Raw genomic sequence first — 288,358 nt, 5'->3', positions numbered from 1 at the left:
CAACAGAACAGGACGAAAATACTAGAGACGCCTAACCAGTAACCGAATCCCAGTAATGCACACTATACGTGTGTCTTAAATGAAGTTTACCCACATTTCTAGAGCAGCCTCAGAGCAAAATAATACACCTTGGTATATTCTGCATTTATATAACAATTCCAGCGAAAGACATAAAGAAAATGTATTATTTTATATGATTTAAATCACTACTATAGTAGTGGAGGTATGGCCAATAAGTTATACCACAGTATAATATACACACACACACTAGATCTGCACTCATTGTCCATTTTATTAGCTCCACTTACCATATAGCTGCACTTTGTAGTTTTACAGACTGTAGTCCATCTGTTTCTCTGTATAGTTTGTTAGTCCCCTTTTACCCTGTTCTTTAATGGCCAGGACCCCCACAAAGCAGGTATTGTTTGGGTGGATCATTCTCAGCACTGCAGTGACACTGACACGGTGGTCATACGTTAGTGTGTGTTGCGCTGGAACAAGTGGATCAACATCAGATATATATCCTTGCTGTTAGAAAAAAAAACTCTTATCTCCTTTTTTTGTTCTTTTTCACTTTTTCATTTTTTGACACATATACATATATATATATATATATATATATATATATATATATATATATATATATATCGCACCTTGTGAACCTATTTTTGATTTTTGTGCAGTAGGTTTTATCAGTCCAGCAGGAAGCATGTTTGCAGGCAATTACCCACTTGGTGCTGCAAAAAAGTTATTCAGCTTATATTTTATTTGTTTTTTTTTTGAAGCATTTAGAGGCTTTTAAGTGAGATGTCTGTCCTCACATGTTTTGGTTGCAGTCACGGTTTGAAAAATTCCTGTCCCTACAGATCATATGAAACAGTGACCTTTGGTTGGTTATTCTGTGTGACAGTCAAACAGCCCCTTCCTGTCAGAGTAGATTCACCAGTCTCTCTGATAATATACAGAATCTGGCTTCTTGTAACTATCATAAAGTCCTGTGTATAGGTGTAAGGGACATGTTAACTTATAAATTGTAACTGGGCATGTCAATTTATAGCTAACTTTAGTTTGTTAACATTAGCTAACTGCTAACCAAGGTGTAACTGTCATGGAGTACCATGCATAGGCAACTCTACACAACAAATAATGGGGTGGTTAGAGTTTATATAACTGTATTAATGAAAAACAGGTGTGGATGATAATGAGCAGGGCAGCACAGATCATTAGTAGGGCAGGAAAGCTGAGTGCTGACTGCTGCTTCTTAGAGATATGGAAACCTAGTGATTACCACCTCTGTGCTGAAAATGGTTCATCAGCCAAATAATATCCCACCAGTGGTGGTCCCTTTGCAACAGTTAATGGTTGATAATTGTAAACCTACAAAGTGCACCTACATGGCAGATGTTTCTGATAAATGAGTGTAGCCACGAAGTAAGAGTTTTTATGCTGTTTGATGAGTGCATGTCATAACTTTGACAGTGATATATTGATAATGTTTCTGTATGTAAACCAAGGCAACTGACCTTTTCCTGCAAATCCTGAGCATTGATTGGTTCTTTTTGCGCTGATATCTCAGCCCAATCAGTTTTCACTCAACTTTCCACTTGAATTTCCTCTAATAAACCCTGAGTGGAATCAGAATGAGCCATCAGATTTGTTCAAAACATTCAGGGATGCCAATCAAACTGTGACTTTTCTCAGATTATTAAAGGGAAGATGAGTTTGAGCTATTTATTTGTCCAATATAATTAACATCAAGGGCTTTATGAGGACGTGGATTGAATGATTGCACAGAAACTTTCAATTCAATACTGAGAAAACAGTGTAAGCATGGGAAAAAAGCTAAACACAAACCAACATTTGGCCTCCCTGCAGAGTTTAGATTGTATTAATACAAATCAGAAGAAAAGAAGGAATGAAAATATCATCAAATGAACTGTTTTGCATTTGCTTAATTACTTTATCATAAATTTGTATTAGAAATGCACAATATATTGTTTGTTAATTGTTATTGTGACATTGGTCTTTGCAATGCTGATATTGCAGAAGGCTGGAATATGCAAATGAGTCCACTAACTAATCGCAGTGTTCTTTATTGTGTGCTGTGAGCATCCTGACCAATCAAAGTCATGTATTTTACTCTGTACTAATAAGTCACAGTAGTTTTTGGTGAATTTCTGTGGCTGTTTAGATTAATTTATATTTAAAATTATGACCGCAAATTCTGTGGGATACATTAGTGTCCACATTGTTTCCCTGATTCAAGAAAAGGTTCAGCGAACTTCAGTTTTCCTTTCATTTCATCTGTCAGAGAAATGATCACTTCTTTATTCAGTCATTCAAAGTGCTCCATTATAAGAATGGGCTTTTTTTCCTTTTTTGTGTTGCTCTCTATCTCTCTCTCTCTCTCTTTCTCTCTCTTTCTATCTCTCTTTCTGTGTGCTGAAGACTGGCATTAAGGATAAGTGTGCAACAGCTTTCAAACCTCCGTCATCACGCTAATCGGCACTCAGGAGAAATGACAGGGGGGAGTGTGATTCGGACCTAATCTCAGAGCTAGCTGCTGAAGCTAACAGTAGAATTATTTTGCCCTGGGGGCAGATTTGGCCTGCGGTCTTTTCCCCTCCTCACTTTTGATTGTATTCTTTGGGGACCTGTAGACGCATTGCTTCTTCTCTTTTACGGCCAGTGGCTACCTTTAAAGCATGTTTCTTCTTAATGGCCGTGCAGAGGAATGAACATGAGGTCAGTGGTTCAAACCTGCCAGCGAAAACAAACAAAGGGACAGAAATGCAACGTAGGCTCTGATAGGGTTGTTAAAAGCTCATTTTGTTGATTAAATTATTATTATTATTATCATTTTTATTATTAGTAGTAGTAGTAGTGGTAGTAGCAGTAGCAGTAGTAGTAGTAGTCTTATCACCAGAGGATCACAATGTAAATGTTAATATATAATTGTGTATCTCTTTTTATACTTTGTACATCTGAACCTGATAGTGGTCAGTAAATAATGTGTAAACAAAGTATTCAATGTATATGAAATTTCACTGAATGTATTCAGCAATTAACACATTTTAACAGCATCACAAAAGTACTGTAGTTGATAAACTAGGTAGGCTAATGTGCTAACACCCCAAGTCACTCTAGTGTACCAGATTAACACCTGAAGGTAAAAGTAATTAAAAGTAAAGTAGACACTGACAGTAGTCTGACAAAACTCTGTCTGACCTCAATAAAATTCTGACCATGACAAATGTTTATCCAACTCAAACAAAATTATGTTCAACCCCAACCATACCCAGATAAAATTCTGTCCAACTCCAAAAAACTCTATCCACCTCCAGCCATAGTCAGACAAAATTCTATCTGACCTCAGCAAAATTCTGGCTGACCCCACAAAACTGTCCAAGCCAGACAAAATTTTGTCTGACTGCGAAAAAACTCTGTCCAACTCTGGCCATAGTCAGACAAAATTCCAACCTCAACAAAATTCTCTCTAACCCTGACAAAATTCTGTCTGACCCCATAACCCCAACCATAGCCAGACAAAATTCTATCCAACCCTGACAAATCTCTGTCCAAACCCAAAATTCTGTCTGACCTTGACAAAATTCAGTGCAACCTCAACCAATCCTTGTTCAACATTGACAAAATTCTAACCTCAATCATAGCCTCAAAATAGTTTGTCCAGCCTCTGCTGTAACCTGACAAAATTCTGTCGAACCTCAACAAAACCCTGTCCAACCTCGACAAAATTTGCCAACTCCAACAAACTTCTGTCCAACCTCAACCATAGCCTGACAGATTTCTGTCTGAACTCAATAAAATTTTGTGTGGCTTATTGGAGCCTGACAAAATTTCTGTCAGAACTTTCTTTAACACAACAAAAGTCTGTACAACCTCAACCACAGCCTGACAGCAGTTCAACTCACAAAAAACACCACAGTAGGTGAAGAGAAGCTCTCATATGAGTGTAAGGTTAAGCACAGACTATACCTCTAAATGCACCTGAATTTAACATAATGCTGTCTGACTCCAACTGCAGTCCAACACAATTCTGTCTGATTTTAGAATGAACTTTAAATTCCACTTTAATTAGTGTATTCAGCAATCAAAACGTTCAAACTAAGGTTTTATGGTGTGAATAAGCTTTATGAAGGCTTAGGTGTTCACTGTTAAACAAATTGTTGTTTTCACCTAATAAAGTTAGGCTTTCTTAAAATTTTAAGTTAATTGATTTTTTTTTAATTTTGAACAGTAATTAAACAGAACAAGAATCTCAAGAATTTGTGTTTTATACTCAATCAACTGATTATATGCAGTTCAAATAATTCAAAATTTTAACTTAGCCCACACACTCACTTTTTAAGCTAAGATTTTTTATAACATTGTTCTCATTCTGGCCTTGTGAGGTTCAGTGCAAACAACTCAAGTAACTCTAAAGTGCCATGTAGTCCAACAAAATTCCATCCCAAACTGACAGGAGCCTGACAAAATTCTGTCCAACCCCAACTGTAGTCTGTAGTACAGATCTGAGGCAGAAGTTGCTCAACAGATAACGTGCTGACATTGTTGCATTCATCTGTTTTTGAGGTCTTGTTGGTTTTACAGTAAAAGCGTTTTGGGAAAGGAGACAATGATTGTTGAGTGGCATCAGAGGCACATCAATGAACTTTGAAGTGCCGGCCTGGCCCAAATGACTAAGACTGAATAAAATAATCTAGCTAAGTAACTATACCCTTAGAAAACAGTCCATCTGCAACACTGCTATTCATACCTTCCCTATACCTTTCCTTCCCCCAAGCCTGATAACCTTGTTTTTCCTCCCAGAAGTTGGTAAACATCACCTTGTCTAGCTTTTGCCAATTCAACTTCAATCTGTGAAATAGTAGTTTCAAAATGTCTGTTATCAGTCCACTACAGAAAGACCACAGCAAAAATCAGCTCCAGTATAACAATACTGACACACTGACAACATTCATGGCCATTCGTGAAGATACTTTAGTGAGAAGCAAGTTAAACCACCAGTGAAAAGACCACTGAACATGTGTTGTATTTATAGAACAGCTTCTTTTAAATTGATTCTCACAAAAATACCTTTCTGAAACACTGTTTGCGTTTGCTTGAAATATTCTGTATGCTTTGCTGCATAATTTCTATGTAATTACTTAGTTATATAATGATTTGCATTTATATTTGCACTGCTCTTCTGACTCTGATATCATTTTCTACTTACAACCACAAATATGATATGGATTGAAAGTTTTGAATCTGTACTTTGCACACAATTTCTCCACTTGTTTTCAATGAGCTATGAGTCAGAAATAATTCATACAAAATTACACTACGCTTTTGTTTGAATGCGATAGCTGAGACTTCTAAAGGTTATCAACTTTGAATTGACGTCCACTATAAATATGCAAATGCAAATACTGACATTTACTTTTTGCAGGAATTTATTGCATTAAGTGTTTTGTAAAATGACACCATTTGGTTGCAAACAGCCTGATCCCAAATGAGTTAGTATGTAATTAGTGTGTAATTTGCAACAGCCTGTTTGTTCAGTCAATAAGTGTAATCTGATTACGTATGGATCAGCACCTTCAAATCGGAGATCATTCTGAGTTCATAATTTAACAGTACTGACTCTATACACTGTGAAAAAGGAAAGATATGAAGGCTGTTTTAAAGTGTTGCTGTTTTTCATCTGAACTGTTTTTTCACTTTGCTTTATTGGGATTACAGAATGTATTTGACTTGATAAAATTGGATAAATTGTTACGCTATGAAGATTTGTATGTTGCTGTGTAGTAAGCATATGTTAAGCATAATTATGTTATGATAAGGCATTTTAATGGGTTTGACATGGAAATATGACTTAGTTTGAACTCAATGTAACTGGTTTTAGTAAGTCCTGATGTTAGTTGTAACCTGCTTATGTAATCCAGTATGTTCATCTCAGGACCTGAGGTGTGCAGAGTGCTAAACCCAAACTCCAGTAAAAGTACTGTTAATTTGGTAAAATAATGCCTGCAAAGCAACATAGAAAGGGAGAGGTCTTGAGTGAACGTAAGTTGGCTTGAGAAAGCCAGCTAATAAAATATTAGTAATAATAATAACGTTTAAAAATAACGTTTTAATAATGTTAAAACATTAAAGTTAGCTAGGCTGTTGCTATGGTATCTCTGGTGGTTGCTAAGGTGTTGCTATGCAGTTACTAAGGTGTTGCTACCTCCTTGCTATAGAATCTTGGGTAGTTTCTAATGTGTTGATAGGCAGTTGCTATTTTGCCCAAGGTGGTTGCTAAGGTGTTGCTAGGTGGTTGCTATGGTATACTAGGTGATGACTAAGGTGTTGCTAGGTGCTTGCTATGGTATCTTGGGTGGTTTCTAACATGTTGGTAGGCACATGGTTGGTAAGGTGTTGCTAGGTGGTTGGTAATGCGTTGCTAAGTGGTTGCTGTAGTATCTCAGGTGTTCGCTAAGTTCTTGCTAGCTGGTTGTTATGCCATCTAAAGTGATTGCTAAGGTGTTTCTAGGCGGTTGCTAAGGTATCTCAGGTGGTTGCCAAGATATCCCAGGTGGTTGCTAAGGTGTTGCTAGGTGTTTGCTATGATGCCCCAGGTGTGTGTGTGTGTTTGTTTGTGTGGTGTGTAGAGTGTGTGGTGTGTGTCTATTGTGTGTAGAGTGTGTGGTGTGTGTATCTATTGTGTGTAGAGTGTGTGTCTATTGTGTGTAGAGTGTGTGGTGTGTGTATCTATTGTGTGTAGAGTGTGTGTCTATTGTGTGTAGAGTGTGTGTTGTGTGTATCTATTGTGTGTAGAGTGTGTGTGGTACATGATAAAGTGTAATAACAGTGTTCATAAACTTTTGGCTCCAAAGTGTATACTGACTGTGGTGGAATAAAGCTAGAGGTATTAGGATCATTCAGAGCATATACAGTGTGAAAAGTTTTAGTCCCCTGAGCTCTTGTCTATGGAAGAACGATGATGTTGGAGTATTGTATGAAAAGCCTAAGATGGATTGATTCTAAAAGGACAAGCACACTATTTGGGTATAACTTCTATGTTGGTTGGTAATTTTTTAGCATAGAATAACAACAATAAGAAGAAACAGAACAGTAGATTGGCTTTTTCAAGCCAACTTAATCGAGGTACCTTTCCAAAATGAGAAATGCTGAAATTCCAAAGTGAGAAACTCCAAACTTGAGTACTCAGTTAACCATTTGGCGTGCCAGTATTCAAATCCTGAAATCAGTATTCATTATGTTTAATCGAAGGAAGACAGAAAAAAACATACAGACCAACATTTCAGTCAAACGTGACGGTTTGGTCGTATTTGTGAGTATGTTCTATCATACTTTGCCATTTCCAAACATGAGTGCCTGATCATGCACACATTGCCAAGGACGCATTGTTGAGGACGTGACTGCACGGCTTTATTGCTAACTAGGATAACTACTCTAACTAATGTAAACTAGGTCCAGAAACAGTGAAAAGATATTTCTCTGAAAATAACTTTAACACATTGTCCACTGAGGAGAAAAATACCTCATGTGGAAGACAACAAATGTCCTTTATCACTAATTAGTTCTGTCAACCCATTAGCTTATCTGAAGAGGCAGCCTCTGTAACTCATCCCTCAGCTTTTTATGACTAATAAAACATGTTCTTTGGCATGCTTCTAGATTTTTGTGCAACACCCTTGCTGTCTCCTGAAAAGGTAAGCCAACAGTCTTAGTTTACTTTTGTCCAAAGTTCCAAAAAATTTTTTTGTGTTTTTTGTTGTCATTTTTATTTACTTGTGGTCAATTTCATATCAGTTTTACATATTTTTTAATAGTGTAACCACAACAAAATTGAATGTCTTTGTTTCTTATGTAACCTTCAAGTAGCAGCAACAATAAATGTATCTTTTTTTAAGCACTGCATCTGAACGGTGTACACACTATGAAGGAACATTCTACAAAAAACGGGCATGAACAGACTAAAAAACAACTATAAACACTCACTGTGTTGTACTAAAGTACCATAATTCACAGCCTTTCCTACATATATTTTCTGTAACCTCTGCATTTTTGTAGTCAGCTTGTTGCTTACTGTTTACGTTTTGTGTTTCTACCTTTAGCAAGATGAGCTGTTCTGCTACCATTTGTTTGGACTGCAACCATGACAACAGAGATCTGACTGGTCAGCCTGATTTTTAATGCATCAGTACAATGCAGAAAATCAAACTCACTTTCATGACATTGTTCCGCAGCATTCCATTCTGTCAGTTTTGGACAAAAGACGTTAATATGTATGTGTTCATTTTTAGAACTTCATGTGCTTTTTTGTCCATAAAAATCAGACTGTGTGTGAATATTCCTTTACAAATACTCGAATGTCAGAATTAGTCAGAATGCACATCCGTGGTCAGTAGCAGTGAAGCGGAACAGGAGCTAAACCAACACAGCAGAATGAAACTGAAACACCTGAAACACCTCATTAACTCCCCACTACTGCTCTGAAACTTAACTTTATTCAGTAAGTGTGGTCACTCACTGGTGTAAATAAACTGACCTGTACTGCTGAATTTGCAGGGATGCAAAATGGATTACAGCTTAAATCTAGCCTTTTTGCATCCAGACCCAATCCAAGCAAAACATCATCCTGCCTGACCCTGACCCGACCCACAAGTTTTGAGTCCAAAACTGACTCAAGCCCAACAAAATCACATTTGACCCTGATCCAAACTACATTAAGTTTTGAGTCCAGAACTGACCCAAGCCCAACAGAGTTCTGTCCAACCCCACCTGATTCACATCAAAGTTTGAGTCCAAAACTGACCAGAAATTCTGTCCAAACCCGACCTAACCCCAAACCACTTCAGGATATAAGTCAGAAACTGACCCAAGCACAACAAAATTCTCTCTAAACCTGACCCAAACCACATCATCGAGTTTTGAGTCCAAAGCTGACCTGAGCCGAGCAAAATCCTGTCAGAAACGACCTGAACCACACCATCTATTTTTGAGTCTGAAGCTGACCTGAGCCGAGCAAAGATCTGCCCAAACCTGACCTGAACCACATCACTAAGTTTTGAGTCTGAAACTGACCTGAGCCCAACAAAGATCTGCCCGAACCTGACCCGAACCACATCATCAAGTTTTGAGTCTGAAACTGACCCGAGCCCAACAATGATTTGCTTGAAACTGACCTGAACCACATCATCAACTTTTGAGTCCAAAACTGACCTGAGCCCAACAAAGATCTGCATAAGCCTGACCTAAACCACATCATCAAATTTTGAGTCTGAAACTGACCCAAGCTTAACAAAGATCTGCCCAAACCTGACCCGAACCACGTCATCAGGTTTTGAGTCTGAAACTGACCAGAGTTCCAATAAATTCCCAAACCACATCATGTTTTAGTTCTGACAAAAGTACAGCAGCATTCTCCTCCAACCTGATTCAAACCACCTCATCAAGCTGAGCCAAGTCCTTTCTGCTTAATGGGTAGTTTCTCTAGAAAGTAAACAAATGAAGGATGGTCTCTGATTTTGCACAGCACTGTATTAACATTCACATCTGTAATTAAAATTGATGAAAGACTGATGAAAATCTAATGTAATGGCATGTACACACAGCCAGTGATTGGGTCTGTGATTGGAAGGAAAGGATGACAGGTTTCTTTTCTAGCTGGTTAGTGTCTTTAAGATAATTTAACTTAGCTGTTTCCCCTTAGGTGTTTGATAATGCGGTATATGCTTTTCTTACTTAGAATTTAGATTATGAACAAGATTATGAAATTATGCTATTTTGTGTTACTGCCCTAAATCCAATTCTAACTGAAGTCGTGGTGACTAAACAGTTCAGAGTTCATAGTCAGAGAGTTTCAACTCTTTTTCCCTGAAATATATGATGTTTATTTTTAGTACATGTTCTCTTCTTTTTTAAGGAAACTTTTCAGTCGTGCCAACTTATGTTACATCCATGTGCTAATGATAGGCTTATTGTCTGTCAGACAGTGTTGACAAGTGCACCAGTGCCCCCTACTTTGAACACCACCAACTGGCGTTGAATTGGTTTAGAAATTTCACACTCTTTTTGTTCCCACCTTAATAAGTCTATCTACCCACATTGCAAATAAAATTTCTCACTGTTACACCAATATCTGGCCCCCAAGACTGGCATATCACTTGGATTACTTTTTTTGCTTTGTTATATTCATAATGTTTTCACTCTGGTCACTTCACAACTGACAAATCTTGTTGTTTTGTCTCTGTAAATGTATGCTGACTACATGATTGAGACATTTGAAGAGTTATATTGGCAGCAGACAATTGTGGTACCTTTGAAACAGTAAGTGGCCTTCAGCATTCTGCTGATTACTGAAGTATAGCAAATCCACAAGAAAGTCGTGTTACTGATATAGCAGAATCTTGTCAAGTGCAACAAAGTGCAGGTACGGATAATCAGCTGTCTGATCTGATTTGTCTTTTTTAGGGGTGAATTGGTTTGTTTATTTTCTCTGGATAAAAAGAAAAAGTTTGAAGGTGTCCTGTTTTTAGTGTTGAATGACTTTGAAGCTGTAGAACAACAGAGGGCAAGAAAATAAACATAAAAAAAAATCAAAATGCCTTATATGTGGTAGTTGAGGTAGAAGATACACACACATTCCTCCAGCTATAAGCCTTTGGTTGTTAGGACACTCATTTATGAGTGTTAATGTAATCATTTTAAATTGGCTAATAGTCCTGAATCAAATGTGAAATATTAATAATGGTGAACCGTGACTATTAGAGCAAGACCTTCACTTCAGGCCATAAATGTCAAATCTTGGGAAAAAACACCTCCATTACCATAATGCTAACTTCTGCAGGTGCCCCTAAGGGATTCTAGTATTATGTTAGTGCTACAGTAATGGTGATACAGCACATCTGAAGCTTGTGAAAGACATAGCATATGTTTTGTTTGTAGCTTGTAACAGACATTAACATATATTTGAGCTTGTATGTGTCACTTTCACAGTGACTTTTTCAGAAAGAATCCTGTCATAGAGCTGCCGCCGCTGTTTTCCATTCCTAACAACTGATTGAAATCTACTTAGAGTATGGCTCATATTCACAGTCAGTGACATATATAGAACTTCCAGAAGGACTGATTTTTTTTGTCTCTACCTATTGTCAAACATAACTGGTTCCTCTGTTTCTTCGTAATTCTGTTGGTTGTTCATCTAACATGTAAGGCTTTCAGTCCAGCTCCTGAAGTCCTACTTCTGTTGCTTATCAAAGGCTAATCACACAAGAAATTAGAGATGTTCTTAATGACACAATCTGCATGCAGTTAGCTTATCCAGGCGCTGCCTACAAATACATTCTTTTGGCTTTTGGATGGAAAAAATCCTATTCAACTTAATGAGAAACTGAATCAATCTTTGTTTAGAGTTATCATATGACATAGAGTCTCCAGTTTAAAATGCTACACTACCGAGCTAGACTGTTTTGATATAGCCAATTGAAATGGGCAGGTTAGAAACACTATGCCACCATGCTAACTACCACTTAGCTTCATTACATACTCACAAAAACTAGACCCAAACTATGCTCACAGTGCATACTTTCACACACATACAAAATAAGTATGAATAAATAACGTGCTTTGAATACAGGTATTGTGTATACAGGTAGTATGCACTGTGAGCATAGTTTGTAAACATAAATATTGTAGTATAATGTAAGTCATGTTCTACAGTTTCTCATTAGGTTGAATGAATAACTCACTCTAAATATAGGTATTGTGTTATAAACTGAGTCGTGTTCTACAGTTTCTCATTAGGTTGAATGAATGACTCACTCTAAATGTAGGTATTGTGATATAAACTGAGTCATGTTCTACAGTTTCTCATTAGGTTGAATGAATGACTCACTCTAAATGAGCGCGTTTACATGCACTCGATAATCTGATCATAATTGGATTCCTGCAGTTATCTGATTATTCAAATGGTCATGTAAACAGCATATTCTGATTTCGTAGATCGGAGTAAGGTCTAGAAATCCAATTGAGAAATCTGATAAAGAGAGTTGGATTTTAGCTCAGAAATCAGATTTTTCAGAGCATCTCTCTTGTTCGGATTTCTTTCAGATTTCTCAGTCTGCACATGTGCAAAAACAGGCAACGCTACTGTAGATAAGCAAGCAGGGTTGCCACGAGATGACAGCAAAACACTTTTGGATTGATGCTGAAACCAACTATATGCTTAACCAAATGAAGAATTTAAATATTCTTCATCTTCTAGAGGATGTATGTTCATATTTTCAGGTAAAGTGGCACAATGTTGAATGAATAACTCAATCTAAATATAGGTATTGTGATATAAACTGAGTCGTGTTCTACAGTTTCTCATTAGGTTGAATGAATAACTCACTCTAAATGTAGGTATTGTGATATAAACTGAGTCGTGTTCTACAGTTTCTCATTAGGTTGAATGAATAACTCACTCTAAATGTAGGTATTGTGATATAAACTGAGTCGTGTTCTACAGTTTCTCATTAGGTTGAATGAATAACTCACTCTAAATGTAGGTATTGTGATATAAACTGAGTTGTGTTCTGCAGTTTCTCATTAGATTAAATGGGATCTTTTCCAGCGTTCTGTAAAGCTTATCCAACACTAACACTAGCTACAAAAGAACGTGTGGATCCTAGATAAGTCCATAGATAGATGGGTATTACATTTTTTAACTATAGAGTATGAATTTTGCACTGAAATATTTTGTCATCAGGTATTTAGAAATATTATTGTCAGAATCACACTGTGATATGCATAAGCTCTGAAACTAAAAGAGAGTCCCCCTGCAGCAATAGAGGCAGAAATGGACCCCTCATGGACAGAGAAGATTATACTTCCTGCACTCTTCAAGAACCATCCTATGAATTTTCTCAACCAAGTGGATAGATTCTCACTCCCCTCCTTGGCCATCATGAATAGATTTTGAATAAGCAATAATAACAGTAAAAAAGGCAAGAGCTCTCAAAATGCTGTGCAAAGAATTGATAAGGGGGGGAAGTTTGAGAAAAGCGAGCGAGGGAAGAGAGAGGCTTTGTGGCGAGCAGTCGGCGGTGCACAGAGGACATTATAGTGAAGGCCCAGTTTTCACAGATAATGGTCCAGCGAAAGCGCTCTGTCTCTGAGGAAGGCGGACTGTGGAATTAGGGGCTGAAAGGTATTTCAGAGGTGAATGCTGCCCGTTTTTGCTTTTCAAGCCGAGAGCACTGCCATTAAAGAAGTCAAACTGAAGCGGTAGGAAATAATCCCATCTGCCTCGTCATACCGCCCAACTGCAAAATATAATAACAGCATATTAGGCTTAAAACCTTGCAAAGCAACAGTTTGCTATTTTAGGACGTTTATGTGTCTATTAGACAAATAGAGGTACATTCAAACCCAAATTCAAATTCCTTTGCAACGAAATTCATACAAAAACATACCAAAAAGTTTTAGGTATTCACCAGGAAAGTGCGTGGAACATATTCCAAAGTTCTAGGTAATTAGATTGGGTTACATGATGGTAGGTTCCAAGACAGTTGAACTAAATTACACTGAAATGTATAGAACTTCCTTATCGCTACTTAGAGGTGTTTCTGATTTATTTTCCTGCCTAAACACATGACATTACACTGACATTTAGTGTATGTTTGTTCATACTACATTGTTACTTTGAGCACATTATATGGCCAAAAGTATGTGGACACTGATTGTTACACCTATAATGAGCTTGTTGGACAGCCCGTTCTAAAGTCATGGGCAATAATATGAAGTTGCCTCCACCTTTGCAGCTATTACAGCCTCCACTCTTCTGGGAAGGCTTTCCACAAGAGATTGGAGTGTGTCCGTGCCCATTCAGTCAAAACAGCAGTTCAGTGGGGTTGAGGTCAAGGCTTTCTGCAGCTTCCTGGAGTTCTTCCACGCCAAGGTCGTCAAATCATGTGCACAAAAATGTGTTGATGGATTATTCTACTGATTTAGTTCAAACTCTGGTCCCACTGTAAAAAAAAAATAATAATAATAATGACATATTCTGACCTTAGATATTTACAAGGATTATTTTATGATCTCTATGAACCCAAGGCATTAATTGAGGAAGTAATAAGCTATATATATATAAAATCATCATTTATAGGGCAATTTCTGTGGGTGATACTCTTGTTGTTAAACTTATGTTTACGTTGTTTGTCCAGATCATATCAGAGTCAGTGCTGACTTAAATATTTATGAAATAGTATTAAATCTTTCCGTTTCAAAATATCTTTATTTGGTGCATTTGAAATATTTATAATGATTTTCAAATAATTACTGACTAATTGTAATAATTACATTAATAAACTACTATTTTTTGTTGTTGACTTAAACCCTGTTAAGGAAAAGTTTATTATTTAAAAAAATGCATTTATTATACAAATAGAGTAACATTCAAACCAGTAAATGTTAACAATAGATGGATCAGTATGTCTTAGCATGGTCTAAATTTGATTTCACGTCTGACAGACAACAGTAAGCAATCCAGCTGAATGGAATTATTAATGAAAGCACATCAATAAATAATAAATATCCTCTATGATATGTTGCCTGACCCAAGGCAGACTTCTTCAGTTTATCCATTCGCCATAATCATTAATGATGACTGTGCTGTTGTGTTTTACAAAAAGCATTCATATGTCATGTGTAATTAATGGGTTTTAATAAAGAAATGCATCTCTTTTTTTTGAGAAGGCATGCATGCATAGCAGGAAAGCGTGCAGTGAATGGAGTGAATATGCAATGTATTAAAACATATTGCAATGCTGAGCCAGTCGAAACCCACCATACATCATATTGCTGAAGCCGCCACACTTTTCCACCCACCACAAATCACTGATTTACACTCAGTCTGGTGCAGAAAGCGTTGGGGGGGTGGGGGACTTGTATGCATCAGAAACAGGTTTGAGGAATGAAAACAAAAAATGAAACACAATATGTGGCTAGTCGTGAAAAAATAATCATCCAGAAAAGTTCATTTGAAATTTCAGTTATTAGTTGAATGTGCAATTTGTAAGGCTTTAGTTTTGGTCAAAGCTGTCTCTGTATCATGTTGCAGAGATGTCTACCGAAGTTAGCATGCTAACCAGCTAGCTCCGACCTGTCCTGTCTTGTGATACCAAATATTGAACTTGGAGACGTGATAGGAAGTCACCGTGAGTCACCACGTTCGGCAGCAAAGACAAGAAGTGACATACATAGAAACAAAACCAGTATTTGGTATCACAAGACAGGACAGGTCGGAGCTAGCTGGTTAGCATGCTAACTTCAGTAGACATCTCTGCAACATGATGCCAAGACAGCTGTGACCAAAACCGCTGGAGACAACTCTCGGTGAGTAAAGGGATGAAATTTGATGCTGAACTCACAACGTTTTTTCTAGACTGGTAAGGGGGGGGGTTGAAAAGGTAGGAGGAGGGACTGTGCATTTCCTTGATTCTTATGATAAGAGTGGACCGCATAACTTGCTAGCGATGTGTTGCCCCCTATTTGTTTGGAGTGTGGAGTATGATTTCGACAGGTTGGGCAATCTTACATATTGCACCTTTACTAATGATATTTTTTCATTCCATGTAGCGCACAACGTTATAAAAGTCTGAGCTGGCTTGTTATCGATGTTGTCCATGGAATAACAAAAAGTCTTTTGTCCAAACATTACCTGTGTTAACCTAATGTTACCTTAATTCGATTAATATTACCTGTGTTAAAGTAACATTACCAGAACTAATGTTACCTGTGTTAAAGTAATGTTGCTCAGACTAATGTTAACTGTGTTATTATTACTCAGACCTGTTTTAAAGTTACTTAGACTAATGTTGCCTGCATTAATGTAATGTTACTCAAACTAATGTTACCTGTGTTAACATTAGTTTGACCTGTGACATTACTTGAACTAACATTACCTGTGTTAATGTTACTCAGACTAATGTCAACTGTGTTAAAGTAACATTACCAGAACTAATGTTACCTGTGTTAAAGTAATGTTACTCAGACTAACATTAACTGTGTTATTATTACTCAGACTAACGTTGCCTATATTAAAGTAATGTTACTCAAATTAATGTTACCTATGTTAAAGTGACATTACTGGAACTAACGTTACCTGTGTTAAAGTAGTGTCATTGCATTTACCACATGTTACCTGCATTACACAAATGTTTCTGCATTAAAGTAACATTGTGAACAATAAATAGTTAACATTAAAATAACGTTACATGAAATTAACAGTACCTGTGTCAAAGAAATGTTACCTGTGTTAAACAGTGTTACCTGTGTTAAAGTAACATTACCAACATTGAACAGTTACCTGCACTAAAGTAATGTTACCTGTGTTAAAATAACATTACCTGCATCAAACTAAGATAACCTGCATTAAGTAATGTTACCTGTGTTTAACAGTTTCCATTTAACATTTGTTAACATTACCAACATTAAACAGTTACCTACATCAAAGTAAACTGCATTATCTGCATTAAACTAACATTACCTGTGTTAAGTAATCTTACCAGTGTTAAACATTGTTACCTTTAACATTTTGTACCGACATCAAACATATATCAAAGTAATGCTACCTGTGTCAAAATAGTGTTACCTGCATTAAACTAACATTACCTACATTAAGCATGTTACCTGTGTTTAACATTGCCTTTAACATTTGTTAACACTTTTATCACTAATAAACATCTACCTAAATCAAAGTAGCATCCCCTGTGTTAAAATAGCATTACCTGTGTTTTGAAAAACATTATTGACAATTACCTGAGTTAATGTTGCCTTCATTAAACTGATGTTACCCGTGTTACATGCTGTTGAGCTAGCACACACAGAGACATATCAGAGGTGTTATGAGTGAGTTACTTTGAAAAGATTGTTTTAATATTTGGTATGACGTATTCTGGCTGTTTTTTTCTATTCGGGTATCTGATATTGACAGGGCAGCCAACCAGAGCAGAGATCATTTACATATATTAAAGACACAGTAACAAAAGCAGCCTGTTTAATTTTAAAATGAGCATGAAAAATGAATGACTGTTTTTAATGTTTGTGTTATTAAACCACACAAATATTATTTATGGACCTCAGGTGGAAAAAATGCAATACAGGAGAAATGTAGCATATGAGCCCTTTTTCTGCTTCTGTTTTTTTTTTTTCTGTTCCTGAGCCCTGATGTGAGCCGCTCGTGAGGTTATTTGTTATGGAGGTAGTCATTATCTGATAATTGCCCCGTGATAAAATGATCATCGGGAGACTAAGTCACTGGGCCTGGCAGTGTGATGTAACACTATTAGCGAAGCAGACCTAGCGTGACACCGTCAGAGAGACGGACAGGTGTAATCAGCCACCTACGTTAGGACATTAAACCCCCAGTTCCAAACATATCCGCACACATACCAACCCGTCTGCAGCCCTACATCTGTTTCTGAGTGCGCTCTAATTAAGGCCATATCGGGGCAATGTAAAAGCCTGCACTGCTCCCCCTCATCAGCTTGTACTACATGCAGCTGAGGAGAGTGCAGTGATTAAACTCGCACTGGGTGTACAGGTGAATCAGGAAAGGGTACGCAATCTAAATGAGACTTCAGTCATGTTCCTATTAGGCTAATAATCAATTCCCTCACTCTTTCTTTTTCCTATTACATTGATAATCATTTCAGGACAGGGTCAGGTTCAGAAGCACAGCAATGACTGCAGAAATGTATAACACTCACATTAGGAGTGATAACTACTTCCTAATTATCTGTGTTGTTATTTTAAAGATTATTGTTATTTTACTTATTAAAAGTGATCTTGGGTCTGAGAAAAGTGCTACCTGCATGAAAATTCATATTATGTATATGCAAACCATTCAATTTGGAATCAGATGTCATATTAATAATTGCTGTTAGTTTATTTAATGATAACTTATACAGTGTGGATTGAAATACTATAGGCTGAACACCAGAAGGTATTTGATGATGTGATACTCAGTAACTACTAAAGATTACTCAGTAAATACTTTAAATTGCTCAGTAACAGCTAAAACATTCAGTAACTAAACAGAAAATAAACAATTTATTAGCTTATTTATATAATAAAATGTCATGAGAAATGTGGATTATATTATATTATTTATTCACTTTGTTTGGAATGGAGGGCCTCCAAAGGTGCCCAGGGGCCCTTTGAGACCAAGATCCACTCCTGGGTCTTATGCTGAATGTATATAAACAGCAGGATCTTTGAAACATCTTCAGTGTTTCACTCTGACCTCCACCACTCTGACCTCTCCTCCAGCAGGTGCCTTCTTAATGACGCTTTGACGCCATATGTCAAATTTCACCTCTTGCTGAGTAGAGTGAGAGGCATTTGTCCTTAGTGACCACATTACAAATGGACTGCACTCACTCCTTCACCCCTTAAACCCTGAACACTGAAAAAGAGCTGCACTGAATGTACATGATTCCAAATATGCACTATTAAATATTACACAGTTTTGTCATTTAGTTTTGGCAACAGGTGTGTTGGTGTTATATGTTTTATTCATGTGGAAACAATGCGCACATTTGAATCAGGTAAGTTCAGTGCATACTTATTCAATAACGATAAAAATTATGCAGTAATTACAAAAAAATATTCAGACCTAATACTAAAATTATTTAGTAACTACTATAAATTATTCTGTTTCTACTAAAATGTATTATGTAGTTATTAAAATAATTCAGTAAATACTATGAATTATTCAGTAACTATTAGAATTATTCAGTAAATATTATGAATCATTTAATAACTACTAAAATGATTCAGTATCAACTAAACATTTTTCAAGAACTACTAAAATACAATAACCATGAAAAATTATTCCTTAACTGCTAATAATGATTCAGTATCTAACTTCTATAAATTATTAGACATCCACTAAAATTAATTAGTAAATGCTAAAATGATTTAGTAACTACTAAGAATGATTCAATAACTACACAAAAATTATTCGATAACTACTAAAAATTATTCCATAACTACTATGAATAATCTACTGAATTTATTATTTAGTACTATAAATTAGTCCTTCGTGATGTTTGTGTCATAATTCATTATTATCCTTTTCTAACTTCTCTTATCCATTAGAATTTAAGACTTTAAAACACATACATGCAAATAAGCTCTGTTCTGATTGGCTGTCCTGTGTTGTGTCTTATTCTAAAAGCAGTCCAGACTGAAACACTCCTTATAACTTCAGTATTAATGGGCGGAGCTAAAGTGACTAAGGCTTAAATAGGCAGATATTTGTAAATGCATAAGTTTTTGTGACAACACAAGAAAACCGTGTTTTCTTGTTTTTGTTGTAGCTTAGCTTCCACATTTGGTACATTTTGAAACTTTCAGCATTTACACATGACATCAAACTCTTATTTAAATAAAAAAAAAGTGAATACAATTTGATTTTCCATGATTCGTGACCTTTAAGGCCCAAAAATTACCACAATAGCATGTAGGTGCCATTTATCCACTAGAGGTCTTTAGCTGGCTGTTTCCATAAGGCAAACATCAGTTATTAAGAAAGTTGTTTATGATGACTAAAGGGACACAAAGTCCTTCAGAAGCAGATGGTCTGCAATTTATTCTTATCAGACAGTGCGTGTGCGCGAGTGTTTGTCGTGTGGTGACATTGATGCCTCTGTATTGCTCCATTGGCAGTTCTATTATTAACCCCACACCAGATTGCTTTTACCAATTGTAGTTACCCAGAGTGCACTTACCAGACTTGACCAGCAATCAAAGCGGTGTTCTCTGTCGTGACACGCACCGGTTCTGTCGGTTCATCAGTCTGAAGTATTGAAATGATTGCCAATGTTCTGTCAAAGCTGAGATTGGAGTCTCTCGAAGGAAAATAGAGATGAACTGGGCTCCGTAAGTGAGTCCCCGTTGCCCTCTATGGATGATTTAGCAACAGCTAGCAATTCCTCTGCCTGAGGCGCGCTCGAGGAAAACACGCCATTCTGAGGCCTTAACCTATTTACTGCACCTTTTATCACCTGACTGCCATCTGGACACGTTCTAGGAAACACTTCAGCAATATAATCGTACCGGACGCTAAACCGTGTCTTGTTGAAGCAAGAAAAATATTTGTAATAATACATTTCAGCACATAAAATGGACAAGTACATAAATACATACAGACCTTTAGAGTTTAACCCTTTTACAGTAGTGTAAAATGCAGTTACTCCCTGTTGTGGAGGTTCTGCAGCTGAGTGATGCTTTTTTTTCTTCAGAAATATTAACGGAATACATTTCAATGGTTTTTGTATGTACAATTTCCAAAAAATGGATTTGTGTCTTTGTAGGTGAGCAAGCAAGTCAACATTTGATTCTGTTTACATGCTATTTTTATTATGCTTATTGTATTGATTTCCGTGATTTCCTCTTACAATGTTTGTTGCAATTAATTTTTACATGACCATTTTCTACCTTCTCTTGATCCCTTAGAATTAATCTTTTATGAGTGATATATGGAAATCAGCTTTATTCTGATTGGCTGTGCATTTTCAAAAAGCAGTCAAATTTGATGGGCGAGCGAGTTCGTGGACCCCAGAGGGTTGAGCCAAAAAGTTGGCTTAGTTGTCAATAGTTGGTTGTTTTAGATAAATTAATTTGGTTTATTGGTAATTCCAGGTGGTTGCTAGGGTCTTACTACGCATTTGCTGTTATCCCAGGTGGTTGCTATTGTCTTTGGATGTCTGATGTACAAACACTCGATGTCCGATCAGTCCTCAAAGCACAACCACAACCATATAGGTTCTAAAATTCTGCCAAGCTTGGTGGTTCTAGCTCAGCAGCTGCAGGCCAGGAATATTTTATATGTTGAGCATAGAATAATAATAAGAAGATTGTAAAGCACAGTAAGTTATTTTTGCAAGCCAACTTAACTGCATCAATGTGTACTGTGTGAAACAAGCGAGACAGTAGGCAATTAAAAAGGTTTAACAGTATTGTGCAAAAGTCCTAGACAAGAAAATAGTTTAAAACTACTTATCTGCACAGTAAGTGTGATTTTTCCAGTAAAAACACTGTAAAACTTTAAATATACACATATAAAAATGACCATAAATGCAGTAAACATTAGAAGAATGCATTGTTTTCAGTAAAGTTATGAATATGTAGATTAGACGGACACAAATTTGGTTCCTGACTTCTCACTGAGCTCCAATTATTGCATGGATTTGTTCAATTTCATGAGCAGCACCTGATGAAGGACTGATTAGATAAATAGGTGTTGGATGATAACTAGAAATACTGGACTTTATCAAGGAAAGATTTGGAAAACACTCACACAGAACAATCACAATGGATTATTTATTTATTTGTGTTTATTCTAAAGTTAATTTCCTCAGAAAGACTAAGATTTGCACAGTACTGTACTGTAACATCAGTTTTAAAACACTGCATCTTTCATTTGATTAGATGATCAAAGCCAATCAGGTGGACCTGATCTCCGAATCCTCCAGTTTAAGCTGTGAGTTTTGTGTTATTATTGTCAGTACTGTCAGTGGAATGGAACATTAAACTCTTATTGAATAAAACAAGAATATTTAGTTTTCTATGATCATACACCTTTAAATCTTATCTTGCTAATGAGTGGTTTCAGACCCTGGCTGTTTGTGAGATGTACTGACGAGTAAACATTTTCCTAATTAAGGCTCGGCTGCCCTCGCTGAAACAAACTTGACACTGTAAAGTGAGCAGGGCAGCGTGTGGGTCTAAAGTGCGAGTAAACGTGCCATCTTCCTCCCATGAGGCCGTGCAGAAGGTGAATGTAAGCAGATTTAGAAAGCACTCACACTGCAGGAATAGACAAACAGAACCAAAGCTTAACCCTATCAAACCTAATGTCTCGTCGGTGATCTGTTTATCGTGTTTGTCTCTTTTAACTGATTGAAATCTGCCCCCCGAGTAGTTGGTGATCAAGCAGGTCTATGTTGGTCAGTAACTGTGAACTTACATAGTGGACGTAAATTATAAGGTAGGTGTTTTTAATAAAGTGGCCTGCAAGTAGGTGAACAAAGTATGTGTTTCTAATGTACTTTCCTGTGAGTGGATGCACAAGGTAGGGGTTTCTTATAAAGTGGCCAGTGAGTGGAAGGACAAAGTAGGTGTTTCTAATAAAGTGGCTGGTGATTTTAAGCACAAAGTAGGTGTTTCTAATAAAGTGGCCAGTGAGTGTAAGCACAATGTTGGTGTTTCTAATAAAGTGGCCAGTGAGTGGAAATACAAAGTAGGTGTTTCTAATAAAGTGGCCAGTCAAGTCAAGTCAAGTCAAAGTTTATTTATATGGCGCTTTTTACAACAGGTGTTGTCACGAAGCAGCTTTATAGAAAAATCCGGGTCCAAGCCTCCATGAGCAAGCCAGTGGCGACAGTGGCAAGGAAAAAATCCCTATGAGCAAGAGAAAAAAAACCTTGACCAAGACTAAAAAGGGGAACCCATCCTCCTCTGGTCAACACCAGATAGCAAACAGCATTAGTATAAAATATTATAATACAAAAACGGGGAAAAACAGGCGGAGCAACGGTTAGTTAGATAGCTTAAGTTTATGCAGCAGCAGCAGCATCAGGAGGGTCAGTTCATGCAGGTGAGGTTTGCACAGGTTTGTACAGCATGAAACTCCATGGTGGTCAAAATGGTGCAGATCAGCCAACAGAGATGGAGCTCTGGTGACTCTAGCAGCTGGCTCCCATGTGGCAACTCAGGCAGACGTTGCTCAGGGGCTCAAATAAAGGGTCAGAGAGCGAGAGAGCAGGAGAGCGAGACAGAGCGAGAGAGAGAGAAAGAGGTCCGTTTATGGAGAGATATTACTGCAGTGAGTAATAGTGCAACAACTGATATAAGCAAAAGTTTTGAGTTTAGTTTTAAATGTAGAGAGAGTCCTGAACAGAGGTCGGGAGAAGATTCCACAATTTTAGGGCTACGTAGGAAAATGCTTGACCACCTGCTGTGGTTTTTCTAATTCTAGGAACTGTCAGCAAGCCGTTATTTTATGAGTGGAGCGTACGTGTGGGTTCATATGACTGAATTAATTCACTAAGATACTGTGGGGCCAGGCCATTTAACGATTTATACATTAAGAGAAGGATCTTATACTCTACACGATATTTAACAGGCAGCCAGTGTAATGATGACAGGATTGGGGATATATGGTCAAATTTTTTGGTCCTTGTAAGGACTCTAGCAGCTGCATTCTGGACCAGTTGGACTAGTTTAGCAATGTTACACAAGTGAAAGGATGCGGTTCTAACGATGTTGCAAACATGCATATCAAAAGAGAGACTGGAATCGAAGATGATGCATAGATTTTTTACAGTGGTGCATGGAATGACCACATGGCCATCCAAATTTAGTTAAAATTTGAAGAGTTGAGATCTCTCTGCTTTGGGTCCAAGTAGTATTAGTAGGATTAAAAAAATGTTGGTCACATCCAGCTTTTTTTTGAACACATGCTTCAAGTTTATTTTGATTCAGAGCCTCATTTGGTTTAGCAGATATGTAGACCTGCATGTCATCTGCATAGCAGTGAAAACTAACACTGAACCTGCAAATTATGTTACCGAGAGGTTGCATGTACAGAGAGAAAAGCAGCTGCCCAAGCACTGAGCCTTGGGGGACACCAAATTGTACTAGCGTACGATCAGAGTGTTTATTGTTAACACTGGCAAATTGATAATGGTCTGTCAGATAGGAACCACAACAAAGCCTGTCCTTTGATACCAACCGGATTTTCCAGCCTATCAAGGAGGATCTTGTGGTCGATAGTATCAAATGATCAAAGAGATCTAGAAGGACTAGTATGCACTATTGAGAGACACAAGGAGATCATTTACTACTCCACTTAATGCTGTTTCAGTACTGTGAAAGGGTCTAAAGCCAGACTGAAACATCTCATGGAGAGAGTTTTCTTGTAGATAGGAGCACAGGTGATGTGAGATCACTTTTTCTAAGATCTTAGCAATGAAGGGGAGATTGGAAATAGGTATATAGTTGGCGAGTTCATTGGGATCAAGATCTTGCTTTGTAAGTAGGGGTTTTGTAGGTACTGGGTCAAGAATGCATGTTGATGATTTGGATGAGCTAATCAGTGTGACTAATTCATTTGGTTGGATAGGACGAAAAGATAGCAACTGGACTTTTGGGCGGGCAGGGCACTCATCATGTTGTGATATTAGACCTATAGGCAAATTTTGGATTTGTAGTCTAATATTTTCTACTTTATCATTGAAGAATCTGCTAAAATCATTGCTGCTGTATGTTGTTTAAATATCATCTTCAAACTGTTTAATGTTACCAGTTAGTTTGGATATAGTCGTGAGCAGGATCTTAGGGTTATTTTTCTTATTCTCAATTAGTGATGAGAAATAGGATGCTTTGGCTGCGTTTATGGTACGCTTGTATTCTATGATGCTGTTTTTCCAATAAATTCGGAAACAATCTAGTTTTGATATACACCATTTACGTTCCAGACTATGAGGTTTTTGTTTTAGTATAAGTCTACTTACATGGCCTTTACTTTGTAGTCAATGGATGGCCCTCTCAATGTTCCATGAGAAGACAACTGATCCAAGACGACTAGGGTGAAGCCCATCCCTCTGGCTGCTCCCAAAACGAAGACCAGTTGTCCACATAGCCCAGGCCGTTAACGGTGCACCAGCCGCATAGCCAGGACTGCAGCGTGAAGAGCCTGCTGAAACGCTCGGATCTCCTCCTGTAAGTGGGAAGGTGTCCAGAGATGACCGATTCAGTGAGTGTAAGCACAAAATAGGGGTTTCTAATAAGGTGGCCAGTGAGTGGAAGTACAAAGTAGGTGTTTCTTATAAAGTGGCCAGTGAGTGAAAGCAAAAAGTAGATGTTTCTAATAAAGTGGCCAGTGAGTGTAAGCACAAAATAGGGGTTTCTAATAAAGTGGCCAGTGGGTGGAAGGACAAAGTAGGTGTTTCTTATAAAGTGGCCAGTGAGTGTAAGCACAAAATAGGGGTTTCTAATAAAGTGGCCAGTGAGTGTAAGCACAAAATAGGTGTTTCTTATAAAGTAGCCAGTGGGTGGAAGGACAAAGTAGGTGTTTCTAATAAAATGGCCAGTGAGTGGACATACAAGGTAGGGTTTTCCAATAAAGTGATCTGCGAATAGACATAAAAGGTAAATGTTTCTAATAAACTGGCCTGTGAGTGGATGCACAAGGTAGGTGTTTCTAATAAAGTGGCCAGTGAGTGGAAGCACATGGTAGGTGTTTCTTATAATGTAGCCAGACATTCATTTTGAAGGTGGCCCTCCAAATAAAGAAGTTCTTAAAAGATGTTTTTCTTACATGTGCAGTCCTCCAGCTCAGATGAAAATGCTGATAGAGATTGGCATCCTGCCAGCATTTACAAATCCCAGTAAATTTTTCCAGATTACTGGTCATATACATTTAAAATGATTCTGAGTATGTGAACCTTGTTTAAATTTTTCAAAGCTGTGCAGGAATAGAGGAATATTATAGATGAGCTGTAGTTCATCTGTTTCTTCTGCTTTTTTTCTGGCAAGCTATGAATTCCTAATTAATTATCCTATTTATGGTAAACACGGCGAAGAAGTGATCAACACTGCCACTGCGATGGGAACATCAAGGACTTGAGAGAAAAAAACTGAATGACCTTGACATTTTACTGTAGTTACATGCCAGTTGACTGTAAAGGGGGATGCAGGCTGTTCTGAATACACGATTCTGAATGAGCCTCTCATGTTAAACTCAAATAAACACTGGGATTAAATCATAATATCTGTAAGGGTTGTATCTCAGCTATAATTTGATTCAATAGGGGAAGATATACAGTACTTTTTAGGTCATTTAGAGAGAAAAAGTAAAAGAGCAGAAGCAAGAAAATATTTTGTATTATTGTCCCAAAATTTTGAAAACCAAAGGTTATAATTTTAATAGTTAATTCCAAACATTGACATAGCACGTAGGCATAACCCATATCAGATGATCAAAGTGAAATATTTTGAGATTTATTGTTTTTTTTCAGAATCAAATGAGAAATATGTAGAGAGTGATGCCAGAAAATGTTCAGAAAAACAAACTTTTATTAATTTCATAATTCATTTCATAAGCAATTCATTTTCATTACTTATGTGAAAATATGCAACATTATCCGCAGCACATTCATTTCTTTTCCATAGTGGCCCTAAACTACAACCATACATACATGCATATTAGATCTGTACTAATGAATGAGGACTATATCTATGTACACATGTATGAAATGTATGTAATATGTAGTATTAAAGTGGTTTGTGGAAGTCGAGCAGGTCAGTTGTGTTTGAGAGGCTGAAACTGGATTATATAAGTGTGTGTGTGTGTGTGTGTGTGTGTGTGTGTGTATATAAACAGGTGCTTTGGGCAGATTGACCCATCCCTCACCAAGTGTGTTTTCCTCTAGCCCCTACCCACCCTCCGCCCTACTCCCACAACAACCTGCTGGCCTGGCCTTGAACACACATGCACTTGTATTTATACAATGTCAGAATATGTGGTCATATACATGTCCCATTGTGATTGCCTACTAAGATTTCATATATATATATATATATATATATATATATATATATATATATATATATATCCTTTCAATAACACTTAATTGTTTGGGGACTGAAGATGAAGCCATTCTTTAGTTACACAGTTGCAGTGTTCCGCTGATCAACCATAAGAGGCCTTTATTGTCATATGCTGCACTTAATGATGCTCCATAAATCTTCGGTAGGAGACAGGCCGGCCAGATTTTATAGCAAGTGCAGAATGTTTCTTGTCATTGTCATGGTGAAATAAGCATAGACATCCCTGAAAAAGACGATGTCTAAAAGGCAGCATATGTTGCTTCAAAATGTGCATATACAACGGTTTGTCAAAGCTTTCCAGAGCTCATATAGTGATATCCATCACAGAAGCAGGATATTTTTTCTGAAAAATATCATGATTTTGTGTGTACAACTGTTCAAAGCTTTGTTAGTCATGTACTGGCTAGCATTTTTATATCATGCTTAAAATGAGCAAAATTGTCATTACCAAAACAGTTGGTTCCAGTTTGAGATTGTTTTGGTAGTGACAAAATGGATGTGCCAAAGAGGTACTACACATATTTCAAGTTTTATACTTTTTTCAATACGTTAAACTCAGCAAATAAACTGAAATTATGCTCTATAATTTGCACAAAAATGCCATATTTAAGTGTGTTCTCTGTTCAAGGATGTGTTAACTAACTTATTTTTATTTAGAAAATCAAATAAACATGTAATTTGACCATGGGCACCCAATGTCTGTTTCTAAGGATAAGGATCTAAGGCTAAGGATTTTCAGATGCCGATTCTAATCTTAACAAAAGAAACAAAAAAAGAAAAAAATTAAACATGGGCGTTTTTATTAAAAGCACTTTACACAGTCATTGTGTTGATCCTGTAAGTTAGAACTGTTCTAATCTGGATTTTGTCCTGAAAATTTATAAAAACAAACCTACTTACACACACCCATACATACCCCACATCCTGCCACCCACACATACACAACACTGCTCCACCCAACACACACACGCCACAGTGCTCAGTGCCACATCAGTTCTTTTTATGAAGGCTTTAGTGGGAAATGTCAGAATTATGACCTCACACACTCTCGTCCTGGATAAAATAAGAAAGACACTGAATGACCAGTCCAGTGGCTAAAAGTGTCTCAAACAACACAGACTCTGTCAGAGACATGACCCACATGGCTTACACACTCACATAACCTTTACTGACAGCATAAAACAGAGCTCAAAAATTAACATTAACATACTGTATAAATACTGCACATGTATTAACATTAGTGTACAAATGCTGCACATATATTTACCTTACTGTATAAATACTGCACATATATTAACATTACTGTATAAATATAGCACATATATTTTACCTTAAAGTACAAAAAATGCACATATATTAACATTATTGCACAAATACTGCAAATATATTTACATTACTGTACAAAATGCTGAACATACATTTACATAACTGTACAAATAATGCACATATATTTACATTACTGTATAAATACTGCATATGTATTAACATTAATGTACATGTTTACATTACTGCATAGGTACTGTAAAAATATTGACATTACTATATAAATCCTGCATACAGATTCACATTACTGTGTGAATATTAACATTACTGTACAAACATTGTACTAATATTAACATTATTGTATAAACTCTGTAGAAATATCAGTATAACTTTTTAAAAAAAACTAATACAAATATTAATGTTACTATACAAAAAAACTAGATATTTTGCAAATACTAACATTACTGTAAAAACTGTACACGTTTACAAATATCACACAAATATTAACATTACTACACAAATACTGCACAAATTATAATGTTACTGTACAAAGTAACATTTTAGAAATGATAAACTGATGATTACACACCTCCAAAGTTCAGCCTTAGAAGTTGGTTTTGCATTGTCTGCTTCTCACAATCATCAAGAACACCCAATCACATTCAGTGATGTTGATGTTTGGACTCTGGGGTTGGTCAGTCCATTGTCCTGTATAAATACATTCTGTATAAATATGAACAATACTGTTCAGCCTATAGTGCTGTAGATTCTGTCACTGATCTCCAGACACTGAAACAGAAACGCTCAGTAATGACAGGTGTTGGCCTTTCATGTGCATCAGCTTAAGCACTGTGAACATCCCGCCGAGAGTTATAAAACTGCTCAAGTGATTATGTGGCAGAACTGAATAGATGAATGTGAATAAAAGAATGTAATTGAAAGTGGAACACAATAATAAATATATATTAAACACACCGCCATGCTGTGCACAGGGTGACACAAATTTACTGTGATAAAAGTCAGAACATTAAAACTACCATGAAGCCAGACAGTAAATAAGCCAAGTTCAAAAAGTGTGGATTAAAGTGTCCTTCTGGTGAGCTGCTTTTATGAATCATTCACTGTTGCCGGCTGAATATTTAGACGAAGTGCATTTTAAACACTGGCATCATGAAAGTGGTTTAATTACTTTCTTACATTTGGGTTTTAGGTATGTTGAGCAAAACAACACTGAACACAGTTTGATGGGGTTGCATAGGAATTGGCCTTACAATAGCATATTATTATATATTCATGAGGCCACTTTATCAGAAACCCCTCCCTTGTTAGAGACTGTAGCCAGAGACGTTATAAAGGAGGAGACAGTCGCTGGTTGAAAAATGAATGGGGAAGCTCATAATGCTCAACATGGCGTGTGTGTACGGACAAAGTCCCACCCTTCACTAAAAAGGGCCAATTGGCTTGCTGAATACACTGTTAGCAGAGAATGGTCAACAATTTGAACATCTGTAGAAAATCTATAGGGGACTATAGTGGACTATCCAAATAAAGTGAGACTGACCATTTTAAGGGTTCCACAGGCCATGAACACAAAATTAGAAAATTATATTGAATGATCAGAAAATAACCCACAGTTAAAAAGCTTTGTAGATAACGTTACATTTTGAAGTTAACTTAGCTAATAGACTATTCAGATTATATGGGGATTTGGAAGTTCTAATATCGAGGGACAGTTTCTGATTGAAAGATGAAAATTTATGGATTTTATGTAATTTATTAAACACTGATAGCTGCTAGTTAGCTCTGACCTCATTAACATTATCAGCTCATGCACGGTTGTTAGGAGTCCCATTTTCTCTGTAATTTTTAATCATTTTTTAAACTCCAGTTTATCAGCTCCTGTTTTTTTTCATTTGACTTTTTCCTTCCTTATGCAAATAGTTTATCTTATCTAATCTCCTCAGAAATGCTTGTGTAAAATGCACACTTTGTTCAGTTGCATAGTATTACTGGTTTCCTGTTGGGATTTGACCCAGTAAAAGTAAGGCGGCTAGCCCTGTTCTCACTGGAGAGCCATCCTTATTTGAACAGATTACTGTAACCTAACTCAGATCACACACTCTTTCTCAGTGGTGCAGAGTAAATCTCTCTCAGTGCTTCAGCAACTACCTGCATCATTTATACTGCCAAAGATGGACTGGATGGAAATGTTTAGAGAAATAAGCCTGTTTTTTGGTTTTATTGGATGATTCCTCTACTTCTATCTTTCCTCACGTTAAATGGAAATGTACAGTCAGTACTGTTGAATTAGTGGCAGGAATCACACGATTCAGGGTGTCAGGATGTGATTATAAAATGTGTGATTTTTTTGGTTGTTAAAATTGAAAGAAGTATCACTGCCGAGTCACGAGAATAAACACAGATTAAAACATGGCGTGCATGTGCTGCTGCTAGTAAAGACTGAATTTAAAAGTCAGGGGCGCTGGATCTTTTCAGGCCACATCATACAATATTCAGATCCAAGATGGCAGCATGTTTAGGACGCGATGACCACTTCACGTCTCAAAAATATTGTGCTTTTTTTCTTGTAGTGAGCTCTCCAAAACTGTTTTGCCCAAGGTGTGCATCTAAAACACTGGTGAACATGTCTATCATCGCCAGACCCTGTTTGACACTGGACAACAGAGTTCAGTTGCAGTAAATGGACTTAGCGCTGCATAACCTCAGGCTACTTTGTGAAGCAGGCCTTGGGACCTCAAGACCTCGGGATTTCATGATGCTCCTGGCTGGGACAGGACACGTTGAAAGCAGGTTGCCACAAAGCAGAATCAGGGTAAACACTCAGGCATCTGCGCTAGGCTAAAAGCTAACCCTAGCCGCCCCACCATCTCTTCTCCTCTCTAACGTCCACTCTCTCAACAATAACTTGGAGCACTTCAGACTTCAGCTAACTTCCCAGTGTGAATTTCGGGACTGTTGCCTTTTGGTTTTTAAACAGAAACGTGGCTCAGTGACAGCATTCCAGATGCAGCCATCCAGCTGTTCTATGGGGCTACCAGTAATCTACACACTGTGCACCTTGATGCATTTTTTATCGTCACTGAGAACAAGTCATGCAAATCATAAGTCAGTGCTGCCTAAATTCTACCAGCACATTAATTTTGTGACATGTGTAGTAAAAAAATCGGACCTTTTTTTACACTAATATCCACGGCACTTACATGGCCCCACCTCAAACCTTGGCTCAAGCGTGTCAACCTGGTTCTGAAACAGGTGAGAACGTGGTCTGAGGGGGGCGTCTCGGCACTTCAGGACTGTTTTGAACATGTTCAGGGAGGCTGCTACATATAATACTTCAACTGATTTAGAGGAATATACAGCATCTGTGACTGGCTTCATTAGCAAGCGCATAGATGATGTGACTTCCTTCAACACCATCACCATACATGCAAACCAGAAGCTGTGGATGACTGCAGAGGTGTATGCGATGCCGAAAACCCGGAATGCTGCTTTCAGGTCAGATGACAAGGCAGCTCTCAGCAAGGCAAGAGCCAACCTGTCCAGAGCAATCAGAGAGGCAAAGCACAACAGCGCACAGAGAATCCACAGACACTTTCAGGACACCAGAAACACACAGAGTATGTGTCAAGGCATTCAGGGCATCACTGACTATATCGTGACATCACATGCCTGTGATGCTGATGCCTCACTTCCAGACTCACTGAATGATTTCAGCACCATGGGAACTGCCCCATCTCAGATCACACACCCCTACAACAAATTGTAAGGATAGCTGAGAAGATCATCAGGGTGTCTTTACCCGCCATCGACACCTCCTACCACAAGCACGACCCCTCCCACCCTTCTCATGGACTCTTCGCCGTTCTGCCATCTGGCAGAAGATACCAGAGTATCCACTCCACCACCTCTAGACTCCACAACTGCTTATTCCCAGAGGCAGTCAGACTACTGAAGCACACTGATGTATTCACATCACACTCCTTAACCATCACTGCACACCTGCATTTTAAATTCTTTTAATGTTAATGCTTTGAATTCTTTGAATCTTTGAATGCTGCTAAGGGTCTCCAATTCATGTATATTGTTTTGCTGTCCTGTCTGTATTTTTTGTTCTGTCTAGTGTATTTATTGTTTATTCTGCACTCCTTTCACATTGTTGTGTATCTGCACTTAATGTAGTCCTGTGTAATGTGCTGCAGTTGTGTGTTGCAGTTATACTTTTCCACCAGAGAGGTATCCAAATCCCAAAAACAGACATAGTGAAGCTTTAAATAATATAACACTGGCTAACTCTGCCCAGTAACCGCTGGGACCGCTAGGAACACTGGGTAACATTTTATAAAAATTATTTCACCTTTTGTTTTTAACGTTGTAACTGCAAACACATACATTCATGGCTGACGTGTGCTAATAGCACCCCCTGCTTGAGAAACCTCAAACTGCTACACATGCTCTGAATAAGTGTGTTTCAAAGTCATGTTCACATGTTTTACATCTAATAAAACCTTTCTGTCGTTATAGCAGGGTGCTCTGGAATTTAGCTATCGATTCCCGTGGGAAACCATGAAGTGATATATTTTCAGAATTTACAAATCAACTGAACCACTGGAACACAAACTATACAGAAAATGCATAGAATCTTCCTCAGACTCTGAAAAAATCCCCAGAATATATATATTCTTATTATTATTTTTATCTTTGTATGCTACCAGGTAATCCTTCAACAGATATATAAGTTTTTTATGCTTTTTTCCAAGCAGCCCACTTATTTTCCACTCTCAGTCCAATTATCTTATTTTTTTCTTCTTTTGTTATCCTTTGTAAATTAGATTAGTCAATTATTTTAATAGCAATATCAAAAATAAAGCTGGTTATACAGCTGTAACCAATCTAGCACAGTGGCAGAAACATGTTCAAAAATCATTTTATATTAGGCCTAATTGTTAATTTTTCTTGCAGTTGTTTCTAATACATGTCTTAGTTTATTTTCCAAAATAAAAGGCTTTGTGCCTTCAACATCACTTAAAAAAATGGTTAGATCTTGTATGCAGGATAATAATCTGGGTGGTTTGAGGGTGGACCGGCAGTGGCATACAGTCAACAAGGTGTCATCCTTATTAAGCCAGCATGACCAATGTAAGCTTGTTATCTGGGAAGGCAAATGCAAAGCCTATATAAACATTCGAGTGTGACATTTTGTGAATCGATTCAGGAAAGAATCTTGATGTATCTAAGAATCAATTATTTTTTCCATCTTAGAATAAGACAATACACAAAGTATTTTTGGATCATTAGAGCCTGGGGTTAATAAAACTGAAAATGGTATCACTTGTATCTTTCTGAACGTATTCTTTTCATAATCAGTACAAACTTTATGAGATTCCAAAGTATCTAGACTTACTGGAAAGTGCAAAATAAATGTAGGCACAGAACACTCAGTGCACAAGCTTGAAGAATTTACAATGCCCCTTTTTCTGCTCTCTTTTTCGTGCTGCACTTAGTTCCCCGACTCTCCGAATGTGGGTGTTTGTTGAAAACAGCCTTCAAACGGACTTATTTTGCCAGATATAAAAATGTGCACAGCTAAAAAGGTGATATCTGTTGAAAGTGTTTCTTTGACAGTTGCGGCGCACAGAGACCCCACATGAGAAATTTGAAGGAGTTCGAAACTTGACAGTTTTGTCACAGTCTCCATGGCAACCGTGCAAGGGCCTCATTATACGCTTGTGTTTTTGCATGTAAACCCCTTTTTCTGGGAAACCAAAAAAAAGGAAAAATACTATGAAACAGCTGAGTGCTGAGAAATTTTATGAACTCAAGTTGATACTACAAATAAAGTTTAAATGAAGTCAAACTGGCAAAACAGAAGCACTGCAATGAAAATAAGAGGAACTTTGAATTGGAGATATTGTCTCAGTATTTGCACTGTTTAATGTTTATTCACTCACCGAAAACACCTACATTGCATTTTTACTCACTGACCACTTCATTAGAAACACCTACCTTGTTCGTTCACTCACTGGCCACTTTATTAGAAACAACCCTTATAGCTCCACTGTGTAGGTTTACATTACAGACTGCAGTCCATCTATTGCTGTACAGTTTATCAGCTGATAATGAGACTAAACTAATATTCTCAACTAAAGACTTGAGACACAACTCACAATCAGATGCCAAAGACTCAAGACTTGAACTCGCAACTCAGAGACTCAAGACTTGACTCAGGCTCACAGCTCAGGGACTCAAGACCTGAATCAGACACACATTCCAGAGACTTAACACTCAATTCGGACTTGCACCTCAGGGACTTAATTGTTGACTCAGACTCGCACCTCAGAGACTCAAGACCCGAATCAAATGCACATTCCAGAGACTTGACACTCTCATACCTCAGGGACTCAATTGTTGACTCTGACTTACACCCCAGAAACTCAAAACTTAACTCACATGCACCCCCCAGGGACTTGAGACTTAACTCCACCTCAGGGACTCAATTGTCTACTCGGAGTTGCATCCCAGACACTCAAGACTCAACTTGGACTTGCAGCTCAAAGACTTAAGACTTGACTCAGACTTCCACCACAGAGGCTCAAGTCTCAACTCTGATGCACATTCCGGAGACTCGACACTCGACTGGAGTTTCAGACTCACACCTCAGGGACTCAATCATCAACTCGCACTAACACTTAAACACCAAAGACTCCAGACTCGACTCAGATTTGCAACTCAAAGACTCGAGTCTTGAATTGAACTTGCAACTCAGAAACTCAACTTGGACTCACAAATCAGAGGCTTGACTTGCACTCACAACTCAGAGACTCGAGACTCCACCCAAGCCTCAACTCAGACTCGAACATTCCAGAGACTCGACACTTGACTCGGACTCACACCCCAGATACGCAACTAATAGCAACAGTTGCTTTGAAACATGGCATTTTTAGGTAAAGCATGGATATGAAAATTACTCATAACACACTATGCAAATTATACAACTATTTCATTCTCTTCATCCAACTGTAGAAGAATATTATAAGGCTAAGATCCACCCTGTATGCAAGAAAACGTGATCATTATTTTCCAATTTGAGCTTTTCCATTTTAACTTGCAACTTCAAACTGCAACTTGCAACTTAGGTTTTCTCTTTATTTTCATGTAATAGAGGTTTTTAAGCATATCTGTACCTCAACAATTCAGAATGTTTCCAAATCGTTGCAATTATCTTCAAAATGATCCCAAATCTTGCTAATCTCTAATTAGCTCTAAAGCAGGAGTCAACATTGCTAAATTATGAAGCATTCTAAAGCTTAAAGCGCATCATGGGATCAATTTCTTTTATCTGAATGAGAGCCCTCCAGGACCTTCCATTATGTTAAATAATTAAAGAATACAGCCTGGAAGAACATTAAAGTTAGTATTTCAGCTGTGGGAATAAGTGATGATTACTGCAAATTCGTTTAGAAATTAGAGGAACTTTTTTTCCTATTTATGACTTCTTATAGTTTGGAACAGATGGCAGTATTATATCCTAATGAAAAAGAGAAAAAAAAAGACTAATAATAAAAGGGAAGCAGTTGTTTATCCGTTGACACTTCTCAATAGGTGGCTTTCAATATGAGAACAGAGCAAAGCTGAATTGTCTACCATTTTAGAACCAAAAAGAGTGAAGATTTAGATCAAGTGAAGGTTTATATATTATGATTGTACAGTACAGGAGTAGAGAGGGCAGAACTATGCAAATTCAGTCTCGCTGCCAACAGTCTCACTTTGTCACCATTGCACACCGCCCACTACACTAACAATGCCCACATTCATTACCATTCATTTTCTCATTCTCAACCCTAATCGTTATTATTTTTAATATTCAGCACAGACACTGGTTACGCAACTGTCTCTCACCATCAGGATCTCAAATATGGACTGACTTTGCTGTGCAATAGTTCACAGTCCTGTTAGATGAGTTAGATCATCATGAAATAAGTCATCAAGGCAAAAACACTGTACATACAGTGTTATAAGGCATATTAAAGGGCCCATAGCTTATATTTTAGATTGTATGTTATTTTCCCTTGTGGTTCACTTATAATATGTGTATGATTATGTGCCCAAAAGAGTCCTAATTCATGTTTTACATGACCTCTCTTTATCCCTTAGAATTCAGTAGGCTGCGCTTTTAAGCCACTATATGGACAAAAGTATTGGGACACCTACACCTACAGAAGCTTTTTATGACATTCCATTCTAAATCCATTGGCATTAATATGCAACTGTAACAGCTTCCACTCTTCTGGGAAGCTTTGTCCAAGATTTTGGAGTGTCAAATGGGGAAATCTTTGACCATTCACTCAGAAGAGCATTTGTGAGGTCAGACCCTGATGTTGGATGAAAGGGCCTGGCTCACAATTTCCACTCTAGTTCATCCTGAAGGTGTTCAGTGGGGTTGAGGTCAGGGCTCTGTGTGGGCCAGTCAAGTTGTTCCACACTAAGCGCACCCAGCCATGCTTTTATGGATCTTGCTTTGTGCACCGAGGCTCAGTCATGCTGGAACAGAAAAGGACCTTCCCCAAACTGTTCCCACAAAGTTGGAAGCAATTGTCCAAAATGTCTTGGTATGCTAAAGCATGATTTCCCTTCACTGGAACTAAGGAGCCTAGGCCAACCCCTGAAAAACAACAGTGGCAGATCTAGCATGGCAGAAGTTTCACAAACTGACTTGTGGCAGAGGTGGCATACTATGACAGTGCTAGTCACTGAGCTTATCAGTACAACCCATTCTACTGCCAGTGTTTGTCTGTTGAGACTGCAAGGCTATGTGCTTCATTTTATCCACCTGTTAGCAATGGGTGACTCAAACACCTGAACTTAATAATTAGGAGGGATGTCCCAATACTTTTATCCATATAGTGTAAGTAATTGAGCTCTGTTCTGCTGAACAGGCAAACGTACATAAATATGTTGGTTTTTGTGACATCACAAAAACAATGAAATCAAGAGGCTGTTTATGGACTGTCTGGACTGGGGAGTAAATGCTGTGTTTTGAAACTTTAATAATGTTTATGAACAACATCAAAATCTTATACAAAAAGAGGAAAATCTGTTTTTCCATGATGTGGGCCCTTTAATAAAGTGATTTCTCAGTACTGCTGTTTCATTTTGCTATGTTAAACAGGCTGTTTTTGTTACTGTGCCTGTAAGACTGCCATGTAAATGAGCTCTGCTCTGATTGGCTGCCTCATTCAAGAAGCAGTCCAGGTTGAAACACTCTTTATAACTTCAGTGTAAATGGGTGGGGCTAAACTGCTGTAGGCTGAAGGTGTGTACACGTAAACGTGTTGGTTTTTGTGACATCAAAACACTAATTAAGTCAAAATGGGCTATTAACGGACAGTGAGTAAACTGTACATTTTTTAAAACTTTAATAATGTTTACATACTACATCAAAGTCTTCTTAAAAAAAAGTGTGAAAAATGTTTTCTCATTATGTGGACTCTTTACATTTCAGTGTTTCTGAGATGCTATGTCACTTTTTCGCATTTGTTATGGAAGCCAAGGTTTGGGCTGAATTGCAACACTAATGGTAAGTCACAACTTCAATTTTTATTTAGGCTTGGACTTAATCTATGTCTAGGAACTAGACCTAATGCATTATTTAAAACTGGAGATCCTTTCACTCTTTATTCCCCTGAAGGTCTATATGTTGAAAAGTCTGTATGGATATCATATCTACTCTAAGAGAACTACTTTTTTACAATAATCATCAAAAATAGATTCACTAACAGTGTTCTTTTGGGGTATGAAGGCTTTTCAGAAGTGAACTGGCGCTGTCCCGCACCTTTTTTAAAAGCTGATTTTTTCCAAAGAAAGGTGATATTTAATGCATGATTCATCTTATCAGTTCATTTGCAGGTTTAGTTGGTATGTTTAAGCAAGAAAACAATTAAAATGTGCTGATCTGTGGCTCTAGGGCCAAATAAATTGAGCTTACAGACCCTTTCAATCCTTAACATGATAGTTTACTTCATTTTTTCCCCTTACTCCAAATGTATTCAGTCAGCCAAGACACATTTGGTATCTGACGTTTGCTTCTTTAATTTTACACTGGAGCAAATAGGCTAATGTAGCTAACAAGTAATGTAAGCTTATGCTAACTGCATGGCTAAATCACAACATCATCATTGCACATTTGCCTCACACCGTGTGTAGTTGCTAAGTAATCTGTAATAGACATGTTTTTGGTTTCTAATACTGTCTGACTTACTGTAACCTATAAACATGGACTAAAATACAAACAAAAGAAGCTGCAAGATGGCTGCGACTGTTTTGGAATCAAGCCCAAAGGACTCCAGACTTGACTTGGACTAAGGTTTGGCCTAAATTACAACATCAATTTTGACTCAGACTCGCACCCTAGAGTCTCGAGACTCAACTCGCAGTCTAACCTCAGAGACTCCACACTCGACTCGGATCCCAGAGACTCGAAACTTGACTTGGACTCAAACGTCAGAGACGAGATGTGACTTGGATTCAAACCTGAACCCTAGAGACTCAGAGACCCAGACACAAACCCACGAAACTCGAGACTCGACCTGGACTCGAGCCTCAGAGACTTGAGAATCAATCTTGGATTCAAGCCTGAACCTTAGAGCCGAAACGAAACCGAGACTTGACTCGGACTTGAACCTCAGAGACTTGAGACTCACCTCAGATTCAAGCTCCAGTGCTTCGAGACTCAACTCAAACTCAAACCTCAGAGACTTGAGACTGGACTTGGATTTGAATCCGAACCACAGAGACTTGAGAATCAACTCTGACTTGTATGAACTGACTTATGAACATCTCTGCTGAACAAACACCTTTGTGGTAAGTGGGGTAAATTAATTTTTTTTTAGAACAAGCCCATTATCAAAGTGTTAAATGTGCTTATGAAGAAATCTTCAGCTGAAGTGGGGCAGACTGTTTGGATAACGATTCGCTTTCTGCCTTGCAGAAAGGTGGGAATATGCAGGAAGTGCACTGGGAGAATGCTGAAGAGGAGGGGGAAGAGCCGGAAAAACCTTCAGCGGAAATTCAGAAGGCATTCCGAAGGATGGTGGGGCGGGGGGGTAGAATTCTCCCCAGCAGACACCAAAACGGACAGATAATCAGAATGATGGCTCAGTCGGATTCCACCTGGGGGATGCCTGCACTTATAAAAAGCAAACACACAGACGCCGGAGTCAATATTTACACGCTAATGTGCTGTACCTGTGCTCCAGCTCTTCAGGGCAGCATTAGCACGTCCTGTGGAACTGCTAACCCCTGCTATGATGCTAATTAAAGCCCTGCACAAACGAGTTTAATATGCACAAGGTGTCCAGGCTCATTAAACACAAGGCTGTGCGTGTGAAGAGCAAGACGCAAAGACACTCAGAGAGCAGAAAAAACATCTGCAGCCGAAAATACGGAGTACGTGATAGAGAGAGAGACACAGAGAGAGAGAGAGAGAGAGAGAGAGAGAGAGAGAGAGAGAGAGAGAAAGGAAGAGAAAAGTGTAACACCTCAAATTAATAAACTTTGAAGCAACATTTAAACACCTGAAATACAATGGAAATCACACTGTAAGAAGCTTAATGCATTATTATTATTATTGTTGTTGTTATTATTATTATTATTATTATTATTATTAATCAACTTTCCTGTACTTTGCCAAGTGTCCTCCATATAATAACACCAACAATGCTCTCCTCAATTGAATTGAATTTAATAGTGAGAGAGAGAGAGAGAGAGAGAGAGAGAGAGAGAGAGTGAGAGAGATGAAAGTAAAGACAAGATGAGGTGACAGAAACAGAGAGGCAAAAGTGAGAGAAGAGAGCAAGATAGGGAAAGAGGAGAGAGAATGAAAAAGGAGAAAGAAAAAAGGAAGAAAGAAAGAAAGAAGGGTGGAAGAGATATAGAAAGGAGGAGAGTAAAGAGAAAGAGAGAAAGAGGAGAGAAAGAGATGGAGGAGAGAGAAGAGATGGAGGGGGAGAAAGAGAGGAAGGAGGGGGTAAAGCTGCTGCTCTTGGTGCTGCTGGCAGTAAATTATAACTCTGTCCTATCTTATAAGAGAGCAATGCAAGACTATTTTCTCCTTTCCTCCTCTTCCTCCTCTCCTCCTCTCCCTCCTCTTCCTCCTCTTCCCTTTATTACGGCGATGGCTGAATTATTCAGCAGACCCATTAGCGTTAGCGTTAGCATTAGGGCAGGAGCAGACTGGCGTATTTTTAGTGTTGTGCTTGTGTGGCTCATTTCTACAGACACTCTGTTAACATTTCTGACAACAGAACAGAGCACAGACCCTCGACTACTGACTGCAATTAGTGACCACAACAGTCTCTCTCCCTCCCTCTCTCTCTGCCTCTCTCTCTCTCTCTCTCTCTCTCTCTCTGCCTCTCTCTCTCTCTCTGTCTGTCTCTTTGTCTCTCTCTCTCTTCTCTCTCTCTGCCTCTCTCTTTCTCTGTCTCTTCTTTCTTTCTACTTGCTATGTCCTTAATGGCTTTACTCTCTACTTTCACTCCCTCCCTTCATCTCTCTCTTTTTTCGTCTTTCTTCTTTCTCTATCTCTCTCTCCCTCTGTTTTTGCTGAAATCTTAACGTTCTTTTTCCTTACTGCCTGTAATAGCTTCACTGTTCATAGTCTCTTTGCCTTTGTGCTCTCTCTCTCTCTCTTTCTCTCTTTCTGACTCCCCTTTTCTCATTAATATCTTTCCTAATAGCTTAAAGAAAAAACTCCTCCTTGATTCTGATTATCTGGCCTGACCAATCACTCATAGCGTCACCAGTGAGAAAATTAATACCATATACAGCACTAGTGAAAATCTGAACATTCTTTTGCTGCATCTGTTGTAAACATGCTTACTATCCTCGATAGACCACCGGGAGCATGGTTGGGCACCCCTAGCTGTTCATCATTGGTTAGAATAGGTAGATTGACCATAAGACTAGGATGGCAAATGGGGAAAAAGGTGAGCAGTATAGCAAATAAGGATGGTTAAGGTGGTCAGTAAAGAAATTTACTATGCATATGCTGGATTCATTAATGTCATCTTTGTGAGTTCAAACCATGCCTTCAAAACATGGTGGTGGTAGTATGAGGGAAGACTGATTTAGAGAGGGGGGGGGAATTCTGAGAACTTGGGCTGGAGTTCTGGGCAGCTTCAGCCTGTAGCTAGAACCATCCAGATCTCCCTCATAGCTGTAGTAGGACTGATGCAGGACCAGGGAACAGGGAGGAAATGGGGTCCGGTGGGGAAGGCGAACACTTTGTCACGGGAACGGAAGGTGGGGATGTGAATTTGTAGGGCGTTAGATTAGAAGAAGGAGGGGTTTCAGGCATGTTCCTCCCCCCAAATTTCAGTTATAACATAATTACATTTTGCACTTAAGTTGGTTTAATATGTTTTATTTTATTTATTTTATTTTTCTAAAAAAATTTTTTTTGGGAGTTTCATCCACTTTTTAAACCTGATTTAATAAAAATAAATTACATTAATTCCTTATCATTTTTGGTTTTGCTAGATTGGTCTTGGAAAAATTGACTGGTTTTACTGTGTTTAAACTGTATTTACTTGGACCAACTTAATTTAAATATGTTGAACCTGTTGACATTTGAATGAATTAAAATAAAACTATAAATAAAATATAAAAAGCATCTATTGTTTAAAAATGACACATTTTGATTTAGCTTAAAGAATTAGTGTTATGTGGTAATAATCTAAAAATGTATTACATTAACATGAGCGAATCATGTTGGGATTAAAGAGAATAAATCACAATGTATTACTTGTAAGTAGAAAACATTATAATTATGTAATTATGTTGAAACTGTTGAACTGATAAAATTAAGGAAGTTCACATCTTCATTTTTTGAGTGTACAGTAGTGCAGTGGTAGTCCCTACAGTGAGAGTTTCTAGTTTAAGGACTATGAAAACCCCCTTCTGATGATGTAGCTTGAAGGTGGGAGGCTTCTGGGTGGAGTTTAGGGGTCTGTACAACTGCAGTAACTAGAAACTAGTAACTGAAAAAATTGGATTACTCAAACAACAGAAAAGACTTTGATAAGGGGGGCAACATGCTTAAAGCTAAGGGTAGCAAGATAGCTACATGCTATCTAAATATCTTAACACAGTTTGTCTTCCTTTCCCCACCTGAAAGGATCTCTGCCACCCATTTTGTGCTGAATACTGATGTTATATGTGTTACTGTTGATGCTGATGCATTAACGCTAGCTTGGTTGTATTTATTAGTCTACCGCTCAGTGGCTAGGCTAGCAGACATGACTGGCTGACACCAAATGAAAACCTGACAACAGGTGTCGCTGTGATAAACTCATCCTATTCATGCATTATTTTGATCAGTTTGGGAAATAAGCGTGGATTTCTGTTTTGGAGTGACATGCATACACACACACACACAAACACACGCACACACACACACAAACACACACACACACACAGCAGGCGTTTGAGTGACACCCTGCTCCATTTGCAAGGTTGTTTCTGCTCTCCGTGCCCCCACCAGCTGCGGCCTCTGCTTTGATGCGCCATCATTCGCTCAAGCTGCATTCACTCATTTATTTCAGCAAGCTCGTCACCTCTGAGTCTGAAAAAAATGAGCAGTCTTTGAAGGAAAGCCAAACCTTTCTGTAACAGGAGGAGGAGGATGGAGACAATTTGCTTCTGAAAAACGTTTAAAGGGCCCATATCCTATATTTGCCCTGTACTTTGTTTCTTCCCTGAGGTCAGCTTAAGACACATGACCATTTTCCAACCTCTCTTTATCCCTTACAATTAAACATGCTGGTTTTGTTACTGTGTCTTTAGACAGATGTATGTAAAAGAGCTCCTTTCTGATTGGCTGACCCCCTATTTGCATCTCAGGAAGTAATATAACTCCTTATAACTCCTTATAACTTCAGTGTGAATGGGCTGCATATGCACGTGTTTGTTTTGTGACATCACAAAAGCATTGAACTCAAAATGAGCTGTTTTACTGTTTTCCCATATATGGACTGTAAGAGTGTTTATGTGTTACATAGTGCAGATTCTAAACTTTCAATCCAAACAAGGTTTGCTTTTGTAAGCAGAAGAGGAGATATTGAATTAAGATATGAATTTGATGAAGTTACTGTTGTGTATGCAGTCTTGTTTAGTAAATCAAAAGCACTAAATTCACAATTAAGGCTCAAGTTAGGCCCAGACTGACTCATAGATTACAGCACATTATTTAAACTACTGCAAACAAACCATCAGAATGGCACTGTAATGGATGAGGATGATAAGAAATATAAATGTTTATTTTTACTATGCATGCAGTTCCTCATCAATTTTATCTAAACCAACATAGTTTAATCAGATCGTTACTGTTTCATTTTCATCCTCACATGGGGCGCCAACCTGGGGTTAAGCTGGGACAGAACGAACACAATGCATGCACAAAAAAATAAGTTTCCTTTCACTTTGCTAGTGAGTTGAAATCTCTGTCTAACCAAACTTCTAATGATATATGCATTGTCCTACAGTGTCCAAATTTGTTTATGAGATTGCATGTAAACAGCGTTAGCTAGCTAGACAGCATTGTATTGGGAGGGAAAGTGCAGACGTGTCGTCTACTGGTTGCTTTCAAAACATTTCGAATTATATCTGTTGGAACATTGACATGATATTAAATATAACTGAATATGGGGGTGACATTACTTATTGTGCTTAATGTGTAGTATTTTACAACCTGTAATCTTTATCATCTCCAAGTCATTGTTAAGCTATGTTGTGAACAGGCAGTGATCTTTCCTTGCATATGTCAGCACTGTTCCAACTCCAGATTGTCCGGTCTGATTGTGTGATTCGGGCTTGTATACAGCTTTTCGATTGGATGCATGGTTTTTGTACAATCTGAAATTTTCTGAAATTCTGAAATTTTTTCCCATAGGAATGAATTACACGACCATCTACTGTACTTCTGCTTGACCAAAAGTTCCCGTTTTGCGTGTAGTATCTCAGGGCAGGCCCCCGAGAGCGAATTCAATGTTGTTCTGACTCGCACTCATCTGTTTTTCTTTTTTTCATCCCTCGTTTCTCCCATTCATTTTCGCCACCACAAAAACTCTATTACTTTGTTGCCTGACAGCCACCAAACTACATGTACTCACCAAGGGTAGGACCTCAAACTCTACTGCCATACTCACCTGCACTCCTCTATGTGTCATTTTTTCATCCCTCGATCCCATAGAGTCCCATTCTTTTTTTGCCCAAACCCCAGCCCTGTTTTTTTTCCTTTGACTGACAGCCACCAAAATGCATGAACTCAGTCAGGGCAGGTCTGCAAGCTCTAATCTACAGCCGTACTGACTCCTCTATGTGTCGTTTTCTTATCTCTTGTTCTTCACATAGACTCCCATTCATTTTCAACAATATATAGCTAACACGTGGTAACTCCCTATGAACAACTAAATAAACACCCCATACAGCATGGCAACTGCATAGCAGCAATTTAGCAACCTCATGGGATACCATAGCAGCTGCCTAGCAACACCTTAGCAACCACCTGGGATACCATAGTGACTGCCTAGCAACAAGATAGCAGGAAGTGGGAACCATTTAGGTTCTGCAACCTTTCTGCATTTCCCTCAGAAAATGCATGTTTCTAGTTGTTTTTGCTGTCTATTAACACAGTTAATAATAAGCATTTTTCCAACATTAATCACAAATCACAACCATCCACTGTAAAGAGATTCACCACCACCACCCAAATTCATGTTTAACCCTTGTCACCAATTATTAAATTGTAATTTAATTATAAATTTTTTAGTTTAATTATTTTTTAATTAAAAATAATTAAATCTGCAGACAGTCGATTTAATGTGCCACTTTAGAGTCTAGTCAAATATAAAAGTAATAAGTAAATAAACAATAACACAAAATTATCAAATGCTGTACAAAACAAGTTACAGAAACTACACACATGGCTCAGAATCACAGGACAAAAAAAACACCAGACTTTGCAACCACAAACACAAATTACAACCCATTTATATCAAACAAGAACCAAGTGATCAGCATGAGTGGGAGGAGCCACACATTTCCACAATAAAACCCCATCAGAGCAATTTTGTGACACATGTGCACTTGTTCATTACTGAATGAACTCTTAGACCCAGTTACTAAGACCTAGATTAAGTCTATGCCTTAACTACGATAGGTCCAACTGGGCATAAGAGAGGAAGAACCACTGAGAGGAACCAAGGCTCCAAAAAGCGTAAGGAAGAACCACTCAAAGGAACGAAGTCTCAAAAGAGTATGAGGAAAAAACGCTCTGAGGAACTGAGACTCAAAAGGATAAACTCCCAAAGAACATGAGACAGAACCACTGAGAAGAACCCAGACTTAATTGGAAAAACTCTATAACAGCACGAGGATGAACCACGGTTGGGAACCAACACTCAAAAGGATAAACTCCCAAAGGGCATGAGGAATAATCACTGATAAGAATAAAGACTCAAAAGAAGAAACTCTCAACGATCATGAGTAAGAATCACTGAGAGGAACCAAGACTAAAGAGCATGAGGAAGAACCACAGAGAGGAAGAACCCCTGAGAGGAACCGAAACCCTGCCCTGGTGATTTTAACAGTGAATATCTCTCTATTTTCCTTCTCCTATCATTGTTAACTAACAGTTGTTGAAGTCGCCCTGACAGATGAACCGTCCCATTGTTTTCTGCCTCTGCGATTCTTCAGACTTGATTGACGTTGCCTGAGGATCGTCGCCCAAAACTTTCTCTCAGGAGCACAAACCGCGTACACGTGAGAAGGCAGGCAGGTCCCGCAGTCGCTTTGTGGATTTTTACATATTTTCCAGGGAGACTCGAAAAAGCTTGCACCATCTCACATCCACCCACATCCAGACTACTTTTATCATAAATAATCTGCTGGATCTGAATATCATGTGACAGTGTGGGAAGAGGCACCAGTGTTTCACAGCTTTATAAATTATAAATGGTATGTTATTATCACGAATAAATTGTGCACTCTTCTTTTTTCTTTTTTCTCTGCTAGGTTTCAGTGCGATTTATGGAGAAAACAAGACATGCAGTTATTGTTGTAGTCCCTCCCTGTCATTTGGCTTCATTGCAGAAGCCATGCGGTGCCTTCCAAGAAGGCGATGTCATAACCATAACCCATAATAAGCTTTCTACTGAGCCTGACAATGTGTTAAATGATTAAATGAGTAAAGTTAATGAATAAAGAGAGTTAAAGCTGGTGAAGTCAGTAAATCTCCACAAATTGCACATTCACAATCAGAATCTGTTTGGTTTTTTCCATTTTTTACAATTTTAATACAAATGTCGAGGAAAGCTTTCAAGGAACTCTTTCAAAAACAGTTATAATGACGGCTAATCTTCTACAATATTGCTATAACAATTCATTTTCACCACTAAGTGCTTCATATGGTGTGTAAAATCTACATCCCCTCTGCAGTTTTTACCCTTAAATACTTAGTTTTATGCAAAAGTTTGAACACTCCTTGTTAAATTACATGTTCTGCACATTTTCTAAGTAAAAATAAGGGAACACATCCTCTACAGAGAACACATTTGGTATTGATAGGCCATATGGTGTCCCAGGTGGTTGCTAAGGTGTTGACAGGCTGTTCCTGTGATTCCCAGGTGGTTGGCTGACTGTGGTGTAATAAGATGTAGAGGTATAAGGAATATATATTATATATTATTATTATATATTATATAGTGCAGTGACTCAGGTTCAGGATGTTGAGCATTGCCTCTTTCATTCCTATGGAACAAAAATCTATTCTAGTATCAGTTTCATGATCCTTCGTGTCATGGTTGTAGCTCAAAAGCTGTAGCAGGAGTAGCTTTGCAAATTTTTGACTGTAGAATAATCATATGAAGAACACGCAGAACAGTAAGTTGGCTTTTTCAAGCCAACTTAAAGACAAGTAATGAAACCAGTGCCCTTCAAGCGGTGGCATAAACACCTGCATACAAATGTATTACATCCACACAATTACGAAAACAGCAGAAAACAGCATTGATGTAATAAGTTTCATTCATATGCAAACAATTTATACATTTGAATCACTGCACTTTTGCGGGGCCCCTAATATATTTTCTGGACTCCTTACAAAGCTATTTACACAATTTCAAACTTAGGGCTCATAGGTCTCAGGACTCATGGAAAATCAGATTTTAAAACAAAATTTTGAAATAGTATATATATATATATATATATATAGTTTTTTTTTTACACTGGACCCATAAGACTCTAGTTATGCCACTGTCTTCGAGGTTTGGTATTCAAAACTCGGGGGGACGGTGCCGTCAGCCCAGCCTAAACTATACTATACAGATGTGAAAGATCAGCCACGATCTTATGAAAGGCCAGACATTTTAGAGTATTACCCTAGACAGACATCGACACCATTGATCTCCCTGAGGTCTTTAAGCCTGGAATATTTTAGCACTTCTGTAGCACTGTGGATAAATTTTCCTCCCTCTCGCTCTTTGAAATTCAGCTTGGGCAAGGTCAAATATTTAAGGAAGTGTCACCTGTGTGCTGCTGCATGTCACAGTGATGCAGCAGAAGAATGACACAGGCCTGTTTCTTACCCTGGATGAAGAATCTTTCATACTTCCTGTTTCATTTTTAAAACCTGTGAGTTACTCTTACAGTGGAAGCATGAAGGACAGTCTGTGGTCAGGAAAAAAACTGTTTCTTAACAGGAATTCCACCAAGTTTTTAAAATTTTTATATAATTCAGCGGCGGAGATGTAAGAAAAGTCATTCAGAGTGGTCTGGTATGAAATGGTTTATTGTAGAGACTCAGATTTCTTTACAGTGATGGTGATAGGAAGCAGGGATTGTGATGTCTACAACACAAATATAACCATTTTATTTACTATCCAAAACCACCGGTGAACATGCATTAAAAAAAATTCAAATTAAAAAAATTACATTTTAGACATCAGGCAGTATATTCATAATCATTTTTGTGTAATAATGCAATTTTAATGAGGGAGCATTTAGTGGAGGATGTCTGGTTCCTATCACAACCACTTTGAACAATTTGATCAAATCACTCTGAATGTCGCTGTTTACATCTTAACCATTTAATTGTGCAGAAATTTTGAAAAATTTGTGGATTTTTTGTTTAATCCAGTGTTAGCAAATACTTTAAGTTAGAATTGACCCCTCTATGCACTGCCCACAAATGTGTCCTTTAATAGCTACTGTTGTGAGGTTGGACCTGGGATAAAAATCCCATTCTGGCTAACAAGAAACTGAAGAACACGACTCAGTTTCTATGACAATACCTACATTTAGAGTGAGTTATTCATCCAACCTAATGAGAAACTGTAGAACACGACTCAGTTTATATCACAGTACCTACATTTAGAGTGAGTTATTCATTCAACCTAATGAGAAACTGTAGAACACGACTCAGTTTATATCACAATACCTACATTTAGAGTGAGTTATTCATTCAACCTAATGAGAAACTGTAGAACACGACTCAGTTTATATCACAATAATGCTACCAAATTAAGTATTTTTTTTAGGTTGAACTGGCAAAACGTGTGTGTGCACAGCAGTGGCCAATCATTCCACCCGTTATGATGAAATATCTAAAAAACTTAACGGTAGTACATCTCATAGGGGGTTTACCAGTGATTACAATGTTCTACCATAAGGGTAAATGCATGGAAAAACAAAATCTCATTCTATGTGTAAAAATGTTTATGTGTGAGGTTTACACATAGTTGATAAATGAGACCCCAGGTTTTGGATAATGAGCAATTTGCCTACATGTGTTTTTATCATTGTTTTTAGTGATGCCTAGTGTTGGATTGCCCCGAATTAAGCTACTTCACTTCAGTGTTGACAGAAAATTTATTTCTAAATCTTGCCGTGGCACCTGAAAGCACTAGTTCACAGTAGTGAATGTGTTACCAGTATGATGTGCAACATGACATGGTGGAATGACATGCAATAAACTGATAAGTAAATGCAAATAATTATTATCAATAATTTTAGATAGCTAATGAAATGGAAGAAATATATTTTAATGGTAAAAATTGTGATTTTTTTTTACTTATTGCGCAGCTCTAATAGAACAGCATAATGATGTTAGTGTCTGTAGAGAATTCACTTCCAAATATTTCTGTGGCATCTGACAGCAGAAGTAAAGACATATCTGAAGGTGTGAGGAGTATGACATAGAGTAACATGGTGGTGCAGTATAACATGGAATGATATAGAGACACTACAACATGGAATAACATTGTGACACTATAAAACAAAATAACACAGTGACAGTATGACATTGAATATATGGAGATACAGTATGACATGGAACAACATGGTGACACAGTATGACATGGAATACCATGGTGACACAGTATTATGTGGAATAATATGGCCACACAGCATGACATGGAATAATATGGCCACACAGCATGACATGGAATAATATGGCCACACAGCATAACAAGGAACATGGTGACAGTATGACATGGACTAACATGGTGACACAGTATGACAAAGAATATTATGGTGACACAGTATGACATAGAATAATTTGGTGACACAGTGTTACATGGAATAATATAGCGACACTGTATGACATGGAACAACATGGTGACACTGTACTACATAGAATAATATGTTAAAACAGTACGATAGAATAATATGATGTCACAGTATGACATGGAATACCATGGTGATAGTATAACATGGAACAATATGGTGACACAGCATGACATGGCATAAAGTAGTGACACCATATGACAAGGAATAATATGGTGACATAGTATGACAAGAAATGACATGGTATAATATGGCAACTTAGTATAACATGGAATAATGTGGTGATGCAGCATGACATGGCATAAGGTCTGTATATAAACTGCATGATGTGGAATAACATTGTGATATGTTATCACAGCACGATAACATGGTATCACAGTACGACATAGAATAATATGGTGAAACAGTATGACAGAATAATATGGTGTCACAGTACGACATGGAATACCATGGTGATAGTATGACATGGAACATATGACACCATATGACATGGGATAATATGGTGACACAGTATGACATGGAATGACATGGTATAATATGGCAATGCAGTATGACATGGAATAACAATGATACATCATGACTTGGCATAAGAGACAGTACAACATGGAACAACATAATGACACAATTTGACATGGCATAAAGTGGTTACACTGTATGACATGGAATAACGTGGTGATACAGCATGATGACACAATAAAACAAGGAATAACATAATGTCACATGGCAAAACAAAAACAGTTTAACATGGGAGAACATGACAGCACAATATGACATGGTATAAAGTGGAGAGAGAGTGACATAGTGACATGGCAAAACAGATTCAGTATGACATGGAACAACATGGTGATACAGTATGACATGGAATAACATACAGACACAATATGACGGCTTAAATTGGTGTTTGAAGTGGAATAACATGGTAACTTATTATGAGAGTAGAAAACAGAATAACATGGTGACACTGTATGACATGAAATGACATTGACACTAGTTAATGGAGTTAAATTGAGCATTATGAATTCATGCATAAAGTTAATGATAATCATAGATATTGAATGATACAGGAAAATATATTGCAAAATTTTGTATTTCCCAGCCCTACTTCAACAGCATAACATCATCAATGTTTGTGGACATTTCACAGCTAAATCTTCCTACATCTTCCATCTGACAGCAGTGATTCAGAGTAGCTGAAGGTGTTAGGAGTGAAACACCTCCACTTTTTCCTCTCTCCAGAGTGAAAACGGGGGGAATTCTTGTCGAGTTTGAGGTGCCGTCTCAGTCTGGGGTTTGGGTGAGTGACAAACACTGCTTAACATGGTGACATGTGTCTGATAGCTACAGCCACATCTCTCCTATGACATGTTTCTCTGTGCTTGAAAGCTCCTAGCACTCCTGTAGAGTTCACCTGTAGAATACCAATGCTGTGGATAAGGGGCTCCGCTGCAGAGAAACGGCCACTCAGGTATGACCGAGTGTCAGGAATCAGTCTCATGAGCTGCAATTACACCATTTTCTCCCACTATTGGCAGCTCCTCACTGGCACTGGACTGCTATTCTAATTTACATGGCCTTTTCCATGGTTGACCACAGGCTGCGTGCCAGAACAACAGAAATATGCCAACGTTGACCACTATTATAACATCTTTCCCACATTTTTTATATAAACTTTCAGCCAATACAACATTTTTGCTTAGAAGTAAGAATGGAAGTTGAGGAAATGACATGTACACATAGTCCTGTGCCTGCTTTTTCAATAAGAAAAAAACATATCAAAACTCATTGATGATAACACACTAATGGACAAAGGTGGCAGAAGTACATAAGTCCCTTACTTAAGTAAAAGCACTAGTAATCTAGTAAAAAAAAAACTCAAGTAAAAATTTAAGTATGACCGATTTTTACACAGGTAGAAGTGTAAAAGTACATGCTCATAAATGTAATGTAAAAAAGTAAAAGTATTTCTTTTAAAATCATTTCTAATTCAATTTTATAAACAGAATATGTTTTTATTGAGGGTCCATCAAACTAAGCATACATACTAGAACTGCAGGCATCATCCACAAAAATGCACTCGTCTAGAGCACCCAAACATGTTTACATGTTTGATTTCCTTTACAAGAATTCGAGATGGACATTGACGGAATCTCTAAGAAAAAAAATGTCAATTTTTATTTATTTTTTTTTTTCTGCAGTCAATACTGAACACCAGATCAAATAATTTAAGTATAGCCAGGGCTGGAGTGGGTTTTCAGACCGGGAGTTACATGATGCAAACCAGCCCACACTCCACACACACACACACACACACACACACACACACACACACACACAATGTGCTAATGTTCTGCAATGTCATTACATCAGGCTATAGGCTATTCCTAACATCAGTGTAGTCATCACCCTACATATACCAACACTTCTGTCCTGACACAAAACAGTAGCAACCAATCAGAAAGCTGGATTCACACAAACAATCAACACTGCAGCACCTTCCGCTCATAACAAACACAACTTCTACACCGGAAAGCATAAGTTGAAATCAGACAGCTCGGATGTATGATGTTAAACCTCTAAAGTGGAAGATGTACAAACTTAAATCCTGATAATTACTGAAGCAAAAAACACAAGTTACTGCCACAGTAGGCACACCCAAATAAAGATGACAAAGTTAAATCAAACAGCTGATGTGCAAAGACGAGGAAGAACAACACCGCAATTTTACACACCTAAACCTAATCATTGTAGGCAAAGCGTATTGCCACAGCAGACATGAAACATGTTTATGGTCTATTCATGTCTTACCTGTATTGACTCGATGCACTGAAGTAATATACAGGCGTCTGAATGTGACCACTACATCATTTAAAGTGTAACGAGAAATGAAGCTAACTTCAGCTTCATCTAGTCTCTATCAACTGTATGTAAGTCTCAATTACAGTCAGTATACCGGGGCTGCATCACTTGAGACGTGAGCCACTGGTTTAACCCCTAAATTACTACAGATATACACTTGGATGTAACATTTACAGTTTGAGCATTCTTGTGCTGTGAGTTTATTCATTAGCTCACAGTAATTGGCCCAAAACACTACCTGCCCGGAGGGAATTCTCCCGATTTCCCACTCCGGCACTCAGTAAGGCCATGGATGCAGGTTTTTTCAGCATCGTTCACATACACTGTCACTGTCACTTATTTTTCTAACTTCTTCATGCTCACTGCTGAGGCCTGTAAGCCATAAAAGTAGCCAATCACTGGTTCACTCTGCCTCCCCCTCCTCCGCTTCACATTCAGTAGGGAGCCGATTTGCGCTTTATTAGGTGCCTGAATACAATTGCCTGATTAAAAATATGTAAATAAGTAAATAGAGAGATAAAACAGATAAATAGATAAATCATAGTGAGTAAAAGTAAGAAGTATTAAATGACAGAAATATTCAAGTAAAGTACAGATAACTAAAATAATCACTTAAGTACAGTCATGAAGTACTTGTATTTTGTTACTTACCACCTCTGCTAATGGTGTCATTTTATATGGATTATTTCTTACTTCTTTCTCTTTTTGTACTTATTTCATAGCTCATAAGTGAAAAGTGCAGGTTCTAAACTTTCAAAACACCTTCGTGTTTAAGCACAATGGAATATATTTTAATACCATTTGAATTTGATTAAAAGTTATTTTGGTGTGTTTTGTGGAAAGACAAAAATCCTTTACATGTTTTTTTTTCCGAATGCAGACTCGAACCTGGTACAGAAGAGGAATTGGATATAAAATTCATGACATAACAAGCTGCATAATAAGTTATTTAGTTATATATGAATCATTAAATCATTAAAATTGTACAGCAAAACGACAGTAATAAATACACCCAGTCAAATGATGTTTTGTTGCTTTTTGAAGGGAAAATAAGTTAATAACACATTCTCTAGACAGAACACACTTAAATATGGCATTTTTCTGCCAATTTTAGTGCCATAACTTTTGCACAGGCCACATTTTATGCTTTATTTTTTCCCATTATGTTGATTTCAGGCAAGAAACAGTAATTGTGCATTAAAATGTGCAGAGGTGTGTTCTCTGTAGAGAATAAGTTAACTTATTTTAACACTATATGGAATTTGACCAGAGGCACCATAATTTTAGCGAATGATTACATTATACGCATGTGCCGTTATGTGTCATTGTGAATGTTTTGCACAAAACAAAGTACTAAAACAGATAAACAGGCATGAATTGCTATAGTGTCATCTTTTCTGATCATAACAATGCAAAAGAAAACAACTCAGACCAGATCAATAAAATCTATGTGAGCCTATCTGATACACAGGCATGCCAAACAAAACAACTGTTGTTCGATCTACTCGTGTCCAGCCCACCCGTCAGTGTGTTTATTGTAAAGCGATAGAGGCTAACTGATCCACGTTTAGAGCAATACCTCACTAATTTGCAGAAAACTCAGCTCAGCTCGACGAGGAATCATTCTGTGACCCCGTTTACGCTGCATGTGCCACAGCCCCCCTGGGAGAAGCCTGTGGGTTTCCTGTAGCTCTGACATGCAGCAGCACAAAGAAAAAAAACACACACTCACACTCACACACAACTCAGGAGGAATCCTGACACACACACAGAATAAACAAATCTTCACTTTTTACAGCTCAACACTGAGCACTAGACCTCACATTAAACAAACATAACAAGAAGAACATAACTATGATCAGAAATAGACTCTTTAAGAAAGTCTATTCATCTAATTTCTAATTTCTTGTTTGTATTTTATTTTGTGTGTGTGTGTGTTTGTCCAGGATGGTATCTATGGCCAGCCATAAATCACGACTCATGTTGGAAACCTCAGCGTACTTGTTGTCTATCTATGTTGAAGAAAACTTTAAATGCACATTGTTGGAATGGGTGTTTATGGCTGATCTTGAAATTTCTATTGGTTTCCATGGTTACAACACTCCCATTCCATGGTTACATTACACCAATTTCCATGATAACATTACACCCATTTCCATGGTTACATTATTTGCATTACACTAATTTACATGGTTGCACTGCACCCATTTCCATGGTTATGCTACACACAGTTCCATGGTTACCCTACATCCATTTCTATGGTTGCCCTACATCCATTTCTATGGTGGCCCTACATCCATTTCTATGGTTGAACTACAGCCATTTCCATTGTTGCACTATACTCAGTTCTACGGTTATGCTACACTATTTTTTTTCCACACCTATTTCCCTGTTAACATCATTCCAAGATTCATGGTCATGCCACACCTATTTCCACAGTTACATTAAATCCAGTTCCATGATTGCGCTATAATCATTTCCATGGTTGCGCTACACTCATTTCCATTGTTATGCTACAATGATTTCCATGGTAACATCACACCCAGTTTCATGTTTATGCAATACCCATTTCCATGGTTACGTTACTTATATTACATCCAGTTTTATGGTTATGCTACACCCATTTCCTTGGTTGCACTACATTCATTTCCATGGTTACACTGCTTGCATTACATTCAGTTCCGTAGTTGTGCTACACTCATTTCCATGGTTACACTACACTTAGTTCTATGGCAATGTTACACCCTCTTACATGGCTGCAGTAGATACATGTCCATGGTTACGCTACGCTTAGTTTCATGGTTGCAATAAACTAATCTCTATGGTTGCGCTGCATGGTCATGCTGCACACAGATCCATGGTTGCTCTACAATAATTTCCGTGACTGCATTATACCCATTTCCATGGTTGAACTGTACCCAATTTTATTGGGACACTACATCCATTTCCCTGGTAACATCACATCCATTTCCATGGTTGCGCTACACCCATTTCCATGGTTATGCAACTCTGTTTGCATTGTCACACTACTCCAACTCCAGTAGTGTTCCACCACTTCTGAACACAAAACCTCACCCTTGGGTAAAGTTTAACTACAGCGGCATTAACTACAGTTGTACTGAAAGACATGGAAACACCCCACAAACATGTCAATACACACTACACTACGGGTTAATAAGGCTAAAATAGTTACTCATGCTTTAATAAACAACCAAAATAAACATAATTACATTTGTTACTACAGGAGAATATGGAGCAGATTTGAGCAGGTTCAGTTTTAAAAGACAAAATTCCTTCAGAAAGCTTAAGGCCCACTGGGTTAGTTTTCAGGCTCATGTTCAAATTCAAGAAAAACCCCACCACACACACACACACACACACACACACACACACTTGCTCTGTGGGATTTCTAGATGGAGGGAGGGAGCCGAAATGTCAAAAGGAAAGAGAGAGAGAGAGAGAGAGAGAGAGAGAGTGAGAGAGAGAGCAAAGAAAGAAAGGTGTTGGAGTGGAGGAGGAGCAAGTGAATGGACTCCAGGGGCAGGAAGAGCTACAGCAACAAAGTAGAGAGAGAGAGAGAGAGAGAGAGAGAGAGGAGAGAGAAAGAGAGAGGAGATGGAGCGAGACGGGGAGAGAGGGGAGATAGAAAAAGAAAGAGAGGAAAGAGGGAGGAGAAAAAGAGTAAAAAGACAAACGGAAAGAGAGAAAGATGCAGAGAGCTCGAGAGGGATGGAAAAAGAGAGCGAGAATGAGAGAGGAGAGAGAAAGGGGGAGAAGGAGAGAAAGACAAAATAGGGGAAGAGAGTAGAGAGACAGAAAAGAGTGAGAAAGGAGAGAAAAGAGAAAGAAATAAAGAGACAAGGAGAGAGAGAGAGAGAGAGAGAGAGAGAGAGAGAGAGGGACCGAGAGTAAGCAAGTAAGTGTGTGGGAGAGAGTTGGTTTAATCTAAGCTCCTCCTGGCCCTCTAACACTGGAGGGCTGTGAGGACTCTCAGAGCTCATTGTGAATCGCTGTGCCAATAAAGCCGAAAAACTACAGCGAACAGAATCCAGATCAGCTCAGATCAGCTTTCACAATATTATTATTAAACATGACCACCAGCTTTTTCAGACAGCACTGCTCAAAAACCTGGAATCACCTGATTGAATGTAGACTCACCAGCTGCCTTATTAGGTCCACCTACCTTATATCTACACTTATTATTCATTCTATCAGCTCCACTTACCATATAGGTGCACTTTGTCATTCTACAATTACAACCTGTAGCCCATGTGTTTCTTTTTTAGCATCGTTCAGAGTGGTTTGGTGTGAAATGGTTCATTACAGAGACTCAGATTTCCTCACAGTAGTGGTGATAGGAACCAGGGGTCGTGATGTCTACAACAGAAATATAACTATTTTATTTACTATTGAAAACCACCAGTGAACCTATACGTGTCTTCTGTGTCCTTTTAGATGAAACAAACATTCAACAAATTCTCAGTAACATGTCAAAAACATGAAGGTTAGGGTTAGGTTTTTGGTTGAGGTTAAGGTTAGGGTTAGGATTAGGTTTTGGGTAAGGTTAGGTTTTGCATAATGGAAGTAACATATTAACAATACATCTACTTAATGTAACTAATGTATTAACAGAACATCTTCAAGATATTTACTTCAATGTATTCAGATGCTGCACTAATGACACATCACTGATATGTTGTTGATGTTTTACTGATGATCTGTTAAGAGTTTATTAATCATCTACAAACGACCACCCCAAATAAAGCGTTACCCTAAATGTAATGTCACACATTTAAACTCTTTTGGTAGAGTGCAGCGGGTAACACCTCTGCTTTTTATGCTGTAGAGTGGGGTTCAATTACCCGCGCAGGCGAGCACCCCACACTATAACAATAAGAGTCCTTGTGCAAGACTTCTAACACTACCTTCGCCTACCTGTGTAAAATGATTACAGTTGTAAGTCGCTCTGGGTAAGAGTGTCTGCCAAATGCCGTAAATGTAAATGTAAAATGTTTTCACAGGAGCCATAATATGCAGATTCCTCTTGTTTTGGAGCTCCCTCAGTTAAAAACTATGTATTGTTTTTCTTCAGGTACGTCAATGGAATATACTTTAATGGAAATCCGCACTGTAAAAAAATGTTTTAACTTCTAAAAGTTAAAGTTAGTGTTTGGGCTGCCTTGAAATTTTTAGTGAATTTAATTTTGAATAGTAAGTTAACGGAACAAGAATTTAAGGCAGCCCAGACACTTTTTAATTTAACCCTAAGAGTGTTTGATTTACAAAACTGGAAGTGAACTGTGTTTCATCTTCGTAGATGAAAACCGTGTCCACATTTATAAAAGTGCTATTGTGTTTAAATGCTATGTTTTATTGTGCCAGTTGTACAGGATTGTTTGATATGAAGAAATCTGCAGTTGTCTGTTTTATCTTTGCATGGCTGTCTTTGTGGAGAGGTGTGAGTAGTTTTTACAGCAGGGGGTGCTCAGTTCCCCTTTCACCCCTCATTGCTCACTAGCAGCTCAACACAGTCATCACATTTCACCCAGAGAGCCAATAGTGTCTGAATTAATCTGATAACAGAGTTACAAGGAACGAATAAGTTATTTAATTATATTAATTACATGTATTCAAGTCAATTTCCACTGGCCACTAGGGGGCCTGCAGAAAGAAGTTTAAGCAGGAAAGTAAATCTATGACATATTCACAAGCACTGGGTAAGTTATATCGAGAAAAAACAGTAAAATCACAGGAAGAATCACTGTTTTCGTTTACAGCCCAAAATCGGCTTGGTTTATAGCTAATAAACCAGTAGTTCATCATATAACTACCCACCACTTTTTACCCAAAATAATTACACAGTACTGTGGAGTTTGTACCTCATACTTACCCAATTAATATCTAGAACCTGTTGGGTATTTCAGTGTAATATATTCAATCCCTTAAATAGTCAGGGTCCAGCAGCAGGACTAAAGTTTTATTACACACCTCTACAACCTAAGAATAACTCAACCAGGGACTCAACAGTCCCTGTAGTTACCGAATAATAAGGTTTAGTATGTAATAACACTGGGATATTCAGGTGTTAAATTGCTTTGTAACTTATTATTACCCAAAATAATTATCTAGTACTTTGGAGTTTGTACCTCACACTTCCCTGATAAATATCTAGAAGTTAAGGGGCTGTAAAAGAAAGCGCTGTCTTTTCTTCTTCTCCAAACACCTGGGGTCAGCGCTCAGGCCTCGCTTTCTCTGTTTCTGCCCGGCTGATTCAGTGTCTGTAATTAAAGCGGCGGGTGGCCAAGCCGACACTGCCTCCTCTCAGCGTGGAGGGGAAGCCATCTGCTTCAAAGGAAGGTTATTGTATTCAAACACAACAAGGGGTTAAAACATCAAAAGGAGAAAAAAAAAACTTTTGATCTGACCGAAAGGTTCAGGTCCGGAGCGGAAAAGGGCCGCTGTCGTCGAATCTTTTCTGCAACACAAAGCGTGAAATCTGAGATGATGTTAAGTTCAGAAGTGAAATGAAATCTGCTGGACTTCTCCACTTCTAACCTCAGAACCCACTGCTGATTCCCAACAGAACTCTGAACTGACCTCTAGGCCAGTCTACATGATGTTATAAGTCGGATTTGTCCTCGTCTGGCAGTAATTAATCAGTCATCTTTAACCTTTAGAAGTCAGTTAGCACTGGTGATCACAACAGCATACTGTAGTTTTATGCAAACTATTTCTGACTCATAGCTCATTGAAATAAGTGAAGAAATTGTGAGGACAGTGCGGATACTAAACTGTCTATCCAGACCACATTCGTGTTTGTAAGCAGAAGAGGAGATATTTTGTCGTCATCTGTATTTGACGAGAAAGTGCTGTGTGTACAGCCTTGTTTTAGGGAAATAAAACCATCTTTTACATTTTTACCATTTTACATTTTTACCATTTTACATTTTTACATTTTACATTTTTTACATTTTGCATTTTTTACATGTAAGTTTTTGTAATAAATTTTGTAATTATGGCAATGTGCAACTATATTGTTATCTGATTTATATTATTCTTCTTCTCTTTTATTCTTATTTTTCTGCCGGATTTTGCTGCGTAACTCTTCCCGCAGTTTTCAAGATATCAACAACTCCAGATTGTCCAGTCTGATTGTGTGATTTGGGCTTGTTTACAGCTTTAAGTGAATGCACAGGTTCCGTACAATCTTCATTAAATTCTGATTTTTTTCCCATAGGAACAATGGTCGTTCCTCTCTTAGACTCCCATTAATTTTCACCCACAAACAAGACATATACTTTCCTTTGACTGACAGCCACCAAAATGCATGCATTCACTCAGGGCATGTCCCCAAGCTCTAATCCACAGCCATACTGATCCACATTCTATGTGTTGTTTTTTCATCCTCACATAGACTCCCATTTCTTTTTCAACAACAGGTAGCTAGCACTTGACTCCATATGAACAACTAAATAAACAACACCATGGCAACTGCCTAGGAGCAATTTAGCAACCACCTGGGATACCTTAGTAACCGCTTAGCAAAAACCTAGCAGGAAGTGGGAAACTTTTAAGCTGTGCAACCATTCTGCGTTTCAGGAAGTGCAGGTTTCTAGTTTAATAACATAATTCCATAATAACATTATCAAATAAAAGAAAGTAAAGGCCATTACACACTTAATGGAACACGAATAAACAACATGAACATGTGAAACATTCAGATGCTTTTTTTTGGATCAAACCAATATACACTGGGCGCAACACCTTTTTTTGGAATTTTGCCATGTTATTTGTGCCGTGACAAATGGGCAAATGATGACACTGGCTGGGCTATTTTCCATGTTGGAAAAGTGACAGGAGCACATAGATTTTCAGTCCGTCATTCAGCAGCTGCAACATTATAAGAGCTTTCACATACAGCTTGGACGTCTGTAACTCAGCTTGAGCTGCTTTTGGAGATGCAAACAGCATGAGTGAGGAAGCAGAAGGCAAACGGATCCTTCTGACATTGTGAAATAGTTCTAGTTGCTGGGACACAGTCAGCTTGGTTGTCGTCATGGCAACAGCGGACACGACTGTGACTGGGCAATGAGTTTATGTCACCGATGAAAGTTCACAAAAATCAAATAAAGTCAAAATTTGCGCTGTTTGAAAAACCGTGTTTGGTCAGTTATACATTTGCTCAAATTAATTAACTGTCTTCTGAATAAATCATGTTCTGTGTGTAAAGGCCTTAATAGCTAATCCTCAAAAATGTTTCTAGTTTTTCTACTAGTCTAATTTATTCATTAATATTCTACCAACTAGTGCAGCAGTTCCCAAAATGTTTATAATCCCGCTCCCCTCCACTCATTAAACCTCCTGCTGCGTACCCCCACTGACACTTTATACATACACTCTTAAAAAGATGCTACTTTAGTAAAGACAGTGGTTCTATATAGACCCATGAACACTCAAAGAACCATTTGCATGCTTAAATGTTTCTTTGCATGGTGAAATAGTTTTTCGGATTGATGAAGAATGTGTTATAAATGGTTCTATGTAGACCCTTGTCTACATAGAAATGGTTCGGTATAGCACCAAAAAGGGTTCTTCTACTGTTACAAGCTTGACATCGTACCCACATGTCAAATATGACCATTTTCAAAAACATATTCAACACATTTGCCATCAGTCTGAAGAACCATTACACCATGCAAAGAACCATGAAAATGGTTCTTTGAGTGTTCATGGTTCTATATAGAACTGTTATCTTCACTAAAGAACCTTTGAAGAACCATATATATTGCCATATTGCCATGTACACTCTGCCACAAGAGTGAGACATTCAGCCTTGTTAAATCAGCCCCCCTTTAAAATATCAAACATGTTTATGATGTGATGACAGTTCACACCAGATATTCTGAGTAATACTGAATAAACAATGTTATTTACAAGTGGAAAGTAAAATGAACAGCGAGTGAGACATGTTCACTATGTACCACAGATCTCATTCAGCACAGCAACATCACCGGTTTAGTTTTGAAAGCCCTACAGCTCAAACAAGCTCTAGAAACACACAACCAAAATGCAAACAGCTAAGCGCTAATCACAACGGCTACAAGCTAATAACTTATTACAAGTGCAAGCTAAACCAGGTCCGTGAGGGTGAAACTAACTCAAGTGCACAACTAACTAGGAGTATTCATGGCTTAGCAACAACAGCACACAATAAACTAATGAACAAATTGTAAGTACTGGAGGGAAAGGCCTTCTTCTCTAGTACAGGCTTTTATTTAAATAAGAACACGGGTTTGTCATGTGCTGGATGTTATAAATATCTCACTCACTCATTATGTCAGAGTGCAACGCTATTCAGGAATCTGCCATTGGCTTTGAATTGAACTCAGAGATTCTCTGAGATCCAGTGAGTCCAGAGCTGTTTGTGTTGTCTGTATCAAGGAAGCACCTATGCAACTGTGTAGCCAGCAAATGGAATAAAATTAATCTCCAGAGTTCTCTGTTATCAGTATTTACCAGGCTTTTTTCAGACAAAATTTTAGCATTTCGATTAGCCTACTTTGCTAACATTTATATACCTATATCATTAACATTGTCTACACTGTTAGAAATAAAGGTTCTGTGTAGGGACATTTTTCATTCATCATAGTACAAACAACGTACATGTGCCCTCAAAGGTACAACAGTGGGTTTAAGGTCCAATTGTGAACCTTAAATAAGTTTTTCCCAGTGGAAAAGTACATATTTGTACCTTTCCATAACCCAATGTTTTAAAACAGAACAATAAAATAAAAAGCCTGGAGACGAGACGGGGTGTGGGGAGTCAATACAACTTAGAAAATATGATTTGATTGGATTATGGTACAATTATGTTCCCTGACTAAAGGTACTAAGATGTACCCTTGAGGGGTACTGCCCCAGTGACAGGTTTGTACCTTGTTTTCTGAGAGTGTAATGCTGTGAAAAAAGTCACAGTGCAAAATAAAACTCCTCCATTGTGGCTTATAATGGCTTTTATTTAGCACTGTAAACAAAGGCTAAGGCTACTAGCTAACTAGGCTAACTTTTTTCTACTGAACATTCAAAAACAAGAACTGACCCAAACAAAAACTTGTTATTCTAGTTCTAATTTATTTTGCACCTGTTGGGTGAAATCTAAAACTGTCATAATAACTGTGATTAATGATTTGATTGTGTTTTTGGTCATTTTATGCCACTCTAAATTGTCTAATTTGGCTAATCAGCTACCTTGCTTGCTAGTTAGCTTAACATACTGGCTGATATGAAGTGATATGCTGCACTGTTCTGCTCTCAAAACTCACAAAAAGTCTACAATTACCAAAAAAAGTGTCAAATCAGTTGAAATTTATACTTTTCTCCGTGGAGTGTGAAAATATTAGCATAATCATATAAGCTAAGTATGTGTAGGCTACACTGCAAGAAAGTATATCTTGACAAGTGAAATTAGCTCAATAGGCAAAATAGAATGCAAATTTCACCACATAAAACTGCTTAAAATTAATAAACATTTTTAAAAATAGGTTAGATATGACAGATATTACGTGTACTTTTTACATTTAAGATGATTTGCCACAATGTAATTACACATCCACATGCTAAATTTGCCTGGTAGCATCACAGATTACTTAAAAATTGCATTGTGATTGCAATATTAAAGCCTTATTCTGTGAGATTTGAATCAGAGCTCTCAGTTTGCTCCTCAGCACTGATGGCAAAAAATGGAGATTTGTACCATGTACCATTCACACTACTCCATCAGCCAAAAAGCTAATTCCAGTCTGCAATACAAGGCAAATAGACCCTTTGGGCTGGTTGGTTGATTGGTTCTTCAAGCGAATGACTGTACATAAATATTTTATGGAAACTAACAGCTAAAATTGGGAAATATTTCTCTGAAATGTAGTGAGTGCACAGTTGGTGTTCATGTTGGCATTTCCGTCTGGCATGTTTGAACTGGTCAGAGTAAGATATGAATTTTTGAATGGACTTTATACAAAGGAAACCTTGCCTGTCAAAAGTTTGAGGACATCTTGCTTTTTAAATTGGTTTTTAAACATAAGTGAGTATGTTTTTTGCCAGATTGCAATAATTTACCATATTGCATAGAAAGTTGTTTAGATCTTACATTTTTCACAAAAAACTGAAGGAACACCTGAGAAATCTGCCAGGTGTTTGGTCCACTTTTGGGCCAAAAGACTTTTACTACTTAATTAAAAAGTATTACCAAAAATGAGACATTATTTAGTGAGGTAAGGTGTCCCCAAGCTTTTGATTTGCAGTGCACATATGACTTTGCTCCAAATTAAGCTTGACAGTTTCTAAATGTAGATGCTATTAAAAATAAAGGGTCCAAATGTTTCTTGGCTTTGTTTAAAGACTAAACTGGTATATCTCATTTACATAACTGAAAAACTAATACAACCTCATTTCCAAAAAAGTTGGGACGCTGTGCAAAATGTAAGTAAAAACAAAATGCAATGATGTGCAAATCATTTAAACCCTATATTTCATTGAAAATAGTACAAATACAACAAATCAAATGTTGAAACTGAGAAATTTTATTGTTTTTTGAAAAATACATGCCCATTTTGAATTTGATGCCATCAACACGTTCCAAAAAAGTTGGGATGGGGGCAACAAAAGGCTGGTAAAGTTGTGTAATGCTAAAAAAAACACCTGGTGGTTAACTGGCAACAAGTCAGTGACATAATTGGGTAGAAAAAGATCATCTCAGAGAGGTGGAGTCTTTCAGAAGTAAAGATGAGAAGATCACCACTCTGTGAAAAACTATGTGGGCAAATATTGCAACAATTCAACGTTTCTTAATGTAGAATAGCAAAGAACTTTTGTTTTTCATCATCTATGATACATAATATCATTCAAAGATTCAGAGAATCTGGAGAAATCTCTGTATGAAAGGGACAAGGTCAAAAAACAGTATTTGCTGGCCATGATCTTTGGGCCCTCAGGCTGAACTGCATTAAAAACAGACATGATTCCATAGAGGACATCACTACAGGGGCTCAGAAAAACCTCTAAAACACTGTCTATGAAAACAATTCATCATTGCATCCACAAATGCAAGTTAAAACTCTAAAATGCAAAGAAGTTTAAAATGGACTGACAGGAAGTGGAAAAGTGTCCTGTTTGAAATTCTTTTTGGAAATCATGGACACTGTGTCCTCCAGGCTAAAGACCACTTAGCTTGTTATCAGTGTACAGTTCAAAAGCCAGTATTCATGATGGTATTGGGGTGCATTAGTGCACATGGTATGGGTGACATGCACGTCTGTGAAGGCACCATTAAAGCTGAACAATACATATGTGTTTTGGTAACATATACTGTGTTGATATTTCAAAGATTTGATGTAGCATGTAAACATGGTTAACGTTTCAAAAAGCCCATACAGTCCGTATAAGGAAACTAAGCTGCAGAAATAGTTAATTCATTATTTTTTATGATGTCACAAAAAATGGGATTTTACAAATATCCATTCATTCAGCCTACAGCAGTTTAGCTCCACCCACTCACACTGCAGTTATAAGAAATGTTTCAGCCCAGACTGCTTTTTGAAGGAGGTACAATACAGGGCAGCCAATCAGAACAGACCTCATGTACATATATTAAAGGCACTGGAGCACAAAATCTTAACAATAAAGAGAAGTTTGAAAATATTAATCAAAAATTATAAAAAAAAAAATTGAAATGTTCTTTAGACAACTCAAAGTTGTTCTTCTATAGCATCGCTTCATAAAACCCCCCTCGGCAGTTGCATCATGTGCTACAATCCACTGTAATAATGTTATTATATGCATAAGCAAAGTGAATCATTGCATGTTCACCTCTACCAGCATACATCATTTTAATGATGGCTGAATTTAGTGGATGATCTCCATTTTGCAGGTTTTTTCTCCCCTCTGGATCATCCTTCCCAGTGAAGACGTCATTTAAAGTTTGGTCTCGATGGAGGCGATAAGGAGCCGTGCAGTGTGCTTAAATCTAAGCTTCCATGAAATCCCATTGTTCTTGGACCAGCGGCGGTAATCCCTGCTGTAAAAGTGGGATGCATTCGCCCTGATGAGATTACGCTTGTGTTTGTTTGATTTCTTGTCTTTCTTTTTTTTCTCTTTTTTAAGCACAGTAGCAGAGGCAGTTTCAGAGGGACTGCAGTGCTCATGAAGCAGGAACAGAAGCAGCGCATGCCTCAGCTGCCCGATTTATTCAACGTGTCTGCAGCATCTGTTCACATCAGCATCTAATGAAGGTTTCAGAGCAGTTGAGAAAAAAATGCTCAGTTTTTATTCAGCATAAATCAGCAAATGTAAATATGCCATAATTACAAATTTAAGTCTGCTGACAGTTCATGACATTCTTGTCCAACACAAATGACCCATAAAGTCATATACAGGCCAGATCATAGCGGTCTGAACAATAGAATGAGTGGAGCACTTTTATTCCAGTAGTCTCCTTTTGCTCCCCCACTTTTTTAATTTTATTATTGACTTTCAGAGTAAATAAAGATGTGATTATAATAGTTTTGCGATGAATTTCAGTATCTATGGTAGCAGTCAACAGTAAAGAGAAGAGAGCTATCATCTTATCATCTTGCTAAGATTGATCAAGTTAGCTATGTAGATACACTAAGAAGTGTAGTTAGCTAAAAATGCTAGGCATTCGCATGCTATGACCATTTGCCATTTTATTACCATATTGCCATTTTCTCGCAGTTGGCAGCAAATTGAAGATAGCTTGTTATCATCCTGCTAATATTAATCTAACGAGTTAGCTATCGACATGCTAAAAAGCATAATTTGTGATCAAAATATGACACTGCATTGCTGCCTAGAACAATATTAAATATTACAATTTTACAGTATCTCACAGTTTAGTGAAGATAGCTTAAGATAGCTTGCTGTCAGCAAATGTAAAGGTTACAGGTATGACTGTGTGTGTACGTGTGTGTGTGTGTATGAGTAAGTAATGGTAGGAATGCATGTTTTATTTTATTTTATTTATTTAGTTTATTTTGTTATTTTATTTAACTTTATTTTATTTTTTTCATTTTACTTTGTTTTATTTTATTTTATTTTATTTTATTTTATGCACTACATGTAGATATGTTTGTCAGATACTGTGAACTGTGAGCTCCTGTAACCAAAACCAAATTCCTTGTATGTGTAAGCATACCTGGCCAATAAAGCTGGATTCTGATTCTGATGTTGCGAAGTTAGCTAGCTATGCTAAAACATGAAGTAGACATACACTATCAGCTAGCTATCTAGCATTTCCCGAAACTAATGCAGTGTAGTTTTCCACTAATGTTTGTTGGCTAGCTAGCGTTAACTTACTAGGATTTTTTAGGATTTTTTAGGTCTAAGTCATCAAAAATCTGGTACTAGCGTATTAAAATAAGTAGTTATAAAGGAAGTATGTGTTGTGGCTTGGGTGTAAGGTTCTAGGGTGAAAAAAACTGGTATAGAATATTTACTTTAGGTTCCTTAAACTCAGGGATGGGGGAGTAGCAAAGTAGCATGCTACGTTTTGTAGTTAGCTACAAATTTTTGTAGCTAATAGCTGTAGCCGCTACAGTTTTATGAAATGTAGCTAATAGCTGTAGCGCCTACAAATTTTTGTGTAGCTATAGTGATCATTTTTGCTACAATTTCGCTACAGGCTTCAGGCAATCCCTGCAAAATGTGAACCACAGAATGCAGTTGTTAACCTGGCTGGTGGCGACTGTGCAATACTGACTAAGCCATGAACAGTTTGAGCAAACAGGCACGCATTGATCACCCCTTACTAGTAGGCTTAGCTCAGGGGTCGGCAACCGAAATGTCAAGAGGAGCCATTTTGTCCTTTCAACAAAAATCAAACCACCTTAGGAGCCACAACAGTTTATGTCCATTTTACCATCTTGGCTGTAAGTATGTCTCAGTATGTGCTGATGTCCTAGTACAGGCTAAAAATTAAATAAATGAAAACACAGACTTACTTTGCTCTGCTTTAACCTTTAGGTCGGCTGTAGCTGCTTTTCTTGCACCTCGGTCAGGAAACTTCTCCATGAGTTTCTTGTAAAATGTCTCTCAATGTTTGACTTTTTACGAGGCTGAAGTCGCTTCTCATTCTCCTGCTTCTCGTTCGAATTGTCCCGTTCCACCTTAAATGGTGCCTGAGGCGCCAGATTGTACTGCCACGCCATTTAAGATGGACTGGGAAAATTTAAACAAGAAGCAGGAGAATGAGAAGCAACTTCAGCTTCACGAGTTGTTACAGATTAAGCGTTTTAGGAAACCAGCTGAGTCATTATAAATGTAAATAAGTCTGTTCATCTCCAACTTATTAATGTTCGTCTCAAATCGTTCTCGTTGCCTTTTTGTTATCTGCATTGCCGTGTGACCAGCAGTCTGCGCGTCAGTCTTCAGCATTAAAGGGTGAATTAGCAGTTCTACATTAACTCCAACTGAAAACTATGTTAGAACTGTGAACAATTCTACAGCAAAGGAGGATTATGTTATGTTATGTTATTTTAGCTAAAAATCTAGTTCTAATGTGGTGCCAGAACAGCTCTGCAGCAGTGGAGAGATTATTCAGACCTGATTCTCACCCTCAAACAGAGCCAGGGTCACTGATGAGATTTTTGAGGCTAAAGTGTTGCTGAAGTTTAATAAAGACTCTGAATGTCATGTCTGTATCTTTCTTGCTGTAATGTTTAAAGTGGAGTTGTTTTATTTTAACAGTTGACAGTGCTTTGCACAAAATTGTTGGGTTAGTATTCAGTTATTTTTGTTGATTTTTGTAAGGAAAAACCTGGAATGATTGACTTTAGTCTAAATTTTTGTCGAATATCACGCCTTTGGTTGTGTAAGTTTCATTGTTGGTTACACTTAAACTTACTTTTTGGTGATCTTTTTGTATATTTGCAGCTTTTCAATTGTATGTTTCTTTCTGTCACATGACTAAATGCAGTGTCTTGTTCACACTGTCAGTTGGGCTTGTTTGGTGTGTCAAACATTCTGACAGTCGCCTTTGAAAGTAGCTAAAAAGTAGCCACCACTCTTTCTGGAAAAGTAGCTAAATTGTAGCTGGCTACAACTTTTGGAAAAGTAGCTAACTAGTCAGTAGCTATCCCAACCCTGCTTAAACTAGGCTCTTCTCACTTATGTGTTTTTTAAAGAACCATCCACTGAAAGGTTCTTTATGGAACGAAAGTTTTTCTTGAATTGTATCACCCAAAGAACCCTTTTTGGTTTTAAGAGTTTCAGTTTAACTGAGATAACTGCATTCTTATATCACAAAAAATACATTGTCACTGTCATTACAAAACCTTAGATCTCAAAAAAGGGTAACTTTCAAGGAGAGAGAAAAACATTATTAACGTGGACTGGAAGTCAGTGGAACAAGGTTGTTTTCTGAGCAATTTTGGATCATTTCTATTGGTCCATTCATCGTGAAATTTTAACACTGTAAAAGTCAGCTGACGTTTTCAGAGTCTGTGTACACATTAAAAAACACAACAAAAATGGAGATGCAAGGTTTTGTACGATATGCACCTGCCAGTCAAGCTCCATCAACCTCATAAAACACTACACTACACATTTAATCAGAAAACAACTTTATTTTTGACAGGCTTTCTGTCTGCAGCTTTTTTTTTTTAGCTGCCACCTGCAGCTCTTCCACAAGATCTTTCAGGTTTAATTCCTCAGAGCAGCACTCAGGCTGTGGCTGCGGAATCCTGATCAGCCTGTTAGCACTGTGACCTGAAGCAGCACTCCGCTTAATCAATATCTCCATTTGCTCATGTTAACACCCCTCACCCCGAGGCCATGCCACTGGAAATGTTTCTCTGAAGCTTCTGACAGCCTCTGGACTCGCAGCACTTCCAATACAAACACAAACACTGATCTGGACCAACACTCATTTTATTAGCAGGGAGTAAATAACAAGGAACTCTGTAATTTGATGTGATCAAAGCTGAAGGTGGGATGGATATAATAACTCTGATGTAGAGCTGAGCGATATGATAATACGTTACTTTTATTGTGGCAAATTACACCACGATTCACTTTTCTGAGTAGGAGATGGGGTCAGTAGTCCTAGAACAATGAATGACTGAATGGATCATAAATCTCATAATGAGATTTAAACCAATACAGACAGCCTGCAAACAATAACACCATAACCAGTCTATAGTAACTGCAACTAATCTTGCAGGGCTAGACGTGATCTCATATTGAGAATGTTTGGGTACAGTCATGAGAAAATATGTGTTAAATGTGGGTCGGAACGTATAAATTCAATGACTCGTGAAGGTGTTTTCTTCAAGCCTGTCGTTAGCACATGTATGTACCATAAGTTAGCATAGCTAAAAGAAGTTCCTCAACAACTCCAATTAAGCATGTAGCTGTTACATTAAATGCAATAAAAATAAACACCACCTCTTACAAGGGAAGCTAAGGGTAGTGTTCTGCTAGCTAGCTTGTTTACTTATATTAATGATTGTCCTCTGAATGTTAAAAGAGCACAGGCTAGAGGAGTCTGGGGGTGGGGTTTAGAGGGGGCATTCCCTGGCTAGCATCGAAGTTTGCTACAATCCAAAAGTTTAACAAGTTATTCCCAGATGTATACTCTCATTATGAGATCACATCTGGCCCAGCAAAAGTATTGAATGGCAGCTTGTTGTGGTTTTCTCTTATTTTATCCTTTTTTTTAACTGGTTGATGCATACATACATATGATATGTGTATCATGAAAATGCCTTCAAATTTCAAATTGTAATATTTTATATTTTGTTGGTTATGTTAGACAGAAACAACAGCACCTGGCTGTATTCTGTTTATGACCGCAAATCCTCCACAGGTTATGCAGATGTACATTCTTTTCTACATAGTACCAAAACAGTTCCATAACAGTAGCGGAACCCTTTTTGGTGCTACATAGAAAATCAAAAGGTTCTTGAAAAAAGCATGTACAACAGATTCTCAATAATAATAATAATCAGAATAATAATAATAATAACCTTGTGGAGGCAACTGTAACAATTACAATGCACTGAACTGTAAAGAACCTCTTAAGCATCTTAATTGGCAGCATACACAGCACAAAAGCAAGCGCTTGGTGGTTAGCCACAGAACTGGAGAAGCTAGGGGAGCAAAGCTAGGGGTGAACTAAACCTGTCCCGCTGATGGTAGACATCAAACAAACACCAGCGATGTTCCAGTATAACTTATACTGGCACAGACAAGCAGAAAATGAGGGCATAAATTTGTGGAATAACAGACAGATGTAAGGACTCATGGGTATGCAAATTAGCAGCTCGCAAACACACAAGCTCAGCAACACCACATCATATATCCCTTAACCTTTTCAAAAATTTAAAGATCACAGTCTGAATTTATTTCATCTTCTACATTCAAATTAGTAGCTGGTATATATGGCACATGTTCAGAAAAATCTGAATTGGAATCGCGAATGCATTAGATGATCATAACATGCACAATTGCAATTTTTCTTGATGTAGGCACGTAGAATGAATGATACTAAAATAAAATGTAAATATTGTTAAACTTACCGTTCACTCCAGAATCTACGCAGTCCATATATGAAAACTAAGCTGAAAAAACACACATTTTCATTCAAACTGAAGGTATAAGAAGTGTTTCAGATTGAACTGATTTTGGAATGAGGCTCAACTCATTGAGGGGTAATTGGCCAAACTATCTCTTTAATGGACATATTATGATAAGAATTTACACGTAGATTCTAGCATGAGGTGCTGAATATTGAAAGAAATGCAGCAAGAAGTGGTGAGGTCTTCAAGTTAAGAGTGAGGGCTGAAAATGGAATGTGATGGATGGATGGATGGATGGATGGATGGATGGATGGATGGATGGATGGATGGATGGATGGATGGATGAGCGGAGGGCTCGGGGGGTCTGAGCCGTGGTGGGGGGACACGGGTTCAGAGCCGGTGAGAGTGGGTTTAATCTGATGGGAGTTCATCCAGGCAGCAGAGGCATGCAGAGATTCTGAGAGATAGCTGCAAACCATGAGGGACTTCAGAGAGAGAGAGTGCGAGCAAGAGAGATAGAAAAAGACTCTGACATGAGAAGAGGGACCATACTGAGTGGACAGGGGTCAGCAACAAACTGCAACAAACAGAAACAAACAGCAACAAACTCCTAAGCCTATCACATATCACACCAGGCTGTAGAGCTAGCAGTGATGCTTTTATTTTCCAGCAAATACCGCATGGCAGCAGACCTCTGAGGACGTGTCGTCATCTTGTAGTTTGCTGTCAGCATCCGAATGAGTCCCGGGTCTAAGCCATTTTTCTCTATGGGAAAAATGAACATTGTTTTTGGAAATTGGCCCTGTTACGCACTCACCAAATAGCCCACCCCAACCAGACAGCTTTTTTAAGTGTGGTAGTGGCTTTACAGAGATCTGCTACCCAACCAGAACGGTGAATGATAAATCATGTGCAACACTGAGTTGAATTTGGGTTTTAATGGCTGATGTTTTAAGGAGTACATCTGATTTTATTTGATATATTATTTCTTTGTGAGTTCCACCAAACCAAACTTGTCAAACCATGTCTTTATGGACTTTATGGGCTTTGTGCATAGGGGCACAGTCATGTTGGAGCAGGAAAGGGCCTCCCCCAAACTGCTGCCACAAGTTGGAAGCATATAATTGTGTAAAATGTCTTTGTTTGCTGTAACATTAACATTACCCTTCATAGGAACAGCCCAAACCCTGAAAAACAGCCCCAGACTATTATCCCTCCTCCAGCAAACTTTACTGTTGGCACTAAGCATTCTAGTAGGTAGCGTTCTCCTGGCATACGCCAAACTCAGATTCATCCATCAGGCTCACATATAGTGAAGCATGATTCGTCACTCTTGAGAAAATATTTTCACTGCTCCAGAGTCCAGTAGCAGCATGCTTTACACCACTACAGAAGACATTTGGCATTGCACATAGTAATCCTTGGCTTTTGTGCAGCTGCTCGTCATGGAAACCCATTTCATGAAGCTCCTGATGCACAGTTCTTGTGCTGATGTTGCTTCCAGAGGCAGTTTGGAACACAGTAGTAAATAATACAACAGAAGATAAGCAATTTTAAACACTGCAGCACTTGACAGCCCTGCTCTGTGAGTTTGTGTGGTCTACCGCTTTGTGGTTGAGCTCTTGTCATGCTTCCATTTCACAATAATAACACTTACCGTTGTCTAGGGTAAATCTAGCAGTGGCAAAGATGGCAAAGATGGCATCTTATGATAGTGTCATATTTAATGTCACTGACCACATTTAATGTCACCACTCTTTGTCTATGGAGACTGCCTGGCTATGTGCTTGATTTTATACACCTGTCAGCAATGGGTATGGCTTAAACACATAAACGTATTAATTAGAAGAGGTATCCACATACTTTTGGCCATATAGTGTATCAAACACTGTGAGTGAAGCTTTCTTGTAACATGTATGTAGCAATATTTGTGTTTTAAATGCTTATTAACCTTGTACTTTAGAAAACGTGGTGATATTCAGAAAAATCGATGTGGAAAAAAGTTTGTTTTGGAATATTTTTGTTTGGGGGCAATCTTGAAAATGCAGGTTATGTTTCCCATTTTTAAATGCAATTGCTTTAAACTGAGGCCAATGTGAATGTCAAGGTAACCAGAAAGGAACTAATAAGCATCAAATGCATGAAATCCCATGTGGTTGTAATTCAACACAGCAAAACTTAACAAGCATTAACAAGTACATGCACTTAAGATTTCTGTGTGTTTGTGGAATGAATGTATTCATGAAGTTGCAAATATAATTAGTATAATGTATAATACATGTACAGCGTCAACAAGCACTTACCAAATATCTCTTTTTTTGTATACTGGTAACATAAAGATAACATAATAACATCCAGCAGAGCATCTAATCAGCTAATTTTAAAATAATGACCTACTTTCTGATGTTTATTCAAGCTTACCAGGTACATTAGTAATAAAGAGACATTAGAAATGGGCCTCTTAGGGGGACTGAAGGCACAAACTGAGCCCGTTTTGAAAGCAGCTCTTTCGCCATTCTTCTGCTGGGAGACAGTTCTGCACTGCAGGTAGGCCAGTCTAGCACCTGCACTGCCTGATTATTCTGCCATGCTGTTATAACACACTAATACCCCTTCATACCATTTCCAAAAATAATCTGAAAGGTTAACTCGCCAGACCACAGTACAAATTTCTACCAAGCATCAGTCCATTTCAGATGAGCTTAAGCCCAAAGAAGTCGGCAGTGTTTCTGCACACTGTTGACATATGGCTTCCACTCTGTATAGTACGGTCTACATTTGTTTGTGGAGGCAGCGACGGACAGTGTTTATTGACAGCGGTTTGTCAATAAAGCCCATGTGGTGATATTCACCATAGAAACACACAAGTTTTTAATGCAGTGTCGCCTGTGGGGTTGTCGTTTTTGGCCAGATTGGTTTTACACACAGATTCACTGGATTCCCTGAATATTTTGATGATATAATGCTCTATATAACACATTCACACCTCAGAGGCTCAGATTGGACTTGGAGTCACACCTCAGAGTCTCGACTCAGACTTGCAACTCAGAGACTCACCTCAGATTCAGCTTGGACTCTTGGACTTGAGACTTGATTCAAACCTGCGCTTTAGAGACTCAAGACTTTGACTTACACCCCAGACACTCAAGACTCGACTCAGACTCTCACCATAAAGCCTCGAGTCACAACTCGGACTTGCACTCACACCTCAGAGACTCGAGACTCTGACTCAATCTCCAGAGACTCAAGTCATGACTCAGGCTTGTACCTCAGAGACTTGAGATTGACTTGATCCCCAGAGCCTCGATACTCGACTCAAACCCGCACCTCATAGACTCAAGACTTGACTTATATTATGAACATCTCTAGTAATAATAATCAGATAAATAAACTTTCTGAAACCTTTTTTGTTTGTTTTTTGATATTATTTAATACAGTTTTTACACTATTTGTTACAAAAGCACATATAAACAGTTGTATTTATTACAATATTAGTGCGCTTTTTGGAGCAAATAAATTAATAATAACCAAATAAGTCGTTTTTAAATTTTTTCTCAGGTGCCTAAAACCTTTGCGCAGTGCTGTATTACTGAACAAACTCTGCATTGACAATTTATGATAGCATATGACATCTGCCATGACATGTTTATGGTATGGTTATGTCAATCTTATGTATTAGAGTTCAAGTAAAGTATTATGAAAGTGTTTCCTATCAGACAGAGTCTGCTACGTATACTGCATGAAATGAAAATGTATACAGGATGCAGGAAAAGAATGCAGAGTATTATTTAAGCATATTCGCCGGTGTGCACATGCCCTGAGCTCTGAACCACTCATTTTTTAAGTCAATGAGTCGTACAGGCTGTAATAGTGCAATATCCCAGTGATGTTGCATTCAGCAAATCAATCTGAGGAAGGAGATGGAAAAGAGAGAAAGGTAAGATATTCTGACAGTCAGACAGGTAGAATAAAACTGGCGTGTCCTTGATATCAGACAGAATGCATCAAGATAAAAGTCATCTCCAACTTTGAGACATAAAGCAAAAAAAATAAATAAAACAGCTGTTTACGTTTCCAGTCTCAACAAAGCGAAAGCGCTGACATTTGTGAGGCTGAAGTACGTAAGATCCAGACTTCAGATTAAAAGGTGAATCTTGGTCATTAATAACGCAGTTTAGATAGTTAGCGTGCTGCCAAAGCCATGGTTATTAATTGGAAATATCTCCTTTATGCTGCGAGTCTGAATCCTTTGGTTTACGTTTCTGTTTCATTGGTTCCGTCTTTAGTCAAACCTTGAGAATTCATTAAGAGTCTCCTGAACTTACAACTATCGATTTTCTCGCTCTGTGTGTTCATAAAACATTCACAAGGCCAACGTTATTTAAGCCTCAATAGACTATGATCACAATACATTTTTCAGGTTAAATGTATAAAATGCAGCACTTGTGTGAAGATGATTGACATAATCAGGCTGAAGTCAGTAAAGGAACCAAACTTGGTGTTCTCTGATTGAAAATTCATTTAACCTAGTAGAAGTCCCATTTATTAGAAATGATAACATGTCATGCTGTAATTTATATGAATTATTTACTCGTAGAACAAGCAGAGAAATTGAGAGGAAAGATTCTAAATTTTCAGTTTATACCACATTTGTATTTATAAGAGGAAGAAGAGATGGTGACGATTATGATTTGAGTTTAAAGTTATTGTTTTTGCAGAAAGAAATTACATTTTCACTCTTTTGGTTATTTATTCACATCAAAACAGAAAATACTCTCAAAAAAAGCGTTCTATATGTTACCAAAACAAAGGTTCTAGGACTTGTGGAACCATTTTGGTGCCGTACAGAGCCATTTGTTAAAAGGTTCTTTGAAGAACCATATACTACAGGTTCTCCATCATACAGAAGAACCTTTTAACCATGCAGAGAACCATCTATGCATTCAAATGGAGTGTTTGAGTATTTGTGGTTCTATATACGTTCTTAGAAATTAAAGTGCCAGAAAAGGTTCTTTGCATGGGATTTTAATAGAAGAACATTTTCTGGTTCCCTAAAGAACCTTTCAGAGAATTTTTTAAACAAGATGTGTGTTTGTGTAGAAACTTTTTGAAGTCCATGTAATGTAAAGGTTCAAGGAAGAACCCCTAAATTGGTAAAGACCTTTAAATTATGCGAAGGTTCTTCACACTCACACATCTCATTGACAGACATGGTTCTTTAAGGAACTAAAATGGTTCTTCAATGGCATTGCTCAAAGAACCCTTTAGGAGTGTAGGACCATTGCTTTTACTTTTAATTGCTTGAGGAACCATTTAAATAATAATAATAATAATAATAATAATAATAATAATGTATTCATATGTTGTATTTATTTAAGGTTGCTTTATGATGGCTTAGCAAAAAGCAATAATAATATGGGACAAAATAATGTCATGAAATAATATTACATTTTAATAAGTGTATAACTATACAATTACATGGTTATAAAAATGTAATTAGCTATTTGATTATGTAGTTCTTTATTCCAAATAAACATATAATGTATAACAAATGAATAGCAAAATGCTAACACTCTTCTTAGACTTCTAAGGATTTAAAAAGCATTTCACTCACTGTGCCCTAACACTTGTTTGTAAAATCATTTTGGAAATTTTGTGATCTGGATTCCGTCTCATACATATTAACCTTAAAATCACGCCTCATATTCCTTTAGTCTCTGAGGAATTGTCATCAAACTGTCATCAGCGGCACTGAACCTTGAACTAGTCTCAAGATGAAGGATTTCATTCGGCTGCATAAGTGCGCCGCACCTTCAGACTGCCAATGAGGGCTGATGAAAAGCGTCGACTTCTGCGTCAAATATTTATTAGGAAACACACGGCACAACCGGCTGCCGAGCGTTTTCCCTTTGAGCCCCGCGTCCTCGCTGCTTCACATACAGCTTCAGTGAAACGCTCAAAACAACGGCCCCTTTAGTGCCATTCACCGCAGCCAGCTCGGTTTCAGCCGCAGCAAATTTAAGGGAAAGAAGGTGAAATTCAATTTCACAAGCACAAACATTCATAGCTGAATAGACAACCTAATTAAAATTGAATAAAAATCCCTCTGGTGGCAATTTGTATTTGCATCATTTTTTTGTCTCTTTGTTCCTCGTCTCCTCTCTCCGCCTTTCACACAAAACAAGTGCTGAAGGACAGATTTCTCCAAATGTATGATTTTTTACATTTTAATTTACGCTCCTGTGATTGAATTTGAAGCCTCTAAACTCTCAGAACTACAGAACTCTCAGAACTACAGAACTAACAGATCACTTTCAGAGTAGATACTGAATAATTCATAGTAGTTAGTGAATAATTCATAGTATATACTGAATAACCCAAAGTAGATACTAAATCATTCATAGTAGACTCTGAATAATTCAAAGTATATACTGAATAATTTATAGTAGTTACTGAATAATTCAGTGCAGATACTGAATAATTTATAGTAGATACTAAATAATTTATAGTACTGAATAACTCATGGTAGATACTGAATCATTTATAGTAGATATTAAATAATTCATAGTAAATATTGAATAATTCATAGGGGATTCTAAATAATACATAGTAGACACTGAATTCAGAGGATACACTGAATAATTAACAGTAGATACTGAGTAATTCATATTAGTTACTGAATATTTAATAGTACATACCAAATAATTTACAGTAGATACTAAATAATTCATGCTAGATAGTGAATAATTCATAGAGGGTTCTAAATAATTCATAGTAAACACTAAATACTTCTGAGTACATACTGAATCATACAGAGTAGATAGTAATTAATGCGTAGTAGATATTAAGTCATTCATAGTGGATACTGAATAATTTGTAGTAGTTACTGAATAATTAATAATACATACTAAATAATGTATATTAGATTTCAAAAAAATCAGAGTAGATACTAAATAATCCATAGTATATATTCAAATCTAGAGTACATTCTGAATAATTAATAGTACATACTAAATAATTCATAGTAGATACAGAATAATTAATAGGTACATAATAAATAATTGACAGTAGATGCTAAATAATTAATAGCAGATACTGAATAGTTTATAGAAGTTACTGAATAATTCATAGTAGATACTGAATCACTTACAGTAGATATGAAATAATTCATGGTAGATATTTAATAATTCAGAAGAGATACTGAACAATTAACAATAGATACTGAATTCTTCACAGTAGATATTGAAATATTCAATAATTTTAGTACTAAATAATCCAGAGCAGAGAGTAATTTGTAGTAGTTACTGAATTATTACTAATACATACTAAATAATTGACAGTAGATACTGAATAATGAATAGGTACATACTAAATAATTGATAGTAGATGCTAAGTAATTGATAGCAGATACTGAATAGTTTATAGAACTTACTGAATAATTCATAGTAGATAGTAAATAATTGATAGTAGAAACTAAATATTTTATATGAATTACTAAATGATTCATTGTAGATGCTGAAAAGTTTATAGAAGTTACTGAATAATTTTAGTAGATCATGAATAGTTTTTAAAAGTTACTGAATAATTCAATAGCACAATTATTCCAGTGGCAGACACGCTGTACCCTGATTGGTGTTCTTGCTTCACGCTTCTTTCGTTTTGATGTTATGTTTTTATACACACATAAGGCAAAGAGAATGACAGATTTTACATAAAGTAGTGGAGTAAAAAGTGAGATATTAGACCCTGAAATGTAGTGGAGTGAAAGTAAAAAGTTGCCTAAAATGGAAATACTTCAGTAAAGTACAGAAACACAAAAAACTACTTAAGTACAGTAGTGAATTACATTTACTTCATTACTGTCCACCACTGAATTATTCTAGAAATTAATACTAGAAGTAGTATTCTACAGATGAATATTTAAGATTAGTAACTGAATTATAAGGCTGTAGTTTTAGGAGTTAACTTTTTTTTTTTTCAAAAAGTTGTTATGTTTGTTTTGTTATACTGCTTATATATATATATATATATTATATATATATATATATATATATATAGTGGTGTGAATTGCAAGTTTAGCATCTGCACTTTCCATATAATTTTTTCCTCTTGTTTCAATGAGATACAAGTCAGAAATAATTCATATAAAAATACAGCATGCTTCTGCGCCATAGCTAACTGTGAATACTAATGGGTAGCATAGAGTCCAATAATAGCTTCAAGAACTTGCAAAAAGTTTCTTTTTTCTCTATTATGATAAACACGTCCTCTGCACAGGCCAGTTTAAGTCAAACACCGCTCTCTGACCTCTTCAATAAGCATGAGGCCGACTGGGTGTCCTGCTCTGTTGGGCTAAATGAATATTGTTATTGAGGGCAGTTGCCATAGTGACCCTTTCTTTTCTTCGTTTTCGTAACTGTCCTTTGGTTAACACCGAAAACCTCGAGCGATGGGGAATTTAGCTTTGTTCCAGAGAACCAAGCATGAGGTGGTGGACGTTTATTTAATCATGCTAGCACTTTGACTCTGCTAGCATGATGCACTCAGCCCACGGTCATGTGACTTTCGACATACTCATCAGGGCCTTTAGCATTAGCCCCTAGCACACACTTCCTTTCCACATTTTTCTGTATTGGGGTGTGTAAAGTCTACAGTAAGTGTCCTTCTGTGCCTTCAAGACAGAGCCACATATTAGTAATGTGTTCCTGGGTACCCTTACCACTGGCATCAATAAAGCAGAGTACAGCGGCGCCCCCCGCGGGCACGGAGACACTCTGAGCTGTCATAAGCTGCAACGCTCGCAGCACTTCAAGTGTCAAAGTTCTCCAAGCAGCACACACACACCTCACTTAGCTTCGTCAGCCACGCAGAACACACACGAACACACACCTCAGAGACGGGCCCAGAAAACAGCAGCCCAAAAAACAAGGAGTGAAAATATCACTGGATTGTACAGCTGTTCTTCTGTATCATATAACTGTACATGCTAACATCTTTCTAATGTTAATCATTATTCTATTTTATTTAATATTCATTGAATATACAGATATATGAGTATAGGGAATGATGAACTGTCTGATGACATTCAAAACATTATTAATCATAATTACATATGTAAATTTGCAATGTTTTTAATCTTAAAATATTATAATGAAGAATAAACATGAATAAAAAGGGAACAATAAAGACTTATTATTCACAAATTTCTGTCTTTATAAATTAATATAGTCTGTGTAGGTCATAAACAGGTTTCTACATATATATATATATATATATATATATATATATATATATATATATATATATATATATGTGTGTGTGTGTGTTCTATGGCATTTAGCAGATACACTTATCTAGAGCAGCTTACAATTTGATCATATAGAATGTAGTGTAGTATGTAGTGTATGAATGTAGTATTAAGAGTCTTGCCCAAGGACTCTTAACGGTATAGTGTAGGATACTTGCCCGAGTGGGGAATCAAACCTCAGTCTGCAACATGGTGTTATTGCTTCCAGTCCTAATTAGGTTAATGTCATGTTATGTCATATTATGTTATATTATGTGTTTATTTATTATTTATTTGTTTGTTTAAACCTAATTTGGCCCTATTTATCATTATAACTGCCAATTATAAGTGTTATTTTTATATTTATTAATTAATTTACAATATACAAATATTTTACAAATATTAATTTGTTTGTTTGTTTGTTTTATCTGTGCATTTGTTTTTGTACCTTACTTTGGCCTTATTTAGTTACCTATCATGAATGAGTTTTTTATTTATTTGTCTGTGCATTTGTTTGTTTGTTTAAACCTTACTTTTTCTCTATGTATGTTGTCAATATCATAAATGCCTTCCTGTTGTTTATTTATTTGTTTGTTTGTTTGTTTAGAAACTCCTTTTCCCTGGTTAGTATTTTAGTTGCATGTTATATATGAGTTTTTAATGATTTGTTTATTTATGCTTTAATTTGGCCAGAGTTAAGTATAATCGTTGCCTTATCTTATTTATGGGCAGCCATTATACTAAATGTATTTATTTTATTTGTTTATGCATGTGTGCATACATATATACATACATACATACATACATACATACATACATACAAACATAAATGCATACATATACTTCGCCTTATTATAGCTGAAAAAATAAAACAGCACAATTACATCACAAAGATACTCTGCCTGTGACCTTCTAGTAGATGAATGACAGAACTAGAATAGTGTCATCAGGCAGGTCCGAATATCATTTCCCCTTCCTGCTGTGAAGTTGACCTTTGACCCCGCACTGCCCCACCAGGGCACTCCGTCCACTTCATCAAATGAATACTATAAGAAGACGGAGTGAGAGAGTAAACTACACTAAATTGAGCATGAATTTTTAATCATAACATGCTCACTATCTGCTGCGATATTTCCAGCTCAGGAAAACACTGATGAAACGATAAATAAAGAGGGAAACAAAATGATCTGCAGATACAATTAACCTCCAAATCATTAAATAAAACCTTCGTCACTGACTGTCATCATCCACTGCTGCTCCAGAGAGCGCGCTCTGAAAGCCTCGGCCTGTGAGAGGATTTTTTAAATATTAACGAGTGTGTTTTAAAAGTGAGATTAAAATGCTTATTTGTGCTTTTCATCAGGCGGGTGCAACGGACTAAATGTGAACGCGGGGCTTTTTATGGCAGGCAGGCATTATTATTTGATGTTGTAATTTGTCCGCATTTTAGTGCAGATGCAGAGGAGGACTGTTAGACCGCCTTTATTCAGCTCATATTTCTGAGTTAAGCAACTGTAATTGAACTGCAGTCCAATATTTGTATCCTGACCTTTGACCCCTGAAATGTTCCCTCTTACATAAAGCACATTGATCACTTTCTAGGCATTAAAGGGCCCCTATCCTACTTTTTACTGCATTTTATATTGTTTTTATCACATATAACTTTTGTGTTGTTTTGTGTGTCTTTAAGACTGAAATATGCAAATGAGCTCTGCTCTGATTGGCTGCCTTATTTGAAAAGCAATCCAGGGTACAACTCTACTTATAACTTTCACTTTGACTGGGTGTGGCTAAAGTGCTGTGTAGCATTGCAGGTATATGTAAATGCATATAAATGCATTTGTCTTTGTGACATAACAAAAATAATAGATTAAAAAAGCATTGCAGCTTAGTTTAATTATGTGGGAGGTGATTAATGGTTCATTCCGAAAGCTTAACAATGTTTACCTATTATTATTGAACCCTATTTCATAAAAAAGTGAGAAAAATTGACTATGATATGGGCCCTTTAAAGCTCCAGTAATTATAATTTGAAGGCAGCATTAGTGGATCTACACTCTCTACTAACATGGCCTCTGATGGAGCCACTATAGATCAGTTTTATTGAATAAGATTTCTCCAGAGAAAACATTTTTTCTTCCCTTTCTCTCTTTGATGGCATATTCAATAGAACCCGGCGGCAACTTCATGGAAGCTCGGTTACGTTTAATTACAGTCTAAACTGAGAGCAAAACAGGTACATCAAACAAAACAAGAGTCGATTATGAGTGAAAAGGAACCTGAACGTAAAATATCAAATCCCACCTGTATTCTCAAACTGAACTGAGCATTTACAGGCCCGCTTTCAGAGAAAACGAGCTAATATAGTAGTTATTTTCACTCATTCTTTCTTCCTTTTTTTTAACCCAACAATGTGTTAATCGTTTTGAAAATGAAGAACTAATTAGGCCTCAGTATAAACAGCTTCCTGTGCACTTTACATCCAAGACATCAGCGCTGAATGATAATTACCACCATAATGGGGGCAGTTTGATGTAATTAGTGCGCTGGAGGTTCAGTATGCTTGCAAAGCCAAAATACAGTGAGACGCACAACCTTTACAGCTTCCTTCAGTGTTGCATGATGCATAAACATGGTAAAAAGTTGCTTTTGATATTCAATTCTTTATTACAAATGCACATATAATGGAAAATTGGATCTTCATCTCTTTTTTGTCATAAGAGATTGATGCAAATATGTAAACACTGCAAGTGTCATACAGTCCATATATCGACCATTCTACCAAATTAGTTCAAACAGCAGCCCCAGAATGAAAAAACCAATTAAAACAAAACAGTTTGTAAGGACGATGTTATGATCTATTTAAACCCAAGGCATTAATTGAGACAGTAATAAGCCCAATATATACAAAATTACCATTTGTAGGGTACTTTCTATTGGAAGGTGGCTGTCCTAAACCCTAACCCATAAAACTAACTTGTGAAAATAATTTTTACATTTTTATTGCAGTTTGTATTGTATTTTCAATGTTTTTCTTTACCTGATTCCACCCACTAATTAGGACTCCCCCAGTCACACAATACCACCAGTGCTAGCAGGGCGAAGGCTAGCACAGGCTTCCTCCGAGACCTGTGAAGCGCGCCACCCATTTATAACACTGAAGTTATAAAGAGTGTTTCAGAGTGTGGTGATGATGTTAGGCTACAGTATAACAACAAAAGTGAGTATTGTTTTCTAATATTTGTATGTCCACCTCTGTTAATCAGTTGTCCTTGGTGTAGATGATGTGTTTATTTCCTGCCAAGTGTCTTGAGAGCAGTAATCATCTTTTCATTTGGTATTTTGGTGCGTTCCTGATGCCATCTATAAAAGTCACCTCTTCTCTCCTGCTGAACTCATATAGCCCCATATTAAGCACTACCTCCACCATGTTTCACGGTTGGCTATATGCAGTCACTGTGATGGTTTTGGTAAGGTCAACGGCAAATATGCTCATTAACCCATCTGATCCAAAGCTAATCTTAGTTTCATCTGACCAGAGAATGTGCTGCTAATATTTTGTACCATATTGGTTTTCTTCTTGGATGCAGTCCATAGAGGTTGACTGCATGCAGTGCCTGGGCACTCACTGAGAGGCCAATTTCTAAAGATAAATCTTGTGCTAAGCTGGAAGCACTGTTTATTTTTAGTGCAAGATTGTGTATGTACATAGCAAACTTTGTCATGTTTTCGAGGACAGTCACTGCACTTTTTGTTACAGGCAGCATGGCTCCTCTGATGATAGATAAACTGCTATCGCTGGGTTTCAGCTTATGTTTAGTAGTTTACCAGTGTACTGGTGCCCTTTTCCATCCTTGTGAAGTGTTACTATCTGATTTCTTACTTTTTCAGACAAGCTTTGCCATGTGGAGCCTTGATGGATTACATATAGAGCTCATAAGTGACCAAAATCAAGAAGACAGCTAACAGCTTGTTTTATCTAGCAAAGAGACAGACAGTCAAGCAGTCATAAACATTTTAGTGTAACCTGGTTGAAACAATTAGCCTTAACTGGAAATTGCATCACAGACATGCTCACTTTTAATATTTTCAAACACAGTGTGATGAATATTATGCTATATTTTATCAAACACAGTGTGATAAATATTACGCTATATTTTATCAAACACAGTGTGATGAATATTACGCTATATTGTATCAAACACAGTGTGATGAATATTACGCTATGTTGTATCAAACACAGTGTGATGAATGTTATACTATGTTGTATTTGTTTCAAACAATATGATGAATTTTAGAATATACTGTATGCAGTGTAATGAATTTTAGGCTATATTGTATTTGTATTTTATAAAGTGTGATGAACGTTAGGCAAAATATTATTTGTATTATTAAACACATTGCAGAGGCTATAATGTATTGGTATTTTTGAACAGTGTGGTGAATGATAGACTATTGCATTTGTATTTTATAAAGTATGATGAATGTTTTTAAACACAGTGTGATGAATATTTGACTATATTGTATATGTATTCTTAAACAGTGTGATGATTGTTATACTATATTGTATTTGTATTCTTAAACAGTGTGATGGATATTAGAATATATTGTATTTGTACTTTTAAACATGGTATTTGTATTTTAAACACAGTATAATGAATGTTACACTATAATGTATTTGTATTTTAAATGCAGTGTGATGAATGTTGGCTGTATAGTATTTGTTTTAAACACAGTGTGATGAATGTTGATGGCTACATAGCTTTTGTATTAAACACAGTTTTGAACTGATGCAAAATAGACTGAATTAGAGAATTACATATGTTAACTCAGCTGAAATATTTTGAATATTTTCCTGTTTTTAATCCAATATACACTGGTGGTTTAGATGGTGTTTCAAAATGTTTTCTTGGGATACTCCAATATATTTCAAACTAATCTCCTACATCTGTCACATATGGTCAATTAATAAAAAAAACAGAAAACATATTTATGATAGAAATCATTGACAGTTGCCCAACCAAGTAGACAGGCACAGATCAGGTTAAATGTGTTGGAGTATTCATATAACTATTGACCATATTATTTTGGTATCGAACATTGTGATGGTACACTTGATATGATATTGAATATATATCTGGTGTGGTGACAGCCCACGACCTCCTGTGCCATGAAATGGGTGAGTTCCCGAGTGCTGGTGGTGAAAGAGGGAAAGAGTGGTGGAGACGGAAGCTGTCTGACATGCTTTTGTTGTTGAAGTGATGGCACTATAAACAGCATCACCGATAAAGCAGCACACTGTTGTGACAAGCAGGGGCAAATGTAGCATGACATGACAGTCCGGATAGGATAAGGTGACACGGGCCTTTCCTTCAGCGGCGGGATCGGCTCGCGTGTGGCCGCTAATGAGGGCATGACACCAGTGCCAGGCACTGCACAATCAATTTCTGTTCTGAATAGTGTCAGAGGAGTTTGTGGTGCTAATGCACAGCTGCAGCTCAGGGTAACTTTGCCTTTGCTCTACCAATGCTGCAAAGGCGCTATGTGCAGGTGCATGAGCCCAAACCTCATATATACACGGTTCACATCAGAAATATGAATCTCGAGAGAATGCCGGTTTGTATGGAAATTCCTTGGAAACAGGGATTAGGTAACGTTCTGTATGAAACCAGTAAAGGAAGCCTGGAGACGTTAAAGTGAAGAGAAGACGCGGAGTCTGTTTCCTGCGAGGCTGAAGACAGAGTGTGCCGGAGTGCTTTGCTGTCCTATTCCCAAAACCCCCAAACGCTGCACCTGCTTCTACTGCAAGTGACATCCAGACACAACCTCTGAAAAAAAGAAGTGAAGGGTTCTCAAAGACATTATTATCATCAGCAAATTTGCTATGCACGGGGTTCATATTTGTATTCACTGAGGTGGCTTTACATACATTGTGTGTGCGTGTACATATATATATATATACACACACACACACACATTTCTGCACATTATAATGCACAATTACTGTTATTAAATGGGCCATAACTTTTGCACACGCCACATTTTATGTTACATATTCTATTTTTTTCCTCAATGTTAAATTCAGTAAATAAACAGTAATTGTATATTAAAATATGCAGAACATGAATGCAAGGATGTATAAGTACATTCATTCATGCATCCATGCTATGTCTTGTTAGACTGCATTAGTATGACTCTTTTTATACATGAAATATAACTATAAACTACAAATGCTTCAAAAACTTCAAAGATCTGCATTGTTCCCAGCTCAGAAGGAAAGATATTCTTCTAATAGCAGCAGAAATATATTATTTCCCTTTATTTCTATCTTTCTTCATTTCTATCTTTCTCCTGTATTTCAGTGTTTGGCTTTCTGTACAGTGAGTGTTAAAATATACAAATTAGTATTACAGGTGGCTTTATATGTATTAAGAAGTAAATATTAAAACATCCATATTGTGGCTTATTTGACTGTGTTGTCAAGATCTGCACACGTTTTATACACAAATTCTAATTATTCTTCTTTCTTTTCGTCAAGACAGCTCAAGGAAACCTGATGAAACACCCAAAAAGCTCAAACGACACTATTATATCTGGTCTAAAAGCAAAAGTATTCCTCTAAGTACAGCAGAAAGATATTATTTTCTTTTATTTCCATCTTTCTCCAAGATTGAATCTTCCATTTGGTGGCTTTGTGTTCACTGTGTATTACAGAAGATTGCATGGAAATGTCATTTTCACATCGATATTATGGCATATTTGACTGCACTAGTGTGATTTGCACACGTTTTATAGAAAATTATTTTTCTTGTTACTTTTCACATTGAAATCTGAAAAGCTTAAACTCAAATCATTATATTCCATATATTCCAATGTTTATATACGTTGTGCATTAACATTAAAACCACACTGATAAAAACACCTGAAATGTCAAATGTCAGCACTATACCTGATCCTAAGAGGGATATATTCCTCTAATTTTAGCAGAAAGATATTATTGTCCATTATATCCGTCTAGTGTCTTCCGATGTTTGGCTTTAAATACACTGAACATTAAAATGAAAACCTTATATCCACAGCATGGTTTCTTTTTCTTCATTAGCATGATCTGCACAAGTTTTACAAATGAATTATAACTATTCTTGATTCTTTTATTGGCATATTCTTCTGATAACTGCAGACGGATATTATTGTCCTTTGTATCATTTTTCAGGTTGTGTCTTCCATTGTTAGGAAAGATATTATGTTTGTCTTTCTTTAAATTAAGCATAAAAATATAGAATTTAGTGTTACAGGTGGCTTTTTATGTAGTTAGCATTAAAATTAAATCCATGCATCCATATTGGGGCTTATATGATTGCATAAGTATGATTTTTATACACATAAGAATTGTCCCTATTGCTGCCCAAAAACCTGATGAAACACTTAAAAAGCTCAAATGACATCTATATATCTAATCTTCTTATAACAGCAGTAATATATTATTTTCCTTTATTTCCATCTTTCTCCAGGATTGTGTCTTCCAGTGTTTGTCTTTCTGTACATTGAGCATCAAAATATACAAATTAGTCACCTGTATATAAAATTAAATCACTGCATCCATATTGTGGTTTATTTTGTCAGTGTTAATATAAGTTTTATACACTCACTATTACTATTCTTGCTTTTTCTCACCAAGGTAGCTTAAAAAAAACCTGATGAAATACCTAAAAAGCTTAAATGACATCATTATACCTGGTACTAAAAGGAAGATTTTCCTCTAATTACAGCACCAACATATTATTGTCCTTTATTTCTGTATTGTATCTTCCAGTGTTTGGCTTGAAACACATTAAAGTGAAAACCTTATATCCACAGCGTGGCTTGTTTTCCTTCATTAGCATAAATTGCACAAGTTTTACACAAAAATCATCTATTCTCATTTCTTTTTTTACTCAAAAACCTGACGAAACACCTGAAAAGCTCAAACAACCACATTGATCCCAGCCCAAAAAAGGGACAACATTCTTCTAATTACAGCAGAAAGGTGTTCTATTCCTCTGTTTGGTCTTTCTGCAGGGTTGTGTGCTCTAATGGTTGGATTCAACACTGAGGAGTTCGCCGGTACCTGCTGCCGCTCAGCTCCCTGAGGGAGGTCTGTTTGAACCGGCTCTGCCGTGAATTAAACAGACGGAGGAAGAGAACAATGCTGCCGTGCTCGCGAACTCCCAGCAGGTTCCTCACGCGCGCCTGTCTCCCACTGCACCCTGACGTGGACTGAAATATTGGTTTTCACATTAGCGACTAATAAGGAGGAGCAGCATCAGCGGCAATCCGCCCGGCGTGTGTCTTTCATCTGTCCAATTACACAGAGATCTCCCCTCATATCATATTCTCCTTCTACAGTCTTTTAAAGGGACAATAAGCAGGAATTCTCATTAAAATGACAATGGACCTCAGAACAATGATTAGAAATAATTCCTAAATTAGTTTATTACAAATATTATTACTTAAAAATGTATTTTCATTCTAGGTATTATGAATTTTAATAATTAAACACATTTTACATTGAATATTATATGAACATACATATTTCACTTTCTAAATAGCACAATTTACTTATGCAGACACTATATACACATCTATACATAAATACACACACATGTACATATATATACATATGTGTATACAGTTTTGATCAATGTTATATACATATATATATTTCACTTTTGAAATCTTCACAAATAGCACTATTTTCCTTATAGACACCTTATACGCCCAATCCCATTTCACTGCTTGCCCCTATCACTTAGCCATTAGCCCTCCGGCAGGATGGCTGCACAAGCGACCAAAGAAACCCACAAATGTAAGTAATTCCTTTAAAGAATTACGAAAATTGTATTATAATAAAATTGTATTGTATCAATCATCGTATTATCTTAGTTTAATGTCGTTTCAATGTATTATGGTCCTTTTCTTCATAACAAGAATAAAAAAAATAATAGTACGCTAATGTCTCGGTAGCTAGCTAGCTAAATTTCCCGTTCCACCTTAAATACTCCAGCAGTTCTGACGCGTGAAGCGCCAGTGAGTAACTGCTGCTCCATTTAAGGTGGAACAGGAAAATTGAAACGAGAAACTGGCAAATATCTGACTTCAGCTTCATATCACCGAAGAATTAGGGGTGGGAGATACTAAATAGTTGTCAAACCCCCCTTTTTGAAGGCATATGATGCCCTAAATTAACTAAAGACCCGCAGCGAGGTTTCTGAACTTTACCGCTCATCTGCTGTCACTGTAGACTGGCAGGGTCGCCTTCAGAGCACCGCTAGTAGCCTGTTAATGAAGCGTTTTTTTATTTGACGGTTGTCCCATTTCGTAGGGGAAGATTTCAACCACTACCCCTTGTAATTCAGTTCCAAGGTACAACATGACAATCAAAAACAAGAGGTAGGGGTAAAAATAAGAAATGGGACTGGGCCACAGACTCACATTTTAGGAGTGGCCAAATCAACAATTTGGTACACTCTTAAAAAGAAGGAATGCACAGGCGAGCTCAGCAGCACCAAAAGGCCTGGAAGACCACCAAAGACAACTAAAGTGGATGATCACCTTCACAAAATGTAGTCAAGGAGGAGGTTGGCGTATCATTGTCAAAGTCTACAATCAAGAGACGCCTTCATGAATATAAATATCGAGGCTTTACCTCAAGATTTAAACTACGGATAACACTCAAGAGCAGAAGGCCAGATTAGACTTCGCTAGAAAACTTCTAAAAAAGCCTGCCCAGTTCTTTGCGCAGAAGAAATCAAGATTAACTTGTACTAGAATGATGGGAAGAGAAGAGTATGGAGAAGGAAAGGAACAGCTCATGATCCAAAGCATACATCATCTGTCAAACATGGTGGAGGCAGTGTTATGGCATTGGCATGTATAGCTGCCAGTGGAACTGGCTCACTGGTGTTTATTGATGATGTCACTGCTGATATAAGAAGCAGGATGGAGTCTGTAGTCTATAGAGCTATAATTTCTGCTCAGATTTAGTCCAATTCTGCAAAACTGCAAAAAATGCTGTCCCATGTTTTCACATCACTACCGAAATACAGTAGTAGTTTTGGTCCATATGAGGAGCTTTATTTTAGCCAAGCCCAGATCATCCAGTGGGTTTTATGGGTGCCTGAGCTACTAAGGGCCCCCTGCGAGCAACGATGAGAAAATCTAAACAGCTGTTTTGACTTGCCTTGGAAACTTTACCAGCAGCGCAAAGAAAAAAATGAACTAATTTCACATTTGTCATTATGTTATGGCTGATCATAATCCTGAGACCCTCCATGCCTTTGTTGAACATCTACTTCATTTTGTCCTCCAGTCACTCTTATCAACTACTATCCGCCATTACCTCAGTCAAGCTTTCAGTTGTTTCATCAGTGAGCTAGTGTTTCTTTGAGTTTACTTAAAATTCGGAAGCTCCAGATATTCAAAAGATGTACCTGTGGGGTCTGTAATACTTCAGCAGAGTAGCGGATGCCCATTTCCAAAGTCAGAGTTAAAGAAAAAAGTTGCCTCAGCTTTGTGGTGATCTTCAGACTGTCTATGCTGAAAATCCTCAGAGGTTGGATATAAATAAAATACAGAATTTTCCACCCCATGGCATATGCATTAGCTTAGGCTTTTGAAATCTCTGTTAGGCACATCTCAGGTGTCTGAGTTTAATTTGTCATCTACATTGGGGTAAATGTTGTGCTTGTGAAGATAAGATTCATGCTTTATAGGGAAGTGTTGCACTGGTTGTTGGGTTTGTGTTAACCTGTTCTTTTTTTAATGTGTGTGCAATCTTGTTGTTGTTTTTTCTCGATTGGGAAAATAAATGCATTTATAGCAGGGATGTGCTCCACACTGCAGTTAGAGTGCTGCCATCGTGGTGCTGCACAGCCTAATATAATCTGCTGTGTTGTCATAAAATATTCCCTGACCATCCAAAATAGATATTTATATATATATATATATATATATATATATATATATATATATATATATATACATATATATATATATATATATATACATATATTAGTATGGGCCCACCAAACAATTGTGCCAATAACTTGATCATAGTTTCAGAGCAGGCAGTGAGACTGCATCCCTGTCCCTCATGGCCACATGGTGACCAGTTAGATCTCATTGTTTTAAGGTAAATGTGTCCCAAAGTCAAAATCACTGTGTAACATTAAGAATTGTCTTTACAGAAACACACACTTTCTGCCATTAAGTAAACTTTTTTGTATTCTAATTTAAAAATATGGTGATTGTCTGTGTGTACAACTCTTCAAAGCTGTGTTTGCAGGTCATGTATTGGCTAGCATTTTTGAGCTTTGCTCAAAATTAGCTAAAACTGTCACTACCAAAGCATTTGGTAAAGTTTCAGTAGTGTTATGACTGTTTGGGCACTGACAAAATGGAATGTTCAATCATATATGTATAAATATGTATATATCATCGCTCTCATGCAAAAACATTGTGTCTCTATTTTTGTCATTTTTCTCCTTTTTTGCACAGTTTGAAAGCTCTAGTTACCCTTTCCATTGTGTTCAAATTTCATGATCAACAGACCACAGAAATGGTCTAAAATTACTTGGAAATAATATTTACACACACATTTCCATTATACATTAAGGATTTTTTACTGATGCAGTTCTGCAATACGCAATTATTAAAGTAAATAAATAGAATAACATATATTCTTACTGCAAGTGACATTCTACTTGTCCAATAAAAACTGAGTCAGTATGCAATGACACAGCGCTGCGAGGTGAAGGTGGTCCGTGAGTCAGCTCTTTCTTCTCTACACCCAACAGAGTGATGGCCTGACAGGCCACATGGGCAGTAATGTGACAGAAATTACGAAACGTACAGGTATTGTTGTTTTGGCTCATTTTCTGTACCTTTAATTAGCGTTTCCTGACTCTTTTTCTTGCATGTCAGACTCAGACACTCTATTCTCTCCCATCACTAAGACGGGGATGGTGTCATTAATAAAGAACAACAGCAGCCAAAGCTCTGTCTGCACTTTTTCTGCTCTGTGTGGATCTAAACCTCCTACTGTATCCTTAAAAATAAGCAGGAATGTCTGGGTGCTATGAGTAATGGATATATTTCAATGGTTTACTATAAACAGCTCTTTGCGGGGACTATGAAAAAAAAGATTATTGTAGACTAATAAACAAACTGTAGTATGATAGAGCCGTGGCAACTGATTGTAAAATTTTATTTTTGCACTATTTCAAAGGACAGAATTTAAAACCTACATTTTTTTTAGATTTTTTTTCCACTGATGTCCACAATTACATTTGTGGTTTTATGTACCAATGACTGTTTTCCAACCTCTCTTTATCCCTTAAACTTAAACAGGGTGTGTTTGTTATTGTGCCTTTAAGATTATTATACGTAAATGATCTCTGTTCTGATTGGTTGCCCTATATTAAGCCTTACTCAAAAGCAGTCACGGTGGGAAACACTCCTTATAATTTCAGCACAAATGGGTGGAGCTAAATGGTAAATGCATTGTTCTGACATTGCAGGAACAGTGAATTTAAAACAGGCTGGATTTACAGTTTACGGTTTCCTTTGATGTATTATGTAAACAGTGAGTGCATTTACATGCGCTTAATAATCCGATAACTGCAGAAAGTCAGATTTTGTCAGTAATCTGGTCAACGCATTTACATGCATGTGAGTAATCAGATAATAGGAAGCTCCAGGTCTACATGAGTCAAACAATAATCGGATTTCTGCTTTGCAACAAGAAAAAAAACCCACAGAAGAAGACATGACATAAACGTAATGTGAAGCTCTGCATAAACTGCATGCCATGGCTTTTTTTAAAACATTGCACCACTTTACCTGAAAATATGAACATGCATCATCTAAAAGATGAAGAATATTTAAATCCTACATTTTGTCGAGAATGTAGTTGGTTTCACTGCTTGCTTGTTTACGGTATCTGTTTTCGCACAAGCACAGACTGAGAAATCCGAAAGAAATCAGAGTAAGAGTATACATGCACCAAGAGATCTGATTACTGAGCTAAAATCCAGCTCTCTTTATCGAATTTCTCAATAGAAATTCTAGTTCTAAGGAATCACAGTATGCTGTTCACATGATCATTTGAATAATCAGATAACTGCAGAAATCCGATTATGACTGGATTATTAAGTGCATGTAAATGCACTCATTACGTTTCAAAGCATAATATTCACGTTTCATTCCATACAAAAAAAAAACAGCCTATTTTGTATTCACTACATTTGTGATGTCGCAAAAAGCAATGCATTTGCAAATATTCACCAATACAGGGCAGCCAATCATAACAAGCTAATTTATATATAACTTAAAGGCACAGTAACAAAAACAGCCTGTTTTATTACAAGGGATAAAGAGAGGTTGGTAAACATTAGCAGACGTTAACTGCCTAGTATGTCTTTAGCCAAAAAAAAAGATAAGAACTCTGTCGTTCTTTTCTTCTAATCACAGACAGCACACGGAATGGCTAAGATTTCAGCACGAATTCCAGCCGAAGGCTCAACTGAGGGCCCCTCGAGTTTTTAAAATATCACTGACTGTGTTTACATGCAGAGACTTTTGTCAATCTGAATGAATTAATTCCAATTACATATGTGAATCTGTAGCCCCAGTGGTCGACAGTGGAAAGGAAAGACTCCCTAAGACCAAGAGGAAGAAACCTGGAGAGGAACCAAGACTCACAAGGGGAACCCATCCTCCTCTGGTGAACACCAGTTAGCAAAAAGTACAGCACTGATATCAGTGCATAAACAGAGCAAGTGCTCACTGCAGTCTGACAGGGTTCCTCATGATGTGCAGCTCATCTTGCAAAAACTGAGCTAATTGTCTTAACTGATATGAATCACTGAGGCTTCAGAAAAGGAAAACATGCAAATAAAACGGGCCTTCATTACACGGGTGGCTGTTCATGTTTAAGTTGACAATTACAGTCTAATAAAACCAGAAAAAGTGGCATACGCAAAGCTTATCCTCAGGCTGACTAATGACGGTCTGCCTTAAAATGAAAACGCTTATAAGGATGAAGTTCTGTAAACGTTTATGTCTTTTCAGGTTTTCTTACAATGCCGTCAACATGGGGCAAAATTTGTAATGCCGTAAATAAATAAATAAATAAATAAATAGAGTATGAGGTGATGCGTTGACACATGTTTAATTCTGCATAGACGTCATTGTGGAAAATGGCAATCAGAGTGGCATTAGAAATTCATTACATTGATCTGCGAATGCTGTGTCTCTTAGGAAAATGAGTTTTCCCTCCCTTTTCGTCTGTCTGCTAATTATCGAAAACGAGATTTGTGTCTGATTAAAGGCGCCGATCGTTGCAGGCAGAAACACATCGACAGTAAAGCACCTGAGGTTATATGAAGACTGCCATCTGTAAGCCCAGAAAAAATAGATTCAGCGATGTGGGCCTCAATGGGAGGGATTAAAACTTGTACAAACACTACGTATTTTCACTCAGGATAAGATTAGAGAGGAAATAATGCTGTATATATATGACTCATATCATGTCATGAGATTGTATCTATGACAAAGAAGTGTTAAGCATGTTTGCAGATTACTGTGCTGATGGACACTGGCCTTCGATTCTGATCCAGGGTTAGTTTTGTACTGCCATGTGGTTTTGGTATGGAAACTGGCTGTATATACAGATAGACAGATGTGGAATGAACACACACACACACACACTCACACACAGACACACACACACACACACACACACACAGACACATATACACCGATCAGGCATAACATTATGACCACCTCCTTGTTTCTACACTCATTGTCCATTTTATCAGCTCCACTTACTATATAGGTGCACTTTGTAGTTCTACAATTACAGACTGTAGTCCATCTGTTTCTCTGCATACTTTGTTAGCCCCCTTTTACCCTGTTCTTCGGTGGTCAGTACCCCCATGGACCCTCACCGAGCAGGTACTATTTGGGTGGTGGATCATTCTCAGCACTGCAGTGACACTGACGTGGTGGTGGTGTGTTAGTGTGTGTTGCGCTGGTCTGAGTGGATCAGACACAGCAGTGCTGCTGGAGTTTTTAAACACTGTGTCCACTCACTCTCCACTCTATTAGACACTCCTACAATCTCAGTCCACCTTGTAGATGTAAAGTCAGAGATGATAGCTCATCTGCTGCTGCACAGTTTGTGTTGGTCATCATCATCGTCCTTCATCAGTGGTCACAGGCGCTGCCCACAGGACACTGTTTTGGTTGGTGGACTATTCTCAGTCCAGCAGTGACACTGAGGTGTTCAAAAAATTCATCAGGGAACACAATTGAGAAATGCAGTGTATGGGACCTTTAAACAAACTGGTTTTGTTACTGTGCCTTTAAGAATATATGTAAATAAGCTCTGTTTCTGATTGGCCGCCCTCATTCAAAAATCAGTCTGGCCTGAAACACTCCTTATAACTTCACAATGCATGGGCAAGACTAAACTGCTGTAGGCTGAATAGAATGTGTTGCAGTTAGACTGTATGGACTGGTGACTAAATGGTCTGTTTTGAAACATTAACAATATATATACAAACTAAATCAAACTTATTTTGTAAAAAAAATGAGGAAAATTCAGCTTTCAGTGGTATGGGCCCTTTAAATCTTTAGATACCTAAGCATTGTACGAAAAGAAGGAGCAAGAAATCATGTCTCTCAATCATGGTATCAGCTTTAAGCTGCGATGAAAGACTGACCTTTTCTTCTTCTTTACTCAAGCTTTGTTGAGCTTTGCACTGAAATGAAGCTGATGTTAGGATTGAGATGCACATGCTCAGAATGAAGGATCTGGAGCACGCTGAAGAATGAGGACAGACATCAGAATCATGAATTTTCTTTCTGTTTAGTTGGAAAAAGAAGAAATGAAAACAGCCCATGCTTTCAGCATTTGACTTTTGCTCAGTCAATTATACAATGTTGGAAATGCTAAGAGAATGAAATAGACAAATGAAATGAAAGTAGAAACTTTAAAGAGCCCATATCCTATATTTTTTCATACTTTTTCCCCTGAGGTCCACTTTTGTGTGGTTTTATGCACCAAAAACAGTCATAATTCATTTTTAAATAGACTTTCTAACCTCTCTTTATTATAAAACAGGCAGGTTTTGTTACTGTGCCTTTAAAACTGATACATGTAAAAGACCTCTGTTCTAATTGGCTGCACTGTATTGTGACTCATTCAAAAAGCAGTCAAGGCTGAAACACTCCTTATAACTTCAGGATGAATGGGCAGGGCTAAACGGGAGTAGGCGGATAAACACTGACTAGCCATTTCATTATGACCACCTCCTTGTTTCTACACTCATTGTCCATTTTATCAGCTCCACGTACCATACAGGAGCACTTTGTAGTTTTACAAGTATAGACAGCAGTTCATCTGTTTCCCTGCATACTTTGTTAGCCTCCTTTTACCCTGTTCTTCAATGGTCAGGACCCCACAGGACCACCACAGAGCAGGTATTATTAGTGTGGTGGATCATTCTCAGCACTGCAGTGACACTGACAAGGTGGTGGTGTGTTAGTGTGTGTTGTGCCTGTACGAGTGGATCAGACACAGCAGTGCTGCTGGAGTTTTTAAACACTGTGTCCACTCCCTGTCCACTCTATTAGACACTCCCATCTTGTCAGTCCACCTTGTAGATGTAAAATCAGAGACAATAGCTCATCTGTTGCTGCACAGTTTGTGTTGGTCATCCTCTAGTCCTTCATCAGTGGTCACGGAATGCTGCCCCCAGGATGCTCTTGGCTGGATATTTTTGGTTGGTGGGCTATTCTCAGTCCAGCAGTGATTTTTAGGTGTTTAATAACTCCAGCAGCACTGCTGTGTCTGATTCACTAGTATCAGCACAACACACACTAACACAACAGTACCGTGTCAGTGTCATTACAGTGCTGAAAAGGATCCACCACCTAAATAATACCTGCTCTGTGGTGGTCTTGTGGGGGTTTTGACCAGGCCGTCGAATCAAATTTTGGGCGCTGGGCACAATAGTGAGAAAACGTTTCACAAGAGAAAAACGTTAAAGAATATTTAAATATATTTACGGTCGTTTTCACTGAAACTGCTCAACAAATCGATGCTTAAACGTTACCTGATGAGCTCAGCTTGTCTCCTGTCTTCAGCTGCAGCAGTAAAAGAAGAGCTGCTGCTCTCTCTCCCTCAGTGACTGTGGCTGCCTCTGGAGCTAACAGTGTGTGTTTTACAGGTTAGCTGCTGGGCTGAGGCGAACTTCGTTTGTTTATAATGACAGAAACACTCTCTGTTAGCTACATTAGCTATTTGCTAAGTGCTTTCTTGCTGCATTGAATCAAATCCTGTGCTTGTTTATCAGCTTGTACTTGTTACAAATGACTGCAAATATAGCTAATTGCTAGTTAGCTAACTTAGCTAGCTGACGTTACTCTGACATATTTACAGTGTCGCACTTTAGGCTCATCTGTTTACTGAAAGAAACGGGTTAGAATTTGCCCTCTCTTTGACTTCTCTCTGTCTCTCTGTGCTCCTTTCATTTGTGAAATCACGATTCACTTCCATCCACAGCCAACAACAGAGAAGTTACACGGTAGGTGCACCAGAAAATCGAACCACTGATATTTTTGAGGCAGGGGGATAACAGAAACAACAGGTAGATAAGCAGAACATAGGGTACCAAAATTAAAAACCAAAATCAATGTATTTCTGAGGCTTTTGGAGAACCGCCCATTCTGGGAGGGTCCTGCTTAGTCAGGTCCACCATTACCCCTGATCAATAAAGAACAAGGTCAAAGGGGTTAACAAAGTATGCAGAGAAATAGACGGACTAGCTACAGTCTGTAATTGAAGAACCACAATGCACCTCTAAGGTAAGTGGAGCTGATAAAATGGACAATGAGTGTAGATACAGGGCAGATGTGCCTAATGAAGTGGTTGTTATGTGTTGTAATTGTGTTGTTTTTTGTGACATTGCAAAAACAGTGAATTCAAAACAGGCTGTTGCCACTTATGGACTGTATGGAGTGTATATTGAATGAGACTTCAGCAAAGTTTATATAAAATATCAAACTTTTTTATTTCAAAAAAAGTGATTCAGGTGTCCGTGACATGGGCCTTTAAAGGAATACTCCAGTAATGTTAACCAAATTTCTGTCTACGGTATCTGTGGTGTATAGCTGTTTACCATAGAGGTTAATTTATCTGAACTTAGAAGAGAGCAGAAAACTTATTGACTTAAAAGACACTTATGATAGAAGTCAAGTGGCAAATGCCTCACTGGCCACTTTATTAGAAACACCTACCGTATAGATGCACTATTACAGACTGTAGTCCATCTGTTGCTGCACAGCCCACAGTGTGCACCTATGGGGTAGATGTGTCTGATAAAATGACTGCTCAGTGCACAGTGCAGTGTTTCTGAAATACAACTTTGTAAAATGTTGCTTGAATATTGACGCCTTCAAGCATGATCCAGGTGTAAGTATGAAGATGCTGTGCATTTGGCTCTCATGTAACTCCTGTCACTGAAGGATTTTGATGTTGTCTGACTTGCTGGAGTCCAGCAAGGTGAAAAATGAGTGCTCATTTTGTACATGCACTGACTCCTGGCCCAGCACCCAGTGAAATATTAATGCATTCTCTGGTCTGTTTATCTGTGCTGTATTGAGGGTTGGGATGTAACAGAATGCAAGTATTAGAAATACATATTTATGCAGAAATTAAGCATCTGTATTCAGTCCAAGTTAAATTTTGTAATGACAGTATTCAGAATATGGTTACCTTTGCACTTTTAGGGGAATCCTTTTAGGATACCTACCCACTGAATTAAAAAAAATATATACCATCTTTACAGGAAACACCATCAGTGCTTGTTGTGTTAAACATGCTCGTCAGACGAACTCTAAAGAGGACCTCAATTAACAGCTTTGTTACAAACTGAAGTTCCTACTAAAGCCTGAGTAGACTGATAAACCAATGTAATGGTCAGTTATTAATGTCAGCATTACTGAGCTTTTTTGAGGCATGATCAAATGAATAATCTCCTCAGTAGTGGAAAAGTTTACGAGTGATGAGTTTAGCATCATGTTGTACTGGAATCCTGCTTGAGGGATTGTGGGAGCAGTGGTGGATTGAAACAGGCGATGAGAGAAAAAAAAAAGGTAAGAATTTTTGGAAATTCATTTAAATGTAATTAAATGTATTTCAAAAAACAGAATAATAACATAAAGAAAAGGGACAACCAGTAACAGAGAGGAACTGTGTAAATAAAAAAAAAGGATTTCAAGTGTGCCTCGCCAATATTTATTATGAATGTATTCAAAATGTATTCTGAATATGCAGGGTTGGACAGAATACTTTGAAAAAGTAGTGATGGCTGAACACTGATTTATCAGTCTACTCAGGCTTTAGAAGAGTTCAGTAGCACTGAGATTAATAACTGATCACATTGATTTATCAGTCTACTCAGGCTTTAGTAGAGCTCAGTGACACTGAGATTAATAACTGATCACACTGATTTATCAGTCTACTCAGGCTTTAGCAGAGCTCAGTGACACTGAGATTAATAACTGATCACACTGATTTATCAGTCTACTCAGGCTTTAGCAGAGCTCAGTAACACTGAGATTAATAACTGATCACATTGATTTATCAGTCTACTCAGGCTTTAGCAGAGCTCAGTAACACTGAGATTAATAACTGATCACATTGATTTATCAGTCTACTCAGGCTTTAGCAGAGCTCAGTGACACTGAGATTAATAACTGATCACATTGATTTATCAGTCTACTCAGGCTTTAGTAGAGTTCAGTAACACTGAGATTAATAACTGATCACATTGATTTATCAGTCTACTCACGCTTTAGTAGAGTTCAGTAACACTAAGATTAATAACTGATCATCACATTACAAGATGGTTCGGAATGTGCCTTAAACATGTGGTAGTAGTATGAGGGAAGGCTGATTGAGGGAGGGGAGAGAACACTAAGAACTTGGACTGGAGTTCTGGGCAGCTTCTGCCTTTAGCTAGAAGGCCCGAGCAACACCTCAACACCTTTTGTAAATCTGTTAACATGCACGTGTGAAAAGTCAAAAAAAAAGTTAGGAAAGTTAGTTTTTTTCACTCTGTACACTTGCAGTTACTGGATTTAGCCATTCTACTGAATATAAAGTGAATGCAATGCAGTGGGAATGGATCATTTAAGAGTTATTGACTGCAGTTGCTGTCCATTCTCTGTGATATTCCTATTTTTTTGTTTGTTTTTATAAAGCTGATTTTTTATAACTGCTCTTCCGATAAAAAGCCTGATTAATGAGCAGAATCATTGGGTGTAATATTATTGAGTCATAAATCACATTATGTTTCTGCACTTTTTTGCTATTCCAGTCTGCACTGCTCTAGCAATCTGATTGAAATTCAGTTTCAAACACCTCTTTTTTTTATTTTTTAATATTCAACAGGGAGAGCAGGCATCAGATTTCAAAGCCAGCCTCACAGAAGAAGAGAACCATCGAAAACATTTTAAAGGCTGAAGTAGTAACATTAGCCTGCGCTTTTGGGTTAGAATGGTCGATCCATGCTCGATACAGCGCTACAAAGGATGTTTAGGCACCTGCACATCATTCCGAGCAGTAATCCCTGTTCTGCCTAATTTAATCACAGACATCTTCAGACCACCTCTGTGGACATCTGCATATTTATGCATATTTATAATACGCAGCGCCTCCGGGGAGATGAAACAATTAGCTAAATGCAGATGTTGCAAAATTTGCACAATTAGAAAACGAGCCCTTTGTATAAAGTTCGAACTAAAGCTGAGAAACTAAAAATAAAAATCTACATGCGTACTTACTCTATTATCATAGTACAGAAGTATATCTTTGTTCAATGTGTATAATGCTTGGAACAGAGCAGAAATGAGTGATAAAGGGTTTAAAAGCGAAACAGGTGATTCTACACCTTGCGGTGCCATTTGTGTTCCTTTAACATTACATTGGCTGTGTTTACATCCAAAGATTTTTTTGCCAATCTGATTGAATTCATTCCGATTATAGATTAAGACTGAGGTGTTTATATGCACACTGAACTCAACAATCTGTTAAAAATGTCCATTTACAGGCACGCTACAAGTAATCAGATCCAAAATTACACGCATGGGCAGAGTACCACTTGGTGTAGACGTCGCCATGACAACGGGCATCATGTGAGTCGTGTATTTACATGTGCAGAACATACTTAAACTTTCTGTTTGGGAATGTAATGGGATACAGGCGTTGACGTGGCTATTATCTTCTATTTAACAGATTATTTACAGGATTATCTACCTTGTTCATAGATAGAAACTGTATTCAAAATGGCCTCAATTGGACTAGCCTATTCCAGCTGAGGTGTATACATGGATGTATTCTATTCTGCTTGAGCTATTAGTCAACTTATTGATGGATTATCAGGCTGCATGTAAACATGGTTATTTACTGTGTTTACATGCAATTAATAATACGATCATTATCAGACTTTGGCAGTTATCTGATTATTCAAGTGGTCATGTAAACAGCGTACTCCAATTTCTTAGATCGGATTAAGCCTGTTGTCAGATTTCTAGAAAGTGAGCTGGATTTCAGCTCAGTAATCAGGTTTTTCCTTGCATGTATACCCTTACTCTGATTTCTTTCATTGTTTTTCAGTCTGCGCATGTGTGAAAACAGACTTTTGTCCCAGAAACAGATAGCAGCGTTTAACACAGCACTTGTGAGACAGCAACAAAACACTTTTAGAGCCATGATGAAACCAACTTCTTGATGAAACAAGAATTTAAATATTGTGACATTGACGTAGAAGGAGATGCAGGAGAGGCCATCATTTCTGCCATGAGAAGTGCTCTTTATTTGCACCAGCAGAAAAGCCACATGAAAAACAGCTGGGAATAGCAGGCAGGTCATTTCCAGCCATACGGTTACACTTGTGGTAGACACACCAACCCACACAATTAACCCCACAGACCAACACACAACAAACAACAGCAATAATTTTCCCTTTAGCAGGGGGAGCAGAGTGTGCGGCGTAGTTTGGCATACCACACCTCTTAAGCCCCTTCTGCAATCAAACAAGTGCAATATTCTTCATCTTCTAGATATTATATATTCATATTTTTTGCTAAAGTAAATTGATGTTTTAAAATAAAAACATAGTGTAACCAGTCAGAAAGGTTCAGACGCGTGTGGATAAAAGTGAAAGTACAGGCTTTATTAACACTAGGCAAAGTCGTAGTCGAAGTACAGGCAGGGGTCAAAACCGAAAGGCAATAGATGATCACAAAGGTGATCATAACCACAGTCAAACAAGTCCAGAGGGCGAGACAAAAGGCAGAGTCAAAAAGGCAGGCAAAAAGGTCAAAATCACAAATCCCATAAACAAGCAAAGGTACCAAAGGAGCAAGCAAAAAACGTAGCCAGACAAAAACAAGATCAGGGTCAAAATAGTATAGCAAACGAGAGAAAACGCTCAGTAAGTTCAAGAGAGAAACAATACCTCGCAAAGATCCTAAGCTAAAGCCCAGGCTAATATACTAAACTAAATTAGTCACATGACTAAAACACACAGGTGAAAACATTCAGAATTCTGGTGACTGTGAGCGCTGATAGGTGCGAAGCAGATCATCACTAGTCACATGATCGCCACTTGGCTGCTGGGTAATGGAGTCCACAAGGGATTACGACTCCATTGGGAAGTCTGCCATCACGTGATCTCCCAGGTTATCCTGGGAAATGTAGTCCGTTACACTAGACGAGTCTCTAGCAGGCGTGACACATAGCTTGACAGCTTTTTGTTATGTTTATGTCACATCTTCTCCTGTGAGTTTATTGGCTGGTTGCAACGCAGAAATCTGCAGTTATCAGGTTGTTAAGTGCATTTTAAACTGGTAAAGTGTCTTTTACAAATTATATTTCAGATAAGTAATTTTATCAGCACTTAGCCAACAGCATTTTTGTATTGCCTGTCCGAGCCCTCTATAGCTACACTTTACCTTGAAATGTAACTGTTAAATATGTATAAAATACATGGCAAAAGTATGTGGACACCCCTTCTAATTATTGAGTTCAGGTGTTTCAGCCACTCCCATTGCTAACAGGTGTAGAAAATCAAGCACATAGCAATGCAAACTCCATAGACAAACACAGGCAGTAGAATGGATCATACTGAAGAGCTCAGTGACTTTAAACATAGCTCCATCATAGGATTCCACCTTTGCCCTGTCAGTGTATGAGATTTCTGCCCTGCTGGAGCAATGGAAATGTGATGAATCACTCTTCACTATCTGGCAGTCTGATGGACGAATCTGGGTTTGGTGAATGCCAGAAGCACACTACCTACTGGAATACATAGTGCCAAGTTTGGTGGAGGAGGGATAATGGTCTGGGGCTGTTATTTAGGGTTTGGGCCCCTTAGTTCCAGTGAAGGATAACATTAATGCTACAGCAAACAAAGACATTTTAGACAGTTATATGCCTCTACATTTGTGGCAACAATTTAAGGAAAGCCCTTTCCTTTTCCAGCATCACTGTGCCCCTGTGCACAAAGCAAGGTCTGTCACAACCCTGATCTCAACCCCACTGAATACCTCTGGGATGAATTGGAACCTCAATTGCGAGCCAGATCTTCTCATCTAACCTCAGTGTCTGACCTCACAAATGCTCTTTGACTAAATGGGCACAAATTCCCACAGACCCACTCCAAAATCCTGGGAAAGCCTTATCAGAACAGTGGATGCTTTCATAGCCAAAAAGCGGAGGTCAACTCCATATTAATGGTTTTGGAATGGGATGTCCAATAAGCCCATGTAGGTGTGGCGGTCAGGTGTCCACATAATTTTGGCTATATAGTGTTTGTCTTTAGTGAGGAAAGCAAGAAGATCCCAAAAAAGGAGTAAGTGTTGTTTGCTGTTGGATCCCTCTCTCTCTTTCTCTCTCTCTCCGTGCTGAGCTAAGCTGTTTGAGCAGAGCATCATGGGAGCTGACGTCTCGCTGAGGCTGAGATGAAATCAGGTGTTCCTCACAGAGGGAGCGCGATCGACCAGCGGCCGCCGTTTTAACACCCTCAGCAGAAACTTTGTTTCATGAACAAAATACAAACGAGGCCCTCCTTTAATAATATTTCAAGATAAATGTCTTGCTTTCTTGGGAAATTAAGCTCAGCTGGGCTAAGGTGGGGGGGGCGGGTGTTTGGGAGGGGGGGTTAAGGGGGAGGGAGTGGTCTGCAGCCTTGGCAGAATTTCCAAAACTGAATTATGGAGCAATTTGCGGTGTCTTTGATGTGGTAAAGATGAGAACCAACCGAAATGTATATACTTACTGCAGGGGAAGAGTGATCAAGGCTCACATTGTAGCTAAAAAAATATGTATAAATAAATATATAAATAGAAAACTACAGCTAGATGAGTCTCCTTTTGCTGTTGGGCTTCCTCCCACTATAAAAAACTGCTTAGTTCAGGATCCAGAAAGGAATGTTCATCGCTGCCGATTATACCGCTGTGGATAGAAAAATGTGATGACTATTCAGGAGCAAATCTGGGATGCTGACTTGGTAACCTCGTGAAGAGGACAGTAATGTCGAGGGAGAGGAAACGCGGGGGTTGATCGACGTTATAATAAGGCGGGAGAAATATTGCACACATTTATCTCGCTTTTGCAACCTCCAATTACATGCTAATCGGCCCGGCTTTGTTTTTCCTCCACTTCGTCAATACGTGTCATTCTCCGTTTGGGTGAAAAATGGAGCAGTTTGTTGTTCGTTGAATTGTTTGGAGCCGAGAGATGCTTTAAAGAGCCCATATCAGCTAAAACATCATGGTTTTCCTCACTTTTTTGAAAAAAGAAGATGCAGTGTTAAAGTTTCAAAGTGTACCGTTCACTCTGCGTAGAAAGTTATCTGCAAAAACAGCCTGTTTTGAGCCAGCTGTTTTTGTGATGTCACAAAACTCAGTTGCATTTACATTTACATACAATCGTATGCAAAGGTCAAATGACATGTTTTGTTGACTTTGTGAGTGACAATAATTTAACACTCTACAGCTGGGGTCCAGGACCAGTTGTGCACACCTGCTCTACAGAGAATACACTTCTAAATTGCTAAATTTAACATGTTGGGGGAAAAAAGTAAAATATAAAATGTGGCCTCTGCAAAAGTTGTAGCACATTTTACATTTTATATTTTATTTTCCAATAAATACAAATACAAAATCAACAAAATATGTAAATCAACAAAATATGTCATTTGACTGGGGAACCCAAACTGCATATGACTGTATCTGCAGGACTGTTTCTAAACATGTGGGGTCCCTAAACAACATGCTACCAGGACCAATCATATTAATTTTGTATAAAAGAATGAAAAAGAACTTAACACAGTGTTTAATAGGAATGTAACAAAAAAGGTTTATGCAAATGCAAATATGAAAAGCATCCAAGAAATGCAAAACATACTTAACTCCTTAAAATCCCAGGCTTATTACATACTAAGGCTTATTATTCAGTAACTTCAGGGACTTCAGTGTAAACTGGCTGAGCTATTCTTAGCTTATAGAAGTATTAAATAAAACTTTGGGCCTTGGCCATTTAAGGTTAGGTCATGTGTTTTGTTACACTCAGAAAACATATTTCACTGTTCAGTGAAATAATTTCATGTAATCTATGACATGATCTATTAGGATACTGTTTTTATCAGTGTTGCCAGATTGGGCAGGTTCCTGCCAAACTGGGCAGAATTTGGTTGGATTGGGTGGGCAAAAAGTGCTTTGGCAGATGGACAAAATGTGGGCGAGTTTGTCGTCATTGTGGTAGGTTTTAAAAACGTATATAAAATTAATAAACTGCATTTCTTAATAACGCAGCTGAAACAGGGCTAACTTCTCACATCCAATCAGCTATCAAAACTTTGACATACATTTTAGTCACTCCTGTGGAAAGAAGGCCATTGCCCCATGTGGGTATTTCAACTGTCTGCTATCAGTTAAAATACTCAGTTTGTTATTAATGTAATGGATGTATTATTATTATTCATTCATTGGGCAGAAAGCAGGAAACACCCTAGACAGGTCACCAGTCCATTGCATTCATTTGTATTTCTGATTGTGTCACATTAATATATGTTAATACTAACTGATGAGTTTGTGAGAACTCTGCATGTTATGAAAATAAGATACACATACACAACAAATAATTTATTCACCTTGTTGGAATTATTTACAGTTTCCATGTCCAAGTGTTTTTTAGATGTGTGAAGGGGATACTAAAAATTACATAAAAAGCTGGTTCTTCATAGCAATGATAAACACATTTGTTTAGAAGACCCACAGTGCCATCTTATCTGCAAATGTTCAAAGGTAAGACATGATTGGATAACATACCCAGAAGCTTATCATTGATGTCATGTTGGTAAAACACAGTGTTATTTAATATTATGGTTGAAATTACTTTATACTGTTTCTGATGGGTATTTTTTTTACTGTGTTTACATGCATTTTGGTGGGCTTTGAACATTTTTTGGCTGGAAAATATAGAAACAATCTGGCAGCCCAACAATCTGATTTTCCTAGATGAGTAGAAACTAGCAACTTATTGCAAGTTAGCAAATTAGCATTTTTTCAATGCATGAAGTACCAGAACCTTCATAAAGCACCAGAAAATATAACTGCTAAAGTGTTTTTTTTTTCCATTGGCCAACACTCCAGTACTAAAGGTTCCATGTATATGGTTTTCAGTTCCTGCTCAATATTGGTACAGGACCTAATGGTACTCAGGGGTGCTCATCTCTGTCTTGCAGCTGAAGCTAACAACACTTTAGTGGATTCTTTACTCTTCCAGGTGAGAAGAAAGTGAGCAAGCACTATCATACCAGCAGTAAGAGCACCAGAATGTAAACTAGAATGGTATGTTGCCGTGTCAGTATCTGTAGTTTTATATTTATTACTCTGAATAGAGCAAATGGTTCAGTAGCTAGTAAGCGAACACTAACACTTTTAGCATTAATGGTAGCCTCCACAGAATGAGTGCTTTTTGCTCATATCATCACACTTAAATGAAAAAATAAAAACTTGGTCTGATTCTACAGATGATTCTGTGTAATTGCAGGCACTGTAGAGTGTTTAAGCCCAGACCAGTGCAGTATTTATGTCATTGATTTGAGCTAAGCTAACTAGCCAAACTAGACACAGGTAAAAATGAACAGAAAGACAATAATTGTGTTTTTATTGTGGTTTTGTGTCTCAAGTAGGTAGAAAATGAACTAGAACTAGAACCGTAAGTGTTCTCATTTGGGTACGTTCTTGTTTTTCTTGTTTTGCAGTGGAGAAATGTCCATAAATGCTAGTTAGTTAGCCACTACCTTTATCATATGAACTACAGCATGTGTAATAAGGCCTGGACATTGAAGCAATTTTTCACCAAACAATATTTGCAATAATAATAATAATAATAATAATAATAATAATAATAATAATAATGTTTGCAGCACCCCCTGGTGGCTTGGAGGTCTAAGCAACTGCCTAAAATGCATATAGGCCTAGTAACAAATGGCCGTTCATCAGCATGTGATGTTTCAGCTTGGACTGCTTTTTCAACACAGTGCAGCCAATCAGAACAGAGCACATTTAATATGTCAGTCTTAAAGGGGCGGTATTTTTTGTCAATGTTTTAAGTTAAACTAACTATGACAAGTACACATTAGCCACAGGCAAAAAACAGAAAGACAATAATTGTGTGTTTTATTGTGGTTTCAGCTGTCTTGAGTGGTTGGAAATGAACTAGAACCATAAGTGCTCTCATTTGGGTAAGTTCTTGTTTTTCTTGTTTTGCAGCAGAGAAATGTCTATAAATGCTAGCTAGTTAGCCATCAATTTCATCACATGAACTACACTCTGCTTTTTCAATACAGTGCAGCCAATCAGAACAGAGCTCATTTAAATATGTCAGTCTTAAAGAGACAGTAACAAAAATCTCTTGTTTAATTCTAAGGGGTAAAGAGACTGTTTTTGGTACATAAAACCATACAATTGTTATAAGTGGGCCTCAGGGGGAGGGGCAGGATAAATAAAATGTAAGAAAAACATGGGATACATGCCCTTTTAGCAATTGCTCCTTTTTCCGTTTTATTTGTTAGGAGCGATGCGTTTCTCCATCCGTTCCGTCCAGGGCAGTAAAAGTGGAGGCTGATGGCAGGGCATGGACGTACCTGGAGAGTTTTGTGTTATTACTGTCGATCAATAGGGGCTCCATCGGCGAGTCACTTTGGTATGGATGACGGCGGCTTGGCAGTTGTTTGGAATTAAATTAGGGAGGAGGGGAGGGAGAGGCCGGGTGATGAAGAATATCAATCATCCTGTCTCGTGTGTGAAGTTATTTGTGGCTTAGACAGGATCGGCAATAATGAAAGTTCACTTGTTTTCACACCACAAAGGAATTGTGGGTAAATTTTTTCTGCTCGGGCCCGGCGCGTGATTGAGAAAGAGAGATGGGAAAGGCGGTCAGAGAGTTGGAAAAGAGAGGGAGGGAACACAAACAGAAGACCAAAAGAACTGCTGTCAAGCTCTTTTTTTTAAAAAAAAGCACCCTCCGCCTTTGTTTTCTCAGCACAAGCCGTTATTGCCTGCGCTCCTGAGAGTGCTAAATGGGAAAAAATCATCCCCCAGCAGAGATAAAGACTGCAATGTCACGTCTTGCTTTATGACAGGGATTACCGTGCTGTTAGCAGCCCTTACAACAACACTTTCTCTCTTCTCGCAACGACAGAAAGCCTCTATATGATTGCCTGCCTCCAAATATGGAAAGCAATGCTGTTGTTAGGCTCCGCCCCCTCCTTCCCAAGCACATTTAAAGAGGAGTAATCACTCTCTCTCTCTAGAAGAAGAGAGTTTATAGTATTACTGTTGAATTGCGCTAGCAGAGAAATTGCCTGTCAGCATGGTGCATAGCAGGAAGCGGCCGATATAAAGACTTTAACCAGGATTGATTGAGCCCAGGTGGCCGGATGTCTTTGTATTTCAAATCCGTCCAAAGAATGAATGGACTGAAGCTAATCTGGAGCAAATCTGCGCAAAAGTCAGGGCTGGAGGAAGTGACGGCTCGATGGTTCCACCCTCGGGTCCGAAACGGAAGTGATTTTGACAGCTGGAGGGACATATTGCAGTGGAATACTGTGGGCCCTTCTTACTCTACGGCTTTGTTTCAGCCTTAAAAGGAACGAAAGCTGGACAGAACTGGACTTTTTCCTGAAAATTGGAACTCTCTGATGTCTTGGCTGGACTACATACATTCATCTGTGAGACTAACATATGGCTGGTTGAGAAAAAAAAAACAAAAACAAAGAAACCAGACTTTCTGTCATAGTCCAAGCAGTCCTTTGTGGAAGCTTAATGTTTATGCTGCCTATATAAATAAATATATAAATATCTAAAAGTAGATGTGCAAGACATTTTCTCACATCACACCAGGCTAATTGGCTAATTTTTGCTCTGATGGTGAATGTGTAACATAATCTGCATGATTAGTCATAGCAGGATGCTCTGTGTTGTACAAATCCAAATGTAAACCTGTATATGTTTAAAAAATGGGAATTCCATTTCATGGAAGATCTGAAAGGGCCCATATGCTACATGTTCTTTCTTTCTTTCTTTCTTTCTTTCTTTCTTTCTTTCTTTCTTTCTTTCTTTCTTTTTCAACCCTGAGGTCCACTTATGACATTTGTGTGGTTTTATGTACCAAAACAGTCAATTAATTGTTAAATGACAATTTTCCAACCTTTCTTTATCCTTTAGAATTAAACAGGCTTTTTTTGTTACTGTTCTTTTAAGACGGACATATGTAAATGAGCACTCTTCTGGTTGGCTGCCCTGCATTCAAAAAGTAGTCCAGGCTAAGACAGTCCTTATAATATGTAATAAGGGAGGGACTTAACTGCTATAGGCTGAATAGGTGTATGTAAATGTATTTGTGACATCACAAAAATTCAAATTCAATTGTTTTTCATATATGCGCTGGAGTGGGAAGTGCATTTGAGCAATATTTCCAAACTACATCAAACTCAATTTTAAATGAGTGAGAAATATTATATATATATACATAGTATATATAAATGTGTACATAATGTCTACATAGACATACTGTGTTTACATACTTTTGGGCATATTTATGTTGATTATGATGCAATAAATGATGTAATATCTTGTTGTGTGGAAATGATGTACACATTAGAATCAAGTACAATTCAATGCGCCACTCTCTTCACTGAGGGTGTGATCAAACATTTTTCGTGAAAGATCTTTCAAAAACGTTCCTGCGTAACTGACCATGTACTTGGAAACTAAAACATTTGCATTTTGATTGAATGTGGCATATAAAAAAGATAGCGGAGTGTCCCCTGACCTCTAGATACCTTATTATGATCATAATAACACACAGAATTACTTTAATATCAAGAGACATTTCAGTATGGGCTTAGAAAAGAATGATTATCAAATGCCATATTTTTACAGTTCTCCTTGGAATATCTTTTCTTTTTGGTAGATTTCCCAACGGCTCCAGCAGGATCTAGAGGTGTGTATGAGCACCAATCCATTAAAGGGCCCATATCCTACATTTTTCTAGCTATTTTATTTTTTGTGCCTGATGTCCACTTAGAACGTTTGTGTGGGCTTACGTATACCAACAACATCCGTAACTTATTTTACATGATCATTTTCTAACCTCTCTTTGTCCCCTAGAATTAAACAGGCTATGCCTTTAAGCATATCGCTGTTGTCGGAAGAGAACATCATATCTCTAAAATGACAACTTTACAGGAAAAGAAAAAAACATATATTACTTTTAATGTACATCAATGGAACCAGACTTTTTTCCTAGTCATTTTGGGCCATTTCTTGTGGTCAGTTCATCATGAAATTTACACATAATGTAAAGGGCAACAGGCATTTGCAGATTATGCCAAAAACTGAAAAATGACAAAAATGGAGATACGAGGTTTTCTTCCGACAGCAGCGATATGCAAATAAGACCTCTGTAATGATTAGCTGCCCTTTATTGTGCCTCATTAAAAAAGCAGTCCAGGCTAAAACAATCCTCATTACGTCAGTGTAATTGAGTGGGATTAAACTGCTGTTAGAGGATATATGTAAATATGTTGTTTTTGTGACATCACAGAAACAATTAATTCAAAATGGGCCATTTTTGCAGCTTATTGCCCATATATGGACTGGGGGGTGAAGACCGTGTTTTGAAAAGTTTTCAGAATTGCTTACATCAGGGGTCTCAAACTCAAGTGCACCTCTCTAAGGGGGAGTTTTTTTAAGCATGACTTTTAACTAAAAAAACATATACTAATTTAAGTGCATCTTAGTCAATGTCTATTAGAGACTCTTGTCACTACAAAGCCTATCAATTACTACTACTTGTAATAATAATACTAATAATAATATTGTTTGTGGTAGCAGTAATAGAAATGCATAGTGTTCAATTAAATCAAGTGAACTTACATTTAAAAGTAAAATTATACAGGACTCTTGTTTTGATAGCAATATAAGAGTCCTTTAATAAAGTCCTATATAGTGGATTTGCTTAATAACGCCATTCATTTCTTCATTCTGATGCACTGTAACTCACACAGTGTCCTCCACTATGTCCTGTATAAATCCACAAAGGCAGATTTAATTAACTATCAGTCTAAATCATAAAAGTTAGTAGCTAAATTATAGTCATTCGTGCTCAGTGTGCAGTGCTGATGCTCCATTTGAGCAGTTAATCTAAGTCAAGTCAAGTCAAAGTTTATTTATATAGTGCTTTTTACAACAGGTGTTGTCACAAAGCAGCTTTACAGAAAAATTCGGGTCTGAGTTCCCAAAGAAAAACTCCCTAAGAGAAAGAGGAAGAAACTGTGAGAGGAACCAAGACTCAAAAAGGGGAACCCATCCTCCTCTGGTCATCACCGGGTACCAAACAATAACAAAAGAGCAAAATGAACAGAGAATAAGGTTTTAACATTAGTATAAAATACTAAAATAGAGAAAAGGGGAAAAGCAGGTGAAGCAATGGCTGTGATTAAATAGTTTGAGTCTGTGCAGCAGCAGCATCAAGAAAAAGGTCAGTTCGTTGTACAGCAGGAAGGAAGGAAACTGGTCCAGTTTGTCTACCACAAGGCAGATAAAGCAACAGCATCAGACCGCACAGGATGGGCAGGAGTTCAGAGAGTTAGCTCTGTTTCTGCTTTTAACATTGTTATCATCAGTCTAAGCTGATTTCATAGAGCTTATGTTGGGTAACTAGCCACAGTGCCTGGTGGGTGAAGCAGACCTTGCCGTGAGATGGAAATATTTAGCTGTGGAAAAGTGAACAAAAAAACATTTGTGGGCTGGATTTGAGGATAAATTATAAATAAAAGGCACGGTCTAATGGATCTATCAACCCCTCATTTTAAAAAATGAGAAACAATCGGTTTTCTATGACACGGGCCCTTTAAATGACAGGCTAGACATTCTGAACAAGAAAGAACAGGAGCTTTTCTTTATTTGCATTATATTCACAACATGAATATTAACATCTTTGAAAGTAGAACACAGAATTAGCACAGTGCTAATCTTAAGAAAGCCGCTGACAGACTGTAATTGAGACACTGGCACTCTTTCCCTGGAGAAACAGAGTGAGGAGGATAGTGTTTATTATGATCAGAAATGTGCAGTCAGAGCATGTGTGGGTGAGAGACTGAAACTGAGTCAAAGGGAGTTTGTCGGAAGGAAAAGAAGAAGCAAGTCTGGAAGAGTTCAACTCATATCACCTCTACACAGTAAACATAATAAACAAGTCACCCACATTAAAGGAACAGTTTGACCAAAAATTGAATTGACCTTATTTTCCTCCTTATACTGAATATGAGATATAAACTCATTAGCAATGCAAAAGGTTACAAGTTCAGAAACCAATCTGCTGTACCGGGTCTGGTGGCATTTTAACATGAAATTTTCCTGCACTTTCGACTAAAATACAGGAATAATTGCTGTGCAATTTTGTCACATCCAAAAACTGTACTGTTTTCCAGCTATTTTGATTTATTTGTAAAAAAATCTGTTACTCACTGCACCCAAGTCAAAAGGTCAATGTGTACAAAATTTTGAGACCCCAACATCTATTGTAAATCAAGGTCATTCTAAAAACTCTAAACTGCTGGCTCCATAAGGCACCCGGTGCTTGGACCCCAAAGATTGGAATTGGAAAATGATACAATCATGATTGTTTTCTCTGTGGTATCTGGGGTAGATACAGCCATGTGAGCTCTTCCATTGGTTAGGACTTTAGAAGCTAGGCTGAAGGCCTTACACATTCAATTAACTACTATCTAATCAGGAAGAGATAGAAGAGTCTTCAATCATGTTTTGAATTATCATGAGACCATCTTTGTGAACAAAAAGCGTCACTCTAGTCCTTCTGGAGGTTCTAGATACATTACTGACTGTATATACAAGACATAGTCTAACCAGGTTTCAGTCAACTGTTAGGAATGGAAAACGGCAGCAGCTCTATGACAGAATTCTTTACTAAAAGAGCCACTGTTAAACAGATACAAGCTCAAATATTTGTTAATTCCTGTTACAAACTTTAAAATAAAACATATGGAATGTTTTACAAGCTTTGAAATCCATATTTAAGCTAGAATGGCCTAAAATTATTATCTAATTTGTTGACACTTGTTTCATAGCAATTATAGCCCACAGAAACCATGTTCTATGTCAGTTTTAGACAAAGATCAAATTTAAGCTATTATCTTGTTTGCTAACAATGATGTTTTACAAATATTAACATTTTTTGTGCACCAATCAACAGTCATTAAAGAAAGAAATTCAAATATGCAAAATGAAACCAACACTCACAAAGTGTATCTCTTTTTTCACATTTTGGTAGCATTATCTTCAGTTCTGACTGGTCTATAAACATTAAATATATCTGTGGGTTGGCTGAATAATGTAAACTGCTGCTGTGCTGCATTTAGGAGAGATTAGGCTCTTTGGAAGTACACAATTCAATGACATATCCATCATTCAAAACCAACAATTTTGCCAAAAAGTGATGTTTATATGTATGAAGTGTATTTGATCAGCTAAGACATATCTTGATGTTTGTATTTTTAGTTTTAGCATTGCAGCTATGAGGCTAAAGTAGTTTACAAGCTAGGAAACTTATAGGAATGAATAGGAAAGGAAAGCAGTCAAAGCGCCCCCTGCTGTTTGTCTTCAAAACATAGGTTAACTATGAATTTACAGGTGATGCACTTCATAGGTTGAGCATTACATGCCCTTTCACTTCCATATCCAATTACACTTAATACTATGTCATTGTTTTTAATGATTAACTGACAATGAAAGACAGAAATTCTTTTTTTCATGAGTGTTTTCCCAAAAACAGACTATAAATTATTATGTTAATCACTGTAAGAAAAAAAAGTGATACATACAAGCTCAAAAATAGGTTAATGTCTATTACAAGCTTCAAATAAATAAATCATACGGAATTTCTTTTACAAGCTTCAGATGTCCAGGTTTAATCTAGAACAGCCAAACAATGTGCACCAGCATTTTCCCTTTTTCATACTATCAATGAAATACAGTTTCAGTTTTGGAGGTCCTTGGTTCAACCTTTAAACTTCATATATTTTTGAACAAATATGAGTTTTTTAAATATTTGAATTACTTATATTTTGAACTAAAACATAAAAATTTATTTTGGATTATACTAAAAAATATCCAGCACATTGTTTTCTATGCTGCTGGCAGAATGGCCACTCGGAGGGGTTTGCTTAGTATTAACATACTATTGCAAATCCCTTAGGGGTGCTAACGGGAATTGGCATTACTGTAAAGGTGTTTTGTGTTTTACATTTATGGCCTACTAAAGTAACCAGACAACATTCAGGCTCTAAGATGACTTACCACTACTTTTATAGCTATGCAATATGGTCACCCATCACACACATTTTGAATATGAGAAAGTATACACACATATTTTCCTCTGCATGTGAGCTTTGTACTGGTTCATTTAATTACATGGCAAAAACTGCACCACTTGATCTCACTTCAGAAGATTTTTACTAATATATTTCCTTGATACATCAGAAATGGAGAGACGAAAAGCTCATCAAGGGCGAGTGAAAAAGCGAAAACAAAATTTGCCTGAGGAGCTCTTGACACGATGCTCCAGCTCAGCTCCGTCGAATCAATAATTATGGAGGCTAATAATCGAACCGAGATAATTGGACACAGCGTGTTAGAGCGGAGAGGGGCCGGGGGACACGAGGGGACCACTCGGACAGACAGAAATGAGAGAGGAGAGAGAGGGAAGAGAGCGGGGGGAGCGAAAGCAGAGGAGGAGACACAGGGGGCCACTCGAATGGGTGGAGAGGAAAGAGAGGAACGAAGGAAGGGGCACAAGAGGGATGAGAGGAACCACTGAAGAGAGGAGAGAGACTAAAGCAGGAATAGAGGGACGGGAGGAGAGAGGAAAGAAGAGAGTGAGAGAAGAAAGAGAGGGCGAAAAGAGAAGTGAGGAGCAAGAGACGGACACAGAGGGTGGAGAGAGTGAGGAGTGAGAAAGGGAAAGAAAAAGGAGAGAGGAAAGACCAGAAAGAGAGGAAAGATAGACGAAAAGAGAGAGAGGACCGAGAGAGGGAAAAGGAAAGTGAGGAGTGAGAGACGGAGACAGAAGTGAGACAGAGATAGGAAAGAATAGAGAGAGAGAGAGAAAAGAGAGAGACAGAAAGAGGAGGGCAGACAGAGAGAAAGGTAGAGAGAAAAGAGAGAGAAAAGAAGAGAAGGAGAGAGGAAAGAAGAGAGAGTGAGAGAGAGGAAAGAAAACAGTGAGAAGAGAGCAGTAGAGGTAGCAGTGGAGAGAGGGTGAGGTTGCAGAGAGACTTGATCACTCCTTCAGCTGAAGAGCAACTCTTTCAGAGAGAGAGACAGGGATAGAATATGCTAATTAGAATAAAAGTGAGAGATGGTGTGTGTGTGTGTGTGTGTGTGTGTGTGTGTGTGTGTGTGTGTGTGATAATAGGATATGCTAATCTGAAGTGAAGTGTGAGAGAAACTGAGTGCGTATATGTGCAGTGTAATCATGGAGCTCTTCTGTGTCAAAATATTTTTAATGCTGTTCATCTGGAAATGATCGGAGTCGTCACTTTATGAAAAAAGCATAATATAACGCCACACTGCATCTAACCATTTACCTGCTTAAAATCTGACTGCAGCAGACGCCAGGCTGCACTGGGAGATTTCTGCTACTGTGCCTCTAATATTAATATTGTTTAATATTGTTTTTTTTTTCTGTGGAGTGAATAACTGATAAACCATTTAAATTCTAAAGGTCGTCTGAGGGAAATATACTTCAGTTTTTTCATTTTCATAACTACAGACATTACACATTATTTCCATAGTAGATACTTAATAATTCATAGTACATACAGAATAATTCATAGTAGTTAGTGAATAATTCATAGCAGATACTGAATAATTCATAGTAGACACTGAAAAACTGACAGTAGATACAGAAAATTGGTAACACTTCATTTGAAGGCTACCTGCATAAGGACGTTATAACACGTGAATAAGAATTGAATTATGAACTCATAAAGCAGTGGTTGAGTATTTATGAACAGCTTATGCCATGAATGGCAAGATGACATAGGGTTAGGGGTTGACATAAGAGTTATAGATATTTATTTGTTTTGTAATACCTTAAAACTAAACCTTTGTACTTATAAATATATACAACTGATACAGTGTTTTTTATTTAGGCCTCCATATAGCCTTGTATAAGCTCCATCATTTGAGAAGGACACAGTTATAACAGTGTTATAAATGAAACAAACTGTCCATCGCTTAAGGTCCCTTATGTCAGCACAACATCATTTACTTTATAAAACTTATCATCTTGCGAATGAATATGCATGTCTTGCTTTATAAATACATTATTCAATGCTTATTCATATGTAATAAAGTCCTTATGTAGGTAGCCCTCAAATGAAGTGTTACCAATTAAAGTGATGGACATTTGTTCCTTTTATAACACTGTTATGAAGCCTCATTCACAAGTAATGGAACTTTAGAGAGTTTTTATTAGTTTTATGCTAATAAAATGCAATTTAGTTTATGGTATCTTGTGATTATTGGCATAAGCTGTTATCAATGCTTGAGTATTGCCTTATAAATATGTTATTCAGTGCTTATGCATGTGTTATGTTGTCATTATGTAGGTAGCCTTCAAATAAAGTGTTACTGAATAATTCATAGCAATTAATGAATTATTCAAAGTAGATACTGAATAATTCATAGTAGATACTGAATAATACATAGTAGATACTGAATAATACATAGTAGATACTGAATAATATTTAGTAGATACTGAATAACACACAGTAGATACTGAATAATTCATAGTAGATACTGAATAATACATAGTAGATACTGAATAATATATAGTAGATACTGAATAGCACATAGTAGATACTGAATAATTCACAGTAGATACTGAATAATTCATAGTGGATACTGAATAATGCATAGTAGATACTGAATATTTCATAGTGGATACTGAATAATGCATAGTAGATACTGAATATTTCATAGTAGATTATGAATAAGTCGTAGTAGTTAATGAATGATCCATGCAAGGTGCTGCATAATTTAAAGTAGTTACTAAATAACTAATTTATTAATGAATTAATTATGTATTTGCTGTTTAAGGGGTTAAATTATAACAAGCTATTGCCCCTTATGTATATATATATATATAGAGATGGTCCAAAGTTCCAAAGTTACCTGGAATAAGATCCATATTAACATAAACAACATTAACATAAATGTAAATGTTTTTTTAAATTTAATGCTGTATACTATGCTATTTACTAACATACATACGCCTATGCACACTAGAGGTATGGAGATGCTGTTGCCGCTGCCGTGTTTCTCTGTGTGCAGTCAGTGAGGGTTTATAGAGGGCAGTAATCTGATGTAAATGGCATCTGTCTGTTTTTCTTTCCAGTAGAAATAACAAAGAAAACCTCAAGGGAAGTTGGCTTCCCTGTGTGCAGTAATGGCAGGAGACAGCAGGGTGAAGCTCAGAGCGACTCGCATCACCACCCAAAAATACTCTGCACAAACACAACAACGAGAATGCAAATAGTGTTCCAGCATGAACGTACACACACACTGGTGAGTAAATTCTGCTTCTGCCGTCTTTGGAGACGACGATTCATAAACAAGCTCAAACAGGTCACGCCTGAGAAAACCACACAGAGTCTACAATCCTTGGCTTCATATAAACACACTGTACACTGTAAACACACTGCACTGGTCAAAAGCTTGAGGACACCGTTTCCTATCTCAATACTTTCTCAATGATGTTTGATTTTCTTTGTTACTTTTCAGTGAAATAAGAATAAATAGTTTTTCATGAAGGAGTTCAGTGCTAATCTGAAGCTTCATGTTCATTATAACGACATCCAGAGCAGGTTTTGTCTAAATATTGATTGGATATAGTTTTCTTTTTCAAACTGTAGTTAAAAGCTTATATTGAAACTCTTTTGGTCCAAAGGTGGATTAAACACCTGAAAAGTTTGAGTACTAATGCGTGCTGACATCACAAGAAGGGGAGAAAATGGGCGTGGCTCCTGACTTTGGCTACTGTAGGCTGAATAGGCAGATGTAGGAAAATACATTGGTTTTGGTGACATTACAAACATGTTGGAATAGCATATTGGAATATATTACAACACTAACTCAAAATAGTAGATACTGAATAATATTAGATACTGAATAAATCATAGCATATACTGAATAATTCATTGTAGATACTGGTATATATTGAAAATTAATATTAGACACTGAATAAAGTATAGCATTTACTGAATAATTCATAGTAAATACAGAATAATTTATAGTAGATGTTGAATAATTCATAGATACTGAATAATAATATATACAGAATACATCATAGCATATACTGAATAATTATATATATTATAAAATTCATAGCAGCTATTGAATCATTTTTAGTACATACTGAATAATTCATAGGAGAAACAGAATATTGACAAACAAATACTGAATATTTCAAAATATATATTAAACAGTTCATGGTGGAAATAGAATACTTAAAAGTAGACACTGAATAATGTAGTGGATAGAAGATATTAAATATTGTATAATATGAATGGAATAAGTTATAGTAGATATTGAATATTTAATAGTGGACACTGAATAATTCAATAGATACTAGATATTAAATATTGAATGACAGGCACTGAATCATTTATAGTAGATATTAAATACTTAATAGTTGACACTGAATAATTTAGTAGAGAGAAGATATTAAATATTGAATAATAGGTACTGAATAGTTTATAGTAGATATTAAATACTTAGTAGTAGACACTGAATAATTCAGTAGATATCATATATTGAATAATAGGTACTGAATAATTTATAGTAGATATTAAATAATTCATAGAGGAGTCTAAAGCATTTATTGCACTTACTGACTAATAACTTTTAAGATTAATAACTGAATGACTGGTCTATAGTTTAAGGATTTGACAAAATAAGTATTTACAAATTGAGAAAGTAAATATGCCCGTTTATTAAAAACATTTTGATGCCCCAAAACTTTGACAGGTCAGGCACACTTCATTTCAGCGTTATGAACAGAGTCGCACAAATCAAAACAAATATGAAAATACAGTGAAAAACAGTGACTCGTCTGTACGACTGAGCTAATTCTCTACAACACGACTGAGAGCTGCAGCTTCAAAACAGAATCCACATCCAGAAAAACATGGCTATTGAGTTCAGGATGGAAAGATGCCCTCACTAATTAAACCCCAAACACTCACACACACCATGCCTCTCTCTCTCCCTCTCTCTCTTCTCCTTCTCTCTCTCTCTCTCTCCGGTTTGGCAGCGAGTCCCCTCGAAGGGAGGCTTTTTAAGAATGTTGCTGATGGCTCCTGCTCTGGGGGAGAGGGGGCGTAGAGGAAGAACGATGAACAGTGAGGAAAAAGAGAGAGAAAGAAAGGCGGAGAGAAGGAGAAATATAGAAGAAAAAGGAAAGAGAAAGAAAAAGAGAGAAAAGAGGAGAAAAAAGAAAGATCAAGATTAAAAAACAAAAAATCTAAAAGATAGGGAGAGAGAAAGAGAGAAAAAGAGGCACAGTGAGAAATACAAAGAGAGAAAAGAGGAAAAAGAAAGAAGAATAGAATATCAGTGGGGTGGGGGAGAGAAAGAAAGAAAAATGCAAAAAGAGAGAGAGAAGACCAATAAAGAGAAAGAAGAAAGAGAGGAAGAGGAGGGGGAGAGAAATAGAAAGACAGAGAAAGAGAGAGACAGAGAAAAGATGGAGAAACAGGAAAAAGAGAATGAGAAGACTAGTGTATGTGTGAAAGAGAGAGAGAGAGAGAGAGAAAGAGAAACAGATTGGCTCTCTCCCAGGGGACAGACCTCCACACAGTCTACAGCTGGTGGTGAGGGTTCTCGTTTTTAAATATTCGCATATTTAATTAGCCGAAAGTGCTCTTATTACAAACACTGTCAGGAGGCTCAGACTCAACAGCCTCACTCCGTACAATAATTATGTGTTTAAGTGAAAAATCCGAGGCAAACACACACAGAGCACGGAAAAGTAAACGTTCAGAATTTCAAACTGCAGCGGTGATGCTGATTTCTGAAAATATAATTTCGTAGCAACCAAGAAAACAGTGCAGAGACTATAATAATAGTCTATAATAACCATAATTATTCTTTATAGGCCTCTCCTGGTGCAAAATTAGTACTTGAGCTTGAAAAAACAGCCCACTGTAGCAGCACTGAACAGGTAAAAGTGTACTCAGTGTAGAGGATGAGTAATATACGCAAGTCACACATCTGCATCTTAATCGATTAAGAAAAAAAACAAGCGGATTGAGTCGGATTAAAATTCCAGCAAAGGTCTGATTTATTCTTTAAAACAAAGTGTGTGTGTATATATATATGTACCCATGTGCCTTATTAGAAAGTTGACCTTTTCAATGTGAAATATCAGAACTGATGCCAAAGTGGGTTTTTATAAGAAAAATTCAAATCATCATATATAAATATAAATATTTTGAACATATATGACAACATAATTTGTAACATATTAAAGGAACAGGTGGTAAAAAGTCTAAAATATTTTATATTGCATATGTATATATATATATATATATATATATATATATATATATATATATATATATATATATATATATAATTTCCAATAAGCTGACAGCATTTAACATTTATTACATTAAAACAACTCAATTATTTAAATTATTCCTTATATAAACAGTACTATACTAAAATAAATTGAGGAAGGTCTCAAATGGGGGGGTGGTACTTTTAAAAGTCTGTCTTAACTTTTATTCTAAAATGAATAAAAATATTCATAGGAATAAGGAATTCCTGAAAAGATGAGTCTGAATGACTGGTACAGTATGTAAATACAGCACTGCGCAAAAGTCAGAGACCACAGTCACCAAGTACTGAGTTATTCATTTTCAGAGATGATGTAAGATAATCCACTTGCATTAGGAAGGAGAAAAAACAGGAGTAGCCATAAATGAAGTTCAAAAATGATTAAAAGTTACAGAGAAGGACCATATAGCCAAAAGTGGACAATATGAAAAAAAAACTTCTTTGCCTCACAACACCCTTAACTACTTAACATTCCAGGCTTATTACATATTAAGACTTATTATTCATTAACTACAGGGACTTCAGTGCAAACTAATGGAGCTTTTCTCAGGTTATAGAAGTGTGTATAAAACTTTGGGTCCGTCGACACGCCCATGGCTTGGTAAGCGGTTAATGGGATTTTAAAAACATGTTTTAGGCCAATGTCAGGCAGTGCATTCAAAACCATTTGTTATAATATCTTTCTGTGTGAGACCTCTTAGAGGTGGACAGCTGGTTCCTATCACCACCTCTGTGAACAATTTTGACTGCGTTAGTTTTTCTAGAACAAAGCACTTCACACCAAACCACTCTGAATGACTTTGTTTACATCTTAATGATTTAATTATACGGAAATTTTGAAAAATCAGTGGACCTCCCCTTTTTTTGCCTTCGAGTTTAAGGGAAAGGAGAAAATCAAGCTCCACTGTTGCTTCAGATCTGAAAAAATCCACAGGTGTTTCTGTCCATCCTTCCACAGTGAGAAGACAAAACACTGAGTCTGAAAGGATGTGTAGCTGTCAAGACACATCAAACAAAGAAGCTGCTGGTGTTCTCAGAACAACGGACTGACCACCCCAGAGTCCAGACCTCAACATCACTGAAAGTGTTTGGGATTATTTGGATGGTGAGAAGCAGAAAAAGCAAAACCCACTTTTAAGACTGAACTTTGGAAGTGAGGAAAAATATCCCTGCAGATTTGAAAAGCGAGTTGATTGGAATCCAATCAAGGTGAAGGGTGGACACTACTGAAAAAAAGCTGAATAAAGTGAATAGATTGTACTTAATGGTGGTTTGCGATTACATTGATTTAGCAAAACGAGACTTCTGAGGGTTAAAAGAAAACAAAGTTTTGTACAGTTACTGTAGTTATTTCTACATTTTTGCTACATAATGCAGAAATCTCCAAACATGACACCAAATTAAGCGTCCGTGTGTGACCTCTTCTTCATCGCGACTGTGCTGTATTTAAAGGTTTATGTGAAGCTTCAGTGAAAACACTGGTGCGGTATGTATGCAGCACATCACTCCAGGGAATAAGAAATGTGTGCGCTAACGATATGAAACTTGCAAATATCTTAGATATGGCAGCACAAATCTGAGGCAGTGTCAATTAAGTGGATATCCAGGTTTAACCTGTCAACAGGAAATCATAACAGCTTTTATCATGGTGCACACTGTAGAGTGTGAGAGGCATCATCTTTAATCATTCTCTCTCTCTCTCTCTCTCCCTCCCTCTCTCTCTCTCTCTCTTGCTCTCGCTCTCTCGCTCTCTCGCTCTCTCTCTTTCCCCTTCTTCTTTTTTGCCCGGGTAAAAATATGTCCCACACAATGCAAACTCCCCAGACGGCAGTGTTGTTTACTGCAGATTAACAAAGGAAAAGGGAAAAAGTCAAGATTCTGACACCAGCTAAGTGAACAAGGTGCCACAACAGCAGCGCGGGGAGCTCAGCGAGAATTTTAAAAGTAAAAGTTGGCTGCATTTGGAAAAATATTGACTTTTTCTACCTTCCTAACTTGGAAGATATATTTTTTTTCTCTCTTTTTCTTTTCTCCCCCCCCCCTTTCTTCACAAGCAGGGTTTAAAATAAAACTGCCACACTCCTGCCCTGGTGATATCGGCGGTGAGTCACATTCCTGAGAGGCCGAAGGGTGACGAGAAACTTTATCAAGTAGCCTAATGTATGCAGCGGCAGAAAGAAACTGATTACATGCCCTTTGGATCTTCTACTGCTTTAGTAGATTTCTTTCTTTTTTCACTTGTGATTTGTCCTTTTCTCAATGACAGGGTGTTCATCTGAATACAGTCTGAATGAAATATTCTGCCTATGCTGCTAGTCTTCATATACAGGTACAGTTACATTCCACTGAGTGTTCACTGTGCTTAAGCTAAGCCCAAAAATTAAATTCACCCAGATTTACTCATATTATCCCAAATGTAGTTCATCAGCCAACACGTTTGTTGCTTTTTTCAGTTTTACAAGAACTGCGAAGATAATGTAGCTAGCAAGCTATTATGGGCGCTTTTTTGGGGAGGGAAAATACAGAACTACTCCATCTGCTGGTTTCATTGGGAGGTATTTTGTATTTCTGCCGGCAATGTTCTACTGATTTCATTCACTGCTATTGACCAATACTACAGAGGTTCCCAATCTTTTTAAAGGTGTGCAGCCCACAGAGGTCCTCACAGACTGGTTGGGGGGGTTGATATGGTGTTGATGCCACATTATTAGCCCATGCAAGCACACAAAATCATGCCTCACTACACCTCTATTATGATTTTATTGTGGTAGCCAAAGGAAAGTGCAATTAAACTTCAAGCGAACTTCTGCACTGGTTACCAGTATAAAAGGCTACCTTACCTCAATAAACACTAAAGGGTTTTGCGAGCATCACTTTGTACTGGCTGCATTTTAGGAATTTCACACTGCATCATTTGTTTTGCAGCATGGATGCGTGGTCATCATATTTTTGATTGAGCTAAGCATTTTTATCTTCGTACTTGTCATCCTTAGGGTTTTATTGTGAACTGTTTCAGCCCCAGTAAAACACATTAATATTGTCATTTTATTCACTTTTGACTTTTCTTTTGACGTTTCTTATTCTTATTGCTGTATAAGAGCCAGAATGTAACTGCTGCACCTTTTAAAGCGGAATGGAAAATTCAAACAAGAAGCTGGCAAATAGGAAGCTAACTTAAGTTTCATTAGACCATGCATTGTATGTGTTTTATCTGTGGAGGGGTGAGTATCAATGATGTATTGAGTGTTCAAAGATATAAACACTTAAAAAAGATGGTTCTTAAAGGGTTCTTTAGAAAAAAAAAATGTTCTATATAGAACCATGAACACTCAATGAACCATTTGCAAGATTAAAGGGTTCTTTGCATTGTGAAAGAGTTTTCAGACTGATGGAGAATGTGCTGTAGAAGGTTTTATATAGAACCTTTTTGAAAAGAGTTCTATATAGCACCAAAAAGAGTTCTTCTATTGTTACAAGCTTGACATTGTATCAATAGAAGACCCCTTTTTGGTGCTATATAGAACTCTTTTCAGAACCATTTTTTAAGAGTGCAGTACACTTAATACACTACTCAATCTCTGTATATGTTGAGTTACCCACTCATACAATGTTAATGTTAGGATTTTTGTTTACATAAAAAAGGTGGAAATGGAACAGGCATTCTTCTTGTTTTCTGGAATATTTCTGATACCAATATTTTTCAGGTTTATGGACTTCGGACCCCCTAAAACTACCATGGCTAGCTAAGGGTTGTATAGACTAGTCAACTAGTCGACTTGTCAACTTTACTACTTGGCAAAGATGCTTTAAGCTGTTGACTAGTCGCTGACCACGTGAGTATGACACTAACAACAGTGCTTCAAAGATCAGATGTTGAACATCGTTATCTCCAGTTTCATGAAGACTACAATGAAAAGTGTCACTGGAGAGGCATAATGCCCTATAATCCTGTAAAGTTTGAAGTTGGTTACTTATATTTTCACTGAAATCTGAAGTTGTGCAACCCCAGTGGCTGGTTGCATTCAAAAATATGAATTTTGCAATAGAGACAGCCGACAAAATATTTTGACCAAAAATACAAGCTTTTGTAAAATAATCATTTTGAGACCATTGAAGTGCAGCTAGGTATCAACATCATGATACTTTAAGACATTTTCTCATGATATTTATTTTTCCTGATGTTTGATAAGTTGGAAAGGACAAAAAAGGGACCAGTAGTGCCACATTTCAAAATACTAATCAAAACTCTGAATACATTGTTTTTTATTCTGGGTTTCACATCCTGCACTGCACCAAATATTACTAAACATAACTAATTATGCTAATTATGCTCTCTTTGTAAAGAAATATGCAGTCAGTCAGTGTTCTTTAGCCCTGACGCTACCCAGAGTACACTCAGAAAAGCATAGTGTGATGAAATTTATCACAATACCCTTCCACCCCTAATCACAGCACCTATAAACAATATAATAGCATTTTCTTGCACAATATTACTGTAGTGATTAAATTACAATTGAACTACAAAGCCCATGACTCAGTACCATGCATGGGGGTGACAGGGCACGTTAACAGCACTTGTAATGTGCAATTTCTCCAGTTCATTGCTAACCTATTTTCTGAACACAGATAGCAGGGGGTGATCTGACATTTTTCCTTCCAGCTGCTAATTAGCATGGTGCTAACTGCATGCCTAAATCATCACATACTTTCCTCAAATCATGTTGAGTTGTTAAAGGGGAATTTCACCAATTTTTTAAAAATGTCTGCATTTTTAAATTCATTCAGAATGGTTTGATGTGAAATGGTTCATTGCAGAGATTTATCTCTTTACAGTGGTGTTGATAGAAACCAGGGGTTGTGATGTCTACAACACAAATACTACAACACAAACATTTTACTTACTATCCAAAACCACCAGTGAACCTACATGCCTTGAGTGTTTACATGTTGTTGATGAGTTGGTGTTGTTGATGAGTTTTGTTTGGGGACTGTTTTGCCTAACACCCTGTCTTTAACTATTCACTGTGAATGGATTTTAAAAAGTAAATTTTAGACCAAAACCTTCTCAAAACGTCCTAAGACAATATCTCAGACAATGTCTCAGACATCAGGCAGTGTATTCATAACCAGATGGGAAACAAATCACTAAGTTGCAAGTAACAAGCAAGTCTCAAGTCTTGACACTCGAGTCTCGAGTCAAGGCCCAAGTCAAGACAGTCAAGATTTGATTCAAGTCTCAAGTCAAGTACCAAGTCCTAAACAAGTCAGTGTGTATTCTTCAGCTAATTTAAGGGCATTTCAACACTGAACACCAAAATGATGTTAACAGTACTACAGTGTTTTAATGAGAAACTGTAGAACACGACTCAGTTTATATCACAATACCTACATTTAGAGTGAGTTATTCATTCAACCTAATGAGAAACTGTAGAACACGACTCAGTTTATATCACAATACCTACATTTAGAGTGAGTTATTCATTCAACCTAATGAGAAACTGTAGAACACGACTCAGTTTATATCACAATACCTACATTTAGAGTGAGTTATTCATTCAACTCACCGTAGAGCACGACTTGTGAAATGCCTAAATTATACATAAAATCAAGCTTCCACAGCATTTGTTTAAAGTCATTGCATAACATTGAGTTTCCAGTTTAAAATGCTACACTACAGGCTGGACTGTGTTGTAAACAACTATAACAGCCATGCTAACACTAGCTTGATTGCATGACAAAAAACTACACCTGGTCCAGCCTAACAGTGTGAGCTCTAAATTCTAAATTCTCACTCTAAATCTACTTATTTTAACAAAAATTTTGTAGCTGCATGGTACAGTTTCTCATTAGCATGAGTGCTGGCCTGTGCTGGCATTCTTTATAGCTTCTCCAACCTAGAAACAGGACACATTTGTGTGCAGAGAAATGAAATGATTGTACAGCTAACTACTCATTTCACAGCATTTGTTTACATGTTTTACTTTGTTATCCTTGACAGATCCATGATTTGTCTGGTTCTTGTTCCACCAGCTCTCCTATCAAATCTCAGAGCACATTAAATTTGAGGCATATTCCAGGCCTTTTTTCGGCAGAATGGACATTTTAATAGGGGACGTGCCCAGGCTCAATGCAAACGGCTCTTGCAGCTTTTCAAGTTCGCCTTGACAAGCCACACTTATTGATAATTAGGTCACTATTGCAGTCCCCTTCAGAGCCAGTGTCAGTTCAGTAGAAATGGACGGCTCGTTGGCTGCCTCCTCGCCGTATGGCCGCTGCTACAGGCCGCTCGTTATCTTTCCTTTACACGCCAGGCAGAGAAGCCGGACAGTTCTTTTAATTGCCCACATGTTGGTTCTCTCACACAGAATGCAAATACACACAATATGCGGCATTCTACATGTAGATCGGTCTAAAAACAGAAAGCATCAATTGATTCAAGCCCAATATTGACTCTTCCTACATAAATGACATCAATACATTATGGATTCATATGCATACAGTACTGTGCAAAAGTCAGAGACCACAAGTTGTTCAAGTGTATTTCATACAATTTTTTAGTATTTAGTGTGTCCACTCTTTACTCTTATTACAGCTTCCATTCTTTTCAAGAGGCCTGCTTTCAGTTTTCAAAGAAATCTGCAGGGATATGTATCCACACCTCCAAAGCTTTGGTCGAAAGTCCAAAGTCTTAGAAGTTACTTTTGCATTTTCTGCATCCAAGTAATCCCAAAATCGTTCAGTGGTGTAGAGGACTGGGGTGGTCAGCCCATTGTTCTGAGAGCATTAGCAACTTCTTTGTTTAATTTGTCTATTTCCTTTTCTTCTTGACAGCTACACATCCTTTCAGACTCATAGCACTGAGTTGTCTTCTCACAGTAGAAGGATGGACAGAAATTGGATTTTGGATTTTTGGATCATACTTTTAATACAAATGAGCATGTTTTCTTTTTTCAGTATCAATGTCACACATGTAAATATTTATGCCAACATAAGTGACGGTGCTCTTTGGGAATCAAGCAGAAGGCCACGTCCATTTTATCCCCTTGTGATATCAGGTGTTTAAACCAGAGTTTTGATATGTGCTTGTAAATGGGAACTCTGCTGACTTTTTAAAATCCTGAATAAATTAAATGAAATGGCTTATTCTTTGTGAGTACTATTTTGGCACACTATTTAGAGTAGATGTATGTGATTTTGGCAGAGGGGAATCCTCAGGGCATTCTAGGCCTTAGAGAAGGCCTAATAATTTCTGGGAAGTAAACAATATGTATCTGTAGTGTATTTATAGTGTATATATCATCATGTATTTAAACTCTGCAAGAATTACAGCATTGTCTTATTGTTAAGTTCTAGATAGAAACATAAGGGTAAATTCTTCAAACGCCAAGCAGAAAATTGTCCAATCAGGAACGCTAAGATATAGTAGAGTGGTTCTCATTAGTTAGAACTTGCATAATGCATTACATTAATTATCGGCATAATTAGGAAGTGACAGAGGAATCAACCAATCACACTTAGATTTCCAATGGGACAAATGTTGTGAGGAAAAATTGTCACTCTAGGTCTTCTGGAAATTCTAGCTGAAATTAGCATTATCATAGAGGTGGGTTTTTCTTCATGCTTGCACTGGGTTTTGGCAGTAATGGCTTGAATTGAGAACCTAGCTGTAATCGTTGTGGTTCTCCGACTAGATTTTGGACATGGCTGTCCTTAAACTTTTGAAGGTGGTGTACATGGATTATTCTACCAAACTGGTTCAGAGTTCTAAACACATTAGGACTTTAAACTGACTTGGACTTCAGACTTTTGCTCTGAGTGACCCTGTACCTTAATTATCTTTCTTTTATTAAAATGAATGATTAAACATTCTATTTTGTCACTAGGAAAACTATGAATTTTCCATATGTTTCAGTAGTGACTGTTTCGTTACTGACAATTTTAGCTAATTTTGAGCAGAACTCAAATTACTAGCCAGTACATGACTAGCAAACACAGCTTTAAACAGTTGTACAAACATGAAATCAGAATTATTTTTCATTACAACACAAAAACTTTTGTTCAGTTGCAGAAAATATGTGTATCAGTAGTGACAATTCTTAATGTTACATATTGATTTTCAGACTTTGGGACACATTTCCTTCAAAACTACTCACCATGTGGCCATGAGGAACAGGGATGCAGTCTCACTTCCTGCTCTAACATGCAGGAATGGGGCTAAACTTTGTGTTTCAGTAATGACATGAAAACATAGGATGGCATTATTTGAATAAAGTTTTTTTTTTTATTGAGGAATCAGGCAGATACATAAAAACATACGAGCAAAAACAAGACAATAAACATTATCCAATAACTTGAGCGTCCTCAAGTTTTGTAATTACATCCACCCCATTACCCCAAACACATATACACCCACACACTGTGACCCTCTGTCAATAAAAATGACATAATCGTTATTATCTAGATCAATGACAACAAAAACAATCAATCAATACTCTTTGAGGAAAAAAGGGGGGGAGTAGTTTCAGTGAGCCAACATAACCTGGAGTGAAACAAAATACAAAAGGAAAGGACTCCATTTAGAATAGAATGCAGCAGTATTGCCTTTTAAAATGACTCTAATCTTCTCCAATCTAAGAAAATGGATGACGTCAACGAGCCACAAAACTGAAGGGGTTTTCGACTTCCACAATAATAGAATACGGCGTCTCGCCAAAAAAGACATGAATGCCAAAATATCCAATTGTGAGCGAGGGACAATAAGTGGAAAAAACAAATATCACAACAGAGGGATTCATATTGACACTGATACCTTTGTCATTATCTCAGAGTAGTCAAACCAGAATTTACACAGAGAGGGACAAAAAAGTAAATGTGGCTTAAGTTACATGGAGTGGCATCACATTTATCACATTGATCGTTGACAACATTTGGATAAAATTTAGATAACTGGGACTTAGATCGATGTAGTACTTTAAACTGTATCAGCTGAGATCTTGCACAAGGTGCATTTGAACATACTCTGCCACTGGCTTTGTCCTACCATTGCTCTATAAAAGCAGTACCCAGCTCATGTTCCCAAGCACTTAATTTTGTTAATAGAATGTGCAACCCCAATTCCAAATCTGAATAAATGTAAATAAAAACAGAATGCAATGATTTGGTATCTCATAGACCCATATTTTATTCACAATAGAAAATAGAACACATATCAGATGTTGATAGTGAGACATTTTACCATTTCATGAAAAATATTAACTCATTTAAAACTTGATGACAGCAATGCATCTCCAAAAAGTTGGGACAGGGGCAACAAAAGGCTGGAAAATAAGTGGTACAAATAAAAAACAGCTGGAAGAGCAATTTGCAACTAACTCACATGACTGGGTATAAAAAGAGCATTTTAGAGAGTCAGAGTCTCTCAGAAGCAAAGATGGGCAGAGGTTCAATCTGCGAAAAACTGTCTAAAAATTGTGGAACAATCTCAAAAAACTGTTCCGCAATGTAAAATTGCAAAGCACTGCATTAAAAACAGGCATGATTCTGTACTGGAAATAACGGCATGGGCTCAGGAACACTTCCAGAAATCACTGTCTTTGAACACAGTTCGACATGCAATCCACAAACGCAAGTTAAAACTGTATCATGCAAAGAAAAAGCCATATGTCAACACAATCCAGAAACGCTGGCATCTTCTCTGGGCCCAAGCTCATTTAAAATGGACTAAGGCGAAGTGGAAAAGTGTCCTGTGGTCCAATTAATCAAAATTTAAATTCTCTTTGGAAATAATGGACACTGCATCCTCCAGACTAAAGACCTCCCAGCTTGTTATCAGCACACAGTTCAAAAGCCAGCATCCACGATGGTATGGGGAAGCATTAGTGCACACGGCATGGGTGTCACAAAAATATCTCATACCATGTATTAAAAGCACTCAAAGCAGGGGGAAATAAATGATTATCTACTATAGGCATAAACAAAGAAGGCGAAATTAACTTAAAATGATGCCTGAACGGAAACTAGATGCGGACGTTGGTAAGCACCAACGGGTTGCTCATAAAATTGGACAGCTTGAGTGGTAAGGAAGAAGCAAGCAGCGCAAGCCCAGAGGAGGAAGGACAGGAATGAGTCTCCAGCCTACACCACAGCAACAAAGAACCTTTAAATATGGCCTGACCAGCTGTACAATAAGAAATGATGGAGAGCCAGCCCCCCGTCAAATTTAAACCCACCCTAAGAACCTTCCCCTCCCATATAAAGGAGGTAATAAGCTGGTCCAGCATTTGAAAAAAACTTTTTAGGCAAAAATGGGAATGGTTTGAAACAAAAAAAGGAATCTGGTCTTAACATTCATTTTTATAGCATTCATTCTAGCAATCAACGATAAAGGAAAAGTTTTCCATCTCTGTTAACTGGCTAAGTTTATTAATTAAAAGAGTAAGATTGGTGTGAAAGAGAGAAGGTAAAGTCCAAGAGACATAAATCCCTAAATATCTGAACTTAGTTGGAGCGAATTGAAATGGTATAACAGATTGCTTAAGTGACAGTGCAAGTGAGTTCACTGGAAAACACTGACTTTTCTGTAAATTCACTTCAAAACCTAAAAACAAGCCAAACCTCTTTAAAAGCAACAAGACTGGAGAAAGGGAGCTCACTGGATCAGTCACGTACAACAAAAAGTCTTCAGCATACAATGATAATTACAATTCAATACCAGAATGGGAGATTCCCTGGAAAGATGAAAGAGATTTCAACATGATCGATAAAGGTTTGATAGTCCGATCATAATCTGATTTCTGCAGTTATCTGATTATTCAAATGGTCATGTAAACAGCATATTCCAATTTCTTAGATTGAAGTAAGGACTAAAAATACGATTAAGAAATCTGATAAAGAGAGCTGGATTTTAGCTCAGTATTCAGATTTCTCACTCTCACAGAGAAAACTCTGATTTCTTTCAGATTTCTCACTCTACGCATGTGCGAAAACAGACATAAACAGGAATTAGCAAGCAGCGTTGCTGTGAAATGGCAGCAAAACACTTTTGGAGCGACGCTGAAACCAACCACATGCTTGACAAAATGAAGGTTTTAAATATTCTTCATCTGCTAGATGATGTACGCTCATATTTTCAGGTATGGTGACGATGTTTTAAAAAGGAAAAAAGCCGCGGCGTGAAGTTTAAGTTTTACATTACATTTACGTCACGTCTTCTTCTGTGAGTTTATTGGTCAGTTGATAAGCAGAAATCCAATTACTACCTGACTCATATAGACCGAGTTTCACATTATCTGACTATCCAAGTGCATGTAATTGCGTTAATGGAAAAACTGACAAAAGATTTTTTCAGTTATCGGATTATTAAGTGCGTGTAAACACACTTAACAACTGGCTTGGGGGAAAGTATTATTTATTTTATTTATTTAAAATGAAACCGATGATAAATCTAAATATTTCAACTTCACTTTACAAGTAATCAAAAAATCGTTAAAAAAACATTGAAAAAAATACAAAAAAGTTGAAATGTAGGAGTCAGGGTTTGGGACAACCACGTCTCAATAAAAGTAACCTGTAAATGATGATTTTGTATATTTTTAGCTTATAAATATCTATATTGATGCATTGATGCACAGATTAGAACATATTGTAAATATATAATCTCTGAATACTATTAGTTTTGTTTTTATGTTTTTTACTGTGGGACAGCAGTTCGAACTAATTCAGTAGAATGGTCCATATAGGCACTCAGGCTTGCATTTGTTGGCCTTTAATATGGCTAAAAACTCTGTGGCTGTCTGTTTCCTGATGTAAAGAACGATTCCACACAACAATCACAGTTTACTATCTGTCTTCTTTAAGTCAAGCCAAAATTCAGAGCAGCACTGAGCTAAATGACAGATCCAAATGTTCCCTCAGATATTTGATCTTTACATACCTGCGCCAATTAGTGTAAGTGAACATTATGCTGATGCACTTAGGAAGAAAAGAAAGAGAAGAGAAGAAAAGAAAAAGAAAGAGCCTCCAGAATTAGGAGGCTTTGCCTGTTCACCTGGTGAATGACAGTTAAAGGGAAAAATGCAGCCAACTGCAAATTATTAGAAGTGTTTCTTCTCCAAAAGACTTAAATCAATTTCCATAATTTGCTCAAAAGCGCTTTCCTGCTTCATGTGCTCATTATCTGTATTATGGAGAATAGAGGCAGGTGAACTGAGTCATTGGGGCCATTTCAGCTTCCTTTTGCTTCTGCAGCTCTCTACTTTACCTTTCAATCTAAAACCCCTTCATGGACTTTGATTCATGCCATTTGACAATGGAAATGTCACTCTGAGGATGGGTTAGACTTTCGCTGGTTTAGAGCATGACAAAAAAATGGTCTTAGCAAGTGAAATCATCTGAGGACTAGTCAATATATCTAATATTTCTCATTATGAGATTGTTGCAAGAATATTTTAAGGTTATTCAAGCTATTTCTAGACATATTTACTTTGTTTGTATTATTCTACTGGCAGATACTATTGCTTGATTTAAGAAATAATGCCTGAAACAGTCATATTATCGACTAAGTCACTAGATAACATTAAAGGGCCCATATCACAGAAAACCACATTTTCTTGCTTTGTTGAGTTTGATATAGTATGTAAACACTAAATGCATTTTTCAATCCCCACTACATACAGTCCATACATGGAAACTAAGCTGTAAAAACTAGCTAATTGTTTTTGTGATGTCACAACCAATACATTTACATACATCTCCCTATTCAGTCTTCAGCAGTTTAGCCCCTCCTATTTAAATTGAAGTTATAAGTGTTTCAGCCAAGATTGCTTTTTGTTGAGACACAATACAGGACAGCAAATTAGAGCAGAGCTAATTTACATATATCGGTCTTAAAGGCACAGTAACAAAAAACAGCTTGTTTAATTCTAAGGGATAAAAAGAGGTTGGAAAATGGTCAGGAAAAAATGAATTTTTGGTACACAAAACCACACCAACATCATAAAAATAATGTATAAAATGTGGGATAAGGCCTTTTAAACCCCTAGAAATAGGTTAAATAGACATATATATCTAGAGTCATATCTATATCTAATATCATAGTCTTGAAACATTCTCATAATGAAGTATATTAAATATATTAGCTAATTATGAGATGGTTTCACTTGCTAAGCAGTGTTAGCCAGAGTGTAAAGGCTCTTTGCAATGGGTACTGATAGGAACAACACACTGAGGAAACGTTATTGAGAAGTTTTTAAGTTGTTGCTGTGGAATTGTTTGGATTCCCCCATTTCCGGCTTTATTTCATTATATTTTTATTGTAGCTGTGGAGATACTGCACCTAGCAGCTCAATATTTTTGAACTATATTTATTTATATACTTTTATATACCACCCACATCTCCTCCACTGCATGCTCTCCTCTCTCTCTCTCTCTCTCTCTCTCTCTCTCTCCCTCTCCCTCTCTCTCCCCCCCTCTCCCCTCCTTTCTCTTTCTCTCTTAGACAATGCGGTTTGCAGCTCCTTATAGCTCCAGAGTTGACAGCTCCTCATCGTTGTGATTCATGGATCCAAATGGTGCGCATATTACATATTTTGCATTGTAAAATCAGGTTTGTTGTGCAGAAAAAGAAAAAGCACGCCTGACAGAAAGTCTAAGAATCCACATTTTCTCCCTCTTTCCGCTCTTCATGGAACAGAATAGCAAATACAAAACATTCAGGCTGAGCTAGAAAGTTAGAATAGTTTTGCATTCAGCTGGTGAATAATATAAAGTTTGGAAAATACTTGCAAGGTCAAAAATAAGGATGTATTAGAGCACTGTACATGAAGATTTCAAGGGAAATTCCACTGGCTTTTTAAAATTTCTGCATAATTCCGTGTTTGAGATGTAGAATCATTCAGAGTGGTTTGATGTGAAGTGGTTCATTGTGGAGATTTCTTTACAGTGGTGGTGATAGAAACCAGGGGTCGCAATGTCCACAACACAAATGTAGCCATTTTATTTACTATCCAGAACCACCAGTGAACCTTCACGTGTCTTCTGAGTTTTTATATGTAATGTTGATGATGGTAGAACAAAATTATACGTTTTCTTTGGGGACTATTTTGCCTACATGTGAGTTTAAAAAATGCCTTTCATAAAAACTACCATAAAACAACGTCTTAGACATCAGACAGCATATTCATAATCATTTCATGTGATAACTTTCTGTGAGGGAGCTTTCAGAGGTGGACGTCCAGTTCCTATCACCACCACTGTGACCAATTTTGACTGTGTAAGTTTCTCTAGAACTGAGTATTTCACACCAAACCACTCTAAATGACTTTGTTTACATCTTAAATATTTCAATTATGCAGAAATTTTGGATAAATGGTGGAACTCCCTTTTAAAAAGTGTTATATTTTATTGAACATCAAACATAAGTTACCAAAATGTAAGACAACTGAGATTTTTATATGTGAGATAATTGTTCTGCCAGTAAACTCAAAAATTTAATGCCACAAGGTTTCTTAATTTTTAATCTTACATAATTACTATAAGGCCTGTTTGTTTTTTGCATTCTTTTTCTTGCTATTTTCTCCACAATTGGCTGAAAATTGTTTTTGAAAGTAGTGAAAATCAAAGTGTGCCACTTAAAACCTGTTCAAGTCATTTGGTAGATCACAGTTAGATTACAGATGTTTCATCTGAATGCCAAAAAAACAGAAAAAAGGTTTCTGTGGGAAGGGGAGTTTTCCTTTGTCCAGTCACTTGCTGAACAAGGACATCTAGGGGCAGAACACTGGTATAGCGCCTCCTAACGGTGACTCCCACAGCTAAAAATGAAATAAATAAAAGAGAATCAGAGCCGCAACCAAATGACACACATCAGTGACTGGATAATAAGGCAGTAACAGTAATTTAACTGATTATTGGCGTCATTTATCTGTTTTCTCATTTCTTTTACATATAGTTCCACTCTGTTTTCTAATTGTTAAAGGAGTCCATCTCATGGAAAGCCAAATTGTCCTCACACCCTGAAAGGAGTTTGAAATAGTATGTTAATGTTGTTTAAGTTTAAAAACTGTTCTCTCATCAGTCTGTACAGTCCATATATATGGGAACTGAGCAGCAAAAACAGCCCATTTTGAATTCACTGTATCTGTGATATCACAAGAACCAACGCAAATACATATATCCACCTATTCAGCCTACAACAGTTTAGCTCCACCCATTCACAATGAAGTCATAAGGAGTGCTACAGCTCTGAGTGCTTTATGCAGGAGGTAGCCAATCAGGACTAAATATCAGTCTTAAAGGTACAGTAATAAAAACAGCCTGTTTAATTTACAAATTTGAAAGGGACAAAGGGAGGTTAGAAAATGACTGAAAATGAATTATGACCTTTTTTGGTACATAAAATCATACAAATATTATAGGTGGACCTCGAGAAAGAAAATGAGATACCAGAAAAATGTATGATATGGGCCCTTTAAATGAATTGTTTTTGTCATGTCATGAAAATCAGTGCATTTACATAAATATCTGCCATTTACACCAAAGCTGTAAGGAGTGTTTAAGTCTAGTCTGCTTTCTGGAAAGGGCAGCCATTCAGAACAGAGCTCATTTACATACATCAGTCTTAAAGGCACAGTAACAAAAACAGCCTGTTTAATTCTGAATAATAAAAGAGGGCCCTTTAATAAATTAATATCTGTTATATTGACTGTAGCTGTGTTTGCATTGTCCTCAGCCATTGTAATAAACTAAGTGCTAAACAAATATACCAACAACGGGTTTTAAATAACAACTGCATATCAGTATTATTATTATTATTGTTATTATAACTAGGTCTAGGTTACTGTGCCAAATCTGTGCCAGACTGTAAGCCTAGACACAGTCAGGTTCATTTCTGCATTTTAGGGAAATGTATAACTGATGCTTTCCTCTATCATTGCTACAAACTCCAGAGCAAATATTTCCTCCCCTAACATCAATCTTCAAAGTTGCCAGAAAGATCAAGGATTTGGATAAACGATGCTATTGTAATATTAGCTCACAAAATTGCTTACAGACCCCCCCCAACCCTCTCGATACAGTCAACACATCCAGAGCGTTTTACAGGCAGAAGACAGATTGCGAGATGAATAAATAAAGAAAGCTATTCTTTTATGGGCCCGCCTCCCTGCAGATGTGATAGACGACAGCTGTAGATATTTAAGCGTCATCCTCAAACAGAATTATTTCACTCCTGCACATGCCCGCTCCCAAACGTCATGATTATTGCATGGCTCGTGGCTACCCGGCTTCATCTGAGCAGGTTTACATTATTTACAAACTGGAAACAATTGTGAGAAGTGAATTACAGGGCATGAGACACTACAACCAAGCGAAAGGAGAAGGAGGAAAGGATGAATAATGGATGAAAAAAAGGACCTTTTCCGTGAATATGTTGCATAAGCAGCCCCATTAGCCACCCTGGCTAATCCAGAGTCCTAACAGTGTGCAGCGGAAGGCAAAAGAAACTGCTCTTAAACGGAGCGAGAGAGTTTAATCCACACAGTGACTCAACCAGCTTCTCAAAAACAGAAGCCAGGGACGATTTTAGTGCAGTTTGCTCTGTGAAAGATCCTTCAGAAGAGGCACAGTGAGATATGTTTCTGTTGAAGAACAGTTTAATGTATAATGCTGCTTAATATATCGCCACTCTTTCATGTTTTCGGAGGCTCCTCAAAACCTCCCGTATTTCTCTGTATATTTAGCTCTGCCTGGCTTTGCTGTAGCTTTCATGTTACCTGTGCCACTTATGGAACAGTTTAGCCCCCAAACATACTTTAAAACCTTTCAATGCCCTCTCTGAGATTTACACTGATGGTTTTCTGATCTTCTCTCATCAGGCTAGAACTTCTTGGAGCACTAGGGTGCAACTATAAAACTTTTATAGCTTTTAGAAACTTTTAGAAAAGGCTTATTTCAACAAGCACCAGTTGACATAAAGCCTGCTTATGTCTATTTTGATGTCATTTCACCTCAGCAAGTCTTAAGACAGCTGCAGAGGTGTAGCCATGGGGTGGCCAGAGGTGCCACCCTTGCATGAACCATGGCCCAGTTATGGAAAGTGAGAGAGTCAACCATAAAGCAGTCACCAGAAAAGAAAGTCATCCTACCTACCCTCTGCAAACGGTTACGGGTTATGATGAAAATCTGCCATCAGGGTAGTTACCAGTCAGTTCTAAGAGTCTGATGACACAGCATTTCATAACTAGATAATCAGAATCTTGCTGTGATAGGTTAATTTGCAGAGCAAATTGGCAAGTGAATGTGCACTATTCTCTCTTACCTTATACAGTGCTGTCTGGCTAGCTTTTTAATCATTAATCATTTTTCAATTTAATCATTAGACTCATGTACAGTGAGGGCCTAAAGGAATAACTTTTATGGCCTGTCTACATGAAACTTTTCTCAAAGTTAATGTTGTTCTGTTTACTTTTGGCAGTAGTTGTGTTAATGTAGTATTTCATTTCTGTGGTAAATATGGATAGATTTAGTTATGTGTATGAGAAAAACAATGCATCACTTTTTATGTAATTTTATAGCAGTAGCCCTGTTTAGTTATTTAGTTTTTTTTTACCTAGCAGCGTGTTACCCCAGTAAAATCTCTGGGTCTAACGTGACCACCCCATTCTAAAAGTTGATGCTTGTTGGAATGAGCCTTCATATTTGCACTGTACCTTAGAAGAGCCCGAATGCCTTGTGTTACTGTATGCAAAAATTGGGTTTTTATTTTTTTTTTTGTAAGTGAAAATACACATACTCTACACGGAACACACTTGTAAAAAAATAAGGCATTTTTCTGCAAATGTTTACGTAATGACATCATTTCTTGCAAAAAAAATGTTGTTGCATAAGTTTTGGTTTATCAATTAACAATAAGTTGAGTTTAAAGTTGATACAGACATTCTGTTCATTTTATTGTATATTTTATTTCATTATTATTGTTGTTCCATCTGAACTGTTCTGTGAGAAAGGCTGTAATCTTTTCTGTACTTCTCTTGCTGTGAGAGCTGAAAAGTGGCATTACTTTTAATACGTTCTCATCTCCTCCTCAGTCCAGCTCTACTTTTCCACCATGCTGTTTGTGGGGGGAAATCTGTCACATCACTAAATGTATTAAGCTATTATTTATTCCTAAAAAATGGTTCCACTGTAGGTTTTCGCAATGCTTAAGGTATCCATAAACAACGTTTCTGCTAAAGTTGAGTGTAAAAAAGTTTTGTTGACATTCATAAAATATTACTGACAATTTCTGTCTCCATGTTCTACATTAACAAACTTTAAAAAAAATTAAATCATCTAAGCTATCTGTTAGATCTGGCGGTTAGTGTTCTACTCCAAGCGTGTTCAGTGGTCCAATGACGTTGCGTTAGCGGCAGTTCTAAAAAAAAAAGATGCGGTGGGTTGCTTCACAGGAAGAAGCTTGTGTTTGCCTTTGATCTCCTAGCACTGGTGGTATCGTGTGTGAGTCCTAACTAGGGGTTAAAACTGGATCTGACCAAATTGGGGAGAAAATTGGGAAAAAAAAATATGCAGTTCAAATAGTAGCAGCATCCTTAAAGCCTGAATTTAGTTTTTAGAATTTGGAAACTACACAATCAATTATTTTAGAGATTAATTAACCCCACAGTGTTTGAGTAAAGCAATTAGGCATGTAGGTAGCACCTTGCTAATTGGTGTGGCATAAGCTTCCATTACATATTACCCGTTCAAAACTTCAGACAACATGTCTTGGCTGATTGGCTACATTTGGGATAAAAGGGGAAAACTCTCTAAATTAGCTTTGACTTTTGACAAAACCATCAGTTAGTTGTACTGTCACACTATTAGGCTGCAATTTTCAATCCATGAGGTGTTGAGGTCATCTTAGCTAGGCCCTTCCAAACTTTGAGTTACTGTGGTGGAGCTTCATTGCTGGATTTTGAGCTCTCAGTCCAGCTATAAGGTGAACGTTCACTCAAATATGACTTTTCTTTTCTCATCAGACTGACAGAAGTCTTTTGCTAGGTCCGCCTCCGCTTTACTCTCTGGTTTAAGTCTTTAATCCTGAACAGATCTTCAGCTCCTGCTGAGGAGAAACAGCCCAATTATCTTCTCCTTCAATCACAGCACTGCACTAAATGAATGATTCCGTGGGGCAAAGAAAAATAAAGACAGCCTGTTGTAAGACTGACTGCAATTCACTGTTTTATAAAGAGCCTGTCATCATCAGTCTTGCAGTCAAATGATTCTGGAAAAGTTAAATCTATTTGTCCAAAAGTGCTCAGACACTCATTGTAGGTGGCAGATTTGGCTGTTTACAACCTCCTTAGAAGAGCATTAATAGTAAAATGGTCACCATGCCCTAGTGAAATGTCACTGCACTGTGAAGCAGTGGAAAACACCCATGGGATGAGTTGGAGTGAAGAAGCTCCATTTAACACCTTTGGGATGAATGTGGGTGAAAAGCTCTACTAAACACCATTGTGATGAGTTAGACTGAGGAAGCACTACTAGATACTTTTAGTTTGAGCTGGAGTGCTGAGGCTCCAACGAACAGCTTTAGGATGAGTTGGAATGATGACATTCCACTGAACACTTTAGGGATGAGTTGGAGTGATGGCACTCAATTGAACACCTTAGGGATGAGTTGGAGTGACGGCGCTCTAATAAGCACCTTTGGGATGAGTTGGAGTGACAGTGTTCTATTAAGCACCTTTGGGATGAGTAGGAGTGATGGTGCTCTATTGAACACCTTTGGGATGAATTTGAGTGAAAAGCTCAACTATACACCTTTGGGATAAGTAAGAGTGAGGAGGCTCTACTGGACACTTTTAGGATAAGTTGGAGTGATGAAACTCCAATAAACAGCTTCAGGATGAGTTAGAATGATGGTGCTTCATTTAACACCTTAGGCATGAGTTGGAATGATGGTGCTCCACTGAACACGTTTGGGATGAATTTGAATGAAAACCTCTACTAAACACCTTTGGCATGAGTAAGAATGAGGAAGCACCACTAAGCACCTTTGGGATGAGTAGTGCTCCATTGAATTTACAACCTCCACTGACGAGCATTGATAGTAGAATGATCACCTAGCCCCATGTCAAACATCATTGGAATGTTCTCTGGACAAATGAAGCTCCACTGAACTCTGTTGTGATGCGTTGGCGTGATGAAGCTTCACTGACTTTCTTTGGGATGATTTGGAATGATAACACTCCACTGAACACCTTGGGGATGAGTTGCAGTGGCGGTGTTCCATTTAACACCTTAGGGATGAGTTGAAGTGATGAAGCTTCACTGAACTCCTTTGGGATGAGTTAAAGAGATGAAACTCCATTGAACTCCTTTGGGATGAGCTGGAGTGATGAAGCTGCACTGAACAGCTTTGGGATGAGCTAGAGTGATGAAACTCAATTGAACACCTTTGGGATACATTGAAGTAAAGAAGCTGCACTAAAAGCCTTCAGAATGAATAGGAGTGAAGAAGCTCCAAAGAAGACTTTTGGGATGAGTTGGTGTGATGAAGCCACACTGAACATTTTTGGGATTCCAGGTAATTTTGGAACATTTCTATTTGTCCATTCGTCATGACATGTGAAGTTATAAGGTTTTTATATGACACTGAAGATGTACAGAACATACAGAGAATACATGTGAAACAACACTACGTTCAATGCAGGACAGTGGCTGGATGCAAATAATATACAGCGGCCATAAAAAAGTATTTGGACATTTGTGCTATACTGCTCACTGTGTCGTGAAAAAGGTGGCATATATTTTAAAGACCATTCCAGAGTGCTAAATATTATTTCAAAAGGCAGCTGGTGGGTTTCAGATTGTTATTTGCTTTGCAGGTTTACACCCAAAATGTCTTTGCACACTTCTGAGTTTATGATCCCAATAATGAATACAAGCTTAGTGGCAACACCGTATGAAAAATAGCCCCAGACTTTGAGGTTTCTGCCTCTGTGCTTTACTCTTAGTGCAGTCTGGTTGGAGTTCTGCTCCAGGATTTCTCCACACAAAGAGTCTACCATCATTTTCATGTTGTGCTAAAAGTGCTTTTCTCTCAAACAAATATCATTTTGTTCAACATTTGATGAAGTAACCTAAATAATTCCATTAAATTTCACCAGTTTCCACCAAACAGTCTGGATAATTTCATCTTTAAAATGTAAACAAAGTCACTCAGAATGGTTTGATGTGAAGTGGTTCATTGTACAGACTCAGATTCCTTACAGTGGTGGTGATAGGAATCAGGGGTTGTGATGTCTACAACACAAATGTAGCCATTTTATTCACTATCCAAAACCACCAGTGGACCTACACATGCCTTATGAGTTTTTATATGTAATGTTGATGATGATAAAATAGTGGTAGATCTGAAGAAAAAAAAAATTGCTCTGGGGACTATTTTGCCTCACAACACCCTGCATGAACTCTTCTGCCCTGAATGGATTTTAAAAATACATTTTAGGCCAAAATTTTCTTGTAAAGCAATGTCTCAGACATCAGGCAGTGTATTCATAACCATTTCATGTAATAACTTTCTGTGAGGGAGCTTTTAGAGGCTGACGTCTGGTTCTTATCACCATCACTGTGAAAAATTCTGCCTCAGTAAGTTTCTCAGAGCATTTCACACCAAACCTCTCTGAATTACTTTTTTACATCTAACAATGTTTAGCAAGTGTGACCTTTTGGGTCCACTGTATATTGACTAAAAATGTAGGTAGTTACTGTACTGTAGCAAAGCCCAGCTGCAATTATTATTTTTTTAAAGAACTGTATAAAATCTTATGCATAACAGTACAAAGAAAAAAAAAGTATCAGATATACGTTTAGTGCCTTTGAGGCACTTCCAGAGACAAATGCAACAAAAGCCCACCTGTTACCTTTTTATTTCCCTCTATTAACAGTTTGGTTTGGACCGTCTTAAAGGACACAGAGCGAATTGGTCTTCCTTGAAGTGCGGCTATAGAGACTTCATCAAAACGCTCCCAATCCACTTCCTGATGGGCGCCACCTGTTCTCCTTCCAGCCTGAAAAATATGCACAGCACAGAGGGAGGAGAGAATTGTCAGTGTAATAGGGCACAGAGGAGAGGCTCTCTCTTTCCCTCTCTCTCTCCCTCCTCCTCTGTGCCCTCTGCTACTGAATGTAAAATGTATTAACAGTGCAAACGTATAATTAAACATGTGCTCTGAGGGTTTGTTTGGCCTTCTGCTAGGTTCACAGTCTTAACTGTGCATCCTTTAGAGTGGTCACAGTGGGCTTATCTCAACACTGAAACCAGAAAAATCAGGTACAGCGCAATATTTTAGCATTTTTTATACGTCCCTGACAAAATTTTGAGGATATTTGTGGGCACTGTGTGATCAAAATAACTAAAGGTGTAAGGTAAGTGTTGGCCCTGCCATCAGTAGGTTGTGAGTTTGATTTCAGGTGATGTCCCAGCCACCCGTAAGCGGTCTCCCCAACTATAAGCATTAGTAGTTAGCATTCTCCTCTGAGTGTGTTGAGCCCCAGTGTCATTGTGTCAGCAAGCAGGCTTTACGTGACTTGGAGGAAAAATGCTCCCTCCACCTCCCAAAAAAAAAAAAACATTTCAAGCAGTCATAAGCAAGAAAATGGTGGCTATTTTGCTCATGGTGTCTGGACATTAATCATTTTACTGGACCAATCAGTAAAATTCTATATAGTATATCCTATATCACCACTCTCCATTTTTCTTTAGATTTCCACAATTATGCTGAATCACAGTTATTTACACTAACTTATATTAAAATAACTTATATTGAAGAACATGCCTATTCCTGTAAATTTACCAATTTGGAGATACATTAAAAAAACAAAAAAAAAAAACAATATATATGCTGCTGCACAAAAAGCATGTGTTATCACTCCAAACATTACGTATCACTTTCTCCAGCAGCCTAAAATGAAAACTCTTTGTTAACAAAGACACTTCATTGTTACTGTGTTTTCATCACTGCTTCTAACTTAAAGCCAAAAGTACAGCACTGTGCAAAAGCTATTTATTTAAGTTATTTATTTGTTATATTTGTATTTCACCCCAGAGCTCAGACCTCAATATTAATGAATGTGTTTGGGATTATTTGTGAGAAGCAGAAAATGCAACCATCTCCTAAGACTGAACTTTGGAGGTGTTGACAATGTGCACAATTTTCAGGATCTTTTAATTACTATAGGTCAGTTTGGACTAATTTCATCAGATCTGAAGAAGTAGATTAGTTTACAGTTACAGGGGCCCAATGACTTGGTGTACTTTTTCTGTTTTATTAGTTGCTGTTTTACAAAGTGGAGAACATATAGGATCTGTAAGTGTTGCATAGTTTACAAAAGTGTTATTGAAAACCCCAAAATAGAGATATAAAAGCAAGTAGCAATTATGGGGTCCAAGCACTTTACACATCAGTAAATCAAGCTCACCATCCAAACGCTGATTGATATAAAGACATTTGCTTTGGTTAATAATAAGAAGAACAACCCTCCAAAATATTAACAGAACACTCGGTATTTGAGTTATAATGTTGTACTGCTGCCATTTTTCAGTATACACAGCATAAAGTACACGTCTCAGTTTAACAGCTGACAATGACATTGACTCTGACCCTCAGTGATTTATGTTTAATTAGGTTAGATAAAAAAAATGGGCCCTGTTTCAACAGTGACTAGCCCTTTGGCACTAGATCTTAGACTTTCATCCCAAAAGAACCTGAAAGGACATCTGGTGCCAGCTAGTAATTCAAAGTTCATCATTATGCAACAGACCCACCTACGGTTGTTCTTGCATGCCATTTTAAAGCCATAGTGTATACTCAGCGGCTAATTCGAGTTGTCTTCATCATCCGTTGCTTGCTGGTGACAAATGGAACTTCATGCAGAGCACCAGATGGCAAGACTAAGTCATAAATATGAAGAGCAAGACAGTTGATAGATGGCGTTTCATAGAGGTCCTAAGTCAAAAACAAATAGAGTGGCAATTTCTAGCTAACTGAATCAGACAAATTACTTTCTGAATTTATGAATCAGTTTACATTGTTGACAATGTAAGTAATAAAGTTGTATAGGGGTTTTTGTTGTTTTTTCTCTTCTGAAACACAAAAGCAAGCTTGCAAAATATGGTTCAACCTGCTACTAGACCTGGCATACGTTCACAGGCAAAATGTGACAAAAAATGGCCAGTGAGTCTAAAGAACAGTAATATTCTTCTTCTCATTATTATTATCTGATTTGTTCATAAGCAATGGAGTAAAAACCTTTTGCCTGCACCAGGGTAGAACAAATACAGGCTATTTGGAAAAGTAATTATCAGAGAAGTAATGAGAATTATTGGGAATAAATTAGGAGAAAATTGCTTTTAATACACCTCTGATTTATATCTGATTTATATGAAGTATATTTAAAGCAATATAGTATATCTGAAACATAATGTCTCATGAATTTTTACCCACTGTTGATTTTATCTTGCAAATTAATTTCAATTTGCAACTTGCACACTTCTAATAATTTGTATAAAACATTGCCTTCTCAAGGCTTGCATATATCAAGAAGCAGTGAGCTGGAGTTTAGCTCCTTCAGGGTCTCCCTTGCCAGACTAATCTCTCCACTTGTATGGGCAGCAGCAATGTAGGGTGATGTTAGCAGCAGATAATCATAGAGATGACAACAGCAAGGCATCAACTCAACTGTACAGAAGAACGCAATTGCAAACCTCATGGACAGGAAAATGGTCTTCAGCTCCATATGAAGAAAACAAAGGCTTTGACTGCCAAAAAGACTGCTAACTTCACCACTGATGGTGAAGATGTGGACAGCTTTTGCTTATTTGGATGTTATGACATTAGCAACAAAGTATCCAGCAGCCAAGAAATACAACAGGCTGGCACTCCGCAGAAGAAGGATGAATGAGCTTAGAAAGATCTTCAAGATAATGACTGTACAAACAAAGATCACAATTGTCCGGGCTGTGGTCTTTTCTGTAGTTCTTTATGGATGTGAATGCTGGACAATAAGAAATAAGGACTTTGAACGTTGGTGATGGTGAAGACTTTTGAGAGAACCTTGGGCAGTGCATCCTTGACCAGATCAAGCCTCACCTCTCATTTGCAGCTCAGATGACCAAACTGAAGCTCTTAAGTTGGATATAAAATGAGAATTACCAGTTCATTCCAGGTAGGAATCATGAACAAACAGTGGAGAACCTTCAGGGCTTTCTAGGCCTTCTCTGCTGTTTTCTGTGAAACAAAAAAATAAATTTTTTCTTCTCTGTGGTATCTAAGTACATACAGCAAGCTATCCCATTGGTTAGGCCTTCAAGAGCTGAACTGAAATCCTGATGTTTCATATTAACCATTAACATAATTAGAAACTGACAGTGGAATCAACCAATCATGTTTTGAATTACAATGGATGTGACCAAATTTGTGAGAAAAAAATGTCACTCTAACCTTCTGGAAGTCCTAGATACTCCACTGACTGCAAGTACCAGTAGCAGAAAGAATCACTCAAAGAGTCACTGTGAAACTTATACAAGGTTATATCTGTTATAAGCTTTAAACAAAAACATGGAATGTCTTTTACAAGCTTTAATGTCCATGTTTGATCTAGAATGCTTAGCACTAACATAGTACTGAAATCCCACAACAGTGCTAGCAGAAATTAGCATTATCATAGAGATGTTTCTTTCCTTGTTTTACAACTGAGTTTTGACATTATGGCCTGCACTGAAGGCCTAGCTCTAATAGTGATGGTTCACCACTGTGAACAAGTCATTGAAATTACTGTAAATAAGTTTGCTGTAACAAAAATCTGAGCATGCATACTGTAATGTTTGTTTACAGTAACACACTTGTATTCTTAAACGCAGTTCAAAACAAGGCTACATTGCTTAAATAATTTCATCTTAAATACTTCTCAAAAATCCCAGCAAAAGAATCATTTTTTTCATTTCGAAAATTCAAACAGCATTCTGTCAAAAGCTAACAGGGTAACAGGCTCCTCTAATAATATTCACATTTAGGCTTTATGCTGAAGTATTTACTAACAGATTCACTGAAAAACTGCAATATACAAAGTAAAAATATAAGCTGTGTAATATTCAACTAAAAATGGGAAAGTGAATGTACACCACCATTAGCTTGGTGCTAACCTGACTCTAGACTAAAACATATAGCTTGCTGAAATTAGCATTATCGTAGAAGTGATAATCAGATGCAAAAAAGTTTCCACATTAAATTCTGCTATGTAATGACATATGACAAAAAATTGCAATATATAAAGTAAAAATATAAGTTGTGAATTATTAAACTAAATGCGGGAAAGTGACTATAGCCCACCATTAGCTTGCATTTACTCTGGTTCACATTTAAATAATAGAAAACTGGAAAACAGTCCTTCAGAAAAGTACTTTTGGCACCAAGTTTTACAGTAAAGCTGATTATACTGTATGTTTGGATGTATTATTGCAATACTGTTACAGTGACATTACAGTAATCATACAATAAAGAGTTTGATACAGTATAATCTGCATTTAATATAAATGTTTTCCCAGAATTCAACACAGAATGCTGTCTAAAACTGTAAAAGACAATTAAAATATCATATTGGCTTGACTCAGCACGTTACTATAGAATTTACAGACATTCTTTACAGTCTATGGTCAACAGAAGTCAAAGCTGCCTTCACAGCTCTTTATATTAGCAATACTGAAACACTGAAATACTGAAACAACTTCTATCAGTTGTGCCTGAGTTTTGCGATTGCAGAGCTTCAGAATTCCTCAACTCTGAAAGATAAAAGTAAACAAAGAGTGGACAGTGCTGCCAGACTGCCGCTGTGCAAATACGACTCAGTTTGACACATCATAGCACAAACCCAGGCTCTCCCTGCTGAAAACAGCCAGCTGGGTAATTCCCGCATATCAGGACAAACTTAAAGATACTTCTTACATGGAAAAAGTTTGAATTCAACACATTCAAACTGACATGTCATAAAGGAGGCATTGCAGTATGACAAGCGAGCACCTCCCTGTGTTATGAATAAATCATCACGCGTCCAAACGAAAGAGTAAATATTTGTTGTTCAGTACTTTTAGAGCCTCAACAACACTGTCAGAATAAACTTAGCCAGACCTGTAGCTCCATTCTGATGCAAACGGCAACACGGCTGATCAGGAGGCGAAATCTTCCACCCACGCTCTGATGACTGAGCACATTTCAGCAGCCTGGGGAGAAAAGAGGGGAATTTTCTGCAAGGCGTTTATAAACCAACAGCCCAAAAATGCAGATTTCAGATGTAAGGCTGGGCAGAAATGTAACATCACGATCGAACTGCATTTTAAAAACAGCTATTGAAAATGAGGCCCTACCAATGTAAAAATTTTATGGCCGAAACCAATTTTAAGGGATTAAAATTTAGATCTAGTTCCCCATTTTCACATTTCGACAGACACTCAAACCTAGGGGCAATTTAGTATTACCAGTTGGCATGACTGCATGTCTTTGGACTGTGGGAGGAAAACCCATGCAGACACGGGGACAACATGCAAACTCCACACAGAAAGGACCCTGGTTGCCCGGCCAGGGAATCGACCCCCAGGCCGTTCTTGCTGTAAGGCAGCAGCGCCACAGTGCTGCCTCAGGTACTTAAACAATATAATTAAATGATATAAATACTCTAATACTGGAGGCAGAGCTACCTTTGCAGTTTCAGTTTATTATCTCTTATTTTTCATATTTTTCATTACCCGTCTTTATAAATCAGTGGTGCACAACTCCAGTTCTGGAGGGCCGCTCTCCAGCACAGTTTGGTGATTTACCTGCTCAAACACACCTCCAGGACTGGAGTGCATCCCTGTTATAAATGTTTGTTTTTCTTTTCCATGCTCTACTAGCTCCGGCTTTCACCTGATTCCCATCAGAGGTCCGCCTGTGCCTAATTCCAGGCCGCTGACTCGGGTATATTCTGGTGCTTTTCAGTGTGGAGGGTTGTGAAGTCTCTATTATGTTTAGTTGTTGCATTTTGAGTATTTCTAAAGTCATGTTTTCTTTAGTTTGAATATGATGACTTGTTTTCTAAGCTAGGATTAGTACACTGAGGCTGATTCTCAGATTACCTTCAAGAAAACTCTTACATAGGCCTCATCTTGTTTGTTACAGAGGCATGTGAGTAACATAAGTAATACAACTTATATTTAGTCAGTAACTGTGATGAGTGTTGGGCAGAATACTTTGAAAATGTAGTGATGGCTGAATACTGAAAAGAACTGTGCTGACACTGCTTTAGTTTTTGCTATGTGATTTAGGCTTGTGTGTAACTTACCATGAAACACATACACTAGTCCAATACAACACTGATGCTGATGATGTCTACTGCAAAGTCTGTTCAGTTCAGTAACCCTTACTAGGAGTTTAGTAACACTGAGATTAATAACTAATCGTGACACTGATTTATCAGTCATTTCAAGCTTTAGCAGAGCTCAGTAACATCGAAATTAATGACTGATTGCCACACTGATTTATCAGTCTACTCAGGCTTTAGCAGAGCTCAGTAACACTGGTAGGAGTGTATAATAAAGTGGACAGTGAGTGGACACAATGTTTAAAAACTCCAGCAGCACTGTTGTGCCTGATCCACTCGTACCAGCGCAACACACTCTAGCACACCACCACCACGTCAGTGTTACTGCAGTGCTGAGAATGATCCACAACCCATTTCCCTATTGGAGAAAGTCCAGAATTTACAGTTACCATCCAAATTCTAGTACACCTCCAACCTACATATTCACACCTTCACTAAAAACAACACATTCTTTTTACATTTTACTGTATTTATGTTTATTTGTGTTTATTCTAATGTAGTGGGTAGTGATAAAGTGTTAAACAATATTTATAACTGTCTGACTTTTGCACAGTACTGTATAGGCCTAAGTCTGTGATGGACTGGCGACTGGTCCAGGGTGTTTCCTGCCTTCCACCCAATGACCGCTGGGATAGGCTCCAGCTGCCCCCACGACCCAGTAGGATAAGCGGCTTAGAAAATGTGTGTGTGTGTGTGTGTGTGTATAGGCCTAATTAGAAGTGTTAAAAACTCAGAGACAGATCCAAAAAAGCTTTTACATTTTTATTCATAATTTATACAAGCAGATACAAAAATGTTTTAACTGTATCCAAATGTGCAATAAATCACTACTGGTCCTTTTAAAATTCAAATAAAACAACAAAATCAATCAACTTTGGAAAACTGATGATGTAAACCGGGGGAATCGGGATCTGTTCTGCCAGAACGATTCGAATCAGCATCACCAAATCGGTTCACTACCGAATATGTCTGATTCTCCTTGACACAAACTTATGGTGTTGAGAATATACAGTAGCAGTGAAAATCACCCAATTTCTAATTGGAGAAAGGCAATCATAATCATAAAGCAGCACAAAATGTGTAGAACACATTAAAGAAAATAAAGATTGTACCAAGAATGTTGAAGGAAAAAGAAATTCTGAACAATAACTAAATTAACATTTACCAAACGTGTAAACATTCACCTTCATCTGCAGAACGAGGACCACATGGAAATATGCAAATATGCATTAGGAGAACAAACTCGGTGAAGCTTGTTAAAAGCTGTAATTTTGATATGCTTCAGACATTTTACATAAAAAAAGTTTTGAAACTAATATAATAATAAGTCCAAGAATACTTAAAAAAAAATCACAGCAGAAATATCAATATGCTTTCTGTATATCCGTGGGAAAAATAAAGGAAATGAATAAAATTTACATTATGACTCAACACTGGGGTCCAACATTTCAAATCACATTAACTTTTTGCTTTCGCTCACTTGAAAAACACTTTGCTTTCTTCTTCTGCTCTCTCTCTCTCTCACAAGCATAAATCTCGCAAATAAATGAAAATAATGACCCTCAAATTTTTCTAAAGCTTCATTTATGTGTAAATATGAACATACTGGTATACCAACAGCCAGGACAGTATACACATTCTACCCTAAAACAACCTGGACATGATACAATAAGGATGTATCGATTTTCAAAACAGTATGGAAAAATTGAAGAAATAAATGTAAAACTGTGTGGCTGACGCCCCTCACTCGCTTCTCTCCTTTACCATTCAAGGAAACCACTAATTTTTAGGGGTGTAACAATACAAGCGTATCTTAATGTATATTGTATCAATATATCTTATTGTATTACATCATATTGTTGCATTATACCTGATGTCAGTTATATAGCTTATGGCTGGCATGCTAGCATTAAGCTAGCATGTTAGCTTGTGGCTAGCATACCAGCCATGAGCTGTATGATTTAAGCTAGATATAATTCAAAAATATAACGAATCTTATTTTTTCTCACAACACATTTTATTGTATTGCATTGTATCATTGTATTACAGCTGACGTAAGTTGTATAACTCATGGCTGGTGCGCTAGCATTAGGCTAACACATTAGTTTGTGGCTAGCACACCAGACATACATAACTTACAGTAGCTATAACACAACGATATGATATAATGCAACATAATGTACTATATCATAACATTTGAATTGTATTTTTGTAGTATATCTAACGTAAGTTCTACAGCTCACGGCTAGTGTACTCACATTAGACTAATGTATTAGTTTGTGGCTAGCGCATTAGATCAAGGCTAACAAAATAGGCTGTGGCTTGTATGTTAGCCTGAGGCCACTATATCAGCTTATGGCTAGTCTGTTAGCTTCAGACTATGTGTTAGCTTGAGGCTAAGATATTAGCTCATGGCAAGTGTGCTTGAGGTCAAAATATTAGCTTGTGGCTCAAAAGGTTAGTCTGTTAGCTTGAGGCTAACATAGTAGCTTGCTGTTCAGGCCACTGCCTTTGTAATGTTGAGTACTCTAATACAAATGGAAACAAGATACTTTGCAACCTTATGTCTTTAATTAAACTTTTTATTTTTTTTGGAGCCAAATATCAAAAGCAGAACTGAAATTTTGACCTAACTTTGAATAAAAAAAACTTTAAAATACGTGTACTGTGTACTGTTACACCCCTACAGGACAGATAACAAATTTCAGTCTATGCTGCTACAGCAGATTAATGTGCAGCACAGTAGAAATCACACTGCAGATCTGACCTTGTTATGTTAATAAATCCAGAAACATGGTGATACCAAGAACTTCAGTCTAAGAAAGAAAACACTATCAACCCTAAATCATTCTTTTTTCATAAATGTAAGGTGGCTCTGCAGTAGTTTAACAGCGCTGTCATACCAACCCAATTTTCTGCCTGCTTTTTACGTTTTACACCATTTAAAAACCCAGATATTCTTTACATTCAGTTGACATTTTACAATGAATGATTCCAATATTACCTGGAATAAAATCTCAAAATATTATTATACATTAAAAGCTAAGAGAGCAAATTTCTCTTCTCTTGTAAAGTTACTGTTTTGGAGATATGAGGTTTGTTAGGACAGTGATATTATACTGCACTGGTTCCTTTAATAAAAACAATGGCTACATTTTTTCAGCAGTGCCTCAAACAGAACAGATCACATGTTGTGTAAAAAGCACAAATAAATGCAAACACGCACATGTTCAATATGATAGCCAAGTATCCACCAGTTTCCATTTGTCCATCGTTTCAATGCAATCTAAAGTGAAACATTACGGCTTGTAAGCACACATGCAAAACCTTCTGAATTTACAGCCTCCAAATATTTTAATTCAACATCAGTTTAGTCACATTCAGAGTCATTGGAACCTTTTTTAAGAAATGAATTTCTTCTTAATAATAGAAAAATCATGAATCATGGTCAACCATGCACTCTTAAAAATAAAGGTGCTAAAATGGGCTCTTTGGAGTGAAGATCTCTGCTTCCCTGCCGAACCTTTCAATGAATTTTTGTAATTGATATGTGTGAATGTGAAGAACCTTTTTATTGTTAAAAACAATGAAAAGGTTCTATTAAAGGATTGCCCCAGAGCCCCAGAGCTATACGTGGAAGCCAAGAACCATTCGTTTTTAAGAGTGTGGTGTTGGCAAATTATCATATCATCGCTGTCAAATCAAAATCTTGTAACATTATTTTATCATTTGAAAACACCAGCTGTTTTTTACATTGTGCAGAAATGGTCCGAAATTATTTTGAATATAACCTAATTGTATTACGTTTCACTAATTACCTAATATTAAAAGTTAATCATGTTTTTCCTTCTCCTGTAAAGTTAAAGTTTTGGAGATACAAGGTTTGGACAGTGATGATGCCTTTATTCTTCAAGGGGAGCAAATTTACTTGACACAAAACAAAACAAATGTGGTCAAAGTAACTAACAGCAATATTCCTGCAGCATGTTTGAATTTAGCATCTTATAAATCGAGCACTGCTAATTTTCCCCCGATTACCCCTCCTACCCACTCTCACCTCAAACAAGAACCAACAATGTGTTTACATCTTTCAAGATGAAAAGCATTCAATTACAGAACAAGTGAATTTCTCTTTCTCAGGTATTCCCACATCAACGTACTCCTCTAATAAGTGTTTGTAACCACAAGCAATTTCTAGCACTCTATTCATTCAAATTATCTTTGTGTGTGTTGTTGTCATGTTTTGCAGAGGAGACTATTGTACAAGCTTTTATCAAAGACAAATTTCCTTAGGAGCAATACAGGCTCCAACGTGTCACTCATTCATGCCTGAAACTGGATTTTTTTTGCAGTCTGATGTTGCTGTCAGATCACAATCTTGTATCTTCATTTTTTATTATATCATTTGAAAACATTAGGTCCAAAAGTATTATTACATTAATTTACATTGACAGTTATGGAGTTCCAATGATTTCTCCTAATTTCTGCATAATTCAGAGGTTGAGATGTACACAGAGTCATTCAGAGTGGTCTTATGTGAAAAAGACTCAGATTTCTTTACAGTGGTGGTGATAGGAACCAGGGATCGTGATGTCTACAACATAAATATAGCCATTTTACTTACTATCCAAAACCAGTGAACCTACACGTGCCTTCTGAGTTTTGTAATGCTGATGATGGTGAAAAAGTCATCAATTTTTAAAAAGTAGTTTTTGGGAGCTATTTTGTCTCATGTACTCCTCCACCATGAATGGATTTAAAAAGGATGGATTTTCAAAACTTTTGTAAAACAATGTCTCAGACACAGCAGTGTATTTATACCCAGTTCATGTAATAACTGTCTGTGAGGGATCTTTTAGAGGTGGACGTCTGGTTCCTATCACCACCACTGTGAAAAATTCTGACTCAGTAAGAGTGGAGCATTTTACGCCCCAAAGGGCCATGTTTTTTTATTTGTTCTTTTTTTTTTAAACTCAGTTTTTCCTGTGATAAATTATTCTTATTTGTTTCCTTAAGATCTGAACTTATTTTATATCATTACCACAACATAACAAATGTTGTTTTCTTGAGATGTTCCTGGCATTATCACATAAGTGTTTTCTCAATAAAACAATGCACCACAAAAAATTACATTTCTCATTATGAGATTGTTGTAAGAACAAGATTATTCAACCTGTTTCTATACATTTGTACCTGTTTTAAGCAATTTTATCTTGTGAAAGTGTCTTATTCTATTGGCAGATCACTTGTTTTGAGAAATAATTAAGATTATTTTGTTTGTGTCATGAAATGTTTAAAACAAATGAAATTATCTGCCAATGGAATAAGATACTCTTACAAAATAAAATTACTTACAACAAAACTGTCTATAAATAAATATTACAATATCCTTACAACAATCTCATGATGAGAAATATTAGATACACTTACTAGATTTAAGATATTTTCACCTGCTAAGATGTCATTTTTTGCAGTGTGCTCATTACATCATGATAGTGAGGTAACTTGAGATCTCCAGAAAACATTCGACTTGCCGTGATAATGACATAAACATCATGAGATCTTGAAAAAAAACAAATGAAAATCTTATGATCATGGCAAAACCGAGTAAAAAGTTGTGAATCCATGGTCCTTTAGGGTTCCCGTACACACCAAACCACTCAGAATTACTTTGTTTACATCTAAGCTGTTTAATTATGCAGAAATCTTTAAAAATCAATGTAATTCCTTTTTTAGAAAGTGTTCTTCTTCTGAACATTTTCGACAGCGATGATATATTTGATCCCAGATTTAGGGCTGCACAATATGTTCTTTGTTTACTGTTATCATGATATCGCCCGTTGCAATACTGATATTATGCAAAAGAGCCCTCTAACCAATCACCATCCTGACCAATCACAGCTCAAGATGAGTTTCCATGGGTGTTTTGACAAATCAAGGTATTCATATAACACAACAAGTGTCAGTTATTTTAGACAGGACAATCTTAGCCTACATTCACATTACCAGGCCGAAGTAGCACAAATCCAATTTTTTGCTTTTATGTGACGCAGATCTGACATTTTCAGAGCTGTGTGGACACAGAAATCTGATCTTTTCATAGCAGATCTGAGCCGCTTTCATATACATAAACATTTCGTGGCCATGCAACCTTAATAAGAACAGTCAGCCCAGAATTCCTGTGCTGTTTTTCACTGCGCCCCATCACTCAGTGTTAATGTGGAAGCAGCACCTAACCTGAAGTGCCAATAAACAGTGCAAAAGAATCTCAGCCTTTTTCTCCTTCGTCTCGCTCTAATAATGAACAGCTGAGAGCTGCTCAGAGCAAATTATCTTCGCGATGAAGGTGTGCTCTGCTGGTTAGTTTGTTGTTCATGACGCATGTGATTCATTCACCACATTGATTAGTATGTGCGCGTGCGGCTTGTTTCAGGACACAGATTGCCTCACATTAGTGACGGATCTGAGTCACTCACCCACACGAATGTGAACTATCAGGTTAAAAAGATCAGATCTTAGCAAAAAATTGGAACTGAGCAATGAGGTCTTGGGTTTGTAATGTGAACACAGTCTTTAATCATGTGACCATGTTTTAATCTATCGCAAGACGTATCACAATTAAATTATGCATTATTATAATCACAATACTTGTATTATGTTCATATCATGCAGCCCTACTTCCCTCAACAAGCCAAATTAAGTGAAAAACTGTGCTCATAAGGATTTTTATAGGCCGCCACTGTAAACACCCACATTTTACAATCACTTCTCTGCTTATTGTGCCAACCAAAACCAATTCATTCTACTGCAAATAATGATTTCTTGGCAAGTAAAAATATCTGAGATCTATAATTTGTCATTTAGAGATTGTTGTAAGAAATTTATAACAATATCTAACCCATTTCTAGATATTTTATTTTGTTTTAAGTTATTTCCCCTTCACACTTAAAAAAGATGGCTCTTCAAGGGTTCTTTAGTAAAGGTAAACGCTTTGCATGATTAAAAGGTACTTTGCATCATGAAAGCATTTTTCAGAATGATGGAGAATGTGCTGTAGAAGGTTCTATAGAACCTTTTTGAAAAGGGTTCTTCTATTGTTACAAGCTTGACATCGTAATAATACACACACTTAAAAAAGATGGTTCTTCAAGGGATCTTTAGTAAAGAAAATGGTTCTATATAGAACCATGAACACTCAAAGAACCCTCTGTGTGATTTAGGGGTTCTTTGCATCCGTGAAAGGGTTCTTCAGATTGATAGAAAATGTGTTTATGGTTCTATATAGAACTTTTTGAAAAGGGTTCTTCTATTGTTACGATGTGAAGCCTGTAACAATAGAAGAACCCTTTTTGGTGCTATATAGAACCCTTATGTTTACTTGAACCCTTGAACCCTTTTTAAGAGTGTTGAGAAATGATATGTCTGTTTCAGGCATTATTTCTGAAAACAAGGTAAATTAACTGGAATTGCCTAAAACAAAAAAATAACATTTTAATTTCTGCATAAGAATTTCTAAATGAGAAATATTACATATTTTGACTAGATTTCCCTTGCCAAGATATCATTTTTGCAGTTTAAGGGTAGACAACCAAGCACCCGCTCCAGCGCTACAAGCCTTATTAAGAGAGTACCACTTTGTACTCTCTAACATATTACGTTGATATGTTTGCGTGTCAAAAAAAGACAATATTGATCAACAGGAGATTAAAATAATTCAATGAAATACTGTTTAAAGCACAAACATCACATATACAAACAATGTTTAAAATAAAAAGCCAGCATTCTTCAACTGTTCCCTTTTTCCACTGTGAAATCCTTGGCATTTTTTTGGAACCTTTAAAAGATTCTGCGTTTCGATATGTGATTATAAACATACCAAAACAAACAGAATACATCAGCTTTCTTACGCAGCAGTGTTAAAACTTACATTTGTTGTTGCAAAGATCTGGAAAATGTAATGGATGCAATAATCAAAGAACCTGAGCATCAGCCTGGAAGGTCAGTCCGGTCTTGTTAACGCTCAAATAAATCAGAAGAAACCGCATTAAAGTCTAAATTCACATCTAACTACTTTTGAGGGCTTGCGTTCACTTCAGGGGAGAAGATATCAGCTCATGCGTAGCTGCCGTTGAAGATTTAATATCACTTTTATTATTGCTAGTCTTGAAAGTCGTCTGGAGCGAAGAACTCACCTTTTTATGATGAAAAGGGAATGACTAGCATCTGTTCTTGGCTTACAGAAGGAGCAGCACATTTAGGAGGCTTCATAGCTTGGGATAACGACAGGACGACAACATACAAGTAAAGAAAAGGAGAGCTGAAGGTTATCCGCAGTAAAACTCACTATGTCACAGAAGAGCAGCTACAAGCTATTCGGGCAGAAGTAAGAGGGCTCCATACGCATGATATGTACTGAGCAGGGCTGTCACCATTACTTAATTAGGTGTATATATGTAATTAGGTGTTTTTAAGGCTATTTTTCCCAACAGCATAGTCTGGAATATTTTAAACGGCTCTGAATGATTTGTTATTATCCAACTAAGTCCATTTTTATCATTTGCCCTTGTTTAAAAAAAACAATATAACTTATATAACCGACAGTCACAGCCATAGTACTGATAACAGTAAACTTATCAAGTATCTATAATGAGAACTTCATGGGAAGCACCTTATTTATTAGCTAAATCAGTCACGTTTCACATTTAAACGCCTAATAATTTCACAAGTAATCATCTGAAATGTACGTGTCAACCCCAATTTAACGAATCCGCTAAAGCTTGGCCTAACCAACAGTACCGAGTTCAGCTAAAGAGGAAACTTTCCTATCAAAAAAGGCCAGAGTTGGCTGACATCATCTCACATAATAGTATACAATACCAAAAAAAGTATAAAAATACGTAATACTTCAAAATATAAAGATTCAGTCAGCGTAATTTAATTATGTATGGAATAACGCCTCAATGTTGGTTTAGGAACCAATCCTTTTGCCACTGATGTTTGTATTAGCACATCTGTAGGAAATTGTGTGATATTAATGGAAATTAAAATCTTCAGCATCCCAAGCATGTTAAATATTTTGATCCGAAACTACTGTTAAAGCCACACTCTGATCAGTCAGAGCTTTTTTGTGAACATCAGCCTTGACCATATGACTAATGCCACTGTTTATAATGACAGCATAAACTAATCTATTTGTGTAAAAGTGTTTAGGTTGCTGTTTTTTTGTTTTTTTTTAACTGATGTGGCAGGTTCCCCACCGCATAAAATGATACCTTGGCAAGTAAAATCATCTTAAATCTAGTCAATATATCTAATATTTCTCATTTTGAGGCTGAGGTCATATTTCACCTGTTTCAAAGGTCTTGTTTTACTTGCAAAAAGTATCTGCCAATGGAATTGTCCAATGGACAATTTCTCAAAGGAAAAAAAAAAACTAAGAACTTCAACACCCTTGCAACAATTCAAACATGGAAAATATTGTATATATTGACAAGATGTAAGATGTTGTCACTTGCCAAGATATCGGCAGTGCCCTTTTGATCCAAAAACCAGAGTGTACCTTTGAAATCACACGCAAACATCCGATACGGAATCTGAGCAACAACAAATTGTCTGAATCCATAATGAAAACGAAACAAACCGATGCTTCTGACACAAACGAAGCAAATAAAACCAAGCAATCAAAAAAAAATAAAAAATCCACAAATGTCTTGTAAACCATTTTAACGACTCATCACTTTAACCCAAAGTGCAAGTTACTACTGTCTCCCAATTCAGTAGTGCTTTTCCTGCAAGTAATCTTTCATTTTGTTTGGTAAAGGCAGTTTCTGAATCAGATCTATGCGGGTGTACTGTCGGATGACGAATCGGCACAAGTACTGCAGCGAGCGCACTTGCATGAACCGGGAGACAGGATTGGTCAGTCGGACCGGGTACGTGGCTGACCCTGGTAGGCGCGATCTGGAATAACAAAATGCACCGTTTTCCGAGTCTTTTATGGAGTGCTCGATGAGGTCCACTATGGATGTGTGACCTTCTACGTCAGGCTGCTCATAAAAACTGAACCTGCCGTTTGAATGTTCAATTCGAGTGTGGAGTGTCTTGCCCTGTGATCGAAAGCTCAGACTGAGGAGATAGCGATCATCTGAGCTGTCGCGAACCAGAAAGGAACCATCCGGAAGGTCGAGAAGCTTGTCTTCAGCTTCCCATCGGGTTATAGGTCCCCAGTACCAACCCTGCTTGGCCAGTTTCTTCAGCTCCGCTGTAAGGCTCGTCACAACCATGGGTCCACTGCTTTGGACTGAATCGTACACCCTGCTAACACCAGGAGCGGAATTTGGATCAAAATTAAGATGATGTCTCACCCTTTCTGCAACGTGTGAATCCGCACCGCCAAAGCCCGAATAGGTTCTTGGAATTTCACTGCTGGAAAGAGGAGAAAGGGATGGGGAAAGTGAAGGAGCATCAGCTCTAGAACTTTGAAGGACTATTCCTGGGTTGCCAAGGAGAAGTCCGCTCACAGACTGGTCCATGAGCATATCTGACGACAGGAGGTCATGGTCGTCCTGGCCCTGGTCCACATTCAGCGAGTCAGCATCGACTTGTTCCATCACCTCCATGGGCGAGGAACCGTCCAAGCAGAATGAGTGAGAAGAATCAGGGTACATTCCGTCATCTAAAGGCATTGTGTACTGGATGTAATCCTGAGGTGCAAGTCCAATAACAACAGGCACATGTTCTTCGAAGTCACCATTCTGAGACTCCAAGTTCTTCTGATCATCGAAAAGTCCCTCTATCTGGATGTCATGGAACTCCTTTCTGATGCCATTCAGAGAGGGGCTGGGGCTAGGAGTATGAACCATGGCTTTTACCTTCACCTCCATCTTTATGCAGGCTTCCTCAGGGTCGACAGACCTAATAGGCCACGGAGAAGGGCTATAGTGATGGCTGCGGAGGGAGGAGGATCTTAAGGGCCGCTGAGCTTTGACTTCATTAAAGCTTATGGGAACTGAAGAAGAAGAAAAAGTGTCATCATCATCTCCAGAGCCCACTGAGGTTGACCCTCCTTTACCTTTCGTTTTCTGCTTAGTAGAAAGCCTCCTTTTTAAGGGTGCCCATAAGGCTCTCGCTCTTGGACCTGTTTTTGTGACCCCTTGCATCATCTCCATGGAGGTCACAGGCCAGCTCCTTGGTGTAGCAACCTCCGAAGAGCGAGTCGTCTTTTGTGAACTCGGAGGCCAGCGATGGTTTCTGGAGCATCATGAAATCTCCATCTTCTTTGCCCTTTATGTTGAACGGTTTTCTGAAAGTCTTAAGGCTGATCTTCTTCATCCTGATGTTCACTCCCAGGGGTGGGCATGGGAGGTGAGAGCCAGCAGATACTAACCAAAAGTACCTTCCATGTGACTGGGAGCTGCCAATCACAACACAACAGCCCTTGTCAACTGTGGAGGAGACAAAACACACTCATGAGTTGAACCAGGTGAGGGAAATTAGGCAGAATATTAACAGGACTGTAGGTTAACCTCCCTTGACATAGCCTAACCTATGGAGTTCTTTGTACTTGAAAACAATGATTAACTTGATTAACTATAACAGGAATAAATTCAGCAGAAAGTTCTAATATGGCAAAGAACCTGCTTTAAATGTTGACTGTAAGATTAAAAATATCATGGCTTTTAATGGCTTGCTGACAGTCTAATTCGTTTCATTTAAGGTTTAAAGAAGGCTTTCCTAAGAGACTGCACAGTCCAGCTTTTCGTAGACTTTTATACATTTAATATATTGAGGCTGTATATTATACACGTTTTCCAAGTGTACTTTAGTTATCTTTTCCAACTAAAGTGCCTGCATTCAAATATTAAAACTATTTGGGCCTTTCATAGGCATAAGCTTTGTGAGATGGTAGCTAGCTAAGCTAGCCAATCTGACGATAGCTCTTGCTAAAGTTAATAACACAAAATTGCCAATAAACACTTGGCTAATGTCAGTTAATCCTTCACATAATGTAAAACCAAGGAATTTGATGGACATATCTGTTTTAATAAGACATTATATTATTTCCGTAAATATGAACAAACTGCTGGCCTAGCTAAGCACACTAACGTTAGCTAACCTAACTAGTTAGCTAGAAAGAAGCAGGCCTGAGATCAGATTTTGTCTTTGTGGCTGCCTTGCTGTTATCATTTCTCTCGCAAAACAAAAGGCAGACGGATATAACTCGTTTATATGATGCACACGTAAAAACAGTAACGAAGCAAAATCAACTTTCGTAGATAATATGGCCAAAGCCATACATATGGCTAGCTAGCAAGCTAAGACAGCTAGCGCCAGTTAGCAAACCCATACTTACTTCAGTGGTTCGACAGCCTCTTTTTAAAAGAATATCCTGTTGTACGAGAGATTCACCACAAACAGAACGAATCCTTTACAAATTCAGGAACTTAAACAACGCAGACAGACAAAACTGCCGGCGTAAAAAATCCCAAAAGGCTAAAATGCTAGCTAGCAGGCTAACTTAGCCAGGTTTGCCAACATGCATTTGTTTCACATCAGCTAATTACGGAAACATCTTAAATACTCGGACGATAAACTGATCTGTTTCTTCTCGAAGGAAGAGCCGCTGCATTTCTCGCCCTCATCGTTTGCGTGAAGTATTCGTTTAACTTGCTGTGTTTCTCTCTAAAAAAAAAACTCCACTCGTTTCTTCCTTTCTTGTTGGCTTGCTGATGTTTTCTCTTTCCTCTCCTCCTCCTTTGTTGCCTGTTGCAGTGTGGAGGAGCACATCAACCACTAATATTACAATTATGCACAGTTATTTCAAATGAATTTATATTCTAAATTACAACAAACGATTCAATGCAGTCTTTAAAATCAGTCTTAGCACTTTTACCAGACCTATATTAATAGTTTGGATAATATTAAGTATATTTAAATAGAGTTAATTAACTATTATGCATAATAATATGGGCTATCATCTCTAAATAAGGACATTTGGTTACTGTTTATTCATGCTTATTATTATTATTATTTTTTTTTTACATAAACAGGAGGCTACATACTATGGAAACCTTACTGCCACGTAAAATAAAAAAATCCAGCACCTAATTATTATTTTTTCATTATTATGTGAATTGCTGTGCCATTATTTTGTGGTACTAAGTCATTATTTTGAAATACTAAGTCTCAAAATAATGACAATGTAATGACAATCAAAATACTGAGAAAGCATCTCAAATTAATGAGGTAGTATCTCAAAATATTGACTTAGTATGACAAAATAATAGCTTATTATCTCAAAATAATGAGTCTTTTAAAATAATAGTTTTTCCAAATAATGACTTAGTATCTCAAAATAATAAGATAATATTTTAAAATAATAACTTAGTAATTCAAAATAATGACTTAGTGTCCCAAAATAATGAGATTTCAAAATAATGAGATAAAATTTCAAAATAATGAGATAGTATTTTGACTTAGTATCTCAAAATAATGAAATAATATTTCAATGTAATGACTTAGTATTAGAAAATAATGGCAGAGCAATTCACTTAATGATGAAAAAATACTTAGTAGTTCTATATATAATACTAGTTCTGGATTTTTAAAATCTTAAGTGGTGCGAATGGGTTTCCCCAACATACAGCCCATATGGAAGAAAAATATATGTACATATATGTGCAATATATGCACATATGTTGATGAAACTTGTGTAATAGTGTCAGTTTTCAGTGTTTACATATATGTAAATATACTACAATCTTCACACATTTTGATATATGGGAGCTCCAACAGATGAAATTTGAGCAAATAAATGTACAACAATAATAACAAATGTTAAAATGCAGTTCAGAGTGATTTATGAGAGGAAGAAAAAGTATAATGAAAATACATGGACACAAATAATAAGAGCAGTAAAGGTTTATGAATAAGACTGGCCTAAAAGCAAAAAACAACATTTAGCAAAATTTATAGATGCATTAGTTTTATAGGGACAAAAGGAACAGTAAAATGACCAACATGAAATCAAAGACTGAAAGAGATTAAACTGACTTGTAAACCAGGTAAGAGAAGGGCTTGAATATTGATGGGGAATTTTTCAGAATTTCTGCATAATTGAAACATTGACATGTAAACAGAGTCATTCAGAGTGGTTTGATGTGAAATGGTTCATTGTAGAGAAACTGACTGACTCAGTTCTTTACAGTGGTGGTGATAGGAACCAGGGGTTGCAATGTCTACAAACAGCCATTTTTTTTACTATCCAAAACCACCAGGGAACCTACACAATCTTCTAAGTTTTTAAAATAGTGGAAAAAAAAGTTTTCTTTGGCGACTATTTTGCCTTGTAATGCCCTACATGTAGCTCTCCACCACTGATGTGTTTTAAGAAATTTCGTTTTAATCCAAAACCTTTTCAAACCTATCGTTTGTTTCAGGCATCAGGAAGTGTGTTCATAATCATTTCATGCCCCTCCATCAGAGGTGGATGTCTGGTTCCTTTCACCTCCACTGTGAACAATTCTGACTCTGTAAGTTTCTCTAGAACAGAGCATTTCACACTAAACCACTCTGAATGATATTGGTTACGTCTTATTGACTGAACGATCCAAAAGGTTTTGGAAAATTTATGCAATTCCCCTTTAAACGGCTGAAAGGTCCATATCTTTGGTAAATACAAAAGGTTGCTTCTCTAATTTTCATGTGTTTAACATAAGTTAAACAGTTCTAAGGGGAGCAGACAATTCAGTGATTGATGACATAGACTCCCTATATGCATTACTCTGTCTGAAGTCTTTTAGATGAGTCAGTAAATAGTGCTTCCTTAGTGAGAAATAAAACAAAGACACCTTAGCATCTTGAAACAGGAAGAAAAAACTAAATGTGTTTCCACAGTGAGACAATGCAGTTTTGGTGACATTATCAAAGTGTGATTTTAAATGTCAACTCAGTCAGGAATAATAACTCAATTCAAAACTTAAGGCTTAAAACCTAAAGCTCAATACTTTTGTCTCTTCTGTGTCAATAATGAGAATCTTATCTTCACTTCTTAATTACCATTTGATTTAGAAAATTAGAAAGAGCTTACCAGCTGATTTAGTGTACTCTCTTAATTAAATCAGGTGAGTTTGGACACTTTTTGGCATTCTAAAACTTGCTACGTACATAAAAATAACCATGTACTTAATGTCTGCTTCTATTTTTTCAGTCAGGCCACTTATCATTCAATAATGAAAGTATTTAGCATTATGTGAAAAACAACTATGGAGGTTGACTCAATGCTTCTATAATGCTAATTCTACCCAAGGTCAGCAAACAGGACAAAGAGAAGGGGCCCCATTATATAGCCCTGTGGTATGCCATAAAGAATGTTGTATCTTTTGCAACATTTTCTTTAAAACCCTTTTATGACAATTTCTACTAGAAATTTGATTCTTAGAAAGATAAAAACACAAAGTTTATTTTGTTATTGTCAGATCACCTATCATTCTATTTTGAAGGTTTTCAGAAATATCTAAATACGGGACAAATAGAAGGGACCCCAGTATAGAGCCCTGTGGTACACCATGAAGAATGTTCTTCTTTACATCTTTAACAACATATTTACTAACAAAGCAATTTCATGACAATTTCCTACTTCAAAAAGATAAATACCAGTTTAAGATATCACATTTCTCTATAATCCACATAACAAATGCAGCACCTATTCACAGGCTTAAGCCTTCATGTGTTGCTATTTTCTGATATTCAGAGTGTAAATCTGCAGTGTTAAATTTTTCTTCACGATATACTAGACACTCTCAAAAATATTTTCAATTTAAATTGCCATTTAGTGAAGGATTAGATGTGAGAGACGTCTACAGAGGTTTTTGAACCCAAATAACACATTCTGGTGAAATATTGTCCACTACATATTCACATATGATCTGTTTTTAAACCAAAAATCTACACAGGCGAATTGTTTTATTTTTTTCCTCTCATGTGAAAGCTGAATGAGCCAGAAATTATTTGCTCAATATGTCTGCAGCATCCCTCACATTGATTTAGTCCTTCAACTTGACTGTTTTCGCTGGGGGGAGGTTGTCAGAGGTCCCTGAGTGCCCACCCTAATATCCTCAACACTTGCAGTGGAGCGGAAGACATGTATTACAGGCATGTCAGACAGCGAGGGTCCTGGTGGGACCACTCGGGTTTTTGTTTTTCTGAGATTACTCAGAAAATATCCACCAACGCTGCCCGGTCCAAGGCCATTTATTGAACACATCACGGCTAACGTATTACCTCTTCACCTTTTCGCTTCGCGTGCGCTCGGACTGTAATAAGGTGAAGAGAGAGAACTCACGACTCCATCAGTCCTCCAAGATCCCCTTCACCCTCTTTAGGCAGAGCCCTTAAGGTGCCCACAAGACTTCGCATTAATTACACCAGATGGAGTCATGCTGGATGCGATGAGTCAGATAGCGTAACACTTGAATATAGAAACATGAATATTTACCTTTTTTAAAATTATTTATATATTAACTTTATTTTGGTAACACTTTGTGAACAAATATTAATGTGATTCAAATGTGTCAGTTGGATGCATATGAATAAAATATAGTACATCATATTGATGTAATGTATTTTATCCTGTCCATTGTTTTCAGTGTATTTTGATGCTTCGTAGGTGCACTTAAAAAAAGAAATGAAAAGGAATGTATTGAATTAACTTTATTTAAATGTATACATCATTAAAACATTACATATAATATTTTGTACTAATATGGTTATTACATGAAGTAAATGAACTAAAAAGCTTTATTGTGTTGAATATATTTGAATCATATGTTAATGATTTACAGTTTTAAAATAAAATCAACACAGCACTTTTTAAATTCAATGTAATAGTTCTGTTATTCTTCTCAGTTGTTTATGTTTTGGTGAGATATTTTTTGCAGAACATTTAAAACAATTCCAAAAAAGAGCGTAACATCTGTACACTTACAGTACAACAAAAGATATTATACTGTCTGTCTGTCCTTCTATCTGTCAGTTTGTCTGTTTGGCAGTCTGTCTATTTGTCCTTCTATCGGTCTATCTCTCGCTCTTTGTATGTCTGTCTATCCATGTATCTATATATCTATCTATCTGTCTGTCTATCTATCTATTTGTCTATCTCTCTAAATGTGTGTCTGTCCTTCTCTTTGTCAGTCTTTAATTGGCAGTCTATGTATTTATTTATCTATTTGTCCTTCTGTCTATGTATCGGTCATTCTATTTGCCTGTCTATCTTTCAAAGAACCAGTATGTTGTTGTCGTATAAGAACCTTGTAATTAATTTAATTGTTATATATAACAGCTGAAACCATAAAACCAGCATCTTCTTTCTTTATACTGTGTGAGAAAGAAAGAAATGGTCCAAAATGACTTTTAAACATTTACATTTAAAGTTAAGCACATTTTTGTCTTCTCCTGTTATCCTGTTACCGTTTCAAAGACATGGTGTGTGTATATGTGTTTTAGCATTTGTATCTATGAAAGAACAGAATCAGTAAGTGGAGTGAATACAGGTAGGCTGATCAGGTGTGTAGCTTGACTGACAGCAGAGGAGGAGGCAGGTGGAAAATGAACAGAAATAACTGTAAAGGTCACGGGGTCAGGGCGCCGAGGGCCCATTCTGAGCAGGTGCGCGGAAAGAGAGAAAGAGACTGATTTGGGTGATGAAGCCCTGGTGCGAGGAAGAACATGATGAGTGAAAAAGAAGCACAGACACACCAACACTGTCCACTTCCTGCATCCGCAGTGAGAGGAATGAGTGATCTCAGATAAAGCCTGATTACTGGAGCCTTTCACACTGAGAGCAACTGCCCCTCTGACTTAATACTGGATTACAGACTGAAACCAGACACTTCGCAACAAAAGCAGACTCCAGTGTTGAAGTAGGGCTGTACATAAAATTTAATGGCCAAAATAAAAATTTCAAGCTATTTTCAGCCGTAGAAATCTAGAAAAGAACTTGTGGTGTATTTGTATCAGCTATTTTTCATTACAATGTCTATTTTTAAAGATAATTATGAATTATACCAGAAAAAGAATCAAACATAAATGATGTTTTCCTAAAGAATGATTTCCTCCTTTCAGTTGCTTTGGGTGTTGGAAAATTGACTTAAAGGGGAATTTCACCAAATTTTCATTTGCTGAGAAAACAAAGTCATTCGGTGTGTTTTGATGTGAAACGGTTAATTGTAGAGAAACTTACTGACTCAGATTCTTTCCAGTGGTGGTAATAGGTGGTGAGGGTATTTCACAAAGCAGGATTCCTTGATTAGCTTGATAACTCAAAAAACAAGCCTGTTCAAAATTTCTTTTGGATAATTCTCAACTTTAAGCTTAAGTTATCCAGTTTACTGAGAAATACAGCTCTGTTAAATACCCTCCAGAGGTTGCAATGTCCACCACAGAAATATAGCCATTTTATTTACTATCCAAATCCACTAGTGAACCTGCATGTGCCTTCAGATTTTTTATACGTACTGTTAGTGATGGTAAAATAGTGGTAAGACTTAAAAAAGTCTTCTTTGGGGACTTTATTGCTTCACAACACCCTATAGGTACCTACCACAATGAATGGATTTTGAACATACGTTTTATGTGCTTCTTACGTTTTATGTGCTTCTTAAAACTATCGTAAAACAATGCCACAGGCATCAAACAGCATATTCATAACCATGTAATAACTTTCTGTGAGGGAGCTTTCAGAGGTGGACGGTTTCTCTAAAATGAAGCATTTCATATTGAACCACCTGAAAGAAATGGTGGAATTTCCCCTTAAATGTACATAAACTAATTATTTTTAATATTTGCACCTATCATTTTTTGGAATTTCTCTGTGTTCTACAATCCCAAGTCTAATAATGTCCCCAAATAAGCCTCAGCTACAGCAGTCAGGGCCTCACACATCGAAATGTTTGGTCGTACTGTTTAATTAAAGATTAATACTCTGACAAGACAGTCTGGATTGCTTGAATTATTTCAGCATGTGGGGAATAAAGCCCTGTCTGATCTCTCAGTATTGATCTTCAATGAAAAGAAGATCTCTTGTGTGTAAACATTCAGACTGATATTGATGTTGCGGTGGACAGTGCCATTTTCAGATACATTTACAGTGCAAATGCCAAAAGCTGTAGCGATCTCGCTGAAAGGAGGAAGACAAACAGTGAGGAAGGTAATATTACACAGAAAAGTAGCAGTGGTATGGCCAAAAATGTTCCTGGTTAAATTAATATAACTGTATAATGTTTTCATAAGCACTGACCAGCTACTTCATTAAGTACACCTCCATATTTCTACACTCACTGTCCATTTTATCAGCTCCACTTACCATATAGGAGCGCTCTGTAGTTCTACAATTACAGACCGTAGTCCATCTGTTTCTCTGCATACTTTGTTAGCCCCCTTTTACCCTGTTCTTCAGTGGTCAGGACCACCACAGAGTAGGTATTACTTAGGTGGTGGATCATTCTCAGCACTGCAGTAACACTGATGTGGTGGTGGTGTGTTAGTGTGTGTTGCGCTGGTCTGAGTGGATCAGACACAGCAGTGCTGCTGGAGTTTTTAAACACCTCAGTGTCACTGCTGGACTGAGAATAGTCCACCAACCAAAAACACCTAATGATGACCACTGATGAAGGACTATAGGATGACTAACACAAACTGTGCCACAGCAGATGAGCTACTATCTCTGACTTTACATCTACACTGTGGACTGACAAGGTAGGAGTGTGTAATAGAGTGGACAGTGAGTGGACACAGTGTGGAAAAACTCCAGCAGCACTGCTGTGGCTGATCCACTCGTACCAGTGTAACACACACTAACACACCTCCATTTGGGCTTAAATGAAATGCTGAAGCTTTTAAGAGGTGTGAGCAACAGTGAAGCAGTCCAGAAGCTGAATGAACCAACACCAACAGAATGAATTAAAACCCCAAAAAGGAGCATAATTAAATCGTTGAAGTACGGAGGCCTGCTGGTGACATCCCATATAAATAAAAATAACACATGGGAATGAGATCCTAATGCATGGCCATTTTAGTAAGGCGTGGGAATGAGATACTTAAGTCGTGGTTACCGCTTAGTAAGGCATGGGAATGAGATCATGCCTTACTAAGTCGTGGCCACAAGTTAGGATCTCGTTCCCATGCCTTACAAAGTCGTAGCCACTTATTAGGATCTTGATCCCATGCCTTACTAAGTCGTGGCCACGACTTAATTATCTTGTTCCCATGCCTTACTAAGTCATGGCCACGCATTATTTTTATTCATACAGGATGTCACCAGCAGGGCTCTGTATTGAAGTCATTCAGAGTGGTTTGATTTGAAATGCTCCATTTTAGAGAAACGTACTGAGTCAGAATTGTTCACAGTGAGAGTGATAGGAATCAATTTAATGCCTATAAAAAGGGTCCTATCTTATAAGCAAAGGCCTGGTGCAGGTTTTCATTCCAACAAAGCAGGAGCTCACCTGATCAGTTGTTGAAGTCTGATTAAACAGGTAGCGATTAAACAAGATTGGACACGCTGCTCTAAAAGCTCCCTCACAGAAAGTTATTACATGAAATGGTTATAAATACCCTGCCTGATGTCAAAGATATTGCTAATTATATATATATATATATATATATATATATATATATATATATAAATTATACATAGATAATTTTGAGAAGGTTTTGCCCTAAAACATATTCTGGCGTTCTGCCACTGGCTGCGCATTAGGTGTTTTTGGAGTTATGCACATAAGGCTCATGGGAGGTACATGCGTAGCCCCTAAAGAAAGGACTAATTGTGTGTTTATGTTGTTGTACTTTATTGCAAGTGTGTTATGTGTTATTGGGGTTATTTCGTATTTGGATATGTGGGTCAGTGGGTCTTTTGTGTCTTGGGAGGAGGGTTACCAGTGGCACGAAAGCCTTTGGTTAGTGGTAGTACATATTATAAAAAAAATATGTACATATAAAAATCTCAGTAGACACCTGTAGGTTCACTGGTGGTTTTAGATATTAAATAGTTATATTTGTGTTGTAGACATCACAACCCCTGGTTCCTATCACCACCACTGTTAAGAAAGCTGTGTCGACAATGACCCATTTCACATCAGACCACTCTGAATTATCTCAACAATTGAAATATGCATTAGAAGGTTTTGCACAATTGGTGGAATTCCTAAAACAAAATGAAGTACAAATTGACTAAGAGTTAGCTTAGCTGAGTAAAAATGACTGGACCCACTAATATGCTTGAGTAGAAGTCAAATTACTCAAAAACAAACAAAAATCTACAAATATACTGAAGAACATGTAGCTGTGGAAATGGAACTAAACATCTGTGTATAAAATAATACTCATCCTAGCGTTAAGCAGTCTCGAAAACAGTACTGAACCGCAAAGCTGAATGTTGTTGAACGCTGCTTACCTCTCAGAGCAGGAAATGCGCGCGCTGGCGCGGGAGTTGAAAACAGACCAAAACAAAACGGAGCTGCTCACAGCGAAGTGACCGTTACCTCAAATATGACTTCATTTAACATCATTACACCACGCTTGCCTTTTAGATAGCGCAGAACAGATCATGGAATTATCGTCACTTATTAAAAAGACAGGTAAGACGGGCTGTGTTCGATATAGCGAACTGCACTTGCTAACGTTACTTAACTGAAGTTACTGTAACTGCAGTTAGCTAACAGCACTTTCTGTTGTGATAAGTTTCATCACTGTAAGCCAAACATTTAGGTTTTTGTTATGTAGTAAACACCTCCAAGGCATTTCAGTCAGTGTTTTCATACCGTGTAAATCCTAAAATGCTAATAATCTTCTAAGTGGCCATATTTTAAAAATACTGCCACTTAGATAATTAGCTCCAAAAGAGCAGAAGAGAAACATTTCTAAAAAATCACATTGGTGAGTCTTGGCCAGTTAACGCAATAACGTCACTAATAGCATCGGATAGTTTATTATTCTTATTGTTAGTTAGGTTCATAGCTAGTTTAGTTAACTATATTAGTATGTGGAACGTAGCTAGCTAGCTAATGAGTTAGCTAGCAGACAGAAATCTGTTTATCAAAGCTACATAAAACTTTGAACACATTAAAATACTTTAGCTCTGCTGTTCAGCAACGTTAGTGGTATTATCAGCATTGTACCTTACGTGTAGGTTCATGGATAACGTTAACTTAGATAAATGTCGTATTTATCTGTATAACTGTGTATTTTGATTAATAGTGTCTATAACAGGTGCCCCTAGCTTTGTCTTTTTTGCCTGGTGGTTGCTTAGTTACGCTAGAGCGTTATAGGCTGCGTTCCAGTATGCTTAGCTAGAGCCTACTTGTGTTGTAGAACTAAGGTGCCAAGGTAGTGTACACTTGCAGCCTACCCTAAAGTCCATACTTGAGGTTTGTGGATTTTGGAAAGTGCGTAAGCATTCATTAATTCCGTATGTCTCCTCTACTTACTATACAGGTGCACTCTGTAGTTCTACAGTTACAGACTGTAGTCCATCTGTTTCTCTGCATACTGTTAGCCCCCTTTTACCCTGTTCTTCAATGGTCAGGACCACCAGGTATTATTTGGGTGGTGGATCATTCTCAGCACTGCAGTGACAATGATGTGGTGGGGGCGTGTTAGTTTGTGTTGCGCTGGTACAAGTGGATCAGATACAGCAGTACTGCTGGAGTTAAGTCACTCGGCAGTGTTTGCTTAAAAGGAACGTACAGTGAAATATGCTAATAACTGAGTGAAACTGTGAAATTTGTAAATAATTACAGTCTTCCATATCTAAATACTGGTCCACAGCTTGTGACCAGACAAGGCCCTGACCACAGTGGCGTCTGACATGGCTGACAGGGTCAGTCGGCTCCTCGATCAGACCGCATCAGTCTGGTGTCCATGTTAGGCTAATGCTAATCTCAAAAAACTGGCTAGTCCTTTATGTCCGCTGCCTCGAAAGCAAAGTGGACTACTTCAGTTGAAAGAGACTAGACAGTGGGAGGTGATGGAGAGTCTGCTGCGTTTTCAGTTTCATTTGAAATGTTACTGAAACATCCCTGACTCAGTCACTCAGCTAAACAGAGTAACATTAACGGTGTTTGCACAGTTTGTATGTTGTATTATCTGTATTTATTTGTGGCATACCGGTACAGTAGTTATGAAAAAACTCACACCGGAGGAAGAATTTCAACCGGTATACTGCCCAGTACTCCTTATATCGGTTTTAGAGAGTTTGAAAACTTAGCTACCTGCCCAAATGTTGTAGTCTGTTAAGCATGCAAAAAATTTTCTAAAGTTAAAATGTTCTCATGTCTTGTGTAATGCAGTCCTATTTGGACAGGTTTAGTTTTACATGAGAAGGTGGGATAATGTCATTTTTACCGGCGTTTCTCAGTAATTTTAGTCCCATCCGAAAGCACCATGTCTGCCATTTTTACAAACAGGCACTCCCATGCCAGTAAAGGTTATGAAACCTTTTACCTTCTTTAGAACCAAAAAATAACCCCAGGTTATATTAAACCTGTGCAAATGACATGCTGATAAAAAATACTGTCGAATTTATATAGAAAGGAGTTTCTTAAGTATGGACGCACTCGAAGGAGTGTTTACTTGTGTTCTCTGTGGCTAAATTTAAGCTGATTTTGATTTAAGCGGATTATAGAAAAGTAGTTTGATTTTATGTGGTGATGTTGCTAATGAACTTAATGAATGACACGGTGCATTAACTTACAGCAAAGTAGGTTGATCAGGGTAAATGGTGTAAGTGCTAAATTAAAAGGTTTAATGTGTTAAATGCTTGTTTCTGCAGTAAAGGTTGTGCGTAAATTGAGCAGCTACTCCCATCTCTGTCATTCATACTGAGATTTTTATATCCCATGTAAATTGGTCATTAAATTGGCATTACCTCACCTCCCCTAATCACCCCGAATGGTGCTCAAGTAACGTTAGCCCAGGTACTTACCAGAGATATCTGGCTATCATTAACCTGCTTTTGTCATTGTATTTTGACAAGTTACCTTTATTTAGACCGCTGTAGCTCATCATAGCGTTGCTTGCTGTGACCTTGCTATTGCTGTTTTTTATTTCCACCAGGGCATTCCTTAGTGGAGATTAGAGTGCGGGCTCTAAAAAACATTAGATCAAAGCTGGACCATGGGCTGATCTCTTCTCCTGATCTCGTCCAAGAGCGGACGCTCTTCGTCAACCTTCTGGAGTGGTTTAATTTTCCTGAGGTTCCGATGCAAGAGGAGGTCTTGGAGCTGCTCAGCACTTTGTCTACGGTACAGAAACACATCTATTTTCATACCTATTGCATTATTTTGATTTTCTGTTGTTTTAAAAATGGTACTCAGTCATGTGACCAAAAGATTAGATCAATGATGTGATTAAAAGAAACTCACTTTTTAGCCATGTAGTTTGATTGTTTTGAAATTTCAGATGCTTATAGAACATATGGACCAAATTTAAAGTTTCACAAATGGACATTAAAGTTATTTGTCTTTTTGAGTTTTAGAACAATACTAAGTGATTAAGGGCTGTTTTAACAGGGTTTTATTTTGCTGTTTTTCTGTTTAGTTATTTATAAAAAACAGTGGTAATATCTACCAAAGACTTCATCATTTTTAAGCTGTATTGCCTTTACAAAGTAACAGAGTGTTGTTTTATTTCATTTGTTAATTTATTTTTGACTCTTCTGCCAGTTTGTTTGTCATAGCCCTTAATGTAATGCTTAGGTAGTGTACACTTGCAGCCTACCCTGAAGTTCACACTTGCGGTTTGTGGATTTTGCTGAAGTGTGCATGTATGTGACGTATTTCTGAATTTAGCAAAAGTGCACAAGCACTTATTAAGTCAGTATGTGTGCGGATATATGTTGTGTTTTTCTGGAACAGGTAGTAGTAAACGTGCTCGCAATTTTAGAGCTGTTGCCCAAAATTGCCGGAACTGTGTGTTACAAAGTCACTACTCTTTTAACTATGCGTTGTACACCAATCAGACATAACGTTAAAACCTCCTACTTATCGCTGCACTTGCTGTCCATTTTCTGTTGTTGTTTAAAAAATGGTACTCAGTCATGTGACCAAAAGATTAGCTCTATGCTGTGATAAAAAACTCACTTTTTAGCCATGTAGTTTGATTGATTTGAAATTTCAGATGCTTATAGAACATATGGACATTAGTTATTTGTCTTTTTGAGTTTTAGAACAATACTAATTGATTAAGATCAGTTTTAACTGGGTCTTATTTTGCTTTCAAATTTCAATGATTTTCTGTTTAATGTCTACCAAAGACTTCATCATTTTTAAGCTGTATTGCCTTTACAAAGTTACAGAGTGTTGTTTTATTTCGTTTATTAATTTATTTTTGACTCTTCTGCCAGTTTGCTTGTCGTAGCCCTTAATGTCCACCTGAGTTAAGGACTTAGCAAAAAGAGTGGAAAAACCCATATTTGGAACCACCAAACATTTGGAGGATTGTTGTGATTTTTGAGTCTGAGGCCAAGTGTTAGACTTTTGATATTTTATGGAGCAGTTTACTAACATTTGCATCATCGCAAATCTTGTGTTGGAGGTAAAAAGTGGCAGTCATGATTTACTAAACAGGGGCAGCAACTCTTTAGCTGTCTGAAATTAGATGAAAGGGGTGGAGTTGCTCTTTTGTGCTTTCGTTTAATTTACATATACATTTATGGTAGTTTCCCTATCAAAGCACAGAATAATTATAATTATAATAATTATGAAGTACTTGTTCTGATTTACTGAGAATGAATAATACTGAGTGCACACTGTTTACCACTTGAGAGAAGCTTGTCTGTTTTTGGCGCTAATGTAGCTGCCACTGTTGTTGCTGAGAGATAAAAGAGAGAGTGTATTAGATACATTTATTTATCTTCAACTTCAACAACAACAAAAAAAAAAATTGTGTGTGCTTGCCATGTCACATTATTCTTAATTGATGAAGGAAATCAAAAACCTGAACCAGCTGGATTTAGTAAAACAGTGTTTTAAACCGGTATTTGCTAAAACTGTGGGCATATTTTACACTCATCAAAGTGTGTTAAGAGCAGGTTTTGTCTAAGTAATGATTTGACTGTTTTCTTTCCCAAACTATTGTGAAACTCTTCAGCTCTGTGATTGCTGCGTTACGAAAGCTGCACGTTATGTCGTTACATGAGAAAGTTCCCAATCGAGCAGCAAATACTCTGTGAAATTAGGCAGGGATTCAGTTTCACTGGAATTCCAAATGCACTCTGCACAAAATTCAAGTTCAGCTCAAACCACCTGCCAAAAAATGTTTCGAAACAGAAATCCAAAATAATGACTTGTCTCCAATTTTTATTTGAAATTTTTAAATACTTCAATACTAAATTAAAATGATCACTACTGAACAATAGATCTAATGTACTGAGACATACCTCCACTGAGTTAAATGTTGTTTCTTTTTCCAAACTGTTCTTTCATTACATCATTGTCGAGCGTATACATTAAATGTCCAAAAGTTTGCAGTGTTCTTCTGAAATCAAGTGTATTAATATTATTCCCCCTTTTGCTGTAGTAACAGCCACAGTGCCACTCCAGCTCATCCCGAAAGTATTGAATGGAGCTCCATCACTTCAGAGAATGCAGTTCCACTACTCCACGGCCCACACTTGGTGTTGGGCATGGTGACCTTAGGCTCATATGCAGCTGCTCCAGAGTGTCCCATTGTATTGGACAGTGCTTTATTATGGAGATTATACAAGCTACACTTTTGAACGCCTGTATCAGAAATCCTTTTGGACATGTAGTGTATTTTTACCATATCATCCACACTCAGAAAATAGTGAAATGCTTTCTCTGGCTGTCCTGCCAGGTTACATATTTCGATCCCTGTCTGATTTGTGTGATTTGTTTCTATGGTATATTAAAGCACCCCACTGGAGCTCACATGCTGAGAGATGTAGGAGCGGTGGAGTTTCTAACACAGCTTTCGCCCAGCGTGGAACCTCGTCTTCAGACCATCATCGACAGCATCTTCGACCATCTCTTTCACCTGCCTATCCCTCCACCCAGCACGACCCGTGATGAGCAGCCAGCTTCCACTTCTCAGCCTGGTATGAAAAACACTGCTTATAATAAGTGTTGATGTTCTCCTTAAAAATCATAACTATATAACATTAAAAATAATAATGATGATGATGATGATGATAGTAATAATAATAATAATGACAATTAGGGACACAGTCCACTCTCGCTGTATTTAAATGCTACACCTGAACCAAAATGCAGAAATAAGTACACATGACTCATTGTGCTTAACTGACAGTCACCTCTTACTTTCAGTGTAGCACTTTATTTTATTCATGTTATTTATAAGTTGGCAACAATGCCAGTTTGGCTAATTAAAGAACAATAAATAAAAAAAAGTTATTTTTATTGCAACATAGGCTAATAGAAAATACTGGAAATGTGCTGGTGTATTTCATATGTTCATTTAGTCAACACTGTGAGATTTAGTTAAAAACAAAAAGGTGACCAAAAGATCATCACTCCAACCAATTTGGCTGTAAAGAAATCAGAATCAGCCAGAAAAATGAATGATCGGTGCATCCCTACTAATAACAATGATAATTTATCATGAATGAATGAGTAATTCCTAAATGCTGTTCAGTTTTGGATATAATGAGTTTTAAAAAGAATAACAGCTGACGTATAATGTAAAAGACATTTTTATTTCTCTTATTAAGATGGTATTAATCATAATTTCTTGTATCCGTAAAGCCCACTCCCAACAATCAATATCATGGAAAAAAGAACATTTTTGAAAGTGGGCTATAATGTGTTTTAGAATGAACCCCTTCAATTATTATTACTGTAGTTATAATCAGTATTAGTAATAATAGTTGCTGTTATTGATAATGGTTGTTTTTATTATTATTATACTATTACAACAACAACAATGATAAAACAACAAAACAACAACAATAATAATAACACACGTCATTATTATTCTTTTTAATAATAATCATAATAAACGTCACTACTAATTTACCGATCTTACAAGGTATATCACACTCACAATATAATCCCAGTACTAGAGTTTTGGCTGTATTGTGCTGAGCTACATGATGACATACTGTTTCATAGAATCATAAAAAAACAAGCTCAAACAGCATCATGTTAACAAAGAATGCAGGTGACCTTTCTGATATAAAGTGTGAAGTATAAAATGTCATTTAAGACTGTTTTTCTTTTCTCAGTGGAGGAGACATCAGGCAGAGGATACTTCCAGCAAAACAAACCCAGCCAGACAGATGTTGTTCCCCCCAGAGTATCAGGCACGTCTACTCTCAAACCTCAAATCAGCTTTTGTTTAAACAGATAACTTTCAAAGAATGTGCCTTTCACCACTTATAACTGATGTTATTTTATTTTATGACTACAGTACACCCCCTTTCGTTCTAGTGTTATTGCCATTTTAATCTGATTTGGTACCCTCACCATCCACTTTATTATAAACACCTACCTTATAGGTCGATTATGTAGGCCTACAGTTACAGACTGTTGCTGCTCAGTTTATCAGCCCTCTACCCTGTCCAGTAGAAAGAGACCGCCATAGGACCACCACTGACAAGATATAATAACAAAAATACAGCCAAAAGCGGCTCTGTAGTCTGACTTGATGAAGGGCTGGAGGATTTCTAACGCAAACTGTGCATCAGCAGATGAGCTGTGCACCAGCACTGTGGAGCTACAACAGAGGAGTTTCTGATAAAGCGTCCAGGGACTGTATGTAATGTTTTCTTTATTCTACTGCCTTGTAGTGAATGCTTCTGTGAGATGCCTGAAGTTTTCCGTTTTTCCATGGCTGGCCTTGACTACAACCGATAAGCATATATTATCATCAAATGAAAGGTAAATTTCCTCTTAGCAAATCAGATTTCTTGCTGTTACTGTTTTATCATTAATCTTTTCACACTGATTGTAAAGAAGGGATGGGCAGATCAATACTGAAGTCAGTTGAAGTTAGTTATATATATAGCTGATCATTTTGCTCTTTCACTTAAAATATTAACATAAATCGAACCTTTTTTTGAAGTACGATCATTAAACAAAAAACTAAATCTTATCAGGAAATAAATATTTTTCTAAAATCTGAATGTACCACAGTTATTGGCACCTCTTTATTTAATACTTTGTGCAGCCTCCCTTTGCAAAGATAACAGCTCTGAGTCTCCTTCTATAAAGCTTAATGAGACTGGAGAACACATGGCAAAGTATCTGAGACCATTCCTCCATACAGAACCTCTCCAGATCCTTCAGATTCCAAGGTTCGGACTGTGTTCTGTGGGGTTTAGGTCAGGGGACTGTAGTGGCCCTGGCAAAACCTTAATACTATGGTCAGTGTATAATTTTTGTGTTAATTTTGAGGTGTGCTTTGAATCATTGTCCTGCTGGAAGATCCAAACTATGGTGCAGTTTAAGCTTCCTGGCTGAGGCAGTCAGGTTTTGATTTTATTTCTGCTGGTACTTGATGGAGTCTGTGATACCTTCTACCAAATAAATTGACCAGGGCCTTTGGAAGAAAAACTACCCGACAACATCACAGATCCACCACCATATTTCACAGTGGGCATGAGGTGGTTTTATGCATTGCTGTCTTTATGTCCACTGCCAACTTCACCTCATTTTTGTTGCCAGAAACCTCTGTTTTGGTCTCATCTGACCATCGAACATGGTCCCAGTGAAAGTTCCAGTAATGTGTGACAAACTGTAGGAGCTTGAGCTTGTTGGTCCTTGACAGTAGAGGCTTTCTTCTGGCAACCTCCAAACAACTTATGGTTATGTAGGTGGTGTTTGATTGTGGTTTGGGAGACGTTGTGACCCCAGGAACTACCTAATGTCTGCAAATCTGTGTTCCTTGGAGATTCTCCTCATTGTGCATGGTGTCAGTACAGACATACGTCCTCTTTGTGGCAGATTCTTAGCATGTCCAGTTGCTTGAAGTTTCTTAATATTTGCCCCCATAGTGGAAATGGGCATTTTCAACTGCTAACTGCTATTTTATTGATTTCTGCAGCTCAGTGATCTTTTGTTGCACATAATTGCTGTTTTCTCTGGTCTTTTCTCATATGGATGACTGAGGGAATTTGGCCTGTGTTTCATCTCCTATATATTCCCCAGTAAATCAGGAAGTGGTGGCTGACCATTTAAGTGTTCCTAATCGCTAAAGATGAGCTTTCAAACATAAAATATGAATGAGAATATACTTCACTTAGATTTCACTTTTAAGAATTTCTAGGAGTGTGTGTGTGTGTGTGGGTGTGCGCATGTTGCGCTCACCAAGCACGTGTGTACAGCCACTCAATCAGGTAATGTTCACATCAATCATCAGAATGGGGAAAATGGCATGATTATTAGTGCCAGATTGGCTGGTTTTAATATATCTAACTGCTGATCTCCTAGGATTTACATGCACAACCATCTCTAGAGTCTACTCAGAATGGTGCAAAAAAAAAAAACATCCAGTGAGCGGCAGTTCTACACATGGAAACCTTGTTGATGAGAGAAGTCAACAGAGAATGGCCAGACTGGTCTGAACTGTCAGAAAGGCTACAGTAACTCAGATAACTGCTCTGTACAATTGTGGTGAGCAGAAAATCTCAGAATGCACAACACGTTGGACCTTGAGGCAGATGGGCTACAACAGCAGAAGACCATGTCTGGTTCTTCTTTTGTCAGCTAAGAATGGAAAGCTGAGGCTGCAGTGGGCACAGGCTCACCAAAACTGGACAGTAGAAGACATGAAAAACATAGCCTGGTTTGATGAATTTCGATTTCTGCTGAGGCACACCAGTTGTAGGGCCAAAATTTGGCACCAGCCCGCATAGGCTCATCCTTCTTTGTGTCAGTAGTCTAGACTTGTGGAGGTGATGTAATGGCGTAGCACACTTTGGACCCATTAATGCCAATCAATCATTGCTTGAATTCCACAGCCTATTTGAATATTGTTGTTGACCATGTCCATCTCTTCATGGCCAAAGTTTATCCATCTTCTAATGGCTACTTGCAGCACCATGTCACAAATCAAAAGTCATTTCAAACTCACAGTTCAGTGTTCTTCCGTGGCCATCCCAGTCACTGGATCTGAATCCAATAGAACACCTTTGGAATGTGGTAGGATGGGTGATTTGTAGCATGAAAGTGCACCTAAAAAATATGCAGGAATTGCATGATGCAATCATTTCAACATGGGCCAGAATCACGAAGGAATTTATACATCTTGTGGAATCCATGCCATAAAGAACTGAGGCTGTTTTGAGAGCGAATGGGAGGCCCTACACAGTATTAGTATAGTGTTCCTAATAAATTGCTCAGTGAGCATGTGTATATGGGTATGTATAGTAGTTGAGAGAACTGAATTTTTGCCAAATTGCAATATTAAAAAAACTTTCAATACTTGCAGTTCTACCATTCTAGTAGTAATTATTATTTTTTTAACAACTGTAGTTTCCTAAAACATTATTATTGTAAAACAACAAAATAACAAAGTTTAAAAAAAACAATAATAGCACTACAAATACACAGTTATTCATTTACAGGAATGTATATGTCAGTTATGTACAAATGCAAATACAACACTGACATTTTTATGTACAGGCTTAATTTAAGTCTTTATGTGTTCTTCGAGTGTGATGATATATTTTTTTCCTGTGTAATTATTTACTATCGTGTAACTGCCTGCTTTCATATGTCATCTTTGTTAGTGGTGTAGATAATTTAGATCCATTTCTGAATCTTTTTGCTGTATTCTTCAGACCACCAGCCAATTTGTATGTGCTCTGGCTGGAAAATAACGGTGAACTGAAGTGTGAGCCTCCTCCTCATGTGGCTTCTTGTTGAAATGTTTCTCAGTAATCAGTAAATATTAGATGAGTTAGTGTAACTGCATTTAGGCATTCGTTCAAACTAAGAACGGCCTTAGCTGGACACAACTCAATTGGATTTTTTTTTTAATCAGAATCCTAGCATTTGTGTTACTTGGTATTGGATTAAACACAAAATCAATAGTATCGCCCATCCCTGTTTTAGAGTTTGAGGATTACAGTATTTATGGTTATAACCTCTTCTATGTTCCCTGCCTTAATGTGTAGTTCCTTAAGAAGTGACAGTCATGATTTAGTGCGGACTACCTGCGAGCTTCTGCGAGATGTGATCATGCAGGACTTTCCGGCAGAAATATTCCTCCAGCGACCGAGCATAGTGCAAGTAAGATGTGAATTTCACTTCTATACCTATTAAACAACCACTGACGGTCTCTATGAGATCAATCCTCTGAGCTCTATTGAATGAGCTTGTCCCATTAGCATAGCGTCTTGACCACCTGGGGGTAGTGAATTTAAGAGTTAGTACAAATTACATTCACTTCGATATTAGGTGGCCTTTTATTTAGTACCTAATCTAATTCGCATCTATTGTTTCCCTCAAAATGAAATTGGCCATATTACTCTTTTGGACGGTCTGGATATCCATCTGTGCTGGATTATTAAACTGGCCCTATGTGGTGCCCAGCATGTTGCTCATCCTCTGCTTCTGCTTTTGCTTATTTCCCTGTTTTCGTCCAGAATCTTCTGCTGCTGCTGAATGTGAACAGTGAAAGTGACTCCAGCTCACTGGTGCTCCGGGCGCTGGCCTGCCTGCAGCAGCTCTGCAGGAACCTGAGGAGCCGACTGTGTTTCCACAGAGATCCCAGCTTCTGCTCAGCCAAGCACGGTACCCCCCAACACACAAACCCCCCGCGGCCCACCGAGAGCACACTCACTGCACAGCAAACATCTCAGCTCTCCACAACTCTGTAACTCTGCCCTGACTTGGTAGTGCACATTTCTTAGCCTCAGCTTCATGTGTCCACTATACGTCCAAAAGTATCCAGACAGCCTATCTAATGAGTGAATTCAGCTAGAAAAGGTAGAATAGATGTACTGACCAATAAAATGAGAAGTGTTGGAGAAGGGTTGTTGTCATTCAGAATCTTTCAGTACTGTAACCTTGACTTTGAAACCTATTCCTGAAGTTTGTTTTCAGTGCCTTCATTTAGATGCAAAAAATGTTTAATTAAAATTGCAACAGATTACAATTGTAATTGTAGGAGCACTGCACAGAAATCAAGAAGCACTGACATTAATAGCAGACTTACGACAGGTATTGTACAGTACTGAGCCAAAGTTAAATAAATGAAGACCACCTTCATTTATTTAATTTCCAGTCAAAACAGCCATTAAGTAAGTGAAATAACCAGAGTTTCCAAAACCGGAGTTCAAAAAATAGACTGATAGACCACCATCAGATAAACAGTACATAAAGCTTTCATCTTTGAGAGGGAGATAAAAATCCAGAAGATCTGCAGAAATCCACTCTTGCTTCAGATCTAAAAATCCACAGGTGTTTCTGACCCCATCCTTTCCCTGTGAGAAGACAGCTCAGCGCTGTGAGTCTGAAAGGATGTGTATCTGTCAAGAACCCCTTGCTGAGAAAAGGAAATAGAGAAATCAAACCAAGAAGCTGTTGGTGTCCTCAGAACAATGGACTGATCACCCCAGAGTCCAGACCTCGACATCACTGAATGTGTTGAGATCACTTGAATTGGCAGAAAGTGCAACCAACTTAATGGTTGTTTTGACAGGAAATGATATAAATGAAGAGGGGTCTCTGACCTTTGCGCAGCAGTATAAATGGCCAATGACTATTTAGGTACTGAAATTTTGACAACGCTGAATTTTTCAGTGCTCAATAGTGTTGAAGTAATTATGTTGGCACCATTAAAAGTCATTAGTTTTGATACCCAGCTCTTCTCTGCACCAGCTGCATGTGAGCCTAAGGTCACTGTGGGTATAAAGCTCCCCAGCATCTGGCTGTGGCACAGTGGAACTGTGTTCTATGGAGTAATGGTGCTTTATCCAATACCTTTGAGAGGAATTGGAGTGGCGTTTGTGATCCAGAACTAATCAGCATTAGTACCTGACCTCATTCTTGTATCTGAATGCAATCAGATCCTCACAGCAATGTTCCAACATCTAGTGTGAAGCATTTCTAAAAGAGTAGAGGCTAAAGGCTAAACTCGCAATTAATAGTACTACTGACATCTGTTTATCGACTGCTCATGCTTTAGCAGAAATGTTGTTTAAGATGTCCAAATCACATTTTGCTTAGCAGTGTTGTGTATTACTGAGTGAGAATACATTTCATCGTATTTCGTCTCTCTTTGTAGATCCTGTCTCTCAGAACTCCTCCATATCGTACGCTCAGGAGGCGAGAGGGACCCAAAGGTCCGGGGTCACAACTCCAGAGGACTGCTCCCCACGGCCGTCAGTGGTGGGACGGCCTGGTCAGCGGGTCCGGGGGGATGGCCAGGATGGTGATGCCGCATCCACAAGGTTTTTAATCTTGCTCTTTAACAATGCACAAAATTAAAGGGCCCATATCACTTAAAACCCAATTTTCCGTCCTCTGCTCACTCTCCAGTCCATGCAATCCGTAGAGGTAATACTAAGCTGCAACAGCAGCTTATTGTAAATTGATTGTTTCGTTGATGTCGTGAAAACCATGACATTTGCATATATCAACGTACCCAGTCTACAGCAGTGTAGCCCAGCCCATTGAGGCTGACGTTATTTCAGTAGGAGTGCTTCAGCTCAGACTGTTTTATGAAAGAGCCTCAATACAGGGCAGCCCATCAGAACAGAGCTCATTAACATATCAGACTTAAAGGCACAGTAACAAAAACAAGGGATAAAGAAAGTTTGAAAAGTGGTCCGATAAAAATGTTGTCTGTTTTTGGTACATAAACCCACAAGTTGTAAGTGGACCTAAGGAAAAGAATCTGTGTCATTAAAAAATTCTCTGTCATTCAGTACAAAGTTTCAGTACTTAAGTAGTCGATCTTATCAGTATCAGTGGGCCAGTAAGCATGCTTGTTCCACAATCTAGACTGCTGATTGGCTGAAAAAAAAAATTATGTAATTTCTAAAAAAATTATTTATTTATTTTGCTGACTGCTGATTAACTGAAAAATTATTTATTTGTTTGGCTGACTGTTGTTTGGCTGAAAAAATAAAATGAAATATGCTATTTAAAAAAAATAATACACTATTATTTTAAATGTTTTATTTATTCATTTTTCTGTGTGACATTTTTACTGTGTTAAAATTTGTGCCTCCAAAATCATAGGCCAAAAATGACAGTCTGTTTTCAGTTCCAGATTTGTGGTGGCCCATATTTCAGTGCATCCCTACATTTGATGATTCCTGCTGTGCAGGCAGAAGAAAAAGTCTAAAATTAGCCTGCTTTTGTTTATTTTTTGAAGACAAAAAGGGACAGGAAGTCCTTGCGTAAAAAAGGAATTCATTACAGCTTTGAATTTTCTTTTAACAACATCCCTGTCTCGGGTGATTAAGAATTCTCTTTGACTCTTTGAATTCTCTTTTGTGTGCAGCAGCGCTAGCTCTCAGAGAGGGGCTCCCCCCGGGCCAGCCCCACAGTCCCCCCTGCCACAGCCCGGCCTAGAGCTACCCCTGGAGCCGGATGGTGAGGACTCGCTGGAGCTTCAGGTGCAGCAGTGGAACCTGGCCGGATTTGGTGTGGCGACTCTAGAGCACACACTTCCACTTCTCAGGACAGGTGAGAGTCCTCAAATGCAGCTTCAGTTTGAGCTCCAGATGTTTTCCTTCCCTCTTCTGCTGCTCATAAGCCTCTCTTGTGTCTCCTTATGTACCTCTCAGGGAAGCTGAAGGTTTTGCAGCAGGTTTTGGAGCTGCTGGTGGAAGTGTTGGCACTGCTGGGGGACAGCGTGGCCCCGGAGCTTTGGGACGAGTTCAGCCTCACAGCGACCGAGCTGGCAAGTTCTCAAAGTTCTCACTACAGTCTCTCTCAGAGTCCTCCTTCAACTGCTGTAGTGCTGCGTGATATTGATAAAAATTAATATTGCACTGTTTTTTAAATATATCACAGTATCACAGTATTTGATGACTTTTCAGTTAGCATTAATGACTTAGCAGTATTGATAACATATTTTTATATTAAAGTAAATAACAGTATTTGATAACACCAATGTTAGCAGTAATAACTGGGTGGTATTGATAAAAAAAAAAATCAATATTGCACAATTTTTCAAATATGTCTAGTAGTGGGTGATATACCAGGTCATCCGGTATACTGGTTGAAAATATCAAATGAATGCAGAAAACGTGATGTACAAACAGTGCAAAATATGCTGATTCCCTCACCTCTTGTGTAGTGAGTTGCAGCCTGAGGCAAGTTAATCCTGTTTATTGTCAAAGGAGTAGATGTCAGGTTGTAATGAGTTAGAGTTATGGGTGGGGGAAAACAGTGGAAGGAAAAGCCAGTCTCTTGGGGTTAGCTGAAGGTGTGAAGTACCTTCGAGAACTTACAAGCTTGCATACTTTCTGCAGTTTCATTTTGCCTGCTGCGTATGCTCCAAAAGGGCAGGTGACGCTAAGTTCCATTGAACTTCTAATTCTGAGATTTCTCTCCATTATTTTAAAACAATCTGAGTGTCTTGCAGTGTCTCAGTGTTCAATCATAAAGGTGTCAATACCTTCATACCTGCTCAGAGAGTCGTAGATTTTTGTTTCATGGCACGTTTCTTTTGTACCAGCCAATCACAGGCTTTGCTACATAGTGTTTTTGTCCACTGAGTTTGTCCAGTTACCATGTGTGTAAATGTAACGTAGGTTGTTTCCCCTTTTAAAAGATGTTATGTTTTATTGTAGCCTGATGTTGCATGAAGAAGCAGATCTAAGTTGGTTGATCAGATCAACCTGTTGAGAAAAATCAAAAATCTTAGTGCATGATGTTGCCTTGAAATTTTGAGTTCTCTCAGCAGTTTCTTTTTGCAGTTTAAAAAAGAAACTATTGACAGAACTCAAAATTTCTTACAGTTAACTAAGTTTTTTTTATTTAAGAGGGTGTAATTTTCAGATCGTAAAAGTTTCAGTTTTTACCACTGTTGTCTTATTTTTAAGTGGGGGAAGTTAACCTTGTGAACCACCAATCAGAAGCAGCCAACGCCCCTATGCTGTGTATGTGACAACATGATCACAACTAACTGGCAGTCTGGCGCACTATGTTCAGTGTTCAAGCTTCAAGCTAGAGATATTCTGGTCTTCTTGGCCAAAATAACAGACCTGGATTTTCATTTTTTTAAAAAACAATTGTAATTTAAATCACAGTCACAATATTAGTCAGAAAATCACAATTAGACATTTTCCTTACATCATTCTACCTAGGTTTTGTTATCTATCAAAATCGCTAAAACAATCAGTTTGTTGTTAGACACCAATACAAGTATACTGGCATAGACAATATATTGTCCTGTGTTAGACTGCTGCGAGGCTCATGGCCATGTGCACACCTGCTGTTCTGGCCTCATGCTCGCTCTCTTGTCCAGTAAGTGTGCACACAGGAAGACAGATGGTCATTATAGGAGATTAAGTCATCAGTGCAGGTTCCCTCTTGATTTTGTAAAAATATGTTTTTCTGTTTGGCTTTCTGACTGCAGTGCTGCTGTAAAGATTATGAACAGCAAAGGTTTTGAAAGATTGTGTTCGTATTATAATAAGTCAAGAATGATCTGATTCTTTCCTTCATGTTTATTTCATGTTTACGTTCTCAAATCTCTCATAGACAGAGATGCAGTGTTGTGGTCATTGGTTGTTTTCAGTAAGGCCAATTTTAAGTAGCTATATGAAGTGCGTGTAAAGAATCATGCAGAAACAGCCATTCAGCAGTTATTATTATCACAAGATAAATATTTTTGGAGGTAATTTTAGAATATACATGTATTCCAATTTCCTTTGATTTATGAAAATGCTTTTGTTTTATTGTAAAACATACACTTCTAAATTAACTTATTGTTGCTATCAGAATAAAACCTTGTATCTCCAGTTTTTAATCGTTATTGCATAGTTTTAATTGATTAACTTACACTCAAACTTAAAAGAGAATTCAGCCGTTGAGATTCAAAGTGGTTTGGTATGAAATGGTTCGTTGTAGAGACTTTCTTTACAGTGATGATAGGAACCAATGTCTACAACACAAATATAGCCATTTTATGTTAGAACCACCAGTAAACTTACATGTTTCTGAATTTGTATATGTAATGTTAATGATGGTAAAATAATGGGAAATTTGGGGAAAAAAATTCTTTGAGGACTGGTTTGCCACACAACGTGTTTCTGCCGTGTGTGTTTTAAAAGACATACAAACCCAATTGCAAAAAAATTTAGGATAGTAGATAAAATATGAAACAGGAAAAAATAGAAAGCAGTAATTGGTAAATTCACTTTATTTAAATGAAAACAATATAAAGAAAAGATGTTTAATGTCTCATCTTCAACTTCATTGTTTTTTGGAAATATATGCTTATAATGAAACTGAGGCTTGCAGCACATTCTCCAAAAATTGGGATAGGGGAAATTTTAAAAATTTAGGAATGTTGTCTCAAAAAACTTCTTAAATAAGTGATGCAATCATACTTGGGTATACAAGGAACATCCAGGAAGGCTGAGTCCTTTATAAGTGAGAATGGATCAAGGTTTGCGGCTTTGCCAAAAATGCAATCAGGGAATCTGAAGAAATCTGTGTGCCAAAGGGCAAGACTGAAAACCGCAATTAAATGCTCGTGACCTTTGATCTCTCAGACGATGCTGCATTAGAAACCAACACGCTTCTGTGATGAATATAACCACATGGGCTCAGGAAACAGTGTTCGTTGCTGCATTTACAAATGTAAGTTAAGACTACTATGCAAAGCAGAAGCCATGTATCAGCAACATCTAGAAACACCGCCGACTTCTCTGGGCTAAAGCACATCCAAAATGGACCAATGCAAGTGGAAACGTGCTGTGGTCTGACGAGTCCTTCTTTCAAATTGTGTTTGGACATAACGGACAAAGAGTTTTAGTGTATAGGCAGAGCCGTATTTTAGCCACACTGCTGCATTTTAGAGCAGGAGTGAGACTGCCTCTCTCTCCCTCATTGCCTGATGTTGAGCTGTTAGATCCCATTGTTTTTAGGTAAATGTGTCCCAATGTCTGTAACATTAAAGAATTGTCAGTACCAAAACAAATTTTCTGCAATTAAGTAAACTTTTTTTTTGCTGTCATGGAAAATATGATTTTATATGCATACAACTGTTCCTAGCTGTGTTTGCTTATCATACATTGGCTAGCGTTTTTGAGTTCTGCTCAAAATGAGCTAAAATTGTCACTGCCGTAAAGTCACTTTACTAATCATTTATTTTAATACAACTAAACATAATTAGGTAAAGGGTCACTCACTCACGGGGTTTTAATCTAAAGTCCAAGTCAGTTAAAAGTCTGAAATGTTTTGTGAACTCTTTGAACCAGTATGGTATAATGATCCATATTTGTAATTGAGTTTTGCTCTGATTGGCTGCAAATGTAATATACGTATGTGTAACTAAGTTGTTTTTTGTGACAGCACAACACACTATTTTTGTAGCTTAGTTTCCATATATGGACTATGAGTGGTATGTTTTGAAAGGGAGAAAAATTGAGATTTTCGCGATAATGCTTGTTAAATTTAATAATACTTATCAACTTAATACTGATTTAAATATTTAAATAACATCTCATATTGTGATACAGTTATATATTTGGAAAATGTTCTGATGTTGAATGTTACCAGTATTGCCCAGCACAAGTTTATTCTAATAATTGTGATGATGTTCATAATCCACATAAGAATTTGAGAATGTGATGCCATTTTTTGAGCCTTTCCATGCGCTGTAACTGGATGCAGGCCTATTACGAGTGCTAGGGGTGGATTTTGCACCATTTTTTTTTTATTGCTAATGCTTATTTGTTATTGTTGTTTTATAATATTGTGAAAATTGTGAGAACATTTCCTTTAAATGCCCGGCATCTTAAACATCTTTAAACACTGTTATTCTTCTGTTATGTGTGTAAACATGCAGCAGCACAGAACAACAGACTTCTTCCTTGCTCCTTCATTTTTGCTCAATGCGCTGCACTTTAAAGCTCATGGTACAATAAAGGTACCTAGTAAAGGGAGCATGCCCTGCTGAATGGAACTGTGTTTTTGTAAGGCATGACCCTCTTCTTTATTTATATTTAATGCACACTTGAATATAAATGAAGTGTTGTCATCCACTGAAACTCCTTTTGGAAAGTGTTAGGCACTTGCTGCCCCCTGCTGGTAGATTCTCGCTATTGTGCTCTATTGTGCTATGTTATACAGTAGCTGAATCTGTTTTTTTTTTCTCTTTGCTGTTGCAGAGAGAGAAGCTTCAAGCATGTATGGAGATCCTGGGAGATATTATGTGCCACCACAGCAGTATGGCATCCTCCGAACAGCCTGAATCATCTCTGATTCACCATCGTCTGGCTTACATGGGCGCTGCTGTTTTCACCATCCGCCTTCTGCAAACCCTCTTACCTGTGGAGAAGGTGAGTGGGCATATGGTCCTGCCAATCATGACCATTAATAAACCAGAATGGACATATGGCCATGTCCTTCACATATATTGTTGAAACAAATGGGGACATTAAATTGATCAGAAGTGATTTAACCCATTTATGTCCATGTCTGAAGTGTAAAATTTTGGACCATATTCTTGAGCGCATACTAAAGCTAGCAATTTGCTCGTATCACGTATGATTTTTAAAAAAACATGGGAAATTCAGATTTGATTGTGAATAAAAGTGCATGAAATCAGTAAAACTGTTTATTTGCAAACTGTTAGATGTTAATCCAAGGTGTAAGTATATAAAATGTAATCGCTTTAGACCAATCAGAGCATCACTAAGATTATGTTAAGTCAAAACAAACAAAATGAAACATTCTTAAGAAAATGAAAAGTATCACTCAGTGTCATTTTAAAATTCCACTCTCGTGAGATCTTCCATAAAGATATGAAACTTATTTGTAAAAAAAAATAAATAAATAAAAAAGGATGCACTGTCGTCTGATCTATAAGTAAGCATAACAAAAGGTCTGTGGCCTTATCATACTAAATTTAATTCTTGGACAAGAAAGGGTTAATAGTTAAAGGGTTTAAGGTCAGTGCAGCTCTATAGAAAATTAAAAGTGAATTCCACAGATTTTTCAGAATTTCTGCAAAATTTCAGTTGCTGAGATGTAGACAAAGTCATTCAGAGTGGTTGGATGAGAAATAGCTCATTGAAGAGACTTGGTGGTAGTGATAGGAACCAGGGGTGGTGATGTCTACAACACAAATATAGCCATTTTATTTACTATCCAAAGCCACCAGTGAACCGACATGTGTGTTTTTACATATAATGTATATACAATGTTGATGATGGTAAAATAGTGGTGAGAAAGTGGTAAGTTTTCTTCCTGGAGCATTTTGCATCACAACCTCTCTGCGATGAATGGATTTCAACAATATGTGTTAGGCTATCATAGAATAATGTCTTTTGCATTTGTTGGTGTGTTCATAACCATTTCATGTAATAGCTCTGTATCTCCCCATTTGCAAGAAATAAGTGCAGTACTTTTAAACTGCATTACAGTTTAATAAAAAATTTAAAGCCAAGTTCAATTATTAACATTCGCAATACCCAGATCACCCGAAAATTGCTGAGCATCAGAAACAACCCAGTTGTCTGTCATATATGATATATGAAAACACAAGTTAGCAGTGTGATATCGGTTTTTTCAAAAAGCTACGTTTTGACCGTCCATACGAAAACACTGAAAACAGAGCTTTCAAAAATATACCCTAAAGAGGTTTTCAAAAACCTCTGAACACAAATGTTGTTTTTATGTTATCCAGATATGTGTGGACTAAGTTTCTGTAGAACGGAGCATTTCACACCAAACTGCTCTGAATGACTGTGTACATGTTCACGTTTAGTGTACATGTTCACGTTTAATAATGTAGAATATTGGAAAAATGTGTGGAATTCCCCTTTAAATGATTCAGTCTTCTTAGGAATTGGTGAATCCATGCTCCCAAATGTGGTCTGTTTTAGGTTGGGCAACTGTTGCTAGGTTGGAAAAGCTTTACGAAACAGTAAACTTTGTAGCACATAACTCAGTTTTTGTCACAATACCTAAATTTAGAGTGCATGGTTCATTGCTGATGATAATTATTTTTTATTTGATAGGCATTGTGACCGGGTCGCAGCTTTTTCCAACCTGGGTAGCTTAGACTAATAACAGGCCAGCTCTGTAGTGTAGCTTTTTATGGGAACTCAATATTTTGTGACTGTAAACAAAGTGCATTCTAGTTTGTCTTGAAATGTTTTGGGGTTTTTTTCATGCATTTGTGGTCAGAGCATAGATAAGTTCCTCTGTATGTCCGTTAGTTCTGCAGGTTAAAGCATGTTTATAATCTCTCCGTATAGGCAAATGAAAACCTTCCAGAAAGTACCGTAACTGCTATTTTCCACCTTTGCCTGGACACCCCCTTCAGTCTTGCGTTTCCAAGCATTCACGAGTCAGCCGTGGCGTACCTGGAGCAGTCCAGCTCCGACAGCTACACTCTGTACAGCAGAGTAAGCCGGGCCGCTCACACGATGGAAGCTACCTGCTCTTTCATCAAGGAGGCGCAGGCTGAGGTATCGTTCAGACATATCCCACACATATCCCAATATTTACTCCAATATATGTACATTTTCTGTACATATGCCTTCTGCTTGCCATAGAATTGTTTACATTTCAATGGCTACGCTGCTGTCTCTGAAACATCCACACAGTTCTGATGAGGCAGAGGAGTTTTTAGCCTTTTACTCTGTTTGCATTATGGAATTAGACTTTTTTTCAAATCTGTCTTTAATTAATGATCATCAAGACATATCTTTAGAGTCATTGAGGTATTTTTAATATTTGCAACTGAGGTGACTCCCCATTTGCAAGAAATAAGTGCAGTGCTTTTAAACAGCATTACAGTTTAATGCAAAAGTAAAGCCAAGTTCAATTATGAACAGCAATACCTAGATCACACAAACATTGCTGAGCACCAGAAACAACCCAGTTGTCATTCGTATTTTATATACCAAAACACAAGTTAGCAGCGTGATGTTAGTGTTTTCAAAAAAAGACGTTTTGCCCTTCCATACGAAAACACTGAAAACAGAGCTTTCAAAAATTCTCCACCCTGAAGAGGTTTTCAAAAACCTTTGTTTTGAGTGAACACGAATGTTGTTTTTATGTTATCCTGATATGTGTGGATGTGCCCTTAGTTTACTATAACCAGTGTCTAAGCTCAAGGTCATACACTGAGTTGCCAGTTTATTAGGTGCACCTGCCTTGAACCTTGTTAGGTGATTCTAATAAAATGACCAGTGAGTGAAGATAAACTAGCAACTCTGTGAGTAAAAGGGATGAGAATTAAATGCTAGTTTTATTGTTTAAAATACCCAGATTTTGAATCTAACGAATTCAGAGAAGAAAATAAAGCATTGCACGTTTTAAAGGCATGACTTCTTTTTTTTTTTTGTTTACCCATCAGGGAGACAAGAATTGGCTGGAGCTGCTGGAGCTTGCCAACCAAGCCATAGACGGCCTTCCATATCATCAGCACCTACCGATTGTAAAGGAGTGCGTTCGGATTTGCTCATACCTGTAAGCTGCTTTTATTGTTTTTTTTCAGTGTCTGTGCTTATCTAAGGTAGTATGAAAATGCTTTTTGTGTATACTGTTGCTGTCATAATAAAACCTTGTTTTAAAATGGTAATTTTACAGGAGAAGAAACAAACACATAAATCCAATGTGTGTTAATATAATAAGATGTTATTCCAAGTAATTTTGAAACATTTCTATTGGCATATTCTTCATGTAATGTTCACACAATGTAAAAGAGTTTCTTCTTGTGTAAAATAAAACAGAAAAACAAGCAAAGCATGTAAATGACATTGACAGTATAAAACTGAAAAACACTTTCTGGTTGCAGGTGGAAGTCTGCTCAGGCCAGCCCGCTGCTTCAGATGGAAAGTCAGAAGATCCTTCTAAAACTTTTGTCACATTCTCTGCTTCCAGTGAAGATGGAGACATACTCATGCGATTCTGGATGTAGTGAAGGTATGCTGTGTGCTAAATCAAGGCAAATTTAGAAATATCCATCAATTTCCATAGCATATATGGAATAGGGCTGTGCAATATCAGTGAAATACTGCTATTGCTGTTATATCGCCACATATGGCAAAATTTCTTGATCACTCCTTTTCACTCCTTTAGAGGCAATCATGAAATTTTAGCTGATTATAAATTGTGTTATAAATAATTAAAACAATTTGTCTTAATTGTGTTCATTGTATGCAGTTAATAAAGTACAAACTTAAAGTGGCCAGATTAGCTTCCTGGCCATCGACATGTTGTATCTCCCATCTAATCATGGAAACAGCTAAATCTCAAATAAACAAATGTTACTCACTCTAAAGGCAGTATTAACAAATATCACATGAAGAAACATCACTCACAGATGCCCTCTAAAGGCTTTATTAATGAACATCAAATAAACAGAGTTACTCACTTCCACCCTCTAAAAGTGTGTCAGCATAGAACTTTTTTCCCTTATTAAGTACTTTATTTATTTACGGATGAAAGTGTGCCCAATTAACACTATGACAGTTGTAGGAAATAATTGCAATCAGGTGATTATGTAATAATTGTGACAGGCCTAAATGTGACTTGGTTAAACACATGCATTCTACATTGTTTTGACCAGAATAATTTAACTTTTTTAAGGATGCTCACAGCACACAGTAAACAACACTGTAATTGGTCAGAGGGCTTGTTTGCATAATACATATTACAGCTTACGACAGCAGTTTATCAAATCCCAGTACGCCATGACGATTAACAAATGATATATTGTGCAGTCCTTAATATGCAATATGTAATATGTAAAGTCATCACTCTTAATAGTACAAAATACATTTATTTAGTTGCTTTTCAATATAATCTGTAAAATTATGATTCAGCCGGGTAGAGTGCTGACGTAATCTCTGCTAACAATAAGTTAAAAAAATGTACATAATAATGTACATAACTTTCTACAGAGAACATAATTGCACTTATAAAGACATCATAGAATACCTTCAGAAAAGTAAAATGAGTACAGTAGCTTCACTATACCTTCTCTAAAACACTGTTAAAGCAGAACAGCAATAAACAAAAGTGCTCCATGTAGTCACACAGAATAGGAGCAATAATTTTACTGTGATGTTACTGTACAGTTCATGAAGGCTACAGGGATACTTCATGAACAAGTAAAGATTGTCGTGAAGGCTTTATGACTATAAATACTTTGAACAATAATGAATGTAATTTAGATTTCTCTTGAGTAGGTTTACCATGTGCTTAGTATTATAGGCTGTTTATTCCCTGAATAAATTTTATTTTATTCATGAACACACATGAAGTGTAAACTATTCATCTCTAAGTGTGTTTTCAGTTCATTACTTTTTATGTTTAGTGCTCATTAATGAACATTTCAAAATTATTATGTCATTGTAATAGTTCCTGTACTGCTTTACCAAATTTGTAATCACTGATTTGGTGTTGCAAATGCACACACATATAAAAGTGCAGTAATTCTGCAGTTTAGCAGCTGCTATTCGGCAAGATTTGTGGCTTATAATGGCTCCATGGTGTTAATTTGAAAGGCAGAGGAAAAGTTTTTAATGCTCTTGCCCTTACAGGAATGCTTAGGGGTTCAGAACGTGGCCAAGCCAGCTTCATCCGTCTGCGCCGGAGTGCATTTTTTGCTCCACTCTCGTGTCCTTTATGAAATCAGCACGTTCGGCCTTCAAGACCAAGCAAAAGAGGTGAATAATTCAGCCTGCTGTTTCCTCACCACACTGACACAAAGACGGATGTTTTGATATACTGATGTGTTGCTTTATAATGAATAATAAAGCCGTGTTCTCTCTTCTGATGTTGAGTAAGGTCATGCTGAACGTAGTGTTTGACATTGGAAAGTGCCATTTCGGCACAGCGCTTTGTGTAGTTGTTTGGATGAGACAGCTTGTAAGTGCAATATCATAGAGCCATCAACTTTGTTTATGTGTGATCCAAAGGTGAATTTGGCTGCCAAGGATGTTCTTCTCTATCTGCTAAAGGGACGATTGATGATGACAGCTTCAAGTTGGGCTAGATTTAATGAGGCACTTTACCCGGTCATCCCCGTGCTGCAGGTACCGTCCCTCACACTCCCTTGTACGCACCCACACAGCTGCAGTAACGTGGCAGTCTATGAGGGAAAGAAATTCCAGCTTAGTTTTAACATGTTGGCAATATGCTGGAGGCTAAATTTTAATTTCCAAGTTGCATTCTATTTTAAACAAGGTTCTTTTGTACTCTCCGACTACAAAAGCGATGTTTCATTTTTTTTGGTGTGCCTCATCCGTTTGGGAAAAAAAAAGAGCTGGTTAGAAGTCACTGAATATTCATAGTCCTGCCAAGGTCGCCACTGCGTTTGATTCATTTCTGTTGAGGACACTCAGTAATTGGATGGTCCTGTCAATGAAGCACAAGTGAAGTGCTCTCTAATCTCTGCATTGCATATTTATTCATTGTTGTGCTCAGCTGGGTTCCCCCTCTGCCAGTCTATTGTCTGGCCCGGGCTGTGCTCATGCCTCATATGTGTTTATGTGTTTGTTAGAGTTATGCAGGCTCGGCAGACGCCCTGGGTAACTGTATCCTGCTGATAAGCAGAGTGTCAGACGATCAGGGAGATGGTGTCTGTTCTCCAGCGGCCCGACTGCGCGCCGCACTCAGGCTGCTCTTCAACAAGCAACACACGTGAGTTCCTACAGCGGGCCGATTTAGCATTCCACGCAGCAGCTCGGGAAAAGTTTGAATACTCGTGACTTGTGGCTGTGACTCTATTGATTTGCACAGGCCTTTTACCCCTTTCAGGCTTTTCTGCTTTTGGATATTGTTTCCTTATGACTTGATGTATTTCAGCAATTGACCACATAATTACAATGTTAACCCCAGGCTCATTACAGCCTAAGGCTTATTATTCAATAAATGCATGGAAAACACAGTTATTCGAAAGGGGAATTCCACCAGTTTCAAAAATTCTGCACGGTTGAGATGTAAACACAGTAATTCAGAGAGATGTGTTTACAGTGGTAGTGATAGGAACCAGGGATTGCAATGTCTACAACACTATGCTATTTTATTTAGTATCCAAAATCACCAGTGAACCTGCACATATCTTCTGAGTTTTATATGTAATATTGATAGGAGTAAATCTGAAAACGTTGTTGTTTCCTCAAAACTTGATGTTTTTCAGCGACTATCTAATTAGAACATTAAAAACCACTTTTAGCCAGCATTTTTTTGAACATCACAACAATTTGATAGCATTAGTAGTAGATAGTTGATGGTCATAGCTAGGTAACAGATAATAAGATAATAAGATGAAAAATACCCAGAGCATACCAGCCATTCTCACACTTACGTGTTTGTTAATGTGGAAGTGTAAATAGTGGTGAACAGCTTTCGGTTGTGTTCTAAACAATGGCTGAGACTACTGCCCGGAATAAATGCTGTGTTCCTGTATGCACCGGTAATTCAACCAAGCGGCCTTACCTGAGTTTCTACTCGATAGAGTTTAAAAATGTTCAACTTCAGCTGAAAAGCTCCACTAGTCATGTGTTACATCAAAAAAGAGAGTAAAATTGATCTGGAGAGCCAATGGCAGCTGTACAGTCGGACAGATTTACTAACATTTGTGATTTTAAATGCTCAACTCAAAGATAAATATTTATTCACTGGCATATGTACCATCCTGAAAATTGTTGTCGCAGAGGTTTGCTTAAAAACCTTGAGAAATAGACGCCGCACCACTGGAGCTTGGTGAGTAGTTTACTTTAATGTAGAGATATTATGCTATGTCTTGTTGCTTGTAGTGCTCACGTTGCTAACGTTTACATGAGTTGAATGGAAAGAATTATACCTGGTGGAATGTTCAGATACGCAGGGTCATACAAAGTTCAAATGTATTCAACTTTTGCGTGACGTGCTTCGACCAAGTCAAACTTGCCTTTCGGTCTATTAAGTAGTTGACTCTCATACAGACCCTTAGAGTTTAAGGGGTTGAAATATGACATTTATAGTTATATTTAATAGCTCTCATGTCATAGTTTCTCTCTCTTTTTCAGAGTGAGAAATACAGCAGTTGAGCATCTTTTGCCTCACCTGACGAGTCCAGAGGGCCCCAAGGGCCCCAAGAGCTCCAGGCCTGTCCTGGACAAAACTGCACTCTCATCATTACCATCTCTCTACGTTACTAACAAAAGTGTGGACATCAAACTAGATGACTCCAGCAGGTCTTATCTTAAGGTACATTAAAGTCACTGTCTTCTATTGGTGTGTTAATAGACTTCTGTTTGGGTGAAATATACACATATAGTAGAAAATGACACTTCTTTTATGTTTAAGTATTAGGCTTTTAGAGCTGTCACAGTTAAACTTAATTCCTTAATTTAAAAACATCATCAATATTCCAAATTTCTACAGTTGCAACAAACAGAATGTGAATTGTTTTTTGGTTAGTGGAGTTGAAGCAAATACATGTAAATAATTATTGGGACACATTGTGGATCTTACGAAAACAACAAAACATTGAACTGTCTGTTACTGTAACACCTTTAAAGGGCAGTGGTGAGTAATGTTTGTTTATTTAGTTTATTATTTATGTGGCAATAAATGTTTGTATTAATCATCAGCTAAAATTTCAGAGTAGTTATGGATCTGGTTGTTTAAACAGTTAGAAAATGGTAGAAAACACAATATTTTATGTTTTATCTTAACATTTTTTGTATACACACTGTAAGCATAAATAAGTTTAGGGCTTACAGCTGCCCTAAAAAAAATAAGCATTGGTGAACAAACCAGCAAGTTTAAGTTCAGTATACTTAAGGTACTAAACCCTGCATGTTAGAATAACAAAAAAAAGATTAGACTAGATTAGATTAACGTAAACAAGTCAAATTATTTTTACTTTTTGAGTCAGTCAAACATAAAATCCCAATTTAATTATACATTTCTCAGGTAATAAAGAAACTTTTTCTGATTAAGTGATATCAGTTATGCACAGTTGTTGAGTAACTTTAATGAGACAGAAATCATTAAAACCAACATCAGTGCAGTTTCATTTTTTAATGTGGCAGTTTCAAAGCTGCCATGGCAACAGACTAAACTAAATTGCAGTAAGTTGATTCAAATCAAAAAATGCCATTTGAGGATACAAAGTCATCAAAAACGTTCCCTTAAAATAGTTGGGTAATATGTGGGATATATTTAGTTTTATTTATAACAGATGTAATTTATTTGAGTTAAAACAAAATGTGGGATTACAGTGCACACTCATTCCACATTTGATGCCTGCAACACTTGAAAAAAGCTGGCACAGGATCTTGTTTACCACTGTGTTCTTTTCTTTTAGCAACACCTTATAATCATTTGGGGACTGAAGACACAAGCAGATCCAGTTCTGAAAGTGGAATTTTTACCATTCCTCTGTTATAAAAGTCTCCAGCTGTGTGAACATAAGGGCCTATATAGCTGTATTTTGACTAACAGGGCACACATTTTCAGTGGGAGACAGTTCTGAACTGCAGACGGGCCAGTCTGACGCCTGCACACTCTGATTAGGCTGCCATGCTGTTAAAACACATGCAGAATGTTTCTTGATGTCATGTTGAAATAAGCATGGATGTCTCTGAAGAAGACTGCGCCTAAAAGGCAACATATGTTGCTCCAAAATGTGTCACAGACATTGGATTTCAAACTTTAGGCTGGTAACAATCTTTACTTCTTTTGCCCAGAGAACACAATACCCATTAATTCTGTGAACATCATGAAAGGTTGGTTCGTCAAACCACAATACATGTTTCCTCTTCCAGCTCGAGCCCAGAGAAGTCAAGCTTTATTTTTGAGTATTAATTCCGACTGAATTCTTTCTGTCACTGTTTCCCTCTTAGATGCTCAATAGGTATCCATTAATATCTGTTGTAAAAAATGCTATATACATATAACAATTTAACAGAACAAATAAGCCAATTGCTGATTGCTGATCTACAAAGTTTAATGTTGTTTTTTTAACTCTGCTGTCTTTGTCCAGGTGGAATCTGTGAATAAGCTTTACAGTATCCTCACCTCAGAGACGGTGGACATGGTTCTCCGGAGATCTGCAGCGGAACAGCTGGTGGTTGTTTTGCAGGGTGAGGAACCAGACGCCATCTTCATCATCCTGTCACTCAGAGACGGGCTAGAGCTGTGAAGGCATGAATAGTGGATAATGTTGGGATGGTGCGAAGTGGAAGTGTTTTATTTATCATGTGTGATGTGCGTTCAGAAGTGAAGATCTTGGAGAGCATCAGCGTCCAAAACCTATAGATGTTAATAATAATAATAAGAAGAGTGATAATAGTGTTATATTTATCGTATGTGGTGTGCGCTCTGAAGTAGAAACTGAGATTGCTATTAGTAATAAAATAATAGTAGTAGTGATGTAATAGTAGTAGTATTAAATTTAAACCTGGCATGTGACACATTTGTGAGTAAAGATATATGGGAAATAGAGTTTTCAAACGATTCAAACCATCTCAGTTAATTGCAAGAGTTTGTGCTGTTAATCATGAGTAATCGCATTTGCCTTATATGCTCAAAACTGACCCTGAAGAAAGATTTTTTCCCATTTTAAAAGCAGTGCATTTTGTTTTGCTATATGAGTGGATACGAACGGGCTTAATCAAAATGTGTTTATTACCTTCAATTATTCAAGACCAAATTTTTTTATCATGTGAATGCAGAACTAGAACATGGAGCTGCAGCAGAGCATATTTGAGTTTCGCTATTTTTCCGATGATCAGCCTGTTTGAATGCATCTGTGCTTACCAGCGCAACAAAACAGTGTTTTAATTTCTCAATTTCCTTACTGATTTCAGCTTAGTTGTGAAGTGTTAGATTTTCAGACTTTTCGACTTCATTGTAGACCTTCATTTTTTGGCCAAAAATGTTTTTTTTTGTCTTTCTGCCAAAAACGAAAAGTGCCACTATCAAACATTTTCAGCTGAAAATTTTCAGTGGCAGAAATTTCATCGATGCATCCTTAATTAATAATGATGGTAATAATAATAATCATCATCATCAGAGTGTTTTATTTATCATATGTGGTGCGCAACCTGAAGTGAAGATATTAGAGAACATCTCCAATACAAACAAATGTTGGTGATGCCGGTAGTAATTATTATCATTATTAGTAGTAGTAGTAATAGTAGTAGTAGAAATAATAATAAAAGCAACTTATTTTATGTTTTCCTCAAATCTTACTTTAAACCTTATTTTAAGTCTAACTTACATTTTTTTCCCCCCATTTTTAGATACAGCGATGCATGCTGTACTGAAGACGCAAGGATTGCCAGGCAGACTCATTTCTTTCATCACGGAAAGTGTGAGCAGCCTTGCAGCGGTAAAGCTCCAATCTTCCCCACTGTTTAAGCTTCTTCATACATGTGGAATCACGTTCGCTCTGAGCAGTTAGATAAACACGGAGGCCGCGAGCCTCTGAACTTCACGCAGCTTGAGCTAATGGTGTCAGTCTAGAGTGAGTCAGTGTTAATGCGGTTCTGTTGTATGATAAGTGTCTCCCCAGGCCGAAAGCCAAAAGCCGACAGCGTTGTGGAGTATTTCGGCCTTCTAATGAGCCTAATTATGGAGAATTATGCTCCGTAATGTGTGGAAATTACCTGTAGAGAAGAACCTGATAAGTTGCCTCCATTTGCTATGCCTGGTTAGCGACTATTATAATTTTGTTATGGGTGTTAGTCACTGCTGTGCTTATGCTGAAGGGTTTTTATGTTTTGCTTCAAATGGCTTTCTGGTTAAGTGAGTTGTAAATGAACATCACTTTGAATAATCTCATAAAGTGATCTCTGATTGGCAGCTGCAAGAGGTTATAAAATGAAACGGATTCCACACCTCAGCCCTAAATTTGAGTAAACGTGTTGTTTTTATTTGCCATCTATTCAAAATACTGAATATTTTTAGCCACAGTTTATTCAGTTACAGAGTATTATAATCTAATTCATTGATCTGTGACTATAAAGCATTTCCTATCTTTCAGCAGCGATGTCTAGGAGGGCATAGTTTTGAGGTTTACTAAATAAAAGATTTTATATGAAATCTGGCAGCTCATCTGGAAGTGCTGTTCTTCTAATACTGTTTTATACTACTTGTATGTATGTAACATTCCTTCAACCTGCCAGTAGTATGTTATGTGATTGGACACTGTAGTAAATTGCAGCATACCGATCCTTAAAAGAGAAATTCCATAAATTTATCAAAATTCTGCATAATTAAATGGTTGTAATGTAAACAGAGTCATTCAAAGTGGTTTGGTGTGAAATGCTTGATTCTAGAGAAACTTACCAAGTCAGAATTGATGACATTGGTGGTGATAGGAAACAGATATCCACCTCTGAAATCTCCCTCACACAAAGTTATTATATGAAATGATTATAAATACACCACCTGATGTCTGAGACATAGTTTTGAGATAAAATTATTGTTTTTTTAATTCATTCATGACAGAGAAGTTTATGCAGAACGTCACATGACCAAGCTGTTTGTGTTGTAGGCATTATGACCACTGGCTCCTATAACCACCACTGTAAAGAAATCTGTGTTGATGAGTTTCTCTATATTGAACCCTTTTGAATCCCCCTTTAATGAGCATTATTGTCTCTGGGTTTGGCTCTCCATAGCCCTGCCCTGTGTTCTGACTGGAGTATGTTTTGTAATCACCTTGTAGAATATGGACTGCCTGTTGGAGCCCAGTGTTGGCATGCTGAGGAAGCTGGTGTATGCGGATCCCTCTCTGAGACACAGTCTGGCCCAACGGCCTGAATTCCTCATCACTTTACTCCAAGGTAACAAAGCCAGCACCAATCAGAGAAACACTGGATTTACATGTAAAATTAAGATAATGAATCACAGGTAATAACATTATTTTTTGTGGTTAATTGCAATAAATGGTTTTTGTCTTATGTGCTCAAATTTGAGCCTAAAAGGTTTTTCTTTCCATTAAAAAGCAGTGCATTTTGTTATGCGGTCATATGCAAAAGTTTGGGCGATTTTCCAAGTGAAAATGAGTTTACACATCCTTATAGAGAACACACTTGTGCATATTTTAATGCACAATTACTGTTTATTTGCTGTATTTAACAAACTGGTGGAAAAAAGTAAAACATAAAAAGGAGCCTGTGCAAAAGTTGCTGAAGGTGCTAAAGTATCACTTTGAAAGACATTTAAAAGCTGTATTTGAACAGGAGGGCTCCAATTGCAGTTTCTCTCAGGGTGACATACAGCACACTGCAGCTGGGCTTCAGCCTGCACTGCTGTCTGGGTCAGAGTCAAACTAAAAAAATGCCTTAGCAGCATTTAAAAATCAGCGGTGTTAATAATTTAACATATTATTGAAGTGTTACCTTTGATACCCCCACTATAAAGTAGTCTGAACCTATATTAGGGGGTGTCAAAAGTAGCACTTTTTACTATCATTTGTTTTTGACTATCATTTGTTCAACACGTTTATATGCGATTAAGTATTCTAATATTGGGAAAACTGTGGGCCCAATGTAGTAAATATTTTGCACCAGTTTCAGCCACAATTACGATGCACTCTACCTGGGTGTTATGTACTGCTAAAAAGCAAAATGCCTTTCTCATCCTCAAGCATATGCGTTTGAGAGACGGATGTATAAAACATGGGTGTAGATATTACACATGTGGCTGATTCCATGTTCTGTTCTTTTTAATAAAGTTTGAGCAAGTTTGCTGTTGCTGTTTTTTGTGTCAGTCTTCTTCCATCCTTTAAAACTAGATGTTAATTTGCATTAGGGTCTCAAAAGACATGGTGTTGAGAGGCTTCTTTTCAGAATGGCAGCAGATACAACAACTAGACAGAGCCTCGAGCAGGCAGTGAAATTTCTTGTGTGCCTTATTGTGTGCCATGCCTATAAAGTACAATTGTGGGAAACACTGTGAGCCTTGGTCCTGAGGGAGAATGCTAACTACTTATACTAAGCTAACCAATTATTTTATTCCAACAGTTCTCGTCAGTTAAGTATGTACTGTTAGTAGGATCCTGCAACGCAAGTAGGAAGCAGCATCTAGCTACGCTACAAACAACAATGTAATAAACTTTGGCATAACTGACATCACCTGTACCATGTTTAGTCCCACCCAACTCAAATGAAACCGTAAACGGCAGAAAAAAGTAATTTCATAAATCTCTCAACAGAAAAGATCAACAGCAGTCTTTCTCTGACAGTTCCTAGTAAAACCATTACAAAAACTAAAGATAATTGTTGAGAAGGTCATGAAAATGAGGATACATGGGCTTTAAATTCAGGCATATTGTGTGTGTGTGTATGTGTGTGTGTGTGTGTGTGTGTATTTTGCTGTCACATCAATGAACAGTTTTCCTTGCAGCTACTTTCGTATATACATCTGACCCTCTGCATCTGTATGAATCAGTTTACTCTACTATAGCTTTTCAGCCTCGTCAATAAATATGCTAAAGAAGAAGCACAGGGCATTAAATTTCCTGCCACAGTTTCCTTTTTATATGTAGTCGCAAATAGTTAAAATATTAATATTGAATGTTTTTATGGTTTCAAATTGTTCTTAATGCTAATTAAGTCTGTACAGTTGCATGTAGCTCAGATTTCATGTGAATTTTTCTGTGTATAATATGAAAACGTTTGTTCTCTCTTTGGATAAGGGGTTGGGGTTACGGTAACTTTTTGGTGGGCCAAATCAAATGTCATCATGGGTCACATTTTGGCCTGCAGTCCACACTTTTGGTCAAAATATGCATTATAGATGATGACTCTTCAAACTGACATGCACATCTACAATTACATATACACCACAGGAAAAGTCATGATGACTGCTAGAAGAAGACCTCGCTTCTAAGTGCAGCCAGATGTTTACCCAGAAAATGTGCACAGAAGCTTGTTGACATTTTTTCTATTTGGCACTATTCGTTTTCTATATTTCTTTTTCTCAGAATTTCATACTAATGTTTTTAAGCTCAGTTTGTTTTGGGTCCTTCAGACATCTTACAGGGTGTCTATTGATGTGGTTTTATGTAATTATGTTGCAATTTCTCTCAGTGAGGATTCACTATGTGGTGCACTTGAGTATGTATTTGTGCTTAGTTTAAGAACAGTGATTTATCTGCATATAATCAACAGTGATCTGTTTTAATTGTTCTTCTTTAAGCTTCATTGCTGATAAAGGCGAATCAGGGTGATGTGACTGAAGCTGCAGTCTTGATGTGTTTTCTGCTGTTTGATGAAATCGCCAGAGTGGATGTTTGGTAAGTGCAGCCTCACTCATCTCCTGATGCTTTAAAGAAAGTCAGACTGTCCTGTAACATCCACTGAGCTACAGAAGTAATTGGACAGCAACATTGTTTTTGATGTTTTGTTCAGTGCTGAAGATTAGAAGCTGCACAGCAACAACTAAGACAGACTGTCTACTTTCATTTAAAAGTATTTTCGCCTGCACTCTTAAAAAAAAAATGATTCTGGGAAAAGTGATTCTTGGAAAAGTGTTCAATTCGTATAGTACTGGTCTGATACAAGGCTATACTATAGTACAGGATCCTTAGTGGTTGTATTTGAAGGATCTGTTCACATAACTGTTATTTCATCAACATGCCTGGCATGGGTGAAGGAGATGACATGTCTGAGAGTGATTTGGTGTCTTTGAAAATAAGGTATAATTTTGAGAGAAAATGTGTTGGCAGTTGGAAAAAACTGTCTTGGTGGAGTTCACATTATATTTGTCACTTCTTTTATCAGGACTGGAAAAGCTGACACAGACACAGCTTTCTCTCCTTTCTCCCTGCCCGTCTCCATTATACGAAGGTAAATCAACCTGTTAGCGCAATAAATCTGCAATAAGACGATGTGTAGTGCAGAGAAACAATCAAACCACACTATCACAGGCATACCACTTATCTATTTGTAGTTTATTCTGTGCTATATGCTTCTCTACCTATCTGTATGTATGTATGTATGTGTGTATGTCTATTTGTATGTCTGGGAATTTATCTGTTTATCTATCTTCCTGTCCATCTGTCTAAATATGTATCGATCTATCTGTCCATCTATCTATCTGTCTATCTATATATCTTTCTCTCTATCTATCTATCTATCTATCTATCTATCTGTGTGTGTGTCTCTTTTTTACCCATCTATTCTTCTATCTCTCCATTTGTCCGCCTGTCTGTCTGTCTGTCTGTCTGTCTGTCTATCTATCTATCTGTCTATCTGTATGTATGTATGTATGTATGTATGTATGTGTGTATGTCTGTTTGTATGTCTGTGAATATATCTGTTTATCTATCTTCCTGTCCATCTGTCTATATATGCATCTATCTATCTGTCCATCTATCAATCTGTCTATCTATGTATCTTTCTCTCTCTCTCTCTCTCTATCTATCTATCTATCTATCTGTGTGTGTGTCTGTCTTTTTTATCCATCTATTCCTCTGTCTCTCCATTTGTCTGTCTGTCTGTCTGTCTATCTATCTATCTGTCTATCTGTATGTATGTATGTATTTATGTATGTGTGTATGTCTATTTGTATGTCTGTGAATTTATCTGTTTATCTATCTTCCTGTCCATCTGTCTATATATGCATCTATCGATACATCTATCTATCTATCTATACATCTATCTATACATGTGTCTGTCTTTTCATCTATTAATCCAGTATAATTCATCATTCAATCTATCTGTCTGACTGTCACCTAATCAAGTCTGTATTTCTGTCTCTTTTACACCTGTTGTACAGGTATAATTTGCCATTCCAGTCTCCATCTCACCATGTGGTCAGTCCTTACTGCACTGTGCTGCCTCCTTATTCTGACCTGTTGGCCATGAGGGCGGTCAGAGAGGCATTACAGTTCAGCTGGAATCAATCCTGGCACTGTGGAACTGAGGCGTTACTGAAACACCTGAGGACCAGCAGGAGTCACACACCTGAGTAAGATACACTTGTATGTTTGAGCATTGTAGGGCTCCAGGATATGGACAAAATACTGTTAGTGAAATTATATAACTACATAATGTGATGGAACAGGACCTTGCACTAGAAATTAATAAACATGTGACATGATTGAAGATCAGTCAGCATTATTTTAACCAAAATAATACCAAAATAATTGTCTTTTATTCTATTACATAAACACCTCGATTCATTAAAACACTCACAGAAACACATCTGGAGACAGCCTTTCATCATGACAATTAACAAACAATATAACATTCAACCTGTGATTGTTGGCGGGTGGCAGAATACAAATACACTATGGACAAAAGTATTGGGACACACCTCTTAATCACTAAATTCAAGTGTTTCATTCAGTCGCATTGCCACAGGTGTATAAAATCAAGCACCTAGTCATGCAGTATACCTTTACAAATTTTGTGAAAGAATGGTTCATTCTAAAGAGAACTGGATTCGAGCATGGTACTGTAATAGGATGCCAGAGTTGCAACAAATCAGCTTGAGAAATTTCTTTGTTCTTAAATCTTCCACGGTCAACTGTGAGTGGTAATACTGAAAAGTGGAAGCGTTTAGGAACCACAACAACTCAGCCAAGTGTCAGACCACGTAAAGTTACAGAGCGAGTCACCAATTGCTGAGGCACATATTGCATAAAAGTCTCCAACACTCTGCTGACATAATACCTGCAAAGTTCCAAACCTCCTCTGGCATTAATATCAGCACAAAAACTGTGCACCAGGAGCTTCATGGCATGGGTTTCCATGACCGATCAGCTGCTTACATCACCAAGCACAATGCCAAGTGTCGGATGGAGTGGTGTATAGCACGTTGCCACTGGACTCTGGAGCAGTGGAAATGTATTCTGTGGAGTGACGAATCACGCTTCTCTTTCTGTAAGTATGATGGACAAGTCTGGGTTTGGCGAACACCTGGAGAAAATGTTACTTGCCTGACTGCACTGTGCCAACTGTAAAGTTTGGTGGAGGAGGGATAATGCTATGGGGTTGTTTTTCAGGGGTTGGCCTAGGCCCAGTAGTTCCAGTGAAGGGAAATCTTAATGCTTCAGCAAACTAAGACATTTTAGACAATTGTGTGCTTCCAACTTTGTGGGAACAGTTTGGGGAAGACCCTTTTGTGTTCCAGCATGACTGAGCCCCAGTGCACAAAGCAAGGTCCAACTAGCCCCGCCAATACTTTATGGAGCTGGATAACGTTTATAGTGAGTGGACACACTAAACACCTTTATATGTAGAGCCTTCTTCACTAATTTCTTTCCGCTTCGCTTTCATTATTGGCTTTAATTCAGCAGGGTTAGGTGCAGCAGGCTGAAATTGTTGGACAGAGAGATGTCAATCAAACATGCTACTTAGAATATTAGGCCACACCCAGACAGTTCTCAATTTTTTAGCTGTGTTTTATTAAATGTATGTCTTTCTTTCATTCAGACTTTGGTGGTTGTTTAATGTAAAGTGAATACAAACATTCCTAATATATCCCCAGGCCTTTAAGTGCTGAAAAAACTGATCAATTACTTGGAGTAAAATAATTTTACATAAGCTCACATTCAAAATTAAGAAAGTTTTTCCTTAAAAAGTTACCATTTTGGAGATATGAGGTTTTGTTCCAACATCGATGGAGTCTTACTTTCAGTACTTTAGATACATTTTTCACTTTTCAGTAAATTTAGCTACGGTTTATACAGGAATCTGCATTATGTATAAGGTGTCTTAATTTAACTATATATTTTGAGCCATAAACTCTTTATACCAAATCCATCATTTGAGGAGCTAAGAAAATAGGTCTTCTATTTTGCTATATGAAAACATCCCCCTAAAATTCTCCAGCAGTCCGGGACGCATCTATTTTTGAACAACGTGGAGTTGTTTTCTTGCTGAGTTTAAAAACAAGCAGGGTGGGGGAGGGGGTTCTCCTTTGGGTTCAAACCTAAGACTCGTCCCTTTATGTGGATTTGTGCTTTTGTAAGCCCGAATTTCAGGTCTTCTGAGGAAGTCATCAAAACAACTCGTGCCAGTAAATAAGATGGGGAAAAAAAATGAAAGACAATGACAAGAAAAAGGAGAACATGCACTGCAGAATGGGGTCACTGTCTCATTTTCTCTCACTCACTCACTCACTCACTCACTCACTCACACACTCTCTCTCTCTCTCTCTCTCTCTATCTGCAGGTTTCATGTTGATTTGGTGCTGACGGAGACTCGGGCTGTGCTGCTGCGAGTATGTGATGTTAAGACAGGCCTGCAGGACTGTATTGAAGCCGTGCAAACAGCCAGCTCTCACAGCGAGGTGACCTCTGCTCTGACCAGAATGCACCTGTACCTTCTGACTGACCGGCTGGCCCTCAAAGCCACCAACCACTGCAGCAAGAATGCACTACAGAGCCTCCACTGGCACAGACCTGTAGAGAGGTACAACATCTGCACGTAGAGGCTAATAAAGCTGGTGTATACATCTGTTCTGAACGTGTAGTCAAATACTGGTTCTCAGTTCCACCTTTAAAACAATAATTGTTACATCCATAAATAGACGTAATTTAAATACATTTGTTCGTTTTAGATATTTTTCATCAGCATAATCCGGTTTACGATTTTGTAACGAATAGTTTTACACACTTTGTTACGATGGACATCCCTTGGATGCTGAGAAACGGATGTGCTGTAAATTTAAGCCAGGTAAGGAGATAGTAGTTCTGCCTACCCAAATAGCAGCTATGATACATAAGTTCAAGGTGTAGATCTTTTAAATCTTTGTTTAGTGACGTGTTTTAATGGTCAGTGTAGCTGCTAACTTAGTGCTCCAAGTTCAGTTCTATTGCGAGCAAAATAACTTTGACAGACAAACATAAATCTTGTTCAAGACTGACGAATCAGTAAGTTATTTCAGTGTTTTGGACTACGTTTTTATAGATTTCCAGCATTTCATATTTTACTGGCCTGTTATTTCTGATTGTCTCCATCTCAGCTCCATGGGAACTTGGGGTATCCAGTAGCCTAGTGGTAGAAATGGTGAAGTTCAAGTCCCAGGACTGGTTGTGTATACCTTTTAGCAAGACACTTAACCCCCACAGCCCCAGGTGGTGCTGCTCTACTTGCGACACTGTGCTGCTCCCGACTTGGGCATCATTAGGCAGCAAATTGAATTTCCCTCACAAGATCAATGAAGTATATAAAAAACGACTGACTAAGGACGATTAGCTTTTTAAAACTAAAGTCAAACAAATGAATATCTATTTGGCTGTTTCCCGTTGTTTAAACATTGTTAAACGTAGGGAACATATCATTCTCTATGTTGTCCATGTAGTTCATATATGGTCCATATATGACTGTTTAATTCTAAGGGATAAAGAGAGGCCGTATAAAAATTAATTATGACTGTCTTTGGTTTATATTTATAAATAAGTGTGTCATACAGTTTCAGAAACCAAATAATCTAATCTATCAGATATTACTTAATAACTCCACACAGTTTGAGGCAATTGTGTGATGACTGAGGCATGCGGTTTGTAGCGTGCTAATTGGCGCTTCATAAATTTCCTACATTAGTCTACATTGATCTCGCAGTTCCAGTGCAAAACTAAATAAGAGAGAAAACTAGAAAACTTCAGACACCAAACATTTAGTGTATCTTTTTTAGTTTATCTTTTAGTGTAAGGAGCGAAGTAGTAAATTTATTTTTCCCTTTAACAGAAATTGACCTGTCCGTTAGGTAAGGTATTTACCTTACCTAAATTGACCTGTCTCTCTATCTATGTACAGGTTTCTCCAGGTGCGTCCGGCTTGTCCCCAGGACGAGAAGCTGCTGGTTAGCATCGTGTCCTTCCTCAACACCTTCTTTAAGCAAAACCAGTCTGACTCTGACGATAACGACTTGAGATGGCTTGTGGAATTACTCATAAAACAGGTACCTTCCTCAAGCTCCACTCCAGCGCCTCTCTGCAGGCTAAATTTGTTCTGGATGAGTGCCCGGCGAAAACAATAAAGCTGCACATTCCACCTCACGCGATTAGATTAGCTTTCTTTCTTTTTTTTCCCCTCCCATAAACACAGCAAGCTGTATTTATTAAAGAGAGCTTGAATAAATCACTGTTTCGAGTGAGGAGAAATGCATTAATTTCTTATTCTGCCTTATGGTGGAGGGCCATGCTTGAACTGTGGCTGGTTGCGTTATTTTATTTATTTTTTCATCCTCTCTTGCTGGAGGTTAACGGTTGCTGAAAGCTTCATTGCAATGTGTGTGTTACCTTTTTGTTTGCCGCTCATTAATGTGCATGTATGCAAACAAAGCCGCCTTAAAGTCAACAGACGAAGGCGGATTTGATGAAACGCCTGGCGGGGCCGGCGGTGATATGCTAAGCTATTTTGTAATTACTGGAGTGTTTCTTAAACATCTGTCGTGCCTGTGCTCGAAAATGAAGCTGAAACGAAAAAGTAGAGCCGCAGGAGTTGTCTTTTCCCCATGCATGCTTGAATATGTAGGTAAATTACATGCAGCAGCGTGATGGGACTGGAAATAGAATGTGTGATAGAGTTGCTATTTTTTACTAGCTGCAATGCTATCATCTCCAAACTGAGCACCGTGAGTCATGAGGTAGTGGGAGGGAACTTGATTGACGGATCACATCATTAAGTTTGTGTGTTTTTATAGGAGACGCACGTCCTACTGGACTTGTTGCTGGTTGATGAGGTGAAGACGCACACGCAAGCCCAGGGGAAGGCTGAAGAGCTTCAGGATGTTGGTCAACAACTCCAGAGAGAGCTAACAGGCCTCTTTAACACTCTGCTGCTGCGGCTCACATACACGTCCGACAGGTAACGTACGCAGTGATCAGGTCTGTAACAATTACATAAACATCTGATCGCAATTATTTGGCTGCAGATATTTTGCACAGCTTTTAAATCGTAGGTCAAAGGAGAACTGCACAGATTGTTCAACAGATTTTCTACATATTAGTCATTGAGATATAAACAAAGTCGTTCAGAGTGGTTTGATTTGAAATGCTCCGTTCTAGAGAAACTTTGATTTCTTTAAAGTAGTGACCAGGGGTCACAATGTCTGCTGTGCAAATGCATTCGGTTTACTATCCAAAACAACCGGTGAACCTACTCAGGTTTTATATGTACAGGTGTGTGCATTACATGTTTTTGTTGATTTTCAACGTGGAAATTAGTTAACACATCCTTTCTAGAGAACACATTTCTGCACATTTTAATGCATAATTACTGGTTGTTTGCTGAATATAACATACTCAGAAAAAAAAATCAAATAAAATGTGGCCTGTGCAAAAGTTTTTTTTTTTCCCAGTATGTTAAATTCAACAAATGTTTAAAAAAAAAAATGGAAAAAAGCAGAAATTGTGCACAAAAATCTGCCGCATAATGCCATATTTAAGTGTTTTCTCTGTAGAGAATGTTATTTTTTTTTTTTCAATCAACAGAACATGTAATTTGACTGAAGGTGTTTAAGTATTTGCATACGACAGTATACAGTCAATGGTCCCAACCCTATGCTGTTATAGCCTCTCACTCTCGCACTGCTATGTTATGTCTTGTTTTAAGGAAAATTGGATCTTTTCTTTTCTGTTGTTTCTGTCCCATCCCATTTTTTTCAGAGCCATACTAGAACTTGCCATTAAAAACCTGTATTTGAATGAAACGCTACAGTCACAAAGTCGTAATGGTGCACCACAGCTGGGCTACAGCGTGAAACTGCTGATGGTTAAAAATGGTCAAAGTAGTAAACATATTAACAGTATGGGTACTTTGACATTTTCACAATACTTGATAGATAGCTTGTACTATACTCAGTTATATTTAGTAATTACTGAATAATTCATAGTAGATACTGAATAATTCACAGTGGTTGCTGAATAATTTATAGCAGATACTGAATAATTAGTTGTGCCTCTATCGTTTAGGTACAATCATTTTTATTCAACATTTCACATACTGTACTGCACTGAATTCAGTTTTCAACAGGACTAATTATGCTGTCTTTGTAACTAAGCATGCAGTTGGTTAGTGTTAAATACTGATGATATCCATGACATGCTCCGTAAAGCTTATTGTCTGTACAATATCAAAATTTATCACAGTGATAATAAAGTATCATCATATTCCTCACCTCTATTAAACGGCATTAACGAAATTTGTAGAGGTTATCATTCATCACTTTAATGCATTATTAATGCTATACCAATGTACTTTAGTCTATTTTTTAGCTAAGTGTGTTTATGTGCACGTAATACTCCGATAACTGAAGAAAATCAGACTTTGTCAGTAATCCGATCAATTGGGTAATCAGATAATGTGAAACTCCAGGTCTACATGAGTCAGGCAGTAATCAGATTTTTGCTTTGCAACCAGCCAATAAACTCACAGAAGAAGACGTGGCGTAAACATAATGTACAACTCAAACTTCATGTTGCTGCCTTTTTTCTTTTTTTTTAAAAATCATTGAGTCACTTTACCTGACAATATGAACATACATCATCTAGAAGATGAAGAAAATCTTTTATTTTGTCAAGGATGTAGTTGGTTTCATGGTTATGTTTATGTGATTTCTGAAACTGTAATGCATACCGAGTGTGTTTACAGTCTCAGTCTGCGCATGTGGAATAAGAGAATAAGAGACGGCGGTACCAGAAATAAGCAAGCAGCATTGCCGCGAGATGGCAGCAAAGCACTGGAGCAACGCTGCTTGCTTATTTCCGGTACCGCCGTCTCTTACTCCACATGCGCAGACTGAGAAATCCGAAAGAAATCTGAGTAAAAGTATACATGCGCTGAGAAATCTGATTACCGAGCTAAAATCCAGCTCTCTTTATTAGATTTCTTAATCAGACTTCTTGACCTTACTCCAACCTAACAAATCGGAGTATGCTGTTTACATGACCATTTGAATAATCAGATAACTGCAGAAATCCGATTATGATCAGATTATTGAGTGCATGTAAACGTGCTCAGTATGCATTACAGTTTCAGAAATCACATAATCAAGTTCAGTAGAGACTGCTCAACAATTCCACAATTCCGTTTGAGACATATGTATAATGTTAGGCAAGCAGTTAGCACCATGCTAAGCTTATATCACTTGTCAGTTACATTACCGTCATAGCTCCAGTGCAAACGTGAAGAAGTAACTTGAGACACCAAACGTGTCTTGGCTGATCATCAACAGTTGGGGTAAGCGAGGGAAACTGTAAATTTTATTTTTTTCCAAACTGTTGCTTTAACTGATTTATGGATGCGCACTCAGTGACTCATTCCTACTCAGTCGCACTGCCAGCTCCAGACTCATCCACAGGCCACCTACCTACCTACACAAAAGCGCACACGAGAAGTGCTCTTATCTCTTATCTCCAGTCGAGGGACTTGAAGTCATTAACAGAAAGTTTCTCCTCTTCTCTGGCTCCGCTCACGCAGCCAGACTCTGTTCTGTTTGTTGAAAGAGAAGCTATATTTGATTTGCACAGAGACTGAGGGCTGAAAGAGGAGGCTAAAAGCGCTTGTGGGCGTTGCGGGATCAAACGAGCAAAGTTGATACCCTGGAAACAAAACATAAAGAAAAAGCCTAGAACAAGACAGTTACATGAAATACTCGCACTCCCTCGGCTGCCGTTTGATCTTGGTCAGCGCCAGATGAATCCTGATCGGGAGAAGCATAATTACAGTTTTTATTATTATTTTTTTCGTCTCTGCAAAACATTGCAGAAAGTGTATTATTGAATCATTCGGTTGATACAGAGAAGCCATTGTTGATTCAGACAAACTTTTTAACCTTGATTGCTGGCTATCCAGATTAATTTCTTTATATACACAGAGAGGCTCTGTGTCCACATAACAAAGCCAAACAGCAGAACAGTAGCCTTTCAGGCTGAAACTAATAATTATTTTTATAATCTGTTAATCTTTTATCTTGTAGTTAATTAATTAACTGCTCAAGCCATTATGCCTTCTGCCGTTTCCTCTTATTTTGCCCATCACGGTGCTGTCATCATTCATTATGTAGCATTGTCGAGCACTTTTTAAATAAAACAATAGAAACCACATCGCCCCCTACACTTCCTGTATTATATTTCAATCTGTCAGAATGATCATATGTATCTTATGTACATTATAGAGCATTATAGAGTGATACAATAGAAGCCTCATTGCCCCTAAACTTCCTGTAGTGTAGAATGACTGACTCTGTCAGAATGACTATGTGGATCATATGAACATGTCTTTTTTTCAATATGAGCATCATCAATAACTAAATTGAGTTTGTATCATATTATAGCTTTTATATATATATACATATATATTAAACAGTTGTTTGTAAAGTTTTATAGCATAAACAGACATTGGAGTACTACATGTATTAAACGTTTGAAAGTAAAAAAAAAGTTCTGTTCGTGCATGAGTAGTTTATTTATGTATTTTGGAAATTAAACAGTAGTTATGAATACATTTGTGCATCTTCTTGAAGCATAGTACATACATGGTATCATGAAGACAAGCTAACCTCCCAAATTTATGGCAGTGAACAGTTTATGATTCTGAGTGTTGTAGTGTGGTGTAATCTTAAAAGGGCCTATACATACATAAATAAAATCTGTGCTTTTTTGAGCTTGGTGTAATATGTAAACAGTGTTAAAAGTTCGAAATGTACCATTCACTCATCAGTCCATACAGATATGGAAACTAAACGGGATGTGAGAAAACTCAGCCTGGAGCGGTTTAGCTCTGCCCATTGACGAGGGTTTCAGCCTGGACTATTTTTTTTAATAAGGTACATGACATAGCAGCCAGTGAGAAAAGAGGTGATTTACATATATCATTCTTAACCCTTGTGTGGTGTTCAGGTCTGGGGGCCCATTTTCAATGTTTACCTAAAGAAAAAAATGTGTGATTAATTATTATTTCAACCTCAGATTCCTTGGCCTTGGCTCATTTTCTGTGAAGAAAATATAAAATAACACATTTTCAGTGACTTCACACTGTTCACCCCTACACATTTTTATTACATGTGGTGTTGGGTGAACCCACGGGGAATAAAAGTGTGGAGGTGCTGTGTCCCTCCACTCGGTTCTCCTCCTACATGGCCTGCTGTTAGCGTGTGTATGTGTTTGTATATGTGAGCAAGTGTGTGAGGGTGGACAACATGGATAGGCTGCTGACTGGCTACAGCTGCTAAAGGAGAACCCTACGCTAGCCACTTGTAATACTTTAAACATCTGTTATTTTTACACATTGTAAAAACTGCTTTATTGATTTAAAAAAAACAATAATGTGGTGGGATCACCAGACCACTAAGTATCACAAACATCAACACCACACAAGGGTTAAAGGCACAGTAACAAAAACAGCCTGTTTAATTCTAGGGGATGAAGAGAGGTTGATCAAAATGTTCATGTAATTTTTTTTTACTACATGAAACCACACAAATGTTATAAATGAGACTTTTATTTTAAAAATAAAATACAACAAAATGTGGGATATGGGCCCTTTAAATAATCATAAGCAATATTGCTTTATAAGCTTAGTTTACTTTAACCTCTCAAACTCTAAGGGTCTTTATGTGAGTCTTTATATCAGTTCCTCATTCAAGTAACTACAGAAGTTACACATTAGTTTCATATTAGAGAGAATAGTAGATACTAAATAATTTATAGTAGACAATGAATAATTTATAGTAGGTGCTGAATAATTCTCAGTAAATACTGAATAACTCAGTCCACACTCATATTAGATACTGAATAATTCTTAGTAGAGTCTAAATAATTCACAGTGGTTAATAAATCTTGAGGTTAATAGCTGAATAATAGTCATGTCGTTTAAGGAGTTAAAGTCTGACCTTATTTCATTATTTTTGCGCTATGGTGTGAATGCCACTTTTAGAACCCTGTTTTTCCTCTTATTAGAGGAGCGATTGTTGTTGAGAGTGATTTTTCTTTTTTTCTTTTTTTTTGTTAACATGGCCTGTGGGTGTTAATTAAAGTTTGAACTGAGTGCTTTCAGTGGCGCTCTTAAAGCCATTCCTCTTAAAGCTCACCTGTGGTGTGGAAGCACTAGAGCACATCTGTGTGCTCTCAGACAAAACCCAGTGAAACCATTTAGCCAGACAAGTCAAACATTATTATCCTGCAAAAACGGGCCTTTTGTGTAGAGCCGTGTACAGAAAACAACGTTTATCCTCTTTTCTCTCCTCCTGGAAGTGTGGAGGAGGCTACTTAAATATCCTCACAAGAAGGTGTGATCAGTTCCGCCTCCTTTTCCGATGGATTAGTTCCGGAGATGCCGTGGAACAGCATGGTGTTGATCGGACTTGAGAAGAAGGTGAGAAACGAGGTTTTGGAGAAACCAAAGCAGCTATTTTTAAGTAAGGGCCCTGTAATAAACCAGATTCACTAATGGTATTATACACTGAGGTAGAAACACCCATCTTGAACCTTCACTTGATGGCCATTTTATTGGAAACATCTATCCTGTAGATGTGTTTTGTAGGTGTACAAGTGCAGACTGTAGTTAGAGATGACATGAGACCACTTCTTTTCTAATAATGATATTGAAATCTTGAATATCAGCAGTACATATTTTATTCTTTAAAAACTACTAGCTGATAAAATGAGTACAATGAATACAGTCGTATTCAAAAGTTTAAACACCCCCGGTCAAATGACATGTTTTGGAAATTTAATTTATGTAAAAATAAGTTAACACATCCTCTACAGGGAACAAACGTAAATATGGCATTTTCCTGAATATTTCCTTATATTTGTGTGTGTGTGTGTGTGTGTGTGTGTGTGTGTGTGTGTTCTCTGTAGAGGATGTGTTATTTTATTGTCATTTATAACATCAACAAAACATGTAGTTTGACCAGGGTTGCCCAAACTTTTGCATACCATACATTTATAGACAGTTTTCAAACTCTACTGTTCCACCCTCATGTGATGCTGTCATATGGTTGCTGATGTATTGAGGTGTCTTATTCTTCCTCACTTTGGTTTGCCACACTTTATGTATTGTTGGCCTATTTTAAGTCAGATTTGTGACAGAATCAGATTTTCTCTGATATCCAGTCCAGCATTATCTGCTGATATCAGTCCAATGCCAAAGCCCACACCCCATACAGGTTTTAATAAGCCATCGTCCACTTGGACTCATCATTTCCCCTCAGAGAATACCCGGCACCATGTAAAGGGCTGTTTTATTACTTTATAAGGTCAAGTAAGGGGTGTTAGATGAGGTCTTGGAATGCTGAGGATCGAGCAAACACCAGTGTCGACTTAAACAGCAGAACTTGCCCAGAAATCATAGCAATTTGATGCATTTTCCTTTTCAGCCCCCAAAATAATGGTGGAGAAAGCTGTTTATAAACCATAGCAAAAGACTACTTTAAAATGCTTAACATTTCAAATCCGTAACATTCAGTTTGCAGATACAAACTACTCAGTCTGCTGTGTATGACTCTTGAAACAGCACTTTATTCTGCTGGCTGTCTCGTTAGCATGCTAAAGGCTAAATGGCTAACTTTAACAGAAAGAAAGGCACTACACCAAAGTATTTAGCCAGACAAAGTAATTACTCATACAAGTTATACTCAAACTTCTCAAAAAATGTTTTTCATTGCAAAGTTTGCATAGCTATCTTATTAGCTCCCTGAGGCTAACTTGCCGAGGGAATTCTGCCGTTTGAATAATAATAATCCGCTCCTCACTGTCCCCTCCTCCCCTTCTGGTGTGCAGGTGTGAAATACATCCAGTTGGTGAGTCAAAATGGGTGAGAGCAAGTTAGAAATAGAATTGAAACGAGGCCTCAGTATTGAATTGGTCCCATCTCTTCCTGTAATTCTTCTTCGCACAATTTATGGTCCCCCCTCGACCCCATTAATCACTGGTCAGTTTCTGACCACAGAACCACTGATGTCCAGATTTTATTTGGGTGGCTGTACATTCTCAGCACAGCAGTGACTGGCATGGTAGTCTGTGTGTGGTGCTGGTACAAGTGTAACAGACACAGTGATGTTGCTGGAGTTTTTGCACACTGTGTACACTTAGTGGCCACTTTATTAGAGACCCCTCTCTTGTAGCCCCACCTTGCTGGTGTACAGTTAGACTTAGCTCATCCGTTAATCCACATTATTATCATTAATGTTATTATTGTTGTTATATATTTATATTGCTTGGACAGTGGAAAAGATTGTGATATAAATTTGAGTTCATATCACGCTAGCCCTTACTGAAATCTGGAACTTTGAGGCAGATTCACCCCTGAGCCAAAAGAAAATGTGGAATTCTGTTAGATGAGTTTTCCAGCGACCTATTTGGTCAGAAGTAAGAGTGGACAAACCCACATACAATGCTGTGCAAAGGTCTTAAGCAGCCATGAAAATTGTTTAAAACCATTTATCTGGGGAGTAGTTTAAAGTGTGTTTTTCAGGAAAAACTCTATATAATGTTAGAATAAGTACAAATAAACCTCAATACAGTAAAACGTGCTCTTTTCAGTAAAGTTATGAGTATGTAGCTTAGAAGAATACTACTGGTAGAACACTGGTTTGGTTCCTAATTCCCATTGCACTCCAGCCAGTGCATAAATTTGTTCAGCTCCATCAGCAGCACCTGATTACATTTAATGAAGGCTTAATTAGATAAACTGGGTACTGGATGGCAACAGTAAATTTTGGACTTCCTCGAGAAGAGACTTAGAATATGCTCACACTAAACAGTCACAATGGATTGTTTATTTATTTATGTGTTTATTCTAATGTTGGTGTTTTTTGAACATATGATTTTGATAATATATTACTGACCAGATAAATGGCTTAGGAATAATTTTTGTAAATGATCTGTAAAGTCATTTATCTAAGACTACACAGTACAGTTTCCGTTAGATTGATTGTTTTAGTCTTGTTGGGTTCTAATGTCGTCTATTCTGTTTCTCTGTTGTTCAGGATGTGTAGGTTACTGTCTGGTCCATTGGCATCAGAGTTGGCTGTCCGTCTACTGCAGTGTCTACGATTATCTGACGCTCCGCGGTTCTATGGTCTTCCCTGCTCTGGAGCGCGCTCTCCGCAGCATGGCACACACCACCGCCCTGACTGGCTGGAGCACACACACACCCAGCACGGAGCCATACACTCTCTGCCAGAAATACCTGAGCGGCCTCCTGGAGGTACGTACCCAATCATGTAGCACTGTATGAAAGTGCAGGTTCTAGGCTATCAGTCCATACCACATTTGTTTTGGTAAGCATAAGACAGGGCCATCTCTGAACATTAGGGGGCCCTAAACACCATTTTATGCAAGAGTGAATTAGAACTGATACTTTTTTAAGTTCAATAAATAAAGATGATCACAGTAAAGCTATAAATACGGATATGCAATTAAAATAGACTACTAAACCTTGTTTATATAACCTGTATATATAAATTAAATCAATAAATGACATACAGTATTTTTATATAGATGAAATACAGTAATTTCTAATGTGTGTTTAGGTGATATGTGTGTCATTTTCAGGATTTTTTGCAGAAACTCACAGCTATCTTCATATGATTTTTTTCTGGCAGCACCATGATTGACACAAATTATATATAAAAACGTTCATATTTGTGGAGTCTCCTGTGTCCTAGGGGCCCTAAGTGGCTGCTTATAGCGCTTATAGCAAGAAATGGCCCTGGTAGAAGATGAGATATTTAAATATTATTTAAAATTTGATGAAAAGTTAGTGTTGTGTGTACAGTCTTGTTGGGCATAAAGAAAAAAAAACGAAATATTTTTAGCACTTTTTGACATTGAAATAGAGGAAAATCATTAACTCATTAACTAATTTAAATCATCAGATAACAATGTAATAAATTCTGTAATTACATTCAAATAGTATTGCTAAATGACAGTGATCACTGTAGAGGGTTAATAAAAAACATAAACGAGTCTCTAGTTCTTGTCTAATATGTCACCATAAACAGGCTACTTGTGTATTTGTCTGCCTGTGTTACAGCTCAGTCCATATTAATGTATCCTCCCAGGTGATCTCTTCTTTCTACGTGGAGTGGGGAGGGAACTCCATGTCCTTCATGGGAAAAGGTGTGACAAAGAATGCTGTGATATGCCTGCTTCACCTGTCACATGAGATGATGGCTGAGAGTAAAGATAAGGTCAGTATGAATATAGTGCCTGTTGTCCTTACAGTATGAAAAACTAATCTGTGTGAAAGTCTTAATAAAGTTTATAATACAATGACTTAATACAGTCTTAATGTAAAAAGTGTTACTTATTATAGTCTCAGTAAGGGCTACAAAATTAGTCAGCTGGCCAACAATGACTAACTTGACAAGCTGACTTGAATTGTTGATACAGTTGTTAATTGGTTAATTTAAAAGTGTTCTAAAATGCTCTATAATGTTCTATAATATGGGGTATCACTATATAGTGACAATAATTATAATGTCTTTGGAGCATTGATAACTCAAGTATAAAAAAGTATAAAATAATATGCTACAATAAAATAATCAGCAGTCCAGAATTAAATTCAAATTCTGCTTTAATTAATTTTTTGTCAAGTAAATCATTTGAGCAGCATCTGAAACATTTTTTTAGTTTGGATAATCATTCCATACTGCGCCGTTCTCAATCTGATGTAGTGAGATGTTCACCTGTTCAATACTACAACTATTTCTGCACATAGAACATATTGAACATCTAAAAAGACTTTAGGCCTAGGAAATCAAACAGTCTTTTGACTGAAGTAAAAAGTATTTTCCTGAGTCGATTCACTGTTTATGTCCCATTTTCTTGAGCATGGGGCTTGTGGTTCTCAGTGCTGAGTGAGTGACTTCAGTGTGCCAGATTGAAAAACTATTTAAGATAGAGAAAGTAGTGAAGAATAATGTAAGATTAATACTAAAGCAGGGCAAAATACACGTAAACAGTGTTAAGTGGGGCGAACAAACCCAAACATGAAATCTGAACTCGACCCAAGACCGTATTTGAGAAGTGACGTCCGAGCTGGGATGTGCTTGAGGTTCTGATTAATTTTGATATTTGTGTATCTGCAAGAAGTAATGAATGGATATCCTGGTAACTAGACTTGGGCTGAAATTAACGTATGGCCAGAGGCTTAGTCTTTTAGGTGATAGCACTGGTGTTAAGAGGCTTAAAAAAAAGTAGCACAAATATTTTTATATTTGAGGGAAATCATTTGTTATCATGTTGGATGTGCAACGGAGGCTGCCTTTTAAGACGAGCTAAAACTACAGCACTGGATGTTGATGAGGACTTATCATCTTACATGAGGTCTTTTCTTCTCAGTGGACGATGTACTAACATGTTTGTTTATCAGAGAACTATATTTCCCCTATTTTTGGAACTTGCTCACATCATCTAGAGCTGTTAGCTTAGTTAGCAATAAAGCTGCGCTCAATCTGCCTTCTCAGCTGCGTCCTTTCACGTTCATGCACTCTTATTTTGAAGCAGCAAAATGTAATGTACAGGCTTACTTACAGATAACAGACAAGAACAAGTAATCAGTAATATTTTACAGTCTTGGTCGAACATAAAGGAATCATTTCATTGTATTGTTGGTCTGTATATTTTCTCTTTCTGTGACAAAACATAACCAATACCCTAATAGTGATTTCACTATTTGAAAACTGGCTCCTTGAACAGTAAACAGAGTACTTGAGTACCAAGGCAACTGTAAGCTCTATTTGTAGTTAGTCTAGAATTACTCTGCTTTAGTAATACAGAGGTCACTGTAGGTATTCACTAATATAGTAACACTGTTATGCATTCGTGCATGCTTGTTTCTCTCCAGGATTGGATGTCTCTTTGGTCTCTGGGGCAGGAGCAGAGTGCTGATGAACCGTCTGCAGCTCAGCTCGGCCTGGCCTGGCTAATTCCCCTGTGGGTGGACCGAGACCCAGAGGTGGGAGAAAGGACACACACATCAATACACATCTTTGTATATGGTATATGTGCTTATATTCATAAAAAGTTCCTGAAAGTAAAGTTACAAAAAAAAACACATGGAATAACAGTCTGTAGAACCTTAACAAAGTAAAACAAATACATTATATGTCCAAAAGTATCTAGACGGCCCTTCTAATAACTGAATTCAGCTACTTTTAAAGTGCCCATATCCTGCAATTTTTTTTTTTTCAAAAAAGAGAGGAAAATTCTGTGATTCTGTGATATAGGCCCTTAAAGGTACACTCACAAACCACATAATTATCATAAGTGGACCTTAGGTGAAAAAATAAAATGGCAAAAAAATGGAAAATATGGAACCTTTAAGAAGTTCTTAGTTATAGTGGCAGGCTTTCAGATCTCAGCTTAAGCATTTCTTTTCTTCTCTTCACACTCTTGATCAAATCTGCCTCATCCTTTTATGTTTTGATGACTTAAACTTACTGCTATTTTAATTACATTATTATTTTATTATTATACTCATAATTTTGTAAGTATTTGGTAAGTAGACTTAGTGCTGTCTTCTCACAGTGGAAGGATGGACAGAAACACCTGTGGATATTTTCAAATCTTAAGCGAGATTGGAGCTTTTCACCTCTCTCTCAAAGATGAAAGCTTTCAGTGCTGTTTATCTGATAGAGATAGGTCTTGCAAGGTAGTTAGGAGTCCCACATTCTGTGTAATTCTGTGTATGTCTATTAATCATTTCTTCATTTTGAAAACACATGTTTTTGCACTTGGACTTTCTCTTTCTTTATGCAAGTGTATGGTCATATTTCTAATCTTCTCAAAAAATATTTCCTGAAAAACTTGTACTTAATAGCTGTTTAATCTGGAAATAAATGAAGGGTGGTCTTTGACTTTTGCACAACAGTGCATCATCTATCACAGTCATTAGTTTTGTGTAGTTAGACTTTCCCTTTAATTCTCTGGCTGATGTCCCTCCTCAGTCCCCCTGGTGTCCAAGCCTCCCTCAGTTAAGCAGATGCTGCGCTGAGCTGGTCATTGAGAATGATGAGTGTAATGGGCAAGAACTGGTGCCAGCACCGAGCGCCAAAACGCCTACGCCAGTTAAAAATGGGTGCCAATCCTGTATGTGTGTGTGGTCTCAGGTGCGCTGTGCCAGTCTGGCGGTGGGCACTGCACTCTCCTCGTTACAGAGTGGCTGCGTGGCGCTGTTGGCCAGCTGCCAGAACATCTCAGGAGGCCTTTGGGCGACGCTGCTGAACATCCTGCTGGAGAGACAGGAGTGCAGCATGGTGCGCAGGGAGGTGGGTCAGCAGCACACATTCTGTACACGCTGTGTACACACTTCATACACAGCGTGAGTTCTGCACACACTGCAGCTCACAGACCTTCTCCTCACCATACACTTTCCTGTGTTTAGGCTTATGTGAAAGCCCGCCACATTTTCACACACACAGATTCACCTGTATGTTGGTCAACACTTTACTTTCATAATACAGAATTTACACATTAGTTTCATGGTAGATACTGAATAAGTCGTAGTAGACACAATTTAGTTAATAACAAATTAATAACCCTACAAATGAAAGAGTTAAATATACAGAAATATATATACATATATACACACACATTTATGCAGTACTGTAGAAAGAAATCTAAAAATAAAATTCCTTGTTTATTTTTACCATGTATACGTTTATGTTTATTTGTATTTGTTCTAATGTTATGTAGAGTTTTAAATGAAAACACTGAAAAAAAATAAAAAATTGGTAAAGTTTCCGTGTCAAGGAATGTATGTTTCAAACACTGGTTTACAAATTAACAGTAAACTGATGCCAGAATTTCCGTGTCAAGTAATGGCCAGTTGAAATGCAACTGTTCCTTTTAAAACTGTAATCCTTGTGGTCACCACAAAGTGTCATTGCTTGTTTATGGCACCAATCCGTTTTGCAAGCACTGACATTTTTTTGCAGCAAGATGGCAGTATTGCTGACTTTTGGATTTTCTCTACTTAGGCAGCATTTCTGTTACAAAACCTGCTGGTGATGCCAATGCCTGCCAATTCAGAGGAAGCCAAAGACTGTGTGTGGCAGGTACGTTAACAGAAGACAGGATAGAATTACCTTTTACATGTAATTAAGGCTGTCACTTTTAATTATATTTGTAATTAAGTCATTTATGAATTAGTCAACTAACCAGTTTTTTAAAAATGATAGAAGTTGACGTATCTGAAAAAACAAATCATGCAAAACCTTTCAAAGATACAGATGACCTGGAAACAACAAAGGACTTCATTAAAAAAAAACTATAAAAGTACTATGTGACAAGAAATACATGTACTGTTTTGCTGTGCAAAAGTCAGAGACCACTGTCAAAACAGCCATTAAGTACAAATTACTCATTTTTTATGAGATATTTCCAAGCAGATATAAGACATAAGATAATCCACATAAGGAAGAAGATAGTCAAAGGAATTGACAACTGTAGTTTCCAAAGCTCAAAAAATTATGTTCAAAATATGATTAAGGGCTCCAGACAAAATGAGACTGCTAACCACCATGCAAGACCTGGTAGACCACTGAAAACTGTCTTCATCAGATAAAGAGTACATAAAGCTTTCATCTTTGACAGAGAGGAGAAAATCAACCTCCACTCTTGCTTCAAATCTGAAAAAAACCCACAGGTGTTTCTGTCCATCCTTCCACTGTAAGAAGACAACTCAATGCTATGAAATCAAATCAGAGAAGAGTCCACACCTTGACATCATGTGTTTGGATTACTTGGATCGCGAAAAGCAAAAAAAATGTAATCCCAACTTCTAAGACTGAACTTTGGAGATGTGGAAAATATCTCTGCACACTTCTTTGAAAAACCGAAAGCGAGTCTCCTGAAGAGAATAAAAGCAGTAATGAAGGTAAAGACTGGACACAATAAATACTGAGGTGGTCTTTAACTTTTGCATAGTACTGCAAAAACGTACATTGTCTTCATGCAAACTGACAACTAGCACTGCTGATTGATTTAGAAGTCACATTTTAATCAGTAATATAATTTTTGAGTAATTCTAACAGCCCTAGATATAATATGAGTTAGAAAGTCTAACCAGTCTATGTATATATTCTCTCTCTTCTCTCCTCTCTGTCTTGCTCACAGAGTCCATGTGTGCATGATGAAGGGTCTGGAGTATCTCTGGTGGGCCTCCCTGCCCTGCAGGCTCTCCTCTATCACTGTCACTTTTTTGATCATGTGGCTGAGATGGTGCGCAGCTGCTACAGGGGCCGATACGCCTTCACACTCAGCCCTCCTCCAGCGCACGCTCAGTCAGGTACAGTCTGCTGTCAGGAGAACTTCAGCTTTCACTACTGTAGTGGCATCAGTCCGATACCCAGTATTGTTATTAAGTTGATACCCAGTATTGTCATGAAGTTGATAACAGCAGAACAAATCCAAACAAATCTAGTCTGAACTATCACAGTATTGCATGTAGTGCAACATAACGTGAAGTAGACCATAATCATTTAAAGGAGTAGTTCTGCATAAAAATCAAATGTGTTCAATTTCATGCTTATTGTGTCTAAATTTTGCTTGTTTAGTTTAGTGCTGGATCTTTAAGGCTAACATTGGTAACAAACACTGCAAGTCAATGGGCACACAAAGCTTTTCTGTAATGTTTCTCTGAAACTTCTCTCAACCTAATCGAACCTCATCCAGTTCTTCATTAAGGTGGCACAGACTTATCTATGCGGTCCAGGACACAGTATGACTTACTGTGAGTTATAAAACATTTACAGATATACATGAACATATATATACATTATAGAACAAAACTAAGTTAACTTCACTGTGTAGCGATTTAGTTGTGCCAAATTAACAACCCCCCAATCCGATTCCCCTTTGTGTGCTTTTCTGTTTATAAACATACATCTTCAGTTGAAAAAATCAAGAAAAATAGAAAGAAATCACAAATGTAATTTGTAGCAGCCATATGCCTGCATGATTTGTGTGAACATGGAGTTGAATTGTGGCATAATACCTGTTGTCTAAAGTGGAGAGTTGTGTACATTTGATTTTTTTACCTTACCATTCATTTGACATAAGAAGTAGTTACCTAAGTATTATGCTGTTAAAAAGTCAAATATAGTGTTCATAAGTAGAATTCATGGTTAGTATTTCAAATAGTCAAATTAATTAATTTATTGATCTGTTTATTTATTTGGTTGTTTGTTTCTTTGCTAGTTTATTTGTTTTTTATTCATTTCCTTTTTTTGTGAAAGAGTTTAAAGGGGAACTCCAAAATAAAAGTTATTTCTGGTTTGATGTAAAATCGCTAATTGTATTAAAACTTTCTGATTTCTTTACAGTGAACCTACATCTGGCATAAATCCATGTCTTAAGCATCAGACTTTTTACTAAAAAATACAGTTAGCTGCAGTTTTATATGTCATGTTGTTGGCAGTATGTTTATAAGCATTTAAGCAGTTTGATGGTGATTTTAGTTGACCATCTTAAGTAAAATGCATTAGTGAAAAACAGCTGATTTTAAAACACATTTTTATTAAGTGCTGTCAAGTTTTTCCTACTCCTGGTGACCATGTGAATAGAATCCAGAATATCCTGTCTTCTCTTTGGGTCGTCAGCCTTTTCAATGGCTGGTTCATGATTCCTCTGATGGTACCCATCCGTCTTGTTGCTGGTGGTCCTTTTCTTCTTTTACCTTCAACTCTTCCAAGCTTAATGGTCTTTTCCAATAAATTGGTTCTTTTCAGAATATGTTCAAAGTAAGATTTGCTTTAGTTTGGTTATCTGGGCTTGGAGTTAGAGGTGCGGCTTGATGTGGTCTAGGATCCATTTGTTTGTTTTGTTTGTACTCTTAAAAGTCACCAACACCGAAGCTCAGAGGCATCTATATTTTTCCTGTCATGCTTATTTATTGTCCAGCTTTTACATTCATAAAGAACCACAGAGAAGATCGACATTTCTGATGTTTGTTTGTAGAGACAAATTGTTGCATTTAAATATCTTTTCAAGCTCCTTCATCCTTGTTCTGCTGAGCGCCAGTCTGTGTCGTATTTCTTAAGTGCTGGATTTTCTTTTGTTAATTATGTTAAAATACTGCATACACAGTTATTAGCATTGCTTTGTGTTCAATGTGATTATCAAGCTGTTTACTGAACATAATTAAAAAGATGCATAATTACTAGCTACAAGCAGCTGGAATGTTGTACTGTAAGATGCATCTCATGTATCAGGTATGAATGTAACAACTTATTGCAAAAGTTTCTCAAAGCTGCACTATGTAAGTTTTTTTTTATTTATTTATTTAATTTATTTTTGTAAAAATTGAAAGAAGTATCATTACTGATTCAGGAGAATAAAAATAAGCTAAAGTACGGTGTCCATGGGCTGCCGTGAGTCGCCCTGTAAAGCATGTAATAATAATTTAAAAGTCAGTGGTGTCGGATCAAGAGTTTTTAGGGCCATGTCATATGTCTTTACATTTTAACGTTACGTTCACAAGCTGGAAGAGCTGGCTAGATGGTCTCAAATGCAAAATCAACATTATACTAATGAAGATATGCTGACGATGGTAGATAATTCACTCACATTCTTGGAAGACACGTCTTTTACCAAGTTTTCTTGGTTCTCTTTGAATTCTCTTTCAACACATGCACAGTTATCAGATACATCTGCTCAGGGAAGCAGTCTGAAAGCACAACCCACATTGCAAAATGTTCTTCAACATGTTTCGTGCAATTGCACATTTCCACCAGAGAAGTCTCCAAATCCCTAAATCTTACATAGTGCGGCTTTATTCCATAATGAGGCATTTGTCAAAAGGCAAATATCCACGGTACTGAACAGTGGCCAACAACAAGTTGTCTGTTTTATGAGTTTATGTCTTTATTGTGTTGTTATGGTTACATGGACTTTATGGTAGATATTTACCATTTCTTATATATATATGTGTGTGTTTATCTCTCCTATAGAGATGAATGACTCTCTGAGGCACCTGAGAGGTCCTACAGCTCAGGAACATCAAGCCAACAGTTCAGGATCTGTTTCTACTTCTAGCACCCTGGTGAGTCTATAACTAATCTCTACTCAGTAAATCAGCCAATTCTTCAATCAGCAGCCTTCTATGTCCACCTATATCTGTCAATACATGCTTTAATGTAATGTCTTTTACCCTTTTCTTGTGTCGCTAGACACTTTTTTTAGATGTGTAAAAATGCATCAATGCATTTTGATTGCTGATTCAACAACATTGATTAACTTTTTTCAAAGTTATAATCCTTAAAAAAACTTCTTTATCTCTTACTTTTTATTTATTTTTATGCTTCAACACTATTGAAATCTTTCACCAATCTTCCAGATGCTTTGTTCTGTTCATAATTAAGTCGTTCTTAATTTCTGTACCTTTTTCCATTTTTAGCTCCCACCAGGAGGCTCCAGTGAGACTCGTTCTCCTGTCCTGTTCTCCATTGGGCTTGAGCAGGACACGCCGTTCAGCAGACTCACCGCTCAAGGCAAGGATTAACACCCTCCAGAAGGATTTACTCATGCACTAGTTTTCCTGAAAATGAGCTTTTCTGTGACATTTTTCAGACTTGCCTTTTGGTCAAAAATCAAAGATACTGTAATTTTTTAATACTAAAAGAGATAGTTTAAATAAATAAATAAAAACATGTTTTATTTAGAGATTTTAAAGGGCCCATATTGTGGAAAAACACATTTTCATCACTTTTTTACAAATAAAACTTGATGTAAGGTGTAAACATTGTTAAACGGTTTAAAATGTACTGTCTACTTCCCAGGTCATACAGTCTATATATGGAAACTAAGCTGCAAAGACAGCTCAGTTTGTCACACAAACAACACAACAGCCATGTTTCAGCATGGACTGTGTTTTAAATGAGGCAAAATAAATGACAGCCAATCAGAACAGAGCTCATTTATATATATATCTGTTTTTTTTAATATATGCATTACCTCTTTTAAAGTGTGGTGAAGGCAGTTTATATTAAAATATGAAATGATATAATTAAAAATCAATCAATCAATATCAGTCTTACAATCACAGTAACAAACACAGCCTCTTCAATTCTAAGGCATAAAGAGAGGTTTGAAAATGGTCGTGTAGAAATGAATTATTACTAGTTTTGGTCCATTAAACCTGATAAATGTTATAAGTGAACCTCTTAATAAACAGCAATAATAAAGCAGTCTACATTTATTAGATGCAACAGTGTCTGACTGAATGTGGGAGTTGTTATGGCTCTATTTATTGTGGTAGATTAATGCTGCTGCTGTTGTTGTTCTTGTTGTATGTATTTGTAGGTCAGAGTGATGCTGAAAGCTCAGACTCCTCCCTTTCTCAGGACTGTCCGGAAACGTTCACCTGTGTTGCTATAGTAACCCCCCACCTGCTGTCAGCTGTGTGCGGCCTGCTGGCCAACCTAGTGGCCGTTCTGCCTGAATTTACTCTCACCGCCCTCAGGCAGAACCACATCCTGCAGGGCGCAGTCAGGTTAGAAAACAAAATGCGTCATGCGCACGTACGGAGAAGGTACACGGTGATAAAAATAACACCATGATCTTTCCATAAGTGCTTACTTGATGGAATTAAACAAAAGCCCCCTTCACATTGCAAAATATGTTGTCAGATACTTTAAAAGCTGGTGACAGATCCAGCAATACATTAAGCAAGAAATTACAATGTCATTAGAGAGATATAACAGAAAGATACATTGCTATTGCAACATTATTGTCAGCTTATCACAATGCAAATGCAAGTCAAGCATTACATAAAGTTCTGAAATGATTTAGTAATTTACTATTAATTTTAAAGTTGAAGTTTTTTTTCAAACAGTAAAAAACAATAAAAATAGACATGGCTGAAAAATAACAAACCTTGCAGAGCCTTTCAAATAAGCAGTCACAGTACTATATAAAAATGTATGTATCTCACCCTGTTCTTTAATGGTCAGGACCCCCACAGGACCACCACAGAGCAGGTATTTGGGTGGTGAATCATTCTCAGCACCGCAGTCACACTGACGTGGTGGTGGTGTGTTAGGGTGTGTTGTGCTGGTACGAGCGAATCAGACACAGCAGTGCTGCTGGAGTTTTTAAACACCTCAGTGTCACTGCTGGACTGAGAACAGTCCACCAACCAAAAAATTTCTGGCCCACAGCGTCCTGTTGGCAGCATCCTGTGACCACTGATGAAGGACTAAAGGATGCAAACTGTGCAGCGACAGATGAGCTACTGTCTCTGACCTTATTTCTTCAAGGTGGACTAACAAAGCAGGGGTGTCTAATAGAGTGGACAGTGAGTGGACACAGTGTCTAAAAACTCCAGCAGCACTGCTGTGTCTGATTCACTCGTACCAGCACAACACACACTAACACACCACCACCACGTCAGTGTGACTGCAGTGCTGAGAATGATCCACCACCGAAATAACACCTTCTCTGTGGTGGTCCTGTGGGGGCCCTGACTGTTGAAGAACAGGGTGAAAGGGGGCTAACAAAGTATGCAGAGAAACAGATGAACTATAGTCTGTAATTGTAGAACTACAAAGTACAAAAATACTACTTCCACTTAAACACATCCTCTACAGAGAACACACTTTTGCACTTCTGCACACTTCTACTGTTTATTTGCTGAAAAAAAAACACAAGATGTGGCCTGTGCAAAAGTAATGGCACATGTAATGTTTTCTGTTTTTTTTTCCCAATATGGGAAAATTGGGTAATTTAATTTAACATGCAACTCAGGATGTGTTAAATTATTTTCACTTCACAAAAATTTCACAAAATCAACAAAACCTGAAAAAAAATAATATATAGAAATATAGAAAGTATTTGTGATTATATATAAATATAGAAAGTAAACAAGTAAATTCAAGTGAAATAGAAAGTAAAATAGATAAAAGAATAAACGAATAGATATAAAAGAGTTGGTGTGAAAGAAATTAAAAGGTTGAACATATGAATATATACATATGTGTAGGGTCTTAAGAGACATAAAATATAAGAAATACTATCCATAGTATGGTAACAATATGCAGTGTATTACAGGATGATATGAGTATTTGTAAAAAAAAAATAGCATGTGTTAGCATTGTAGTTCAGAGAAGTTATACAGCAAAGGAGGTTTGTTTAAATTTTTAAAGTGCACAGTGTCCACTGCAGTTAATGCTGATTCATGTAGAAGGTAATTTTAAATAGATAAAACTGGAAGAACTGAAGTTTTGAAGCATACTTAGCTGCCTTGATGTTATGTAGACTTTTCTTTTATGATAAATACACTCGTTATAGTGTATAAAGCCTGTAGTACTGCTTCTTACATTTCACTTCATTTACTTATTCTCAAAAAGATTTACAGTACTGCTCACACTGTATGGTGTGGAATATTATGTGTTGTCTGGTGCCTCCAGACATGTTGCAAAAATCTAAATAGAGGTGCAGCCATGTGTTTGTTTACATTGCAAGGTTCATTCAGGACCTTTTCAAGAAGGTTTCACAGCTTCAGCTGAGCTTTATCCTGCACTTAATATGTGTAAACATTTGTGAAATGTAGAAAAATAAATAAATATGCTGTGAATAGATTTTCTCTCCATTACAAACAATAATTTTTCCACACCCTCCCACTCGCACTGTTCTGTTGGTTTACCTCCGCCACCTTTAACCACGACCACATCCTTTCAGTTTTAACCTGCTTACACTGCAAACTTGCAGCATCAAACAGTGTATGTATTAGGGCTGAACGATTAATTGATCATAATCATTTAGTTGTGTCCTATATTATTTAGCATGTCTTTAAATGGAGATATTCAGAATTTATTTGTGCTTCAGTGTAAATCGTAATTTAGTGTAACCCAATTTAGTAAGCCCTAGAACAGGGGTCGGCAACCCACATGTTAAGAAGAGCCATTTTGTCAAGCTTCAACAAAAATCTAACCACCTTGGGAGCCACAACATTTCATGCACATTTTATTGGAGTAACTTTTAACCATCTTGGCTGTAAATGTTTCGCAGTATGTGCTAATGTCCTAGTATAGGCTAAAAAATATAATATAAATGAAAACGCAGATTTTAGGCTGGGTCTACCTTAAGCTTTAGCTCAGCTATAGTCGCTTTTCTCCCGTCTCTGGCAGGAAGATTTTCCGCAAAAGTAGAATAGTGTCTTTTTACGAGGCTGAAGTCAGCTTCTCATTCGTCATTCGTCAGCTTCTCATTCATCAGCTTCTCATTTGTCAGCTTCTCATTCGTCAGCTTCTCATTCGAATTTTACCGTTCCACCTTCGATGAAATGTAGTAACCATGTGGCTAATTGTTGCACCATTTAAGGTGGAACATGAAAATTTGAACAAAAAGATGGCGAATGAGAAGCTGACTTCAGCTTCACAGCTTTTTAGTGTTTGACAGTTTCTCATTGCAGATTAAACGTATCAGTAAACCAGCTGAGTGCTAATAAAGGCAAATAAGTCAGTTTGTCTCCAAATTATCGATGTTCGTTTTAAGTCTTTCTCTTTGCCTTTTCGTTAGCTACTAACTAGACAAGACTGTTATCTGCGCTGCTATGGTGACCGGCAGTCTGTGTGCCAACCTTCAGGGTTAAAGGGTGAATAAGCAGTTATGCTCCAGCGTTAAAGACCATTTATTGGTAAAACTGTGTTAGAACGATTAGCAGAGCTTCATTTTACTGCAAAGGAGGAATATTTTATTTTTACCTAAAATCTAATTCTGCTGTGGAGCACCAACAGGGCAGCAGAAGAGCCGCGAGCAGTTCCGGAGCTGCATGTTGCCAACCCCTGCCCTAGAACGTATGTGTTTGACTATGCTGATTGATGGATTAATTTCAGCTCAAGGTGAACGTATAGAGCTGTTATTCTTGTTATGTACAGAACTATGCTAAAGCACTGATAATTTAGGTAGACACATATCTTGGCACATCACCTCTTTTGGCTTTTTTGTGGTCTGGTTCTGGATTTAATTTAGTAGAAGAAAATAATTTTGCTTCCTGAGGGAAAAAAAATATATTTTTGCTTCATATTACCTCAGCCACCAGTGAGTCATTGTCATAATACATTTCAAATTCAGATTTCGATTCTTTATGCTTTGCTGTTATACATGGTCCTGCAGTGAATGCAGTTGAGATGCTGTATAAATATAGAAATAAAACATTTTTGTTAGGTGCAGTAGTTTGTGTGTTGAGTTTGAGCTTTGTGTTGCAGTGTGTTGGATGCGGTGGAGATGGAGCGCTGCTTGGCTGAACTGAGGAATCCTGTTCTTCTTCCTGCTGATGTAGAGGAGGCCAGAAACCAAGTATGTGGCATGGCATTTTCTCCTGTCATATCATGCCGTCAACAGAGAAATTAATTGTCGATAGAAAAAGTCACGCCACTTACAAATGTTCTAGGACGAATTGGCTTATATTGTTTTATTTAATAAGCGCTCTGTAATGCTCTATTGTGTTCATATTATCCACACAATCATTCTGACAGACTGTAATACACTATAAGGTGCAGGGTGCAATATACTGTTTCAGTTAAAAAGTGCTCTAGAATGCTCTATAATGTTCATATGATCCACACAGCCATGCTGACAAAGCTGTTTATTAACTATAGCAATAAACTACTTTAAAATGCTTAACATTTCAAACCCATAATATTCTATTTGCAGGGCTTTAAGTTACAAACTACTCCATTTGTTGTACATGCAGATTATATTTGTGCAAGTAGCTCTGCTGTTGTATGCAGGTTTTGCTTTGCCTTTCTGGCCAGCATATGAGCAGTTCTATTTGAAGGTTTACTTGGTCTCCCAGATCTTGCCTTTACTTCCACAATTTTCCTTAACCGCCATTTCTTAATGACATTCTGGACAGTGGAAATCGTGAGCTGGAAGTGTTCTGATATCTTTATTGCTTTCCCCTGCCTTGTAGGCATTAGCTTCATTTTCAGATCCTCAGCCAACTGCTTAGAGTCGCCCATGGTTATAGTGTCAGAGAATTTATTACGCTCTGGAATTCTATGTCTCTCTCTGTCTCTCTATTTCTCAGGTGCTGTGTGGAGTGTATTATGCAAGCAGTGTCTGTAAGCTGCTGCAGTGTTCTGCTCTTCTCAGTGATGAAGATTTCTTTAAGACAGATTTCCTCACATCTCTACTAAACACGCTCATCTCCATCCTTACCCTCCCTCTACCACACACAGGTAAACAACCCCACACTCTCCAAGGTTCTCTGAGTCCTTCATCAAAAAGTACACCATAAGCATTCAGATTTCACTCTATGAACTGTAGTTACACAAAGAGCGTCGTGAAACACTAAAAGCATGGATGCACATCACTGCTGTCCCAAATTAAAGGGTAAGGTGTAGGCTGATTGGTTGGGGTAAACTGCTGCAGTTGATTGAGCAGAGCTAATTAGCTGTAGGCTAGCTGGTCAGGGCCACAGCTGTTGTGGGCTGAATGGGTGGGGCTAAACTGTTGTGGTCTGAATGGGTGGGCCTAAACTACTTCAGGCCAAATAGCTGTGGATAAACTGCTGTAGGCCGATAGAGTGGTCATTTGTTAAATCATAGCCATGGTTAATTCAAACTGGACAGCTCTTAAATTTGAATGCAAGTACATGTAACAGTTTTTATTTTGGACCATTTTATGAAATTTTTGATAATGTAAATGGCATTTTTGAATTATCTAAAAAAAAAAAGAGAGATAGAAAGTTTTATTTCAACATCGGCAGGGAGTGAATAATATGTTTCGACAGTGTTTACATTTTCCATGATGCGAGCCCTATATCAGCTGTCCAACTATCTCTTTTTTTCTTTGCTTTATTAAAGTGTACTGCTATGATTGAATGTGCCAATTATTGTAGTTACAATTCTGTTTACAAGTAAGGTTTGTTTTTTATTTTATTTTATGTTGGGTAGAATTTTTTAAATTTCCCCTCATTCTCAGTCTTTGATGAATAGTTGAATTTATGTATGTGCATGCGTTCTGCCTATCTTCAGACGTGTGTACCCAGGATGCATTGCTGCACACCTGGGCAGATGTGTTGACGCTGCTGGCAACTCTGCTGCTCCGGAGCCCCGCTGCAGTCGGGCCATCTGCCTGTACCGCTGTGGGGAAACGCTGGAACGGCTTCTCAGGTACGATTCGCGTGGGGTAACTCTGCTTCGTAGGCTTCCGGGAGCGAAGCAAGAGGAGAAGAGGGAAACAGGGAGAAGTAGAGAGATGCAGACATGATGAAAGGAGTGAGAGAACAAGGGACAAACGAGGCAAGAGTGTTGCAAAACAGGGAGGGAGGGAAAAAAAGCAGGACAGATGGGCACACTACAGTGCAAATGGTGGGAATCAATTAGTGTTATCTGATTGCTCATGAATGTATAGAACAACTTCCGAACCTGTATTAGGAAAATTAGGAAATTTTAGATCTAGGATGATGATTGGAGCTGTAGATGATTCTTTAATGACTGAGAAAGGTGTAGAACATCAAGAATGAAATTCTAATAAAATTAATAGCCAGAAGGAAGTTATTATAATAAGGATTCAGTTATTGTGTGATACTGACAGAATTACTGCAGTACCACCAGTACTACCTATTGAAAATTACAAGACATTCAATGCAAATTTTAAGTAGTCAGTTTTTTCAGCATCTGTGAACCAATAGTATATAAAAAATGTTCTGTAGGAATTAATATCGATATCAAGATAATGGTACTGGTGTCTGTATTGAACATCTTAATTATAGCTCAAGTAACAATGTAATTAACAATGCACTGTTGAGTGGAATATTATATATATATTTGTAATATTGAAATCCTTGAAATAGTGATTAAAAACATCTAAAAATACTGTATGGAGTCTAGTATATGATGTTTAAATCTAAGTTGTATATTACTATGTTATTGTATACGGTGTACAGCAGAAATCATTAGTATGATCAGTGATTCCCAACATTAGAGTAATATTGAAGGTACAGAGGATAACAAGAATATGAAGAGAAAGAGAATGGAAAGAGACAGGTAGAATGAAAGAGAGAGGAAGAAACTAATAAAATAGAGAGCGAGATATAAGAAAGAAAGAAGCAGGAGAGGGGCTGGAGAGAGAGGAATGAAGGAAATAGAGGAAGGAAAATGAGAGAGAGGAAGGAAAAAGGGGGAGAGCGTGAGAGAGAGGAAGGAAGGAGTGAGAAAGAGAGGAAATACAGGCAGATAGAGTAAGTAAGGAAAGAAACAGAGCCAGGGGGAGGAAGGAAAGGTAAGGACAGAGAGAGGAACGATGAGAAAGAAAAGACAGAGGGGGAAGGAAAGAATGAGAAGAATGAAGGAAAGAAAGGAATTAAAGAGACAGATCAAGAGAGAAATAAAAAAGAGATACTAAGGAAAGAGAGAGCAAGAGAGGAAGCAAGGAAAGAAAGCATGAGTAAGAGAGTAAATAAGGACAGTGAAAGAGAGGAAGGAGAGACAGAAAGTGAATAAGGAATGAGGAAAAAGACATTAGCTGAGAGAGTCGAGAAAGATTGCGAGAGAGAAAGAAAGAGTAAGGAAAGAGAGAGAAAGACCAAGTGAGAGAGGAACGAAGAAAAGAGAAAGACTGGAAGAAAGAAGGGTGAGAGAAAGTGAGTAAGACGAGAGAGAGTGAGTAAGGCGAGAGAGAGAGTGAGTAAGACGGGAGAGAGAGAGTGAGTAAGGCGAGAGAGAAAGTGAGTAAGACGGGAGAGAGAGAGTGAGTCAGTGTAATCTCAGCTCATTATCTCTATTCTGGATGTGTTGGTGTCCCTGTTGTGTATGACAGACTGGAGCAGAGAGAGAGAGAGTTGTTGTTAAAGTGATGGATGTGTTGGTGGTGGTGGAGCAGGTGGGTGGGCTGCAGTCTGAGTCGCCTGCAGGTATCTGTGAGCCGGCGTGTCTGTGCAGTTTGTTTGTCCTCAAATGAGACTTTCATGCTTGATGTGAAGTTTGGCGTCCCGGTGCTTCGTCTCAGCTTTAGAGAAACGAAGAAAAAAAAAAATTGCAGAAAGTATAAAAATCTATTGTTTTCTTTTTCTCAGTCAGCCAAGACATGTATCAGTTTAACGAGAAATTATCGATAATGGACATAAAATCTTTTATTTTTTTCCCTTTTCCATTATTTATGTGTTCTATGCACTGATCTTCTCAGCTGTTGATGGAATTGAACAAATCCATGCAATGGCTGGAGTGCAGCAAGAAGTCCGGAACTAAACCTGTGATGTTCTGCTTGTGTTCTTCTAGCCTGCATATTCATAACTAAAAACAACACATTCTTCTTACTTCTATTATATTTGTTTATTTGCGTTCATTCTAACAGAACGCCAACAGAAACAGTATTTTTTTGTGCTTTATTATAGTTTAAAACTTAGTTGTTGTGAGGTCTTATCTCACCATGTAGATTTTTTACTGATGTAAAGAACTGGAACCTTCACATCAAGTCTAATGCACTTTTTATTTAAACACTGAGAATGTGGGAGGAAAAAAACATAAAACATAAAATAACATAAAATAAAAATAGAATAAATATAATAAAGAATAAGAGAATATATAATAGAGTCAATGTGAAGAGCTAAAGAGATGAATATGAGAATTTGTATGTGCGGAGTCTGAGAGGACTGTAATAACTGTTATATACATGTGATATTATAGAATGATGTGCATATTTTTAAAAATTAACGTGTACAATTGTGCAAAAAATGGTATACAGGAGTTCTACAGATATACAGTATACAGTATATACAGTAAGGAATGTTTGTTGGAAGATGAAGTGGACTTTTCAAGTATTAACAGGACTAAAGTTATCATTTTTCTTTTAACCAGAGCTGCTCAAAAGCCTATTCTGCTGAACAGTCACAAACAGCATGGGGAGAGCCACTGAAGCTCTGCTACGGCATACAGTGTCAGAAACCATATAAGCAAGTCTGTTATAGATTACTTAACAACTCCGCACAGTTTGAGGCAAGTGTATGTTGATCTAGGCATGTGTTAGCACCATGCTAATTTGTGGGGTGTGAACCTCCATTTAGAAGTCTGCACATGCTTGATTATTAGTGCCTGCACCCGCCTGCTTCAACCACCGATCACATCCGCCTGCGCCCACAAAATCTAATGTCATTCGTGCCCACACCCACCCGCAAAACCTAGTGCCACTTTCGCCCCACCCATCCGCTTCAACCACATACCATACCAACCCACGTTCACCTACTTTGGTCTATGCCTGTGGTCCTCGCACACTCCTACCTGCGTTTGCCGTAATCTGCTCCGCTGGTGTAGGACATGTCCAGTCCCCATGGCAGAATAGCCAACAAGACCCATTGTACTTCTATGCATCCAGCTGCAAAAATAAACATTTCAGTGTTGCAAAATAGAAGTAAATATTTTGTGTATTTCTAGACTAGCACATGGCACCACACAATGAGCATTGCATAATGTAACATCATTGTCGACAGACAACTGCACGGCACCACAGCCTAGCCCAAAAAAAAAAAACAAAACAAAAAGAAAAAAAAAAGTGAAGCAGCTTGGCTTCACCGTTCTTTATCTGTATCAACACTGTCATCTGTGTCGGCATTATATTATTAGATTTTGTGCATGTGTCATTTATTGGATGTGATATAGCTTTATGTGTTTTCCAGCTTGTGCTAAATACTAACATGTTTTTCTCTGTAGCACATTTACAGCTTATTTGTTGCTTACCCGTCTAAGCAGCCAATAATTGTCCAAGCCTGCCCCACCCAGCCAGCCGTAATACAGTACCTCCCCACACAAGCGTAAAACCTGTTGGCTGTTTACCCTCAAATGATCGTGGTGCCTCAAAATAAATCCCGTTCACAAATGATTTTGCAAATTACATGAGACCCGTGCAGGCCTCTATTTTCGTTAGCTACATTAACCTCATAGCTCCAGTGTACAATTGAGCCCTTGCAGTGGAAAACATTGTAAAAAGTGTTTAAGCATTGTATGGCATTGTTTAATGCCCTGTAATTAAAAAAAGGGGTCACTAAATTGTAAATAAAGCATAGTTTGGCTTTTTAATCTGAACGGTTGTATGAAGTAAAATAGAAAAAAAAAGGTTGGTATGTTTCTTCGTTGGAGGGGCTCAATTAACGAAGCAAACTTTGGACACTGAACATGTCTTGGCTGATCGACTACATGTAGACTGAGGGGGGGGAACTAGGTAAATAAATTTTTTTAAACTATTCCCCACAAATCATTCTCTCTGATTCTTTGTCCTGGTATTTTTTTCTTTCTTCTTCAGACACTGTCCGTGTATGTGTGGGGCTGTGGGGGTCCGAGCCTTCACTCTACACAGCCTGCCTCCACTTCCTGTCTGTGCTGTTCTCCCAGGAAGTGAAGAAAAGAGGACAAAATGCAGAAGACTCAAACTCCAAAGACGCTCTGTCTGCAGCCCTGAACGGGGAACCAGCAGAGCAACTGTGCGAAATTCTGCTGGAGGTAAAATTTACACATCTACTGCAGCAAAACATCCACCTCCTCGAGGCTATTTCATCCCTGGCACGCTTCCCCCACACTGTTAAAAAGGTTGGGAACCCCAGACCTAGACATTGCTGTATTTCCTATTAATGTATCGGCTTGTCTTTACACATGAGACTTCCCAGCAGTATTGTACTAGGTCTTGTGCAGGTATATTGCCATGTCTGTCCTACCAGGATTTTGTTTTCAGCTCACGTACACATTTAACCCCTTTTCATTTAATTACCGTTAAATTCCTGCATGAAAGAGTATGTGGCAAGTGTGCTTTATGGTAATAAACAGAGCAGAGCCTGGACACACTCATTTATATTCATTTTTGCCTTATAGTTTTTAGATGGTATTACCACATTATATAAATTAGCACTGTATCTTAGTTTCTAAAAAAGAAGACGCTTTTTGTCTCTTAGAAAAAGCAATGTATAAATAAAATTAAATTGAATAAACTAGAAAGGCAATAGTTACATTATTGACAAATAGTCTCTTAAAGCTTTGAAAGATTACATTTGAACTAGTCAGTTGCGTAACTTTTGGTTTTATTCTGTTTTATGCAGAGATATGAGAAGACCCAGTTTCAGGATCCTCTGAAGAAGATCACTGCCAAAGCTCTGATGTCTCTGCTGGCCTGCAGCCCCAGCGCACAGAGCTATGCCTGCAAAGGTGGGGAATCATCAGCCTTTAAATTTGGCTTGCACCAGCATTCAAATACTAATACATCATAATTCATCAAAAACATTTTAATAAAAATATTCTACTGGAAGTTAGACTTTGGCACACCAAGGCCCAATCCTATTTCACCCCTTGCCCTTACCACTTAACTTTTACCCCTTCAATTTACACTTTCATGCCTTGGCAAGGATAGTGTGTGCCGATTTTTGTTAAGATAGAGGGGTAGGGCGAAGTGTATGGGCTACATGGCCCTGCAAACTGAGTTTTTTCAGAGATACTCTCCAAACAGAGTGTTATGAGGAAAAAAATGAAATAACAGCAAGATGGCTGCGCAAGAGACCAAAGAAACCCACAAATGTGAGTATTTAATGTCGTTACGATGTGTTATGGTCCATTTCTTTATAACAAGCATAAAAAATCTCTATTAGTATGCTGATGTCTCGGTAGCTAGCTAGCTAAATTTCCACAGTCTACCTTAAATGGTATGGCAGTTCTGACACCTGAGGCACCAGAATGTAACTGCTGTTCCATTTGAGGTTGAATGTTGTAATTCAAACATGAAGCTGGCGAATAGCTGACTTCAGCTTCATGTTATCGAAGAATTAGGAGTGGGTGAAGATCAATAATTGCCTCATGCCACCCCTCTTTGAAGGCATATGATTCCCTAAATGTAACTAAAGCCCAGCAGCAAGGTTGTTGAACTTTACCTTCCTCTGCTATCACTGCAGACTGGCAGGGATGCCTACAGAGCACCCCTAGTAGCCTGTTAATGAAGTAATTATTTGAGGGTCCCATTTTGTAGGGAAGATTTCAACCACAACCCTTGTAACTCAGTTCCAAGGGGCAAGATGACACTCAAAAACAAGAGATAAGGGTGAAAATAAGAAATAGGATTAGGCCCAAGATTCATCTTAACCAATTAATGCCTATATTTGAAATTTTAAATTTATGTCTGTATTATATCCATATTAGTTTGCCTGGCTACTATTCCAAAGAAAAATAGCTGAAAACTGAGATTGTTTAGGCTTCTGATTACATGTGACTACTGATTTTTAGCAGAACAGTATTTTAACAGTACTGTTATAATACACACATTGTACCCATTTATATTGTAGTGGGAGCATTGATTGGTGGTGTGGGAGCTCGCTAATAGGTGGTGCTAATAGAAAGAGGGGAAAAATGGGTCAGAAAAAACCTCAGAAAAACTAAACATGGTAGCAGGTAAGCGATGGCTAAGAGCTACATGTTTAATTTTGACTTTCACAGGGCGAAATGGCAAACGCAACGCAAATAAATAAATGACATGATATTTTCACATCAAAACTATACACACCAGACGTACTGCAGTATTTTGCAGTGTTGTTCACACTGCAAAAAAACTCATGAAACAGGTGAACTGTGACATTGTGCAGCATGTTTTCCACTTTGGAAAAGTGCACCCTGAACGGAGAATTTCTCCACCTCATTCAGGGGCTGAAACATTTAGTGCTTTTGCACACAGCTGGCCACAACTCAGTTTGAGCTGCTTTTGGAGATGCAGCTCCACACGAGAGGAAGTACACAAAAAGTAGGCCAAATGTCTCTTTATCAAGTACAAATAAGATCTCCTTTGCTTCTCACAGAACGAGGAAACACTGACACTGGGCTACTTTCCATTTTGCAAAAGTGAAAATAGCACTTGGAGCTTTGTTGAGTCCTTCAGCAGCTGAAACTTTAAGTTTTTCCACATATAACTCATATGTTTGTAGCCCAGTTTGAGCCCCATTTGAACTGCTTTTGGAGATGTTAATTCTTGTGATGTTTGTGAAAAAGTTCCAGCTGATCCATCATCTTGGTTGCCTCCATGCCAATCAAGTTAGCCAAATTAGCTTTAGTTAGTCAGAATCGAAGATCTCCTATCATGAGCAGAGCTGTTATCATGCTAACTAAGCTAATGTTAGTCAGCTCCTCTCAGTTAGCAGCACTGTTTAATATTTAGCAGTTGTTAGATAGCTGTTTCAGCATTTATTAAACAATGCATTTGTTGAATAAATGCTTTTACATCACTTACTACACGCCCCCCTGCCCTCTCGGCAATACTGTATACCATGGTAATTTCTTTATGCTAAGTTAGACATGAATGGGTTAATATTGACCCAGAAAGGTAGACCTTATGGATGTTGTGAAGTTAACAACCAATATGGTTTTAAAATTGATAAATCTAGGTGATTATCATAAACTTATATAAATGTTTTGACAATGTGTGGCAGGTGTTCCGGCCAATATATCAATATTTCGATGGGCACACCAAACAGAATTTTTGGGCCGTCTTTTAGTGCTTATCATCTGTCAGGAAGCGAGCTTGAAATGTGCAGGTTTTATTTCTCGGTTAAATGGTGTAAATTGTTAGTAATCGCAGAGATCACTGTGACTCATCAGCTTTTATGGTGACAGCAGTTCTTAAAAGAGGCTGATGGGCATGACAGGAGCTCTAGCAGCAGTTTGCAGTGGCATATTCTTTTTGCATCTGGTACTATACAGGACCAGTAGAGTACATAATGTACATTATAGTTAATATTGAACAAATAAATACAGTCATATGCAAATTTTTGGCCACCCCAGCTCAAATGGCGTTTTGTTGATTTCTGAGTGTAAATAAGTTAACACGTTTTCTACAGAGGACAGATGTAAAACGTGGCCGGTGAAAAACTTGTAGTCCATTTTATATTTTATATTTTTACCCCCCAATGTGTTAAACTAAGCTTATAAATATTTGTGTGCTAAAATTCTCACTGGCCACTTTATTGGAAACACCTACAATATAGGTGCATTTTAAGACTGTAGCCCATCTGTTACTGCACAATTTATCAGCCCCTCTCTGCACCATTCATCATTAGAAAGGGACCACTATAGGACCACCTCAGAGCAGGGGGGGCCTATTCTCAGCAAAGACAAAAATGTTCTCAACCCCTAATGTAAGTTAATGTAAAGAGATTTTATTACAAGTAATTTTTAATTCATCGCAAAATGCAAAGGACAGCTGTTGTGATAAAATGGTGTAGAAAAATAAAAATAGGTAGTTAAAAAGGAGTTTTTTTCTCCCTTTTTATGGTACAACTACAATATCTTATGCTATTTTGGGACTAATCCTGGCTTCAGATTATTAATTGCCTAAGAAGAGTCCAGTCATTGAGCAAAACCGACAACCCCATGCATGACTTATTGTTTCTGTTTTTTCTGCAGCTGGGTTTATTGACAGTTGTGTGGAGCAGATAAAGCAGATCTACTCACAGCTTCACTTGGAGTCACTAAAACCAGGCAAAGCCACACACAGGAAGAAGGTATGAAATGTTCTCAGTCAATAAATCAATCAACAGTTCTGTCAGTCAGTATTTATCACCAATCCAACTAGGGATGAGTCTGAATAATAAAACAGTAAATTCTAATTTGTGATGAATTGAAGACCCATGAGATGTCTGAACTCCACGCTCCACTAGAGGGCAGTGGCGAACCTGTATCATACCCTTTGGTCAGAGTTAAACCGTTTTGTCCAGTGAAGGACAGAACTGGACATGCGCTGCACACCAGATACAAAGTGCAGCTATAGCACATAGGAAGAGTCTCAGAAGAAAAAACAAACTTAAGCCAGTTGTATTCTCATGTAGATTTAATTGAAGAGAACTTTCAACATCATTAGGAAATTTATCAGGTTTGGTATCAACTAACTAACTCTTCACAAACTCACTGTTTTCAAGCTAGGAGGTACGAGGTGAAGTAAGTTAACGGCTAGGCTAGTAATGTTAGCTGAGCGTTTGTCTGTTTATCTTAAAGACTTTAGATTGGCCAGCTTTCTCTGTGTAAATATTACTCCATGCCTCCTACAGTTGATTTTTATTCTGGGTTTAATATAGTAATGTGACCATAATTTTTTGGGCATTGCGTGCTGTTCATTTGACCCTTCTGGCATGTGGTAGCCTGAGGGGTCCATTTTTTTTTTCAAATTTTTGAATAATGCCTTTTATAAGTTGACTTAAGTGTCCATCCCAAATGCCAACAAATATGTATTTTTCTGTATGTATGTTTCTAATTTGGCACAATTGGGGTGCCCTTTGCCAGTTTTGTTTACAAATTTGTATATAAAGTAGAAGTAAAGCACCAGAAAAGTGTCTTTCACAATCACCTGCATCTGCGTGTTTCAGATAAATACCTTAAAACATTAATACAACCTGTCAGCACTTAGAAAAAATGTTTTTGCCCCTCCCAGCCCACTATAACTACACTCGACCTCTACAAAAATACTATGCAAAAATTTTTAGGCACCAGTGAAAATTAGATTTAAAAGCTGTTTACTAAAACACTAACATTACAAAAAATACAAGTTAAATCGGTACAATATGTAGCGATGTTACGTATGGAAATGCATTTATTTAACCATTTCCAAACATCTCCTCAAGGAAAAGCAGTATTATTTGTAACTATCATCTAATGTCTACTTTATCTAACCAATATTTCATTAATTAAATCAGGTGATGCTGATGGAATTTAATAAATCCATGTGATGGCTGGAGGATTCCACAAATTCATTTTCCAAGCCAAACTTTGTTTTCGTAATACCTCACAAGATATCAACTACTTTTTTTCAAAATAATTAATTCTTGTTACTATTTACTGTATTTTTGTTTATTTGCATTTATTTGGCATCAAAATACTTCAAAAATCATATTATTTTGCATTAATATTTGAACCCGTTTGCATTACTGTTGAAAACATTTCATGCTTGAAACATTTTTCATGAGTTTATTATTGATTATAGTTCCTCAACACTCAGTCAACCCTATTACCTGAATACCTTTGCACCTCTGAAATATCTGGAATATTTTACAACAGCAATTTCCTGAAGATCATGGGAAGAAGAAAAGTTTTCTCCTTTTTTTCTTCTTTTCAGCAATGAACACTGACTTGATCACTTTGATAGTTGAACCCGTGTTACTTAGATTATAACAAAAATAACAGTAAAAGCACAGACATTCCTACTAAGAACACACTGAATGGGCTGAGAATCACAAGCAAGCTTTTTTTACACAGCCCGGTTTAATGTCCACAGCAAAAATGAGAGGTGAGGTACTGCTTCCTGCCTCTTATTTGAAATTTTATTATTTATATTTGGGTAGAGAGATTAAAATTTCAAGAACCGACAAGGCAGAAATCACGAACTGCACACAGTTAGCTAAAGGAAGAGAGAACTTCCTTACTTCACTGAAACTAAAGTGAAATAAGACTCAGAGCTTACTTAAAGTTAACCTGAAATCCAAATTGAGCTTTTTTACCTTGTTAGTTTAAAACAGTGGCTTGAGTAATCTATTCTCTCCACTTCAGTCACTTGAAAAGCATTGGAGTTTCTTCACAAGGTAAAGGCAGCAACTCTGACAGGTAGTTAAAGGGTAGATGCTAAGATTTACGCGGATGTTTTCGATTTGTCACTTCAGATGCTGTGATTTCACATGTGGGTTCTCATCAGTTACCACACTTTCACAAACTTTCGGGATAGTGCACACTGTGCACTTTCATAAAGTGCTCTCAAACAAAACATCCGTCTATCAAGAGAACATATGGCGTCTGTAACAAATCTATTTATCATATTATTATAGCCTACACACATAGTATGTAGTGTAGAGAGTAACAACATGACATAAAGAATATATATAAAAGTACATATACAAAATGTGAGTATAAAAAAAAAATCCAGGTTAATGTAACAATGAAGAACAGTAAACCATGTGGGGGAGCATAAGGGGGAGCGATTGAACATAAAAGTAAAAGTGAAAAGTAGAACACAAAGGGCGAATAATGGAACATAAAGTGAGAATATAAAAGGGAACATAGTGATGGAGCATGAAGGGGAAAGAATAGAACATAAAAAGGGAACAACATATGATAAGGGGGGGGCGTAAAGGGAAGCTGTAGCGAAAAAGCTGTATGTGGAAAAAATAAGGGGGAAGAAAAGAACATAAAGGTGGAATGTAAAAGAGAGGAAAGGAACAAAGAGGGGGGCATTAGTAGAGCAATAGAACACAAAGATGGGTTAATAGAACATATGAAAGGACTGAACATAATGGGAATAAATACAACATAATGGTCAATAGTAGAGCTTAAAAGGGGACCATTAGGCTAAAGAACAGAACATAGAGCTAAATGTAACTAAGGCAGAGCTTTGAGTTAACATATAAGTCAGCGATAGCTGTGTGTATAGATTAGTTTTGGGTTCTCATAATACTAAGCAGAAGCATATTAGATCATTTCCCAAAACTCGTGTGCACTTTCTAACCAAACAGTTTTATATCTCTTTTCTTTAAGCCGCTTGTAGCTTCCTCTTTTCGCATACTATTAGAGCTTTCATTACAGCTAATTTGTTTGATTTTGAAACATCTCCTTAAATGGCCTGTAATAGGACTATAAATAGTGCTTAAAAGAGTTGAAATGATAAACTGATTGAATAGCTTCTGTTACAAATACACTCCCTTAAGTTCAATTAAGAACCTTTCAGTGGATGGGTCTTTAAAGAACCATTTTTGTAAATGAATGTGAAGAACCCTTTGGGAACCTTTATTTTTAAAAGGAATGTTGTTATTAGATGTTCAAACCATGTGTTCATGGTCTTTGAAGGGTTTTCACAAATGTGCAGTGAATTTTGTTGATATCATATTGTATGTAGTACCCTGTTGTACAGTAGTAACAAAAAAACAAAACAAACAAAAGCAGTGTTTGTCAGAATATAGAAAGACATAACTATAAACTGTTTGTCCATACTCTGCAGTTCCAGGGTAATTAATATTAGCAATAAGGACACCAGTAGAACCAAGCAGTTGTTTTATTCCCATTGAGGGAAGTTTGTGCTTTTCCCCAAAAAGCAAATGAGTAAAGCTGAAATATTTTCAGGATGCCAAAGCTTTCATTAGTGGCATCCACTCGACGTATAGAGATTTTATCCACACAAGTACTCAAACTGCTCATTAAAGTACAGAGTCAATTATGACACAAACTGAAAGTGAACACATATTTAATATTAAGGTAGTTTGAACACAAGTTTCAAATAATACCTTACCAACAACCTTGTCTTTAGGAAGCTAGACTGCATATGATAATTAATAAAGCAGTAATATTTGTAAGATGCTCTATTTGTGCAGTTAAGACTAAATACCTCTAATGTAAGAGAATAATTTCTAAGCACTTCAGTGTAAAGAGAAAAATAAGCATTCTTGCAAGCTCTATTCAAAGTGCTACAATATTAAAATCCCAGGGAAAACAGTGTAAAATAGTAAAAAGGTTTGTATGATACTAAAATTGAGTGTTATATTTAGCCAGCAAAGTTAAATGAAAAAAAAAGTCTGAATTGTTCACTGTGGTGGTGATAGGAACCAGACATCTCTAAAAAGAATTTTGTTACATGAAATGGTGCCTGATGTAAGAGACATCGTATATGATAGTTTTGAGAAGATTTTGGTGTATTTTAAATTTCGTTGATGGTGACGGGACATTTATTTTTTCAGATTTTACCATCATCAACATGACATGTAAAACTCAGAAGACACGTGTAGGTTCATTAGTGGTTTTGGATAGAAAAGAAAATGGCTATGTTTGTGTTGTAGACATCACGATCTCTGGTTCCTCTCACCACCACTGTAAAGAAATCTTGAGTGTCTACAATAAACCTTTTCACATTAAACTACTCAGATTGACTCTGTTTATGGGTCAAGATGCAGAAAAATACTCTTTAAAAACAGATATGCTACGTTTAAACCTAAATAACTTTACATTCATTTGAGATATCAGCAAACTAAACTAGAGAAGTGGAGCTTTCTGTCACATATGCTACTGTGTGTCATATTTTCCTGTGAAATCACAGGACAGATCTATACTACATCTGCCAAGTCATCTGTACTACCTGTCCAATATATAAGATCATTTATTGGTCGTTCAGTGGGTTTAGTGGGTTTCAGTGCAACTTCAGACTTTTAAAAAATACAGTTTTCTTTAAGATGGAAGATGTGGCTCTGTACATCTAGATACAATGCATATCACCAGTGAGAGCATAAACTGAAATACTGAAAACTGACAGAGCTGAGATATATGGCCACAGGTCTGTAAATATACACAGTAAAGACATCAAGTTATAACCTAGTTCTTTTTTTTTTTTTGGCCTTTGCATAAAGTTTGCATTTTGAACATTTAATATTTGCTACAGCGTTACTGGTGTTACTGAAAAGCTGAGTTTCTACTGAATCAGATGATATAACACTTGTAGATAGTGTATTGTGTTACAACTACATTGTTAAAAATAATATCTTTCAAGGCAGCCACTTCTAGACTTAGTCCTTAAAGGGCTAATGAAGGTAAGTTTTTTTTTTTCATTTTACTGCTGAATATGCATCATTGGAACGAATGGACAACAGACAAATGAGCTATCTTGAAATCTTGGTTATGCTTGCTAGGTTAGCTTTTGCTTGGTGGTTAGCTTTCTCACACTAGGTTTCTCTGACTTAAACAAAGACCATAGTGGAGCACAGTTTTGTCAAAGTAAAACTGTGTGGGCAGTACAAACCACATCAGCCTTGTGATCGGTGAGGGTTCTGCAAACGTAAGCTTTACCCAAGTCATTTAATGGACACTGGACAGGTACTCATAGAGCATACATCAGACATGTATATCCACAAGATCAAGGTTAATCTAATTAGAAAGAAAGCATGGAGTTCATGGGGCTTGAAAACTCTTTTTGCTATCAACAACTGAGAATCACAACAGTCAGTAAAGCTCTGTTTAACTAAAACTACTGGAGTCTGTTTAATTTTTGACCATATAAAATTATATCTGCTGATGATATTGTTTATTAAAAGGTTGAATCTCCTTATAATCAGTGTTGGTTGTGTTTCAGTGGGTCAGGGCCTACTTTTTATGTATGTAAACTACAAAATCAATACTAAGTATGTAAGAAATGGAGTTTCTGATCTTAAAAATCTAGTGGTGTAATTTAAGTTTCTGGGCTTTATCATCTGCCACTAATCTTGTTATTGATTTGTTTGTTTTTTGTTTGTAAACAGGAGGAGAACAGCTTGAAGGAACTCAGGATGGTCCTTGAGATTCTGAGAAATTGCCTGTACCAGAATAACGAATGCAAAGTATGTAACTAATCTTCACTCAGGGCCTCTGTCTGCTTTAGGCTACTGAGGCCCCTGAAGTCTCCTGTATCTTTTTGATACCTGATAAGTTGGGTATAAGATGATATTGATCAGTTTTGGAAGTACAAATTCCAGTAAGTTTTTTAGGAGAGTGTTGTGCTATTTTATAATGTGAAAAGAGGTTTCAGATTGAAAGACATGAATTGGACCTGGTCTCATTTTGCAGTGGAGCTGAATGCTGTTAATCTGATGTAGTAGTATTGTAATCTCATCTTTTCTCTCTGGCTATTTGGTTCAGTTGAAGGAAGTTAGAGTCCATGTGTACCAGTCTAGTACATATTTATAAAGCCAGTTGTGAATATCTGTGCTTCAAAGTGTATACTATGTCTAAGTAACCTACCCTTAGAAGCTAGAATTATGGTTAGAGAGCAATGTAAACTATTTTCACAGGTTTTGATTTAGTTTTGAGAAAAATGTCCTTAAAGATGAAGTGTTTCAAAATGACAAGTACTTTTAATAGATGAAAATAATACTGTTTTAACTGACATGTAATGTGTGAATTGTCTTACTGTAGCAGAACAAACAATTTAACCCAACAGTTTCAGTGTACAGTGCAAGCCACTAATGCTAGTTAACCAGCTTATATCAGAAAATTAGCTATATCACACCAGCCATGCATGACACACAGTAACAGGTGCATGAAGTTCAAAATTATGCTTTGTTTCTATTTTTGATGCAGTTTCTAGGCAGAACGAATAAAGAAATGCAGTGTTATGCCATAATGTACAATGTAGGTTTAATAAACATATCAACATATATAGTTTAAACTCTTTGACAAGAATAGAATTCTCTTGTGTAGGTGAGTGTTGTGAACCCACATGCATCTCCCCGTTTGTGTAGCTATATTTAGTTTTTTTAATTGTTGTTCTCTTTATGTCCTCTATGTAAAGTTTATTTAAGCAGTAAACTGGCAATAGGAACATTTATATTACATAAAATTGCATTGCAAACACAAACTGTCTTTTTGCCTTGAAACAGATTTGTATCACATTCCAGTGTGAAATACCGAGCGTCTCAAAGTGGTTTTGGATTGCTACACATGGCGCGTCACATCCGGTGTGAAACGTGCTTCTCGTGAAGTTATAAATTTACACCTGCATTGCATAGCCTGTCTGGCACTTATCCTTGGACAACTGTAAGCCAGACAGCTAACAGGCTGACAGATTCCTCCAGTAATAATCAGAGGCAGTCTTAAAGTTCAGTGTTGGCTGAAGGAGTCGCTGCAACGTACAAAGTAAAGAATGTTACCCGAATGGTTGTAGGTTGTGTTAAAACCAATGTGGGAAGGTACAACTAGCAAAATAGGTCATGCTATCATTGAATATAACTGCTATAACATTGAAAACCACATTGAGTTGCTAATGGAAAATGAGTTCTGCTATCTTTCTGCTGTAGACCCCACATATTTCTGATTAGATTTTAGAAATTTAAAAAAATATATATTGATAGGCATTTTCATTATATAATGTTTTCTTTTTGTGTATTATATCATTAATTGCATCATCGATAATTTGAAATTAGAAATGTTTTAAATCATCATGATTCATGATTTTTTTTCTCAATTTCATTATCATTGGTGAAATAAAAAAAAAAAACGTAGTCCTCACGTAATTTCATAAGTAATTTCACTGAAAAGTTTAACACTGTTAGAGCGTCTGATGGGTTTTGCCACTCAATGTAGAGAACCTGCAACTTGGATTGGAAAGTTTTATTAACATGCAAAACTCCACAACCACTTGACACAGGGACAAATAATTCTCAAAATACAACAACAAAAAGCTCATTGTCAGAAATGACTGCTTACAAAAATTTGGACTAAAAAACTAGTGTAGGAAAATGTGTACACACAGCAGAGCAGATAGCCAGTCATAGTGACAGAATTCCGATAATTAAAATACAGTAAGTATTAGATGGTGCGTGTATCTCCATGGGTGGAATCTCAGAGGCTTACACTAATAATCACCTAGTAGTTTATTGTATAGGTAGGCAAACCATTAAAAAAAAATAAATAAATAATAAAAAAAAAGGTTTCCTGGACGCAAATTTAGATTAACAGAGTTAACAGTGTAAATAACTCCTGTGTTCTTTCTCAGGATGTAGCTACGGATATGAGGCTGGCCACTGCTCTGCTGGCTCTGTGGCCGTGGCTCCTTCTGCACGACCCAATAATGATCGCTGCCCTGGAATTGCTGTGTGTCTACACAGCCAACTGCAGCACAGGTGAGAAACAGAGACGGGGGCGAAGGGACAGACAGAGAAGCTGAAATAGCAAAGAGGGGGTGTCAAAAACAAAACTGAAACAAGCAGCCTAAACCCATTTTCCTGTAAAAGTACTTACTGCAGTGAAATACACAGTTTAAAGTGAAAGTGCCTTTCCAAGAAAACAGCGTGAGTAGAAGTACAGAAGTAGCAGCTCAAAAAACTACTTAAGTATTAAGGATGTAATGATCTCAATAAGTATGAAAAAAACAATTTGAAACATATCGAAATTTAAAACTGTTGTGTATCATCTTACGTGGAAACCGCTGTTAACAAGGCATCAGAACAAGGGGTGTAGGAGGGGACAGAGCTTACCCACACCTTTGTTCTAAAGAGCTTATAAATTGAAGGGTTTGTGATTTTTTTTTGATTTTTTTTTGTGTTTATTTTGTTAGAGGGCGGCACAGCAGGCGCTAACAGACTTCTGTTGCAGAGCTTTCATTTAACTGAGCCAAAATAACCTGTGTAGAACATTAGAATCATTTTTTAACATTTTAGCATTCAAAGTATCAAAACTTTGGATCTTCTGGTCTTTCTTTGGGGTGTCTGGTGTGTGTAGTTTGGGCGATACTTTTGTAATATTTTGCAAAATTATAAACGGAAAATTATATCAGCGGATGTTATTGAAACTAATAGCCCCTTAAGGGCGGAGTCGGAGCAGAGCAGTGCTGTGCTAGCATGGGAACTATGTGGTGGGAGTACTGATGAAGATTGAAAGTGTAAGGCTGGCTTTACACTGTGAAACTTTCATGCAGTTTTAGAGCTGCTGATTTGCCTTGCAGTTTCGCTATGTAAAGCCAGGGTAATCGTGATAATGTAGGAGGTGACTGAACCATCTGTAACAGAGCTGAGTCACAGCTCCGTACTGTAAGAGCTGTTGTGGTCCTGATGACGTCCTCCACACAGAAGAGTGACGCCAGCTTACAGGCTACAATAGGTGTTTGTTCTGTAGGATTACTATGTAGCTGGGTGGGACTAAGCGGTGGGTTTATATAGTGAAACTTTCCACTAGAGCTGGAGAATTTATTTCCACACACATCTAACATAAACACAATATTCAGTCAAGAACTGCTGGCAGTGTGGGACAATTCAGTATTAATATATGAAATAAATTAAAATTAATTATTAAGAACATCTTTCAATTCAAATGAAAAGGGAATCACACCATTTTTTTAAATACCAGAAAAAAAAGTGGTCATTCAGAGTGGTTTGATGTGAAATGATTCATTGTAGAGACACTTAGCGACTTTTTACAGTGGTGGTGGTGTCTACAACACAGGTATAGACAATGACTGTGTTGGAAAAATCTACCACACACTGCTCGCTTACTGATTGTGCACAAAAGTAGTAAGTAGTATGCCATATGTGGCCAACATGAATTTCTCCATTACGCCAAAGATACCCAGAAGACATCCTGATTAGATAATCCAATGCACATGAAAAGAGATATCTTTGTTATATACTTTATCCCAAAATGCAACGCAGTCATTTCACAGGGACGTAACTGTTGATGTAACCACCTGATTTGCTCTGAATTAGAGCTGAACGATTTGGGAAAAATTGTATAAATGTGATTTTCTCACAATTATTTTCTATAAATTCAAGTTCAGGTCTGTTTTTCTTTTTTTTCTCCCCAATTTTACTGGCTTTAGACTTGAACCTTGAATGTAGTGTGCCAGACTGCCAGTAAGTTGTGGTTATGATGTCACAACACACGGAGGTTTGGTTGCCACTGATTGGTCTCACTAATCTCACTAAACTCAGTCTACAGGCAGTTCATAAGCTCTGTGTTATTAGGTTAGATTTCCCCACTTAAAACTTAAGACAGTGTTGTTGATAATGTAGGCTATAATTATAAAAAAAATTGCAGCTCTTGTCATTTGAAAATTGTACTCTCTTAAATTGCGATTTTTGATATAGAAAAGATTCATCTTTCTGCCCTACTCCAAAAAATTGAATAGTCCCATATTCAGTCCTTTATGAACACATACATGAAATGACAGAAAATAATTTGTCCTGCTGCTGCACTCAGTTGCCCACTCATGTTCTGTGCTAGGTTGGGTTTGCTTACTTTGTCTATTAAAAAAAGTTAACTTACTGCATATGTAACATGGGTAAAACAGCCAAACAGTCTTCACAGCATTGGCTTATGTTGTTATTCAGTCAGAATGGCTCATGTTAGCAACTACGAATGTAAAGAAAATGAAATGCCGGACCTTTTAGCAAACAAGTGCCTCTTAAATGCACACAGGTTTACTACACAGGCCAATCCAAAGCTGACATTTTTTACATTTATTTATGGCTTGGGCGATAGAAAGCCTTTTGTTTTTTGGTAGAAAACAACTCTGCTGTAGAATCTTTCGAAACTCAGCAGACTCATTTTTGACCCAATTATATTTGCTGTTTTATAGGTATATGGGACAGTTCAGTGTTTTTGAAAATTATAAATGTTTGTTAAGAACATCTTGCAGTACAATTGAAAAGGCAATTCTATCCATTTCCTTTTCATTTTCACAAAAGTCGGTGGCTGAGATGTAAACAAAGTAATTCACAGTACTGCACACACTTGTGTGTTGTGTGTTTGTGTGTTGTTAAAGACCTGAAAAGCAGTTACCAGTGGTTGCTAAGCAGTGATTGGAGGGCTCAGAAAAGTAGGGCAGGCTTGAGAGGGGTCTGATTGGCTCAGTACCTCATGTTGGCAAGTCTAATCACCCTGCCCCGTGGTGCAACACATTGCTTTTGTATTATACTGGGCACTGTACTGTGTACTGCTATGAAGAGCAGCTATAGTATACAGTACTGGTGCAGTATGCAGTATACTGTACACAATATGCTATTTTGAACACATCTATTTTATTTACTATCCAAAACAACCATTGGAGGACTTTTTTTTTTCCTTTTGTGGCTTAGCTTCAGAGCTTCAGTGCTTCTACCCCGGCCAGACTTACTCAAACAAGTGTGTGCTGTTATACAGAATGTAGAGTCTAGCAGCGCTTATATTTACTTGTAAGAGTGTGAATAGATACTCAACCAATGTTTGTCCTGCAAGAATAAATGGCAACAACATTAGTATTGGTTACCTAGCAAAAATGAACATTTTTTTACTTTTATTTTGGCTTGGGTGAGAGAAAGCCTTTTGTTTTTTGGTAGAAATCAATACCCTCCACCCTCCACCACTGCCCTCAAAAGCTTTATAGCACCAAGATAGAACTTCCTGTTGTTAATATGTTTGAACCATTTTTTTTTTTATTCTGCTTGTGCTGGCACAATATGATGAAGTCAAACAACTGTGGAAAATGATTGCGGTCAACATAAATAATTGCGATCAAGCAATAATGTAACAGTTGTCCCAGGCTTACCCTTCGCTTTTGTTTTAAGGGGGTTGAATGGTGGGATATTTCTGCCTTTTGGCCTTCTCAATTATTTCTGTCATAAATAAAAACAGTAATGTGGTTTCTATTTACAGACTTATTTGACTTCACCCAAGAAAAGCGTGCATGCTTTTATTGCACAGGCCGTGTTGACCGCGTATGTATGAGCTAATGGAACGCTGTGCAGTAAAACAGGATGCGGCTTCACACCTGCGCTGCTGCTGTTCACTAGAACAGTAGAGTACTGCTTTTTCTTTATTCCTCTTTCTTTTTTGTTCAGTAGTGTGTGGGTAGACTGTTCAGAGTGATTTTTATCTCGTGCAGTATTGCGCTGCCAGTAACGGCACTTATTCAAGACAGTAAACAGCAGCAGGAAATGTTAAAAGTTTAGGAAAAATGTGTTAAATTGTTTTACTTGGCTCTCAGACTGAACAGCATCATCTCTGCCACAAACAACTGTATTTATCCTTTCAAATGATTTGCTAATGATGTTATATTTAGAAGAAACAATGCGTGCCCCGTCTTTTTTCCACTACCAGACATAATGTTGATCATTATTGTCATTCATCTTTCCACTAAGCAGTTATATTTGAGGAAAAAACCTCAGCTGGTTTACTTATCTATTCTCTGTGTGGAAAAACATTGAGCAGTTGGGGATACTCTTTTCCCAAGCCGTTCTTTGGAGATCTAATAGATAGGTTAAAGTTGCTGACATGCCCAAATAAGGAACTCCAGGTCATTTTTCTTGCCAGTATCGCACCCTGTAGTAAACAAAAATGTCTCAAAGCGGACACATTTTGCCTGCTTACTTTTTCAATCAGGATCACTGAAGTACTCTGAATTACAAGGTCAGTAAGTAGTTGAAATGCTAATACGACTACGTACCTGCTAACACTCCTGTGCTTCACCAAATACCCCATGCAAACCAGCAAAAATTTGTCTAGTGTGGTAGTCCCAGGAAACCTGTTTTATTTCTAATCAGGTTAATCTTGGTGTTCTGACCACACAATATTTGTTTAAATAGTGTGTCCAATGAAATACTTTATGTCCAAAAAATGGCTTTGTATTTCACCAATTTTTCCCTTCTCTCTGGACTGTCCTACTAATGGCTAAGGTTTTAACAAAACTGTCTTCGAGAGAAATAATGAGTACTGAGATAAAGCTTACCACCAAGCAGAAGCTAACCTAGACAGCATAAATCTAACTTATCTGTCTGTCTGCTTGTCTGCCATTCATTCATCCGTTTGTTCATTTAGCCTATCACTCCAGTGTTCTGTGAATGCAGATCCAGCAGTTTGGTGAATAAGAGCCTTCTTTAAGACATCTCCATTTAAAAGCTGGATGATGTTTTTAGAGAGTGGGATCTACAGCAGCACCTGTATACATAGAGTCTGTTTATTCATTTCTCTCTGCTTCACTCATGCTGTTATGTTTATTTCTGTTTTAGGGGTGTAGCAGGTTGGGGCTGTTGACCTGTGGGCTATCAATCAAGCATGCTCATTAGAATATTGGGACCACACCCGGACAGTTTTTTATATTTATATTTAGCTATATTTAGCTCTGTTTATTTAGCAATAAGATTAGCTGTTTTTAAAGCTCCACCACAAATCTCTTTTTTTGTTGTTAAAATTGAAAGAATTAGAATTACTGAGTCAGACAGAGTTAGTTGTAGTCAAGCCTAGTTAATCTAACAGGTTAGTCCAGCTCTTGATGTCAATGGCAGAGCTCACTGGCGTGTATCTACCTAGATACCATGGTGAAAACAATCCTGATTGGATCATTTTCTCATGGGTGGATTAAGATTTTTGTCCTTTGGTTTCTAATCAAATATAACCAAAACTATGAAATCAGAGAATTACTACAATACTTGCAGAGTAACACAAGTATAATCTGTAAAATTTAATAATAATAAAATTTAGCTAAATATTACAGACATGTTTTTCTTAGTTCTCAGCAAACAGGCTTTAGGCCTTCTCTGAATGATAACAATGAAAAGTGTTTGGTGTTGCACAGCATCATCCCTGCCACTCAATAGTCTTTCATTCTTTGCAGTTATTTGATCATCTGTCACAATTGTCATCATTATTTTCAAGTTATATACAAGTTTTTCTTCCTCCTAAGCAACTACTCAAAAGTTTTGTCAGCGCTTATTTACCCACAGTGGTATAATCAGGCTTTTATAAGATTCTGAGCTGCCTTGTTAAATCAGAGCCACATGTACGTCATACAGAGAAAAGCGTCTGTCATGAAAGATCTCAGCTGTATTTATAGAATGCATGGGGGTGGAGGAGGTGTAATTTTGCTTTTTTTCAGCAGTTATGATGCCATCTGATTTATCATTGAGTTTCCAAACTTGACGCACATACATGCCTGCTAAAATTATAGTTTTAAATCGTTATGTAAGGACTTTTCTACTGTATGTAAAAGTCTAGAGTTTCTAGCTTTGTCTTTCAATTCTGAGCAGTTGAATACAAGTTGAATACAAGTACTAAGTTTAAGCTGGATTGTGTTAACTTACCAATGAAATCTCAGAAATGTATATATAGGTGCACTTTGTGGTTTTATAGTTGCAGCCTCTGCCCTTCTCTACCCTATTCATCAATGGAAAGGGACCTCCACTGGACCACCACAGTACAGGTATTATTTGGGGTAGTGGATCATTCTCAGCTCTGCAGTGACACTGATGTGATGGTAGCATGTTATGAGAGTGGGTGCTGGAGTTTTTAAACACCTCAGTGTCACTGCTGGACTGACCAACCAAAAATATCTAGGCAACAGCATCCTGTGGACAGCATCCTCTGGGCACTGATGGAGGATTAGAGGATGACCAACACAAACTGTGCAGCAACTGACCTCTCCGACTTTACAAGTACAAAGTGTACCCATAAGGTAGATGTGTCTAATAGAGTGGACAGTAAGCCCTGCTGTGTCTGATGCACTTGTACCATACGCACCAACACGCTTCCACTGTTTTGCTGTCACTGCAGTGCTGAGAACGATCCACCACCCAAATAATACTTGCTCTGTGGGGGTCCTGTGGAGGTCCTGACCACTGAAGAACAGTGCAAAATGGGGGGGTAACATATGATGCAGAGAAACAGATGGACTACAGTCTGTAATTGTAGAATTGCAAAGAACACCTACGTGGTAGGTGGAGCTGATAAAATAGACAAAGATCATAGATACAGTCATGTGAAAAAATAGGTGCACCCTGTGAAAAGTTTTGCCTTTTTCAGCATGTTTTGACATACAGATATCCGGTCTTCATTTAAAAATTCATTTAAAAAAAAAAAGTTGAAGCTGAAGAAGTGGATCTTCCAACAGGATAAAGATCCCAAACATACAAGTAAATCCACCAAGAAATGGCCTAAATAGAAGAAATTGAGGGTTGTGAAATGGCCTAGTCAAACCTCAGATCTGAATCCCATTGACATGATGCTCGGGGATTTGAAACAGGCTTTACACGCAAGAAGCCCCAAACATTGCACAGTTTAAATAATTCAGTGTGAAGAGAGTTGGCAAAAAATTCTCCAGGTCAGTGCCAGAAACTGGTAGACAGTTATAGGAAACGCCTACGTGAAGTTGTTTCTGTCAAAAGGGGCAGTACCAGTTAATGATGCCAGAAGTTTACTTTCTTTTTCAATAGAAATAAAAAATAAATGATTGCAAAGTCAGATCTGCTTTATTTTTGTTCTGTTACATAACATTTATCTATACATACTGTTTAGCTGATGATCAAGTACTGACATGCCCACATATGTCAAAAAAGGAAATATGTCATGAGCTGTACTTACTTTTCTCCTGACTGTACAAGGAGGTGTATTTAATGTGAGATAATAACTCAACCCTATGAATCTGAAAGTTTCCTGAAAAGACTGTAAACTGTAGTGAAGGTAAAGAGCGGACACACTAAATACTGAAAAAATGTCTCGTTCTCTTTCTTTCTCAGCATGCAGGGCTGTATGTGGTAGCAGCTCTAGTTCAAGTCACTCTGCTGTACCCAGAGTTCCATTGACCAACTCCCTGATGCACGGGGTGATGAAGCTGGCAGCTCAGGTTGTCCCCGACAACAGCAGCATCCACAGCCTGGCCTTCTCTCTGCTGGCCAATCTCACCGTCTCCAGAGACTGCAGAGGTCTGCTGCAGAAGGTACTATACAGATAAGGCTGAAATTAGCTTTAGACCCTGTTAACCAAAATCACATTTGCATAGTTTTCCTCTCAAACACCCCTGGTTAGATTTAGTTTTGTCACTTTTCTAAGTAAAAATAAGTTACTGTCCTCTACAAAGAGCAAATCTAAATGTGGCATTTTTCTGCAGATTGTGTTGCACAGTTTCTACTTATCTAACTTTATTTTCACTTAGAAAATCATGTAATTTGACCAGGGTGTTCAAACTTTGGCATACGAGTGAAGGGAACAGTGAGTCATACTATATTAGAAACCACATAATCAAGTCCATTAGACACTACTGAACAACTCCACTTGGTTTGAGACGAGTGTGAGATGATTTAGGCATGCAGTTAGCACCAAGCTAATTAGGGTAGGGTCAATTACTTGTTAGCTACATTAGCCTCCAGTGCAAAACTAAAGATGCAAACTTTAGACACCAAACACATCTTAGCTGGTTTGGGTGTTTTTCCATCCTCCATCCCTCCAGAAACTTGGCGTAGCCCCCAAATGCTCTACAGTGGCTGCTGTTGGTGGATCGCCAGATCTTTACTTGCTTTGGTTAAAAGGGTGGATTAAGGGATGTTACATTTTGATGCAAATCAGATTGCTGCTGCTGGATCTTCCAAAGCACACAAACTCTTTAATGCTCTGCATTGCCAGAACAGGTTAGTGTTTACTTTTGAGTCTAAACTATCTAAAATATCAGCATACACAGACATTTTAGCCACCTAAAAATGCTGAAACATTTGACTGAGAAAGTTTTGCTGTTTCCCTTTGTTTAAAGGGCCCATATCATGGAAAACCTAATTTTCTTTTAAATAAAACAGTTTAATGTAGTATTTAAACATGTCATTCATTTCCCAGTCCATACATTTACACTGAAGTTATAAGGAGTGTTTCAGCTCGGGCTGCTTTTTGAATGAGGCACAATACAGGACAGCCCATCACAACAGAGCTCGTTTACATATATAAGTCTTAAATGCACAGTAACAAAAACATTTGATTTAATTCTAATGGATGAAGGGAGGTTGGAAAATGGTAAAAATGAATGATGACTCTTTTTGTTGTATAAACCCACAAAAGTGTTAAACGGTCATCAGGGGAAAAATAAAATGCAAGAAAAAGTTAAGATATGTGGTTAAAATGGTAGAAATAGTGGTTAAAATATATGCTGTTTCCAGGCAAACAACCCTGTAATTTAATAAGAAGTGTTTTTTCTGCTATTTTGTATTGTTTCACTTAATTTTCATTTCAGTGCATAAATAGAAGAAAAAAGGTAACACTTAACCTAAACCCTACTACATAACATTGACATAACCATGCCATAAACATGCTGTAGTTTGGACATGTGTGGTTATAACAGATTGATGTCAAGTAATATAACAGTGTCATGTTACCAATACCAGTAATTGTCATGACAGATGTCATAATGTTTCATGACGGCTAACAGCAAGAATTATCAGTTATGGCATCTGTCATGTCAGTTATCAGTAATAACAATGATGTTATATTACTGAACAAAATCAAAACCATGACATGTTAATGGCTATGTCAGTGTTATGTAGCAGGGTTCAAGTAAACTTAGCAAAAAACACAAAAGTGTAAAAAAAAGAAAACTTTTACTTGTGCTTCGGTTTCGGTTTTTGGCCGTACGTATCCTGAATTCTGGTTTTGGTTTCAGCCAAGAGTTTTCATTTCGGTGCATCACTAAAAAACAGCATATCGAGTATCGGTACCCGACACCAGTACATCCTCATTCACTGTGCGTCGCTGTCGGAACAAACATTATGACTAAAAATGCGCTTTCACATAACAGGCCTGCAGTTGTACTAGTACAGTTTAAATAAAGTTTAATTCAAAGTGAATAGACAATTTTGAAGTGTCTGACCTGGGCTTCATTGATCAAAGAACAAGATCTTAATAAAAAAAACAATTTGTGTTCTTAATAATAAAGTGTTACCTAACATTTTATGGTAACACTCCATAATAACAGGCCCCCCATAATAACTCAATTGTTATCTAGAAGTTTGTAAATGATAGTTAATTATTAAAGATTTGTTACTTGTACATTAAAAAGCTAGTATTTAAACTATTAACCATTTACTTAGTGACATACTAAGCGCTGTACGTTTTTCATAAAGATTTAAGTGTAATAAGCAATATGATATGTCTTTAAGTCACAGTAATAGGAGGCCAATTAATGTTTATTAATGCTTAAAAAGTATGTATTAACTGCTTAATGATGATTAAGCATTAAGGAAAGGTTTGTACATCACAAAGTAGCAAAATAAATAAATGCTTAAATAATCATTTGTATACTTAAATCATTTTAAACAGGATGATGCATTCATAATTAGTATGGTGTGTTTTTATACAAATATTAAATGCTTAATATTTAAAGCTATGTAATTTATGAGATTATCAAATAGATAATATTAACAAACTATATAGGATTAGATTTCTACAGTTAAAAAAATACTTCTTAAATAAGTAGTTCATAATTCAGTGGTGCCATCTATTAATGCATAAGCAACATTACACAATTATAGTATGCAATATTACACAATTATAAACAGTTAACAAACTATTAGAAAATAATTAGGTTGCTGTGTATTATTATAAAGACTCCAGTAGTTTGTTAAACAGTGTTTTACAGACTGATATAACTGCCCTTTCTCAGCTGTTAAACTTCTGAAACACTGCAGAAACTCATAGGCTGTGTTGGAAATAGCCTACTACACACTGCCTGCATACCGATTTGGCCCAAAAGTAGCATGCATATGTGACCCAAATGATTTCCCCAGTACATCAAAGATATCCAGATTACATAGTACTCCGGCCAAATATTCCAGTATGTAGGCAGAGCTATCTTCATAATGTACTGCATCCCAAAATGCAACACGGCATTTGAGGAGGATGTAACCACTGACTTAATCGCCTGGTTTGCTCCAAACAGTTCAGTAGCCCTGGTTTCAGTCTTTTATGGATACATGAATGAAAGGAAAGAAAATAATTTGTCCTTCTACTGCTTTCTCAGCTGGTCTTGAGGCAAGTTTGCTTACTTTGTTTATTTAATAAAGTTAACTTACTGCATGAATAACGTGGTTAAAACAGTAACTTGGTCTCAACCAAACAATCCACTCAGCATCAGCTTTTCAGGCTCATTTGTGAAGTCGCACGGCTTATTATTCAATCAAACTAGCTCATATTATCACCTATGAATGTAATGAAAATGAAATAACTCGCAAACAGGTATTTTTGGAAACCTCACAGGTTTACCACACAGACGAATCCAAAGCTGACATTTTTTAAAGTTTACTTGTGGCTTTGAAGATGAGTACAAAACAAAACTCTCCACTCTGTCATGGTATCTTTCCAAACTCTGCAGGCACATCTCTTGAACGATATACATTCACACGTGTTGCTAAAGAGCCAGCTTGAAAAACAGCTGGAAAGAGGCAAACAGTGGTTGCTAAGCAGTGATTGGAGGGCTGAGGAAAATGGGGCAGGTCCAGAAATTGCGCCCCCTTTCCTGTAGTACGGCACGTGGCTTTCAACGTGTATTGGATACTGTACTGTATACTACTATGAAGAGTAGCATGCAGCATATAGTATATAGTAGTGTAGTATGTAGTATAGCCATTTCCAATGCACCCACAGTCTTGAATAATAAAAATTGCAGCACAGGGGACAGAGCTACCCAGAATTATTTGCCTTCTTTCGTTTGTTTCTTTTAGTTAGTTCTTATTTTTTCTTATTTTTCATCAGTTCTCTTCATACATAGTTGTTTTATGTTAAGACATGTTATCCTCATGCTGAAGGTTAAGTTTGGATGTCTTTTGTGTGCATCACCAACTGGTGACTGCCAGTGAAAATCCTCAGATAGATGTGTTTGTTTATTACAATGTAAAACATAACAGTCGCAAATATCAATGGAATTTTGGGCAGTGCTGGAAGGTGTGGAACCTTAAAGGGCCTATATTATGGAAAATCAGTCAGATGCTTTTTTTTCTTCAAATAAACAAGTTTGATTTAGTATGTAAACACTATTAAAGTTTCATAATGAACTGTTTACTCACCAGTCCTTACAGCCCATATATGGAAAACTAAGCTGCAAAAACATCTTGTTTTGAATTTATTGTTTTTGTGATGTCAAGAAAATCAGTGCATTTACATATATCCACCTACTTAGCATACAGTAACAATTGCACAGTAACAAAACAAAGTCAGAAAATGATGATGTAAAAAGGATTTATAATTGTTTTTGACACACACAACCACAAAAACTTGTAGGTGGACCTTAAGAAAAAAAAAGAAAGAAAAGGAAAAATGTATGATATTTGCCCTTTAATATCAGAGGATTTTATTGGTTAAAATGGATGGCCCCTAATTTTTGGGCTTCACTGTCTATGTCTGTTTTTCTAATTCTGAGATCTTCACTGTTCTCTTTCTCTCTCAGAGTAACTTCCTGCAGCACTTTCTGTCCGTCCCTGTTCCCAGGCAGGGCAGTAAAGGCAGCGGTCCTGCAGCGGTCACTCTGTCTCAGTGGCTGCAGCTGCTGCTGAGCGTTTCTTTTGGAAAGGACGGTCAGGTAATGATAGTGAAGCTGCATGGAGCTGTGGAGCTGCTGGCTGACCTGGCGCAGAGCATCCTGGGAGAAAACACACCCACTGCCCTCCTCGTCCTCCACAACATCTGCTTCTGTTCAGCCAACAAGGCCAGAGTGCTCGCTTGCGGTAGGAGCTCTTAGAGAACAGAGACCCATTTGAAAATGGAACATACTGGAAAATGTTTCCAATATGTTTACTCAATAAAATGTTCAAGGTGAAGTGTTATGGTGAACGTCATCTCGGTTGGGATTTGGTCACAGTAGATCACCCAAGCTGAGATGTTGCTCACAAAAACCAACCATCTCCAGTATTCTATTGCTTTAAAAGGCCCAGACCATGTAAAACTGAATTTTTCCTCACTATTTTGTCATTTATAAGCATTTCATGTAGTATGTAAACAGTGTTGAGGTTTCATAGTGTTCCTTTCACTCTCCAGTCCATACAGAACCATATTTGGAACACTAAGCTGCAAAATCAGCAAGTTTTAATTTCACTGTTTTTGTGATGCCACTAAAAACAGCATATTTCAAAAAAACAGCATACCTACTCAGTCTATAGCAGTTTAGTTCCACCCATTTACACCAAAATGTTTCACCATGAACTGTTTTTTGAATGAGGCACGGCCAGTCAAAACAGAACTCATATACATATGTCAGTCTTAAAGGTGCAGTAGCAAACACAGCCTGTTTAATTTTAAGGGATAAAGAGAGGTCATGTAAAGATAAAATATGACTGCTTCGGTACACAGACATTGCAAATGGACCTCAGGGAACAATATAAGCCCAAGAAAAATATGTGATATTGGCCCATTAACAGTTTTGCAAAGAAAAGAAAAAAGTAAACCGGAAGCTATTGGCATTATTTCATATAGGGGTGCATCAGTGAATAGATTTTTTGCTGATTATTATTAGTCTTTTTTGTAATCTGAAGCTCATACTGTGTGGACAAAATGAACACGGGAAACAAGTTTTGTGAATATTTCGTGATGAATGGACCAACAGAAATTATCCAAAAATCTTGTACATGCTGCTCTTTCTTTGTTTTCTCTCAGGTAAAGCTATAGAACTGCTAGTATCGTGCCTGGATAACAGCTCCCTAGAGATCCGTGCTGTAGGGGCTTCAGCTCTATGGGCTCTGCTACACAACTACCAGAAGGTATCTGCTGATTTATTAAATCTGAATCTCAGCATTTTTTCAAAATATCTGCAAAATTAAATGGTTGAGAAGCAAACAACAAAATTCAGTGTATTAATCTGAAATGCTCTGTTCTAGAGTCAGAATTGTTCGCAGTAATGGTGATAGGAACTAGATGGCCACGTCTATAAGCTCCCTCACAGAAAGTTATTACATTAAATGGTTATGAATGCACTGCCTGATGTCTGAAACATTGTTTTACTATAGATTTGAGACTGTCTTGGCTTAAAACATATTTTTAAAATCTTTCATGGCGGAGGGGTACATGAAGGGTTAAGTCAAAATAGCTCAAGAAAACATGCTTTTAATCACTATTTTTACCATTATCAACATTACATATAAAAGCGTGTAGGTTCTCGAGTCGTTTTGGATAGTAAATAAAATACCTGTAATTGTGTTGTAGACATCATGACCCCTGGTTCCTATCACCACCAATGCAAAGAAATGAGTCTCTACAAAGAACCATTTCACACCAAACTACTCTGAATGACCTTTACTTCTTAAGCGATTGAATTACGCAGAAATTATGACATATTGGTGGAATTCCCCTTTTTCAGTTTCGCATTTTCAGTTTACATTTACAGCCCATCTACACAGTTTATCACTCCCCCTCTACCTTCTTCATCAAAATCAGATATTATTTGGGTGGTGGTCAGGTCTCAGCACAGCAGCACAGCAGTAACAGTGACATGGTAGTGTGTCTGGAGCTGGTATGAGTGTCAGACACAGCTGTGTTGCTGTTACTGCTAGGTTGAGAGTGGCCCACCACCCGAAAATATCCAACCAAGAGCAGTTCTGTAGTCAGAAACTGACCTTTAAAGAAGGACTAGAGGATGACTAACTGTGCATTCACACTAGCAGACACCAGAACGACCTGTGACCAGTCATTTACTTCAGGAGTTTGCAGTTTGTAGCTGCAGCAGTCTCGAGATGAAATTTTCTATGACCTATGACACAGTGAAGCGACAATCTAAATGACTGGCTTGAACAAAGTCTTTGAACCAGTTGTAGACATAGGGGTCTGAGTTCCCCTGCACCTACTGTCTGAACTTTTTCTTCCTACCTGTATTTTGTTCCTATTCCCAACAATGTCACTCAAAATATGAAAGAAAAACTTATGAACTTGTAACAGTGGTTTATATTTTAAACAAATGGGCAATACATGTATAGTACATATTTTTACATTTTTTTCATAAATTTAAATATTTAAAAATGCAATTTTGGGATTTTACCAGACATTCCCTACACTGGTGAGTAGTAATAAATACATATCATTTTGTACTGCATCTGGTTTCCCTCATAACAGGCAAAGGCGACATTGAAGTGTCCCTCCATCAGGCTCAAAGTGGACGAGGCCTACGCATTAACTAAGAAAGGTACGCATTTATTTATTAAGTACATATTTATTTAAGCTTAATCAGGGTTTTGCAAAGAACCTCTTAATTTTCCTCTTTATTTCCATTTTCAAGAAGCTCCTACAGGTGGAGTTTGGTTCCTCAGATGTTTTCTTTGAGGAGTTTGTTTGCTGCATATCATTTTGTGTTTTGTGTTCATTAACAGATGCACAGCAGAAGAATCAGGAGCCCCTGAATGCATATTTACTCAAATGCCTTGAACATCTCAGCAAGCTTCTAAATACCTGAGTGCCTTCAGAAACTCATGTCAATCATTTATATTATAATTTATACGTTTCTCGTGCCTTGTTTCCTGAGTTGTAATGTTATTTAAATCATGCCTTGTATGCTTTTTTATTCAGAAATAAAAGTTATGATTTACTTTTCTATTTGTCATTTTTGTTTTAATCCAGACCATTTCACCCTGAAGTAGAGTGTTATTGCTGTCATTTTCTATAATATTTAAATGTAATTATGTAATTACATAAGTAATTATATAATTGCATTATGACTTGCATTTATGTTGTCATGTCAACAGGTTTGAGTCTGCTTTGATGTATGACAAAAGGATACAAAAATGTGGTATGGAAAGTTTATAATCTGCACTTTTTCCACACAGTTTCTCCACTTGTGTGCTACGAGTCAGATGTTATGATTTTAGCTAACTGTACAGTTGTATGCAAAGGTTTGGGCATTCCTGGTCAAATGATATGTTTTGTTGATTTTCTAATTGGAAATAAATGAGCACTTCGTCTAAAGGAACCCTACATACGGCTAGTTTTAGTGCACAGTTTCAATTTTCTTGCTGATTTCTTGCATACTTGATTGAAATTTAACATACTTAATAGATTTATAATGTGGCCTGTACACAAAGTTCTGCGTGTGGTGTATTTAATATTGTATGTTATATTTTCTCCTGTACTCCTGTTACACAGAAATTGTGCACTACAATTTGTAGAAGTGGCATTTCTGTGGCTTATGTTTTTTTTTAAATCAACATATAAACCAGGGGTGCCCAAACAATTTTTCTTTTCTTTGGAAAGCATATACAGATAGGAGCAGCTTGTCATGGAAACTGCACAAATCACAGACTTGTTGTTTGTTTTCAGAGCTATGCTTCGTTGACATTTCAGTTAGAGTGACTGAAAAACTAGTTCAGAGGTGGCCTGGCCCCCCGGATTATTTCAAGTCTTTAGTGAGCGTAACGCCTCCTCGTTGAAAGCGTTCTCTCACTGGCTGAAGAACTGTTCTCAAGTGTCTGCAAACAGGAAGTTGTACTGCGTGCCTCTTCAGCCCATCAATGCAGCATTCATTTTCACTCTGCGCAGGAAGATGGAGGCAGTACAAAAGGAATACTGGTACTTCTTGGTACTTGTTTCTCTCACTTTTCTCAAAGGTACTGTGCTGCTGTTTTTCTTGTATAAAGGACAGAAAAAGATAAATGGCATGTACATTGTTACATTGATTATATTTGTTAACTCCTGGTAAGTTAGAAAAGAATGACTCTCATCTCATCGCTGTAGTCTCTTCTGACTTCACTGATGGAATATTTACAGTAAAAGATGCGTCTAATATCTGTTAATGGGAGTTTTTGACAAATCTCCCATTATCACTTTTGATCTGAAACGTATCCGAACAAACTCTTGTTTATACTTGGGGATTTCCACTTAGAGTATATGATGTTCCTTTAATCTACTTTCAGTTCCAAATTGTTTTTTCGGTGTTATACAGACTCCACTGTGGTTAGATTAGAATAATTATATTGTCCCTCCACTTTCCGTAGCATGACTACAATTACTTTTACAGTTGACATGCTTTGAATAGTTTACTTACCAATTGATATGAGATATTCCAGTGTGTATTATAATATTAATTTTATTATGTAATACACTTTGTTTATATAGCACCTTTAAAAATTAGTTCACACTGCTTCAAAGGAAGATTAAAACAGGTACAAATAAAATACAGAGGAAAAATAAAAAAAAATTGAAGAATGAATCAAGAAAAACTGCTTTAGACTTGATTTATTAATGTTAATACATATTACTTAGTAACCATGTAAGGGAATAGTTGTGGTTTTAGAATGCTGGGAACTGAGATTGAAGCCCAAACTCTCCCCCCACCATTCCCCTCCACCATTCCCCTGCACACACATCCAAAAAATTGGTTATTGAAGTTAGTGTTGACAGAATTGATCATTCTCTCAGCAGATGACATTTCCTTTCTTCATCTGATCAGTGGTTTTGAATATTTTTAATAAATTCAGTATTCAAAATATGGAAAATACAAACATATAGAACAAGTTACATCCATTGCACAAACTACAGACTTTGCTCTGATTAAAAGCTGCTTTAGTTTTGTTGCTGTCTTGTCCCTGAATACTTATTGTAATGTCCATGCTGGGTTTCATAATGTGTTTTAATATTAAATTCATTACAGTCTCTTGACATATGAGACACATATTTGTTGTGACTCTTGTTGAAAAAGTATTTCATCGCTTTTGAAACTGCTGGTTGTCACAGCTGCACTGTTTGTATTTAATCATGACTAAATAGGATTCATTCAATTAATTTGCAGGTTATTTGAAAATGGATAATATATTTACTGCACTGCTGCCACCATCAAGTGAAAGGAACAATTGTAGTGTACAGGACAGAGGGCTGATTAAAATCAATCTGCAGGCCACATTTGGCCCTGGAGTTGGAATTTATATGCCCCTGGTGTGGGGTAACTGTGCATACGAATAGTGTAATGTTGTAAATGGGTGTAAAGTAACTATTTAAGTGGGTGTGGAGTAACTATGTTAATAGGCAATGTAGAATGCAAATAAAAATTTAATTTAAGATTTATAAGTCTACTTTGACCTGTATTTGAACAAAACAGTACAAAAGACAAGATATGTAACATTTTATCTTATCAACTTTATTGTTTTTTGTAAATAAATGCTCATTCAGAGGTTGATGCCTGAGACACGTCCCAAAAAGTTGTGACGGGGCAATTTAAGACTAGGAATATTGTGAAATGTTAAGAAAACATAAAAGAGGTGATGTAATCATGCTATGGGGTATAAAACGAGCATCCAGGAAAGCCCTAGTTCTTTATGAGCGGAGATGGGTGCAGCTTACCACTTTGCCAAAAATGCATCAGCAACAAATCCAGAAGTTAAAATCACATTCCTCAGCTAAAGATAGCAAGGATTTTAGGTATGTCATTCTCTACAGTGCATAATATCCTCAAGAGGTTCAGGGAATCCAGAGAATATCTCTCTATATCTCTGTGCATGAAGGAAAAGGCCAAAAACCACAACTGAATGCTCATGCCCTTCAATCCCTAGGGTTGCGCTGCTTTATAAACCGGCATGCTTCTATGATGGAAATCACCACATGGTCTCAGAAACACTTTGACAAACTGTTATTAATAAACACTGTTTGTTGCTACATCCACAAATGCCAGTTATGACTGTACATTACACAGTGGAGGCCATATGTCAGCGGTGTCTAGAAATGCTGATTTCTCTGGACTCGAGGGTCTGTCATGGTAAAGTGTGGGGGGGTATTAGTAGGTAACCTGAAAGCACCTGTAACACTGAACTCATGCTGCTTTCGACACATCATTTTTCAGGGATGTCCATCCTTATTTCAGCCTGACAGTGCTAAGCTACGTTCTGCATGTGTTACAACAACATGGCAGTGGAAATAGAGAGTGAGGGAGCTAGACTGGCCTGCCTACAGTCTAAAACTGTCTCTCATTAAAAATGTGTTGCATTATTAGGGTCAAAATACCACATCAAAGGCCCTGTACAGTTGCACAGCTTAAAACTTATATAACTGAACAATGGCAAAAAAATGATGCTTTCAGAACTGGATCAGTTTTTGTCTTCAGCCCCCAAACAATTAAAAAGGAAAGGTGATGAAACACAGTGGTTAGCATGCTCCTGGAACATGCTGAAGGCATCGAATTTGGAATGAGTGTATATTTACAAAAACAAGTTCACAGGGTAAAACATCAATTATTGTGTTTTTGCACCATTTTCTATTTAATACACGTCTAACAGCGTTTACTAATCACTGCTTTTTGAATTTGAATTGGGTTTGTAAATGAGCACAGTGTAATCTTGTAAATGGGTGTAAAGAAACTATGGTTATGGAGTAGTGTAACTATTGGAATAGATGTAGCGTAACCGTAGAGATGGGTGTCGTGTAACATTGGAAGTGTGTTTAATGTAACTGGAAATAGAGGTAGGGTAACCACGGAAATGGATATTGAGTAACTATGGAAATAGGTGCAATATAACCATGGAAATGGGTGTACAATAACCATGGAAATGGGTGTAGTATAACTATGGAAATGGGTGTAAAGTTTCCTTCACTTTATTACGCCTTTGATCAGGACCCTCACAGGACCACCAGAGAGCATGTATTTTTTGGGTGACACTGACGTGGGAGTGGCATGTTAGTGTGTGTTGTGCTGGTATGAGTGAATCACATACAGCAGTGCTGCTGGGGTTTTTGTCCACTCACTGTCCACTCTATTAGACACACCTACCATGTTGGTCCTCCTTGTAGATGTAAAGGCAGAGACAGTAGTTCATCTGTTGCTGCACAGTTTCTGTTGGTCATCCTCTAGTCCTTCATCCCAGGACGCTGTTCTCAGTCCAGCAGTGACACTGAGGTGTTTAATAACTCCAGCAGCACTGCTGTGTCTGATCTACTCGTACCAGCGCAACACACACTTACACACCACCACCATGTTAGTGTCACTGCAGTGCTGAAAATAATCCATCATCCACATAATACCTGCTCTGTGGTGGTCCTGTGGGGGTCCTGACCAGTGAAGAACAGCTTAAAAGGGGGTTACAGTATGCAGAGAAATAGATAAACTACAGTCTAAAATTGTAGAACTACAAACTGCTGCTATACAGGAAGAGCAGCTGATAAAATGGGTGTAGAAACAAGGAGGTGTACCTAATGAAGGGGCCAGTTGGTAGATATATAGTAAAAATTATGTTATTAATTGTCAGATATAGCCATGTAGTAAAGTCATGTGGTCCGAAATAACTTCTATAAATACTTGTGTTTCAGTGTCAGAGCAGCTGAGGGCACCTGTCAGTACAGTCCGGCTGCAGGAGGGAATGATGCTGGACTGTTTATGTCCCTGGACTGGAAGACTCAGCATGGTCTCCTGGACTAAACAGCCTGATCAGAAGCCTCTGGCCATCTACCACCCTGAATTTGGCGTAAACTTCGGTGCACCCTACGAGGGCCGAGTGGAGTTTGTCAAAGCCTCATCCATGGATGGCAGCATCATCATAACGAATGTGACGGAGGAGGACCTGGGCCTGTACCGCTGCTCTCTGCAGACTTTCCCCCAAGGCTCTTGGACCAAAGACACACTGGTGGAAAATAAACTGGGTAAAGAGAAAATCAGTGCTGTTTGAGAAGAGAGTGTAAAGATGCCTGTTTCTGTGGGAGCAGTTTCTACCACTTAGAAAAAGTAAAATAAGTCATATAGTAAGTTATAATAATGATAAACTAACTCATAATTAGATATTCTGTTATAGTTATGGCTTAGTATCTCAAAATTGAGATTCTCATAATCATGATTTGCTACTACATAATTACGATTTGGTATTTTATCATAATAATAGCTTGGTTATCTCAATCTCAAGAGATACTTCTCATAAATATGACCATTTCATAATAACGACTCAGTTTCAGTTATGAAAAATCACATAACAACCTAAAAGTTTCTCGTAATTGTGAGCTACTGGGCCAGATTTATAAAGCTCGGTGGTAACGATGCAACATTTGTGGCACGGTAAATAAGACCTATTTACTCTGGTGGTGATTAACGCATTAGTGTCTTTTTTAACTCTGCAATATTTTCACCTGTGTCCTGGGCAAGAGCCTATCAAAACATACATGTAAATGAGGGTACACATATTAAAGACTCACGCTAAAACAGACACAAGAAAAGAAAAAAAAGAAAACCAAAATTCACAGAAGCAGAGCTACAAATTTTATGGGAAGCAATACTGACAAATAATAAGAAAATGGTAAATATACTGTTAACGTTTAATCAAAAAACAAGAATATGTTGTTTATAATAGAAAAAAAAAATATATAAAATCTAATTACATCTTAAAATTCTGCTTTTAATTGTAGGTATTATATTTTAGGAGGTATTTATATTTTATTTTTTATTTTGATTACTATGGCAAGCTGCTTTAGCTTTTATTTTCTATTTTTTTGTCTTGAATTCAATTTACACGTGACAAATTTCAATTTGTAAATTTTTAATTCTTGATCTCAGAAATTTGATTTGCACAACAATTAAAATTCTACTATGAAATATTAAAATTTGACTAACAAAATTCTGTTTTAACTGGTAAGTAAAAAGTAATGTCAAAATTACTTGCAATAAAATCAATTTGAACATGTGATTAGAATCTCGACATGTCAAATCACTCTTCACTTATTTGAATTACACACTAAACCTACTTTCCACACACCGGAGGAGGATTCACCAAAGATGGAATTTGATGCAGGAAATAGAGGCTGTTTTAAGTACAGTGCCAGTTAAATCTGCCAGCCTGAAATCCTGCTCAAGTCTTTTTTTCTTCTCATGCACTCCTACAACAGCATTTAGAAGGTTTGTCATGATGTTCAGTCTAAACAGATCAAACAGATCATGCATAATTTGTGGGAGCGAACATGAAACGGTTTAGAAAATATTATTTATTCCACATAAGCTTATTGCCAGGATAATTACCATCAGAGTGCTTCAAGCATTATTTTTTTATTATATTATTATTGTCATTAATTGCTACTGCCAGGTTTAAGTCAAGGAAGCACGCAGCCACGCATTGTGGCACTGTTTTCTGAATCTGGCCCACTATCTCAGTTATGACTTGCTCTCCTATTGCTATCTTTTTATAACTTACTAAGTGGCTTCCTTTTTTATAGATAAGGGATACAGGCTTTTATAGCGTGAAGGTTGGGAACAAAATAAAATGTACAGTTAGCGGCATAAATATTGGCACCCTTTGTATTGGTATTGTATTGTATTCTATTGTATTGGGTAAAAAAAAGTGTTTGTCCTTTGGATGAGGCTTTTTTGTTTTAGATTAATTGACATCTGTTGAAGGTTAGATTGTGCTACCACAGACATTTTTTAATGACATTTTTAAACATTTTCACCAAACTTGCCAATTATTATGGAGCTAATTGTATAGGCTTCGTAATTCTGTGTCTTGAAGAAATCGTTGCTTGTTATTATTGCTGGTAATTATCATCATCTTTGTCCATCACTTTTTAAGACATATTTGGTAAGTGATTTACAGACAAAGGAAAGGGTTCATGAATAAAACTAATTTTCCTCATTAATTATAGACTTTCATATGGGATTTGAATATGCAGTCATATGGCATAAGTTATTAATTATAACTTTTTTGGGGGGGTACAAAAAAGTAGGATATGGGCCTATTAAAAAAAACTACAAAGGAAAATGTAAGATAACAGATTTGCAATAGAATTTGGCATGAAAATGAAGAAAATGTCTTAAGAGACATGACAATAAAATGAAATATAAACACTGAGGATGATAAAATTTGGCTGAAAAACCAGACTTGGTGGACAGAGACCTAATTATGTGCAATATTATTACAGTAATTATCTGTTATTTCTCTGTTTCTTCTTCTCTGTTTCCCCTGCAGTGATCTCCACCACCTCCTCTGCCCATCCTCACACCGAACTCATCGTTCCAGAGAGTGAAAACCTGACCATCATTTGTAAAGCTCATGCTGGAGCTGTGAGTGAGGTCAGCATAGAGAAGCTGTGGTCAGGGCAGGAGGGCAGCACTGTGTTGGCAGTGTGCAAAGCGCTGGCAGACAATGTAGGGGTCACTGAGTTTGCAGACAGGATCGGGGTAAACTGCACTGATGATTTAGAGATGAGTGTGCACCTGAACGACGTGATGGAGAAGGACGGAGGGCTTTATCGCTGTAACTTCAGCATGGCCACCGGCACCCAGGACACCAGCCTCATCGTGCTGACCACCATACCCAATCGAGGTTGGAACTCTTTTTAGCTTAGAATAACATTCCTCACTCCTTAAACTCTCGGCTGATTGTTCAGTAACTACAAACTTCAATTCCAGAAAGATTTGTGAAATACGAGAGCAGACAGCAGACATCTGTGAATCGACTTTGAACTCAAACAAAAACAGTACAGACGTGATGTTTCATGTTTTACCTCATCAGCTTCATCGTCTTTTTTGTAATTATGCAGTAATTGTGAAACTGATGCCTGTAACACATTCCAAAAAAGTTGGGACAGGGGAAATTTAAGACTTTATTGTAAAAAGTTTAAAAAAAAAGGTGCTGCTTGGATATAAAGTGAAGATCCAGTAAATGCCTTGTCCTTTGTGAGCAAGGTTTTTTCAAAAGATGAGTCATCCATGATAAATAATCTAACATTTTAAGTTCAGTGTTTCTCTATGAGTGATGGCAAATATTTTAGGTGTTTCACCTTCTACAGTGCATAATATCATTAAAACTTTCAAAAAAACCTTGAGAGCTCTCTGTGCATAAAGGCAAGGCTGAAAACCACAACTGAATGGAATAAGGAATACTTTAACGGACCATTGTTAAAAAACACTGTTTGGCGTAGCATCCACAAATGCAAGTTAAGACTACTATGCACAGTGGAAGCCATATCAAAAACACCTCTGACTTCTCTGGGCTCAAGCGCATCTAAAATAAACTGGAAACTGTGGAAACGTGAAATGTGGTCTGACAAATCCACCTTTGTTCTCCAGGCCAAAGAAGTAATCTTGCTGGTTGTTACTGGCATAAAGTTCAAAAGCCAGGGCCTGTATGGGGGTATTAGATTATTAAGTGTTGTTAACAGGAAAGTTATAAACATAATTTTCAACTTTTTTGGAACATCAAGAATCGAATCCGGTGCTTAAGTGAAAATAGAAATAGTCTTTTAGTAAAAATTCTCTATTAATATATATTTTTATTTGAATTAAAGAACAAAAGTATTTGCTTTTAAATGTAAAAGTATCAAAAATAAAAGTATTGCGAGATAATCTCCCAATCCAATATTTCTTCTCTTGTGTCTTCAACTTAGGTCAAATTTCACTCCCCATCCAAACTGCTGGGGTATCGGCTACCTAAAAATATCCTATACAATGTTATAGCATTTACTTTAATTCTAAAAGCTTGTCAGCGTTGCTCGTGCCTAGTTACAGCTGCTAAGCTACGACTGGATATTCTGTATTTAAGGGAGGGATTTGGTGAAATGTGTGCTAGGATTGGTTTAAAGTTTCATGTGAAAGTGCATCATATTTTCTTTGTATATTATGGTGTGTTCTTCTATATTTTAGTGTAAAATGTAGTGGATTGAAAGTGAACGCCTAAAAAAATGCTTAGATGTGATAATTAAGCACATGCAGTTCTTTACTGTCCACCACTGGATACAAGGTTGAAGTTTCTAATAAAGTGGAAACTTTATGAAATTTTTCTGAACATGAGAAAGGAAAATGTGGGTTTAAGGGGTAAATTATTTTCGTTTTAAGTTGCTAAATGACTCTGATATTCCATTTCCAGAGCTGCTTTCATGCTTCAAGTGCACTGCCTGTCAAAAATCTGGAAATGTCTAGCTTTTCAGAATGTTTTTAATCCAAATGAGCATGTTAACTTTGTCCATTTGCAACAGCTTAACATATTAAATAGAAACCTGCTTAGGTTTTGATGTTTTTCTTTGCAGTTGTAAAACCTGTCTTGTCCTCGCATTTTATCCCCTTGTTGTGATGTCAGCACTCTTCAGGATTCAAAACTTTCAGGTTTTATCCACCTTTGGATCAAAATGGTTTCCATATGAGCTTTTAATAATTGTTTTGGAACAGGAAAAGTACTGTCAAATCATTATTTAGACAAATCCTGCTCTTCATAGCAAGGGAGATTCTTTGATGAACATGAAGCTGAGTGTTGAAAGCATCAATACAGAGCTAGTTTATGCTAAACTAAACATTTATAGGGATTTTTTTCTTTCTTATTACTTAATTGAGAAAAAGACAATGAAAATAAAACAATATTTAGTAAATCTGAAAAGAAGACAGACTTTTGATGGGTAGTGCATAAATGATGATTTTATTGGTAATGACTGCTGAGATAATGAGGTGGTTCTTCATATAATTGCTGGCCGGTTCCTGTATTTATATACCTGTTCATACATGAGAGGATGGCATAAATTTCAATTTCTTATTTCAGCTGTTAAACATCTTTGATAATGTGAAATTGCTGAGTGCAGATAAATTACAGTCTTCTGGTCTGTTAATATTTATCATATCCTTTATTTTAGGACTCAGAAATCTTCACAACATGATGTACATATACGTCGGGGGAGGAGTAGCAGGTGCATTTGTACTGATGAGCGGAGTTCTCTTACTGACGTGGTTGAGCAGGTGCGCTTTTTATACTACTAATGCATGTTTGCTTGTTTATGGAGTTACTAGCATTAAGGAAGACCCCATTTTTATGGTTCATATGTTTCATGTTTCACTAAATTACAGTGAAATCATTTCATATCTGATAGTGGTATTGATTTCAGCCCACTGTAGGGCTGCTCAATATATCGTTTGTTAATTGTTGCGATATTGACCTCTGTACTGATATTGCAAGATATAACACAATTGCCAGGTGTAGCAATGTAATCACAGTTACTAATATATTATATATATAATGCAGTCTTAGTACATTGCTTTGCAGGATGCAATAACTTAAAATGTGATGTGTTTTAAGCAGCAGATTGTCTGATGTCTCATAAGTGTTTTACTCTCTGAAACAAATCCTTGTGTCTCCAAAAAACTTTTCAGGAGAAGGAAACAACCTTCTCAGTGTTCAGTGTAGGTTAATGGGGAGTTCCACCCATTTTTAAAAAAGTGTGCGTAATTCAGTGGTTGAGATATAAATAGTCTTTCAATATGGTTTGATGTGAAATGGTTCATTGTAGAGAAACTTACTGACCCAGATTTGTTTACAGTGGTGGTGATAGGAACCAGGGTTTGTGATGTTTACAACACAAATATAGTCATTTTATTTACTATCCAAAACCACCAGTGAACCTACACTTGTCTTCTGAATTTTTATGTTGATGGTAAAATAGTGATAAATCTGAAAAATAGTTCTTTGGGGGCTATTTTGCTTCACAACAACCTGTGTGTATACCTTTTAGACTAAACTTTAAACCGGTGTCTCAGATATCAGTGTATTCATAACCATTTCATGTAATAACTTTCTGTGAGGGAGGTTTTAGAGGTGGCTGTCTGGTTCATGTCACCACCACTGTGAACAATTCTGACTTAGTAAGTTTCTCTAGAATGGAACATTTTACACCAAACCACTCTGAATGACTGTTTATATCTTACAGTTACATTACGGAGAACTTTCGTAGAATTACCCTTTAATACAACGAGAATTTTTAATGCAATTTTGGACCATTTCTGCTGTCTGGCTTATAGCGTTTCAATCTAAACTGTACAAGTCATTATTGAGTAAAGTAAGAACAGTTATTAATGACATGTCATTACTCCTGTTGTAATATTGGTAACCTTTAATTTCAAGGCTACCTACAGTGCCCTACACAAATATTGGCACCCCTGGTAAACAGGCTGAAAAAAAACATTCTTTATTGCTGATCCCTTTGATCTTTCATTCAAAATATGTGTTTGCCACAATTATTGACACCCCTTTGTGCAGCCTCCTTTTGCAAACACAACAGCTCTGAGTCTTCTCCTATAACGCTTAATGAGACTGGAGAACGCATGGCAAATGATCTGAGACCCTCCATACAGAACCTCTCCAGATCCTTAAGATTCTGAGGTCCACATTTTGGCATTTTTGACTCTCCTTTTCAGCTTTTTGTGTTGATTTTGAGGTGTGCTTTGGATCATTGTCCTGCTGGAAGATCCAAACTATGGCCCAGTTTAAGCTTCCTGGCTGAGGTAGTCAGGTTTTTGATTTTATTTCTGCTGGTACTTGATGGAGCCTGTGATACCTTGTATTGGGATAAGTTGTCCAGGGCCTTTGGAAGAAAAACTACCCGACAACATCACAGATCCACCACCATACTTCACAGTGGGGATGACATACTTTACTGCGTGGCTATCCTTGTGTCCATGCCAAGCACATTTCTGGTGTTTGTTGCCAAAAACCTCTATTTTGGTCTCATCTGACCGCAGAACATGGCTCCACTCAAAGTTCCAGTAACATTAGGTAAACTGTAGATGCTTCACTTTGTTGGTCCTTGACAGCAAAGGCCTCCCCCCAAACAGCTTGTGGTTATACAAGTGGTGTTTGATTGTGGTTTGGGAGAGACCCAATTTCTGTAACTCCCCAGACTATGATACTTGGAGATTCTTTATCCACTCGTACCATCCTCCTCACCCGCAGATTCTTAACATCACCAGTTATTTTAAACTTCTTAATCATTGCCCTCATAGTGGAAATGGGCATTCTCAACTGTTGCAGCCATTTCCTGATTTTTGCAGCTCAACAACCTTTTGTCTCACATTATTGCTGTTTTCTCTGATCTTTCTCATAACAATGAATGACTGAGGGAATTCATTTCTCAAGTAGAAATACATAGAGCTGATATATAGTGCTCTTAATTAGGCCTCTGCCTTATTAAGTTCCATTACTTGTGAATGATGCTTCATAACAGTGTTCTAAACTGAATACATGTCGATAAAGTTAGTTTAAGGCCCCTTACGTCCACACAATGTCATTGACTTCAGAAAACATATTGTCATCTTGCAATTACTGACGTAAGCTGTTCATAAATATTCAAACATTGATTTATGAATATGTTATTCAATGCTTATGCATGTGTTATGAAGCCCTGTAGAAGTAGCTTTCAAATAAAGTGTTACCCTAATGTTTTGTATCTTGCTTTATTGAGATTTTTGACTGTGCTCTGTTCTATTTGTTGTGCGCTTTAATATCTCTGGTTTACAATGACCTCCAACTCTAACCTGTTTCAGGAGGAGAAGGAGGAGGAGAGAGGAGTACAGGATCCAGCTGCACCCCGCCAAGAGACGAGTAAATACACTAAATCAGTTCAGCTCCACCGAGCATAACGTTAAACACTGCTTACTTAATTAGCATTGTGCCACTGTATAAAGGACACCACCATTTTCGAGGGCTATGATCATCCGCATTGCAGCATCTATATATACACAGGACGAATTTTTGATATTTTTGAGACCTGTTTTTGAGTGCATGTTCTCATAATCTTAAAGACGTTTTTCATCTAACAGCGTGTAATTAAATGCTTGAAATCTGTTACTTAGACAAATATAAGTCGTAAAGTTAGTAGTGAACCATTTTAATTGTGAAGAATGTATCTGTTCTGTTGGAAAAGCATCCCAGTTGGCTCCTTGGGAAGCTGCTTAATTGAATGGCAAGAGTGTGAATCTAAAAAAGAACTTTTTGTTGGCTTACTGTATAATTCTATACAGTACTGTGCAAATGTCAGAGATCCTTGCAGTCAAAAGCCATTGAGAACATGTTCTTCATCTTTCAGGAGATATTTGTGAGATTAGATGTAGATGATCCACTTGCATAAGAAAGGGGAATAGGAATTTCCAAAACTAGAGTTCAAAAAATAAATACAAGCTACAGAGAAAATGGGACTCCTAACAATCCTGGTAAAAAAAAAACACCAAAACTGTCCCCATCAGATAAACAGCACTTAAAGCTTTCATCTTTGAGAGAGAGGAGAAAATCAGGCTGCTTCAGATCTGAAAAAATCCACAGGTGTTTCTGTCCATCCTTTCACTGAGAGAAGACAACTCAAAGCTGTGACTCAGAAATAGGGATGGGCGACATGGCAAAAATATACTGTCTCTATACTTAAAGACATGTTGATGATACACAACATGGATCACAATGTATTGATGCATTTTCACTTTTAAAAACAGCCACCAAAAACTATGATGTACAATGATTTTTATTCCACCTTTCACTATGCTGCACCAAATCTGTGCACCAAGACTGTGCTCTCTTTTCAATGAAACATGCAGTTGTTCAGTGTTCTTTAAGTAGACTATATCCACAATGTACTCAGTAAAGCAGATGCCCATGTCTAGTCTGAAAGCATGTGTCGCTGTTAGGAAGCCCTTACTGAGAAAAGAAAATAGACAAAGAAGATGCTGGTGGTCTCAGAATAATGACTGACCACCCCAGACCTCAACATCACTGAATGTGTTTGGGAATACTTTATGTTTGCCAGAAGCAGAAAATGCAAAACCGTCTTCTAAGACGGAACTTTGAAGAAAATACCTGCTGATTTCTTTGAAAAACTGAAAGCAGGTATGGACACACTATAAAGAGCGGAAACACTAAATACTGTTTTCCTGTTAAATTTATGTTTTCCGTTTTTTTCCTGACGCTGAATAACTTGTGCTTAGTGGTCGTTTTGACTGGAAATTAAATAAATGAAGGGTGGTCTTTGCCTTTTGCACAGTGCTGTATGTGTTACATAGTTTTGATGCCTTCACTCTTTTTCTAAAATGTGTAAAACAGTAAAAATAAGGAAAACCTTCTCCCAGTAGGTGTATCCAAACCTTTCACTGGTCCTGTAGACGACTGGAGGTGTATGCAGCGTACACCTGGGAGAATGTCTCGAAGACTCGTCTCTTATCATGAATCAGAGAGCAGAGAAAATGCCACTTTTACACACGCTGACATTTCTATCAGGTTTCAGATAATGAAGCTAATGTTGAAAAATGGCAAAACGTCCTTTTAACAGTGAGCACAGGTGCCCTTCCATTGACGGTTAATGGTAGCACTCAAGTTCTAACAAATGACGCCCATCACTGCAGTCCTGGCTGGCACCACATTTGTTTGCAGACGCTGCTGACATTTTCATTTCTGACCAACATAACCTCATCTTTTTGTGTTTCCTTATAGCAGCATAATGCTTATGAGCACGGAGCAGTGTATGACAGGATGAAAAAGGAGACAAAGCACCAGAGAAAGAATAGCCCAGTGTACGTCAACCTGCAGACTGTGCGAGCATATAAGAAAAGACAACGATGACGCCTTCAACTTTGAACTCTGTTGAAATATTTCCATTGACTTTCCAGCTGCTGGTGATGTTTGACCAGTTGGCATAGAAAGCGCAAGCCTGGGTGACTGACCAAATCTAGCACATACTAATGTGTGAAAGTGGAGAAGAGTGAAACTATGCAGCGCTCTGGACTCAATTCTAATGACATCATCAGCATCATTATCATTATCACTACTGCTGGATTAACTCTTGTCCGGCCCATTATTTGCTTTTGTAACTTCAGAATCAGATATTTATGTATTATGCTGAGTAGAAATAGACATTTCTTTCCTGTTTTTCCATGACGTCCATGCACCGCTCACAAACATGTTCTTTCATAGCAACTGTTGCTAAGTAGTCTAGTTTTACAGAAACCTGGGGCCATATTACAGAAACAGACTAACTCTAAAGTCATATCTTCAGTTAGACTGATTTTAGGACAGTAGCAGTTCTAAAGTGCATTATCTTATTTTAACTCCAAATTTCACAAAGTTTCCTAAATACTGTCCTAACTTTAGGATAGCACTAATAGTGTCCCAATAGGCACAGTTATGCCATTACATTCATTCTTTTTGCAAAACACCAGTTTTAACTGTGATTTTCTTTTTGCTGCAGTTCAAAAAACAACTACCTTTTGTCTGATTCTCTCTCATTACTTGCATCTGTTAATGTAGATGAAAACTTGCTAAATAACATATTGCAGCAATGGTGGCGAGTAATGATGAGATGGAGTTAAACCTTTGGCAGTTTTAGGAGGAACAGGGTGATGAAGGCCATAAATGGAAATGAAAACAGGGTGACTTAAACAGCAGGGGGCGCTGTCACAATATTTGTAACTTTGTTGATCGAGGTTACTAAAAAGTCCAGTTCATCAAACTTTAATTTCGTTTTCCTAGGGTTGCTATAGCTTTTAATGTTTCTGTTTATGTTATTTTGTTATTAACACAATAACATCATAATACTGGCTCCAGGGACTGTGATATAAACTGAGCCGTGTCCTACAGTTTCTCATTAGGTTGGATGAATAACTCGCTCTAAATGTAGGTATTGTGATATAAACTGAGTTGTGTTCTACAATTTCTCATTAGGTTGAATGAATAACTCGCTCTAAATGTAGGTATTGTGATATAAACTGAGCCGTGTCCTACAGTTTCTCATTAGGTTGGATGAATAACTCGCTCTAAATGTAGGTATTGTGATATAAACTGAGTTGTGTTCTACAATTTCTCATTAGGTTGAATGAATAACTCACTCTAAATGTAGGTATTGTGATATAAACTGAGTTCTACAGTTTGTCTAACCTCACAACAGTAGCTATGAAAACACATTTGTGGGTGGAGCACGTAGGTCATTTGCATAAACTAGAAGAAGCAAAGGCTGCACAATTTAAGGTTCTGCTTTAGCTTGATCAACACTAGATTGTAGACTTTCTGGAGTGGACTGATCAGTTCAGAATCACTGCAGTTTGTTTTGCTGCTGTGCTTGCTTTCTGAAAACAGAACTGGAGGAACATGGACTGAAGACGCGATGGCCAGAGTGACGAGAGGACACATCGGTGACTGTATCATCGGCTTTCAGGGTCTTTGGTGGGAGATAAATGGTGGTAATGTTTTTTTTCGAGTGTAAATCTCAAGTATCAGTGACTTTAAATTATAACTGTAATGTGAATAATTCAGTAAGATATAGAACGCTATGGTACAAGAGGAACAAGCTCATTTCAAAATAAAAGTCATTTTGTTACCTCAAAGCCGTCCTTCATTAATCACAGAGTCAAAATGAACTCTTACTGCAATCATTTAAAGGGCCAGTATCATGAAAAAATCAGGATTTTTAAAATAAAAGAGATGTATGTAAACACAAACTTTCAAAATGTACAATTCATTTTGAAATCATTGTTTTTGTGATGTCACAAAAACCAACACACTGAAATCCACCTTTTACAGCAGTTTAGGCCCGCCCATTGAAGTTCTACATGTTTCAGACAAGGCTGATTTTTGAATAATGCATAATACAGGACAGCTTATTTCCATATACAGTTGTGTGCAAAAGTTTTGGCGCCCTAAATCAAGAGGTGTTTTGTTGATTTTCTAGGTGAAGATAAGTTCATCCTCTACAGATGACACACTTTGCACATTTTAATACACAATATATTATGTTTTATTTTTACTGGCAAATAAATACAAATTGTGCACTCAAATGCAATAGTAATTCTCTGTAGAGGATGTGTTAACTTATTTTAACTTCTCAACAAAAAAAATCAACAAAACATGGAATTTGACCAGGGGGGGTGTCCAAACCTTGAATGCACAGTAACAAAAACAGCCTGTTTAATTCTAAGGGATAAAGAGAGGTTAGAAAATGGTCATGGGAAAATAAATGATGACTGTTTTTGATTCACAAACCCACACAAATGTCATTAGGTGGACCATTACGTGGGGAAAACAAGAAAAAATGATTAAATGGTGATTCAGACTTGAACTGAGAGATGATTCGTACAAATGATTCATTATTTGATACTTGATAGAAGGCAAACATTAAGACGTCTAAAACGTCTACAACATGTGAAGATGTGCTGAATCAATGCTGACAGCTTATTGTATATAATATACATTGTTTTTATTTCTCTTTCTGTAAAAGTTGACATATGTACACAGGACAGGATTCCACTCTAATGTGTATGAGAAGAACAGGATGAGGGGAAGAAACAAAACAAACAAACAAAAGCAGGATTTCTCGGTTAGGCCTAAAAACAAGCTTGTCCAATAGGAGAAGAGCTAAGGAACATTCCTTTTGGACAATCCTCAACCTTTGGATTAAGTCATCTAGCTTACTGACAAATCCTGCTTGGTGAAATACCCACTACAGTCATTGCACATCTATATAAATCAAACCAGTGCAAACAAACAAAAATGTCATTATATAACAACTAATATCTGAACAAGAAAGACAGGTTTGTACGCAGTTTCTAGCCTTGTTGACTTGCAGTATCAACTTAAACAGAGCTGGACAGATCAGCAAGGACAATTTTTTTTTTTGTAAATAGGCAAATCTATTCACATACAGTTTAATTACATACAGTGTAAGCTATTACTTTTGAGGTGGATGAACATTTGTTGGTTTGCACTTTTGACCAACAGCCTTTTTTCTTGTACTTCATTTGTCATTGGCTACATTTAAATGCAGCTTAATAATCCTTTAGTAATCAGACTAATAGGTCGATTGGGCTAAAAAAAACCTTTATATGAAGAGCAAAATCAGAAAAATCAGCGGATTGAGCTTTGTGACATTGTATCTGGTTAAAAGAATTGCAGTACACCTCTTTCAGTTTAATCATCTAAATGCTAAATGGAACAATAATCACCATGAAAACATCCAGATCCAATCACTTCTTCAATCATATCTTTGCTTGCGCTGCTGTTCATAAGTTTGGAACTAAACACAGAATGGTATGGAAGTCCAGAGAGGCCATGAGGTAGTTCTAATTTTCTGCACTGTTATTTTGAGATCATGATATACTTTATCTTGTGATCTCAAGATAACAAAAGTTGTTTCCTCAGGATCTCAAATTGATCTCTCTCTCTTGAGATTACATGATCATGTATCATGATCACAAGATAACAGTGTTGAAAATTAGAACTACCTCATGGCCTCTCTGGATTTTGTAAAACTGCATTTTTAGATGTTTTATACAACATTTCAAGTCAGTAAAAAGGCATTATGTGCTGTGTAGATTTATTTGTTTGTTATTAATAGGTTATTGGCCTTCATGTTTGATCACCACTTGAAACACGAGGCATTCTGGATATTCGCTTATTAACTCTAATTTATGTTTTGATGTTCTACAGCTTTTGCAGCCATTTTAGAATCTTTGAATTATTCTGGACACATTTTCCTTTTTTCTCCTCCCAGTTTCTGACTACTTATATGAAACCTGTAGGATTGTACAGGAGCAAATTAGAATCATTTTATTTATCTGCAGCCAAATTGTACTGAAAGTATTGATTCCAAACTTTTGAACGGTAGTGTAAATTCTGGGCTTGTGCATTCACATCACAGGACAGAGAACAAGTTTCTTGTTGTTATGATAACAGCTGACACTCCACATATGTGCATATTTTTTTTTGTTTTACATGTAAAGTACATGTAGAAGGATGTACAGATTGAGCGGTTTAGGGTTCAGTTAATTTAATATTTAAGAATCAGAGTGAATTTGTTCTGAGAGAAAACCTCATAAACATAAACAACGTAACAAACACTTTTCTACACAGCTGGGCAGAATGGACGAACACAAACGCAAAACTGAAGGTTACCTCATATGAACATTGTTAAACAGCTGTTCACACATCTCTGATTGTCTTCTGCGTGTGTTTCTGTTACTGAATATTTGATTAGATTGAGCCTCATTCACCAGTATCTTCCTGTTTTTTCTTAAATTTCGTTCTCGAGTAAGCTTCTAAGACAAAGTCTACATCAGATTGTTCTTAAATCACAGAACTGTTCACACCTTTGTGCTTTTGAGTGAGCATAGATTCTTTCTTACTTAAGAATAAATCCCAAATAAGAAAACATTGGTGAATATCAGAATCTTAGTACAAACAGTGTAAGTGGGATTTAAGAGGAAATTGAACTTAATAATGGTTGGTGAATGAGGCCCAGTGTTGATCAAGATACTCTATAGACTCTATAGCATAGTAGAAGATACACTGCCCAGCAAAAGACTGCACTCTTAATAAAGGTGATCAAACAAAAACATGCAATGCCTTAGAAAAAACACTTTCGCACTTTCGGCTTCCTAAAGAACCTTTCAATGGAGAGCCATTTTTAGATTTAATGTGTGTGAAGAATTTTTAAAAGGCTTAAATAACCTCTGCATAATGTAAAGGTTCTATGTGTGCTCTTTAAATTTTTAAAAGGTTCTTCGCACTCACAAATCTCTTCAGACAAATTTTTCAAACATGGTCCTTTATGTTCTGGTTTAAGGGTTCTTCCTAGAACCTTTACATTATGCAGATGTTCTAAAACTTTCAAAAAGGTTCTTCTCACTCACGTCTCAATAACCTAAATGTTTTTTTAAAGAACCATCCATTGAAATGTTCTTGATGGAACCAAAAGTGGTTCTCCTGTAGCATTGCTCTTTTTAAGAGTGTGGGTTCACCTTGCTTTGCTCAAATTAGAATTTTCTCACTGTTATTTTCTCACTTAAGTAAGGAAAACACCGTCTGTTAATGTTTACAGTTTTTTTTTCCAGAATATTAAAAGCATGCATTGAAACTCTTTTTGGGCCAAAAGTGGTTTAAACACCTGAAAGGTTTGAGTGCTGATGAGCACTGACATCACAACAACGGGGATAAAGTGAGCCTGGCCTTCTGCTATATTCCTAAAGTAGCACTGTCACTAATATTGGCACATGTGATATTGTTGTCCTCTAAATAAACCTGATCGGACCTTAATATGGGAAATAACAAGAAAGTAGCCTGAAAAGCTGAGTGTCTCCAAACTTTCGATGTACTATAATCTCTTCTACAAGACAGTAAATATTAGAAATATTAGACTGTACTATTTGTGTAATGCTGGTCAGTTACAGATGGCGATGGGGGACCATTTCTTCTTTCTGGCTATTATTCCAGAATCTGCATCAGAAGGCACTTTATAGCTGACGTGAGAGAAATTCTGCATCATCAGCTACAATCTGCGTCCTTACATGACCCATATAATATATCTAAATTATTGAAGATGATGCTACTTAGTTTCCTCAAGTT

General features: G+C 37.4%; 3 protein-coding genes across 4 annotated transcripts; 2 read left to right on the top strand and 1 right to left on the bottom strand.

The window, feature by feature from the left end:
- Positions 1-159,391: 159,391 nt before the first annotated feature.
- On the bottom strand, positions 159,392-162,785 carry LOC118799034 (suppressor of cytokine signaling 6). The gene is given in 3 exon segments (XM_036558714.1): positions 159,392-161,138; positions 161,140-161,474; positions 162,383-162,785. Coding segments are annotated over 2 exon segments (1,557 nt in total). The 5' UTR covers positions 161,362-161,474; positions 162,383-162,785; the 3' UTR covers positions 159,392-159,803.
- Positions 162,786-171,515: 8,730 nt separating this feature from the next.
- rttn (rotatin) lies at positions 171,516-267,838 on the top strand. Its single transcript, XM_036558371.1, is given in 51 exon segments — positions 171,516-171,665; positions 174,142-174,329; positions 176,959-177,142; positions 178,289-178,366; positions 178,853-178,943; positions 182,183-182,297; positions 182,654-182,801; positions 184,297-184,462; positions 185,521-185,705; positions 185,807-185,922; positions 190,367-190,537; positions 192,461-192,673; positions 193,567-193,679; positions 194,008-194,116; positions 194,118-194,135; positions 195,758-195,883; positions 196,136-196,252; positions 196,720-196,859; positions 198,230-198,410; positions 200,194-200,293; positions 201,455-201,543; positions 202,885-203,002; positions 205,362-205,458; positions 205,946-206,011; positions 206,943-207,134; positions 209,345-209,584; positions 210,932-211,076; positions 211,821-211,984; positions 220,110-220,206; positions 220,208-220,330; positions 221,187-221,315; positions 222,974-223,084; positions 224,238-224,396; positions 225,108-225,185; positions 226,246-226,417; positions 229,080-229,171; positions 229,526-229,619; positions 230,431-230,620; positions 234,336-234,426; positions 235,160-235,310; positions 236,109-236,246; positions 240,370-240,566; positions 241,157-241,262; positions 244,494-244,591; positions 250,346-250,423; positions 252,577-252,703; positions 260,063-260,262; positions 264,745-265,021; positions 265,947-266,050; positions 267,396-267,465; positions 267,650-267,838. Coding segments are annotated over 51 exon segments (6,666 nt in total). The 5' UTR covers positions 171,516-171,634; the 3' UTR covers positions 267,733-267,838.
- A 963-nt stretch (positions 267,839-268,801) lies between these two features.
- cd226 (CD226 molecule) lies at positions 268,802-284,346 on the top strand. Of its 2 annotated transcripts, none has more exons than XM_036558865.1 (6): positions 268,802-268,879; positions 272,565-272,894; positions 275,198-275,554; positions 277,851-277,953; positions 280,531-280,588; positions 284,099-284,346. In XM_036558865.1, the coding sequence occupies exons 1-6, from the start codon at positions 268,816-268,818 to the stop codon at positions 284,117-284,119; spliced, it is 933 nt and encodes a 310-aa protein (XP_036414758.1). In that variant the 5' UTR covers positions 268,802-268,815; the 3' UTR covers positions 284,120-284,346. The 2 variants fall into 2 exon arrangements, with proteins under 2 accessions (XP_036414758.1, XP_036414757.1); XM_036558864.1 differs by lacking the exon at positions 284,099-284,346 and adding an exon at positions 282,461-283,657.
- The last annotated feature ends 4,012 nt before the right edge of the window (positions 284,347-288,358 follow it).

Source organism: Colossoma macropomum, unplaced genomic scaffold (assembly GCF_904425465.1).
Source record: "Colossoma macropomum unplaced genomic scaffold, Colossoma_macropomum, whole genome shotgun sequence".
Taxonomy (NCBI): domain Eukaryota; kingdom Metazoa; phylum Chordata; class Actinopteri; order Characiformes; family Serrasalmidae; genus Colossoma; species Colossoma macropomum.
Note: the sequence above shows the minus strand (reverse complement) of the source record. Positions and strands in the feature narration are given on the sequence as shown.

Bases quoted from the DNA above. Each gene is read 5' to 3' on its own strand.
- cd226 (XM_036558864.1), top strand. From the start codon at position 268,816: ATGGAGGCAGTACAAAAGGAATACTGGTACTTCTTGGTACTTGTTTCT. The intron at 268,880-272,564 runs GTACTGTGCTGC...CTTGTGTTTCAG, and splicing joins TTCTCTCACTTTTCTCAAAG to TGTCAGAGCAGCTGAGGGCA. The intron at 277,954-280,530 runs GTGCGCTTTTTA...AACCTGTTTCAG, and splicing joins TTACTGACGTGGTTGAGCAG to GAGGAGAAGGAGGAGGAGAG.